Source organism: Heteronotia binoei, chromosome 21 (assembly GCF_032191835.1).
Source record: "Heteronotia binoei isolate CCM8104 ecotype False Entrance Well chromosome 21, APGP_CSIRO_Hbin_v1, whole genome shotgun sequence".
In the NCBI taxonomy this organism is placed as follows: Eukaryota; Metazoa; Chordata; class Lepidosauria; order Squamata; family Gekkonidae; genus Heteronotia; species Heteronotia binoei.
In genome coordinates this window covers 40,278,066-40,528,313 of record NC_083243.1, presented here as the reverse complement: position 1 = coordinate 40,528,313, position 250,248 = coordinate 40,278,066, and the positions used below count along the sequence as shown (strand labels likewise).

The following is a 250,248-nucleotide window of genomic DNA, read 5'->3' as shown; positions in this document are numbered from 1 at the left end:
CTTCAGTAATCCTTTTACCCCTTGGTCATCCAAGGGCCCCACTGCCTCCCTGGCTGGTTTCCTGCTTCTAATATATTTGAAGAAATTTTTATTGTTGGTCTTTATGTTTTTTGCAATATGCTCCTCATAGTCCCTTTTTGCCTGCCTGATCACAGTCTTGCATTTGATTTACCATAGCCTGTGTTCCCTTTTATTAATCTCACTTGCACTAGCTTTCCACCGCTTAAAGGAGTCCTTCTTACCTTTTATAGCTTCCACTGATTCTCCTCATTCCACCAAGTTTCTGAAATTCCCACAATGTCTATGTTTTCTCCCAACACATTCCAACTCACCAATTTTACTTCGAACACTTCTAGCATTTGCATACAAACATCTATAATTTCCCAGGCAAGCTAGGCCCGCAACCTTCCTCTTGCCGCCTCGAGACTTTGGCAGACAGTTCATACTGTTTGTCACCACCTCAGTGGACAACTCTGATCCATTACCCGGTAGAAAAGTAACAGCTAACCCTTCATCTCTTTGAGATGATTCCTCCTGAACTAGAGACATTTCATCTCCTGTCGGCTTTCCCCCAAGATTTAGTTTAAAAACTGCTCTGCCACCTTTTTGATTTTAAGCGCCAGCAGCCTGGTTCCATCTGGGGACAAGTGGAGACTGTCTCTTTTGTACAGCTCCCACTTGTTCCAGAAAGCATCCCAGTGCCTAACAAACTTAAACCCTTCTTCCCTACACCATTGTCTCATCCACACATTGAGACTTCTAATTTGTGCCTGTCTCTCCAGCCCTGCACGTGGAACAGGTAGCACTTCTGAGAAGGCTACCTCGGAGGTCTTGGCCTTAAGTCTCCTGCCTAGCAGCCTAAATTTTTCCTCCAGGACCTCACGACTGCATTTCCCCACATCGTTGGTGCCAACATGCACCACGACCACTGGCTCCTCCCCAGCACTGTCTATCAGCCTATCTACTACACGCATAATGTCCGCTATCTTGGCACCAGGCAGGCAAGTCACCATACGGTCAGTACGCGGTTTTGCCACCCAGCTGTCTACTTGCCTAAGGATCGAATCACCAACTACCAAGACCCCCCCCCCCCTTTCTTCCTGCCCAGGGATGGTTCCTTGGCACGAAAGGATCCCTGCTCACCAACTGAAGAAAAGGTCCCTTCTGAGGGCACATTCCCCTTATCCTCAGCACGGTGCCCTGTTCCCTCTCGACCCTCATGCTCCCTGGCAGCAACAGGGCTGCCATGTTCAGAGCGGGGCTCATCTAATACGTCCCCAAGAGTCTTCTCTGAGTGCCTAACTGCCCGTCTCTGCTTCTCCAGGTCAATCACCTCGGCCTCAAGGGTACGAACTCATTCCCTGAGGACCAGGAGCTCCTTGCATCAAGCACACACCCAAGACTTCTGTCCTGTGGGCAGATAGTCATTCATGTGACACTCAGTGCAAAACACTGGAAAGGCCCCACCCACCTCCTGGCATTCTACCTTCATGATAGCTTTTTAAAAAATATACAGTCCCCTTTTAAACCCTGTTTGTTTATGTGGCTCCCCGTCTGGAGAGTCTACTTTCCTTATTGGGAACACAAGGAATCTGGGTTCCTGGTCCTTACAGAGCCCCCAGGCTAAGAGCGACAGGCCAAGAGCCCTTTAGCTCTCGCCCTTTGGCTTGTGCCTCTGGCAAGACGCAGCTTAAAAATGCAAAGAGGGTGGGCAACACAGCCACTCCTAATCAATCAGCAACAATCACCTTCACCTTCAGCCCATCACACAAACTCAGAAGTTTTCAGCAACTTCCCCAGCTGCTGAGCCACAAACCTCACCCTAGTAGCACTTCTCTGCTCTATCCCAGAGCTCTCTGCAATGGGAGCTCTATCCCAGAGCTCTCTACAATTGCACAGTAATGCTCTGTTTCTTTAGACAAAACTCTATGGTTTGAGGGCAATTTTACCAGAGTTTCACCCAAAAACCAGAGTGCTGTTGTGTGATGTTGCCAATGTGATGACATCACTTCCATGTGATGTCAGCACGTCATGACACTCCACCCCCACTTCCACAAGTCCCTTTCCCTCCTCTGCCGGCATGATCATCGAACCTGGCAGCCCTACCACTGAGCCACAGCCCCCCCAAAGAGAGACCCTGTGAAAACAGCTGAAAAATAGAACCCAGATAACTCCACACTTCTGTGATATGGGTGATACTGGAGTCCCAAAGCCTTCTCAGACCTTAAGCACAAAGCTTTCAGTTATTTGGAAAACTACAAGCTAAGCTGGGCCTATGAACAGTTTAAAAGGCACTACACAGTATAAATTAGTGATGTTGCTGTAACCATCCACAAGACATTCAAGTCTGCTGCATTACTGCAGTAGATGACTCTGCAACATGGAAAAGTGGATTTTTTAATGTACAGACAGAAAAACAGTGTGACAGTGATGTATTTACATTTCAACCTTCCTTTATCATTTCACACATTCTTATGCCACCTTTCCAGAATGAAGCTCCTCAGAACGAAGATTTCTTACTTTACTTACTAATTCCTTAAAAATATCCACAGCACTTGCTATTTTATATTATACACTTTAAATATGTCGTAAATATGATGTGTTTTATTTCTGAGTTTTAATGTGGGTTTTTATACTTATGTTGCTATGGTTTAAAACACAGGTCTCCAGAGTAAGAAAGAGGGGAACTGCATGAGTGACTGAAGTATGTTATAACTGGATAGTATCTGTACACCGGGGGATGGAGTTGACTGGTTTTTGGAGAGGGTTTGTACATAAGAGAGAAGTGAGAACTGGATAAAGATATGGAGCAGGGATGGACAAACTTGCTTAACATAAGAGCCACATAGAATAAATGACAGATGTTTGAGAGCAGCAAGATGGAAGGAAGGGGGAGAGAGGGGTAAAGAAAACAACTTTAAATGTACTCTTCAAGATACTGGCTGGCTCGGCTTGGAGAAGCAATTTAAAGAGAGCAATGCCTTTTCCAAGCCAGCCAACAGGGTGGTGGGGGTTCGAGAGCCACACAATATGTGTGAAAAAGCCAAATGTGGCTCCTGAGCTGCAGTTTGGCCACCCCTGAAATGGAGTGAGGTGCTGTAGAAAATGACAGAAATCTGTGTTCTCTGTGGAAATTATTGGTCTAAATGGCAAGCGAGGAAAATAAACCATTGTGGCTAGGTCTGTTTAAGGAACCTTAGAGCAGGGGTGTCAAACCAAGGGCTGGATCTGGCCCCTGGAGGGCTCCTATCAGGCCCACAAACAACTCACTATCTGCTTCCTTCTTTCTCTCTTAATTCCTTCTGCATCACAGCTTGCTTTGCCAGACTTGCTCAATCACATAGGAGCTATGGAGCAAAGTCTCTATTTTCTCCATTGGCTGACCAGCACATGAAGCAACTTATGTACAAAAGCTCTCAATGCCCAGCCATTTCATGTTTTTCCCTGGATCTTAGGCTCAAAACACTGACCATGAGATTTTTATAATGAATGTCAATAAATCAAAAGTAGGTTTGTAATTTACAGCCACACAGCTAAACAACACCTGAACAGCATACTCAAGATTGCTACAATGCAGAAATTGTCTCCAGATTTTGATACAATAATTCAGAACAAGAGGTGTCAGTTATCAAAGACTGTTAAATAAACAAAAAATTGCAAGAATGCTAATGTTTTAAACACATTTTATTTTAAGTAACGCAAAATATTTATGTTTGTCTGTGTCCTTTATAAAGTTTATATCTACACTACCTGGCATTACATTTTATGACACACATGGCCTAGCTTGACAAGGTCTCATTTATGTCAGATCCGGCCAACATAACAAATGAGTTTGACACCCCTGCCTTAGAGTAAGAACTGCCCTGATCTGAAACCATTATGCATATAAACCATACTGCAACTGCTACACTACTTCTAAATAAGCTCTATTTATGTTTAAGAGAAAACAGCTTTTTAAAAAACTATTTTGTTTTACCGCTGGAAAGGAAAGGAAAGGTCCCCTGTGCAAGCACCAGTCGTTTCCGACTCTAGGGTGCTGTTGCTTTCACAACGTTTTCACGGGAGACTTTTTATGGGGTGGATTGCCGTTGCCTTCCCCAGTCATCTACACTTTCCTCGGAAGGATGGAAGGCTGAGTCAACCTTGAGCTGGCTACCTGAAAACCCAGCTACCACCGGGGATTGAATTCCGGTCACGTGCAGAGCTTAGGACTGCAGTACTGCAGCTTTAACACTCTGAGTCACCCCCATATGCTGACTGTGCTACCAAATATAATTAAGCTATCCTGTTCTTTGGGTTCAATGAAGAAGTTTAAGGTGAGCTTTGATGGCAATGAAAATAATTATGAAACATTAAGGAAGCAAGGAGACAGCATAACACACGTCACCTCAAAACGCTACAGAGGTCCCTTTGCAGATGTAACATGCTGCGGTCGCTTTGTAGAAAAATAGGTGGTGGAACTCATCCAGGGATTGTTATGCAGCTGCATCTACTTTTCAATGGACAAGGTGGGGAGGTGGAGGGGGAACCCTCAGAAAGGTTCAGGAGCTATGCTCCTATGAGCTGCTGCTGAATCCGAGGCCTGGTAACACGTAAGAGGTCTCAAAAGAATTTAACTGTGCCTTTGATATTTTATTTTGCACTTACAGCTCTCAAGCTTCTTATGGCTACTCTGAGGCATGCACGAAACATCATTATACACCTAAAAAGGTCAGGTGTGAATGTGATCAATTTGTATGTGGTGAAGACACACACCTCAAATAGCCAGAATTGGGGTACATCTCTGCTATTATTAGCATAATTAGTGCCAAACCGGACTTTCCCCCTGCATTATGTCTAAAAGAGCTCAGTGTTTGCTTTCTCTCTGCACATTTTGGAAGGTGTACAAGATTACAGCAGCCATATTACACTTTGTCGGCAAATCGCATTGCTACTTGTCAACTATCTTGAGGTGTCTACAGAAACAAAAGGTACATTTTCCCCCCAGATAAATAAAATTCTATATTTCTTTCTTCTTCATTTTTTTAAATTAGCATTCTTGCGATCATTGTCAAAAGATTACACAAATTACACAAAAGATTACACAAATTACATTAATACTAATACCTCTGAGAACTGACGTCTGCTTTGGTTGAGAAGATAACTGGTATATTCTGATCACAGCTGCACAATTTGAATCTCCATTATGTCCCTTTCAATTACAACATACCTGAATATGTTTCCATGTTCTTTGTGCAGTTTTAAATGCCTTGTTTGGAAACCAGATGTGCATTTTTAAGGTATTCACTAACCTAGCACTGGGCAAAAGATAGCTGCTGCTTGGGAATACGATGGATATAAATAACAGAGGAAGATGTGCATGCAATTCAGGAAAGCCACTAAACCAGAAAAGTAGTATCTTCTAGCACTTACCATGAACTCAGCACTATGAAGCTGATTCTTTGCAGCAGTTGACTAGAGAGTTGCTAAACAGGTGAATGAAGTGATAAGTGTTGCTGGGTCAGTTTGTTGATGAAAATATAATCCTTTGAACCTGTCCAAGGCCTTCTTTAATTCAAAAAGAACTGTGTATAATTCAAATTTGGACAATATCTCTTCCCAACAGATGTAGCCAAGTAAGTGGTGTGTGTGATGCCAGCTAGTTTCTTCTCTACATTCTAGTCTTAATAAAATCAAGGTGTTGCATTCTTTAAGGGAAACTGTGCCCATGGGTTTGTTCTAATGATGTCAGTTTCTAGTGGGCAGACTGGAGAAAACACTAATTTTTAGGAAGTAGAGCATACTGACCTATTTATGATAGATTCAGGTGGGTAGTCATGTTGATCTGAAGCAATAGAATAAAGTTTAAGTCCAGGCACTTTTAAGACCAACAAAGTTTAATTCTGGGTACAAGCTTTGTACTCAAACTTTGTTGGTCTTAAAGGTGCCACTGGACTCAGTTCTGACCCATTTATGATCATCCTTATTAGATCATGAAGAGCCTCATGGTGCAGAGTGGTAAGCTGTAGTATTGCAGTCCAAGCTCTCTGCTCACGACCTGAGTTCGATTCTGGCAGAAGCTGGGTTCAGGTAGCCGGCTCAAGTTTGACTCAGCCTTCCATCCTTCCAAGGTCAGTAAAATGAGTACCCAGCTTGCTGGGGGCAAAGTGTAGATGGCTGGGGAAGGCAATGGCAAACCACCCCATAAAAAGTCTGCTGTGAAAATGTGATGCAACGTCACCCCAGAGTCGGAAACAACTGGTACTTGCACAGGGGACTACCTTTACCCTTTTTTTAGTAGATCATATGGGCATAGCTAGAGCAGTAAAATGAGTGCCAAAACACAAACCAGTCATATAATTGTTTACTACACTCCCAAGGATTGCAGCTCCCAAGGATTGCAGCTATCCTTGTAACTATCACAAGGATACTATTCAGTTTGATATAATTTTACCACCTAAAAAATTGGAATGACTCTTGAGACACCACAAAACACAACTGAGCTACAGGATAAACTGGTTAGAATTGCCAACCTCCAGGTGAGCTCTGGTGATCTCTCAGAGATACAATCTCCAGGCTACAGAGGTCAGTTTTCCTAGAGAAAATGGCTTTCTCTTAGGATTCTGGCTCTGATTTTTCCAGAGTCTGAATTCAACTACATCCACATCTCTCATACAGTCAAAACGTTTTGCATGTTTTGCTCATTTTACATATTACAGAATACAAACAATGAACCAGTAGCCCTTTGGTAGGTTCCATTAAGGGATTTCCCCCTCATTGTTTTGCTTTCTCTGGTCTGTATTTGCTTCCAGCTGCCCTCGTGCTCCTTGTATTTGCTTTACAAATGGGAAATACAAATTGAAGAAACAAATCTGGTTTAGCCAATATGTACTCAGAGAGCTCAAAGGCCATAGAGGGTGGAATAAAGCATTTTCTCATCCAACTAAATTAACCAGGGAGGAGTTTAGCTTCCTAATACCAAAAATATGGAATACTTAATGGCATTAAGTTAATGCTACGTAATTTGAGAACTACCAAACCAGTTCATTTCCTTTAGTTTGTGAAAACAAGTAAGTGATAAGCTTCTTCCTTTCTAGATATGAAAATGCTCATAACAGGAAGCTCCTGCAAACTGAGGAGGCTTTTGCTCACATTCTTCACTTGCGGTGTGTGTGTATGTAAAGTGCCATCAAGTCACAGCCAGGTAGGCAGCCGTATAGGTCTGAAGCAGTAGAACAGATTTTGAGTCCAGTGGCACCTTTAAGATCAATAAATGTTTATTCGCCTTGAATAAATTATTTTGATCTTAAATGTGCCACTGGACTCAAGAGGTGTTTTGCTTAGGTTACAAATAAATAAAAAACAATTTCTGGTAGGGTTCCCATTCCTCAAGCGGGGGATCTCCCAGTTTGGGGGGCTTTTGTCTGCCAAACCCCACCCTAAACAGAATTGTCCTTGCATGTCATCCCCAATGTGATGATGCCATCCAGAAGTGATGTCATCATATCAGAGATGTCTCATGGTGATGCTCTGGTTTAAGGGCAAAACTCTATGGTTTGAAGGCAATTATACCATAGTTTTGCCCTCAGACCAGAGCATCGCTGAGCAATGTCCCTGATGTGATGACATCACTTTTGCATGACATCATCATACTGGGGACACTGTGTGAGGATGTCACTGTTTGGGAACAGAGCACCACCCCACTCCCTCCCACCCACCCCCACCGGTGAGTTGTGGGGACCTGGCAACTCTAATATCTGGCTCAGGAAATATGAATGACATAAACAGTACAAACATCTCAATGGCTTTCTAAGCAGTACAGATATTACCATAGGAAGTTCTGTTTACATTGACTCGAATCCTTTTTTGTGGCATCATGTTACAATCCTCAAAGAAACTTCAAAGGGAAATTACTAAAAGGGGACATGGGATTCTTATCTCACTACAGTTGCTAATTTTCTGCCCTCAAGCATTTCCCCTCTGCTCTAATTAAGCTGATTAAAATACGTGTTGTACCTCTGCATCCTTTACAACATTCTTTACAACACCTCTCCAAGCTCCCAAATTCTGACTGGGATAAAAAGACTCAGAGATCTCCATTTCTACTAGGTTGCCAGCCTCCAAGTGGCCGCTGGATATCTCCTGCTGTTACAACCAATGTTCCCTCTGAGTTAGCGTGAGCTAGCTCACAATTTTTTAGCCTCCAGCTCACACATTTTTGTCTCAGCTCAGGAAAAATGGCCCTACAGCAAACTAAGTTATGTAGTAGCTCACAAACTTTAATGCCAGTAGCTCACAAACTTTAATGCCAGTAGCTCACAACTTTAATGCCAGTAGCTCACAAAGTGTAATTTTTGCTCACAAGACTCTACAGCTTAGAGGGAACATTGGTTACAACTGAAAGAAATCAGTTCACCAGAGAAAATGACTCTTTGGCATTATCAGGGCTTGTTTTGAGCAGAAATGCATAGGAACTCAGTTCTGGCTGGCTTGACATCAGGGGTGTGGCCTAATATGCAAATGAGTTCCTGCTGGGCTTTTGCTACAAACAAGCCCTATGTGAAATAATGGTGACATCAGGGGGTGTAACCTAATATGCAAATTACTAACCAGGAGCTGGCCTGAGCCCATTTGGAGAGGGTGGGATACAAGTGCAATAAATAAAAATAAACAAACAAATGAGTTTCTGCTGGGCTTTTTCTATTAAAAAGCCCTGGGCATTATACTCTGCTGAGGTCCCTCCCCTTCCCAAACCCTGCCCTCCCTTGGTTCCACCTCCTAAAATCTCCAGGTATTTCACAACTCAGAGCTGGCAACCCTGAAGGGAGCTTTGACTCTCTAAATCTTATACCCTGAAAGTCTTGTTGGTCTCTAAGATGCTACTAGACTCAAATCTAATTGTACCATGAAGGAGAATACTGCCCTTGGTGTTCAGATGAAGCGGCCTACAGGCTCCAAGGAGCTACATCCCTACTGTGTGGTGTCAGAAGCAGCAATGAGAACATGCATACCTGATCACACAAAAACATGCAAGAACAAATTTTCCAGAAGTCAAATGGCATTTTCAAAAACAACACCACCATCACGGCAGGGACTCTCAATTAAATTTGCCAATGAACTAATCCTGTGGAGGTATGGTTGCCAACTATGGACTGGGAAATTCTTGGAAATTTGGGAATGAAGCCTGGGGAGGGACCTCAATGGAGTATAATGCCATAGCGTAAACACTCCAAAGAAGGGGAACTTATCTCTGCAGCCTGGAGATCAATTTGAATTCCAAGAGATCAGTAAGCCCCCACCTGGAGGCTGGCAAACTTATATGGAGGTAGTGTTGGGACAGTAACCGGCAGCACCATTGGCTTTCCCTGAATGGCCTCACCACTTAATCACTCAGTTATCTCTCTCTCTCTTTCCATCAGGTTTGTAATGGCAGAAGAAGATAGAAGATATTGGATTTATATCCCGCCCTCCACTCCAAAGAGTCTCAGAGCGGCTCACAATCTCCTTTACCTTCCTCCCCCACAACAGACACCCTGTGAGGTGGGTGGGGCTGGAGAGGGCTCTCACAGCAGCTGCCCTTTCAAGGACAACCTCTGCCAGAGCTATGGCTGACCCAAGGCCATTCCAGCAGGTGCAAGTGGAGGAGTGGGGAATCAAACCCGGTTCTCCCAGATAAGAGTCCACCCACTTAACCACTACACCAAACCGGCAGCAGGTACAGCACTTTCATCCCATCTAATATTGGTGGAATGAGTTTAGTTAATCTATTATTTGTTTTACTAAAACATTTATATCCTGCCTCTTCTAACACACTCCTGGTTAGAAGCCTGGGTAGAAAGAACAGCTTTAACCTAGCACCTGAAAATGGAGTAGCACAGGTATCAGGTGAGCCTCATTCCACAGGAAATATGACAACTTCCATTTGAAGAGTAATACCTCCTTGAGTCTAGAAAAGGAAGCATCTGTTTTAAAATGATCAATCTGCGACAGCTGATTTGCCCCCACTCCCAGGAAATAATTGTGAGGAAAATTGCCTCATGCCTTACTGTGAATTTCCAAATTATGCTACAAAACAACAACAGTCATGTAATAAAAATTCAGCCTCTCTTTGAAAGTATAAAAAAAATGTTTATCAAAGCATTCTCCAGCTTTATCTGCAAGAGAACAAGGTGATCTTTTATATTTTCAAAACTGGATGGTACATTACATAAAATGAATAAATAAAATATAAAAGATGCCCGTACACTAGCAAGTCAAAAGTCCCCAAATGGAGGATATATACATAATCCCAAGTTTGTAGACACAACACTTACTTCTAAAAAGTGTTGCCTACTAGACTGGAGAAAATGTTTTGTCTCACTAATAGAAGTTTAATTTGTGCGAATGAAAAGGGGATGCTTTTTATGACGTAAAAGGAAGTAACTTCGCTGTTAAAAGGATAGAACATTCTTCTTCAGGCCAGGGGGCAATTCTACTTGGAGAAGCCATTTCTATTATTACTGTTTTGCAAGTCCATTATATTTGGGACCTGTGGAGATTGGAGAGAATTTGGCTTGCCTAAAATTCTAAATAAAACTGACTGGATTGTAATCTTACATTCTAATAGTAAAGTCGCCTCATCTTTGGATACTTAAATCCAGTGACCAAAACTGTGAATGGGCAAGACAGATCTTTCTACAAATCTGAAAAGGGTTCAGGGCTTGCAGAAAAATGTGAAATCTAAAAAAAAAAATTACATTGAGGGCTCCTAAAAAGACAAAAATGATAAAAGGAGCACCTGTAGCTTTAAGCAACAGTTTTCCCTCAGCAGCTGTTGCTAGGCAACTACTGAGTTTCAAGGCTTGTTTCTATCAGTAAAAGGCAGGCTCATTTGCCCTTTGAGGACGGACTCATTAAGGCCAGGCATGGCTCAAGTTGTGAAATTCCTGGAGATTTTATGATGAAGTCTGAAGAGCACAGGGTTTGAGAAGGGAAGAGGAGAGGCGCCAGCTCAATATAATGCCACAGAGTTAGGCTTCCCAATCCCCAGGTCCCAGCGGGGGATCCCCCGGTTTTACAGGCTTCCCCCCACCCCCAGCCAGCTGGCCGGTAGGGGGAAGCCCTGCCCCTACAGCCACCAGTACCTCTAGATCTCCCGCAGGTTTAGAAACAAGTCCAGTTTTAAAATATGTGTGTGTGCGCGCCTTTAAAGTTGAGCCGGAAGCAGGAAGTACTACATGGAGAAGGGTTAGCAGCAGCCTCTGGGAACACAGTCACTCCATTTGTTTTGCTTTCGTTTCAGAGCAAGTAATAGGCTTCCCAACCCCCCTGCCCTGCCGGGGGACCCCTGAATTAGCATCCTAATCCCCCGCTCTCTAAAAATCTGATAGCGGGGGTGGGGGTGGGGTAGAACAGCGCAGTGTCTCTTTCCCTGCCTGGCTTCAGGCTTCTCCCTTCCTTCGGGTCACAAAGACCCGCCCAACGCCGGCCTGCTATTCGCTCCAGTCCGGCCTCCCTTCGCAAGGTGCATGCTGGGACTTGTAGTCCTTGCATCCTCTCTGGCTGCCGGGTGGCGTCTCCTCGGGGAGTCTGGACCATGTGCGTTTCTACCTCCGGAGGCTTCAGTCGCTGATTGAAAGGCTTCCTCTTGGGATGGTGAGTCTGTGTTACTTTGAAGAAGTTGGCAGCAACTCGTGAGTAGAGAGGCCAATCCCCCTTCAGTGTTGCCAGAAATGGGGGGGGGGGACACATCGGCTGAGCATTATTCTCTATGTGGAGATTGATTCTCATAGAGTATAATGGGAAATTGATCTGGAGGTTTCGGGGGCTCAGGGGGAGCTGTTTTTTGAGGTAGAGGCACCAAATTTTCAGTATAGTATCTAGTGACTCTCCCCAAAGTATGTCCCAAGTTTCAAAACGATTGGACCAGGGGGTCCCATTCTATGAGCCCCAAAAGAAGGTGCCCCTATCCTTCATTATTTCCTATGGAAGGAAGACATTTAAAAAGGTGTGCAGTTCCTTTAAATGTGATATCCAGAACTCCCTTGGAGTTCAATTGTAATGTACTGGGAGACGAGACGTGGTGAAGGCATAGGTCTTTATTGGCTAGTACATCACACGCAACTGAGAACACGCGGCCGGGTCCGCTAATATATACATGCCTCCCGGAACATCCCCTTCGCTGGCCAGCCCAATCCTGGCCAGTCAAACTTCCCGCCCTTGGTCAGGATTGGCAGTGGCTTTTCCCGCGCTGCGCACGGCGACCCGAGGGTGGCTCGGGTCGCGCGGCGCTTGCGCTGAGTCCGATACACTACACTCCTCCCCTCCTAGTTTAAACTACATAGTCCTGTAGGTACGCTGGCGTCCTGCGTTCCCGTGTTGATCTCCTCGGGGTTGCCGTTGGTGTGGGGCCCGATCCCAACGTGGGTGGCGCCGTTTCTGGCTGTTGCCGGCCCGGGTCGGGTGCTGGCTCCGGTTCTGGTCCCGCGGCTGCCGGGGCCTCGTACGTGGGTAGCTCCTGTATTGGCGGGGCCCCTTCTGGCGGTTCCGTTGCTGGCGGTTCCCTACTCTCTGCCTCTTCTGCCTCCTCGGGTAGGGTGCGGCGGCGCAGCTGGTCGATGTGCCGCCTCAGCACCTGGCCTCCGGCGGTGGTTACCTCGTATGACCGGGAGCCTGTTACCCTCAGAACCCTTCCCGCCAACCACTCGGGGCCGCTTGCGAAGTTTTTCGCATACACTGGGTCGCCCGGAAAGAATCCTCTCACTGCTTCCCGGACCTCGGGGGACCCGCGGACATCCGGCGCCCGGTCCGGGTGTAGCCTATCAAGACGAGTGGTCAGTTTCCTCCCCATGAGCAGTTCTGCGGGGCTGAAACCGGTTACAGGGTTTGGGGTGATCCTGTTGTGGAACAGGAATGCTGAGAGGCGGTGGTCCCAATCCCCCTGTACTATACGGCCAAGGGCCTCTTTGGTGGTCCGCACCATGCGCTCCGCCTGGCCGTTGGTGGCTGGATGGAATGGGGCGGACCTTATGTGCCTTATGAGGTACCGGTCGGTGAACTCCCGGAATTCCCGGGAGGTGAATGCCGTGCCGTTGTCCGTCACCAGGGTGTCAGGGATCCCGTGTGTGCAGAGGACCCTTCTGAGCGCCCTGACTGCTGCTGCGGTGGAGGTCGAGGCCACCGGGATTACCTCTAGCCATTTTGTATATGCGTCCACAAGTATAAAGAAGATCTGGCCCTGATACGGCCCCGCGAAATCCACATGGAGGCGGGACCACGGCCGCCCGTTCGACTCCCACCTGTGGACCGGGGCGGACGGCGGATTGGGTCTGGACTCCTGGCATGGTTGGCACCTTCTTACCCACCCCTCTATTTCCTCATCCATGCCCGGCCACCACACGTAGCTCCGGGCCAGGGCTTTCATTCTCACGATGCCCGGGTGGGTCTCGTGGAGATCCTCCAATACCTGTCTGCGCAGGGGGGGGGGGCACCACCACCCGGCTCCCCCAGAGTATGCACCCCTTGTGTGTCGATAGCTCGTCCTTCCTGGACGCGAACGGCCGAAATGCTTCTTCCACCTTGCCCGAGGGCCACCCCCTTCCCACCCAGTCCCTGACCCGTGCGAGGATGCGGTCTCTCCCAGTCGCCCGAGCCACCTCGTCCGCGTGCAGTGGGCGCTCGGGGAGCGACTCAATGAGCATCACCCCGTGTGCCGGGGCGGGATCTGGGTCCGTTGTGGGTAGCGGCAGGCGGCTGAGGGCATCTGCGTGACCCATTGCTTTACCGGGGCGGTGTATCAGAGCGTAAGTGTATGAATTCAGGAACTGGTTCCACCTTAAAACCCTCTGAGACAGAATCTGGGGGGTCTGACGATCGGGGGCTAGGAGGCCGAGGAGCGGCTTGTGGTCAGTGGCGATGGTGAAACGCCTACCGTAGAGGTAGTCATTGAACTTTTGCACCCCCGCCACGATCGCCAGGGCCTCCTTATCGATCTGGGCGTAGTTCCGCTCGGCAGGGGACAGAGTCCGGGAGTAGTAAGCGATCGGCGCCTCTCTCCCGTCCGGGAGTTGGTGCCCTAAGACCGCTCCTACTCCGTAGGGGGAGGCGTCGCAAGCCAGGATCAGGGGTAGGTTTTCATCGTAGTGATGAAGTACCGCGTTAGAGACCAAGAGGTCTTTCACTGCCTGGAACGCCGCGGCTTGGCGTTTACCCCAGACCCACGGGGCCTGTTTATCTAACAAGCGGTGCAACGGTTCCGCCACGGCGGCTTTGTGTGGCAGGAATGCATGATAAAAGTTCAATAATCCTAAAAAACTCTGTAGTTCTGCCTTGCATTTGGGGGCAGGGGCCTGGACTATGGCCCTGGTCTTGTCCGCCGTCGGGTGAATTCCAGCCGCGTCCACGGCGAACCCCAGGAACTCCACTCGCGGAACACCCAACAAACATTTCTCCTTTTTGACTCGCAGCCCCGCCGCTTGGAACCGTCTGAGGACCTCTCGCAGGCGGCAGCTGAACTCTCCTTCGGTGGGGGCGGCGATTAAAACGTCGTCAAAGAAGGGTTGAACTCCGGGGATCCCTTTCAAGAGAGAGTCCATTATGCTCTGGAATATCCCCGGAGCTACACTGACCCCGAACTGCAGCCGTTTAACCCTGAACGCGCCCCTGTGGGTCACGATCGTCTGCGCCTCCGCTGTCTTAGCGTCGACCGGCAGTTGCTGGTATGCTTGTGCTAAGTCCAGCTTTCCAAAAACCCTCGCCCCGGCTAGTGCTGCTAGGACGTGGCTAACCACCGGGACTGGGTAGGGGTTGTCTTGCAGCGCCTTATTGATCGTGCACTTGTAGTCGGCGCAGATCCTAACCTCCCCGTTGGGTTTGACTGGCGTTACTATGGGGGTCTCCCATTCCGCATACGTTACAGGTTCTAGGACGCCCTGGGCTGTTAGGCGGTCCAGTTCTGCCTCTATTTTAGGCTTAAGGGCGAACGGGACGCGCCTCGCTTTAAGCCTTATGGGCCTGACCATTGGGTCTATCGGTAAGGTGATGGGCGGACCCTTGTAGCTCCCCAAGGACCCGTCGAAGACCTCGGGGAACTCCCGGCAGACCCCGTCGAAATTGCTGGCCTGCAATTGGTCCACCCCCACCAGCTGGATCCCCAGTGGATTGAACCACGCCAACCCGAGAAGTGTGGTCAGTTGGCGCTTGACCACTAGGATGTCTAGGGGCCCCCTAAAACCCCCTCTTTCTACATGCACCCGGGCCCACCCCACGATGTGTACTGGGTTCTTCTGAAAGTCCCTCAGTACGAAGTCCGCTGGCCTCGTTTGGATGCGGCGGCGGGGACATAGTTTCTTGAGGGTTTCCTCCGAAATGATAGAGATGGAGGAACCCGAGTCTACTTCCATGATGCAGGGGGCGCCCTCGATTAGGACCGACATTTTGACCTTGTCTGGGGCCGAGAGGGGCAAGTTCAATACCTGCAGACTGGTGGATGCCGTCGTGTGTGTGTCCAGGGAGTCGTGATGCGCTGACGGTTGGCGGCGGCTGTTCTTGGCCCGGCAAGCCCGGGCGGTGTGGCCTGTCTTTCCGCAGCTGCGGCAGTCCAGGTTGCGGTACGGGCAGTCCCGTCGCTCGTGGGGGTCGCCGCAGCTGGCGCACCTGGAACCGGTGGTGGCGGTGGCCCTCTCCGTCGCTCGTTGTCTCGCGGGGGCCCGTGTGTCCGTTCTCTGAGGCCTCCGGAGCTGAAACGCTTCTTCCTCTGCTCGGTCTTCCAGCTCTGTTTCCCCTTGGTGGACTGCTTCGCCGCGTGGCTGGCCGAACGCCTTGGTGGCCCTCTCGAATGCCGTCGCCTCGTTGAAGGCTTGTTGTAGCGTGAGCTCCTCCTTAGCGAAGAGCTTCTGCTGCAGTCGTTCGTCTCGGAGGCCCCAGACGAAACGGTCCCTCAGGGCTTCGTCCCTTTTGTCAAAATTGCAGTTCCCGGCGATCTGTCGCAGGGCCGCCAGGTAGACCGCCGCTGTCTCCCCCGACTTTTGGTCCCTCTTGTGGAAGAGGAATCGGCGGGCGACGATGGACGGTTGGGGCGAAAAGTGGCCCGTGAGGAGTCTCACGACTTCCCGGTAGGTCCTCTCGGTCAGCTTAGCTGGAGCGGAGAGGCCTCTTGCGATCTCGAAAGTTTCTTCTCCACAGACGCTCAGCAGGACGTCTCTCTTCCTGTCGTCATCTTCGATCAGGTTCGCCCGCAGGTAGCACTCGACCCTTTCTGTGTAGGTCTCCCATCTCTCGGGGTGCTCCGGGTTGAATTCCGCAAGATGGCCCGTCGTTACTGTAGAGTTCGCCATGGTGGCGGCGGGCTGTGCGATCCTGCGGTCTCACGCCTTCCTCGTCTCCGGCCCGGTCAGGTTCCCCTCGGGGCGGCCGGACCTATCTACATCCCACCTTCGTCGCCAGTGTAATGTACTGGGAGACGAGACGTGGTGAAGGCATAGGTCTTTATTGGCTAGTACATCACACGCAACTGAGAACACGCGGCCGGGTCCGCTAATATATACATGCCTCCCGGAACATCCCCTTCGCTGGCCAGCCCAATCCTGGCCAGTCAAACTTCCCGCCCTTGGTCAGGATTGGCAGTGGCTTTTCCCGCGCTGCGCACGGCGACCCGAGGGTGGCTCGGGTCGCGCGGCGCTTGCGCTGAGTCCGATACACTACATCAATTATGCTTGTCACACCCTTGTTCCTGGCTCCGCCCCTCTGTCTCCTGGCTCCACCCCCAAAGTCCCCAGATATTTCTTGAATTGGACTTGGCAACCCTAGCAAGTAAGTGTGTGTGTGTGTGTGTGTGTGAGAGAGAGAGAGAGAGAGAGCAGCATAGCCCCTGTAATTTTCAGATGTCGTTGTGGAGGAACCAGACCCAGTGAGAGAGAGAGAGATTGTGTGTGTGTACTTTTCAGAAGTCTTTGTAGGGGAGGCAGTAATAGTGTGGGTCTGTCTCTGTGCTTGTTTTGCATTGTTTGTATAGGAGCCTGTTTATGGGATGGAGGAAAACTCCACCTCTCTCTCTTTTTATTTGCCTGTGTTAGCCTGAAAAAAAGCAGTTCCTGTGAGTAAAGCCCCGGGGAGATCATAAAAATGTGAGCTTGAAAACTCTGCATTTTGACTGCTTTTTGTGTGTTTACACTTTCATTTACTAGAATTACAGCTATTGGGGGATGAGGAAATGATGACTATTCAGGTGAACTGCACTACTGTATTTTTATGCATTTATTTTGGAAATGGGAAAGTCTGGCTCCGCCCCAAAGTCTCCTGGCTCCACCCCCAAAGTCCCCAGATATTTTCTGAATCAAACTTGGCAACCCTACCCTCCAAGGGAGTTGTTTTCTCCAACAGAACAGAACTCTGTTGTCTGAATTTCAATTGTAATCCTGGGAGATTGCCAGGTCTCAGCTGGAGACTGACAGCCCTAGGTCTGGAAGCAACTTATGGGTGACTTGATACCAACCAACTTGCATGACCCAGTAAGATCAGGCTGCTTCCTACTGTTCATCAGCAGTAGGGTTGCCAGCCTTCAGGTCTCAGCAGGAGATCCCCTGGTTTTGGGGACTCCTCTCCACTGTGGATTAGCTGGCTGGCAGGGAAAACCTCTCCCCTAAATGGGGATGTCACACAATGATATCACCCAGAAGTAATGTCATTGCATTAGGGACATCACCACGGGAACGCTCTGGTATTCAGGCAAACTCTATGGTTTTGAGAACAAAAAACCCATAGAGTTTTGCCCAAATACCAAAGCGTCCCTGTGTGATGTCCCCACCCATCCTGTTGACTGTTGGGTGGGAAGAAGATAGAGTTGCCCATTCCAGGTTACAAAATTACTAGATATCTGTGGGCTAGATTCTGGGGATATGAGGAGTGGAGGGACTCCAGAGAGGTATAATTGTGGCAAAATTTTGGGTTGGGTCTCTTATAAAATGGGCACTAAGCTCTTCAAATACCTTAAGCCTCTATATTTCTCTTATTTCTTTTTTTAGTTGGCCCTCTTTATGATCTTAAACATACTCTTTATGAAATTGGCTACAAGAACTCTTTCTGAAAGTAGCCATGTTCTTATGAAATGGCCAGTACGAGCTCTTCAGTTCACCTATTCAGCACTATAATGCATTCATATTGCTAACAAGGCAGCAGAACAGAAAAAAAAAACTAGGGTAAAGTTGAGAGTCTTTTGAGGACAGGAAGACCATATTTGGGTATGGTCCTTATTTGGTATGGCAGGAAGCAAGATGGAGGAAGCCTGCTAGAAAGTAGGTTGAAGGTGAAAGTAAACTAAGGACAATCTGGGCTCTGATTGTTTACATTTGGCTGTAAAATTGTTTACATCAAAGGTGCAGCTGTGACCCAGTAGAACTGATATGAGATCAGTTGGAGCCTTTAAAAGCTGTGGATTTTCTGGGCACAAGTGGGTGATCTGCACCAGAGTTTTGCTGCACTAGCCTCTGTGTTAGATCATGCCAAGCTGATAAATTTAGAGTATGGGCTGACTGTATGAGAGGCAGGGACCTCTTTGTTAGTCCAGCCAAGAAATTAACAATCCTTGTTCATTTCTGTTTGGGGCCTCAAACATGCTCAAATTTAGAATATAGAGCATAGCTCTAATATATAATGGGACTTAGACTTTAAATGGGAAAATGTAGATCAACAGGGTAAACTCCCTGTTGCTTTTGGGACTTATATTTTTCAGTATGCTCTCTACTTTATTATATTTTATGCTTGACTGAATCTTAACTGTGTAACTGTTTTCTGTTTGGTTTTTTCTATCCATAAGAACATAAGAGAAGCCATGTTGGATCAGGCCAATGGCCCATCCAATCCAACACTCTGTGTCACACAGTGGCCAATATATGTGTGTATATGTGTATACACACACACACACACACACAAACACATATGCATACATACATATACATCTCAATTTGACTCAGGTCTTTCAACACACCTTCCAAAATTAGTGGTTCTGGAGTGGGCAAACACTTCTCATCTTCCACAGTGAAGACGAAGGCAAAAAAATGCATTCAGCTTCTTAGCCATTTCCCTATCCTCCTTCAGTAATCCTTTTATTCCTTGGTCATCCAAGGGCCCCACTGCCTCCCTGGCTGGTTTCTTGCTTCTAATATATTTGAAGAAATTTTTATTGTTGGTCTTTTTGTTTTTTGCAATATGCTCCTCATAATCCCTTTTTGCCTGCCTGATGACAATCTTGCATTTGATTTGCCACAGCCTGTGTTCCCTTTTATTAATCTCACTTGGACTACTTTTCCACCGCTTAAAGGAGTCCTTCTTACCTTTTACAGCTTCTATTACTTCGTTTGTTAACCATACAGGCCTTTTCTTATACCTGTTTGCGCCTTTCTTAACTTGTGGTATATATTTTATCTGCGCTTCTAGGATTGTAGTTTTAAATAGCCTCCAAGATTCTCCAAGGGTTTTGACTGTATTTACCTTTCCTTTCAGTTTCCTCTTCACATGCCTCCTCATCTCAGAGAATTTACCCCTTTTAGTTAAATGTGGTCATGCTGGTCTTTTGGGGCAACTCCCTATTTACACAAATGGTGAAATCAATAACGTTATGGTCACTGCTCCCAAGTGGTGCGATCACTTTTACATCTCTCACCAAGTCTTGGGCATTACTTAGGACCAAATCCAGAATCACCCCACCCCTGGTAGGTTCTGTGACCATTTGCTCCATAGCACAGTCATTGAGATCATCTAGAAACTCAATCTCTTTCTCTCAACCTGAACACATATTGACCCAATCAATCTGCGGGTAGTTAAAATCACCTATTACAACACAGTTTTTACGTTTAGCCACTATCTTTAATTCTTCCATCACATTATAATCATCCTCTATCTTTTGATGTGGTGGGCGATAACAAACTCCCATAGTTAAATTTCCTTTTGGGCCGTCTATTTCAACCCAAAGCATTTCTAGAAGGGAATCTAATTCTTTGACCTCAGTCTTACTGGACTGTATACCCTCTCTGACATACAGAGCCACCCCACCTCCAACCCTTCCCTCCCTGTCCTTCCGATATAACTTATATCCAGGAATCACCGTGTCCCACTGATTCTCCTCATTCCACCAAGTTTCTGAAATTCCCACAATGTCTATGTTTTCCCCCAACACTAAACATTCCAACTCACCAATTTTACTTCGAACACTTCTAGCATTTGTATACAAACATCTATAATTTCCCAGGCAAGCTAGGACCGCAACCTTCCTCCTGCCGCCTCGAGACTTTGGCAGACAGTTCATACTGTTTGTCACCACCTCAGTGGACAACTCTGATCCATTACCTGGTAGGAAAGTAATAGCTAACCCTTCATCTTTTTGAGATGAGTCCTCCCGAACCAGTGCCTAACAAACTTAGGGCTTTTTCACACAGTCTATGTATTCCGGTATGGAAGCTGGTCAGTTACTGAACAGTAACGGGTTTCTGCTGGCATTTCAGACAGACCCGATTCAGTAACTGGCTGCTACCGGAATATTCTCACCTTTTCACACACTCCCGCGGCTGTCCCAGTAGTGAGGCGTGCCTGAGTCGTTACAAACAAAGAGCAGCTTCTTCCACTTTTCAACCCCTCCTTCCGGGTTGAAATCGCTATGGGGTGCTGTGTGAAATGTCCAGTATCTAACCCGGGAGCAGTTTTCGCGCCCTTTTTCGCCCGCCGGCGTGCGCGATCTCCGGCTTTTTGGGGGGGGGGGGAACGTCAGGCTAAAATCGCTATAGCGCTATAGCGACGTGTCACAATAGCATCACCATAGGGATGCCTGGGCTCCATTAAGATGCCAGATATCGCCACCGCTGAAACCTGGTAACTTATCTCAATAGAGCCTAGCCATCTCTATGGTGTTGCTGTTGTGATACGTCGCTATAGCGCTATAGCGATCTTAGCCCGACGTTCCCAAAAAAAAAAATAAGCTGGAGATCGCGAGCTGGCAGGCAAAAACGGCTGGCGCTGGTGGAAGCGAGATAAGAGCGGAACAGTGTGAAATGGCTCGCTTCAATCACGGAACCCTACCGGGAAAAAAACCATGTGTCTGAAAACTTCCATCCCTGTCTCGGATTACTGCAAGCGGCACAATACCGACTCCCTTCCGGTTTGCACTGGTAAGTGTGAAAAGGGCCTTAAACCCTTCCTCCCTACACCATCGTCTCATCCACACATTGAGACTTCTAATTTGTGCCTGTCTCTCCAGCCCTGCACGTGGAACAGGTAGCACTTCTGAGAAGGCTACCTTGGAGTTTCTGGCCTTAAGTCTCCCACCTAGCAGCCTAAATTTTTCCTCCAGGACCTCACAACTGCATTTCTCCACATCGTTGGTGCCAACATGCACCACAACCACTGGCTCCTCCCCAGCACTGTCTATCAGCCTATCTACTACACGCGTAATGTCCGCTACCTTCACACCAGGCAGGTAAGTCACCATACGGTCAGTACGCGGTTTTGCCACCCAGCTGTCTACTTGCCTAAGGATTGAATCACCAAATACCAAGATCCCCCCTCTCTCCCTGCCCAGGGATGGTTCCTTGGTGTGAAAGGATCCCTGCTCACCAACTGAAGAGGAGGTCCCTTCTGAGGGCGCATTCCCCTTATCCTTAGCATGGTGCCCTGTTCCCTCTCAACCCTCATGCTCCCTGGCAGTAATGGGATGCCACGTTCAGAGTGGGGCTCATCTAATATGTCCCCAAGAGTCTTCTCCGAGTGCCCAACTGACTGTCTCTGCTTCTCCAGGTCAGTCACCTCGGCCTCAAGGGTACAAACTCATTCCCTGAGTACCAGGAGCTCCTTGCATAGAGCACACACCCAAGACTTCTGTCCTGTGGGCAGATAGTCATACATGTGACACTCAGTGCAAAACACTGGAAAAGCCCCACCCCCCTGCTGGCATTCTACCTTCACGATAGCTTTTTAAAAATATACAAACCCTTTTTAAATCCAGTTTGTTTATGTGGCTCTTCTTCTGGAGGGTCTACTTACCTTATTGGGAACACAAGGAAAATCAGGATCTGGATTCCTGGTCCTTACACAGCCCCCAGGCCAAAAGCCCTTTATCTTTCACCCTTCAGCTCACGCCAAAGGCTCGCTCCTCTGGCAAGGTGCAGCTTAATAATGCAAAGAGAGTGGGGCCTCAGTCTGCCCCAGGAACACAGCCACTCCTAATCAATCAGCAACAATCACCTTCAGCCCACTCAAACTAAACAAAAAGCAGTTCCCCAGCAACCACAAACTCAGAATTTTCAGCAATCACACAGTCACACAAACTCAGAAATTCTCAGCAACTCCCCCAGCTGTTTAGAAAGCCAAACCTCACCCTTATAGCACTTCTTAGCTGCTCTCTCTCAGAGCTCTCTGAAATGTGTCTATTTTAAGCCTTCTGTCTAAAGGAACTGTATGAGCAACTGTACTAATGTAACCTCTTATTTTGCCTTTCTAACCATATTTTAAGCCTTCTGTCTGAAGGAGTAACGTGGAGTCTAATAAACTGTTTTGCTTTTCCAAACTTGGAGTCTAATAAAGTTTTATCTACGAGGTCTTAAAACTTATTAGTGAGTATGTATTAGCCTTTTGATAACTGCAGGTTGTTTTGGTAACTGCAGGTTTTGGTTTTGGGTTTGTGCTGTTGGGGGTACAAAAGAAATCCCGCAACAAAGTTGGTGACCCATCGATGTGATTTCAGAAGCTCCTGGTTGTTTGGGTAATTGGAGGTACAGGAGCTGTGCATAAACAGAATTCGCTAACAATAATGCCATAGATTACATCATCCAAAGTAGCTATTTCCTCCAGGAGAACTGAAGTTGCCAACCTCCAGGTGGCATCTGAAAATCACCTAGAATTACAACTTTTCTCCAGATGAAACAGATCAGTTCCCTTTGAGAAAATGGTTGATGCAGAGGGTGGATGCTATGGCATTATACCACATTGAGGTTGCTTCCATCCCAAAGCTCCACCCCCAAATCTCCAGTAATTCCCCAACCTGGAGCTGGTAACCCTAAAGTGGACGTGATCTCTGTAGCTGGAAGATCTGTTGTGATTCCAGGAGATCTCCAAGCCCACCCAGAGGTTGGTAACACAAGAAGGAAGCTGGAAAGGGCGAGATGCTAGAGGGGCTTTCTGGAAAGGAAATGGGGAAATAGTGGGGGAGGGGGAAATGAGATGCATCCTGCAAGTCCTTGAAGTTTCCCACATGTTATTTTCCATTTACGCAGCCCAGTGTCAAAACCTTTTATTTAAAAGTCAGCATCCAGTAATCCTGAATGTTTACAATATGTTAGAAATCCATCTTTCTGCAGAGCAGGACTCTCTTCCTTTCACTTGTATATTAAATACTTTATTATTCCTATTATTTTATGATCCTCGATATGATGAGCTTCAGCATATACTTTGGTTGGGTATACCCATGGCTTTTTTTTGAGCAGGAGCACACAGGAATGCAGTTCAGGCTGGTTTGGAGTCAAGGGGTGTGGCCTAATATGCAAATGAGTTCATGCTGGGCTTTTTCTACCAAAAAAAAAAAGAGTCCCGGATATACCAATAAAAAGTATATGCAGGTTCTGGGGTGGAGTAGGGCTGCCAAGCTCCTGCCAGAGATGTGGGATGCTCCAACTTTCTCCACCAATCAGCCGGCTGGGGGCTTTAAAAAGACTGCCCCAAATACCTAAGTTTCTGTCTCCCCAATAGTGCCCTGGTTTCTGCAGGTGTAAGGATTTTCACCCACAGAAAACAATTTTTCTGTTTCTCCTCTCCAAAATGCCCCCTTAAATCCTGTCACTGATGGTTCCCTGTCACCCAGGAACAGGATTTTTTTTGGGGGGGGGGGGTGTTGGGTTGGGGTATGCTGTGAGAGGGTAAAAATCTTTGCTCCAGCAGAAGCACTTGTCTCGATCCACACCAATTTTTGGTGTTGTATCAAGGGAGAGCATGAAAAAAATCACAGGTATAGCAAGATCTGGCCTTTCGGCTCACATGTATAGCCATAACACCAGACCAGCTTATAGCACAGATGAATGTGGCTTCCTGCTACATTCCTACCATCAGGATCTGCTCACACCTGATTCCCACCACAGCAATCAGTGGGATCTTTGCCTGCATAAAGACAACCTCTAAGCAATTTCCCAGACCTCTTTTGTTCTTTTCAGACTATGTGAGCTAACACCAACAAGCTGTACTACAGTAGATAGATACAGCAGAGTTTTGTGTATTTTTCTGCGCCGTAAAATGGCCTCAATTTGACAGGCACCTTCTCAAGTTTCAACAGATGCTGTGGGAAAGGCAGCAGAAGGCAACTGAGAGTCCGCAGGCATTTGTGATGACACACAGATTTCGCTTACCCCATCCCAAATGGGAGGGGAGAATACTCTCTGTTTCCATGACAACAGTGTCTCCTTAGTCTCTTATTAGATATCATCAGCTTTCCATTTCTAAATGTTTAAGCCAACCAGCAAAGCCTTTGTAGGTTTACCAGCTTCTGAGGACATTCCCTGTCCTACCAGAAAGCTACCTCAGTAACACATAGCAATGGGAGACAAACCCTTAAAAGGGCTTTTCCTCCCCCCACACACATGGAAAAGTTATTGTTATTAATAAATCCGGTCCTTTGAAATAAATGTTTTTTTAAAGAGCAGAGATTGCTAGCAGTAATTGACTAGTTTAACAACAGTCCAGCCAGAAACTCCACTGAACAGTTTGTACCTTAAAAAACAACAACACATTTTTCTCTATTGATCATACTTCTCTCTTCATTTTGTGGAAGAATAATTCTAATTCTGTCTATCAGATTTAGGGAAATCCCATTATTTACTAGACAACCTGCCTGGAGTCACACCAAAACAAAGCAACATGCTTTCCCAGCTTGCCATGATTAAAGCTCCATAATGTAGTTTATATGAATAACACAAAGGTTTGATGGCAGCATACCACAGATGATAAATATAAATTGATTGGAACCCAACACAGCTAAGGACACACAAAAATAATGGGTTTGAAAGAAAGAAAGAAAGAAAGAAAGAAAGAAAGAAAGAAAGAAAGAAAGAAAGAAAGAAAGAAAGAAAGAAAGAAAGAAAGAAAGAAAGAAAGAAAGACAGCAGGTAGATTAGAAAAAGCAGTAAGATCAGGAAAGCAAGACTATACTGGAAATAGGAAAATACTTCTCAATATATTTTCATATTTAACAATAACAGAAATAGTTGTGTGCGTTATGTGCGTTTGCATGCATTTATAAATTGCAATAGAAAGACCTGGTCTTAAAACAGCAAACTTCAAGGTACTCAAGAAATGATAGAAATGTATCTTCTATTGCTTGTAAAGCAAATGTTTGATAAAAGATCAAACTTAGCCAAGGAATGAGTAGAATCCCACAGTAGTGACACACCCCACATTGTAGCTGGAATGAGCGTATTTCCTCTTAATGCATTTTGAGTAATACAAGCATAGTTCTGAAAGGCTTTTAACTGTTTTTAAATGAAGAGTTGTAATATGACACTGAACCTTTAACAAAAATCTAAACACAAGGCCTAATCCTGTCAGGTGCTCCATGATCATAACTCTATTAAGGGTTAGAACAAAACAGGAATCAATTGCACCTTTAAGACCAACTTAGTTTTATTCAGAATGTAAGTTTTCGTGTGCATGCATGTACCTCATTCCTCGTCTGAAGAAGTGTGCATGCACACAAAAGCTTACGTTCTGAATAAAACAAAGTTGGTCTTAAAGGTGCAATTGACTCCTATTTTGTTCTACTACTTCAGACCAAGACGGCTGCCTACTTGGATCTATCTATTAAGGGTTGTCATTCTAAATACAGAAACTAATATTTCTCAGGAAAACTCTATATGAGAGCTCTATAACATATAATAGTGCCAGAGGATTTATTGGTTTTGTTTCTTAAAAAGAAAATGGTGTACTTTCCCCTTAAAATAATATAAATCTCAGTTTCAAAATATTACAGGAAAGCAGCGCATCTTCTCTAACCTTAAATCTCACTGCAATCTTTTGGCATAACCTAAAGAAGCAATACCAAAATCCCAAAGAAAAGTAAGAAATCTGAATCAGTCAGCAAAGTTTGATGTTTTTGAGAATTGTGCTTCTGTGGAAAGATGGTTCAGTCAAACTCGGATCATATTTTATACTTCCATTTGGAAAAAAAGTATTCATATTATCTTGGGGGGGGGGAGAGTATTCATAACCAAAGATCAGCTAAATCAGCAACAGCTTCCATCTTTAGTTTTTCTAAAACAAATGAAGTACCTTTGAAAATGCATTTATCAACAACAAAGCCATTGCCCTACCAAAAGTTTTGCTCATGAAATGCAACTTCCACAGTGGACAGGAGAAAATGAATGCTTCCCTCCCTCTCTCACTGATATGCCTGTAGCTGTCAGCTTAAAAAGCAAGGGACTATCCAGGGAAAACATACAATATAAAATCCAAGTGTGCAGAAATGCAGCTGCCTCCATATTTTATAGGCTTCTAAATCACAATGCTAAATCCTCAGCCAAAGATTAAAAGACAGGAAATGAGAACCATTTTAGTTACCTTTTAATCTTTGTGGGCTTTTCCCCCCTCTTGCTGCCTCCTGCATTAGTTGCTTTTTCAGGGTTTTGAAAAATTATTATTATATTCACACAGTTAATCCCTTCATTCTGGTTTTTGTTCAGGGTTTGGAATGATCCCCATAGACAGAATGCAGCCGAAGCCCAGACTCCATACACACTGAGAGTTATCCTTGTGTCAGAGGTACAGTTAAAAACACAGAGAAAAGGGGAATCTTCCTGCTGGGTCCTAGTGCTCATTGATAACTCTGAGACCCATTGCTGTACAGACCAAAATTAAAATGACTAGTTCCTGCAATGTACAGTCTTTGTAAACACTGTCTTCAGATCATTATGGGCACAATCCATTCAACATTTAGAATTTTAAAGTACCACCAATTTGAATGGGAAAGTTGCTTAAATTTCTCACATGGAATCCAACTGGAATTTGAAGCTCCAATCTGGCACATAAAATAAATTATTTCAGTCATATGATGCATATAATAATAATAATAATAATAATAATACTTTTTATTTATATCCCGCCCTCCCCGCCAGGGCAGGCTCAGGGCGGCTCACAATATACGAGTATAAAATACAATAAAACCATACATAGTAAATTACAATTTTAATAATAAAATCATCATTAAACCATTAACAACTATATTAAAATTAACAATGGGGCTGGTAAGCACTTAACTTTATTTGCTTGACTATTCTTTAAAGCTGAGCTAGTGCAGTGAGACTAAAGTCTCCAGTCAGAATTTCTCAACTCCACAAATATGTTTCCTGACTCACCATCTCTTTAAAATGCATTGATGAAGATTTAGCTCCCTCCCTCCTCAGGTGTCTAGCCATTGTATCTCTGGGGTGAGGCTAAGGAACAGCTGTATTTTGTCTTTAGAGCCCATGAATGTTAAGGTACAGTGCTAGGGTTGCCAGGTCTGTGTTGGAAAATACTTGGAGACTTTGGAGGTGGATCTGGGAGAGGGCAGGTTTTGGCGAGGGGAGGTGCCTCAGCATGGTACAATGCCATACAGTCCACCCTTCAAAGCAGCCATTTTCTCCAGCGGAATTGATCTCTGCCAGCTGAAGATCAGTTGTAAAAGCAGGAGATCTCCAGGCCCCAACTGGAGGCTGGCAACTGTATTACAATGCCATGAACAATCTGCCATTTTGTACTGGGCTGCTTGACAGGATTGTTGTCAGAATTATTAAACTCAGAATACAATATAGGGGAACACAGTAAAAGAAGCCTTCCAAGTACAAATACAAAAGAAAGCGTGTTCTAAAGCACACTACAGTCAAAATTATGCATAGAAATATATTCAATGTAAATAATATTATTATAAACACAAATAAATATTACAAATTGCAAGAGTGCCAAAGGCTAGATAACCTTCTCTGCAGGTGTTGTGTTTGTAGAAGGAGCTCTATATTTCAAACAAGGTCCTTGAAGTGTAGGCAAACCAGCCTTCAATGAGAATCAAAGTTTCAAAGTTCCATATACATAAAATGAAGTCTCAATGTCTACAATGTGATGACCTCCAGGGTCATCTAGTCCAACCCCCTGCACAATGCAGGAAACTCACAAACACTTTCCCCTAAAGTCACAGGATCTACATTGCTGTCAGATGGCCATCTAGCCTCTGTTTAAAAACCTCCAAGGAAGGAGAGTCCACCACATAAGTGTCACTTGGTTGGGCCAGGCTATGCATGCCATAAAATGTAATACAAGGTACCAGAGATATAAACTTTATAAAGGTGATTTCAGATGTTAAAACGGCAATAGCAAGTGAATGATAATAGCAGGCTTGATTGGATTAGGTGTGATATGCAGAGGGATAGTAAGCATGGAGATATCAATGCTGGTAATGAGACAGAAAACCCAAGTCTCAATTCTATCCAGGAGGGTTCAGTCCAGGAGGATGCAAAGAATAAATGGACATAAGTCAGACATTAGAAACCAGAACATTCAGTTGTTGATCTAAGAGTAGCAGTGCTTTTACAAAGGAATTTTAAAGGGAGGTTAAAGAGACTGCTGAATTGCAAATGATGATAAAGCTCAAGACAATGTATCCTCCTGGACTGAACTGAGAGCTAGTTTTCCTGTCTCATTACCAATGTGTGCTATCACTGTGTGTGAGAGTATGTGAAAGGGAGAGGGAGGGAGCAAGGCAAGAGGCAGGAAACAGGAAGCAAAAAGCCACTGAGGATACTGGAGGGAAAGCAAGCTACGGTGTGGCTGCAGCAGCAGCCCTGAGAAGGGAGCAGGAGAAGTAGTTGCTTGGAGGACAGATTTGAGCCCTGCACGGACGGCATCTGTCCCGTGGGCCACATGTTTGACACCCCTGGTTTAGTGTTTCGGGCATGACATGACACAATGGGAGTTGAAAAAAACCTTCCATTTTGCCAGACAGTCTGTTAATCAGAAAGACAAGACAAGATTATGTTGCATAACTCCTTTTTTTTCTTTCCCTTTTCTGTACCCCCACTGTTTTCCTAAAAGAAAAGAAAATTCAGGTTCAAATCTCCATTCAGCCATTGGGTGACTGTAAAACATTTACTCCCTTTCAGCCAAATCTGCCTCACAGGTTTACTGTGAAAACAAAATAAGGAAGCTATAACCCTGAGCATCTTGGAGAACGGATGAGATAAAGAAGTGCTCCTTTGCTGGCTGGCATTTGGGGATACCAGATTTATATTTTGTTTTTTAAGAGATGCTGGAGTTGTCACCCATCACGATTCAATCTTCCCCCCATTGTCTAGCATTAAATCTTTAAGTTAGGGTGCAAGTGTATCCTGTCTTCAGTGCACATACTTACATGCTCATGACCCTTAAGACACAACGTCCTGAACAGCATGTTATCAAAAGAGGGGGCATGGCTTTGCACGATGATGGACACCTGAAGACCGAGCTCCTTTATTCACCTCCTCCCCTTTTGACCTTTACTAGGCAGCAACATCTACTTTGAGCTCCAGACTATGGGAAAATTGGAAATTAACAAAAACAAATCTAACTCACCTGGATTCTCTGGGTTCTTTTTTTCTGCTTGAATCAGTGCAAAATGGTATACTGCCTAGAGATGATGAGGAGCCCAACATACCGTCCAGCCACAACAAACCAAAGCAATCAGATATAGTATTAACTGAACAGGATCTCTCCTCATTTCTGAAGAGTTTGGGAATAGTAATTCTTGATAAAATTTCTATCCTATTGCTGAGCAACTAGAAAAAAGCAAGAGTACTCTAACCCAAGTAGCTCAAACAGCAGGTTGTGCAATGGAGTTAGGACTGCATAAGATGAGGTACACATTATCCAACAAAATGATACACAAATGAAAGAAAAATAGATAATTCTTGAGAATGTTTTGAAGCAAAATCATTTAAAATTCAGAGGCCTGGCAAAGAAAGTGGAAGGCCCCACAGACCTCACAAGTCTTCTGGTTTGCATCAGAATTGCACCTAGAAGATGCCATTGCCCCGACAATAGGGAAAATCTACAGGCTAGGTCAGGAGTGTCAATCTCATCTGTTATGAGGTCCGGATGTGACATAAATGAGACCTTGTCGGGCCGGGCCATGTTGAGCTGGGCCATGCGTGTACCTATTTAAGATTAAATAGAACAGATATAAACTTTATAAAGAACACAGACAAACACAATTAAATATTTGTTATTGTTGTTTTAAAAAAGGGAGGAGCCTCAGCCAATGGAAAAAATAGAGGTTTTGCTCTAGCTCCTGGGCTACAGAACAAGCCTTGCAAAGCAAGCTGTGATGCAGAAGGAAGCACGATATAGAGAGAAGGAAGCAGATGACTGTGAGTGGCTTGTGGGCCTGATAGGAGCCCTCTGGGGGCCTGATTTGGCCCTCAGGCCTTATGTTTGACACCCCTGGGCTAGGTCCTGCTAATAATCTCCACTTTAAGGGGCTGAGAGACTGTGGCTACATTCATAGATTATCACACCAAACGGAGAATCCTTCAGGAAGCCAGGAAGAGAGGCTCTTTATCTCATCAAAGAAACAAAATACTAGTTCTGCAAGACCTCTTTTGTTGCACTGCAGAAACAAAGAGAAATGAAACCTATAGCCCGCAAACTATTAGCCTCTAACATTTGCTACAAATGGATCACTCCAAATAAAATTTAAGTGTTTCAGCAAGGGAAATTTTGTTTTGCATCAGATGTAGAGAGCGGCCATGTACTTTTGCAAGCTTTAAGTCTTGAACCTTTACAGGAACTGGCTAGATCATTTCAGAAGAGGAAACTAATGTTTCCAATGACTCCTCCTAAAGGAAGCAAAATTCCTATCAGACTGGCAACTTTAAGGCTTAAAGTGACATTCTCAAAGCTGTAATCCTGTGTAATAGGGTTTTTTTTAAAAAATTTAGCAATACATCTATTGCATTGTATGATTTCTAATTAAGACATTTGATTAGTAGTTCAAGGTTTGAGGGGGGAGTGAGGTGGGGGGAGGATCTGTTCTTTGTAGCCCTGGGGAGTCCCCAAAAGTAAGGTTTATAATCTCTCTACCTCAGGACAACTATTAGTTGTTTGAGGGTCTGGTAGTCTGCCTCAATTGAGAGGGATTTCATTAACTAATAGTTTGTTTTCCTTTTCCTTTACATTTTTACAGTGTTATAATAAGTTAAGCAATTATACCACTTTAGTTAGTGCTGCTATAACAGATTCTTTTTCCTATCTACATTAGAGATTACAAATTTTCAGAGGAGGTCGCTATCTTGTCAACTGTAACTATTCGTTCTTTCAAGTGGGATGAAAATATTAAAATACTTTCAGCAAATACTAGAGGCCTAAACAATCCCATAAAGTATATGTTTTGAATATATCTCCAATGGATTTGTTACAATTTCAGAGTCAGTAGTGTAACGGTGCCCTGACCTGGATAGCCGAGGCAAGCTCAATCTTGTCAGATCTCAGAGGCTAATCAGTGCTGACTCTCATTAGTACTTGGATGGGAGACTTCCTTGAAATACCAGCAGTCGGGAGGACAGGGGCAGGCTTTATTCAGCCACCTCTCTGCATATCCTCCAGGATCCCAGCAGGGGTCAGTCATCAGAAGTCACCATGACTTCCATGTGCAGACACACACAAAATGCAAAAATACCCCCCAAAATAGTAAAATGTCCAGATGTTAGATAGTATAGCATATCGGTATAAACTTTCTTTGGAGCTTTTATTCATGAACTGTAATTTAAACTACATCTTCTAAACTGAATGGTAAATTGTGATTGGAATGTTATTCTGTTATTGTACAAGGTTATTTATTATTTGTTCCATTGTTCTATGTTACTTATGAAAATTAATTTATGATTTTTAAAAAGTTGCCAAGAAAATTAATGGGGTTGCAATCCCCCACCATCTGTGTTGGCTTGTTGTTGGTTATTAGTAGAGTATCTGCTTTACATGAAGAAGGTCCCAGGTTCAGTCTCCAGCATTTCCAGTTAAAGGGATTAGTTTGTAGGTAACATACAGTATTTCCACCTGAGAACCTGAAGAGACAAAATGGACTCATTCAGTATAAGGCACCTTCATATATTTGTTTTTAAGTCCATTGCACTCAACAGGGCTTACTTCCAATATTTCAGTTTAGAAGATGTGTGGTTTTTAAATACTTCTCCCACTTTTATGGCGAAAAAGTTGGAGATCTCCCACACTTCACAGATTAAATTTAAATCTAGGAACCAACAATTTGTTTGCAATGAGGATGTTTTAAATATGAATTAGTGCATTAAGATGTCTCATCTATATATTTAATAAGTTTCCATATTCACTTGAGAACTGAGTATCTCTCATCATGTCTGTCTTTAATGGCTTATCCAGGCTAGTTTACAGAGTGCAAATCAGGATCTGTTTGTGAAAGCCCCTTATCTCTTGAGGAATCTCCTGTCACTTCATTTTAAACTGCTCATTTTCCTTTTTGAGCCACACTTGGAGCCACAGAAACACTCTCTCAAAATGCATCTAGATCCCAGCTCCTATTTTAATGGGAACAGTAGGCTGAGGTATACATTTAGCAATATGAAATGCTAACCACAGACATCTCATCTGTCTGAAGAATCAGGTTACACAAGGTGAGGGAAACCCCATTCAGTGAGAGGAGTTGCAGTTGCTTTGGTAAAGGAATAGCGATTGTGGACTATATTACCCGTGTATAGTATTGTACTGTCTCCTGATATAAGTATGATCCTGCCATATAATTTCTACATCACTCAGTGTGTCTTGTTAATACTTCAGCTTTGTCTCCATTCTCTTTTCAAATTTCTCTTTGTTTTCAGATTTCTGAAATCTATACTAGTTGCTTTGTTTATTGGATACACACACCAAAGCCTTTATTGGTATTATAGATAGATAAACAAATACAGAAATAACATCCTATCCCATCCTGTTACGGTAATTGTGTTTGACACATACTGTATAATTTGCCTGGAGTCCCAATGAGAAAGGTGGTCTATAAAAAATGTAAATAAAAAAAGAAATATCTAGATTTCAGAACTCCTTTTGCTGTTGAGAGAAAGAGAATGATTTCAGTACTACAGACTTTAAAGAGTTCACAGAGAAAATCCATCCTCCTGCAGCCTCCTGTATATATACACTATCCCAAAGGCTGCTCCAAATAGTCAGGGAATCCTCTGGAAAGGAATCAGACACTGCACGGGGGGGGGGGGGGGGGCTGCAGAGCAACTGGCTCTCCTGGCGTGCCCCTAGGCTACTTAGTTTTCACTGAGAGATTGGGGGGAGATACTTCCTTTACATTGTGTGCAGCAGTGTCCAGTATGTTGCAGGGGTCCTTACAATACACAAGCACTCTGCCTTCACACACAAACATATACACACCATCTACAGTATGACAGGATCCTGCTAATATTTTAGACATTAAGAAGTTCCAATGAGCAGAAGTACTATTTATAAAGATTATCCTTGACTCAAGCTTGAATGGAGGAGACAGCACACAGGGTATTCAGAAGAAAAACCTTGTAGGTAACTAAGCTTGGGGTTATGTGAGTTGTACCACACAGCGATAACACAAATGTATGTACCAGTAAAAACAAACCTTTACAACAATAAATTAACATTAAAACAAAAAGAATTTAAAATATTTACCAGGAAAAGCATTAGGTACACTAGAATATAAACAGTACCTCAGAGTCCTTCTGTTTGGTTCTGAGTCCTTCTGGGACACAAGGGTCTAGCAATCAGTCTGGAAGGCCTATAGAGACAGTTGTGTTCACACTTCAAGACAGGGAGACTTCCAGTGTTTGAGGACAGTTGTTTAAGAGATCCCCCCATGGTCCCCATTTTAAGTACGGTCAATTCCCACTGAAAGACATCACTGGAGCTCAGAGAACTGAGCTGTGCCTCAAAATGGCAGAAATCTGATGTGTAAATATCAATGAGAGCACAGTACCAACAATCTTGAAAGGGAGAGTTAGGAAATCTTCCTGAAAGTTGGTAGGGGTGGAGTCAGTCATTCCTGTACCATGTGCCTCATGTCCAGGAGTAGCCTTACCCAATGAGCAACAGGGACAGCTGCCCTGGGACCCGACCCACGTTAGATATTTATATTCACTGAATGTTATTTTCATTGCCTTTGCACACTTATGAAAATTCAGCAGAGGTTTGTTTGTTTTTTCTCATGAAGGCCAAGAAAGTGCTTTTTGCAATAGCCTGGATTTAAAGGTGTCCTTGCATTAGCAGAAGGCATGGCATGTCTATGTACACCAAAGCAGAGTGTTATTTCCTTGGACTTCTGACAGGAGTTGAAACCACCACCCTGTGCTGCTGTCTGTGCTTTTTTAAGAGAAGCTTAATCAGGTGTACCCATATTCCTACCTATATGACTATTCAATGGGACTTATTCCCTCCCCCTCCACCCCAGAAAAGCACCCATAAGCTTGCAACTGATGGTTAGGATTTTGGCTTATGAGTAGGTGTATGACTACTGCATTAATAATGTTATGAGAGCCACCATGGTGCAGTAGTTAGAGGGACCTCGGGCAGGTGACATACTCCCAGACTAACCTACCTCACGGGATATTTATTTATTTTAAACATTTTTATGCTGCCTTTCCACCCCCGAGGCAGGGTCCCTGAGGCAGGAAACATCAAACATTTCAACATTAAAACGTTTTAAATAAGATACATATAAACACACTGTGATGATAACATGGAGGAGAAGAGAATGATGTAAGCTGCTTTGGGTCCCCACTGAGGAGAATGGTGGGGTAGAAATGAAGTAAAATCAATCAGTCAATACAATTTAACAAAGGAGTTAATTAGAAAGTAGATTTTCCCTTCTTCTTGTGCACACCCCGATTGTTTATGCTATTAAGAGTACCTCATCAAGTTCAGTAAAATCAAGAGGAATCATACATCTTACTCACCATTCTAGGATTCCTAATCTTTAAACAAAAAAAGCTGTACAAGAAGGATTATCAAAGGTGATCAGGCTTAGACTCTGACTGTGGGGGGGAAATGCATCCAAGAATTCCTGCTTCAGTGGCTCCCCCAAATCCAACATTGGCAGCACCAGTGTGGCACTCTGTGACACTCAAGAGCTCTGTAGTTATAGGGCACAGGACAAAACTCTGAAGTAAGGAGAGAAGGTTTTTATACCCCACTTTTCTCTACCTTAAGGAAAGCGGCTCACAATCACCTTCCCTTCCCCTTTCCACACCAGGCACCTTGTGAGACAGGTAAGGCTGAGAGAGTTCTGAGAGGATTGTGACTGGCCCAGAGTCACCCAGCAGGCTTCATGTGGAGGAGGAGAAGCAAATCAAACCCAGTTATCCAGATTAGAGTCCACCAATCTTAACTACTACAGCAAACTGGTTAGGAGCCAATTTGGTTTACAAAAAGGAAAGAGCTGCACTTGGGAACATAATTGCAGTGCCCCTGGACAGCCAGGCCCTCATTGCTAAGCATCCAAAAACTATTGAGTCTTTTAGTTTAAAAGAAAGGTGACTAACAGGGAACCTGACAGAGGTTTGTGAGATTAGGCATGTTATGGAGAAAGTGGACAGAGAAAACTTCTGTTCTTTTCCCCATAATGCTTGAACTCAAGGTCAGGCAATGAAATTGAATGGCAATAAGATTCAGGAAAAACAGAAGAAAATACTCCTTCAGACAATGCAAAATCAACTTATGGGATTTGCTGTCCAAAGGTGTAGTAATGGACACAAGAGTAGTGTGAGAAAGATGAAATAGAGATCACATACATTCCATCATCTTTGAAAAACAAATTTCAGGCATGAACTGTGAGGAGGGGGAGTTTAACTCTTTCATTCCTTGCACAACTTCACCAATCAAAACTGCCTGCACCCCATTTCTATTACTCTTGGAAGGGGAAAAAATGTAGGTACCTTTTCCCATATTTTTTTTCCTTTCTGGGGTGGGGGCAGTTGCAATATGTGAAACTATGCAGGGTGGGGGGAAACGCTTCCCTACATGGCTGCAAGCTAAATCAAAATTGCACATTCTGAAATTTAATTTCTAACAATGTTTATGAGATCTGATCACAGAGTCCCAGCATCTTGTCTGTTTTATATAGAGATGCCTTTAAAAAAGATTAAACAAATTTGTGGGCTATCAATGGCTTTAGATAGGATGGTGAAAGGGAACCCCTCTGTTGAGAGGCAACGAACATCAGTTGCTGGGACTCAGCAGTGGAGAACTGCTTCTTTTTTGTTCTGCCTGTTGTTTTCCTGGAGTATCTGATGGGCCACTGCAGGAAATAGGGTGCTGAATCAGAAGGACCTTTGGTCTAATCCAGTATAAAGGGGGCACACCAGCACTCAGAAAGGCATTGTGTCTGCAGAGGACTTTGCAGTATTTATACCTTCACTTGTGACAAAAGCAGCTTCTCCTCTGGCAAAAAAGCCAGTTCTGGTTAAATGAGTCCTTAAGGCTAGAGGAAAGTTAAGCTGAACAGTAAGACACTCTGCATCCTTTAAGAGGCTTAGACGTACTGTACCTACAACTAAAGGACTTCAAAGGGTTAATTCTTCACAGAGCCAGAGAGTTTGAGTGGCAGGCTGCTCTAATCAATCTGATTGGTTAGCATCAATTGAGCAAAAAAAGTCTTGAGAGAGCTGGATACTGAGGAGATTCAGTCAGATTCCTGCCTTAACTGAGAAGAGATGTGTACAGAGACTATCTGAGAATAGCACTGACAGAAAAAAGGTTTAGTGTTGACACAGTCAGATTTCTACATTGAATGCAGTCTGAATTCAGTATTAGCTGAGGGCAGACAGAGAACTGGGGGAAAGTTTGGCAAGGAGGTTTGGGTAGCAGAGAAGACTCCCATTCAGGCCAAAGGAAAGGATATAGAACTCCTAGAGCAGGTGTGTCAAACATGTGGCCCTCAGATTGGATCTGGTCTGCTCAGGGCTGAAATCCATCCCCCGAGCAACTTCCTTCTCCTGCTTCCTTTTTCAGGGCTGCTACTGCAGCCACAACATAGCTTGCTTTTCCCCCAGCTCCTTCAGTGGCTCTTCATTTCCTGCCTTTTGCCTCCCTCCCCCCCTCTCTCTCATGCACACAGAGCTCACTGGCTGCTTCCTGGTTCATGTGGGAGAAATACAAGACAAGCTTCTCTCTCACACACACGCAAGCACACATAAAGAGAGAGATTCTGCTTCCTTTTTCATGGCTGCTCTTCCTCTTTTGGGGAGGAAGGGAGGGAGAGGAAAGGGAGAGAGAGAGAGAGAGAGAAAAAACAGAGTTGGAGTTCCATGGCAGCTTTAAGACCAACAATGTTTTATCCAGGTATAGGCTTTTGTGTGCAAGCACACTTCTTCTAAGGGAGAGTGGATGGATTCTTCTGGCAAGCACAATGTATTTTGAGGAAAATATTTTGGCTTATTCTGATTTTTTTTTAAAAAGAATTTTCTGTTCCTATCTGAATTTATTTTCTTTCAAAAAAGACTATGATTAGGAATTACAACACTTGGATTGGTCCTTATATATTTGAGGGTGGAGTGATTTCAGATACCAAATGATAATAGCACACATTGGTAATGAGACAGGAAAACTAGCTCTCAATTCATTTCAGGAGGATGCATTGTCTTGAGCTGCAATTCAGCAGCCTCTCTTTCTAATCTCCCATTGAAATTTCTTTGAAAGAACACTGCTACTCTTAGGTCAGCAACTGAATGTTTTCATTTCTAATGTCAGACTTATGTCCATTTATTCTTTGCATCCTCCTGGGCTGAATCCTCCTGGATGGAATTCAGACCTAGGTTTCCTGTATCGCTACCAATGGTGGTATCTAAACACCTACTATCCCTCTGCATATCGCACATAATGCAATCAAGCCGACTATTGCCATTCAACATCTGAAATCACCTTATAAACTTTGGTACCTCGTGTTACATTTTATAGCATGGCATGGACCAACAAAGTGACAGTTATGTCAGATCCAGCCCTCATACCAAATGAGTTCAACACCTCTGTTCTAGAGAGAGAAGATTCCCTACTCAGTTAAACAGAGAGTGCAGAGGTGCACAGAATTCTGAGGAGTGCAAAATTTCCTGGTCTGGTGTAATTAGAAACTGCCGGTTGAGTCCTTAGAAGTCAGTGAACAACTCAAGAAGGGTACTGGTGTTCCAAGAGAAAGGGTTTGGGTATTGAGAAGAGGTACCAGCCTGCAGGGCACCAAAAAAAAGCCAATGATTACTCAAATAAACTCTACTAGAGTGTTTGGGAAAACACTGGAACAAAAGCCTCTCAATATAAAGATCTAAGTAGCTGTGAATAATTAGCCTATGCTTGTACTAGTATTACCCCAGTAATTTCACCCCTGATTTCACCTGAACTTTCCCTTTGATGTTAAATAAAACCTTTTGTTATTTATGAATTTTAAAAGCATCTCAAGTGCCAATTGCAAGGGTTTTAGTTAAAAGGGGTTCCTATCACTACCCTCGTGTTCCTGGGCTGAGCAAGCAGCCAAAATATATCTTACTGATGCAGGGTGAGACAGCCGAAGTTTCTTCAGGGGAAAAAAATATATTAACAGGGCTGCTCAGTCAATGAAAGGACAGAAAAATGGAGGAAAAATCTAGCCTCTGAGGGAGGAAAGTGGATGGGGTGCATCATAAATGCAACCCACTGACTTCATAACAAGAGGCATTTTACTAGTTTGGTAGTTGAGGGGTTGCATCTCAGTGGCAGAGCATCTGTGTTAGAAGGATCAAGCTGGATGGGATGTGAAAGACCTCCACCTGAAGACTTTGGAGAGCTGCTGCCAGTCAGAGTAGACAATACAGACCTCGATAGACCAATAGTCTGACTTCGTATAATGTCCCTTTAAAAAAAAAAAAGAAGTATATAGAATGTACTGAAGTGGCAAATCACAAGAGCTTCCAGTAAAATTCTTTGGGCTAGTATGAGTTCTGTCTCTCACCTGCTCACAATAAGAAACTGTAGGTCCAGTTCAACAACATACGAATGTCAGCTTTTTATCTCTGAACTCCCCACCACATCTAAAGCAATTTTGTGTGGCTTTTTTCAATGACTCCCCCCACCGTGAAGTATGTTATATAAATATGACCATATTTCTTAATGCCAGGCTTTGCCCATGAAAGGCTAGAACCAGAAAGATGAACTTGCACACACCCTTGACTTGCTTCTTTATAGTTCTCAGATTACTGAAATGGCTTATATCACTTGTAAAAGAACTCTCAGGAATTACTCAACTCTCAAAATAAACATGACAGTAAATGCACAGTAGGCAATATACTACTGTGTAAATGCATGAAATCCCATAGAAATCCTTTCTTCATCTAGTCCCAAACTGGATAGAACTGTGCCCTGTCCAGGTGAATCAGCAGTTGCTCTGAATGGCTACTATGCTTATCTTTTGAATTTTACATAGAAATGTTACAAATAATACCTACTGTTTTTCAGTCTTCTATCTCTGTGTATGTATACACACATGCTGCCTGGGAATTCACTCCATGCATATGATGAAATGCGATGGGCTCTAGCTCACAAAACCTTATGTTTCAGTCAATCTCTGGGTCTTTAAAGGTGCCACAAGCCTGTTTTTTTTGGTTTTGGGGTTTTTTTTGCAACAGCAGGCTAGCCCACTGGAATCCAATATGTGGAGTTAAAAAAAAAAAAAAGGTAGTCCCCTGTGCAAGCACCAGTCATTTCCAACTCTAAAGTGACCTCACATCATGACATTTTCACGGCAGACTTTTTACGGGGTGGTTTGCCATTTCCTTCCCCAGTCATCTACACTTTCTCCCCAAATCCCTGCTGCCCTGCACCAATCACAGGCCCCCTGCTGGTTTGAATGATCCAATAACATGCTTGCGTGGGAACCCTGAGTTGTATATAGTTGGCTCCAGTTCTGCAGTCTTGAAGTGCAGCCTACCTAATGTTGTACCTAATAAGGAGCTGATGTTCACTACTACTTCGCCTCTTCAATACATTGAACGCACTATATTATAAGGGCCTTCTTCCAGTTCTGTGATCTTGCTTTGCTTCCTTTTGGTTTTATTATAGCTTAAGTCAGAGGTGTCAAGCATGCTGTCCAGGGGCCGAATCAGGCCCACGGGCAACTGGCTGTCATCTGCTTCCTTCTCCCTATATCTTGCTTCCTTCTGCATAACAGTTTGCTTTCAATCAAACAGTTTCAATCGCACAGGAGCTACAGATCAAAACCTCTATTTTCTCCATTGGCTGAGATTCCTCCCTTGGGGAGGAAGGGAGGGAGGCAGAGCTTGTTTTTCCAGGCTCTCTCGATCACACAGCAGAGCTACTGAGCCAAGCCTCTTTTCATTCTATTGGCTGAGCTCCTCCCCCCCCCCACTCCCCTGGGGAAGGAAGGAAAGAGCCACAGCTTCCTTGCCCAGTTCCCTGGTTCCCATGGGAAAAATACAAAGAAAGCACCTTTAAGACCAATGAGTGCTAACATTTTAAATTTTTAAAAATATATATTTGTGTTTGTCTGTGTCCTTTATAAAGTTTATATCTCTGCTACCTAATCGTATATAGGTATACATGGCTCAGCCCAACCCAACATGGCCTGGCCCAACAAAGTCTGAATAATAATAATAATAATAATAAATTTTTATTTCTATCCTGCCCTCCCCGCCGAGGCAGGCTCAGGGCGGCTTACAATATGTCATGATATAATATCATGAAGTGACAATGCAAGTAAAATCAATTCACAATAAATACAAATACGAATATAAATATACATTAATATTAAAAAGCTAAAAGCAATATGGTGCTATGTTAGGTCCGGCCCTCATAACAAATGAGTTCGACACCCCTGGCTGTAGCACAATAAATAATCAATGTGCCATATTGGTTAGAACGCCAGACTGGGATCTTGGAGACCTGTGTACAAATCTCCCAGACTGCCATGCAAGCTCATTGGGTGACTTTGGGCTAGTCTGTCTCTCTCAAGCTAACCTACCTCACAGGGTTGTTGTTAGAGAAAAATGGAAGAGGGGAGTATGTTGTATGCCACTTGGGGTCTCTGGTGAGGAGAAAAATTGAGTAATCAATAAATAACTGTGAGTTGCCTTGAGCACCCCCACTCCCGACTACATTAAGGTAAAATATCACATATTAATATTTTAATTTTGTAACCCAGATTTATTGCATTGTACATTATATGTATTCTACTGCATTCAGAACACTCTACTCCACTTTTGAGATCTTGGTTTATTTAGGGTTACCAAACTCCAGATGGTAGCTGGAGATCTCTTGAGATGACAACTGATCTCCAGGCAACAGATCAGTTTACCTGGAGGAAATGACTGCTTTGGAAGGCAGACTCTATAGCATTATACCTATCGAAATCACTCCCCTCCCAAAACCCTGCCCTCCTCAGACTCCACTCCCAAAATCACCAAATATTTCCCAACCTTGAGCTGGCAACCTTAGGTTCGTTGCATATTTGTTGTATGCATCACATTGTCGTCACTGCATTCTCACATTCTGCAATCCTGTTTTAATGCATTGTTTATTGTATGGAGCTCCATGGCACAAAGTGGTAAAGCTGCAGTACTGCAGTCGACACTCTGCTCATGACCTGTTCAATCCCAGTGGAAGCTGGGTTCAGGTAGCTGGCTCATGATTGACTTAGCCTTCCATCCTTCCAAGATCAGTAAAATGAGTACCCAGCTTGCTGGGGGTAAAGTGTAAATGACTGGGAAGGCAAACCATCCCATAAAAAGTATACCATGAAAATGTTGTGAAAGTAACATCACCCCAGAGTCAGAAACAACTGGTGCTTGCACAGGGGATTACCTTTACCTTGTTTTGTTGTGTGGACTACACTGTTTTAAATTGCATGATCCACCTTGAACCTCAGCAAGAGCCGGACTAAAAATAAAGTAAGTATAGAATATGAAGTGATGAGATAATGTACAAACTCACCCACTCAAATGAACAGCTCATCAATAATATTATCAATGCACAATGAAATACAAAACATCCTTTTTACATGCCGGAGCTCTATACAAACAACAACCACCACCACCCAAACGGGCATGATGACTAGCAGAGGTTAAAGAGGAGCTGTGTCTCTTTGGGTTTTATGAAAGACCAAAGAGTAAATTACCAGAGTTGATTGTATATTCTTAGTTCATTCTGCGGGGAATTATGCACTTAACTCCCATTAACGCTCTTTGGGCATGGAGATGGTACTATACCCCTTCATCTCAATCACTGTCAGTGGAGTCCCTGCAGGGAGATGATAGGTCTGCATAAAAGAGAGCAGGCAAACTAAAGAGGGGAAGTCTTTTGTATCTAGAGAGAGAAATGAAAAGGGAAGTGGGGGGGGGAGAGCTTGGGGAGGGAATCGGAGCATCCTCCGCTATACAGATCCCACAGAAGCACCACTTGTCATGCCTCTACATTAAACTGTTGTGCAGCCTTCTTTTCAGAGACAGCCAAACGTTAGCAAGTAAGGCCATCAAAGGAAAATGGATGCGATCAAATCTATTTTGAGGGTCAAGCAACTTCAGCAGGGATGAGCTTGACTGCTGGGACTGCACCATCCCCCTTCATACTGCAACAGCTTGGGCTGTTTTCCTGGGTCACCCTTTTAAAAGGCCAGGAAGCCACTCCTGCAGCAGCTCTGATTGTTTAACATTTATAAGCAAAAGGTCTACACTTGTGACTATTTTTATTGGGGGTGGGGGATACAGAAAAACAGTGGGCATAGTGTAGAGACCCCATAGAATACATGCAATGGATTCATATATCCAGTCTGCATAGAAATATAGATTGTGTTCCTCTGGAAGGGAGACCCCCCATTAAAGAATGCCCCCTCCCCACTGTTGGGGATGGAGGTTAAGAATATTAAATCCTATTGCAGCAGTGGGTCTCTAATAGGTTTGCCAATCCCCAGGTGGGGGCAGGGGATTTCCCGGTTTGGAGGCCCTCCCCCCACTTCAGGGTTATCAGAAAGCGGGGTGGGGGGAAGGAAATGTCTGCTAGGCACTCCATTATACCCTATGGAGACCGATTCCCATAAGGTATAATGGAAAATTAATCTGCTGGTATCTGAGGCTCTAGAGCAGGGGTTATTTGTTATGAGGGCTGGATCTGACATAAATGGGACCTTGTTAGGCCAGCCTGGGCCATGTTGGGTCTGGCCATGTGTGTGCCTATTTAAGATTAGGTAGCAGAGATTAAAAATTTTTAAAGAACACAGACAAACATGACTAAAGATTTTTTAAAAAACACATAAAACATGCTTTAAAATTAGCGCTTGTTGATCTTAAAGGTTCTTTGTATTTCTCCCATGGGATCCAGGGAACTGGGCAAAGGAAGCTAGGGCTCTTTCCCTCCCTCCCCAGGGGACCAGGAGGGAGAGGAGCCTCAAACAATGGAGAAAATTGAGGTTTTGCTCTGTAGCCTCTGTGCGATTAAGCAAACCTTGTAAAGCAAGTTGAGATGCAGAAGGAAGCAAGAGAGAGGGCAAAGGAAACAGACAAGAGCCAGTTACTCAGGGGCCTGATCGGAGCCGTCTGGGGGCCTGATTCAGCCGTCGGGCCACACTGACACCCCTGCTCTAGATGGTCTGTTTTTTAGGTAGAGGCACCAAATTTTCAGAATAGCATCGGGTGCCACTCCTCAAAACACCCCCCAAGTTTCAAAAAGATTGGACCAGGGGGGGTCCAGTGCTATCAGCCCCAGAAGACGGTGCCCCTATCCATTATTTCTAGTTGAGGGAAAGCATTTTAAAGGTGTGCGGTCCCTTTAAATTTTATTTATTTATTTATTTTGTATATTTATATTCCACCCTTTTCCATAAGGGGATCAAAATGGATTACAGACATAATAAATAGCAGTTAAAACCCACCAATAAAATAATAATAAAACAATCAAAACAAGCACAACAGGATATGGGGCTGCTTTTGTCTCAAACCTGGACGCTTCAACTAGTACAGAATGCCATAGCCAGGCTGTTAATGGGCCTTCCCTTGAGGGAGCACATTTAACCTGTGCTGAAAGCGTTGCACTGGTTGCCATCGCACTGGTTGCCCATCACATACCAGGTTTGAAGGTGCTGTTCTTACCTTTAAAGCCCTATATGGCCAGGGAGCTGCATACCTTAAGGACTCCCTTTCTCCACATGTTCCCTGGAGAGTACTTCGGTCAGGGTCACAAAATTTACATGACAACTAGAGCCAGGGACTTTTCTGCTGTAGCCTCAAGCTGGTGGAATGAGCTCCCTGAGGAGGTTAGAGCCCTGTGAGAGCTCACACAATTCCGCAGGGCCTGTAAGACAGCGCTCTTCCACCAGGCATTTGTAAATTAAGATCACAGGCTATAATAGACTCCGAAACAACTGAACCACCTTGAACATGAATCTAAGATCAATCTTTCTGTAGAACATGCAGCTGGAACAACAAATGGAAAATCCTAAAGATCATTATAGCACTTGAAATGGTTTTATGTTTTTGTATCTTTTTATATCTCAATGTGGTTTTATGTTCCTTGTATTTACATGGGTGTGTAAGCCGCCCTGAGCCTGCTTTCGTGGGGAGGGTGGGATATAAATTGAAATAAATAAATAAATAGAATGTGATTGCCAGAGCTCCCTTCATAGTTAAATCATGCTTGTCACAGCCTTGCTCCTGACTCCACCCCCAAAGTCCCCAGATATTTCTTGTGTCGGACTTGGCAACCCTAGTCTCTAAAGATGCTTAAGGCGTCCCCCTTAAGCATGAACAGCAACCATTCTTTCTTCAATCTAGACAGCTGCTGGGAACATATTGGAACTGATAGTTTAACCTAGCTTTGAAGAGATTAAATGGAGGAGAGGAGAACGAGGTAAGCCGCTTTGGGTCCATAAGGGAGAGAAAGGTGGGGTATAAATGAAGTAAGTAAATAAATCAATTCTTGGAAGTTAGCAGGTTTTGGTCTTTCCACGGCAGTCCTTCCAGCTCTAGTCCAAAAATTCAGCATTTGGAACTACAAACCATTTCTTGTTTGTAAATAGCAGCTGCCAGGTGATCCAGCCCAGAATGTCACCCAGTTGGCTGCATGTGAAGGAATGGGGAATCAAACCTGGTTCTCTAGATTAGAGTCCGCAGCTCTTTACTACTACCCCAGTCTAGTTCTCTCACTACACCAACAGTGGCTTCTTGGGGCCATTTTGTGTCAGGAAAAATGGCGCGGATTTAAGAATTAAGCCTCCTTTCCCTTTCCCTGTGTGCTGTGGTTCTGATCCCAAATTGGGTCTTGTACTGAGGATAGGCTTGCCAATCCCCAGGTCCCAGCGGGGGTTCTTCTGCTTTCCCAGGCTTCTTCCCACCCCCAGTCAGCTGGCCAGTGGGGGGAAGCCCCACCCCCAGAGGACCATGTGGCTTTCCACCTCCGGAGGCTTCAGTCTCCGATTGAAAGGCTTCCTCTTGGGATGGGGTGTCTGTGTTACTTTGAAGAAGTTGGCAGCAACTCGTGAGTAGAGATACCAATCCCTCGCTTCAGAGTCACCAAAAAGTAGGGGGGGGGGGCAGGAGGAGGGAAATGTCTGCTGAGCACTTCATTATTCCCTATGTGGAGATTGATTCTCATAGGGTATAATGGGGAATTGATCTGGAGGTTTCGGGGGCTCTGGGGGAGCTGCTTTTTGAGTTAGAGGTACCAAATTTTCATTATAGTATCTAGTGCCTCTCCCCAAAGAACCCCCCAAGTTTCAAACTGATTGGATCAGGCGGTCCAATTCTATGAGCCCCAAAAGAAGGTGCCCCTATCCTTCATTATTTCCTATGGAAGGAAGACATTTTAAAAGGTGTGCTGTCCCTTTAAATGTGATGGCCAGAACTCCCTTGGAGTTCAATTATGCTTGTCACACCCTTGTTCCTGGCTCCATCCCCACTGTCTCCTGGCTCCACCCCCAAAGTTTCCTGGCTCAACCCCTAAAGTCCCCAGATATTTCTTGAATTGGACTTGGCAACCCTTACTGAGGAACATGTTTTGCCTAGGAACATCTAATGCTTGACAGTCGTTAGGGTGTACCTAGGGATAGACCAGGGGAAGTTAAGCCATTATAAGAGCCATTAAAAAACCACCTTGCACCAGAGGAAAATGCTGATCAATAGAGGACTGCTCCCTCAGCAAACAAAAAGGAGCCCAAATGGAAGCAAAGCTTACGATCCAAGCCAATATAGTTATACATCTGGGGGCAAGGCCTTCCTTTACACTGCTCCTTAATTGTAATGATTTCCTAAGCAAATCCCCCTTTCCCCCACCTCTATGTGTCCTTGTTTTCTCAAAGTAGGACTTAAATACACATCAATGCTTAATTTCCTATCAACTGGACCTCACTGGCACTTTGAAAATAAAGTGTTGAAATACTTAAGACTTGGCTGCCAAGCTTTAATCAATTCATTGGTGCAATTAATTGACTTTAGCTTTAGCTGCAAGCAAAGTTTTGTTGACCACTGAATGAGCTGGTCTGGCAGCAAGCAAATATTCTAGGTCTTGGGACTCTTGAATAATTGTTGCCACTAGGGTTGCCAAGTCCAATTCAAGAAATATCTGGGGACTTTGTGGGTGGAGTCAGGAGCAAGGTTGTGACAAGCATAAATGAATTCCAAAGGGAGTTCTGATTGTCACATTTAAAGGGACAGCACACATTTTAAATGCCTTCCCTCCATTGGAAATAACGAAGGATGGGGGACCTTGTTTTGGGGCTTACAGAACTGGACCCCCCGGTCCAATCTTTTTTAAATTTTTGAGGAGAGGCACCAGATGCTATGTTGAAAATTTGGTATCTCTAACTCAAAAAACAGCCCCCCTCCGAGCCCCAGATACCCGTGGATCAATTTTCTGTCATACCTATGGGAACCAGTCTCCATAGGGTATAATGGAATGCCCAGCAGACATTTCCCTCCTTCCCCACTTTCTGATGACCCTGAAGCAAGGGGAGGGCCTCAAAACTGGAGGATCCTCTGCCCCCACCTGCGGATTGGCAACCCTATTAGAGACCCACTATTGTAATAAGATTTAAAAGTTTTAACCTCCATCCCCTACCAATACTCCCTCTAAGCTGTGGAGCCTTGTGAGCAAATATTCTACCTTGTGAGCTACTGGCATTAAAGTTGTGAGCTACTGCATAAATTAGTTTGCCCCCAACTGGGGATTGGCAACCCTAGTTGCCATGCATGTTGCATAGATATGGTGGGGGGGAGGCTCCTTGCCACCTGCAGCAGATTTTATGGGAGGAAACCCTTTAAAGACGCCCTTTACTCCAAACTACACATTACACTTTACATAAGTTGCCAGTGGGGACATATCGCAGTTGCAGCCATATTACAGCTATGAGTTCACAATGGCAACTCCTGTGTAAAAACACAGTAGGGTGTTGATTTGGATTGGGACCACAGTCAGAGAAGAAGGAGCTACTGCTTTTCCCCTTGCATCATTTTTTTTTTTTGGAGCTGGACCAGCCAGAAACCAAGGGTGGTTTATTTGGTTTATCAGGATGCTGCATGCATAAGCATTCAGGTAATGTACTTCCCCCCCATGGGGTAAATAATGCCCTCCATGGCCCCTAGGCCATTCCAGCTCCAGAAAAGGACACAGGGAAGATATCTTCTGGGCATGGACCTGGTGTCACGGGGCGGGGGTGGGGGTGGGGTGAGAACAGGTATTTGTGAAGTCCCAGCATTGTGCTGGGGATTGGACTAGATGACCCTGGAGAACCCTTCCAATTCTATGATTCTAGGAACCACTGACCTGTTCCAAATTGGGCCCTGCTGTGCTTTTATACCATTAGGGACTCACAGCTGGAGAATGGATGCAAATTCCTGCAGCAGCTCATGTAACATGTAATTTGGCCCTTAGAGTGTGAGAGTTTGCCTTTCAAGGTGAAATAACAAAGATCTTCTTCACGCAAAAAGAAAGAGTCAACATGCCTCTTAAATACGGCTCTGCTCCAGTTCTGGTGGATCTAAAACCTTTTTGGTGTTCTTTTACACTAAGAAATATTTCGTATTCGCAACTGTGATGAAGAACACTTTAAAGATGGCTCTTCTTTTAAGCAATTGACTAGTTCTCATGTTAATCTTACATTTAAAGAACTGTCCCTTCCCTTCAGGAATGTCAGCAGCAAGGTTTTTTGAATATGTATATCTAACAAAGTGTGATGTCCCGCCTCATCCGGGGGTCCCGCCCCTCAGGCTGCCATCGCCTTGTGGACCCCGGGGCCCCACCACTGGGCAGCCAGGAGGTCTCAGAGGAAGGTGCTGGCTGAGTTACCGCACCCTGTCCCCCTTCTTGGCCATGCTTGTCTCCTCTGCACTTATTCTCTCTCTCTCTGGTTGTGCTTGACTCAGCTAGCCTCCACACTGCACCATAGATCATCACCGACCTCCCACTGGCTGCCCTTCCTCCCTTTTATTCTTCCCCTGTTTCCCATGCCCCCTCCCCAGTGGCTGTCTCCCCAGGCACCGCCCTCTTTTTTAAGCAATGATGCCCAGCAGCTCTCTCCCTCTCCTGGTGAGGGCTAGGTATCCTTCAGGGCACTGCGTGGCCTGCCACGGCTCAGGCCAATGCTCCCTCCTTCTCCCCAGATCACGGAGCCCCAGGGGAGGCTAGGCACCGCTGTGCCTGTGTTCAGGGCCGTGCCTGCCAGTCGGTGAGGCAGCTCCCAGTCGCGGTGTCTTCGTGGGGCTGTGCTTCACCCCAGCTGTCCGGGAGTGCTGCAGTGGCGGCAGACGTCATCTCCTTTGCCCCCAGGTAGGTGGGGGCGGCCAGGGTGGTTGCTTGCTCGGGTTGGGGGTATGGGAGTGGTCCAGGGGTCCCATGGGCGGTTCGGGGGCCCTGTGTCAGCCTGAGGAGAGGGTGGCCGGTGCCAGTGACAGGCCCGGCACGGCCAGGACACAAAGCATAATAATTTTCATATATTTTAAGTGTAATTATTTAGTTACATGATTAGAAACAAAATAGCTGATTATGAAAATCCTCACTCAGCTGCTTGTCCAACTTGATATAAATAGACTTAACAACTACAATTAGTCATATTTAAGTCAAGGGGGTTTAAACTGATTATATTTGTGCATAGCTAGATCACGTCTGTTAGCATTTTTTACATCGAGAATGACTGAGCGGAAGTGATTTCTGTAAGGATTATGCACATTCATAGAGAATAAACCTAAGAATAGGTACTGGTCCTGACTACTAACAGCAATGCTGTCAAAGCACTTTACCTGTATTATCATAGCAGTCCTTACAACATCTCTGTAAAGTAGGCCAGTATTATTATACTCATACTGCAGATGAGAAAGAGAGAAAGTGGCTTACCTATGGCCATCTGGTATGCTGGTGGCCAAAGTGATATTTGAGCCTTTACTACTATAACTATTCCTAAAAGTGTAGGGACTAAAAGTCAAGGTCTGCTCTATCAGCAGGGCTTGAATTCAGCAGAAGCTCACAGGACCACAGCTCCTGAACCTCCAGCCAGGGCCTGCATGCAGTAAGGAGTTCTTTCCCCACTGCACACAGATCCTGGGGTTGCCAAGTCCCTTGAGTATTCCTGGAAATACCCAGACCAGCCGGCGCATTACAGTGCCAATACAATGACATCGCTTCTGAGTGACATCATCATGCAGGCGATGTCAGGTGGGGATCCCCCCCGCTGGCCCACAGTGGGCCAGCAGGTTGGGGACTCCTAAAGCAGGAGAACCCCTGCCTGTCCCAGGAGGTTGGCAACCCTAGTTTCACTGGGGGTGCTTCCATGCCAGGAGAATTCACCATTGTGGTCTTAGGAAAGCTTGAGTAACTCTGAGAACTCCTGCCAGACACAGCAGGCAATACTGGGCTTGCTCAAGTAAGCCAGGATAAGGCCAAGGCCAGCCCTAGATTGTCTGACACCATATGCAAGGCGAACTTTTGTCCCCCCGCCCCGGAACAGATAACATCACTGAGTCACATGGGAAGCACCCAACTGGTGGCTACAAGCATAGACAGCTTCAAGAGGCGGTTAGATAAAAATATGGAGCAGAGGTCCATCAGACCTGGGAAGCTAAGCAGGGTTGGCCCTGCTTAGTGTTTGGATGAGAGACTACCAGAGAAGTCCAAGGTCACAATGCAGAGGCAGGCACTGGCAAACTACCTCTGGGTGTCTCCTGCCTTGAAAACCCATTGGGGGGCGTTCTCACAACCATGAGAAGTGCCCCTTAATGACATCTGTGGACCACAGTATTGTTTCAGCTGTTGCTTAGCTCCCATTGAGGCTATGACACCTAATTAGCTAATGCATGTAAAGCTTTGAAGACGAGTTCTCCTTGATGTAAACATGTCGGCTCTAAAGGAAACACTTACTCAGGGAGGAAGGAGCTTAAACACCCTAGCATGTTCTGTTTGTCTTTGGATGGATCTCAAACAAAACCAGATCAGGGCATTTATTTACATCATTAAGAGAACCTTCACCGAAGCACCAGTTCTAAGACTTTTGGCAGCTAGTGCAGCTGATTACACCACCTTTCTCTGTTTTGCTTTTTGTTTAGAAGCTTCGGAGGAGGGAAAAAAATCCGATTGTGCAGGGGAAATTGTGTTGCTGGGGTGCCAAGAAAGAACAGATGCAGCTCACCTAGCTTTGCACTCCACCCCCTCTTTCGCAGAGAGAGAATACTACACCAACCCAAATAAACACCTACATGAAATCAGGCTTCTGCGGGGGGAGATGGATGGCTGCCTTTTGAGCATAGTTAATAACTAACTTGGCTTTTACAGTGCTGCATCGCTCATGTGAAAGGTGTACAATTCAATCTGTTCTAAAGTATCTGTTGAAACTTTTATCTACCCAACAAAGACAGAAAAGAAGGTGCAGACAGTGGGGTTCTTTGGCTTATACACATAAATATACACAGATGCATTAAACACATACTTGCAAATTTTGTGTTGTACCTTCAGAAGATGGCAGGTATCCAGACTTTGCTATAGCTCCTTGCTGTGAGCGGTAGCAAATCCATGTTTGAAACAGCCCTAAAAGATTAAACAAAATGGGAGGGATGAGAGGCACAATCCCATAAGTATACCAACCATTATTCATGCTTCATGTTTTCAGGGGCATCTTTCTAATATTTTATGTGTCATGGAAACCAGCCTAGGCATTGAAACAGGCTCACACAGTGCCATCCTAAACCAAGCTACATCCTTCTAAACCCATTGAAGTTAATACGCTTAGAAGAGTGTAACTATACTTAGGGTGGTACTGACCACATCTAGGGAAGAGTGCACGATGGGCAGTCTTTGAGGCTCCAGTCCCAGATTCTACCACCACTTTAAAAAGAAATTCTGTGCTCAGTTTATGGATAATGAAATCACACAACACAAATGAATGGGACCTCTCGATGCCAGGTCCCAGATCATTTTCATGAACCTAGCTAGAGACTTCCCTAAGCAATAGGGTGGCCAGTATTGTAGCATCAACCACAGTCTGATTTTGGGCCCTGACAACAGGTGTGCAGCAACAAAATAATCTGCATCTGCTAGGAAGTCATTTTTGGACAGAAATTGCACAGGGGAAGGCAGGGGAAGCTATGCCAAAATTGTTCCCATAGCATTAAGCATTTAGATCTTTGGGATACTTACCATGCTGCATCCTTCCTCTATTAAATCATGAAGAACAAAATGTGCTAGCCTCTGACAACCTGACATTCATAAACCAATTGCTTTCCTACATTACCACCTGTTGTGTTGAGCAACTGAGGAACAGATCAAATTAAAAAAAATGTTATAAACCTAAAACCCCTATAACCTTTAAATGTACAGACTGCTTGAGAACCAGCATGGTGTAGTGTTTAAGAGTGGTGGACTCTAATCCTCCACATGAAGCCAGCTGGGTGACCTTGGACCAGTCACCTGTTCTCTCAGGATTATCTCAGCTCCACCTGCCTCACAAGGTGGTGGTTATAGGGAGAGGAAGAGAACATGATTGTAAGCCACTTTGAGACTCCTTAAAGTAGAAAAAAGTGGGACATAAAATCTTCTTTTCCAAAAGTGGTTTACAAGTTCAGATTGCAGACAAGTCTAAATTAAGGGTGAAAGGCAATGGTGGTGGTGGGGAATAAATATAAATTAGCTATCTCTTAGGACTATACCTAACCACAGTAGTTGTTTCAGATTCCCTTGCCTAGCAACCATAGACAAGTTTGGAGGTTGCGATCTCACAAGGTAGCCTCATGAGAGTTTAGTTGTTAATTTAGGGTTGCCAGGTTTCCCACTGTAGCCAGAGACTTCCCAACTAGCCCACACTGCTTTGAGGAGAAAACCTAAAAGTGATATTATGTTATTTTACAAATCACCTGAAACCATAAAATCAATGGGACATGACTGCTGGGTTTTCTCAAAATGACATCACAGCACATGTGATTCCAATACTCTCCCCAATGTCTCCATGCCTAAAACTCCTGCCGGTTGCCTGGCAACCCTAGCTTTCTTTTACTCCACTATGAAACTGAACAATGGACATTAGGTAGAAACAAGACATGGCCAGGCATGAGGATGGAAAGAAAATAGAGCAGGATGGGAAATAAGGTTGCCACTTACCTGGTTATGGCAGAGGCACTCCTGGTGATGCTCTCTGTCCCCAACTCTCAAGCAAGGAGCAATGGGAGGAAAATGAGGAAGAAGTCACTTACTGTTTCAGAACAGGAAGTGACATCGTGACCAGGCCAACTTATCCATTAGGCACAGTGCCTAGGGCTCACAATACTTTTAGGAGCCCACAAAAAAGTTTTAATTTCTTTTAAAATCAAAATTTAAAAATGAACTTTTAGGTTAGAATAAATTGTTTTAATTTTTTTTCTCCACATCAGAAAAAATAATAATAAAATGTTTAGGGCCCACAAAAATGATTACATTTTGTCTAAAGCAGGAAAAAATTGAAGTATTTAAAGTTATGTCAAAAATAAATTTTCATATTGATATTACTATGGTGGGAGGCCCATGAAGGCAAAAGTGCATAGGGCCCACTAAAGTTATAATGCAGCCCTGATCATGAATGCTTTAGGGAAGTTTCAAAAATCTCTATGAAAACCATACAGATGTTTAAAATTCCTTGAGCATCATGGCAACACTTCCTCTTTTGAAACAGGAAGTGACATTGTGACACTCTAGGAATTCCAAACATCTCTATGTTTACCACAGATTGTAGATTTTGGAATTCCTAAAGGGAAATGGGACTCAGGAGGAAGGAAATTCCACTCCCCTGAAAGTTTTGTAGATTTCTAAATTTCCTCAGATTTTCCAATGATTCCTAGAATGATATCACATTCCCCATGATGGCATGCTGCTCACCTCCCCCCACCCCAGGTCCCTGCCCTGCATTGTTGGGTGTGGGGGAGATGGGATTAGTGAGGGCTGAGGAAGGAAAGTACACGGGGAACTTCCATGGGAATGCTTTCTTGCTGATGCAAATGCCTCTGCATTCCTGATGGCAATGAGAGCTACACAGAGAATTATTGCCATGTAGAAGAGATCAGAGTTATAAGCATTTAAATGCAAATTTTGAAAATGTGTGATTTTGGGGGACTAGTGTAGTAGTGATGGGTGCTGGGACAAACACTTTCTGCAGCTGTTGCCTCCATAAATATCCTCTGTTTGTTACTACGGCTGGGGAAAGCACTTTTCAGAGGAGGACTTCTAGTCTTTGTCTTAAATGATGGCAAATCAATATTCCTCTGGGCTGCTTATTCCAATACTTAATAGTGATTTACCTGATAAAATGTGTGCCTTGTTTCTAATTTGAATTTGTTCAGCTTCAAGTCCCAGATCTTGGCACTTGTTATGTTTCTTCCCTCCTCCCTTCCTCAGATTAAAGAGTTCTTTAGTGCTTCATATTTTCTCCCTTTGAAGGCACTTGCACAGTATAATCAAGTCACTTCTTAACTTTCCTTTTTGATAAGTTAAACAGATTGAACTCTTTAATTCTCTCGCTGTATGGCTCTTTTCCCCACCCTCAAACCATTCTTGAATGGCGATTGCTTTGAAATGACTCCCTTGTATAGAGCGAAACTCTTATTTATTTAATCACTGGCCTTCAGAGGTATGCCTGTCTCTGGCAGAAGAGAACGACAACGCTTCTTTAAAGCCTACTGCATTCCCTCCCCCCAACAGAATAACCCAGCTCTCCTATCTTGGAAAGAGATTGTCAATGCCTAGGGCTGGCAGGTCTCCCCACTGTGCTGGAAGACCTCCTGCCATCAACCTTCATTGCCAGCTGCTGTTCCAAGTGGCAGCAGAAGAAAAATGCCAAGGCATGATGTCACTTCCATGGAAAGCCCTGAAGTGACATCATATTACTCTAGGAATCACCAGGAACTGTGGAAAGGGTCTCTAAACCATGCCCATGGGGACCATTGCATCCACCAACAACTTTCCTAGTGCCCGAGTGTTTTTAGAAAGTAGGTGGGACCAGGTACAGATTTTGCCCAGCAAAGCTTCTGACTGGACATTGGAAATTTGATGGGCTGTGCAGATTTTTAAAAATATTGCTTTGGCAGCAGCTGCCACCACAGCACAAGGATCTTCACTGTGTGACAGAAGGTAAACTGGGTAGCCATTCTGTGGTTGGCTCCACCTCCTGTAGCAGCCATTTTGTGTCTGCACTCACCACATTCTGTCAGAATTCCAAAGATACCCACAGCTGCAGGCTCAAAAAGTTTGGAGACCCTGCTCTCAGTTTTACCATAGAGTTTCTATGGTAAACTCTAGATAACTAGAATGATAAAACATCACTTCTGGTTCCCCCCAGAAGGAATGTCATGGCACACACACACTACTGGCATCTCCTATGTCCCTGCATCCAATGCTACCCACCACACTCAAGGCCGACCCTGCCACTAAGCAAACTAGGTGATTGTCTAGGGTGCTGGCCTTCCAGGGACCCCAGATTGGGTGCCCCAATGTGACTCAGTGACATTATCAGTGCGGAGGGGGGGGCACCAGAAGTTAGCCTTGCCTAGGGTGCCAGATAGGCTAGGGCTGGTCCTGCCCACTCTTCTGTCTTGAAGTGGTACAACTCAGCATTTGTTTAACTCAGCTCGACTCTGGCAACCTTGGCGAGTGTCCTGTATTTTGCAGGCAGGACCAGTCAAGTCTCAAATGGTACTGCCCTCAGGCCTAGATAATAAGACTTAGGCATTGACAGGAGCTGGAACAGGAACACAGGAATGTGCCTAGTGGACAGAGCCAGATTAGCAATTTGGCCAAATAGGCACTGGCCTATGGGCCCACATGCCTTTAGGGGCCCCGGGCTGGCTCCCCCCCCAGTTTTCCTCCTGCTTACAGCCTTCCAGCCTTCATGAACAGCCAGCAACTGAATTGTTCTTTGCCCAACTTGTCTGGTACAGCTGCTGCTGGCATTGTTGCCAAGTTTGCCTTTCTCTGCCTCTCCCCCACAGCTTAGTAAAAGGAGCGATGAAAACGAAAGAATTTATACATCCAACTAATGGTCAGAGGACCATTCTTAAATATTTCAGTTCATGTTCAACATGCCAAGTCATGTACACAATCACATGTGGATGTGGAAAAATTTATATAGGTAACACCACAAGACAGATAAGAGTACAAATTTTGGAACACCAATCTAGATTTCATGTAAAAAATTTGGAGGCTCCTCTCACGAACCACTTAATTTCTGCACAACATACCGAGATGGTTATGAAGTTTTGTGTTCTTTATGTATATCAGGGACAACATCAGAGTCAAAGTGAGGTTCAGAAAACTTTACTGAGAGAGGAGGCATTCTGGATTTTTAAAATGAAATAAGTGGAGCCAGAGGGTCTAAATTCCGTTATGGATCTTTCATGTTACTTACAATGTTCAATTAATAGCATTGTGACATCAAGTTTTTTGAATAAGTGCAAGTTGTAAACATTATATGAGTCTGCTTGCAGAGAGGGCGGGATAGAAAGTTTAAAGTAATAAATAAATTATATGTAGGAGTGTTTGTTTTTCTTTTTCCTTTCCTTTTTGTTTATGTACTGTTGTTACTTTAAGAGATAAGACAGCTGCATGTAATTGACAAGAATAAAGAGGGGAATGTGGTTGCTGCACGGATGAGATTTTCTCCCTGCTTGAGTGAGTTAGATGATTGAACTTAGTAAGTATTGCAATGATAGATACAATTATGTTTTTAGAAGTTAGAATACTCATGACTGTTATAATTCGTTATGATTTGTGCTGTTTTAGAACAATGGGATATGCCTCTCTGAGGAAGAGTTTTTCCCAGAAACAGAAGGAAAGGCGCGTTCCTGTTAGAGGCTTGTGACATACCCACTTCAACTTCAGGTTTGGAGAGTTCTTGCATGAATTTTGGAAGCCAGAAATTTGGCATAACTGCAAAAGCATGTTGAAAAAATATAGAAACTTTTCCTGTTGAATTATCGGAGCACCAGCACTTTAATTCAGCCCATTGGAACGGGTGAATCGGCATGAGTTTTTACAAGTCGGAAATTGACGCTATTAAAAGGACTGGAATAAATGAATTGATGGAATAATGAAATTTGTAGATGATTTAGGATCACTATGTGTATGTGATTAGAATGAAGTTTTGATATTGTGAATTTTTGCATTGTATTTCTTTAAGCACTTGTTATTTAGTTATTAAGTTTTTGCCTTTAAATATTTGTTATAGAAATTTTGCGTTGAGTTTTTTTTTGTTAATTTTTTCACAGTTTTTCCTTGGTTTCACTCTTCCACTGTGATACTCTAGGCGTCCTAATTCCCAGTTGGGGGCAGGGAATCCCCCTGTTTGGAGGCCCTCCCCCCGCTTCAGGGTCATCAGAAAGTGGGGGGAGGGGAGAGAAATATCTGCTGAGCACTCCATTATTACCTATGGAGGCTGATTCCCTATGGAGAATTGTTCTGCAGGTATCTGGAGCTCTGGGGGAGCTGTTTGAGGTAGATGCACCAAATTTTGAGCATAGCATCCAGTACCTCTCTCCAAAATACTCTCCAAGTTTCAAAAAGATTGGACCAGGGGCTCCAATTCTATGAGCCCCAAGAGAAGGTGCCCCTATCCTTCATTATTTCCAGTGAAAGGAAGGCATTTGAAAGGTATGCAGTCCCTTTAAATGTGATGGCCAGAACTCCCTTTGGAATTCAAGAATGCTTGTCACAATCGTGCTCCTGGCTCCACCCCCAAAGTCTCCCTGCTCCACCCCCCAAGTGCTGAGATATTTGTTGAATTGGACCTGGCAACCCTAGAAGTAACCTGTAAGTGACATCATCATGTTGGCAACATTGGGACGATGCTCTGGTATTTGGGCAAAAATTCTATGTTAGGAGCCAAATTTACCACAGAATATTCGCCCAGAGTGTTGCCCTGATGTCACTACACGATGATGTAGTGGAAAAGACGTAGACATGCTCTCCCTCTTGCTTCCCTGTAAGTCCCCCCCATCCTCCACCAGTTGCCAGAAAGGACCTGGTAACCGCAAGCCCAAGTCTTAAGCAAGCTGAAAGGAGAGCAGCCCCACCTGTTCTGGAATTCATCTTGTCCAGGCTTAACGGTAGCTAGAATCATACAAAGGATTACTTTCACCATGATTGGCTCAGGGGGTAGAGCATGGGCTGCCAACCTGGCAATGCGCCTTTGCTGGGCTATCTCTGTATGAGCCCACTGCCTCAGCCATTCCTGCCAGGTAGAGGTTGGTTCAAGTAGGTTTGTGGATTGAGTCCTGGACTGGTATTTAGTTGCCCCAGGGCATGGGGGTGAAGAGGAAAGTTCTGGCCAAGGAGCTCACACTGCAGGTTCTTCAGGGGCAAATTCTAGAGGAGCTCCCTCTGCAGGTGACTCAGAGGCAAGTTCCAGAGCAGATGGGTCAGGGCATCTACCCTGCAGGAGTCTTCCGGTGTTTCTTGCTTAACACCAGGCCGTGTCTCTGGCTCCTCAGGCTCCTCCTTGGAGGTTTCAGAGTCCAGAGCCAGTTCAGTGGGGGTCATGACACCTGGCAACTAAAATTGTTGGGCTTGGTGGCTAATTGTGGAGCTCTCTATTAGATTTATAAACTTCAAAGTGGCTCTCCCTGAATTACAACTGGTCTCCAGACTACAAAGATCTGTTCTCTTGGGGAAAATGACAGCTTTGGAGGGTAGACTCTATAGCATCACATCCCCTCCCCAAATGCTGCCCTCCTCAGGCACCACCACAAAAATCTCCTGGAATATCTCAAGCAAGATGTAGCTCTAGATCCTTGTGGGTAGGATGAAGCCAGGTTTTGTTTTTTTTTTCATTTTCTCCTTCAGTTTCCCTCCTTACTATAGACCGGGCTGGCCAAACTTGCTTAATGTAAGAGCCACACAGAATAAACATCAGATGTCCAAGAGCCATAAGACATGAACATGGGATGTTTGAGAGCTGCAAGACAAGGAAGGGAGGGAGGGAAAGCAACTAACTTTAAATGCATTCTCCAAACTACCAGATGGCTTGGCTTGGAGATGTTATTTAAAGAGACAAATGCCCATGGCCAACAGAGCATGGGGGGCTTCAAGAGCCACACGGTATGTCTGAAAGAGCCACATGTGGCTCCTGAGCCACAGTTTGGCCACCCCTGCTATAGACCCATCCCACATAGTTTTTCTAAATCCCCAGGCAGCATAGCCTTTTTTTGAGAGAGAGCGAGAGAGAGAGCAGGGGGGTCACTTTTTCCTTTTTCATCAGGAGAAACTGGTTGGATCCAACCTTACATCTATAACAGTTCACAAACTTTACCAACCCAACGTCCCCTATTGTAATTTTAGAATTTTTCATAGACCTTCAAACCTATTCATGCTTGTTTATATTTCACAGGGAAATCCATATTCATACCATCAATCCATATTTATTTGTCTTTGTTTAGAAACTAATGTGCCATTCTTATTTATTTCATTATCCACTAAAAGACCCAAATATGCCACCTTAAATTAGCAATATAGGAGATGTTGGTGCTTTTGTCTTCTGTCTGCTTTCATTTGGTCTTTTTCACAGATCCCTGAGTTCAGTGTATTTCCACCCAGTTGCCAACATAGAATCATAGAGTTGGAAGGTACCTCCAGGGTCGTCTAGCCCAATCCCCTGCACAATGCAGGATATTCACAAATGCCACCACCACCCCCCTCGCAACACACACACAGTGACCCCTGCTCCATGCCCAGAGGATGACAAAAACCTCCAGGATATCTGGTCAAACTGGCATGGGAAAAAAATTGCTGCATGACCCCAAAGCGGCGATCAGCGCTATCTACTGGGGGGGGGGGGGTACTGCCCTAAAATTGAGTTCACAGACCCCATCCTGTGGTCTGGATCCCAGTTTAAGAAATACTGCAACAGTAAATTGACTGGCTCAGGTCCAGTGCCCAAAGCAGCAGAATGATACCACTAATAGACAAAATAAGGGATTCCACATAAGCAGGGAACTCCCTATATGTGGGGGAAAGTATGATTTTGTAAGTTCACCAAAAGAGAGGGGAAATATCCTGATGAGGCCTGGAGATGCTCTAGACAAGACAGTATGTCAAGAGCAGCTTACCATCAGTTAAAGGGGGGGGGGGGAAGAGGGTGAAGAAAGTCTTGACAGCTTAGAGGACCCTGCAAGGGAGGCAGCTTTCAAAGTTGTCCTGCCCCCCAGCAATTCCTCAATAGCTTGCCTTTTTACACCAGACTCCCCCTTTCTCCCTATTCCTCTTTTTCATGCAAAATTTTTATCCTCCTTCCTCTTCCCCCTTAAAAAATCTTGTCTGTTTTCTTTTCAGCTTCTATCCCCACTTCCATCACCATGGAGAGGGGCCATAGCTCAGTGATACAGCATCTGCTTCACAGGCCAAAGGTCTCCGCTTCCATCCTCAGAATCTCTAGTTAAATGGATGAGGTAGCATATGATGTAAAAGACTTCTACCCAAGACACCAGAGACCAGCTGACAGAGTCGGCAATATTTTCCTTGGAAGACCAAGGGACTGACACTTCAGTATGTTCATCCACTTCTTAGTCATCATGTTAATCTCTTTTTCCTCAAAATAGCCTTCCCCAGAAGCAGGGCTTAAGATCAACTAATGGCTTGTCAGGTTACAATTTCACAACTTCTTTCAGGGCGCAGGTATGAACTCTGGACAAACTGGATTAGTTGAACTACTCGCTATGTCAGCAACCAACAAAGGGCTTCCAGGTCAGAGGGCATGTCTGACTTCTAAGGAGGAGGCTTGAGCTCTGGCACTTTGCACTTCAGAAGTTAAGCAAAATGCGGAGGGAGGGGAAGACCAGAACACTGCAGAGAAGAGAACCCACCCTGCAGTGATTGGTGGATCATTTGACCCTCCATCTTCTTCTTCCTCATAGAAAATCTATCCGGCATCTGGGATTGGCAGAAATGGTTGCATCCCTCTTTTGGAGTAATTGCCTCCTTTGCACAGACAGAAGTGAAATTAAAGGTGCCTGCAGGATCTAACACATGACGTTTTTGTCACACTCTCTCAGCAAGGAGAGATCCTAGTGACTGCTGTTCCTTCCACATTTCAGCATGATATCTCAAACTACAAAGAGGATATTTTTAATCGGTGAGCGGCCTGCTATTTTCTCTTCTCTTTGAGGGTACTGCCCTAGGCAAAAACCTAGTTGGCACACAGAAATTAAGCTTTGCTGACACAGGAATAAAGTCACGGGGAAAGCTCAGTTTGCTTAATTTCTACATTTCAAGGCACCACTGAAGACATTAACAGTAGGGTCATTAAAAAGTTGGTCACCCCAGTGGCCCAAGAACACCAGAGCTACATTAAATGACCCTCTTGTACACTTGAAAAAATGGTCACCCATTGGGATCTTTTATCATGTCTAACATGTTAGTTAAAAAAGAGGTCTGAACATTTTAAAAAGAGGAAAAGCATCTCATGGTTTGGAAGAATGATTAACTACAGAAATAATTCTTTTCTATTGACTCTGGTAATGATTTCATTATTTAATCATTACACAGTTGATCACTTGAATTTTTAAAAAGCCCATAGGGTAAATGCAGATGATAGGAAAGGCTATATATGTCCACAGAGAAACTGTCCTTGAGACTATTTTATCAATGTCCCCATTATAAACACCTCCAGACGGATGCGATTAGAATTTGCAAGTTAAAATTTTTGATCCTGCAGGGGAACAGCACAATTGTTCATGTTTAGAGAGTCTGAAAATGGATTCTAAGATGCATTTGGCTCTCAGTATATGGAACTGCCCCCAGGAAAGAACAGCCATCACCACAAGATAGAGTGCATTTAGGTAAAAGCACTGCTAAAATCGAGCTCTGTAGACAGCATGCTGGATCAACGGAATGCTGTTGATGTTGTTTACTTAGATTTCAGTAAAGCTTTTGACAGGGTTGCCCATGATGTTCTGATAGGTAAACTAGAGGACTGTGGACTGGACTCTAGGATAGTTAGGTGGATATGGAACTGGTTGGAGAACTGCACTCAAAGAGCAGTTGTCCATGGCATTTCATCTGAATGCAGGGAGGTGTTCAGTGAGGTGCCACAGGACTTGGTTCTGGGCCCAGTACTTTGCAATATTTTTATAAAAGACCTGGATGAGGGTGTGAAGGGGCTACTCATTAAATTTGCACCAAATTGGCAGGAGTGGTGAACACACCAGAAGATAGAGAGAGAATTCAACCAGATCTGAACACGCTAGAAAAGTGGGTGGATTTGAACAAGATGTAATTTAACAAGGATAACTGCCGAGTTCTACATCTGGGTAACAAAAATGAGCAACATGCATATTGGATGGGAGGATACACTTCTGGATAGCAGTGTGTGTGAACAAGATCTTGGGGTAGGGGTGGACCGTAATGGTGCACCCAGGGTGATGCAGCAACAAAAAAGGCCAATGCCATCTTGGGGTGTATCAACAGAGGCATAACATCCTCCCAGCTGTTGGCTGGGAAATCTAAGGAAGAAGCAAGAAAACATTGGTTGAAATTCTATGCTTGGTTAGACACTCAAGACTCTCTTAAGATTCTCTGGTGTGAACTTATATCTCCTTTTCCCTGTACTTTGCACTATAAAATTGCTTTTACTGGAAATGTCAAATTAAACAGCTATTTTAACAAAAAGATTTACAATACAAGATATCAAAATGCGGATGATGTAAAGCTAAGAGATAATAACATGTAACAATTTATGTATTTTAAGAAAGTATAGTAGATGCAAACTTGTATTTTATGAAAGTACTTTCTATGTAGATTAAGATTGATGTGTAACTTTAATTTCTTATCCCGTCTTATCAATTGAGAGCCAGTTTGGTGTAGTGGTTAAGTGTGCAGACTCTTATCTGGGAGAACCGGGTTTGATTCCCCACTCCTCCACTTGCATCTGCTAGCATGGCCTTGGGTCAGCCATAGCTCTGGCAGAGGTTGTCCTTGAAAGGGCAGCTGCTGTGAGAGCCCTCTCCAGCCCCACCCACCTCACAGGGTGTCTGTTGTGGGGGAGGAAGGTAAAGGAGATTGTGAGCCGCTCTGAGACTCTTTGGAGTGGTGGGCGGGATATAAATCCAATATCTTCTTCTTCTTTACCCCCTATCCCCAATTGCTAGAAACTAACAAAAACCTTTAAAATCAACAGAGGCATAACATCCAAATCACAAGATGTCCTGGTCCCATTGTATACTACATTGGTCACTCCACATCTGGAGTTTTGTGTGCAGTTCTGGAGGCCTCGCTTCTGAAAGGATGTGGACAGAATGGAGCAGGTGCAGAGGAGAATGACAAGGATGATTAGGGGTCTGGAGATCAAGCCCTATGAGGAAAGGCTGAGGGACTTGGGAATGTTCAGTCTGGAGAGAAGGGGGACATGCTTGCTCTCTATAAGTATTCAAAAGGCTGTCACTTAGAGAAGGGCAGGGAGCTGTTGCTGTTGGCAACAGAGGAGAAGCCTCACAATAATGGGTCTAATTAAGGGCGGGAAGGTACTGGCTGGATATTAGGGAAATCTTTTTTACAGTAAAAATAGTTGTTCAATAGTGGAATCAGCTTCCTAGGGAGGTGGTGAGCTCCCTCTCACTGGGAGTCTTTAAGCAGTGGCTGCACAAACACTTGTCAGGGATGCTCCAGGCCAGGGGTGGCCAAAGGTAGCTCTCCAGATGTTTTTTGCCTACAACTCCCATCAGCCCCAGCCATCAGCCATGCTGGCTGGGGCTGATGGGAGTTGGAGAGCTACCATTGGCCACCCCTGCTCTAGGCTGTCCCTGCATTGAGTAGGGGGTTGGACTAGATGACTTATATACCCCCTTCTAACTCTGTGATTCCATGATTCTATGAAGTGACAGGATTTCACCTCCCCTCAAGTCCTCCCCAGTGTTGCTCTTGCATATGTTTCCACATTTGTCTTTGAGCCTAGTTTATGATTCCCAAGTCCAGGATGGTAAATTCCTAGAGATTTGGCAGGGGGAGACTAGAGATGGCAGAGTTTGGGGAAGTGAGGGTGCTCATCTTGGATGCAATGCCATAGAGCACAGGTGTCAAACGTGGCCTGGAAACCACATCAGGCCCCCGAGCAACTGGCTGTTATCTGCTTCCTTCTTCCTCTCTCTTGCTTCCTTCTGCATCACAACTTACTTTGCCAGGCTTTCTCAATCACACAGAACCTACAAAGCAAAGCCTCTATTTTCTCCATTTGCTGAGGCTTCTCTCTTGGGGAGAAATGAGGGGAGGGATAGCTTGTTTTGTCAGGATCTCTCAATAGCACAGCAGAGCTACTAAACCAAGCCTCTCTTCCTTCTGTTGGCTGAGGCTCCTCCCCCTCCTGGTCTCCTGGAGAAGGAAAGAAGGAGCCAGAGCTTCCTTTGCCCAGATTTCTAGATGCCAAGGGAGAGATCCAAAGAAAGTACATTTGAGACCAACGAGTGCTAATGTTTTAATCATGCTTTATTTTAAGTTTTTTTTAAAAAAAAATCTTTAATTGTGTTTGTGTCCTTTATAAAGTTTATATCTCTGCTACCTGGCATTACATTTTATGACACACATGGCCCGGCCTGACCAGGTCTCACTTATGTCAGATTTGGCTCTCATAACAAATGAGTTTGACACCCCAGGCTTAGAGTCTACTTGCTATTGCTATTTACTCCGAGGATCTGATCTGTGTAGTCTGGAAATCAATTGTAATTCTGGGGGAACACCAGCCCCCACCTGGAGGTTGGCAACCCTAGGCCCTAGTTCAGTCCTGAGTTCTTTAGGTGATGGCAGCAGCTGGCTACTGACTGTCAAAGCAGCATACCTCTTGTTGCAAAATTGCTGTCAAGCTGCCATGAAGCATACTGCTGGGAAATGTGGTAAGATACAATAGCTTGGGGCAAGGGGAGTAACAACCATGAAACTCCTGCATAAAGTTGCCATGTTGTCTTCTGAAGCTCTGCAGCAGCAAAGGTTCCGAAGCCAAACAGAAAACTACATTTTCTCTGGGTTCTGTTCCAACACCTGAAGATTTTAATATTTTTTTCTATGGACCCTGAAATAGAGGTTAAAATCCTGAAAATTCAAGTTAGATCCTGAAAGTTTGGTTACCCTAAGAATCAAGGACTAGCACAGGGTTCCCAACCTTCTGCTGCAACCTGCAAATTAAGTCCCACCTTCCACTGGAGAAATCAGTTCCACTAGGAGGAAAATGGTGCATGCCTGCATGGTGCATGCAATTGTTGAAACCTGAGAAGAACAAAGCCAAGGTGTACACAAGAGTGGGCACCCAGAACACGGCACATCAGAGCAACCTGATTGAGAGGGTTTCCCAATCCTTCATTTGGACCTTGTCCTGGGGGAAGGGGACAAGGAGATTAACAATCCCAGAATCCTCCTTGGTCTGTGTGGGTGTCTGTTCCTGAAAACCAGAAGTAGCAAGTCAAGAACTTTTCCTCCACACACATCACTCTGAAACCCATTACACCTGGCATGGCTTGGCAACCAGTATGACATTTGGCAAGTGGGGACATGCAGATTTCATTGGTCTGATGTAACTTCCAGGAAAAATCCAGAAGTTATATCAGTTCTTTCTAGGATTTGAAAATTCTAGTTTCTGGCATTGCCTACAGAGGACTGCTATCCCTGGAAATGCCATTGCACCATTATCCTAAAAACATTTTTGACTTTTTGGCAATAGGAGATGGGAACTGTGCAGGGGATTCCCTGGCCCCTGCAGGGATTTAGTAGTCCTAGTCCCCAACTTGTGATGGTACCATTGAGAGGAGGAATGGCTAGGCACAACCAAGTCACCCTCAAAAATTTATTTAATTAATTATCAGCAATATGGTTACAATACAACAATGTGATGCCAAAGATAGCAACACAGTAACACATAATACATAAGTACATAAAACAATCTCAAAACATCTGGACTATGTGAGTGCTACCATAAATAAACTGGAACAATCACAATAGAAAAAATACCTCTTTGTGGTATGAGCATTGAATGATATTTTCATTTTTAACAATATAATCAGTTACAGGAAACCACAGTAGCACAGACTGAGAGTTTTCTGAAGAGAACATAAGAACGTAAGAGAAGTCATGTTGGATCAGGCCAATGGCCCACCCAGTCCAACACTCTGTGTCACACAGTGGTCAATATATGTGTGTGTGTGTATATATAGAGGCACTGGTAGTATACAGTTTTATTTAAAATTTTATCCATTATATAAATTTCCCATACCCTATTATACCAAGCGGAAATTGTTGGTACCTTTGGTTTTTTCCAGGAAGAAGCAATTGCCATATGACCTGCTGCACACAACATTGCTATTAAGTCCCTCTTAATTGCAGGCATTGTTTTATCAGACCAGACATTGAGTAACATTATCTCAGATCTAAAAGGAATTAGATAGCCTGTTATGATCTTAATCTTAGCTCTATTTTACTCTAAAAACTTCTTGTGAATTTACAGCACCACCCATTATGAGTGTAGGCACCATCCTCCCCACATGACTTCTAACACTGCACTCATTTTTTGATTGATTTGATGCAATTTTGATGGAGTCAAGTACCATCTTGCTAATAATTTATAGAATTGATATGAATATTGATGGATTTTGAAGTGTGGATCACCATATCTTCACCCAAGACTCTGCAGTGACAGAACGACCCAGGTCTGATTGCCAGCTCCTAGCGTACGATGGTAAATAATCATCATCTAGAGCCAACAGTATCTTATAGAGTCAATACACTTCCTTTAGTGCCATCAAATTAGGGTAAAACAATCATTATTGAGGCTACTGACTGACTTTGAATGTTTAATTAAAAGTTAGTTAGTGGTCTCCATAATGATTGCTTTACCCTAACATCACCTACTAAGCTTTTCAATTGAAAGTATTTGAACCATGGAAGAGTGGCATTTATTCTTTCCTCTAAAATACGTTTATCTAACATGTGTCCTTCCTTGACAATACCTACAATGCAAATTAATTTGCCTTCCTTCCACCTTTGAAATGAATTAGGACTGATGCCTGGTGAGAACCAATGTTGACCAATAAAAGTGGAGAGACTGGTGGAGCTAATTTATTGTGCTTATCCCACACATCCAGCATGCTGGCTAAGAATCTATTAATACGCACGGCGGTTGAAATCTCCAACTGTAATGCCTTTAATAGGACATATCCTGGCTCTAAATCTGAGGCTGTGAACATGCTACCCTGATGTGATGTTTTTGAAAATATCCTATTTATAATGTATATTCTCTGCGGTTAATTTTGCTGACACAAGTTTCAATGCCTTCTGTTTATTCAGTGCCTCCAAAGACACAAAGATTTTCTGGTCGTTCCAAGGGAAGAAACCTTGCATTCTAGCTTGGTATATTTTCCTCCTAGATCTTAAGTAAGGGAATTCAGTGATTATGTCCCTAGTCCCTGCTGCATTTAGAATTGGGCCGACCCTGAAAGCCTGAAAAATAATGGGCACCACACTATGCTCTAGTGCCCCAGCTAACCAATTTGAAAGGAATGTAGAAAGATCCACATTGCCCTCTTCCTTCTCTACAAAACTTCAAAATTTCAGACTCTTTTCTTTCTGTTTATTTTCTAAAGTCATCACCTTGTTAGTCAGTCACTCTTCACACTCTTGGAAATAGCCATCTTCCTCCTGCAGAGTGTTGCCCATTGCCGATTTGGCAGTTTGTGTGACCTGGGATAAAGTCAATTTTGTTTCCTTCAACTCATCTGCTAATGACTTCTAATGACTTGATAGTTTCTCAAATAGTGGCACTCCCATTTCCTTTAACACTTCTCTCAGGTCTGATTTGATTATAAATGTGTCTGGTGGGCTGGGTGAGGTCATTTTAGGTGTTGAGAGGCTTGAGCTTGGTACTCTCTTGACCGATCCTCTTGGCTGAAAATTTAGCTTAGTCTATGATCTGTTGCTTCCCATTGTGGTTTTCACTCCTCCCAACTTTCCCATTGTTGATTTAGCACCTGCAGTGTTTTGCCCCATAAAAATTATGGTTGAGGGGGAAGGGGATCATGAGAGTGGGCTTTAGGCATCTATCTTTACAGAGACCAACATCCACTGGTCCACAGGTCACCCTCAATGGCTGGCTCTGCACACCTACCCCATCCTGTGCTGGCTTCTCTGGTAAGCAGCATGCTAGACAGCCAGACTAGCAAGACTACCATTGCCTGCTTTGGCACACCCAGTGGCTGCCAAGGTGGCCCACACCAAATGAGAGTGAGTTCAAAAGGGCACAACCTTGAATGGAGTGCAATAACATCAGCCATTGTTTTTGCTTGTACAAAAGGCGGCATCTGTCTAAAGTTAGAGAAGTGAAAAAGAAGCCTATTAGTAAAATGAATGGATGCAGCATGGCCTGGCATGCCAGACATAACAACTGGGAGTTATATATATATGCAGGCCTTTGGATGACCAGCCAAATCATACGAAACCATTCCTCAATTTGTGATTGTCCCAAGAGAAAGCTCTTTTTCTGCCAAGCTTTCTTCCCAAAGTCCTTTAATACTGACTTATTAATCAAGTCTTGTGCGGAGTGCATAAAGCTTGTAATACGCTGCTGGAAATGAATCAAGCCCTCCGCAGAAGTAGGAGGCACAAAAGAAGCTGGCAGCTTACAGATACAAACAAATCTGACATTGTCTTTAAAAGACAAATGCTCCGACTTGGTAGTGAATTGGCAGGTATTTCCCAATTTGTTCTGAGAAACGGCAAGCACAGATTGGTAAACCAGAGAGAGCTTGGCAAATAAAGAAGAAACTGGAGTGCTAGATTTTGGAGGCTAGCAATCTAATTATTGACTGTTGAGAAGCTCTCTGTCCAATAACAGCAGTGCTGTAAGCACACAAACACAAAAAATATGGGGTAAAAATGCTCTGAGAGGGACATTAGTGAAGTGACAGAGAAGCAATCAGATTTCCAGAACTGGCTGGGGTTGTTGCTGATGAACATGTGAAGTAAACTTATACTGAATCATATCTTTGGTCCATAGAGGTCAGGGCTGTCTGCTCTGACTGACAACAGTTCTCCAGGGTCTTTCCTATCACTTGATCTTTTTAGCTGGAGTTGCAGGGGATTTAATTTGGGACCTTCAATGTGCCAAGCAGATTCCCCACAACTGAGCCATGGCCTTTCCCCAACCATTGCTTTAGAGAGGTTGATATGACTTCAGAAGTGGCCCCCGAAATAATAATTTTCATCCACAACTGAGGTAAAGTATCTTGTACAATCTGCCTCAAACCAGCACAAATGCCCATTTACATATTATGGAGGACATAGGTTCAGGGCTTTTTTGGTAGAAAATGCCCAGCAGGGATTCATATGCATATTAGGCCACATCCCCGATGTTACCTTTGTTTCACATAGGGCTTTTGTAGAAAAGCCCAGCAGGAACTCATTTGCATATTAAACCACACACCCTGACACAAAGCCCGCCAGAATTGCATTCCTGTGCATTCCTGCTCAAAAAAAGCTCTGCATAGGTTGGATCTGGGGTCCCATCCTTGGGTAACAGTCACATGTTAGTTGTTTTGGATTGGGACCATGAAACAAGTGAAGAAAAGGCTTCAGCCTTCCTTTCTTATTTTCCCAACCTGAAATAGAAGAAGAAGATGATATTGGATTTATATCCCGCCCACCACTCCAGATCTCAGAGTGGCTCACAATCTCCTTTATCCTCCTCCCCCACAACAGACACCCTGTGAGGTGGGTGGGGCTGAGAGGGCTCTCACAGCAGCTGCCCTTTCAAGGACAACTCCTGCGAGAGCTATGACTGACCCAAGGCCATTCCAGCAGGTGCAAGTGGAGGAGTGGGGAATCAAACCTGGTTCTCCCAGATAAGAGTCTGCACACTTAACCACTACACCAAACTGGCTCTCTGAAGAGGAGTTGGTTTTCATACTTCGCTTTTCTCTACCCCAAGGAGTCTCAAAGTGGCTTACAATCGCCTTCCCTTCTTCTCCCCACAAGAGACACCCTGTGAGGTAGGTGGGGCTGAGAGAGCTCTGAAAGAACTGTGACTAGACCAAAGTCAGCAGGATTCATATGGAGGAGTGCAGAAATCAAACCCCATTCTCCAGAGTAGGGTATGCCACTCTTAGCCACTGCAGCAAACTGGAACCGATTTCATACTCACCTTAAGCCGCTCTCACATTCGTCTTCTCAGCATGGCTTTCTTCCGATTTCCCACTATCTGACCCAGGGCTGCAGCAAGGATCATCATTTTCGCACAGCAAACAGAAACTGATTTTTAGTGGTTTCTGTTTGCTGTACGAAAACAATGATCCTTGCTGCAGCCCTGGGTCAGATAGTGGGAAATCGGAAGAAAGCTGTGCTGAGAAGACGAATGCATTCCTGCTCAAAAAAAGCTCTGCATAGGTTGGATCTGGGGTCCCATCCTTGGGTAACAGTCACATGTTAGTTGTTTTGGATTGGGACCATGAAAAAGTGAAGAAAAGGCTTCAGCCTTTCCTTCTTATTTTCCCAACCTGAAATAGAAGAAGAAGATGATATTGGATTTATATCCCGCCCACCACTCCAGATCTCAGAGTGAGTAAGGTGAGTGCAAAATCGGTCTGGCTCTCCACCATATACTCCTGGGAGTATTAAGGAAACTCACATATTCACTGGAATACATGCAGGGGTCATTTCATAGAAAAAGAGGTGCCAGAGCTCATTGGCACAGCTCATTTGCATATGCCATATACTCCTGACATCACTGTAAGGTGTACTAAATTATATAAGCTCAGCATTTACCTTAAAATGCTTCTTGAATTATAATTGTCATAATAAAACATTATTCCCATCATGCTTTTTACATTATTTTCTCATATGTGACCATAGCGGCACGATGAAGATTTCCATTGGTCTGCTTTATATGTTTTGGTTATTTCCTTATTTTTTTTTTGTGGGGCAAAATATTAGAAAGTTTGTCAGATCTTAGAGTTCAGCAAAATTCTCACAGGGGATTTGAACAATGGAGCCCAGAATCAACCTTTTTTTTGGGGGGGGGGGAGGTAAGTGAGAAAGAAAGCACAATAAAATTTAGAGTTTCCGGAGCTCTGCTTCTGTGAGCTCCTGCCCAAAATGAGGCCTGCATGTGGGTATTTCCAGCGGGCTAAACAACAACATTACAGCGCTGTTTCCATTTGGGAAAATGGCAGGGGGGGAGCTCCTTCTCCACACATTGCTTGTTGTTGCCAATCCAAATCAGGCAGCATGCAGGTGGGACCTGAAGAGAACTCATAACTCTTCTCTGCTTATTACACAGTGTGGGGATGCCAGAGACAAACTTTATGCTCTATAATGTGTGAGTCAGCCCTTTCATTCTTCGTTATGTCTAGTGAGCTTTGTGAACTTGTTTCTCACCTGCTGTACATGTATATTGAATACCAAACATATCCAGTTATGACAAAAAAAATCACAGGTCTCCTGTACTCTCCTCAGAAGAACCTATAAAACAGCCCAGGGAAGCAGGAAATGTGAAACAATCAGTTGTAACGAAAGGATGGATAGAGGTTTTTACTGACTTGAAAGTGGCTGCGGAGGAGCAAACAAACATTAGCACCCACAAGGAATGTTGTGACTGTTGATACAATGTCACCTGATTATTGTATTCTCTCCTTGAACACACCATTGGGAGATCCTGTGTTTATTGTTCAGATTAAAAGGGAGGGGAGCATACAGCTTGTGGTACCATCTGTGATTGTCACATTTCAGCCAAAACAATCTCCTCAACAGAAACCAGCAGTGATATTCACTCATGGTTTGGCAAGTAGCAAAGAGAGGATATGTGACTCTACCATAAAACAGGAACTTGCTAGGAAGCAACATTATTAGTGAATTATTTCATGGCTGACTAAGAACATACAGACCCTTCTGAATATGAGAAACTAAAAATGGCAAAACCCAAGACGCGTATGCTGGAGGAAGACTGGGTTGAAAATTGCCTCTCCCATAATGTACCATTAACTATTCACCTGAAGGGACAACATTTCAGTTATGCTGATTAAAAATTATATTGCAAAAGGAAAAGCCAGTATCCAAATATAGTGCAGAATTTATCATATAGTAGCAGCCAAACTAGTCAGACAATCAAAAAACTCAGGTATATGTAGAAACAGAGATAACCGGTATTGTAGGAGGCTCCACTAAAACGTGGAACTTGAACTGAAAATATGGAATACAGTCACTGAAAATGATTCTACTACACCCAAACAGGAAGCAAAAGTAAAGGAATTACTATAAAAATGGGTTTGATACAGTTTGGTTAGGTGATAATTCCTTAAGTATTGTCCTGTATCAAGAGCCGGATGTTATGCCTCCTTTCTGCCAGTGCAAGGAGACTTCTCCTGGTAGTACAGTAGGGTTGTCAGGCCTGTTTGGAAAATACCTGGAGACTTTGGGGGTGGATCTAGGAGAAGGTGGGGTTTAGGGAGGGAAGGGGCATCAGCATGGTCTAATGCCATAGCATAGAGTCCACCCTTCAAAGCAGTCATTTTCTCCAGGGGAGCTGATCTTTGCCAGCTGAAGATTAGCTGGAGATCCCCAGGCCCCACCTGGAGGCTGGCAAACCTATGGGCTACACTGATGCAAGAGGTGAGGCTATTTTGCCTACACCCTTCTCTTCATTGCAGCTGCCCATTTTGCATGACATTTACAGTGCAATCTTCTGCATGTTGATTCAGAAGTCAGTCCCATTTTATTCAATGGGGCTTACTCCCAGCCAGGTAAGCATTTTTAGGATTGTATTCTCTGTTATGTGGTTCTCAGTATTCACTGGTGATGACTGAGGAGAAGGGAAAGCAGGAGAGATCCACCACTGCCAGTGACTTCTGGTGCCGTGCAAGGTAAAGATTAATCAGGCAGACACCTTAGAAATGATTCACACAATGCCCACCACCCAGTGTTATATGCCATTAAGACTACCAAGAGCCAGTTTGGTGTAGTAGTGAAGTGTGCAGACTCTTCTGGGAGAACTGGGTTTGATCCCCCAGATTTGAATCTCCACTCATCTACTTGCAGTTGCTGGAATGGCCTTGGGTCAGCTTCTGTGAGAGCTCCCTCAGACCCACTTCCCTCACAGGGTGTCTGTTGTGTGTGGGGGGGAAGGTAAAGGAGATTGTAATAGAGTTGCCAAGTCCAATTCAAGAAATATTTGGGGATTTTGGGGGTGGAGCCAGGAGACATTGGGGCAGAGCCAGGAACAAGGGTGTGACAAGCATAATTGAACTCCAAGGGAGTTCTGGCCATCACATTTAAAGGGACAGCACACCTTTTTAAATGTCTTCCTTCCATAGGAAATAATGAAGGATAGGGGCACCTTCTTTTGGGACTCATAGAATTGGACCCCCTGGTCCAATTGTTTTGAAACTTGGGGGGTACTTTGGGGAGAGGCACTAGATACTATATGGAAAATTTGGTGCCTCTAACTCAAAAAACAGCTCCCCCAGAGCCCCTGAAACCTCCAGATCAATTCCCCATTATACCCTATGAGAATCGATCTCCACATAGGGAATAATGAAGTGCTCAGCAGAAGTGTCCCTCCCCCACCCCATTTCTGGCGACTCTGAAGTGAGAGATTGACCTCTCTACTCACAAGTTGCTGCCAACTTCTTCAAAGTAACAAAGACACACCATCCCAAGAGGAAGCCTTTCAGTATGAGACTGAAGCCTCTGGAGGTGGAAAGGCATGGTCCTCTGGGGGCGGGGCTTCCCCCCGCCAGCCAGCTGACTGGGGGTGGGAAGGAGCCTGGGAAAGCGGAAGAACCCCCGCTGGGACCTGGGGATTGGCAAACCTAGATTGTAAGCCACTCTGAGACTCAGATTCAGAGTGAAGGGCGGGGTATAAATCCAATACCACTGCCACCACTGCCACAACCGCCACCAATACCATCTCCTCCTCCTCCTCCTCTTTTATGTTAGACAGCAGCCAATGTTTGGTTCTACATGCAAATTCTTGTACAATTTGATATCCAGTTAAGCAATCTGAGGAGTATTTTTCATGCTGAATGTTTTCATTGTGTATGAATTGCAGGGTATGCGAACCCCCATGTTCTCTTTTATACACATGGAAGAAATTCAGCCTTCCAGATTCTTTATACATCACCTTTTCCCCATGCCAAAGTGGGATTCTAAAGGCAGTTAACAATGTGGAGTTAAATAATAATAAAACTAGGGATACTTGAAAACACCCACTGGTTCATCTCAGTCTGGCTGTCCACGGTGAACAGGTAGCTTCTTTTTTTCTTTTCAAACACTTTCTTTCCTTTTCAAACAGAGTCCAATGGAGGTTTCCAAATGGTCTTCAGAAGGCAGTCATTTCCCAGATTAAAACATGCTGAGTGATGCGCAGCCTTCCAATAACAATTCCAAAAAGCAAGCAAAGCAGCAGAGACAAAGAACCTGAATGACAGTTGCCTGTTCCGTGCACTTCACTGTGTGAGCCACAGTTGTCAACATGAGCCAATAAAACTCTGCAGGAACACAGGTAGCAGGTGCACATAAAAGCTGATTAAAAGTACACAAAAGCTGCTCACAAATGACATGCAAGAAAGGGCTTGTTAAAGAGTGTTTACAACTGTAACGTATACCCTGCCAGATATCTTGGCCCTGTTTTTCCTCCTTGTGCTTATTGTTTGGTTGCACACCTATGAATGGGGCATAAAGTTTATAATTTTAGTAATCATCTAATGTTAGACTTTGATCTGGAAGACTTGGGCATACTCCATCAAAACTTCAAAGGATCATTGAGAGCTAGAGCAGCATACAGGAGAATGAGCTCTTAGAAAGAATTGGTGTGACCAGATGCTGGGAAACCCAAGGTTCAAATCTGCATTTCTCAGAACCTGAATCTTTTGCTGTCAGTGTAACCTACTTCACAGGGTTGTAGAGCAGATAAAACAAGGGAGAACCATGTATGTTGCCCTGTGGTCCTTAGGGGATGGATGGAATAAAAACCCAGTACAGATAAACAGATGTACTAAAGATATCATCATAACCAGATTTGTCTTCCTCTCTCTGAACAGTAGTCGGAAAATAAGAGTCTTGGTTCATAATTTAACATTGTAACAATAAGACTAATAATAAGCCACCTAGTTCTCAAATTCAAACAGAAGCAGAGCAACATCAGCACCGCAGAAACATAGGCCTAGCATGGAAAACAACAGCATAGAAAACAAGTTCTTTTATACCACACCTTTTTATCGGGATCTTCATATATAACCATCTCTTGGTGGAAAAGTTCAATTTAAATAAAGGATGAGAACAACAATTCCAGATTCCCTCTAGCCAACATACTAAACATACAGTGCCCATTGCCCACCCCCACAGTATTGGGAATGTCAACAATGGATCCCTCTATAGACTCCTTAAAAAGGTAGTCCCCTGTGCAAGCACCAGTCATTTCCGACTCTGGGTTGACGTTGCATCACGTTTTCATGGCAGACTTTTTAAAGGGTGGTTTGCCATTGCCTTCCCCAGCCATCTACACTCCCCCCACTCCCCCAGCAAGTTGGGTACTCATTTTACCAACCTCGGAAGGATGGAAGGCTGAGTCAACCTTGAGCCAGCTATCTGCATCCAGCTTTCGCCAGGATCAAACTCAGGTCATGAGCATAGACTCCTTAGGGCAATGCAATTGACTGCAGCTGTAGAGCTGTATAGTATCTTCTTCCCTAAGATTTCATAGTCCTTTTTGAAGGTATGATCTTACAAGATGCAAAGGATCTCACTGAAATTGTGTGTATAAAAAAACCCTTGACATTGTCTCTGATAAAAACAATTGCAAAATCAATTTGGAGCAGAAAGAGGAGCTGCCAGTGCTGGATTAAACCCTGTGCAGGCCCCTAGGCAGTCAAAATTTGGAAGGCCCCTCGTAAACTATCTCAGAGTTGGAGCGCCTGCCCCACCATCCTCAACCCCCTCTGCAGCCTGCAGGCACCTTCTCAAAAGCCCTTTTAACAAAGCTATGGGGGAGAAGTAGAGAGAGGCAAATTTGGAGACAACATCAGCAGCCACACTAGGCAAGTTGGGCAAAGAGCAGCTCAGTGCATGCAAGCTGGGAGGGCTGAAAGCAGGGGAGAAATGGGGGGGAGCTGGCCCAGGGCCCCTAAAGACGTGGGGACTCATAGGCCAGTGCCTACTTTGCCTAATGTTAATCCAGCCCTGGGAGGTGCTTAATCTTCCCCTCCCTATAGCTTCCCAATTTCAAATTTCACCTCCAGACAACTCCCCTGCTTTACAAAGAAACACCTTTGGAATCCTGGAAGGAGGGGGGAACACCAGCTTGAAAGGGTCGCCAACGTCCCAGAGAAAAAATGTCCTGTTGTTTGAGCAGAGGCTTAATGGGATGTTATTTTCCAGCTGCTGCCACTTACCTAGGCTTGCCAATGGCCAGGTCCCAGCAGGGGTTCTTCCGCTTTCCCAGGCTCTTTCCCGCCCCCAGTCAGCTGGCCGCCGGGGGGGGGGGGGAAGCCCCACCCTCACAGCCACCATGTGACTTTCCACCTCCAGAGGCTTCAGTCCTCGATTGGAAAGGCTTCCTCTTGGGATGGTGTGTTTGTGTTACTTTGAAGAAGCTGGCAGCAACTCGTGAGTAGAGATGCCAATCCCTCACTTCAGAGATGCCAGAAACGGGGGGGGGGGGGGGATGTCTGCTTAGCACTTCATTATTCCCTATGTGGAGATTGATTCTCATAGGGTATAATGGGAAGTTGATCTGGAGGTATCAGGGGCTCTAGGGGCGGCTGTTTTTTGAAGTAGAGGCACCAAAGTTTCAGTATAGCATCTAGTGCCTCTACCCAAAATACCACCCAAGTTTCAAAGCGATTGGACCAGGGGATCCAATTCTATGAGCCCCAAAAGAAGGTGCCCCTATCCTTCATTATTTCCTATGGAAGGAAGGCAATTAAAAAGGTATGCTGTCCCTTTAAATGTGATGGCCAGAACTCCCTTGGAGTTTACTTATGCTTGTCACACCCTTGCTCCTGGCTCCAGCTCCAAAGTCTCCTGGCTCCACCCCCAAAGTCCCCAGATATTACTTGAATTGAACTTGGCAACCCTACACTTACCTCCAGGGAATGAGAGACTTCACCTGCCTGCTTCCACACATTAAACTTCTAGTAAAGCTAAAAGACTCCCCCCACCTTCCAGGCTGTTGGCAAACCTACATCCTGGAGAATGCATTATTTTGAAACAGGAAAGCACTAGGGTGGAAACGGTGCTTAACACTTTCCCCTGACACTCTAACCATCTCTACTTTCTTTCTGCACTCCGTTTTGCAGTGAAGCAGCAGATTATTGGTTCCCTCCGCACACAACCCCGTACACTTGCATGTAATGTTTTATCAGATGCTTAGATTGTTATGTCTTTAAATTTTTATGTCTCTCACCACTACTCTGCTGGTGCTTTGCTTCAGGGAGAATAGCAAATGTTATCACCTTGTGTTATTAATTTCAGGACACCTTTTACCAGCTTGGATGAAAGAAATGGCACTGTCCCTGAGGTCTAGTGGGAAGTAGCCATGCTTCAAGGCTGATTTTATCTAAAGGGAGAGGAAACCACAGCAAAACTGGAAACATTTTGCTCTGATGCTTCAAAAGCAATCATAGAATATAAACTGTCATAATGTCAAACTGGAGCTCTACCTTACCTTCTTTTCTATATGAACTTCCATTACTGCTTCAAGTTTAGAATACAAAGACTTAAAGGATTAATGCATTTCCTTTCCATAATTTATGTGATGGGAAATTAAATAATCAAGCCTCCCCTCTATAGTTTCCGGGAAATTCCCAAGTTGTGAATGCATCCAACATGCAGAATGGGGAGGGGGCAATAAAGCAAGGATCACTAACAATGCAGTTGTAAGCAACGTTAAAACCTTCTATGTACATTGAAATCAAGGGCTACAAATTTTCTTAATTCTGCACTATAATTATCTAAGTATACCAAGTCAGGTTACAAATGAACCAGTGGAAAGTGCTCTTCTGAATACATAACAGATATGTTTCAAGGTGGGTGGTGGGTGGGAATTCCATCTCCAAGACTGATGTAATGATTCTTGTGATTTTGAATGTTTATTTTTTTTTAACAAAACATGTATATATCCTGCCTTCCAGCATGTTGCTTACAAGGTGGCTTACAGAGAATATACACAGCCCCATTAGAAATTAATTTAATTCTCCTGTTTTTCTGGTTGCTATTCAGACAGAGGGATGTTACTATTCTCTGCTATGGTTGCCAGGTCTGTGTTGGAAAATACCTGGAGGCTTTGGGGGTGGATCCAGGAGAGGGTGGGGTTTGAGGAGGGGAGGGGCCTCAGCATGGTATGATGCCATAGAGTCCACCCTTCAAAGCAGCCATTTTCTCCAGGGGAGCCAATCTCTGCTAGCTGGAGATCAGCTGTAAAAGTAGGAGATCTCCAGGCCCCACCTGGAGGCTAGTAACCCTAATTATATCCCTCCCCTTCTCCAGGATGACTGGCTCCTAATGGAGCCTCAGAAGACAGACATCGGATGACCATAGGTCGGGTAGGCTGATGGGAAAGCATCGTTCTCACTCCCTCGGCAAGTTTCCTGAGCCAACAACAAAACTAGTTGTTCAGAAAATACTCAGATTTGCTCCTCTGGAATTTGGACTAACTGTGGGAGTCATTCACAAACAGGCTTTTACCATTTTCAACCCAGCAAGCCAGCTTTGGCTGTCAGCCATGTATTGTGTATATAAATGTATATTTGCTACTCCAGGAATGCAAAACTGGGAGGTGACGGTCAAGCCACAAGACATGTCTATGAGTTTAGTGACCCATGAGTTATGCAGACTTGCCCTAAAAAATATGACAGAAGGCTGTTGGGTTGTGGGTGAATGTCCTCCTTTTCTAGTACTGGGAAGAATTGCAGATTTGTATTTAATGTTGCCTATCTGCAGACAGTTATGATCAAAAAAGATATGCACTTGTTGATTGTAGTGGGAGAGCTTAAACATGTGCTTGACTCTCCCATTTTGCTCAATGAAGCTTAAAAGTGCTGAACTTTTACTGGATTGTACCTCAAGAAAATTCCCCTAGACAACACAGCCCCATGAGCTACTGAGCCCTCAAGCAAGGGCATTGGCCTGATCTAACATGGCTTCTCTTATGTTCTTATGTTCTTATGTCTGCTTGAATGCTTTGGTGGGGGTCAGATGACAACGGACTTGGCACTCAGGCTACCATCAAACAAGGGGGGACATCCTGTCTTATTCTTGTCTCTTTGGCAGAGGCATGATATGCAGAAATCAGCAGATGGAACTCTTTATGGCACCAAGTTAAATGTTATCACTTGCTAATTGCTGCACGTGAAACTGCTGTTAAAGGGCAGCCACAGGGGCTGGTTCAAAAGTCAGCAACCTCAGCAGTGCCTTTAAGAGTGGTTCAGTCTTTATTAGTTAGCTGGCAGTGATGCTGTCTCCATGCCATGGAAGGTTTCTGATTTCTGCAAATCAAACTATTTTTTTAAAGGCACAGGAGCAGAGTAGTTTGGTTTTGTTCAGCTGGCAACCCTATCCCAGGCTATGCCTTAGAGAAAGCTGGGGCAGTCCTGGGTGGAGTCTGCCCTGGGTGGAGTCTCTACTAGGAAATACACGTCCTTTTGTGATTCACCGAGATTTACAGAAACACCAATTGGCAGAGGACTTTTATTACCTTTTATGGCTATCCAGGCCAAATGGCCAAGCCACACTGGTTTACCATGTGATCAGTCTGCATACTTAATCAACAAACTGTTTGTATTTCAGCCCACAATACCTGATCCCCTCGTCTGATGAAGTGTGCTTAGAAAGCACACGAAAGCTTATGTTCTGAATAAAACTTGGTTGGTCTTAAAGGTGCAACTTGACTCCTGCTTTGTTCAACTACTTCAGACCAACACAGCTGCCCACTTGGATCTATCTAGTAGTAGGCTCAGTTGCAGGAAAGTGAATTTCTTATTCAAGAGGAGCAACTTCTCCCACAGTGATCCATATAACATCAAAATAGACATGTTAAACATGTCAGCTTGCCCTGGGAAGCAGAAGACATGGACTCATGAGTGGATCTGCTGTGAGGCTGCCAACCTCCAGGTAGTGGCTGGAGATCTTCTATTACAACTAATCTCCAGGCAATGGAAGGTGGACTCTATAGCATCATACTCCATTGATGTTCCCCCTCCCCAACCCCTGCCTTCCTCAGGCTGACCCCCCCCCCCAAAAAAAAAATTTCCAGGTATTTCCCAAACCAGAGCTGGCAACCCTAATCCACTTGTGGAATTTGCTCTTTGATATTAAACCCTTTCTAGATAGAACACTGGCTACGTCCCTCCACTGAAAACAGGTTTAATAACTCTTAGGGACTCAGTTATTCTGAAACCTTCCTGCCCAGTGAACCTACTCATGACGAAGCACTCCAGCCTTTTGCTTGATTCACATTGGAGGCTGGGGACATATCTGCAAAAAATCAAGGAAGGAGCCATGGCTCAGCAGTAAAGTTTTTTGTGCAGAAGGTCCCAGGTTAAATCCCTGGCATCTCCAGATTAAAAGATTTGGTGGTAGGTGTAAGATGCAGTCACTCAACATTAACTGGAGGGTCTGAATGTGACTATTAAGAATAAAAAGTATGAAACAAGCAAAGGAGCACGTGGCCTGCCAGAAACCTTCATAGCAACTTGCCTACACCCAGTTTCCCTAGAACTGTAAGTATAACCTTAACTGGAGCTCCTCCAGATTCTGGTATTCTGAAACCAGAGGTGGAATTCTAGCAGGAGCTCCTTTGCATATTAGGCCACACACCCCTGATGCAGCCAATCCTCCAAGAGCTTATAAGGCTCTTTTTTATAAGCTCATGGAGGATAGGCTACATCAGGGGCAGTGTTCCCTCTAAGCTAGCTCACAGATTTTTAGCCTCCAGCTCACACATTTTTGTCTTAGCTCAGGAAGGATGACCCCAGAGCACAATAATTTATGCAGTAGTTCACAACTTAAATGCCAGTAGCTCACAAAGCAGAATTTTTGCTCATAAGACTGCAGATTAGAGGGAACATTGATCAGGGGTGTGTGGCCTAATATGCAAAGGAGCTCCTGCTAGAATTCCACCCCTGCCTGAAACTATAATAAAACATGGACTATATTTCTGAATACTACAGTGGTTCATGTGAAAGACTTCCAGCTGAAACCTTGGAGAGCTATTGCCAGTCAGTGGACAATACTGACCTTGACAAACCAGTGCTCCGACTCAGTGTAAGGCAGTTCATGTATGTATTCAGGAAATCCTTCTTCTGTTCTTGGTTCATGTGAACTGCTCTGCTGTAAATAGTATCAGAAATGTACTGGGGGAAGAAGATCAGAAGAGGCAATGCTTGTTCCTCCTTTTCTCAGAGATGGACCAGGTACAATGGACAAGTGTGTGGCTTCTGTGTTATGGTGACCCTATGAAAACATCCTATAACTAAACAGCCTTGCTCAAGTCCTGCAAACTGAAGGCCATGGCTTATTTTCAAGATATGACAACATTTTATTCCCACTGTATCAAAGCAGCAGAAACAAAGACGTTCAAACAGAGTCTAGGCATTTGGAACAGGTCACCATGCTGCTATAGCAATGCAATTGAGTTCATTTGGTAATTCTACTGGTATTGCAATCTGGCTCTTCCCAATGGCTATGTGGGTAAAGCTGGTGCAGAGAATGTGGGAAAGATATTATTGCTATTTCCAGGCTGGGATATTCCTGGAGATTTGGGGGTAGGGTCTGAGGACAGGATGGCTTAGGAAAGGAGGCACATCAGTGGTGATGCTATGGAGACTGGCAAAACAAACATTACTGAAACTTGGTGGGATGACATAACTGGAATATTAGGATTGAGGGGTACAATTTATTTAAAGGGGACAGAAAAATAAGGAAGGGCAGGGGAGTAGCATGATATATGGCAAAGCAAACCTAGGTGGAGAGTCTCATTTTCCCCATCCTAATGGCATCCTGATGGTAGGATAGCAACTGCAGAATAGGCTAGCACAAATTTATACTATTTGTTTGTAATGAGACTGCCTGGAAAACAGTTTCATTGTAAGTACATCTGTGCATATCTGTATCAAGTGGTCAGTGAATGAGAGTATAATAGCTTTCTACTTCCATCGATGCTTTAATGGCCTTGGGGAATGTTCCTTGACCTTGGGAAGAGGCAATCAAGTATTTGGCCTTTCAATGAAAGTTATCCAAGGAGGAACACACACACACACACCCCAAAGTGAGTAACTTCTTAAGTGAGCACTAGGGAACAGGCTTTTATTTGTAAATCCAACCATGATTTTAGCAGTCAGACCCTTTATCCCAGAGAGAGAAAGACTTAAACAAACCCTTCATTGATGTCACCCCACATTCAAATGTGTAGGGTACTGCCTGGCCTAAAATGAAACCAAATGAATGCCAGTCAAATATTTTAGAAGATGAGTCAGAGCAGCAGACTGGCTAATGGCCCCCTCCATGCCCTGGAGAGATGCATAACTATAGGCCAATGGATCTCCCAGGATTATTGACTCACACCTGGACTAATCCCATCAATGTCCCACCTTGTTTTCTCTGCTTACACTTTCCTTAAGCAATAATTATTCAATGCTAATTCTATCCCCCCAACCCATTAGCTCTTTCTGTCTGGTACTTACAGGGTCATCAAGCCTTTCCCAAATCATTGTCCATCTCCAATAAGTTCATCAAGGTATTATTTTGGAATCATGTTACCCCAGCCTGAGGTCAGTTTTCCCCTATAATTGGCCATAAGCTCACACTGTGGGTTCTCTTCTCTTTCTGAAATGCTGACCATTTCGCTGCTGGTTCCTGGACTTCTACAAGATTTTGGTAATTATCACCCTTCCCTCAAACTATTCCCGCTCCTCTTTGATCTTCTCATAGCTAGCTTGAGTGTGTTTTTTGTGTTTGTATGCGTATGTTATCCTTTTATCTCTTAATAAAATTCATTTCCAGTTGAATTCTTGCCTGAAGTTCATTTGAGCAGTCTCTTAAAGGGAAAAAAATCCCTGTAAACATTGGTGCCAACCCCAGTTACCCCCCCCCCCCACACACACACACACTCTGCCTCCTTAAAGATAATTCCCTCAACTAATTAGGAGACTGCCTATTTGGGTAACAGAGAGTCCCAGATGTGGCAGGAACTGGCTCTGGGAACTCATACTTGGATAATTTTCTGCACTCGCTCAGAGGTTCTCTTGCCTTTATTATTGTATCTCATGTTCCCAGGCTAAATCCTATTTTAAAAAATTATACATTTGAGCCCTATGATTCAGCTTCAGCCTTATATTAACTAATGGGACCTTTTCTTCCTCTTTTTTGGGGGGGTGGGGGTGGGGGGGTGGGGCTGAGATTTAGCATCTCAATATTCTCAGCAGTCTTTCTGTCCATTGAGAAATATGATAATAACATTAAGTTCTATTTTTTAAAACTGTTGATTGACTGATTCTATAGCATTCTTTTTTCTAAGCCCGAATCTCCAAAGAATCAATTCAAATTAGCATTATGATTATCCCCAAAGAATCTGCTTCATTATAAAACTGAACTGGAGCATGCAAGTTAGTAATCATAATGTTCAGGTTAACTGATCTGAAGGAAAACCTCTTTTAATCAGAAGACAAATAGAGCTCAGGTAGGGTTTTACAAATTATGGTACTAAAAATAGCTTGTCCTTGCTGGCAGATTAATGGTGGGCACAGCACACATTATATAGTTAGGATGAGACCTAAAAGCTGATTGTCCTATTACAAAAAGAAAGAACAAGTCACACAGGACAGAAAGAGTGACTTTAATGTTACCAGTCTTCAGAACTAATAATTTTGGCTTGATTTACATAGATGGAGAGACAGATAACTGTGGTGAAAGAATCCATAATTTAGAGACATTTCCTATATTTAATAGTGTTAGGGATCACTAGTTCTAGAACAAGGCTTAGAGATTGCTGTACAAGTTAGTTCTTTATATTAAAGCTGTTTCAAACCATTCTGCATTCTTGAAGACTTCATCTGTGGACCCTGAAAATCCATCCATCCATCCATCCATCCATCCATCCATCCATCCATCCATCCTCATAGCATATCCTTCCACATCCTCCACCCTTTTCCTTCATCCGTCTCTCCTTCCCATACACCAGTCAACTTGTCTTTTATCTGCCTCCCTCTTCATCTATATTTATTATTTATTTACTGCATTTATACATGATCTTTCTCCCCAGTGGGGACACCAAACAGCTTACATTTTTCCTCTATCCTTTTATGTTGATGATAATCCTGTGGAATAAATTAAACTGGAAGTGTGGGATTAGCCCAAGATTGTCCAGTGAGTTTCCAAGGCAGATTTGAACCTGGATTTCCTAGATCTTAGTCTGAAATGCTAACCATCACACTACACTGGTTTTTGTACAGCAGCTGCTGCTGAAAAGTAGCAAGCAGTGGAGTCTGGGTGAGTTGTGCAAACCAGGTGGTAGAAAGTCAGCCAGTGGTTGTTGACAGAACTAGCCCCAGTGAATCACCCCTGAAAGGCCAAAACAGGCCTGGAAAGGGCCCTGCCCCCTCCTCTGGCTTTTACAGACAAAAATAAAGGCTTGAAGACTGGCAATATTGTTGACTAACAATGTATACAATAGCCACCACAGATAACCTTTTTACAGGTTTTACTTCTTCTCTTTGGCTGGAGTTAATCCTCCAATGTATCTTTTTAAACAAAATTCAGATATTTCTGCAAACCTGGGGCTTTTCTTAGGTTTGTAAGAAGATCTGTCTTATCTATTCATGGCTCCAGTCTCCAGATTTAAAAAGAGGCCATGCTGAGAATTAAATATATTGATAGAACAAAATTTGAATCCAGTGGCAGCTTTAAAATCAACTAGATTAGATTAGATTTAGATTTATTAACAGCCCATGGCCAGTATAGAAATATATAAATACCACAACTATCACACAAGGAAAATGATTACACAATAAAAAGATTAAAATTTACTAAAATTAAATACATAGATTTACAGCTCTAGTAAGACTGTTATGCAATTCAGCTTTCCACAGTTCCTTGAGAAACATAAATGAAGTGCAATTTCATTGCTTGAGTACAGAATTTCGCAATTTTTTTTACTAATCTCCAGGTTCTCATCAGAAAGAAATTTATTAACAATCTCTTCATCAGAGATTTTAGAACCTTTTGATAATATTGGAGAAATAAACGTCAAACGAATATCATTATATATCAGGCAATGAAGTGAAACATGTATTGTTGTCTCTATTGCACCAACATTACAGGGACAAACTCTCAGCTTGAGGAATTTTATTATATCTACCCTCAACCACTGCTGATGACAATACAGCTAACCTTGCAAGCTGTCTAGCTGTATCATGGCCCAAATGAAAAACTGTATCAGGGGAAAGTCCAAGCTGAGCTAACTTAGTTTGGACTTCTTTAAGCCAGCTTGATTGTAAATCATCCTGCAAAATTAATGGTGCAAGACGGCAAGAGTTTTTATATATCTTAAACCTAAGGTTTAATGTGGAAAGAGTTACTCTGGCAGTTATTTTCACCATCCTTGTTTCTAATCAAATCATAGAATTTGAGACACAATTTGGGACCCGTAATACTGCTCTTAAACATTTAGATTGGACCCGTTCTAAAGACAAAAAGCGAGACTCAGGGGGGCCTAGAAAAGTTCCATACAGTAATTGCGGTATGATCTTAAATTTGGAAAGCTTAAGGGCAGCTGGAACAAAATTTCCCCCCTTTGACCTAAAGAACTTTATAATACCCAAAGCCGTCTTTTCTCTTTTGTCCATCACATAATTACTGTGGGCCTCCCTGGCACCAGAGGCTTGTACCACCATCCCCAAATATCTAAAGGAGGAAACTTGGGACAGACATTGTCCATTCATTGACCAGAGTCTCACTTTGGGGGATTTATTAAAAGACATTACCTTGGTTTTATCATAATTACAAGCTGCTCTTCATTGCAATATGTAGCAAAGCTACTAAGAGCTCTTTTTAATCCCACTGGAGTTCTTGAGAGAAGAACGGCATCATCAGCATAAAGCAACATTGAAATATGTTTGTGAGCCAATTTGGGTGGGTGATGTTTGTTTACATTAAACAGCTTTACTACATCCTTTATATAGAAAATAAAGAGTAAAGGGGGCAAGGAGACATCCTTGTCTAGCCCCCTTCCAGGTCATAAAGGGTTCCGTGAGCTGTCCCTTCTTGTTATATTTAACTCTTAGAGTGGTGTTCTGATATATGGATCTAATTTAAAAAAGGAGTCTTTTATCAATTGAAGATGCCTCTGATTTCTCCCACAACTTGACCTTGGAGATGGAATCAAAAGCAGCCTTAAGGTCCACAAAAGCCGCATATATGGAGGAGGTTCCTTTGTTACCGTACTTTTCGATAAAATGCTGAAGAACCAAACAATGGTCTAGTGTGGATCTACCCTCCATAAAGCCAGCTTGTTCCATTGGAATGATGTCATTACTGGATAACCAATCTACCAATTTGTAAGACCAACTAAGTTTTATTCAAGGTATAAGCTTTTGTGTGCATGCACACTTCTTCAGATACAATGAAATATCACCCGGCGGAGTGGGACTTCTGTGCTTCCCAATACCTGCTACAGCTCCCAGAGTCCCCACTAAATTCTACTCCTGGAGATCAAGGGGCCCACAAGAACCAAATGGGGGGGGGGGGATCATTGGAAACTTTTATCCACTTCTCTGCCTTTGGATCAAACCATTCATGTTTTATGGAACAAACATTCCACTCATGCAAAATCAGTTCTGAGTACATTCATAGGGCGTTTCTGCATTTTTGGGAGGGGGTTGGTTCTGTCCCCATACTGCTGCTGTTTATCAATTTCCACAGATTTTTGTGCCTTAGTTTTCACTTTGTTTTGTTGTTGTCTCTCCCCCCCTCCATTTTTCCCCAGTTCTATTGAGACCAATTTTACTTGCATTTTTTCTGAAAGCTGATTTTGAGTCACCTTTTCCCTCATGCACATTTCTGCCAGTTTTCTGTTGTAATGATAGGTTTTGCAGGTTCTGTGCATTCCAAGATATCATTTTTTAAAAAGTATGTATTTTGTAGCTTTCCTCAAAGAAACATACCTTTTCCCTTATATCACTGTCAGGGAAGAGACTAAAGACTTACTTTAAAAAAAAAAACCCTGGGAATTCAGAGAACCTTAATCTAAACCTATCATTACAGTATATCGATACAATTATATTTTAGTGCCTTTAAAACCTGCTTGCAGTCATGATATTGAAATATCAATATAAGAATGTACAAAAACAAAAAGGGGAGGGGTGCTGTGATACCACAAATAAAGCCGCCTATGACAACACCCTCTCTTGAGAATCCTGATTATTAGAGGCATAAGTGGAAGAAAATAAACTAACTTTACCACTGTGAAAATGCAGAGGGCAGGCAGACATGTGGGAGAATATGTCCAGTCTAGTTCCAATGCTTGTGGATGGCCTCCCAAGAAGGAGCAGGTTGAGCTTGTGGAAAAGTCTAGTTTTTATATCCTCAAAATACTGGAATATGGAAGTAAATATGGGAGTCACTCCAGTGAACAGATCTGGGAATCAACTCATACTCATGCCAGAGACTCATTATGGAGTCTTGTGCGAGTTGCTTTTCCTGACCTTCATTTATCTGTCTGTAAAATGGTTATAACCATGATCTCACAGTGGGTCCATAGAAATAAAGTTCAAAATTTCCAAATATTTATAAGTTTAGAACAGGGAAAACAAATTGCAAACACGAGAAATTAAAGGAAGATTGTGCGAGGGATAGGGGTTAGACTAATGCCTGATAGTGCTAAACCTCAAACTTGGTGCATAAAGTTTCAGTTTACACAAAAAATTCTACCTGTAAGGACTAATCTTTGCTGTGCAATTTTTAGCTACCTTTATGGCTGCTTATACATTTTTGATTTTAAAAGCAGTTTTGGTGTTTAAGTTCATAATTCCTTTAAAAGAACTCTCACACGGCTGCTTTCTTTGTAAGCAGAGATTTTTGTCCTTTTTTGTATCTCCTCCCTCCCCCCCCCCCCCCCCAAGTAGAAAAGTCAGCAACTAAAATCTCACTATTTGTTTGCTGGGTTTTATTTTAGGCAAATTAACATGCTGGCACAAATTTAATTGGGCTTATTTTAAAATCCTCCTGATGATGCTTTGGTTTGCCTTGTGGGATTGCAGAGAGAAAACTAGCATCTGGTGTTTGAGGCTGCTGGGGATTTGCACCATATTATGTGTAATAGCTCCACTGTAAATAAACAAAATGAATAATTAAATGAATATTAAGGTGGTCTGAACTATTTTAAAAACACTCTCTGCTGAGGATCTGACGCTGTATTTTGTACACCAGCAAAGCATTCTGGATTGGATTTCATGATGGTGTTGTGACAACCTATATGAATACACAAAATATATTTTCAATGGAAGTTTCCTGACAAGTGATAAATACAAATAACTAGTGACTCCTTCCTATATAGTACTGTAAAAATGCCACACTGTGGAAGATCTGAGCATCTGCGACTGGTTTGTGCAAGGATGTACAACATAGGAGCCCAGTGGCACCTAAAAGACTAACATTTATTTCAGTACAAGCTTTTGTGAGTAAGTGCTCACCTCATCAGATTTATGAAGGGGCTTTGATGCACAAAAGCTTATGCTGGGATACCTTCTGTTAGCACGTGGAGGTGCTGCTGAACTCCTGATTAATTTTGCTACAACAGTCTAACACAACGACCTTTCTAGAATCACGCCATTTATCTTAGAACTCTAACATAACTTGTCAACATGAGCAGTCTTCTGATTAAAATTTATTGACCACGTTTGTGTATCATCCTTTATTGGAGAACTATTAGACTGGTTTCATGGCGCTTTCCCTTTTTGTCTTCATAAAACAACCCTGTGAAGTAAGTTCTTCACTCCTCACTCCTTCTTTGCTCCTTCCTCCTGCACCAGTTCTTGAGGTGGGGTGGGATGGGGCAGGGTGGGGAAGCACTGGGAATACGTCAATTGTATTCTAGATTGTGTTTCTCACTCCCTCTGGTATGGAATGCAATTTTGTGGAATTGGCTTCTATATGAACCCCTGTATAGATGGCACATGAGTGTTGGGTAATGTATGTAGAGAGACAAGAGGTCGAGAAAAAGAGATTGAGTTTCTAGATGCTCTCAATGACTGTGCTACAGAGCAGATGGTCATAGAACCTACCAGGGGTGGGGCGATCCTGGATTTGGTCCTAAGTAATGCCCAAGACTTGGTGAGAGATGTAAAAGTGATTGCACCACTTGGGAGCAGTGATCATAATGTTATTGATTTCACCATTTGTATAAATAGGGAATTGCCCCAAAAGACCAGCACAACCACGTTTAACTTTAAAAGGGGTAAATTCTCTGAGATGAGGAGGAATGTGAAGAGGAAACTGGAAGGAAAGGTAAATACAGTCAAAACCTTTGGGGAAGCTTGGGGGCTATTTAAAACTACAATCCTAGAAGCTCAGATAAAATATATACCACAAGTTAGGAAAGGCACAAAGGGGTATAAAAAAGGCCTAAATGGTTAACAAACAATGTAATGGAAGCTGTAAAAGGTAAGAAGGACTCCTTTAAACGGTGGTCCAAGTGAGATTAATAAAAGAGAACACAGACTGTGGCAAATCAAATGCAAGACCATGATCACGCAAAAAGGAACTATGAGGAGCATATTGAAAAAAACATAAAGACTAACAATAAAAAATTTCTTCAAATATATTAGAAGCAGGAAACCAGCCAGGGAGGCAGTGGGGCCCTTGGATGACCAAGGGGTAAAAGGATTACTGAAGGAGGATAGGGAAATGGCTGAGAAGCTGAATGCATTTTTGCCTCCGTCTTCACTGTGGAAGATGAGAAGTGTATGCCCGCTCCAGAACCACTAATTTTGGAAGGGGTGTTGAAAGACCTGAGTCAGATTGAGGTGACAAGAGAGGAGGTCCTACAACTGATTGACAAATTAAAAACTAATGTCACCAGGTCCAGATGGCATACATCCAAGAGTTCTGAAAGAACTCAAAGTTGAACTTGTGGATCTTCTGACAAAAATATGTAATTTTTCATTGAAATCTGCCTCCATTCCCGAGGACTGAAAGATAGCAAATGTCGCCCCCATCTTTAAAAAAAGTTCCAGAGGAGATCCGGGAAATTACAGGCCTGTCAGTCTGACTTCAATACCAGGAAAGTTGGTAGAAACCATTATCAAGGACAGAATGAGTAGGCACATTGATGAACACAAGTTATTCAGGAATACTCAGCATGGGTTCTGTAAGGGAAGATCTTGCCTCACTAAACTGTTACAGTTCTTTGAGGGGGTGAACAAACATGTGGACAAAGAGGACCCAATAGATGTTGTTTACCTTGACTTCCAGAAAGCTTTTGATGAAGTTCCTCATCAAGGCTACTTAGTGAGCTCGAGAGTCATGGAGTAAAAGAACAGGTTCTCTTGTGGATCAAAAACTGGCTAATTAATAGGAAGCAGAGAGTGAGTATAATGGGCAGTCTTCACAGTGGAAGACGGTAAACAGTGGGGTGCCGCAGGGTTCAGTACTGGGTCCCATGCTTTTTAACATTAATGATTTGGAGTTGGGAGCAAGCAGTGAAGTGGCCAAGTTTGCAGATGACACTAAATTGTTCAGGGTGGTGAGAACCAGAGAGGATTGTGAGGCACTCCGAAGGGATCTGTTGAGGCTGGGTGAGTGGGCGTCAATGTGGCAGATAAGGTTCAATGTGGCCAAGTGCAAAGTAATGCATATTGGGGCCAAGAATCCCAGCTACAAATACAAGTTGATGGGGTGTGAACTGGCAGAGATTGACCAAGAGAGAGATCTTGGGGTCATGGTAGATAACTCACTGAAAATGTCAAGACAGTGTGCGATTGCAATAAAAAAGGCCAACGCCATACTGGGAATTATTAGGAAGGAAATTGAAAACAATTCAGCCAGTATCATAATGCCCCTGTATAAATTGATGGTGTGGTCTCATTTGGAATACTGTCACCGCACCTCAAAAAGGATATTATCGCATTGGAAAAAGTCCAGAAAAGGGCAGCTAGAATGATTAAAGGTTTGGAACACTTTCCCTATGAAGAAAGGTTAAAACGCTTGGGGCTCTTTTACTTGGAGAAACGTCAACTGTGGCTCAGTGGTAGAGCATCTGCTTGGGAAGCAGAAGGTCCCAGGTTCAATCCCCGGCATCTCCAACTGAAAAGGGTCCAGGCAAGTAGGTGTGAAAAACTTCAGCTTGAGACCCTGGAGAGCCGCTGCCAGTCTGAGTAGACAATACTGACTTTGATGGACCGAGTGTCTGATTCAGTATAAGGCAGCTTCATATGTTCATGTTCATAGTGTTAGGTGTGAACTGTGGGGTGACATGATAGAGGTTTACAAGATTATGCATGGGATGGAGAAAGTAGAGAAAGAAGTACTTTTCTCCCTTTCTCACAATACAAGAACTCGGGGGCATTCAATGACAATGCTGAGCAGTCTATTTAAAATGGATAAAAGGAAGTACTTCTTCACCCAAAGAGTGATTAACATGTGGAATTCACTGCCACAGGAGGTGGTGGCGGCTACAAGCATAGCCAGCTTCAAGAGGGGATTGGATAAAAATATGGAGCAGAGGTCCATCAGTGGCTATTAGCCACAGTGTGTGTGTGTGTATATATATTGGCCACTGTATGACACAGAGTGTTGGACTGGATGGGCCATTGGCCTGATCCAACATGGCTTCTCTTATGTTCTTACAACTGAGATTGTGCCCACCAACCCCTCCTCAAAAACATCTTATGAAGAAGAAGAAAATGATGATGATATTGGATTTATACCCCACCCTATATTCTGAATCTCAGCGTCTCAGAGCGACCTACAATCTCCTTTACCTTCCCCACCCCACAACAGATACCCTGTGAGGAAAGTGGGGCTGAGAGAGCTCTCCCAGAAGCTGCCCTTTCAAGGACAGCTCTGAGATAGCTATGTCCGACCCAAAGCCATTTCAGCAGCTGCAAGTGGAGGTTGAACATTGGCACAAAGGTAGTGTAGGTGTACAGGCTCTGTCCATGATCACATAGCTACATTTGTGGAGGCTCTATAATGATGTTAGGCAACCACATGTGGGCAGGGCTAAGCAGGCATAATCTAATTAAATTAACCCTGATGGTGCACAAAGGGGTGTGGCCCCATCAATCATTTGTCATGCTCCTCCAATTAGCACTAGGGGTTGTTAGAAAATCTGTCACAAGACTTCTGCCAATGAGAGTGAGCGCTTCCTTCCCTCCCCTCCCCTGACTCCCTCCTAGGAGTTCCCTTTGCACTTTGCTTCCTCAACAAAGTAGTTGTTCCTGCTGTGCTCTGAACCACAGTCCTTTTCCCACCTTAGCTTGCTAGCTCGTGCCAGTCATGGATTCCTCTGATCTGCAGCACTGGAGGCCATTCAAGTAGAAGCTTTTTCCTCTCCTCTCTCTTTTAGCCCTGATGGGGAGTGTTCAAAGGTTGTTGGAATCAGAGGGGGTGGGTATATTTGATTTTTAAACAAAATTGATTGTTTAACCTTCTTTGCAGAAGGATCCCTTATAGAGACTTTGCACAACTTCATAGATCATTCATAATAAAGTAAATAAATAATAATGTGCTCACTACCACTGTACTGATTTGCCCCCTCCCTAAAATTTTTTGGCTATGGGCCTGGACTTAACACAGATATGCCTATGTACTCAATACCTGGGGAGAGGGTTAATTGCATCTTGCTGCTGCTTTTCATGCTCATTATCACATTGGACACCATGGCCATGATTCCTGAAGAGCAAAACCACTCGCTTGCTATTTAGAAGGACTTAAGCAGGTCCTCGCAAGCGTCTTTCCTTCTGCATGTGGAGGTTCTTGCTATTATTTCTGTTCAGAGATGGGGGTAATTTTCAGTGTTGGGGTATTTTCAAACTTTTAAAAAATGCTGCCTCTGCTGCCTGTCCAGGAATTTGCCCAAGGTGGCTAACAAAATAAAAATAGTAAACACAAAACGTTAAAACGTAATAATTAAAATCTAGCATAAAAACCCCAGCTCCCCATAAAAACGCAGACTGTAGAAAAGAGACCACCGATAATAATTTCTGGAAAAAGTACTATTAAAAGAACCCATGAATTAAAATCCTGGGTGAAAAGAAATATTTTGGCCTGGTGCCTACAAATAGATCGCCAGGCTAGCCTCAAGAGGAAGGGCAATCCACAAGGGAGGAGCCACTCCTGAAAAAATCAGGTCTCTGGTTGCCACTCACCTTACCTCTGAAGACAAAGAAAGCAGAGCTTGTGACGCAGATCTTAACTGGCAGTCTAGACAACATGAGAACAGGTAGTCCTTCAAGTATCCTGGTCTCAGCCTATTTTAGAGCTCTTTACGGGTAAGAGCCAGCAGTTGGAACTGCACTTTGAAACAAATTGGCAGCCAGTGTACATCTTTCACAGTAATTTTCATTGCTGAAAGTAAAGCTCTTATAATGTATTGAAAACTGAACATATTTAGAAGTTGTGGTGAAGTGAAGTAACCTGTGAAGGTCTGCATGCAAAGGCATACCACAAGAAATAGTTTAAGCAAGTCACTCAAGTGAGAAATGGGAAACTGCTGGTTCAATGACTGATGCTCTTCAGATCTGGAGGCAACAGTTGCCTTCTGGAAATCTGAGCTACACTGAAGTACAACATGGCAGCGTCACCGCAATTCCTGTTTAACCAGGGAGACATTCTGACAAGTTCTGAATCTTTGACAGCAGCATTTTTCTGATACGTTCATTTGGTGTCAAACTTCACATCTCTTTTATGAGTAAAGACTTGTGAAGCTTTGCTTGAACTGCCTGTAAAACCAACAACAGAATAGGACTAAACAATGCCATTCCTTTGCCCAAGTCTCTCAACCAAGAGAGAACTCACTCTTTGAGTGTGTCCCATGAGTGTGTCCTTGGAGAAACGTGTCTCCCCATCATACTTTTAATCACCAGTGATGCAGTAGACGTGTGCCAGGGAGCTATGGCCAATGAAAAATCTCTTGCACATGCTCAACTTAAGTCCCTGAAGACTAGAAGAGATCAGACAGGCCTCTTCTATGCATTTTCTGTAGCTGGGAAAAATATAGAGTTGTGCTGCCACATCTCAGGCAGCAACATCCCAAAGCTAGTGTCCTCTGGCTCATCTACCCTAATTTTTGCTTTAATTCTAGATGAGCTTTGCAGAGGGTTACATTGCTTTGCTACGCCACAGTCCCTTAATGGCAGGAACAAGAACCAAGTGAAAACAGAGCAGCACAGAGAATGGTTTTGACTTTAAAATGACAGGCTCCAGTTGTGCTGGACTTGGAAACTTTATGCCTGACAAAGGTGAAAAGAAGGTATTGAAATGACATGAAATAAAAGCAGAAAGTACACAAAACCAGATCCAGTGCACTAAAACCCCTCAGGTGATGGCAAATGTTGGAAAACAGATTTAAATTAATTGTGAAGCTCAGCTGGATAGCCTTGTGTGAATCACAATTTCTCTTTTAACTACTGGCTGAAGAGATTTATGAGACTAAATCACTATCTCAGATGGTGGTATAAAAATTTAACTTTGTTTCAAAACTTGTTATGTGAAGTAACTTGTCATATTGTGTCCAGCAATGGCAAAATACCCTTTCTCCAGTTAATTTGTTGTTTTTAAATATTTTTAGGGTATCAGGATTTTCTCACTTTCAGACAAATTTAGAAAGCTATGTCAGGTGCTATTACCAATATTAATAACATGTTCATAAAGAGGGAAACAAACAGAAATTTCACTAAAATGATTTATTGTGAAAACAGAAATATACATATTGAAGTCTACAGAGCAGGTCAATATGAATGCACATAAACAGTAATTTTATGGAGTTGTCACAACAGATAGGTTTTGAAAGATAGTTTTCAACAGCTTCGTAGATGAATTAAAAACTCTTTTGGAAGCAAAATGCTCTGTAGATGTTAGAATATCTTAGGTGTGGAAGTTTTATTGTGCCGTTTCCCTCAGAAAATGCACTTCAGGTAAATGGAAGTGCCGACAAATTATCTTGTCCATAGTTCATTGCTGATTCAAACTCTTTGAAGCTAATATGGCCATCAGAATCCTGATCAACTTCCCTAGAAAAGAAAAGCATTCCAGTTATAAAACTAATAAAAGAATTTATACATGGTGTTTTATTTATACTCTTTCAGAGGGTAGCCATGTTGGTCTGCAGTAGATGAATTAGATTCAACCCCACTAGCTCCTTAGAGGCAAGATTCTCAGGTTATAAGCTTTCAAAAATCAAAGTATCTAGGATACTTCGTTTATATCTCAGAAATCTTGTTGGTCTCTAAGCTGCTACTGGACTTCAATCTAGCCTTATTTATACTGCATCTTATTATGGATTGTTGGTTTTTACACACAGTGAAGATTTGTTCTTGTTTGGCAAAGACAGAAATATCAACAGTTACTGTGTATGCTGTTCATTCTGAAATGGATAAAATTAGTTTATGACAATAACAGATTTTGCTGGTGCTCTTATAACTAGTTGCTGAAATTTTAATATATAAGGCGTGTTGCCTATCTTATCTATGAACAGTATAATACTGAACTTTTTACAAAAGTAATCCTATAGATAAAGCTGTAGCTGCACCAAGGATGACTCATCTATCCTCCCTTTGGCTAAGCTGTGTGTCACTCAAAGAGCAACCCCACTGTCTAGCCCCAGGACAGATGAGGATTGAGTCACTGGGAAAGCTGCTGGGCAGTGGCTGTTGCTAAGCAACCAAGCTTGGTTCTGTCAGTAAAAGGTGGGGGGAAGGCCATTTCCAGGCCTATTTTGGTCTTGGAGAAGTCATTAGGGCCAGTCCTGACTAGGATTCCCAGCTCCAGGTTGGTAGGAAATTCCTGGATGTTTTGTGGTGGAGTCAATAGAAGCCAGAGTTTGGGGAGAGGAGAAGTCTCAGCTGAATATAATGCCATAGAGTCTACCCTCCAAAGCAGTTATTTTCTGCATGGGGAGAGAGATCTGTTGTTTGGAGTTCAGTTGTGATACCAGGAGATCGCCAGGCTCCATCTTGAGGTTGGCTACCCTAGCCCTGGCAACACCCTCTGGGAAGGAGATAGGGTTGCCAGCTCCAGGTTAGGAAATTCCTGGAAGTTTGAGGCATGGAGCCTGGAGAGGGTGGGGTTTGAGGAGGGTGGGACCTCAGATAATGCCATCGACTCTCCCCTCCAAACCAGCCAATTCCTCCTGGGAAAGCACTTTTGCCCATCTCCAGGTGAGGGCTGGAGATCAATCAGAATTACAACTGCTCTTCAGATAGCAGAGATCAGCTCCCCTGGAGAAAATGGCTGCTTTGCAGGGTGGAGTCTGTGTCATTATACCCTGCTGAGGTTGCTTCCTTCCTGCTTTGGTCCATACTGTGGAGAAAGACTGTCCTTTTCCTAGGTAGAGGCTGCAGGGAGAGGGGGAGAAGATGGAAAACTGAAGTCAGATCAGTTCCCCTACAGAAAATGGCCACCTTGAGATACATATTCTATGGTATACCATAACACAACCATGCCAGACCAAAAAACCCAGATCATGCAACAAGCTCAAACTGATGCTAAACACAAGGCTGAACATGACAGGAAAAGGCGGCAAAAATGCACTGCAAACAAAAGGAATGCTGAGCTTCAGCATGTGTGTGACTGTCATCACACACACATGCTCCCCATAATTATTCTTCTCTATCTCTATTCTGGGCCTCTTTCAGGACTTTGAGCCACCACAGACACAGGGACACAAACACACAGGAGAGGGGGAAAGCCAGTATCTGTTTCAGCTGCAGGGTGGGTGGGAAGACACGTGTGTGTGTGTGTTGGTGAGTGAATACCAAGGTTTGGGGATGGGTGGGAAGACAGCAAGGATGGGGAGGTGAGTGAAGGCCAAAGGTTGGGTGGGGGGGGGAAGACAGCAAGGGTGGGGGTGAGTGAATGTAACAGGAGAGGGGAATAGTGGAGTGTCAAGGGTGTGGGGGTAGTTGAAAGGAAGAAGTGGTTTGGGGTGGTATTTGGAGGGGGGGTGCAAAGTTGGGGATGGGAAGACACCAAGGGTGGGAGGAGCGAATGCCTTCACTTGGGTGGGTGGGTGGGAAGACAGCAAGGGTGGAGAGGCATTCGCCCAGAGCCTCTTTCTAGAGACCATTGTATTCTTCTTCACAACAGGCCTTATTCCTAGTTGTGGATAAATGTCTATAAGGTCTTGTAAAACAGATGGACATCTAAAAGCCAGGAAGACTTGGATAGTCTATAGTAGCTTTGATCAATCAAGCTATATTTGTCAGACTCCAATTTAGCATTCACAGCCTAGCTCTTAAAATATGCTGAAACAGAGAGTAAAAGGCAAATGATGTTTTGAAACACCACAGGACAATGCTGTGACCTTGGTGAAGAAAAATTACTTACTCTTTACTGAACTCCTTAATTGCCAATCCAAGATCATTCATATATATATATATATATATATATATATATATATATATATATATATATACACACACACACACACACACACACACACACATACTGCCTTACACTGAACCAGACCCCCGGTCCATCAAAGTCAGTATTGTTTACTCAGACTGGCAGTGGCTCTCCAGGGTCTCAAGCTGAGATTTTTCACGCCTACTTGCTTGGATCCTTTTTAATTGAAGATGCCGGGGATTGAACCCGGGACCTTCTGCTTACCAAGCAGATGCTCTACCACTGAGCCACCATCCCTCCCCTCATAGCACCAGACCACAATATAAAGGCTGGAATAAAGACAGTGAGGGTGCAGGATGGCAAGGAATACCATGTGAATGTTTAAGTTCTGTTGGCGTGTCATGGCATAACAAGGCTCCCCTAAATACACTGCATATGTTATAATAGCAGAGCTCTTATTAGGAGTGGAGAATGGACTTTAGGGATGGTCTAGGATAGAAAAACAGGCTGTGTTTCCCTGACTGATTTTCAGTCCATGCATCATGATTGGCCATACAGGAGATATTATTCTGTGGCTTCTACAGGGCCTGTTAAACATACACACATACACACCAAAATCACTTGTTTCTGAGTAGTCCCCCAGGAAGGGGACAATTCCATTTAATTGAAAAGAGTATTTTAAATTTTCAAATTATCTAGCTACATCCCCCAAGGCAATACTAAACAGGATGTTTGTGCTTTGCTGGAATAAAATTATTCTAATGAAAAGTCCAGACATTTTCTCTAAGAACATTTCAAGGCAAAAAAGAACAAAATTGAAAAACTGCTTGATTTAATTGGGGAGGGGGGCTTGAAATATATCATATTAGTAATGGGTGATTAACCCTTACTTGTACAGCTTGATCAAGCTTTTGACATTTTGTCACAAAACATGTGTCAGCTTTTAGTTGTACACCACAGTGGTTAACTGGACAAGCTATGATCTGGGAAATCCTTGGTTCAAATCTCACCTCTATCGTCAACTAAGTGGTCTCACACAAGGCTTCTCTCCATGTTTCAGCCATCCTTTGATCTGCAATGTGGGGATAATAATACTGGTCCATCCTGGTGTTTGCAAGAATTACAACAAGATTATGGCTAAGCAGGGCTTTTTTTGTAGAAAAAGCCCATCAGGGGCTCATTTGCATAATAGGCCACACCCCTGATGTCACCATTGTTTCACACAGGACTTTTTTGTAGAAACAGTCAAGTAGGAACTCATTTGTATATTAGGCCACCTCCCTTAATGCCAAGGCAGCCGGAACTGTGTTCCTAAGAACATAAGAACATAAGAGAAGCCATGTTGGATCAGGCCAACGGCCCATCAAGTCCAACACTCTTTGTCACACAGTGGCAAAAAATGTTATATACACACATACACTGTGGCTAATAGCCACTGATGGACCTGTGCTCCATATTTTTATCTAAACCCCTCTTGAAGGTGGCTATACTTGTGGCCGCCACCACCTCCTGTGGCAGTGAATTCCACATGTTAATCACCCTTTGGGTGAAGAAGTACTTCCTTTTATCCGTCTTAACCTGTCTGCTCAACAATTTCATCGAATGCCCACGAGTTCTTGTATTGTGAGAAAGGGAGAAAAGTACTTCTTTCTCTACTTTCTCCATTCCATGCATTATCTTGTAAACCTCTATCATGTCACCCCGCAGTCGACGTTTCTCCAAGCTAAAGAGTCCCAAGCGTTTCAACCTTTCTTCATAGGGAAAGTGCTCTAGCCCTTTAATCATTCTAGTTGCCCTTCTCTGCACCTTCTCTAAAGCTATAATATCCTTTTTGAGGTGCGGCGACCAGAACTGCATTCCTGTGCATTCCTGCTCAAAAAAACCCCTGTGGTTAAGATCCTAAGAAGCATGAGTAGAGATCAACAACAGAAATGGGACTTTCCTGTCCCCCAAATGATGCTGGAGTCCATGGCACCCACTAAAACAGTTTGTAGGGTATCCCCAGGAACAGCAAATGAGGGCCTACAATGGGAGGTGGGACTTCCCACCACCAGGATTTGGTTTGGTTGTGGCTTGGATACCATTACCGTTAGGTGGATCTGTAACTGGTTGACAGATCTCACCCGAAGAGTGCTTGCGAATGGTTCCTCATCCTCTTGGAGAGGAGTGACAAGTGGAGTGCCTCAAGGATCTGTTTTGTTCAACATCTTTATAAATGATTTGGATGAAGGAATAGAGGGAATGCTTATTACATTTGCCGATGATACTAAATTAGGAGGGGTTGCAAACACAGAAGACGACAGAAACAGGATACAGGATGACCTTGACAGGCTGGAAAACCTGGCTAAAACCAATAAAATGAATTTTAACAGGCATAACTGTAAAGTCCTGCATTTTGGCAGGAAAAATCCCATGCATAGTTATAGGATGGGGGAGACTTGTCTAAGCAGTAGTATGTGCAAAAAGGATCTAGGGGTCTTAGTGGATCATATGCTGAACATGAGTCAACAGTGTGATGCGGTGGCTAAAAAGGAAATGCAATTTTGGGCTGTATCAACAGAAGTGTAGTGTCCAGATTACGTGATGTGATGGTATCACTTTACTCTGCTCTGGTAAGACCTCAACTGGAGTATTGTATTCAGTTTTGGGCACCACATTTTAAGGATGTAGGTAAGCTGGAACAGGTCCAGAGGAGGGTGACAAAGATGGTGAGGGGTCTGGAGACCAAGTCCTATGAGGAAAGGTTGAAGGAGCTGGGGATGTTTAGCCTGGAGAGGAGGTGGCTGACAGGTGATATGATCACCATCTTCAAGTACTTGAAGGGCTGTCATATAGAGGATGGTGTGGAACTGTTTTCTGTGGCCCCAGAAGGTAGGACCAGAACCAATGGGTTGAAATTAAATCAAAAGAGTTTCCGGCTCAACATTAGTAAGAACTTCCTGACCTTTAGAGTGATTCCTCAGTGGAACAGGCTTCCTCAGGAGGTGGTGGGCTCTCCTTCCTTGGAGGTTTTTAAACAGAGGCTAGATGGCCATCTGACAGCAATGAAGATCCTGTGAATTTGGGGTACGTATTTGTAGGTTTCCTGCATTGTGCAGGGGGTTGGACTAGATAACCCTGGAGGTCCCTTCCAGCTCTATGATTCTATTATTCTATTCTATGATTCTAGGAAACAAGATCTGGAAGATCCTAGCCAGAGTATATGAAGTGCTCTAAATATTGAAGTTGTCACTGAACACAGTTTAACTTTCCAGAACTACTCTTTAGTGGTTACAAACCTACTAAATGAATGTTCTGAACAGATATAGAATGGAGTTTTCAGTTTTCTATCCATACTGGAATTTTGCACTCCAAAACCCAACAAGAATTGATATAGAATCTTAACAATACATTGATAAATAAGATTTTAAAAAATAGCAATAACAAGCAACTTTAAGATTCCTGACAGTATAGCTGAATAACTATTACTTAATAAGATTCCTTACATCAGGGGTCCCCAGCCCCCGGGCTGTGGACTGGTACCGGTCCGTGAGCTGTTAGAGATGGTGGCTCAGTGGTAGAGCATCTGCTTGGTAAGCAGAAGGTCCCAGGTTCAATCCCTGGCATCTCCACTAAAAAAGGGTTCAGGCAAATAGGTATGAAAAACCTTAGCTTGAGACCCTGGAGAGCTGCTGCCAGTCTGAGTAAACAATACTGACTTTGATGGACCAAGGGTCTGATTCAGTATAAGGCAGCTTCATATGTTCGTATGGTCGGGCCGTGAATTGTATAATTATTTCATTATATATTACAATGTAAGAAGAAAAAGAATATGACATTGGATTTATATCCTGCCCTCCACTACAAGTCTCAGAGTAGTTTACAATCGCCTTTCCCTTCCTCCCCCATAAAAGACACCCTGTGAGGTAGGTGGGACTGAGAGAGCTCTCACAGAAGCTGCCCTTTCAAGGACAGCTCTGTGAGAGCTATGGCTGACCCAAGGCCATTCCAGCAGCTGCAAGTGGAGGAGTGGAGAATCAAACCCAATTCTCCCAGATAAGAGTTCACACAGTTAACCACTACACCAAACTAATAGAAATAAAGTGCACAATTGTATCATCCTGAAACTATTGTGCTCCCACCCCCCACAGTCTGTAGAAAAATTGTCTTCCCCAAAACCGGTCCTTGGTGCCAAAAAGGTTGAGGACCACTGCCTTACATGATCCTGTGCAGCAATTCCAGGCTTTTTTTTTTCTTGGCATAAACTAGCCATAGCCTGGAAAACGCTTTATTTTCTGCATTTTGGAAACAGTTAAAAGACCCTGACCTGGATAGCCCAAGCAAGCTCAACCCATAGAATTTTGCCCCAAAACAAACAGGTTTCTTACCTGTAACTAGTGATCTTCGAGTGGTCATCTGTGCAGTCACACATATGGGTAATCCGTCAGGATCGAGCCCAACCTCGGAGAATTCAAAGCAATCTTGAAGCGTTAATTTTAGCGCGCCCTCCCTTTGTCCCGGGGAGGAGGCATTGCCTGCGCATGCCTAGACGAAGGGGTGGTGCCTAACCCACTCAGTTTCTTCCCGCCGCCGTATAGGTGGACCAATTCTACTGATAATAAGCATCCAGCAGCGGGGAAGGATGGGTGGGCATGTGTAACTGCACAGATGACCACTCGAAGATCACTAGTTACAGGTAAGAAACCTGTTTATCTTCTTCGTGGTCTCTGTGCAGTCCCACATATGGGTGATTGGCAAGCTATTCCGTCAGGAGGTGGGTGCTGGATCTGTAACCAGAAGCATGGTTAGTTAAGCCAAGAAGGATAGGATTGTACTCAGAGTTGAGTGTCGGGGAGGATCAGTCAAAGATGGATCGCAGCACAGCCTGTCCGAAGGACGAGTCACGTTGAGCACGGACGTCTAAGGTTGCAACGGCTCTAGTAGAGTGAGCTCGTATATATTCTGGTATTGGCTGTCTTGCCAGTTCATAACTTAATTTAATGGCAGCCACAATCCACTTTGAAAATCTCTGAGTTGAGATTTTGTTACCTTGGTTGTGGGTTGCGTATGTTACAAAGAGACTTGTGTCCTTACGGAACTGTCGTGTCCTTTCAATGTAAAAGGCAAGGGCCCTACATACATCTAAGTTGTGTAGAGCTCGTTGGCCTGCATCCGCAGGGTGCTGGAAAAACGCAGGTAGAGTAGAGGGTTTCCCTAGATGAAACGGTGAGACCACCTTTGGTAGGAATGCAGGGTCGGGACGTAACACTACCCTGTTGTGATGGAAGACTGTATATGGTGGAGAAATCGGATTGCGATGAAAAACAGGAGACTCAGCAAGGAAGGTGTATTCCGGACGGCAGTAAAGAAGAAACTGAGTGGGTTAGGCGCCTCCCCTTCATCCAGGCATGCGCAGGCGATGCCTCCTCCCCGGGACGAAGGGAGGGCGCGCTAAAATTAACGCTTCAAGATTGCTTTGAATTCTCTGAGGTTGGGCTCGATCCTGATGGATTACCCATATGTGGGACTGCACAGAGACCACGAAGAAGATCAGAGTGTTGCCGCACAGCATTCCCAGTGTGATGACATCACTTCCTTATGACGTCATCACATCAGGGACACTGTGCAGGGTCATGGCTCTTGGGGACAGGGCTTCCCTGTCAGACAACTGGCTGGTGGTGGGCAAGTAGCCTGTGAAATTAGGGGACCTCTCCCCCTGCTTCCACCTGGGGACTGGCAACCCTAGCTCTAACCACTATAGCAACTTGCCTCTAGTTAAAAAACAATGGTTTTTGAGGCAAGAGTATTCACTTGATCACATATCTAGATGAAATGTTTTTTAAAACATATAAATATATCTGGTACAATATCTAGTTTAAAGTAACTGCACAGTTTGTTGATCATTAACTTTCCATAGCAAAAAAAAAAAAAAAATCCAGCACATATTTTGAAGCATTCAGCACCTCAGGCCTCTCTTTTCCTGGAACTGCAAGAGTAATTAGTACCACAACTTAATTCACTGCGGAATATAAATTACCCTCTTATTAAATTAGATAATTAAAGTCTCCTGAAACTGAGCAAGGTTCTCCCCCCCTTCTGCATTAAGGAGCCTCTTCATTTGGAATATTTTAAACCTAATGTATTGTGTAAGTAGATACTCCAGAAGGATGATGTTGCCAGTTTCCTGATGGTTGCAGATGGTTTACACTAGTCACACTCCACAAAATGAGCCCCACCCCTGCAACATGAAGAAGAGGAGTTGGTTTTTATACACCACTTTTCTCTAACTTAAAGAGTCTCAAAGCGGCTTACAATTGTCTTCCCTTTCTCTCCCCACAACAGCCCCCTTGTGAAGAACAAGAAGGTGATATTGGATTTATATCCTGCCCTATACTCTGAATCTCAGAGTCTCAGAGCGGTCACAATCTCCTTAACCTCCCCCCCCCCAACCACAACAGACACTTTGTGAGGTAGGTGGGGCTAAGACAGCTCTTACAGCAACTGCCGTTTCAAGGACAACTCCTACAAAAGCTATGGCTGACCCAAGGCCATTCCAGCAGCTGCAAGTGGAGGAGTGGGGAATCAAACCCGGTTCTCCCAGATAAGAGTCCGTGCTCTTAACCACTACCGAGAAAGCTCTGAGAGAACTGTGACTGGCTCAAGGTCACCCAGCAGGTTTCATGTGGAGGAGGAGTGGGGAATCAAACCTGGTTCTCCAGGTGAGAGACTGCTGCCCTTAACCACTACATCACACTGGCAAGCTGCCCTATAGGAACTAGTATAGCTGCTCCCTGCTCCTGGTTCAGACTTCACTAAACACTACCAGGTTGCAGCATGGTCAGACTGTCCTAGAGAGAAGTTGGTACACCTGAGAGTAAGGGTGGTGTCACTGGGCAGAGACCCAGAGCAGCCGTGAAGTTTTTCCAAGTTCCTGGGACCCAAAGGAACAGGCTTGTGAAACCATGGCTTCAAAACCCACATTCCATTGTTGGCCCTGTTAAATGATGTGATTTTGCCCATTATGACCATTTTCCATTCTATCACTCCTTCATTTTGTTTCCCACCCCCCATATATTTTCAGTACTTGGCAACTACCAACCTAGCAGCTTCAATTGTATGAAATAGGAGAACCTCCGTCTTCCTTGATAACACCATTTGAAACACGTCAGAAAAATGTATTTTAGGGTTAACAAAATTGACTCCATTGACTTCATCAAAAATTATTTGAGCCCAGTAGAAGTCAGCTTTACTATCATCTAGAAAAACCACATTTCCAAGCTTTAAAAATATTTAGATGTGGTGAGGATTTAAATGCCATTGTGTACTCTGTTTAATAATAGTTCTTCCATGAAGTAGAGCATATTGCATTTTGGGGAATTTCCCACAAAAAAATTTCCAAGACATTCACTGGTAAGAATTCTCTCTCCATTGTTTCTCACAACTTCTACTCTCCTTAATGAACAAACCATGTTTTAATGAGGGTAAAAGTTGTGTGTGCAGAATATGTCCCAAAACACCTCTTAACTAACCATGTGCATTTTTCTCACTCCTATTCACTGCCATTTGTTTCTCTAACTGATGCTGCTTCAGCATTATTCATATTTGCCTGGCTAGTTTCTTTCTCCTTCCAGGCTCATCCTAGCTAATCCGGGATCACTTAGTAAACATGATGTTGCAGCACAATACATTTTAGATATGGCTATCTGTTGAAACTGCTAAGGGTAAATGAAGCTGGCTTAGAGAACAATGCTGCCTGGACTGTTTACCATGGCTGGTTCTAGATAACTGTGGGACCCCTACCACATAGTGGAGAAGGGAACCCTAGGTACAACCCCCTGAACTGGGAGATAGGATGGGATAAAAAGGCAATAGGCAGATAGACAGTAGCAAGCATTTCTAGAAACAAACAAATCTCATTGAGGGCAAATACTCTTGAAGCAATTCCTAATGGACACTGGTGAACATGTTTTTGAAACTTGCCATTTTGATGCAACCCTAATTCTAGAGATAAATTTAAAATTTCATATGCCAGTTTTGTAGGGCAGAGTCTGCTAAAATGAACGTACTTGGCTATGGGCACACAAAACATAACTGTAGTATCATAGCTATAGTACACTATAGTATACAAGATAAATGAAATGCTATAGCCCAGAATTAGCCACAACAAGTCAACTGCACCATGTTAATCACCATGTTAAACTAGTGCATGAACCTTCCTGGGACATCCAGTTGGCTAGCTACTATCTGTTTCTCAGTTACATATAAGGAAAATTTTGCTCCTGAAAATGCAATTTGATTCCCCAAATCTTCATACTAGATTTTATATCATTGTGAATCCATATTGTACCTATTTAGGCATTGTAACCCACACCATTTCTTAAAATGTTAGAGATGGAAGGGAATTTTTAAAGGTCACCTAATGTATTTCCACTGCCCTTTCCCAATCAATAAAGGAGGCTGACAAATGTGCACTCCTTTTTTCCCTCTTTTGCACAGTGGGGGTATATTTCTCCTGCTTTCTCCCACAACATACTGATTATACCTTTTGGATCATCTGGGGAAAATGAAGTGCTCCTACAAAAAACATAAGGATGTCATAGGTTTAATTACAGAAACTCAACCACTAGCTTGACATCCCTTAGGATTACTAATGCCCTTCCGGTGCCTATGTGGTTTTACACAGGTGAATGTATCTCCTGAGAAACTGAGAACCTTCCTCCAATGTGTCTTTGCCCTGACAGTTACTCCAGGCTCTGGGCTCTCATTTATTAAGGTGTACCTGAAAGCTGAATTTACAATACAACTTTGGATCAATGGTAACCCACAGTTGAAGGGCCTTATAAATTTTTCATCTTCCAACACCAAATCTAATTGTACAAAGGCTTGAAGCCCTCAAAAGTTAATGCTGCTTGAAGCTCCCATGGTGCCTCCATCCGTTGTGAATCATGTTTTCTAGTTGTCTGGGAGTCTCATATCTGAACTATGCATGGCTTTCCGCTACCCATATTTTACTCACAGATTTCTAATGAGACTATTGCTGGTGCTGTTACATCAAGTCATATCTGTGTTATTCTTTTTCTATTTCTTAAGAGATAGTATGGAAGTTTCTATTCCCCTTCCCCCTATGCATGCCTCTATAGCTGCACACTTCAAAATTTCCACAGCATTCAATTGCTAATAGCAGTATGTTTAGAAGAACACAATGGAAGTTGTTACTGTTCTCTGATGAGTCCAACATTTATCCAACTGTCATAGGGGTGGATCCACCAGAGTGTTTCTGTAGATGGAACAAGTTCTGTCCACGGAGCATGCCTTTCTCTGCTCCTCGTTCCCAATGCAGCCTCAAATGCTCTCCAATCCTGTTCCCCAGAAGCAGCATTTTTTTTGTGGGGAGGGGGGTGGCATTTGGCACTGCAGTAGGAGGGGGACAATCATACTGTGCAAGCAGAAATTTTTCTATTTGCATAAATGCTCTGGTGGATTCAAGCCATACTCTGTCTAACCCATATGAAGCCATGAGTCCCCAAATTCATTTCCAAAGACAGCAAATCCCATTCCACAGTGCCTCAATTCCTTCTTGCCCACTTTATATACTCCAAGCATAGTCTATATTTTTATGCTTCTTCAACATCCATTACAATAAAACCACAGTGAACCACCATCCACATGATTATATAAACGGCTAATATTTCCCCCCCTGATCTGTTGGACAAGTCAGCACTGGAAAATAATAATAAAGGGAGCTTCAAATCATGAGGGCTCAGAAAACTTCAAAATCTTTTTAAAAAGGTAACAACAACACATAATTCTAGAGCAAAAATACTGGATGTTCTTTGGGAAAATCCCCATCCCCATCCCCTCGATCCCCATCAGTCCGGCTTTCGCCAGGGTCATGGGACGGAGACAGTGCTGGTTGCTCTGGTGGATGACCTTCAGCGGCATCTGGACCGAGGCTTTCCTCTTTCCTCGATGGTCGGGGACAAAGGGTGGCGATTGGGGGTGAACTGTCCCGGAGGCACACGCTTGATTGTGGGGTGCCTCAGGGGGCAATGCTTTCCCTATTGTTGTTCAACATCTACATGCGCCCCCTTGCCCAGATTGCCCGGAGGTATGGTTTGGGTTGTCACCAATATGCTGATGACACCCAGCTCTATCTACTCATGGACGGCTGGCCTGACTGTGTCCCAGAAAATTTGGACCTGGTGTTACAAGCCGTGGCTAGATGGCTCAGGCTGAGTAGATTGAAACTAAACCCAGCGAAGACAGAGGTCCTTTGCTTGGGTCGACGTGGTCCAGGAAGGGAAATTCCCCTACCAGCCTTTGACGGTGTGCCACTGACAATGGCACACAGGGTCAAGAGCTTGGGGGTACTATTGGAGCCTGCCTTAAAAATGGAGGCCCAAATAGCAGCCACTGCTAAGTCCGCATTCTTTCATCTTAGGCAGGCAAGGCAGTTGGCCCCTTTCCTTGAACACGACAATCTGGCAACAGTGATCCATGCAACGGTCACCTCAAGGTTGGACTACTGTAATGCCCTCTACATGGGGCCCGTCTGAAGTCAACCAGGGACAGGGCCTTTTCAATTACAGCCCCTTGCTGGTGGAACCAGCTACTGGAAGAGGTGAGGGCCCTGCGGGACCTTGGGCAGTTCTGCAGGGCCTGTAAGACAGTCCTCTTCCGGTTGGCATATAACTGACCGGTACCTGAAAAATCCCAAAGGAAGGTTGTAGGATAGCACATTGATAGATCATTTTCTTGTTTTAACTGCTGTAAACTATTTAATGCATTTTAATATTCATTAATCTTATTGTTAGAATTTTATGTTGTGAGCTGCCCTGAGCCGCCTCGGTGGGAGGGCGGGATATAAATTGAATAAAATGAAATGAAAAGGAAAGGAAAGGAAAGGAAAGGAAAGGAAAGGAAAGGAAAGGAAAGGAAAGGAAAGGAAAGGAAAGGAAAAGGAAAGGTCCCCTGTGCAAGCACCAGTCGTTTCTGACTCTGGGGTGACGCTTTCACAACATTTTCACGGCAGACTTTTTACAGGGTGGTTTGCCATTACCTTCCCCAGTCTTTTACACTTTCCCCCCAGCAAGCTGGGTACTCATTTTACCGACCTCAGAAGGAGGGTAACGGCTGACTCAACCTTGGGCTGGCTACCTGAATCCAGTTTCCGCCGGAATTGAACTCAGGTCATGAGCAGAGAGTTCAGACCACAGTACTACAGTACTGCTGCTTTACCACTCTGCACCACAGGGACATTCTTTAACAGTAGCTTAAATTAGATAGCTAAAGGAAGATGTCCCCAAAACAGAAAGGTTACAGCTTCTCTTCCCATGAGGCTTTGTTTCATTTCCCCCCTTTTGCCCTCTTTCCTTTGAAATGTTTGCTTCTAATCACTGCCTCATCTGCAACCTTGCCTCAGCTACCTCCTTTCTTCCTTTCAATCTGATGCATCTGTAGCCCATCCTTGTAGCAACATTAACAAGATAACCACCACATGACTGGTCCTAGACAGTTTGGAACCCAGATACCTAAAGGACTGCCTCCTCTCATAAGTCCCTGCCTGACAATTAAGATCTGGAGACAGAGCTTTATCAATGGTAGCACCTTGCCTTTGGAATTCCCTCAAAGCTTGTCTGACATGTACCTTACTGTCACTTAGGCAAAAGACCAAACCCTTTCTTTTTACTCAAGTTTTAAACTAAGGGTTCCATCTTTTTTAGTATTTTTATGATCTGCTTCAAGCCTGAGGACAATTTTATTTGGGCCATTGAACACTGTTTTCATGGCTAGTTTTTAATAACTTGTGTATTATGTGAAGATGTGATCTGGGGAGGGTCAAGTGATCAATTCTTTTTTGTGTGTGTGGTTTATCTCAAATCTTGGCAAATGCGTCACTTGCTTCTCTAACACCTCCATTCCCAGTTGTGTGTCTAGACAGTACCAGTGCAAGTTCTTGCTCACCTTCTGTAGGTTCATATCCATTCTTGACCCTTAGCTTCAAGACTTTTCAACGTGTTCCTTTCCTCAGAATGAGATGTCCTCATATCTCTGCACGTGAATATACTTGAGGTGAAGGACCCATTTATCTTACACCAGCTGGGGGGATATATGGAAGGAGTGAAGGCAACTGATATTACCAACTGCAGAATTTGAGTTTGTTTTTAGATTGTTATATTGCTTTTAGATTGTATATTGTTTTATTATATGTATTTGATTATAATCTCGTATTATTGATTGTTGTTACCCGCCCAGAGCCCATTTGGGAATGGGCGGGCTAGAAATTGAAAATAATCAATAATAATAATAATAATAATAATAATAATAATAATAATAATAAATAAAGAAGGGACTGGAGGAATGGCTGCTGCTAAATAATAATTATTGTATGGCAGTGTGTGTAGTATAGCCAGAAGATACTAAGATTATCTGGCAGCCAGCAGCTCTTTTAGCGTTATGCACCACTAGGTGACGAGCTAGATTTATTTTTTTTAAGGCGAGAGATGGTTTAGCGGTAGCTTGCCATTGCCTGCCTCTGCGTCACACCCCTGGTATTCCTTGGGGGTCTCCCATCCAAATACTAGCCAGGGCTGACCCTGCTTAGTTTCCAAGAACTTACGGGATCAGGCTAGCCTGGACTATCCAGGTCAGGGCGGTGGCTGCTGCTGTCACAGTGGCAGTGATGCCTCCCCAAATGATGTACTGTTATCCTCCATATTCCTAATTCTCTGTTCCCATTCAATGGATGCTTGATATGGGATCTCCTGGCAAGTTGCTGAAGAAGAGAAGGAAGCCTTGCTGAAGTATTTATTTAGTTTATTTATTGACAAAATTTGTACCTTGCCTTTCTACCCTAATCAGAGCCATCAAAGAGGCTGTTAAAAATAATTAAAATGCCTTAAAACCATTAAAAGAAAAAACAAAACCAAAATACACATACAAAAATATAAACACAACTAAAACATATAGTAGGAAGGAGGCATCACAGACAGAACCTGGTGGAAGATGGTTACAGAAGGGGACAGGTGAGTCTCTCTGGGGAGAGGGCTTCAGAGTTTTGGTGCCACATCCAAGAAAGCCTGATGCCAGGTTGCCCCCTGCCTAACCTCAGAAGGCAGACACGCTCCAATCAAGCTCTCAGAAGATGACCATAGTGGAATGGTAGGTTTGTAAGTGAGCAGGCGATCCTTAGGATATGCTGTCTCCAAGTCATTTATTGCTTTAAAGGTCAACATCAACACCTTGAATTGTGCATAGAAACAGACTGGGAGCCAGTGAAGATAGGCCAAGGCTGAAGTGATGTGGTCCTTACGGCCCATTCCAGTCAACTTCTTGGTGGCAGCATTTTGCACAAATTAAAGTTTCTGAACACTTTTTGAGGGCAGGCCAATCTAGACCACATGACAGTCATCTAACCTAGATATAACCAGGGCATGCATCATAGCAGCCAGATCTTTTCTGCCCAGGAAAAGGCACAGCTGACAAAGCAAGTCAAACCTGATAAAAAGTCACTCCTGGCTATAGCAAGGTCAAGAAACTGTCAGGCACTGTCCAGGATTATGGAGCTTTCAGTAAAAAGCTGCATCACTTAGTGGAGAAAACTGTACCCACCAAACTGAAGATTAGACTTAATAACATTAGATGATTGTTAGGTATTGGGAAAGAGAAGGACTGAGGAGGGGAATGCAAGTTTTAAAAGTGCACAATTAGTGCACTAGAGCCAAAAGTGACATACTGCCTGAACAAGGAGAAGAAAAGGATAGAAGATACTGGATTTATATCTTGCCCTTGACTCTGAATCTCAGAGTCTCAAAGTGGCTCACAATCTCCTCTACCTTCCCCCCCACAACAGAGACCCTGTGAGATAGGTGGAGCTGAGAGAGCTCTCACAGAAGCTGCCCTTTCAAAGACAGCTCTGCAAAAGCTATGGCTGACCCAAGGCCATTCCAGCAGCTGCAAGTGGAGGAGTGAGGAATCAAACCTGGTTCTCCCAGATAAGAGTCCACGTTCTTAACCACTGCATAAGAATGTTAGTGCAAGGAGTCTTTGCTGGGGATGGAATGACCCACCGACTGAACGGTTCAAGGATGACACCATCTCTAGCAAGTTGCCTTCTCCTCTGATAAAGCAGCCAGCCCTTTCTGATTCTAGTGACAGCCCCTTTGTTGATGAGCTTCCTGCAGGGTTCTACAGTCTACCTAGCAACATGGGTATTAATTTCACTTCTTCACGTCTTCAAAGGTGCAAATGTTTTTTAAAAACCCTCAATAAATACTTAATAAGCATACAAGAATCATAAACACGATTTGTTGACCAGAATAGCATAGATATGATAGGATTACTGGCAGTAAAAAAAAAAAAAAAAAAAACCCAATTTGAGTGATGGAGCCCTTAAGGAAGCATTTCAGTTGTCATAATATCATCAAGATCTGTAGGTATTTATGTCCCAAAACAGTCTGGAGTGCTCTCTGGATTTTAGATGATAGGATTAAATCACAAACTAGTTTAAAATGATGGGATTAAATTCCAAAAAGTAATATATTGTACTGAGGACAAATGAAGGATTCGGAAGCTGAGCATGAATGAGGGTTTTTTTGTCTGTTATAATAGTAGCACTGAAACAATACATTTAAGGAAATGGAGCAGCTGAAAATTTATGGTTAAAAAAAGAACAGGTGAAAAGAAGGGAAGCCAAAATCAACTCCCACTACAGACTAAATTTAAAGCCAATTCATGCATTACTTTACAAAAAAATTAAAAAAGGTATGTGTGTAGAACATTTTACAGGTACATCTAAATCCACAATGTGGGTTAACAAACTGAAACAAAATACAGGTATGATCAACAGGCTGCTGGCCAACAATAGTGAACTCAAATCTTGTTTGGAATGGGTCAAGATGGGTAGCTGTGTTAAGTCTCTGTAGCAGTAGACAGGGCTTTTTTTTTTATAGAAAACCCAGCAGGAACTCATTTGCATGATAGGCCACACCCCCTGATGCATTCCTGCTCAAAAAAAGCCCTGGCAGTAGAGAACAGCAAGGGTCTAGTGGTATCTTAAAAGATTAACAAAATTTCCAGCTGGAGTGAATCCAGACTTTGGTTTCCTGTCTCATTACCAATGGTGATTCTTCCATGCTCACTATCCCTCTGCATATGACACCTAATCCAATCATGTCTGCTATTGTCATTCACCTGCTAATGTTGTTCAGCATCTGCAGTCACTCCGCTTTCCAATAATTAGGACAGAGGGACTCACATTCTAGCTGTGTCTGAAGAAATGTGCTGTGACTCATGAAAGCTCACATCCTGCCCACAAATTTTGTTAGTCTTTAAGGGCTCTTGCTTTTTTCTACTGTTTGGAATGGGAAGCCACAACACTTTTAAAAAAACCAAAACCTACAACAGTAGAAGAACATTTTAATCTTCCAGGTCAATTCATTGCTGACCAAAGAGTGGTAAACTTCAACTGAGATTACAATGTGAGATCTCTGAACTTGGGTCCATGCAAAAGTCCAGAACAATGAACACACAGGATTCTTATCTCACTATGCATGCTGATTTTGTTGTCCCCAAGCATTCCCCCTCTGCTCTAATCAAGCTAACTACAATATGCATTATACCTCCTGAGTTTCTTACAACAGCCTCCCACCTTCAGACTCAGAGATCTTCATTCCTCCTTGTATCTGACAAAGGGAGATTTGACTCTCAAAAGCTTCTACCCTGGAAAACTCGTTGGTCTCTAAGGTACTACCAGGGCGGGCCCTAGACTGTCTGGCACCCTAGGCAAGGCTAACTTCTGCCCCCCCTCCCCACTGATAATGTCACAGAGTCATATGGGGGTGCCCAAATCAGTGCCCCCAAAAGGCTGACGCCAAAGACCAACAGTTCTATCTTAAGCAGAGTTACACCATTCTAAATTCATTAAACTCTATGGGCTTAGAAGATTGTAACTCTGCTTATGATGATTGTATACCTTTTATCTTTCAGGCAACAGGCAAGGCTATTTTAATTTTCCAAGCCTTTTTCTGACTGCCTTTTTTGTCAATTCCTCAATTGCTTTTTACTGCTAGTTTGAACTAAAGATTGACTCATTTGCTATTTATTGCTGATTAAAACACACACATACACAAAATACACTTTTATTTATCTTCCTTTAGTATCAACCAGGATTCTGGAGAGGTGACAAATAAGTTCCCTAAATAAATGAATAAAAGTTCCTTTAAATAATTGAATTGCCTCTTACTAGCTTTATGCTGCTGTGTTTTTTCTTCTTCATTTTCTTCTTTAATGGATATATGTTTTGTTGAAGCTATTTTTTATACTGAGACAGCGATATATCAATATTTTTAATAAGCAAACACCCATACCCTGCCTTTGCATCACACAATTTACAATCAAATCCACAAGTTAATCAATCTAAAAGTACATAATACATTCAAAAACTAATAACATTAAAATAACAGATTGTATTATCGCCCACCACAACAGATATTTTGGGACAGAATATCCATAGGGCACCCCCCACCCCCAAAATGTCCTATTCCTAACTGCTGTCAAAACCACAAGAAGCAGAGGTGGCTAGAGAAGGAGCAGACATTAGGTTGCATCCAGACTGGATGATCCAGTGATGTGGGATTGGAAAGGAAAATGTACTTGGTTCAGTTCCACTTGTACAAGCAGTAGCAAAGTGGCTGCAGCGACGCATACTACTTTAATATTATTTTGAATTAAACAAGGTACATATGAACCTCGGAATGTGCCATTGGCCATTCACATGATTTCATATAATTTGTGAAACTATACCAGAAGAAATATTAGAAGAAATGTCTTGTTCACACAGAAAAGGCTGCGGGGATGAATTTAATGCAAGCAGACAATGAAAAGTTATTCTAGAGCAGGGGTGTCGAACTTATTTGTTCTGAGGGACGGATGTGACATAAATGCGACCTTGTCGGGCCAGGCCATATATGTCATAAGATGTGATGCCAGGTGGCAGCGATATAAACTTTATAAAGGACACAAACACAATTAAAGATTTTGTTAACTTAAAATAAAACATGCTTAAAACATTAGCACACTTGCAATGTTTTGTTTAACAGTCTCTGATAACTGACACCTCTTGCTTTGAATTATTGCATCAAAAACTGGAAACAATGACTGCTGTAGCAATCTTGATGATGCTGTTCAGGTGTGGAAGTTGCAAACCTACTTTTAATTTATTAACATTAATTATGGAAATCTCATGGTTAATGTTTTGAGTCTAGGACCCAGAGGAAAAAATGAAGTGGCTGGGCATTGTGAGTTCTTGTACATAAATTGCTTCATGTGCAGTCAAGAACATGTAAAGGCACCATGATACAGATTGAGGGCTATGTGTTTGTCTACAAAACTATGGTCTTCCTCAGAGAAATTACTACAACTCCTATGAGGCAGTGCAAGAATAGAGAGACAGTCATGTATAGTGGTCAATATCAGCCTACTATCTATGAAGTCTAAATTCAAAATCCCCAGTCAAGCAAATGAAATCTAAGGAAAATGTGAAAGAAAAATCAAAGGCAATGTGCTGGGTAAACTTGTTCTGGATGCAGACTCTCAGCCTAATCCTAGCTTGTTGTTATTCCTCTTCTAAATAGTTCACATGCTTTCCTGCTGAAAAAGACCAGATCATGAAGGTATGAACCGCATCCACAAATGAGCTCTGCTAAAACATGTTCAGCATGTGGTATTTGATGGTGGTTTCTTATTTATTTATAGACACCAACAAAACATTAAAAGAGTATCACATATATGATATATCCCGTTCAGGTAACGAGAGAAAACATATTCCTACAATCTATAACATTTACAATTATACACTCATAATTTTATACCTGCTGCTGTCCAATATAAATTATTTCCTCCTCTAATAGTCTTTTGTTCATATATACGGTATGTTAAGACATCCTTTTTTACTCACTTATTAGGTTTGTGTTTATTCCAGTACAGAATAAAAGAATACCATGTCTCCATAAATGTCTCCTGCATCCTCCTTTTCCTTTCCCAGATGACAAGCTTATCCATTAACATAATATGCCATTTTTTCCTGAGCCCATTCATCAATGCCTGGCAAGTTTGGCTGTTTCCAAGCTTGCACTAATAATTGTCTTGCTGCATCCATAAGACTTTTGAGCACATACTTTTTCTCTGCAATCTATATTCAGGCAAAATGCTTAAAAGAGCTACCTTAGGCTCACACACTAATTTACAGTCTAAAATACTAATCTCTTTAAATATGTTAGTCCAAATTTATATGCTACTGGACAATGCCACCAGACATGAAGAAGCGTGCCAATGCTTTTATTGCAGCACCAACTTTTTTAGAATCCTAACTCTGGCAATCCTAACTCTGTTAGGAAAATTTCTGTATTTTTTTTTTCTTTTTACCTATGTTAATGGATACTTCAGAAATATTCTTATGCCATTTTAGCCAAAGATCTCCTGAAATACCGTACTTTGTCTGCAGAACTTTTTCCCATCTATTTTTATATACTGTGCCCCTGATTTCAGTTATCTGCAAGTAAGCCGTGGATGGTTTAGATGGTGGTTTTTGATAAATTTTGCATGTGCAGTAACCTTTCCCATGACTCAGAGTACTTTTCTGTTTTAATACAGGGTCTGGAAAGGGAGATAAGGTAGGTAATGCAGACAACGGTAGCACAGGGTAAGAAGGTCTGCTGTTTCCTTTGATTTGTCTATAAAGCAAAGAAATGTTCTGTAGTTGCAGAGTGGTCTATCGACTTCTGTGCTCTGCCAAGCACTCGGACTTGCCGTGAGATTGATGTGAACAGATGCTGTTCAGCCTCAACTCTCACCTGCAGAAAAGGGATGCAGGGCTTTATTTTGTAGCAGGAACTCCTTTGTATATTAGGCCACACCCCTTTGATGCAGTCAATTCTCCAAGAGCTTACAAGGCTCTTCTTACAGGGCCTACTGTAAGCTCCAGGGGGATTGGCTACATCAGGGGTGTGTGGCCTAATATGCAAAGGAGTTCCTGCTACAAAAAAAAGCCCTGGGGATAGAGCATCAGGAACATCAGTGCCTTTTTGGTGAAGATACTGGCCACTTTTCTCCACATGGAAGGATTTCTGTCTGTAGTGTATCACTTTCTCACCTACCTCCTTTCACCGCAGCCCAATTCCTCAAAATGCTGTTTCTGGAGGTCCCTTGTCCCCCGGAGAAGTATTTCAAAAGAAGTGCAGAGGGCTTCTTCTTTACTTGGCTCTAATAAGGCCTACAAGACTCTCTGTAAGATTGACTTTTATGATGTTATCTGCTGGGAACTGATGGGCACATACTTTTGGACTGTTTTATTTAACTGCATACCACTTTGAACATATAGAAGGCAGTGTTTCTCTAAGCTGAGTTAGTGTCAGCTAGCTCACAGTTTTAGCCTCTGGCTCACACATTTTTGTCTTAGCTCAGGAAAAATGACCCCAGAGCAAACCAATTTATATAGTGGCTCACAACTTTCATGCTGGTAGCCCACAAAGTATAATTTTTGCTCATAAGACTCTACAGCTTAGAGGGAACGTTGATAGAAAATGAATTTGGGGGGATAGTTAAATATATCTCAGAGCCTCCAGGTAGGGTCTGCATCACTTAGGTGTCCACAAAGCTGCACTTACAAAATCCCTTTATAGTTTTGATTCATGTAACTTCTTACCCACATGAATTACCAACCGGAGGAAGCCTGAAACCCAACAACTTTCTCTGCAAAACAATTTCCTAAACTTCCTAATTTCTGTTCAGTGTTCCTTTCTGACTGGGGTGAAGAGCTGTGGGAAGCTGTTAAGACCAAACTGTTTCTGGGGAAACAAACTGGCCCTATTTGCAAAGAGTGATTTTCTTTACCTATATCCAACTCATCATAGATTTCCTCCCTTCTAGACTCTAGACCTGGGTATACTAATTGAGAACACTATATAATTTCCAGTTTGCATTACTATAATGCATTTTACATATGGCTGTCCCCTAAACAGCTTGGAAGCCACAATAGGTGCAAAAGGACTCTGGAATGGGGATAGGCGATATTCAGCCAACTCTGAAATAACTGCAGTGGCATCAAATTTACTTCCATATATAATTTAAAATGTTGGCTCCTACCTATTAAAACTCTTTCTCATCTGGGACTGTTTTAACTGCTCTATTGTGTTAAATGACCAGCTATATACTGTTCTGAACTTATAGAAGGCAGACAAGATGTTTTACATAAATATTATCTTGTCAAAGGTCAAATTTAATTCTGTAATATCTAAAATAGAAAAAGAACTTCTCTATGCAACCAAGTACCTTTATTTCTGAAAAAGCAAGCGTCCATGTGAGAAAAAAGGGCTGTACAATTCAGAGGGATCTCTTTGATTGGGAGTATTATAAATGCACTGATTAGAAAAATACTCTGATGTTGACCATTTGTGTCAGGACAATCCTCTCCACACTTTCTACTACCCTGCTGTTTTTGGTGGGCTTCAAAGCATGACATTTGATCATGAATGTGACCTTGCAATACCTGCACCAATACACCTTGTCACAATTCATTTAGCTTCTTGTTAACCTTGGAAACCCCTGCTTAGCCATGGAAACATTAATATTTATTTCATTTTTGTCATAACCAGGTAATTTCATTTACCTAAATATATAGTGAATGTAAAGTAACTACCAGCTAGCCATCTGAAATGCCAAATACTTCAAGTAGGTGTATTTTGCTTTAGGTTAACTTCTCTCAAAATGGGTTAGTTTCTGGTAAAGGTGCACTAATCTCTCCCCCAGCGGCTCTCTTGTACTAGCTAGCTTTGCTTAAGACCCTTGACTGACCTGCTTTAGTACTACACAAGCCAATGTCACTCCTGAAAATGGAGGGTGCAAGACTTTCTGTAGTAGTATAGGAAACTGTTTGCCATTGGCTCAGTTGTTCTAATGTAAGAGAGGGCCTTGCAAACCTTGGACCAGACTGCCACATGCTTGAAAATGTTGATTTCAAACAGTTAAATTTATGAGCTAATTTCAGCTAAATTAAACTTCTTTGGAGCGTATTTACATAATGAGATTTCAAATGATGTCACGTAGTTGTAAGTAGACTTTAGAGCTGCCCTGGAGACTTTAGCCAGAAGATAAATAACATTTCCCATACAGAAAAGAGGATGGTTACTGTCCATCAAAGAAATGACGTTTTGCTTCTGAGTTACATCAGGTGAGAAGCATTTTAAAGAGAGCAGCTTTATTACACAGATTGCAGGTTTTTTGTTCCTGGACAATTATTTCAATCCAAGCACAGGTAAGGAAATCCATAAGTAATGTCCTCCCACAATACCAATATGGCTTCATTTTCTGCCATTAGACACTGTCTAAAGGCAGAAACTATGAGAGGGAGGACAGCAAGGGTTGCATCAGTGTTTAGTTCTTATGGCCCTTTCTCACATGCCCAAGGAAATGCCAACTGCCTTTTTGGGGTCGGGAAGCAATTTTCTCCAGACCAATCTGGCCAGGGAAGCATGGGTCATTTGGAGTGTGTGAGGGGGAGGTAGTTTTGAATTTCTTGCATTGTGCAGAGGGTTGGACTAGATGACCCTGGAGGTTCCTTCCAACTCTATGATTTTATGAACCTATAATACTTTGCATTCCACAGAGCACAGCTGGCCTGCTATTATTTGAAGTAAAATGCCCATTATCCAATTCCAGGGCAATTCAGTTCATGTCTACATACAAACTGAGTGCAATTCAATTATTTGGAAAGACACTGTTAGCAACAGTGTAATTTTTTTAAAATAAAAAGCTTGAACATTTCACCTGCATCAAATCAATTGCTACTAGATATATTTGTGCTTAAAGTGTACTTCAAGCCTTGGAAGAAAGCTACAAATACAGCTAGTATCAAGAGAAGGAAATGAGTGCTCCTTAAATACCTAAGTAGAGATTAAGTAATTTCTATTTCAAATACATAATCACTGTAACAGAGCTATCTAGTGCCATCTTAAACTTGATTATGAGATAGGAGATATGAGACCAGAAATGGTCATTGTTTAATCCTCTAATGGCAGTTCCCGAAGAGCTTTTTACTCTACTCAGCAATCATCAAGCATGTGATGATCCAGCTACAACGTAAATCTAATGATGCTTTCTAGATAGATGGCCTTTTGAAAGAACAGGGAATGAAGTAGGCCATTTTAACAGATGGCATTGTGGGGAAAAAACATGAAACAGATGAGATGAGTGTATAAAGACTGAACCTCATGGCTGAAGAACTGCAATATGTTTTGGAACTTTTGGCAGTAACACAAATCCCATTTTATAAAATTCCAAGAAATAGATGATCCAGACTAATCTTGCTCATTTGCACAGGAGCTACATAGCAAAGCCTCTATCTTCTCCATTGGCTGAGGCTCCACCCTTGGGGAGGAAGGGGGGAAGAGCTTGCTTTGCTTTGAGGTTCTCTCAATTACACAGCAGAGCTACTGAACCAAGCCCCTCTTCCTTCTATTGGCTGAGGCTCCTCCCCCTCCTGGTCCCCTGGGGAAGGAAGGAAAGAGCCAGAACTTCCTTTGCTGAGTTCCCTGGATCACACAGGAGAGATACAAAGAAAGAGTCCAACAAGTGCTAATGTTTTAAGCATGTTTTAAGTTTTTTTAAAAAAATCTTTAATTGTGAATGTATATTTTATATCTCTGCTACCTGGCATTACATTTTATGACACACATGACCCGGCCCAACAAGATCACATTTATGTCAGATCTGGCCTCATAACAAATGAGTTCGATACCCTTGAGTTTTCAAGACAAGAGACATTCAGATGTAGTTTTCCACGGCCTGTATCTGTGTAGCTACCCTGGTATTCCTTGGAGGTCTCCCATCGAAATACTGAACCAGGCCAACCCTCCTTAGCTTCTGAGATCTGACAAAATAGGGCTAGCCTGGACTACCCAAAATCAGGGCAAACAAATTACACTAACGATAATCATAATATGTAAAATATGCAGAGCCTGCCAGCATTCAGTCATTTGCTTACTGAGTCATCAACTAGTGTAAGTAGATACGCAGCTCAAAATTAATCAGAATGCATATTCTTGGTTAGAAGTTGATATGCTTTTTAAAGAACATTTATTTTAAATTTGAGAAGATATTAAAATTATGTATGGCATGGCATTGCCAGGTTACTAATGGCTTTTCAAATTACTCTAGAGAGCCCTGTTTTTACGTTACAAGTACCAGAGATGCAAAGGGTTTTGTGCCTAGTAGATGGTGTCCGTAGTGACTGGAATGCCTGTAGGAGGGTATGTGAAGAACATCCTCGTTCCCCAGTCCCAGTTTCTTCCCACTTCTGGGCTTCATAATAACCATTTATTTATACCCCATTTTTCTCCCCAATGAGGACCCAAAGCAGCTGACAGACACTGGTCTCCCCTCCACTGCTTTATCTTCACCACAACTACCCTGTGAGGCACAGTAGGCAAAAAGTGTGCGTGACTGGCCCAAGGCCACCGAGCGGCATTCACGGCAGACTAGGGATTCACACCTGCAGCTCCCAGCTCCTAGTCTCACACTCGATCCACCAGACTTCTGGCAGCAGCTTCAGATACTTCATCAATAATGGTCCTTTTCCCTCAGTGGCACCTTTCAGTCTCCAGTACAGATGATGCTGTGGCACTACTCCAGCATAGCCCCATATTTAATTTACTGGTGCAGTAGGCTGCATTGTTGATAAAACAAATGCCACAGCTTAAAGTATTTTATATTTTAGGCAAAACCTAACATTTAGAAGGTCAGAATAGTGTTAGTCCTGTAATGGATCAATTTTTTAAAAATCTATGCTTCCCAACTGAATGTTACTTTCTTCCCCCTTATTGATCAGATTCACCCATCTGTTTAAGTATAAAATAACCCATAAGGTTTCATAGAGCTGGATTGTACAGATTGCTACCAAAGCTGTCTTAGCAAGAACAGATGGGGCAACAGAAACATTATATTCAGCATATGCAGTTGCACAAAATTTGCAGCTTTTAGAAACAAAGACATGCTCTAATGTTTATTAAGAGAAAATTGTGCCAGGCAGTTGCAAACCAGAAAATGGATAGAAATTGTACTACACCAGTGTGGACTTCCAACATCTGCTTGAACTATTGATTAAAGCCTGTGAGTCCCATTCATTCTATTCCCAAAACAGCGTTAATGCAGACTTTTTCCTAAATAGAAAACGGGAGGTCAAAGCTTCTAAATTACACAATTTTAAGTTCCATGAATTTAAGTGGAAAAAAATGGGGATATCTATTTCTCTACCACTGAAATGAATATGAGTTAAAAGTGGTCGACGTAGTACACTGCATTGTAGCTAGTTTGATGCAATTAACTTTTCAGATTTACAAAAAGAAGTAATGACATACAGAGAATGAGTATGAATAGACTGCTGTATATAAAATACTTCAGCTGCAAAAAGACCAATTAGTTTTTCACCTGATTAAGACTATGTGTGAAAAGAGGAACTTTCCTTTTCCTCAGCAGCACCTTTCAGCAAGCCTAATCTGTGTGGCAAACAAAATAAAGAGATGCAAACTATACCGATTGTTGTAGGAATGTGTACAATGATCATTTCTCAGTGCAAGAAAAGTATATGTGGTAATTTCATGCAATCTTAGAAATGTGTGAGGACAACCTTTTTTCACGCTCAACTGCAATCACAGCAATGCATACAAAGATATGCATATCAGTTCAATGAATGTATTTTAAGTCCTCCCGCTTTTTACTAGAAATATGTGTTTGTGCAGACAGCGCACTGCTGTCTCTACCACTGTTTAAAATAAAAAAAGAATACTAGGGCAGGGAGGAATGTCAAAACTTCCAAACAGCTTTGAAGATTGTCTACTGTGCTCACACGTACAAGCAAATCCTTATAAAGGTAGTATACGTTCTTTCAACAAGTCATAGATCTCGCAGATTTTGATCACTCAGAAGGGGTATACAGCTGCTGTGGCGTAACTAAGCCTTGCAAAATCGTACAGAGCCTAATCCATCCTCTGAGCTGCAATAGCCTTCCCTTTTCCTTTATCCTTCTAAGCCAACAATAATCTAGGGAAAGCAAACTAAAGAAATAAAGGGAGTGTCATAATGGTCAGATCAGTGATCTACTGGGTCTGAGCATATCTTTTTCCAACAGTGCTCAATAAGCAGAGGTATCAGAGGAAGACACAGGAAAACCCCCTAATGGAATGGAACAGGCTACTTTAAGGGGAAGCTTACCTCTAACTGCCAAGAATACTTACTTTACATGTAAAATGATGTTCACGTTCTTTAATGCTTTTTATCTGCAAACATCTTTTTTTCCATGTAACATTTTGGAATTGTTAGTTTATCTTGGCATGAAACGCAATTAAGCTTTGTACTCGGTAAGAATCTCTTCATCTCCTTGGAAATGCGATCCCCATACTTTTCAATTATATTTAATGTCTTTCTCCTTAAGTTTCCTTTAGCTTCCTTCTTGATGTTTTTTCCCCAGTTAAACATGCCCAACATTTTCAACTCTTTTTAAAATCACTTTTGCATTACCTACTGCAGCTCCTTTAAGAGGCGGGACCTATTAAGAGGGCACCAGCAGACCTTGCAGGAAAAGTGCTCCTTTTTCTCCTTTTTCCTCTGCAGAAACACGATTAACAACTTTCATATTCAGATATACACAATGGCAGCAAGCTCATTTTCTGAAGATGGATCTCAAAATAGTTTTCTGTGACTCTTCCTCTTTTCAGGATGAGAGATATCAAATACTTATTCCACTACTCTCTAAATTTAAACCTTTGCAAGACTATATTGACCTCAGACCTGAAATATTGCAGCCATTCTTGTTAAGGGATAGCCAGAAACGGGTAACATATGCGGTAACAAATTCTGTGTATTAGCTCTTAGGAAAAGGAACTGTGTGATTAAGGGAATGTAATTGACTTAGAATTTATTTTTATGTACATTTACAAACCTTCTTTCTATTTGCTCCATACTGGCTGCTCCTTGGACTGCAATAAAGAATTGATGGATTGACTGACTGATTGATTGACCCTTCCTCTTTTATAAATTTCCATACTCCATTGTAATGCCTGATCATTTTGTTGTTATCAGGCTCATATGACAGAGTTGCCTATCTTTTGTTTTAAAAAATGATAAAATCAGCCAATTTACTTGGCAAACTAGATAAGATAATTTGGATTTTAAAAAACCAAACAGGTAAAGGATTTGGCAGTATCTTGGAGGTCCAACAGAAACATTGGTTGCAAGATGTGAGTACATTCCACTAGGTGTGCACTACAAAGAAAATATACTAAAAACAGATGGTATTACATGCCTATTAAACTGTCTAAACTCCTAGGAAAGGGATCTAATAATTGTTAGAAGTGTAACAAAAAAGCATGGAACCTTTTTTCAAATGCAGTACATTTGCACAAATCCACTAAAAGAACATACATAGCGCAATTAGAAAGACAGTCAGCTATCCAGTTCCTTATAGTCCTGGATATACTTTCTGGAATACATAGATAAACTATCAAAAAAAAAAACATGGTGTCTTCTGAAAAATGTGTTGGTCACTGCTAGAATTTTGCTCATTAAGTAGGGGAAGCACAATAATACCAGGAACTGATGAAGTTATTTGTAGAGTTTGGAATATAATCTTAATGAACACACTGACCATATGCAAGTATTTTCAGGATGAGAAATTATAGTCAAAAGAAAAATGTGAAAGCAATGGCAACCCTCTGTTAAATTTTAAATAAAAAATAACCGTCTGAATAATGTTAAGCAAGACATGCTGATGCAAGTTTAAATTAATTTGTGACTTTACTAATTGTAGGTTTTGTAATTTTCTAAATCTTTTAAAAGCAGCAGATGTTGAATCTCACCAGCTGTACAGGACTTGCAAGCCTTTGGAACAGCTTGACCTTGAGTCTGCCTTTTCTGTACACCTCTTTTTAATAACACCCAAGAGTCCCAAAGATCCATATTCCAGGAGGAAAAGTAAAGCTCTGTTTGGCATACGTCAGTATGTACAAAATACATAATAGAAAGCAAACCATTTTAGTGCAACAGGAAATTGGCTACTTGACCTAAGACAACTTTTCTATCTCTAGATTTTATTATTCCATTACTCATAAATTTTCTTCTTAGCATTATATTTTCCTCAGTGATTGAAAATATTTTAAAGCTCCATAACTAAGCCCAGGTTCCAAATCAGACTGAAATACTTTTAAATAAATCTGTCAACAATGATAAAAGCAAAATGCGAAGATAAATAAAATCAGGCAGCCTTGGAAGTCGTATTTCCTCTGCACAGACAGAATTCTTTAGAATGAAAGTCTGTAGATCCTTGGAAAACAATTACAGAGCAATCCTAACTGAAGTCAATGGACTCAGAAAAGTGTAACTTTTTAAGGAATGAGTAACTCTTGAGTAACCCTAGGCCTGTTGCTCTTCCTCAGATTGTCTTACTTCATACGGTGGGGTTCTGAGGATAAAATGGAAAAGGGGAACTACGTATGCTGACCTGAGAACCTTAGAAGAGTGGGATAAAAATGCAATAAAATAAATATTTTTGTATATGCCAGCATAGTATTGTACTTGGGGCAACGAAACCTTCCCACCAGTAGTGCATGCATTAATCTGGGAGAACGAAGAGCACATAATCAAAGATGGGAAGCCGTATGAAAGACTTACAGTGCAATTCTAAGCAGAGTTATACTCTTTTACACCCACTGAAGCCAATGAACATAAAAGGTTGTAACTCTGCTTAGGAGGGCACTGTTAGCTACAGGCAGATCCCAAGTAAATCCCACTGAGTTCATTGTTTAGCAATACATACAGCTACAATATTTGCCAGCCTTGTGCTCTCTCTGGACAAGGACCCCTTGCTTTGGGTCCCCATTGGGAGGACAGGTGTGGGTATAAATGAAGCAAGTAAATAAGTAAAAAAGGAGAGAAGCTGCCTTGCTTCTAGGAGTTGCAACACTCCTATCTTTGCCAATAATAAGTTTGTCATTTTCTTCAAGGGCCTCTGCTCACAAGGTGGCTGCCAGCAGATCAAACAACAAACTTCCCATTTGGGAAGAAAGTGTCAAGCGCCAAGGATCTAGGTGGTGGAAGTGCATGGTGGTGGCGGTGGCTTCTTCTCCTTCCTCTTCCCAACAGGCTGCAAGACAGGGGAAGATCCCAATACTACACACATGGAAATAAGCCCCACTGAATGCAGCTGGACACTTCTGAGTTAACACACAGAGCCAGAAGGTAGGTCTCTTGCAATATATGCAACAAAAAAAATGGAAGAAAGGATTGACAGCGACAGGGAAACAGAGAGAAAGACAGGCAACAAGCCAAAATTTTTGTTGCAAGTCTAGTTAAACCCGAGTACAACATTAATTTTGCTACATTAGGTGGTGGTAAAAATTTTCTCACTAGAAATGTACTAAGTTTACAAGTTTCGTTTTTTTCATCCCCACCCCTCAAAACAATGCACTTACAATTGCTATCTTAAGTAAAAAGCAGTCTTTTGTAAAGAAACGCGGAGACCTGAATATCAATATAGTGTTCTCTCATATGCTGAATAGTGCACTTCTCTGCAAAGTAATTCATGGTATTGTCCCCATGCTATTTCTATTAGTACCATAAATAAATGTTGAGCTCAAGGTTGCTATTGTACCTTGCAGACAAAAGCTCTGAATGAAGATTTTTCTTTCACTGTCCCTCTGGCTTTCCATGCCATTCAAGAATGTGACTGTTCCTTCCCCCTACACTCTGTAACCTTCTTCAAATACATGCATTTTTCAAGTTCCTAGCAAAATACACGTTGCAATTATGTGCATTTGTTAATAAAGGGATATGACTATATACAATGGACATTTTGTTTATCATTCATTCAAATGACACACTGGCAGATATTAACTATTTGATTAGAAAGAAATGCAGCCAGAGAATTATTGCTTGAACAAACTGAGAAAGCAGATTTATGATTCCACTAAACAATAACTTCAGAGAGGTGAAATTATTGAAGCCACACACTCAGGAATGATTTTTGATCTGTCTCAGGTGTCTTATATCGCTAATGGATGCTAAGAAAATGCTTAATAACAAAAAGGGAGAAATCAGGGGCTGCAAAGGATATCTGAACTCAGTGGAACTTACTTGTGGGCAGGCCTTGCTCATCCGAGCAGGCCAGGTAAGCAGCTACCTAGGGCATCACCTGGCCTACAGGGGTGCCAGGCGCTCCTTCCAACCCCCACCCATTCTCCACAAGCAGCCCAAGCACAGCTGGGGAAGCTTGCAAATAAAAACAGCTGGTGGCAAGAGGTGGCACAGTGGGAAGGAAGCACCATGCCTGCCCGGCCTCGCCACTCTCGGCTTCTTCCTGCTGCTGCTCCACCTCTTCCTGCCTACCTTGGCTGTGTCAGCAGCAGGAGGAGCATCTTCTCACCACTGCCACTGCTGCCGAGGGAGGGAGGCAGGCTGGTGGTAAGAGAGGAGCCACCTGGCCCTTCCCAACAGGGCTGCACGGTGGTGTGCTCCAGTGCACCAACTGGGGCACACTGCTGCGCTCGGGGGGGCGGGGAGAGGAAGGGCATGCAGCGGCTGGGAAGTTGGGGGCAGAGGGGTGCCTTGCTTGGTATGGCAGCCTAGCACTGGCACCCTAGCACCAGTGCTGCTTGTGGGTAAACATTCAGAGGACTGGTTTATTAAGGCATGTATGGTGCAAAAGCTTATTTTAGAGCTTATTCTACCATAAGCAGCTGTGTTCTGAAAACCCCCAACCTGTTACCAGAACCCTCCTGAGCTATCATAAGGAAATTTGTTACAAGAACTGCCAGCAGGAACACTCACTCAAGAAACGAGAGGAACAAACTCAAAGCAGTATCTCAGTATCAAAGGTGGTTTTTGCCTCCTGGGAACTCTCTGCCCCAAACACTGAAGGAATAAGCAGTTATTTGACAGAGACTGGCTAGAAGAAAAAGGGCAGGATTGACACTGCTACTGCCCCACACCTCTCCATTAGACCCAAGGAGTTTCACTCACTTTCCAATCAGTTTCTTAGCGGAATGGCTGGATTCCTTGCAAGTCTTCTTCTACAGGAACAATAGTATTATTTGGCTGTGGTTTTTATCAACTGGAGAGACCTTCTAATTATTATATTCCAGATGTTTCAGGCCCATGAACCATGATCAAGCCTAAACATTTCTGAACCGCTTATGAATCTGCCCCTGAGTATCAGTATATCTCATGGTTGCCAGCAGGCCTGGGAAAAAAAGTTCTACCCCCTTTATGAGGTGAAATGGGCAGCTGCAGCTTTTCATGGCATGAAACAGCATCCTCTTAAGTCTCCGTTAAAAGAACAGGACATTTTTCCTTCAGGCAGTTGACTGCCCTCATACACATCTCCTTTCTTCAGTAGCTGCAGCACACACAAACAAACATGCTTCCTTAGTTTCCTGTTACACCACTAAAGCTGAGTGCTGCATTACAGGCAGCTCTTTAAAGTCCCCCAGGGCAGAGAGACAGAGGGGCGGCAATCAAAGGGAGCCTCAAAACATCTTCCCACTGGGCAATTCCTTATAGCACTGTGGATCCGGATCAGTTTCTCTAAAAAAAGGATGAAAACCCAGTTAGGTAACAGTTGCCCTGGAGAAACAAGCTGCCAAACCACACCTGCAGAAGAGGATGAAGGCCCCCTGCCACCATTTTGGACTGCAACAGGGGATGCTCATGCTCTTATCCATAACAGTAAATTTGCCAGAGGCACAGCTTGCTAGCTTGTAACTGCAGTTTACTTCTGTGCATAAAACCCCTCAAGCGAAAATGTACAGATGACTTTAAAAAAAAATAATGATTACAGTTAAGTAACCAGGGTTGCCAATAGGCTTAGAAGAAAATGTCCTGTCCCTTCAACTGAGGCAGAATGTCTAGAAATGGGCAGCTTTTAATTGTACTGAGATAAATAACATCTCTTGGTAAGAGACAGCCCAATAAACCTAGGTTAAAGGGAAAGATCATTTTTAATTTAATAAGCCTGTTCGCGGGAAAGGGCGGAATATAAATTGACTAAAATAAATTAACTAAAATAAAAATAATTCAGATATGTGGCAACCCAAGAAGCAACTTGCTTTTTCTTCACTGTATATTGCTGACAGGATGGGGATTTTGTTTTAAAAAATGAGGAAAAGTTTCAGAAATGTTATGTCGATTTTATTCCCACATGATAGATTATATGAAATATTCCTTCCCATATGAACTTTCAAACTGCTGTGCAAAGCACAATGAGTTCAACCTGTCTGAGGGGAAAAAATGAGAGAAGAATAAAGGGATAATTAGTGAATTAATGTTTCTTTGGATCTCACATGATTGTGGCTACTTAGATGAAAATGCTAGCGAAAAATTGAAAATTTATCATACAAGGATTAGTCATATATTGAGTGTGAACAGCAGGAGCTTTCGTTACTTTTAGGTCCTCCTGAGAGGCAGAAAAAAAAACTATCACCAAAGTGACACATCTGTCCTAGCAATTTGAAGTATGCAAACTGCCTCACAGGGCAACACTTTTGTTGTCACTAGCTCGTGTACAGCACATGCTCCACTTTGGCCATAGCACTGTGCTTTTCCTCTACCACTAATACTTCTGTTTGCACAAGATCAACAGCTACCATAGAAGTGCTAGTGGCTGAGGAAACAAGCTCTGCGGTGGCCAGAGCTAAGCACACATAGAATGAGTTCACAGGATCTGAGCCATTGTTTTTAAACTGGCAATCTGTTTTTCTAAAAGATGGAAGAACATACAAGTGGAACACAGTTTTAGTTTGTTTTGCCCTCCTGCCCAACTTTAATCAAAGTGTCATTCAAAATATACTTTTTAGGTTTTTAAACCCTTCAACCGTCTTGCAATAGCTAACTTAGTCCATCTCATTGTTTCCATACCTGTCCATTCTCTATTGTGACACATGACAAATGGAATTCCCTTCCTGTCAGTGGACTGGATCCAGCAAAACCCAACTGGAAATATAAACAGACTTAGCGCAGTTCTGCTTGTGCTTTCTTTCCTGTAGTGCCAAGAACTGCTTGCATAAGACCTGACACGAGCAGAAATGCAAGGGGGGATACAAAAAGATTGTCTTTGCATAAGTGGATGCCATGGTCTTTTCCTTGTGTTTCTGTTTGCACAACAGCCCGAGTGGAAATTTTGCAGTAGATCCAATCCAATACTTGCAATTTAATCTATTTTTTAAAAAGCTTGCTTGAAATTTACTTTTGGATTTAAAACTGAACACTTCCTACCCCTTCCCTCTTTTCTGCATATGCCTACCCCTTCCCTCTTTTCTGCATATGCCAAGTCAGGTTTACATCGTAAACCTGTAGACGGAGATCACATTTACCTATTATTCTATTTACAGTTTATTAACATATCACCTTCAGTAACAACTGCTGAGACTTCACCCAGTTGTAGAATATATAGTCAATGTAATCTTATCTTCCTTTTGTAGTCCTTGATCCGGACGTGGCAGCCAATTAAAGACCCCATTCATAAGAAAGTTCCTTGCTTTTCCACCTTCTAATGTCATTGGATTTATCTACTATGTTCATTTTAACGAGCTCTACAAAGAGGTTACAGACGAGCCCTCTCCAGCTTACAAATCAAATTAACAATTTCTTTGCCTGCAAGAAAGACCTAGAAACTTGTCACTTCCCAAGCAGCTAAGCATCTGCAGGTTTTGGCAAACCATTCAACTTTCTGGGCTTGCTTGTGAGAAGGAGGTACTGCAGTACTTGGAAATGGGGAACAGCTGGGCAGAATCCTATACTTCTAGGCAGCAGATTATAAAGTAGACAGGTATTTCCTATACCACAGGTTCATTGGGGCCATGCCTCAGTGATAGAGCTTCTGCTTTGCATGCACAGGGCCCCAGGTTCAATTCCCAGCATCTCCAGTAAAAAATAAACAAATCAGCTAGTAGGTGATACGAAAGATTACCACCTGAGTCCCTGGAGAAGTGTTGCCGTTCAAAGTAGACAATCCTGACCCAGGTAGATAAATGTTCTGACTCATTATAAGGCAGTTTTATGAGTTCATGTGATAAGAATGGTTTACATCGTAAGAACCGTTTTACATTCAAAAAGCTTATACTGATCTTACTCATCTTTAGTGGACAAGCAGGAACTGGAACAAAGATCAGTATAGTTTCTAAGTTGTGCCTGTCAGGCACTTCACTGATGCACCAGTGTTGCTAGAAAATGCAGGTTTCTGAGAAGACCCCAACATCTTTCATCCATTTTACAATTTAGAATGACACCATGCAGTGAAGTACAAAACTGTGTTCTTAGATCACTGATACCTGGACTGACAAGCTGAAATATGCTCCATAATTTCATGGTGTTGTTTTTGTCCTTTAAAGCTCTACATGGCATGGAACCAGATAACCTGAAGGACCATCTTCTCCCAAACATTCCTGACTAAGATGTAATATCATAGGGAGAAGCCCTTCTGATGGTCCCATCAATCAAAGAAACTCATTTGGTGTGTACACGAGAGAGGATCTTTTCAGTGGCAGCCCCATAATTATGGAATGACCTGGCCTCCTCACTTTCAATCATTAAGAGGCAGTTGAAGATGGTTTTATTTAGGATTGCATTTGGTTAAGTTTAGCAGCAGTCCTAAACAGTGATTTTTAATGTTGGTTTTATGTTTTTAATGTGTCTTATTCTAGGTTTGTAAGCTACCTTGAGCTCCATAAGGAAGAAAGGTGGCTAATACATGCTTTAAACACATAAATAATTCTACAATATTAGTCTATGTAGAGATGAATTGGCTTAGCCTTCCAGAACCTAAGAGCTGGGTTCTTCCTTATGACCTGCTGAAATCTTGAAGAAAACTATGGCCAGTTTAGACTGTGAGAGCCACTCTCAACAGTGGCCCTACCACTGAAAACGTGCCATGAGCCAAGCATCAAAAACTCCTACAATCATAACATCTTTCTGTCTAGACTGGTTTTTGGCAGTCACTGCTAAGCTGGCAGAGCAATAAGGACTGTTCATGTAGTGACATTTTATTATGTATAATTAAACGCTTTATTCCTTTAATTTTTTGGTCTCCCCAAGCCTGTGTGATGGAGTGAGGCTGTAATATAAATAGACACTTACAAATGTATATATTAACCTCTCTGTAGGGAAAAAAAATGACATATGAAGCAGCCGTGAGAGTTGATCCTGCAGGGATTTACCGCAGGGCCAACTGCTTCTCAAATTGTTTTAGGCTTGAATGGAGAAGCAAGCATGAACACGTCAACAATTTAGAGTGCAAGAGACAGGAAGATCACTGGGAAGGGGCAGACTGGGAAGAAAAGGGCTTGGTCTCTTTTGCCCTGCTGAAAGTAAGGCTAAAGCTGGTGGGCTAAAGCTGCTGGAGCCCTTGGGAGGCAATGGAACCTCTAAGGAATGCTGCAGTGTTTCCTTTACTGGGAAGATGCTTATGGCCATGGCTCAGTACTTGTCTTGTGTTCTGCTTATGACAGCAAGGGCTTGGAGAAGATTCAGCAGCTGCGTGCTGGATCCAGTCTCACAGCTAGCCCAGGATCAAACTAACCATACAAACTGGCTGACCCAATGAGGCAGTTTGCTTAGCTCAGGGCCTCTAAGTTTCCGGAGGGCAAAAGGCCCCAGCTGTTCCTGGGCTTCATGTGGCCGCAGCCTGACTGAGTACCAATCCTGCGAATATGTGCACATAGGTAGTGATTTGGCTCAGTAGCTGGAACATGTGCTTGTCGGCCTGGGACTTCATTGTTGAATTGCCCTGTTACAGGCTGGTGGACTTAGTCACTCTCGATGGATGGGGAAGAACTTAATAGTCCAGAATCCCGTCCTACCTGGAAGAGGACTGGCAGCATTGTCTGGAGCTAAGCCTTCTGGGGTTGGTCCTTTGACCAAGACCTCAGAATCCAGGGGTTCTTGGTCTGGAGCAAATCCAGAGGTGTTGGGGGTCTCCTGGTCTTCTCTCAAAATGGACTCTGGTTCCCTCAGTTCATCATGTGAGGGCTTTGCTCCTGAGTGCATCCAGGCAGGTTCACGGCACATGGCTATAAAGGAAGCTAAAGTGTGTCTTGTATTTACAGTGATATAGGTAGGCCCTTCTGCTAATTTAACTTTGGAACTGACAATTTCTTCAAGTGTCAATACTTATGCCTAGGGTCCTTGTACGGCGACAGGAATATAAAAAAAAGCTCCAATGCCTTATTTCTTCATGCTTAATTATATATGTTTTGGAATGCAGAACCCCCAGTGCTAATTTCTGTGAGAATTTCTCTTTATTTCTAACTGGCACATTAGCTTTGTTGTTTCAACACCAACCCTTTTTTTTTTTTTAATTCACTTGAATGTGGCACAGAATAATTCTGAAATAAAGGTGATAGGAAAGAGCTAATGAAGTCAATAAAAACCAAAGAGGAATGACAGCACAGATGCTTAAGTGCAATCCTAAATAGAGTTACACCTTTTGAACTCCACTGAAGCCTGTGGACTTAGAAGGGAGCAACTCCATACACGTACAGGACTGCACTGTGACCTTAGATTTTGCCACTAGATATAGGAATTATAACTGCTCTTTTCTGAGCCAAAGACAATTTTATTTATTTATTTATTTACAACATCTGTTTGCCACCTTTCTTCCCTACAAATCTCAGGACGGCTTACATTATAGATAAAATATGTAAGATCATGAACACATTATGGATAACTATGAAAATACAGGCTCATGAAGAACAGAAAGATCTCCTGTGTTCTTCTAAGCAAGAGTACTTGCATTTTGCGTAAAGCAAATATACTCAAGACTGTGCAGACTTTTTGTTTTCAACCTCATAAGAACATAAAAGAAGCCATGTTGGATCAGGCCAATGGCCCATCCAGTCCAACACTCTGTGTCACACAGTGGCAAAAATTTTTATATATACACACACACTGTGGCTAATAGCCACTGATGGACCTCTGCTCCATATTTTTATCTAAACCCCTCTTGAAGGTGGCTATGCTTGTGGCCGCCACCACCTCCTGTGGCAGTGAATTCCACATGTTAATCACCCTTTGGGTGAAGAAGTACTTCCTTTTATCCGTTTTAACCTGTCTGCTCAGCAATTTCAGCGAATGCCCACGAGTTCTTGTATTGAGAGAAAGGGAGAAAAGGGAGAACCTCATCACTAATTCATCTTCACAGACAGGCTTCTGATATTCTTTGGTCATCTGCACAAAAGTAAGTTTATAAATCAATTCAATACTAGAAGCCAGATAACAAAACAAGCAACAAAACACCATGAGTTTCACATTTATCTGAAGAGGAGAGGTGCATAGTTACTACCTTCTTGAGACTAAGAGAAAAAAAAATTAGGGATAATTTTAGGGGCCAAATTATCATGAGCAGACTTCTGCTTGTGGAATTGTTCTTGCCCTGCCCCCTTTCCCTTTGCTTCGGAGAACCTTCAGAACAACAAAGAGAGCAATATAGGGGCCATGTTGTAGGAAGGGGAAGTCAGAGAAAATCTTGCTTTACCTTGGTGTGACTGCCCTTCAACAGAGGGAGAAGGGACTTTGAATCCAGCCCACTACAGGAATTTCTCATTTTTCATACCAAGATTTTTGGTGTAATGGTTAAGTGTGCAGACTCTTATCTGGGAGAACCGGGTATGATTCCCCAATCCTCCACTTGATGCTGGAATGGCCTTGGGTCAGCCATAGCTCTCGTAGGAGTTGTCCTTGAAAGGGCAGCTTCTGGGAGAGCCCTCTCAGCCCCACCCACCTCACAGGGTGTCTGTTGTGGGGGGAGAAGATATAGGAGATTGTAAGCCGCTCTGAGACTCTGATTCAGAGAGAAGGGCGGGGTATAAATCTGCAGTCTTCTTCTTACAAGGGTAAGCTGATCAAACTCTGACATTGGTTAGACTTTAGGCATTGGTTATTGCCCTGCTGTTTCTTTTCATTTTCTTTGTATTTATTGCACGTTTGGGTATTATGATACTCACAAGTATGGCTGATTGGCTGTTTGAAAGCTGACACCTTTTTCCCACCTCAGCAGATTTAATGTAAAGATGAAGACAAATGGGAATCTGTTCTTCAGGGTTTTTTTCTTCAGCTTTTTGGAAACTTGTTCTTTATCCTACACCTCTATGCACCCCCCCCCCCCAATACTTCATTACAAAACTAAACCACACATATGTGTCTCTCCTCCTTGAATTACTTTTTACTCATTAGTCTACATTTTTACTGCTTGTTGCTAAGCAACATGCATAACATTAAGACATACATTCATCTATCTCTGAACACTTCCTATTTCCCCTATGTACCATTCTACTTCAAGCTTTTACCGTGTTCAAATTTACTAGGCTCCCGGTTTTTTTTATTCCCTCACACTTCACTTTAAAAATGCTGGTCAGGGCACAGAAACTGCATCCCCTGCCAGCGACCCTTTTCTCCTTTCCTTCCCCCACATCCAAGAAGCGATAGCAAGGAGTTACTCTTGCCAGCACTGCCAAGGAGCACTCTGGACTATCTCTCTAGGCATAAAGAGTCAGGGTACTCCTCAACAAAGGAACAGAAGCACCAGCGATGCTAGCAGAGCAAAGAGCTTCTTTTACAATGGCAAGAAGGTGCCAGCAGGCTTAGAAATCGGAGGGAAATTAATACAGCTGCTGTCTTTCTCCTGCCCACCTGATTATTTCTCAGGCTGCTGAGTGTCTCTACATCCAAAATCACATCAACGTTTGATCTCCAATGTTCTGTCCAAGAACCAAACATGGAGAGAAGAGCAGGCTGGATTCACAGCAGCTGGGGGTCCTAAAGGCAGACAGCAGGCTCAGCTTCTATCCCCAGAACAGAGTGCATTGCTTTACTTTATCCCATGTAAGCAAACAGCTGACAGTCATTTGGACAGAGGAAAAGGGAAATGCTGTGGTGGGAAAAACTAGGAGTCTTGGTTCCTACTAACAAGTGAATGGTGTATTCTGGCCCAGCTGCTGTGTAATTTCTAGTTATGCTGCTTTCAGAATGAAAGGTTCACAAAAAGTATTACAGAAAAGTAGAGCTGTCCCTTGGTGGCTGTATCTCAGGTACAACCAAGGGCTTATCTATGCTCAGTGGGATTCTATTTTCCTTTGAACAGGAAACCCCACTCAACCTCCAATACCATTTCCTTTGACAAGTACCCTCAAGTGATTTGGCTACATGGCACATGGGGGCTGTTGCTGAAGAAACGCAAGCCCCAAACCCCCTTGGGCACAGAGACCTAGCACTGTATCTCCCAAATATGGACTTCAGCAGAAAAGAAAGAAAGCGTGAAAGTAGAATAATAAAACCATAGAGCTGGAAGATACTTCTGGGGTCATCTAGTCCAACCCCCTTCACAATGCAGGAAATTCACAAGTACCCCCTCCCTACACACACCCAGTGACCCCTGCTCCAAACCCAGAAGATGGCACACTGTGAGCACAGCATCTGGGAGAAGCTGAGTATTAACCAGTCAAGCTCCTAAGAATGTTTAGTTTAGGGAGTCAGTTAGCACAAGCGGAAACTAGTCATTTACATGACCAGCACTTTCTTTGCCCTTCACCACCAGCCATTTGGGAAATACCAGCTAAGCTCATCAATACAAAAACAACTGTAGGAGAGAACAGGGAAGGGTTGGGGAGCAGGTCTAAGATGGTGTTTGCAGCATTAGGAATGCAAGATGGTTGTAAATGGAGAGCGCCAGACAAATAAGAAAACAGGATGCCCGGTATGGCTGACAACTGCAGCCTGAATGTGAGAAATAACATTCATAAAAAGATGAAGCAATTTGTGTTTAGTACATTGAACTGAACCATTTTGCTTGCCATTACATTTTATTTCCCTGCAACCCTATTAAACATTTCCTGCATCTGAGCTGGCCTTTGGGTAATTTCTTAGCAGATGGATGATCTACCGCAGGGAAGAATACAGAAGGTGGCAGGGAAGGAGAAGGAAATCATTTTCAGGCTTGATGATCAAATGTCTGCTATTGTCCAGGAGAGGTGAATCCCTCATTTCAGCATGAGAAAAAAAAAAGAACACCTGCCATCGTGGGACACAGGTAATATTTTACACCTCATTCTGCATGACCCAAACGGCAAAAGCTAACAACTTTTAAAACAGATCCAGCCAAAAACGGTGCCTTTGGATAAAAGCACACAGGCAGATACGGTAGCATTTCAAGATCATTTTACATGGCATCTGCTTGTGCAATGGCATGCACACTTGGATGAAGAGGCTGCAACACACTTGCTTAAGGAGAACAACAAAAGGGGAGGGGGGACAGACTTCACCAGAACCAGAATGACATTGCACTGTATACTATGTTCCCATGGCAACTAGCCATGAGAAGATGAATGTTTCATATTCGCTCTGCAGTACATGTCTAAATCAAAATTTCATAAAGAGCATGAGATCTCAACTGAAGATACCTACACAAAACCTGGTTATCTTTGCATTACTGGATAATTACAGGAAAGAAACAATGAGGTCATTTTAGAACAGGAGCAGGCTTCAAAAAAGCACACAGGCATCAGTACGCCTTTCGTGTTACACTATTCATTTAAGTGTAAATCAGCATAAAATACAGATCACACTAGGAGATACCATCCATTTCTGTTTAATGCCATCTTGCATATCGGCCATCAGCGGCAGACTCGCTGCCACACCGGCAGATGGCTCAGAGCCTGGTGCAGAAGCCTGAGGCACTGGGGAAGTTACTATGGCAAAGCATGAATGTTGCTGAGTTGCTGGATTTTGTCTTTTTGCCTCGTATTTAAGAGCTTCTGCACACCCATTAAGGAAATCCACCTGTGGCAATCTGTCTCCTTGCTTTATTTCCTCGATTGTGACATTTCTTTTGAGCCGCCTACTACTAAAGCACACAGAGCCTTTCTACCTCTAAATATGATACACATGTTTCTGTCATGACATCATTGATTATAGTAGTGAATGAGCAAAACTAGCCTTTAAAACCTCAGTGCACAATTCACTTTATCCAATAGCAGATAGATCCAAGTAGGCAGCCGTGTTGGTCTGAAGCAGTAGAACAAAACAGGAGTCGATTGCACTTTTAAGACCAACTTAGTTTTATTCAGAACATAAGCTTTCGTGTGCACGCACACTTCTTCAGACAAGGAATGAGGTACAGTAAGCAGAGCCACATATGCCTGGTGGGGTTGGAATTCCTCTTCAGCAGTCATTAACAAACCTGACCTAACAGGCTGAAAGATGAGCTGAAAGATGAGCACAAGAAGGAGTCTGGAGTGCCACACGGCTATTCCTCAAACAAGACTTGGGTTTTTCCCATGACAGTGTTGGGCAGGCCATCCAGTTATTCAGCAGCTGCTGCCTATGTACAGGGTGCATCCCTGGGGAGGAGCTTTGACGCATGTGCCACGTCAGTTCTCCCTATGGCCATTTCAACAGCTGCCACTGGGTGCTTCCTCCTGTGCTCTTCTGCTTCCCCCACCCACCCTCCCTCCTGTTATGTTATTTTTATTTATGTATGTATTTTCCATAACTTAGGCAATTTGGTTATTGGGATGGATCCATTTGGTGGAAGCCGGGCCTGCATGCTCACCTCCTCTGGTTGGGACTACCTTAAGAGGCCTTGGGGTGGAGCCCTCATGCATGTGCCCAGCTCGGAGGCTGTTGTCTGGCTCTCAATACCAAGTGGCAAGGGGAACCACTCAGTGGCTAGCACCCAGCTGGCCCCCACTGGAATTGCGACTTCTTGGTCCCCCCGCCAAGCAGGTGGGCTTCGGGAGAGGGGTTTATCAGGCAACAGGCAGGTTGTCCAATTCCGGATCCATCCCTATGTTTTGCCAATGCTTCTTGGTTTGTTTCTAATAAAGCTGTGGCCATTTTCTTCCAAAAATGGTTGGTTGTGTTTTCCTTCTGCATGTTGTGTGAGAAGGAGGAGGAGAAGATGATATTGGATGTATATCCCACCCTATACTCTGAATCTCAGAGCAGTCCCAATCTCCTTTACCTTCCCCCCCCCCAGACATCCTGTGAGGTAGGTGGGGCTGAGGAAGCTCTTACAGTGGCTGTAAGTTCAAGGACAACTCCTACAAGAGCTATGGCTGACCCAAAGCCATTCCAGCAGGTGCAAGTGGAGGAGTGGGAAATCAAACCCGGTTCTTCCATATAAGAGTCCGCACACTTAACCACTACACCAAACTGGCTGTAAGTAATTACATCTGGTTTAGTTGAATTAGTAAAATAGGAATGCCCCCTCCTTGCAGTTTCAAAAAGCACTGGGGAATGTACCTCTAAGGCCATGCATCCCTCTGAACCAGATCCCACCCCCCAAGAGGAAACACGCCAACTCTATACTGCAGTATCTCCTGATTCAAGCAGCATTATTTGCTTACACAAGGAACAATGCTTGAGAAGATGCCTTCACAGCCCCTATGCTCAATTCAGGTGCCCCCTAGTTCATGTTGAGGGGCTGCATCAGTTCCTCCCAATCCCACAGTGCCTCAGTCTACCTAAGGAGGGAGACTGGAAGGGGACCAGAAAGGTGAGGGACTATGGGTTAGTGGTAGAGAACCTAATTGGCATGCAGAGGAACCCAGGTCAACCCCTGCCATTTCCAGTTAAAAGGACCAGGTAGGAGGGTGTGTGAAAGATGTCTGCCTGAGATGCTGGAGAGCTGCTGCCAATCTGAATAGAAAACACTTACCCCGATGGGCCAGTGGTCTGATTCAATGCGACAGTGTGATTTAGCAGCTTCAACACATGAAGGTCTTCACATGAAAGCATGGATTTCCTTAACAGGATCATGAACTATGCACTTAAAGCAGATACTCATCCAAATGCACTACTGAGTGCTGATGCTATCTGCACTGTTCTGCTTTCAACAGAAAGGCTCCCTTGGACACGCATCCCCATTAGGATGTACATTCAGATCTACATCTGAGCATTTTTTCTGCTGAATACAGCACCTATACTCAGATGCTCATTCAGACATGCATCTGCTTTATATCCTCCGTTCTGATCTAGTAGTGATCTATATGCAGAAGCTGGATATCTTGCAAAGTTCCCTCCTCCCTTACTCACACAGGAGAATGGAAGGATGGATGAGGGGATGGAGAGGGAGCAAAAATTTCCTCCTCTCTGTCCTGCCTCTCTCCCCTACTCCACTCCTGCCACAAAATCTTTTCACAGGCATAAACTTGTAAAACAAACAACAGTCTTTCCTGAAATTCTTATGACAACAGCTTGGACACCACCGGACAGAGAAGATGCTCTTTTTGAACCATCATACACAATGTGCAAGGCATTTTGCTACAATATGATTTGTTACCAGATCATTTTATCTGACCACCTACATCCTTTAAACTTGAGCTAACTGATAGACTTTGCTGTAGAAAACTGAGTTACAAAAACTCTACAGAAGGTTTCATGTACTTTAACAAGACACCAGTGATATGTGGAAGTGCTGATGTGCAGACATATTCCCTTTCCTTCCTTCTCTCTCCCATTCAAGGTCCAGCAAACGCCAGCCATATGTGGAACCTTAATAACCCAGGGGCCAGAGACCACACAGCAATCACTGGATCTACCGTGTTTCCAATCAAGTAGATCTGCAACTTCTTTGGATCCTACAAATCCAAACAGGAATGGGGAAGTGCAAACAACAGATATATGCCTGCTAGACTGTGTGACATCCTGGCTCCCAGGTACACCTGGAGTATGTTAAGTTTGGGTGACTCTGCTGATAGGAACAAAAAGAACAGAGCCATATCAGTACAGGAGAACACTCTTGTGGGTTGTTCCCCTGCTATATAATATGTTTTCAAGGGGTGAGAGAGTCCACTGAGAAGGAAGTAGATGTTTCTTCTTCCTCTTAAAATAATTTCATGTTGTATAGCCAAGATCAAATAAGACTGACAGCACTGCCAAATACGACAGTAATGCCAAATACCAACTGCAGACATAGATTGTTACAAGCATTTTGTATAGATTGTAACAGCATTGGTCAAGATGTAAATTTTAAGCATTTATTTTGAACAGCGGTATCGTGTTAACCTCATGCAAGACTAATATAAAGATTCCAGTGATATCAAGCACACATACTCTCATTTGGAATAATCTATTATATCCTTTCTCATTACTTCCCTTTTAAAGGCTGTTTAGCACCACCATATGGTTCAACAGACCTACTGTCAATTTGTGTTCATTTTGGTGTTCCACATTCTCTATAAAGATTAACGTACAGGCTGAGAAAATCTTTGCTCTGGGTATGCTAAGTATATTACAACAATAACAAAATGAAAATTCATTTTCTTCCCCAATGGGAGTTAGAGTTGTTTACAGAAACGTTGCTGTCGCAAAGAACAGGTTAAGGCTATGCAGCAAAAAAAAAAAAAAAGGGGGGGGGAGGAATGTTCAGCTCTGTATACACACCGAGTAAACAGCTTGTTCAACCACCTGTGTTCTGACCTCAACAGGCAACTATTGTTCTTGTTTGTATAAGTGCTGCGCATATTTTTAAGTGGCCAGCGTGGAACATGCTATCTCTTAATGGTGTGTGCTCTGCACTGCAGTAGGGAGCATTTGCTGATTAATGATGCCCTTGAGTTTTCCCCTTCATGTCAAAATTTTACAGCAATAAAAAGGCTCAGCAAGCAGCAATGCTGAACTCACTGCATAAGATACTGGGTTGGATCCAGTGCAAAATTTCACTATTTCTAGGGCTCTTGCACAAGCAAAAAAAGTGAGAAGAAAAAAAGACCATAATAGCCACTTGTGCCAAGTTAAACTTATTTTATCCCTATTGCATTTTTGCCTTTGCAAGATACTGCACAACCAGTTCTGGCATTTCAGGAAGTGAACTTAGCAGCTTCTTCATTCTCAAAACAGGTCCCAGAGATACAATATGGGAGAGAGAGGAGACTGGGGCACAAGATCTTGCGTGTGTGTGTGTATGTGTGTGTTAATCCATGTGAAAATAAACAAACTAGGGTGGAAGGAGGAGATATTGCACAGACCTTCCCCACATGGAACTATGCTAAGTAGATCTTTTTCCTGTTTGCACATTGCTGGAAACCCATTTTTTTCCTTTTGTGTCTTGCATTCTTAAGAGTGAACTACAAACCTGTCATTTGAAATTTTTGAAAATTATTAAAGCTGTGAAATGGTATCCAAAGAAGCTCATACTGAGTTGTGCAGAACCAGTGAAAAGGAGGAGGAGGATGCAGATCCATTGTGGGCTGCAGAAATTTCTTTGTGCCTCAGTGCTGAGTCCACTGTGACCAGATCAGTCTTATAAACCTACAAGATAAGAAAGCTGGCCTTACCTGAATGCTTCAACTACGGTTCTCTCTGGCAACTTTGGTGCAACAATTCTGAAGGCTCTTCTGAAATCTTCCAGCGATAAAAATCCTTTACCTTATGGGTGGAACCAAAATAAAAGGCTTGCTGAAAGCAATTTCAATACTTACAAAAGCAATGCATTGATTAAGTAGTGCTCTTAAGGTGAGTTTTGACATTTCCGGAAGCAGGGATTCTACAATACTAACTAAGGAAAGAGGAATCTTTCCAAGCATAAAGCTTTCTCACAGCATTCAAGAAAGGCCTATCACATTCCCAAGCACTGCAAGGATGTCTGTTGCTCATAGATTTACTTTAGTACTAAGCAAAACCAAATTCAACAGCTGCTTTCAAGGTCATTGGGCTCTGGCTGCAGTACACTTTGTGAGAAGGCATTCTTCCTCTAAACCTGTCAAGTCTACCACTTAGAAATGCCACAGAGTGTAAAAGCTTGGCTTCTGCATCTGCTGCCTTGCTTCCTGACCTGCTTCGATCCCTCTTTCTATTGAGGCACCAGCTCCAGCCTCGGGTTTCTGGCCCTGCAGGAGCCAGGGATTTCTGGTCTTGCCCCCCAAAATAGAATGCACAGTTGCTACAAGCGACCATGCTACATGTTTGGTTCAGTGGACCAGTCTACTTTCAATTATCTGATACGGAAGAAAAGCTTACATTGCATGTCAAAGGCTGTGAAGAGATGTCTTGCTTCACTATGGTAGAACTGTGCGGTCTTCTTTGTGCTCATAACATTGAGAAACTTGTCAAGAGATATACCTAGGAAAATGAGGCAATGGACATGGATCAAGAGAAGCATAACTCTGTTTCTACTACATGTACCTCTAACTCAAGCAATACAGACCTTGTAATATTAACAGTGCAATCCTAAGCAGAGTACACACTTCTAAGTACACTAAAGTCAATGGGCCCAAAAAGGGTAACTTGGCTTAGGACTGAACCTTGAATCAGGATTTCTATTCTCCAACTCACTTCTCTTCTACCACATCTATCATCAGACTGGCATTGTAGTCCTAAATATCTTTATTCAGAAGTATATTTCGCAGGCTGCAATAGGTCTTACTTCCTCGTCCCTCATTTATTTATTATTTATTTTATTCAATTTCTAACCCGCCCTTCCCACAAGTGGGCTCGCAGTTGTGTTATGTTTGTGTATGTATGTGTATTTTTTTTAAAAAAACTGAATTGTTACATTGCATTTCGCTTGTCTTTGGGACCACCTCTCCTAATGTACCCCCTGAAGAGCACTGCACTCATAGATGAGAGCTTGGTGGTGGTCCCATGATAGTTTATGTGTGAGAGCGCATCCCTCGCCCCCACCTTTTGTAATCCTTTTGAAGTATGCCTTAAAAGTATTGTTCAATGTATCTTTAGCATCACTCTCAAGAATCTGTTACACTGAAAGTATCGGTCTATCAATAAATGTTGTTTTGTATCAAACCTGACGTCATTGAAACCGCATGCTTGACAGATAGTCTCACCATCATCTTATTGGATATAAAATTAACTACTGTATCTTATTAATGTAAACAGTGATTAATGTAAATATTTTAACTTTATTATGTGAACTAGGAATAAGGCCCGATGTGGGTAAAAATACAACGGGCTCTAGAAAGAGGTTCTGGGCGAATGCCCCCACCCACCCTTGGTGTCTTCCCACCTACTCAAATAAAGGCATTCACTCTTCTCCACCCTTGATTATCTGTTTTTGGGTTTTTTTGGCCTGGCATGGTTGTGTCATGATATACCATAGAGCAGGAGTCCCCAACCCCTGGGCCATGGACCAGTACCAGATCATGGCCTGTTAGCAACCGGGGCGTGAGTTGTACAATTATTTAATTGTATATTACAATGTAGTAGTAATAATAATAAGATGACAACATTGGATTTATATCCTGCCCTCCACTTCAAATCTCAGAGTGGCTCAAAATCTCCTTTATCTTCCTCCCCCCCCAATAGACACCTTCTGAGGTAAGTGGGGCTGAGAGAGCTATTACAGCAGCTGCCCTTTCAAGAGAGCTATGGCTGACCCAAGGCCATTCCAGCAGCTGCAAGTGAAGGAGTGGGAAATCAAACCCAGTTCTCCCAGATAAGAGTTTGCACACTTAACCACCATACCAAAATAAAGTGCACAATTGTACCATCCTGAAACCAGCCCCCACCCCACCCCGGTACATGGAAAAATTGTCTTCCAAAAAACCAGTCCCTAGTGCCAAAAAGGTTGGGGACTACTGCCATAGAGTATATGCCTCAAGGTTTTCTGTAGGGGAATTGATCTGACTTCAGCATTCCATCTCCTCCCCCCTCCCTGCAACCTCCGCCTAGGAAAAGTACAGTCTTTCTCCACTGTATGGACCAAAGTAGAAAGGAAATGACCCCAGCAGGGTATAATGACACAGAATCCACCCGGCAAAGCAGCCCTTTTTTCCAGGGGAGCTGCTTGTTACCTGGAAATTGGTAACAATGGTTCCCCAGGAGGAAATGGCTGCTTTGGAGGGTGGAATCTATGGCACTGTACCTGTCTGAGATCCCCCCCCCTCCTCAAACCCCATCATCTCTAGACTCCCCCCCCCTCAAATCTCCAGGAATTACCCAACTTGGAGTTGGCAACCCTATCTCCTTCTCAGCCAACCATCACCTTACCTTTATCTGCCCCTCTGACTTCAGCTTTTCATCTCCTCCCCCCTCCCTGCAGCCTCTACCTAGGAAAAGGACAGTCTTTCTCCACAGTGAGGACTAAAGCAGCTTACATCATTGTCCTCTCCACCTTCTGACCTGCACAACAACCCTGTGAGGTAGGTTAGGTTGAAAGTCTGTGACTGGTCCAAAATCACCCAGTTAGCTTTCACAGCAAGAATCTGGATCTGGCAGACCCTGTTCTGAAGTGCTAACTCCTATGCCACACTGGCTGTCATAGGGAGGCTGCTACTGAACAGGAGCAAGCAGCCAGAATTAGGATAGCCAACCTCCAGATGAAGCCAGAAGATCTCCTGGTATCACAATCAGTGTTCCCTCTAAAGTAAGTTAGCGTGGGTTAGCACACAGATTTTTAGCCTCCAGCTCACACATTTTTGTCTTAGCTCAGGAAACATGGCCCCAGAGCACAATAATGTATGCAGTAGCTCACAACTTTAATGCCAGTAGCTCATAAAGAAGAATTTTTGCTTTCAAGACTCTGCAGCTTAGAGGGCACACTGATCACAACTGAACTCCAGACAACAGATCTCTCTTTCCTTGGAGAAAATAACTGCTTTGGAGGGTGGACTCTATGGCATTATATTCAGCTGAGTCCTCTCCCTTTACTGACAGAACCAAGCTTGGTTGCATAGCAACAGCTACTGCCTAGAAGCTTCCCCATTGTCCCAATCCTCATCTGTCCTGGGCCGAGACTGAGAGGAAGAAGGTGGGAGGGAGTGATAGGAAAGAGGCAGCCACAATGGTCTCTGAGGAAATGCTCATGGAGGGGGCCAGGCCTTGCTACCTAGTCACATTACCACTTTCTTTCCCAGTCCCTTCACTGTCTCCCTGCCACCGCTGTCTACTTTCTCTTCCAAATGCCACAGAGAGTGGGTAGGCAACAGTGGGCAGGAGAGAAGAGTGGGCTCAACCAATGGAATGCAACAGAATTTGAGTGGCATCTGACAGGCCAATGACTGATGCAGTAAGTTGTGACCAGTATTTGGACTTTTACATTACAAGGGGGATGTCTTTTACTGATGCACACCACCTTGAGCCCTGTTGCACAGGGGAGGGCGGGTTAAAAATATAAACAAACAAAACATTTACTATTTATGTACTTTCAATTTTGTATGCACATGTATTTTAAATTCTGTTTTAACGTCTTGAAATGTTAATGTAGGAATGTTTGATGTTTTGATTATTGTTGTTTTGGGGATATTTATTTGGGTTGAAAGATGGTGTAAACTTTTAAATAAATTCAAAAAATACAGGTGATTAGACCTATAGAGTAATACTGTTATTTAAACCAGGCTACTTATCTGATGGAAAAGAAGCCAAAGAGAGAAAGTGGCATAGCAAGTGAAGGATGTGTTATTGCAACCAATAAGAAACTACCACCATATGTCTTGTTTGCATCAGTCCTAATGAAGTATGTACGGCATCAGTGGAAAAGAATGCACTATTTCTATTAGCATTTCCTTTCAGAGAACTCAAGGAGAAAAGCAACAGACTCTTATGTTAACATAAGGTAAAGGAATGGTGGCACAAAGCTTTTTAAATTAGCAAGTGAAAATATTCCAACAATGATTCCCAATTTTGAATTTGTATTTTGGGGGAAAAAATGCCACAATTTTTTTCTTTTGGGCCCAAAGAATATTTTTACAGTTGTGTCACCTTGTCAGATTAGCTAATGTAGCAGAAAAGGGGGAAATCCACACAAACCCAATATTAACAACACTCTCATTCCGCCAATAAGGATGGGGAAGATCTTGTGTAAACAGTACCACTGGCATCGTTCCCAGAATTCTGTAAAGGCTATACAGTTCTTGGGAGCTCCTGAGGTGTGGTTTCCTTTTAGCTTCCCAATGGAAAAAAACACTACCTGATTTGGTTACTCCACTTGCTGACTGAATACAAAATAATTTTAAAGTTTATCTGATCTTTCCTAATTTATATTCATATTAAGGCTCTACTGTATTGCCTGCCTTAAGGATCACAGCCTCTACGGGTATTTTAGGTGGTGCCCAATTATTGCTCTATTGGTAGGTGACTATGCAGATCTCTTTAAACCTGGAATGCATTCTGGAGCCTATGCAGTCAGTGTTGGGATTTTCTTACTGAATCTTGCCTCTTCCATAAAGATACCATAGGTGAGCCACACGCTCAGCCTCAGCTGTATGGGGCTAATGACATACTGTGAGGGTTAATTATATTTACCCGCCTTACAGAGTTACTGTAGCGACAACTAAGATAATGTGAAGAAACCTGAAAACTCTGATAGGCTACATAAATGCCAATAAATAAATAACTGAGTGCCATCAAGTTGCAACTGAGTCATGGTAACTCCAGGACTGTGGGGTTCTCAAGGCAAGAGATGAGCAGAGGTAATTTGCTATTGCCTTCCTCTGGACAACAACCCTCAGCCTTCCTAGGTGGTCTCCAATCCACGTATTGTGGCTGATCCATAGAAATGTCAAAGGCACTGTTATTACTTGAATGGGGTGTGACAGCAGTCCTGGTGTACATATCATATATAGTTCAAACAGCAGGTTCTTTACATTAAATAATTGAAAAGCCACAAAATTAATTCCCAAAGCATATTATTATTTTTCACAAAGACCCCAAAAGGTGTAAATCTAGCTCCTCATGTACCAACAGGACTTTCAGTCAGAGCTTCTCAAAAAAGTAGCCCCTATAATAATAATAAGAAGAAGATATTGGATTTATATCCCGCCCTCCACTCCGAAGAGTCTCAGAGCGGCTCACAATCTCCTTTACCTTCCTCCCCCACAACAGACACCCTGTGAGGTGGGTGGGGCTGGAGAGGGCTCTCACAGCAGCTGCCCTTTCAAGGACAGCCTCTGCCAGAGCTATGGCTGACCCAAGGCCATGCTAGCAGGTGCAAGTGGAGGAGTGGGGAATCAAACCCGGTTCTCCCAGATAAGAGTCCGCACACTTAACCACTACACCAAACTGGCTCTCCACTAAGTGGCATTCCTCTTTGAAAACTGGGGGTACTTTTGAGAAAGATCAGCACATATCACAGGGTCTGCTGTTCAAGCAAAAAGGTAAAAAAATGCAACTAGAAATGCTGAAGTCCTTGGTTGTATTCCAGGCTGAGGTTTGGGACACAGCAAGTCTATGTGCCGCTGGAGAATTGAAACCCATTATCTGAATTGGCTTCTTTCCTTTTTTAAAAATAACCGCTCTTTGTTTACAAGTATATGTTCTGTTTCTAGCACCAAAAAAAACACACATGCTGGCTTAAATTATTAGGTTCTAACTATACTGTACAATTTCTTTAATCGCACGGACTGCCTAAACAGGCAGCATTTGCTTGCCTGAGCATCCAATTTTATTAATGCACACTGCTTTTCTATATGTAGTGACCCTGATACAAAAAGCCACAACCTACATAGACTTCCCAGTATGCATTCATTTTAGTTTACTGCAAAGCTACATTCTTCTGCTCAACAGCCTATATTTTACTTATATGAATGAATATGGGTTAACAGGGTTGAAATGTTACACAGACAGGCCTCTTGTGCTGATTACATATTTAACTGAGGAGCAGAGGGCTAAATATATGTGTGTAATCTATGTGTATTATATTTATTCACTTTCACAGCAGATTTTAAAAGCATGCTACTAAAAATACACATTTTCCATTTTCGTATATTCTTACAAGTTAGAATTACAGAATCAAAGAGTTGGAAGGGGCTTCCAGGGTCATCTAGTTCAACCCCCTGCACAATGCAGGAACTCCCTCACACACTGCCAGTGATCCTGATTTGGGGGGGGGGGTGTGAAACCCTTCCAGGATCCCTGGCCAAACTGACCAGAAGAAAAATTGCTGCCTGACCTCAAAGTAACGAACAACATTTCCCTGGGCATGAAAGAAAAGGCCATGAGAACTAAGTACTGATGCCCTCCTTCTCATGATCTGCCTGAGTTCACAGAATAAGTGCTGTCAGATGTCCATCTAGCCTCTGTTTAAAAACCTCCAAAGGAGAAACTCCACTCTGCTGTAGAAGATTGCTGAGTTACTTTGGTCCAGTCACAGATTCTCAGCAGAACCTACCTCACAGGGTTGTTGTAAGGATAAATGGAAGAGAGAATTATGTAAGCTGTTTTGGGTCCCCACTGGGGAGAAGGTAAGGTATAAATGAACTAAATAAATTATGCACTGCACTCAGTTTGAAGTAGCACAGGCATTCTACCATCCACTTAAGAGTCACAAGTAAACAGGACCATGGAAGAACCTGGAAAGGATATGTTTTTAATTCCAGAGAGCCAGTTTGGTGCGGTGGTTAAGTGTGTGGATTCTAATCTGGAAGAACTGGGTTTGATCCCCCACTCCTCTGCATTCACCTGCTGATGTGATGTTGAGTCATTCACAAGTTTTCACAGAGCTGTTCTGCTCAAAGCGCAGTTCTGGGAGAGCTCTTTCAGCTCTACCTAACTCACAGGGTGTCTGTTGTGGGGAGGGGAAGGGAGGGGAAAGGAAAGGAGATTGTAAACCTCTCTGAGACTCCTCCGGGTAGTAAAGGGCAGGGTATAAATCCAATCTCCTCCTCTTCTTCCCTTTTCATGTTTTATGTTTTTCAACCCAAAAATAGAACTGGGTTTAGAAATATTTGTACTAACACAACTCAACAGTCCATTCAGTTTTATTTTCAGGCTTTCCATCTGCAATCAAATGAAGTCGTTCAAAGGAAGATATCTGATCCTAAAGTGGTAAGGGAAGGAATAAAATAGGAGCTGTAGAAGAAGAAAAGTTGGGATTTATACCCTGCTTTTCTCTACTCTAGTGAGTTTCAAAGCACCTTATGATCACCTTCCCTTCCATTCCTTACCACAAGCACCTTCTGTGGTAGGTGAGGCTAAGAGAGAACTGTGACTGGCCCAAGATCATCCAGCTGGCTTCCTGTGGAGGAGGAGTAGGGAATCAAACCCGGTTCTCCAGATTAGAATCCACTGCTCTTAACCACTACACCATGCCAGACTCAGGCAATATCAGCAGCCTGCTCACACAAATGTATATAAAATATAAGAAAACACAAAATAAATGGCAGTGCAGCTCACAAGAATCTTTATAATAAAGGTAAAATAACAGAACACCTACATCCTGTCCACAGGTAACAAGGTAAAGTGAACATGGCTAGTATTTCTACTGGCTGACTGCTTTTGTTTTGTTTTCTACTTGTATTAGGAACAATCCCTCTTTAAAGAATAAAGATTTTCAACTTGGTTTTATTCTGGTGGAAATATAAATTTTAAAATGCCACTGCCTGTTACCAGATTGGGTAGTTTGAGGTGTCGATAAATGCAGGAATTTCCTCATGGTATTCACCTTTAAACGTCATGAGTTGACGTTTTAACACCAGAAAATAAAAATGCTCAAATGTCAAGCTGGGTCCTGAGAACCATGAGTGGATCTCCATGTGCAGAATAGATCTTCCCCACCTTTGCCCTCTTTTCAAGAGCTGAAAGATCACCAGAAACAGGGCAGGATGTGGTACAGGAGGCTTCATCTCACAGGGGAAATCAGCAGAAACTGAAGACTGCCTGAATCTAACTTAGGAGACCAGATTTCAATCTCAAGTGGGGCTTCTTACACTGGTGTCCAGGGTTAAAAGCTTAGGGGTGCTCCTGCCAGATCCACTGCCAGATCAGCCTTTTATCATCTTTGGCTAGTAAGGCAGTTGGTCCCCTACCTCGAACACAATGACTTAACAACAGTGATCCACACCACGGTCATTACTGCAATGCCCTCTACATGGGGCTGTCCTTGTCTCAAACCCGGAAGCTCCAACTAGTGCAGAATGCTGCAGCCGGGTTGTTAATGGGTCTCCCCCTACAGGAGCACATTCAACCTGTGCTAAAAGCGCTGCACTGGTTCTTACCTTCAAAGCCCTATATGGCCAGGGACCTGCATACCTTAGGGACCGCCTTTCCCCACATGTTCCCCAGAGAGCACTTTGGTCTGGGTCAAAAAACCTGCTTTCAATCCCCAGCCCTAAAGAGGCCAGGCTCATGACAACTAGAGTTAGGGTCTTTTCTATAGCAGTCCCTCACTGGTGGAATGAGCTCCTGGAGGAGGTCAGGGCCCTAAGAGAGCTCATACAGTTCCGCAGGACCTGTAAGATGACACTCTTCCACCGGGCATTTGTAAGTTAGACCACTGGTTACTACAGTCTCCAAAAAATATCTGGACCACCTCAAGCAATCTGCTCCATATAGAACATCTGGACCACTAAGATATGCTTCACGGAGGATACCCAGCTGGAATAGCAAGACAACATACTTAAGATCATAGCACCTGAAATGTCAATTTCTATGTTTTAAATTGTTTTTACTGCTTTAATGTTTTATTGTATGTTTATATTCATGCATATGCATGGCCATGTGAGCCGCCCTGAGCCTGCCACGGCGAGGAAGGTGGGATATAAATTGAATTAAATAAATAAACAGAAGCATAGTCTGGGACAGCTCTTTCCCCATTCTATTATGGCTTAAAGTTGGAATTCTTGACTTTCTGTTGTCTAGCAGAATAAGTGGGGAAAACAGTTTCTTGAATGAGAGCCTCACTAGATCCCCACAGATGAAAGCATTTCCTACTTATAATGCTCAGGAGTATTGTTTTTAGCACAAATTTACAAAAGGATATCTCTAAGCTGATGCTCAATCGGCTTTTACTGTATTTAGTAATTACTGAGACCGGTACTTTCATTCCAAGTTCAGCTCGATATATTTGCTTAAAATATAGGCACAAACACTTGTGATAGAAAATAAATTTGCATAGTTACCTGATTGGCTTTGCTGCACAGAGGCCATGACGGAATCTACTTCCATCTAAAATAAAGGAAAATGTCGCCATCTGAGAACAAACTGAAGCAAGTACATTTGCATTTTTATTTGTACATATACAGAGTCTGCAATGTAATTAGAACATTCTAACAAAGAATAATTTTTCAATCAAAATGTGTACACAAGCAGAGTCTGCAAAATAATTTTGGATATCGTAATTAAGAACTGTTCTTAATTCAGAATTTTGCCTCAAATGCCTAAATGTTACAGACAGAATCTTTTACTTTGGTGAGATCATATACAAACAGTAGCTCACTTAATAGCCATTTCTCCAAAAACAAAGAGTACAAATCATGGTAAGTAAACAGCCCCATTAATACAGATTGCTGAGGTACACCAGTTTCCTAAGGATTAGGATCTAAACAGTGATTCTTTAATGTTCAAAAACACACCCTGAAACAAAACAATGTCTTCGAAACTGTTCAGAAATGAGATTGATTTGGAATGTAAGAGGTGTCTAATAAAAAGAAAGTATAAAGGTTTTTTTACTGCAAAATGTTAACCAGAGTCATCTACTTCTCCTTTCACCATGCTGGTAGCAGTTATGCAGTTAGGTTGGTCTATGAAATGGATAGGCTCCAGTTTAGACCTCAGTCCTGCCTTGAAATCACTAGACAAGTCTTAGAATGCAATCCTAAAACAAGTTACACCATTCTAAGCCCATTTACTTCACTGGACTTGGAATGGTATAACTATTTTTCAGATTGCACTGCCAGGCAAGCCTATTATCTGAAATAAGAACACTGACCTGACTTACAGGGTGGTTGTAACAATTTGTGAGATATTTGTCGAGCATTTTCACTGATTGAGGCTTCTTCTAAAGTCTATATAAAGTAAGTGGATTATTACTTTGCCCATTTACAAACATATGAAGTTGTGCTGGGTGGAAAATAGAAAAAGAGGCAGGTCTGGAGGGATTTGTCATGCATGAAAGGAATGCTCTCCCCAGTCTCCCAAAACTTGTGGGAAATGAGGGCATCTCATGTATGCTGTTCTCATGCCGCTAAATATGTTGGCAGAACAAAGCTGTGAGAAGGCATGGGCCCCCACCTGGAGTACACTGGAAGGTAGGCTGAAGGAAAGCAGGAACCCCCCTCCTGCTTCGCTTCAATTTGAGCTACAAACAGCAGGAAGGGGTGAAGCTTTGGCCAAAGAGGACACGTGCCCTTAGCCCTTAGCCATGTCCTTCTGAGTTTAATCGTATCTTTTAAGATGTAAAGCAAACTAATTTGTGCTGACAAAGGCCAAGTGAGCATGACCTTTGCCCTTCCCAGAGTCTCCTGCATACTAGTTCTCCAAAGCACTCTCAGATATCCTGCTAACACTGTTCAGGGCAACTGGCTTGCCACTAGGTGACAGTCATGTCCTTGCATTACAGCTGCCATGGAGCCTCTGACAGGTGATAGTGACATCTTGACATAAATCTTGCCCAGTGGATCCACAAAGTCACCAGGGAAGAGGAGAGTCTGCCAAGTGACAGCCAGTTAAGCTGGAAGGGAAAGGTTGATGCATGTGCCATTGATAACAATAAAGACCAGGCAGATCATCCCCAATCAGGTGCACAAAGGGCAGTGTTTGGTTCCTGACTGCATTGTTGTTGATGGAACACAGATCAGAATGTACATTCAAGTGCATGCTGCACACAACTCAATGTGGTGTGATCCATAACCACACAACTGTATCTATACTTGTTTTTCCCCTGAATTGATTATTGCTCTCTAGCTAAGAGGTACATCACTGTGTACTTTAATTTCTTAAAAGTTGACTCAACCCCCTACACATGCATTCTTTCTGAGATAGCAGAATCCAAAGTTGCAAGGGGAGCTTTTCTGTTCAGTAACTAGTCAAAACACTTTGACAACTGCTCTACTTCTAATCATATTACTATATATGTTTATGAATTGTAGTATGTGTAATACCTTTATCTACAGGAAGCCAAACAATAAACTTGAAAATAAAAAATATATAATTTGGCCGATCATTTTATTTTTAAAAAGGTGGATTAAGTGGCTGCAATCTGCAACTGATTCAATCTAGACTCTTTCACTCGATTATAATAAATGTAACAATCTTGAAGGCAAATCAGTTTTGATTGGGCATACTTAAAGTTACTACTGAGAGGATTAGAAAATATTGCTCCAAATCAGCTTTTACTTCCCAGATCTGAACTTGCAAGAAAATTGTCTTAACAGCGACACCTCATGGTAACAAAAGGCAATTTTGGCTTCAAATCTTTACATATGGATATGTATGAGACCAAACTATAACTGAGATTCTTATAAAAGCATTTCTACTAGCAGAGAAATTAAGGCTTATATGAAATGATTAATAAAAAGTCAGTGTGATATATAAGGAAGAAAATAAACTGTACCTTTGAGGGCTTATAGCCAAACAGCATCACTACAGCAACTTTGTAGTCCTCTCTGTTTAAGTACCCTTTCTTGCCTTCATCACAAGCCTCAAATGCCTAAAGAGTATTAAAAAGTTAATAGGGACAAAAAAAAAGTGTCTAACATGGTACTGTGTATTTAGAAGAATTTACAGGCGACCTCTGGTCTGGTATCTGATATGTAACAAAACCTGTGATCCTTAAGATATTTAAAAGTCATTTATTTTATTAGAGCTTCTATAAGCGATGCTTTGCATACCAAGGTGGGAATGTTATGCTCATTCATTCAGATATGGATCAAAAGTCTTTAGTAGTTTAAAGAGGTGATCTAAATGAATAATCTGTATTTAAATAGTCTATTTTCATAGACAAGATCTACTAGGATGCCTGTTTCTCTTGTTATGCCCTAGGGAACAACAACTGCAGCCATTGTAAAGCTACAAATAAAGGACCAAGTCACGAGGCAGCAGGTGAGTCAATGTTGTTAATACCACGCAGCAACAACAGCTATTGCACCGTGTAGTCAGCTGACCCCAGCACCCTGTGCCCACTCTGCACACAAGCCACGTACCTGCCCAGTGCCGATGGGAGCATCCCCTACTTGGAAAATATATGCTCTCTACCACTTCCCAATAGTCTACAGACTAGATGTGGGGCAGGAGGCAGTAAGAGTCTGTAGTCTGTTGGGAGCCCCATCAGAAGTTTTATGGGTAAACCAGACTCTGGATTACTAATATGCAATTCCAAACACAGTGAGGCATCATCAGTGAAGCCAGGGGTGGCCAAACTTGCTTAATGCAAGAGCCATATAGAATAAACATCAGATGTTTGAGAGCCACAAGACATGAATGTCAAATGTTTGAGAGCCACAAGACAGGAAGGAAGGAAGGAAGGAAGGAAGGAAGGAAGGAAGGAAGGAAGGAAGGAAGGAAGGAAGGAAGGAAGGAAGGAAGGAAGGAAGGAAGGAAGGAAGGAAGGAAGGAAGGAAGAAAGAAAGAAAGTTAACAGGGGGAAGGAGAAGTGAAAAGAAAACTTTAATTTTAAAAGCATTCTCCAAGCCACCAGTTGGCTTTGGAAGGAGAAGTGATTTAGAGAGAAAATTGTGTTCTCCAAGTAGACCGATGGGATGGTGGGGGCTTCAAGAGCCACACAATATGTTTGAAAGAGCAACAGTTTGGCCACCCCTGAACTAAGCTTAGTATGTGGAAGAGAGTTAGAAGTCCAAGAAGCAACAACAAAGGAATATCATTGCTAGTTGTAATGTTTTTGCTGAACATTTCCTTCATTCTCCTTGTTGCAGGACAAAAGCTTGGGCGTGGTCAGAGGCAGAATCCAAAGAGCTCATGGTTCTTCAGCTCTTAGCCCATGGCTTGAGTTCTGCAACCTCAATCAGGCAGCCCCTGAATCCAAGACTGGCCCAAGACATAATATGGTGTTCTGTTCTCATTTTATTTATATTGTATTGTATTTTTGTTGTAAGGGGCTTTGGGTCCTTTTGGTGAAAAAGGTAGGGTACAAATAACTGAATTAGTAAACCAACAAACAACTTAGGTTACTAAGGAGCTACTTTTGTAGTATACTGAGCCTCTTTCTTAAGCAACAACTAAGATTGTTTTTTCAACAGGCACTGAAGTAGTCTCAAAGAAAAGCGAAAAGGCTCCTAAAAGAAATCCTGAAAAGACTACAGAAAAATTTATACATCAAAAACATTCTAATTTTTAAAAGAATCCTAAAAAAGAACCAAATAGCTACATTTCTGCCAATGCATGCAGCACACTTATTCCTTGGCTTTATATTGATTTCAACATCATGCTGGAACATGCTTATGAACTTATCCCAAACAGAAAAGAAGAAAGGCTGATTGCCTTTTGATCATCAGTAGAAACCTTTTTGTGGAGAACGTGTTAATGAAATGCATGAACAAATTATCAGATCCTGAAAACACACCAGGAGTACTCTAGGCTTTATGAATAAATGTGCAAGCAATAAAGATCAGCTTCTGGAATTTTAATGACTAAATATAATCTATAAATAAAGCAGACATTAGCTTTTTCACAGCAGGTGAGCAGGAAGTAATTCTCACATATCAGTTACATGAATTCTTTTTTTACATTCCCTAAAGATTTCTAGTTCTAACAAATCATTGAAAATATTGTGTCAATATAAAGTGAATTTGCAAAATAAAAACAAACTATCTATCTGAAAGAAGAACTGCCCAGAAAAACTACCATATTTTCTTACTTAGACATTTTAAAACATCACTTTGTACTTTTAAAGGGAAACAAATTATATTCCTAAATATTATTAATGTGCATCTAGATTAAAAATTTCCATACTACGTTGTTGGATTTTGTTTTGTCAAACTTTTTCAAAGAGAGCAGAGGGCTATTAGGAGGTCAGAAAGCCTGCATGATACCTGCTGTCCATCCACCGAGGATGCCAATTTCATTTAACAACTCTCTGTCACAAACGTATGTCAATAATTAAATAATTATTACTGATTTTGTTAAGGAAAATGAATTTGTTAAGAAAAAAGAAAACATTAACATGATATGGTGTCAGTCTTGCGTGCTGACCATTAATGGTTAAGGTCAGCATTGGAAAACATGTATTCTGGAAGCAGAGACCAACTTGGAATGCACAGCTAACCTTTAGCCAGCTTTCCAAGTTTTGGAACAGTTAAATGTTGACAGCAATATTTATATTATTAGCTATTATTAAAATCTAACATTTATGTATCATCAAAAGCATACTATATATTGTACCAAGATAGGTAGGGAACTCTACAAAGTTGTTGCCAGTCAGAATACATACACTGAACTAGCTGTTTCAACAGTTACATTCAGTATGAGGAAGCTATGGTATGCCAAAGGCATTCCCAGGGTATTGCACTTTGTGTGAACTCAGCCACGTCTGGTTAACTAGGTACATGAGCTCCTTGTAATGCTTTACAAAAACTCCTTTGCTCCTGCACAATTTGGGGGCTTGTTAGTATGACTTCATTATAGCTTTCTCTAACACTTAAGGTGGAAGACTACTGGACATTTTCATTATAGAATGGGGTGGCCAAACTGTGGCTCAGGAGTCACATGTGGCTCTTTCACAAATACTGTGTGGCTCTTGAAGCCCCCATTGCCCTGTCAGCTGACTTGGAGAAGGCATTTCTCTCTTTAAATAACTTCTCCAAGCCAAGCCAGCCAGTGACTTGGAGAATACATTTAAAGTTGCTTTCTTTCCACCTCTCCCTCTCTCCATTTATTTGCCTGCCTTCCTTCCCTCAAACATCTGATGTTCATGTTTTATGGCTCTCGACATATGCCATCCATGTCTTGCAGCTCTTCAACATCTGACGTTTTTTCTATATGACTCTCATATTAAACAAGTTTGACCACCCGTTACAGATTGCTGTGGATGAAGTCTACTTATTATTTAATCAGATTTTTATAAATAAGGTATACAGCAAATGGAAGCTTGATCAATCTGGGTGGGGCCAGAGCTCAGCGACAAAGCATGTGTTCAATCTCTGGCAATCTTCCAGTTAACAGGCAGTAGGTAACATTCAAAACTCCTACCTGAGACCCACTACATATGAACATATATATGAACATATGAAGCTGCCTTATACTGAATCAGACACTTGGTCCATCAAAGTCAGTATTGTCTTCTCAGACTGGCAGCAGCTCTCCAGGGTCTCAAGCTGAGGTTTTTCACACCTATTTGCCTGGACCCTTTTTTGGAGATGCTGGAGATTGAACCTGGGACCTTCTGCTTCCCAAGCAGATGCTCTACCACTGAGCCACTATTCACAGTAAACAATGCTGTCCTTGAAAAGCTGAATTGTTAATTTTAAAAGCTAACAGAGCAATATAAACAATTTTGCCCTTACACAGGGCAGGCGTGTATAGTCTATGGGCAGGCGCTGTGCTTAGGCCAAGCTTAATTTCCCTTTTTCCCAATGGTGAAATTTAGTCCCCATTATTCCCTATGGGCAGGTGTGCTTTGTCTATGAGCAGGCGTATATAGTCTATGGGCAAGGGGTGTCCTTAGGCGAAGCTCAATTTCCCTTTTTCCCTATGGTGAAATGTAGTCCCCATTATTCCCTATGAGCAGGTGTGCTTTCTTTAGTCCCCATTATTTAGTCCGGGGAGAGCTGCAACGGCAGCAAAAACAAGGACGCAGGGAGAGCAGTGGAGAAAGGAGGGGCCACACAGGTGGAAGTGGGGTTTGGGTAGATGAGCCGAGGCCCCTCTGGTGCCCACCGTGGCTACAGGCCTGTTCCCTATGGGCAGGTGTGCTTTCTCTATGGGCAGGCGTGTATAGTCTATGGGAAAGGGGTGTCCTTAGGCCAAGTTTAATTTCTGTTTTCCCAAAGGGCTAGTGTGTTCCCCATTATTCCCTATGGGCAGGTGTGCTTTCTCTATGGGCAGGCGTGTATAGTCTATGGGCAGGCACTGTCCTTAGGCCAAGCTTAATTTCCCTTTTTCCCTATGGTGAAATGTGGTCGCAGTTATTCCCTATGGGCAGGTGTGTATAGTCTATGAGCAGCTGCTGTGCTTAGGTGCTTAATTTCCCTTTTCCCAAAGGGCTAGTGTGGTCTCCATTATTCCCTATGGGCAGGTGTGTATAGTCTATGGGCAAGGGGTGTCCTTAGGCCAAGCTTAATTCCCCTTTTTTTCTATAGTGAAATGTTTTCCCCATTATTCCCTATGGGCAGGTGTGTATTTTCTGTGGGCAAGGGGTTTCCTTAGGTCAAGCTCAATTTCCCTTTTTCCCTATGGTGAAATATGGTCTCCATTATTCCCTATGGGCAGCTGTGTATAGTCTATAGGCAAGGGGTGTCCTTAGGCCAAGCTTAATTTCCCTTTTTTCCTATGGTGAAATGTTTTCCCATTATTCCCTATGGGCAGGTGTGTATAGTCTATGGGCAGGCGCTGTTCCCAGTTTTAGTAGGTCCCCTCAAACAATACACGTGTTAAGTACCTTAGCAAAACTAGTTAATGGGCTGTGAGTTTGTTAATGACTGAAATTACATAACTACATTTCAGCCTATTTCCTGCACTTCAGTATCCGTTTACGTTGCTCTCAGAATCCTAATCGCCGGGTCTATTCAGTGCGGTGCAGATCTACTCCTAACAGCTTCAGGAGAAGGGGGCTTTAGTTCGCGAAAATGTATGCCGGACTACAATGAGGACAAGTCTTTATGGTGCCGAAAGGCTCCTCCTCTCCATGTTTTGGTGTCACTAACACAGCCTGACACCCGCCCCTCCGAAAGTAGAATTCCCTCCCCTTGCAAGGCAATCGGACTGCAACTTGGCTGACATCCAGCGGAGCACATCCACCTGCCTCCAGGCCGAAGACTCCACAACCGGCCCTCCCACCTACCTTCACCCATCGCTTCCGGCGACGCTCTTCCCGAAGGCGCCCCAGACCTCCCTCGCCTTGCCCAGCCGCCGCGCACATCATGCCCACCCAAGGAAAGCATCGCGAAACTTCCCATAGCAACCAAGTGACCCACATTCAACTTCCCCCTAGCAACCACAACGCCACCATTCATTGGTCGAGGAGCTCGAGGAAGCCCCAGCGAGCGGGAAAATGTTTTTAGCACCGCATTCCAGCGGGCATCATTGACGGCATAAAGCATCAATCAGGGTTTCCCCGGAACCGGAAGGTGGACTTCATGGAACGGCCCCTTTCCATTCTGTCGTATTTCTGCTGCCCCGAAGAGGAGAAAGCGCGAAAATGGGTTTTTGAGGGGGTTTTCTTCCTTGGTTTGTTTCGGGGTCAGTTTTTGTGGCGGACTGCTTTTTACGGTTTTTTTGGCTGCCCTTTGTTCAGTGAAGAAGTGCTTGGGAATGGGGAATTGGGTATTTTTTGTGCTGGTTTTTAATAAATGAAAAAATCGCTTGGGGGTTCGGTTGTCTCGACTAGGGAGGAAAAGACATTCCATTTACCTGCAGTAAATTAATTCCCCCTTTTGAAAGGCTTTTGAATGTAGGCGCTTCCACTGACTTTTCTTCTTCTTGTCCCACTAGGGCATTGCTAGCTTGGTGGTCCAGCCTATTGTGCAGGCTTAGAAAAGCCAAGTGGGTGCAGTGCGTCGGCTTTCGTGTCATTTCGTGTCTTTAATTTAGCGCAATGTAGTTCTCCCTGAATGCTTCTGGAGGGGTGGGAGGGAAGCTCGAAAAGTGAGGCGTGTGATAGTCAGTGGGTTCTTCGTGCCCAAATGGAGAAGTAGCTCTTCAGCAGGTGTCGCTTCGGTTTCCCCACGCCCTTCACCTTGCTTAGCCGTATCATGTCTCAGGAAAGCGAGCATGGAAAATGGACCGTGTCTAGTAGCGATGAGAGCGAAAAGGAGCAAGCTGCTTGTGAGAAGCCCTCCACTTCTTTGCTGCAGCGGGACAAATCTAGCGACCCGCGTTACCCTTGTTCGGAAGCCAGGAAGGCTGCCCACAAGAGAAAATCTTCCCCTCTGCCATTTCATGATGGAAATTCCCCGTCAGAGATGCCGCCAGACCCAAAGAAACTCTCTCAAGAAAGTTTAGGTTGGTGCGTTTCAAGTAGCGATGAAGAGGATGATTGCAAAAGCGAGGTGAAAAGAGGAGATGTCGGAGCCTTCAGCGTCAGGCAGGAAGTGGACTGCGCTCCTAAGGAGATGGCAAATGATGAACTTCAACTGGATCGTAAATCTATGGAGCTGTCAGGCAAAGTGCAGGATACTTGGGATCTGTTGGATGGAGGGAATCCTTTCAGATTCTTTCTCACCAAAGTAAAAGGAATTAAGTCCAAGTATAACTCTGGAGCCCTTCACATAAAAGGTAAACCGACAACAAGAGCTTTCAGCCTCTGCCTTAAATATTTTGTTCAAGCAGTTTATTATCACTCCAGTTGTTTGGAATGGATCTTTGAAGCTAATGTATTGCAGTGGTCAGGAGGTACAACTAAGAGCTGGGAAAGTGAGGTTCAGATCTCCACACTTCTGTGAAACTCGCTAGCTACCCTTGAGGGTGTCACATTTTTTCAGCCAAATCTGCCATGCTCTATTTTTGAGAGGATAAAATGGGAAAGGAGAACTATCTGTGCCACTCTGAGCCCCTCCTGGAAGGACAAAAATGTTACCTGTAGGGCCAGCTCCTTGCTTTCCCTTAGGAGGCAATGCATGATCTGTTCTTTTGCAAAGGAGGTGTGTTCCAGTGATGTAATCATCTTAATATCATTTAGCTTAGGAGAAACTATGTTGGCACTTGTTGTGCTATTGAAAAATGGTTTTAATCTCTAAAGAGACAGAATATATCATTTTAAATATTAGGATAGGAATGTGTTAAGAAAGCGATACTAAAAGGTATGCCAGATTTGCACAGAGAAGTGAGTCAATATGATAGTACGTGTTGTAGGGGATTACAAAAAAAATGTTATTATTGGAAAACATGCAATGTACTTAATTTGATTTATTTGCCATTGTTTATTGTATACTTCTGACAGTTAAATGTATGAAAAAATGTAGCTGAAAAGCAAATTATTTCTTGCTGTCTATTTCAATAATAGGAAAGGAGAAGTCCCCTGTGCAAGCACCAGTCGTTTCCAACTCTGGGGTGACGTTGCTTTCACAATGTTTTCACGGCAGACTTTTTACCGGGTGGTTTACCATTGCCTTCCCCAGTCATCTACACTTCCCCCCCCCCCCCCAGCAAGCTGTTGCTAATAACTTGTTGCTAATAATGTCTCTGACTTATTACAGATATTTTGTCTCCCCTTTTTGGGACTCTTGTGTCATCTGCTCAGGTAAGGTTGTGCATTCATATTCCTTTTTAAAAACAGTGCTATATCACTCACTCAGATTGCCTATATTTTCAGTAAGTAGTTGGAAGAGTTTTCTGAGGATAGCTTGTTGTATTATCTTCTGGAAATGAGTAGCCATTTATTTTCTCTGTTATATGCATCTGTATTTTGTTAGCAAGGAGTTTTTGTGTCAGGTTTGTTTATTAATAAAGCCCCAAATTCCCCCAAAATATGCAATGTATGTAACTAATGTTTCTACACTCTGCTATTGAAATCTAATTGGGGGTTGTGAAGACATGTTTATTTATTTTTATTCAGTTTATATCCTGCCCTATCCTGCAAGTGGCCTTAGGATGACCCACAATATATAATAAAACTATAAATAATAATTCATTAAAACATCAAATCATTTCATCTAGAATAAATTACTAAAATAGTACCTAAAGGCAGTTTGACAATTTTTAACTTCAGTGCATGCTGCAACAATGTCAGGGATGGCATGTCTTCTCAGAATAACCAGAATCAGCTGGTAGTGGTAGCATAGTGGTATAAACAGTGCCTTATGACAGATTGAGCAAGTTGATTAAGTTAAGCAGAGAAGGGTGTGATACATAAGTTTCAACTAATATTTAACAGTCATGAATATGTTATTTAGGCGCTGTGTTGATTTTTAAACTGTTTTGTTTGAGCATAATGTTTTGTTTTGTGTACATATTTTATGTATGTGGCAAGAAGTTAGGAAATAGCTTGATCTTGTTACACCTCAACTAGCCTTTTATTGGGGAATATTAATATATCTTAGCTCAAAATAGTAAGTCTACGAGAGGTGAGGTGAGCAAGGATATCTGTCAATGTTTACGGAGATAGACCACTGAAAATCCTTTGGTTAAATAATGGATTTTGTTATAGGTATTGGTTTTCAAATAGTTACATCCCAATCAAACAATTTCAAGCATACAAGAGGAATACAGTGGTTAGCTGAATAAGTGTGGATGGGGGAGAGGTAATACAATACCTAGATCTTGCAGAGTAGGCTCAGTCAGAGGAAACACGAGGCTTGTGGAGGGAGATTTCTTTTGAGAAGAAGGGGGGGGGGATGAAGGCAGGAAGGGATGGAGGGAGGGGAGGATGCCAGGGAGAATGGGAAAATTCCTGGATGGAGGGGAGGCTGGGAAAATCTAATCCTGACAGGTAGGGTTGCTATTTTCTAGGATAAATTACATCACATCAAGCGATTCAATTACCCAAGCAGAGTGTCACACCAATGGAAAATCGGGGTGTCATATGTTGAATATCCAGTCAGAGATCATTGTCTCATAGACCCATAGCCCAATAGAGAAATTTCAATTACACTGGCCAAATGAGTTTTTATGGCCCTGTTTTTGCCAAAGGCTGGCTCCTTTGAAGCTCACCAAAAGTGATAGATTTCACCCTAAATTTCAACATGGATAGGCATCCATCAAGCGTTCAGGAGATTGGTTGACTTTGATAGCCTTAGCAGTAATTAAAGAAAAATAGAAATTCTTTTAGAAGTCAGATTCCCTGCCCACTATGTGTCCCTCTCTGGGCCTGGAATTGTTCCTTTCCAGGAGCAGAAAGATGGATGCTCTTTAATCTTTCAGCACAGCCACCAAGTTTGCCCCGTCTGTGAACCAGACTTAGCATCATGCCAACCTGCTTGGGGCCTAGAAAGAACTGGATTTGTCTCCCTTATGTGCAAAAAAGACCATTCCAATTCACATGAGCATTGCTGTGTCATATTAATATTCTAGGGTTACATTGCATTTCACATTTCAGGGGTGCATTGTCTGGGTATTAAGCCAGGGGTCTCTTTCTGGATATCATTGTCAGATCTCAGAAATTAAGCAGGGTTGGTTCTTGCTAGATGGGAGTTACTACTTAGAGGTCACATATATAGTTGTTATTATGAAAATACCACTTTATAGACACTATTCCATTTCTAACCAATGTTTATTTTTCTCTACATGGCCAAGTTTAACTATTGTATAGATGTGGAGTGGCTTATCAAGCAGTACCCAAAAGAATTCAGGTAATTTGCTGTGAGATAAGTTTGCTCTTACAGTGCTGTTCTATTCTTGCTGTTCCTTTTTACTGAATATAAAAACTATCTAGACTCCACCTTCCTATTACTCGTTTATATTTTCTAGCTTGCCAGCATACATGAAAAGATACTGGAATACTTGCTGTGCAGGGGTGTCAAATGTCTGGCCTGTGAGCCAGAACTGGCCTGCCCGGGGCTTTAATCAGGCCCGTGGTTCTTTTCTCCATCTCTTCTCCCTCCTGTTCTCACCCTATGAAGCTACAAGGCTGCCGAAGTTCCCAGCTCCTTCTGTCTTGTTTTTGCCGACTGCAGCAGGAAACTTTCTGGACTTGCAAAGCTGCAAAGAAAATGTGGAATGGGTTTTTCATTAAGACCTGGGCCCAGATAGCTGATCCATTTCATGTTTTCCTTGTAACTTTGTCTGTGCTGCAGTATGTTTCAATGGAGTGCAGCTCATTTTCCAGCATTCCTATGGCCAGCTGAAGCTGCTGCTTGGAGTTGTGTCATTGCAAATAAAGGGTGGATGCTTTGAGCCAGCTTGTCTCTGCTGAATGGACCTGAGAACAGGTGCCTAGTGAGTACTCTAACCTGGAAACCTACAGCCAAAGTGAGACTGGAGAGCCATTGCCAAGCTGACTAGATCCGGGCGCCCAGGGGTGGGGGAAGCTTGCAATGCTCAGCCATTTCTTATTTTCCTAGACTCAGAGCATTTTATATTTTTAGTTTCTGTTGTGATCCTTGTTCTTTTTCTTGATGTTTCTTGAGAGTAAGCTTGCATTAAGTTCCTCCTTGACCTCTGGGAGCCACATAATATGTGTGAAGGAGCCACATGTAACTTCTGAGCCACAGTTTAGCCATCCCTGATCTGGATCCTATGCTTCTTTTGATAGCCCAAAATTACATGTGCCTTTTTAGCTACTTATGTCAGCATTTCATTTGTCAGTAATCCACAAGGTAATCTGTCCCACATGTTTCCAGTCAGAAGATGTGTGAAGCAAGAATGCATCCTTACTCCCTTATTATTTAAATTCTTTATAAATGTAGGGAGTCCTACACAAGTAAGTTTTAGCGTTTGTTGACTCAACACACAACATTCCAGTTAGCACCTGTAGAACTGTGATGAAGTTGGCTGCTGCAGTTTCCCTCCCTGTGTGTATTTAAATGTGTATGCTTAGAACATATGAAAAAGCTTTGAATACCATGAATCCTGTAATGAATTTTTCTTTTATTTAAAGGGACAGACCTTTATTAATTGTCCATGGAGAGAAACGAGAGTCCAAAGCTGATCTGCATGAACAAGCAGTGCTCTATAAAAATGTTCGCTTGTGCCAGGTAAGATACTTCTGTCATCTCTTTATTAACAAAAGTAAGGTATTCTGTGCTGCCATCCACAAATACAGAACCTGGTGTTCTGCTTGGGCTACTTAACTAGTATTTCACTTTGTCTATTTATTGTATGAAGAACTTTTTCTGTTTACTATGTTAAATATATAATCTTGATACCGTGACTGTCATTCCTTAAATGTATTATCTTTTTCTTCTAAAACACCCCACCCAACCCAGCTATTGATATTTGCTGTGACTTGGAGCTTTTAGAAGTTTTCCATTCAAAGACAAAGGGCAAAGTCAGGTGCTATCACTGTTCACTGGGTTCACATTCATTTAATTTTTTAGACCATTAACATTGTATCAGTATAATATCTAGAATGTTTAAAAATTATTTTTTCAGTATTCACTGAGAACACGTTTGGAAGTAGCCTGCACAGATCAGATGGTAGGCTTAACATGCATGTTTTTCATGTGTGGATGCAGACTAGCTGCGTTGTTTAGTGTAAGCCCTGTCTCCATAAGTACATACATGGGAACATACATCAACTGATGTGTGCAGTGGCTTATTACATACATTGCAGTGCTTACACAATTCTCCTTTAAGCAAGCAGCAATAATGTGGAACAGGGAAGGATTCCCTCCCTTCACCTGCTGCACCTTTCCACTTCACACCTGTTTTCTGTACAGTAGCTTTTTGTTCCATGGAATGATTGCTTTGAAAGTGAATTGCCAGTTTCTGAAGAAATACTGAGCCCTGTTCTAGCATCAGGATAGCCTCTACATTTAAAGACTTCTGTCTCTCTCATTATGTCCCTCCTACCCTTAACCACATCTGTTGGAAGCAGTAGGAAACACAGGAATAGTGCAGGAGCTGCATGTTCAGAGACACTGAGTCTTTTTTATCCATTTTAGCAGTATATTTTCACTGCTCTGCCCTGTAAAAATATGCGACTGACTTCTAAATCTGTGTGCCCTTCCTTTAAGAGTATTGTTTGCTTATTCTTCTCAGTAGCTTGGATCCTGTAGAAATGCTCTGTATGTGTGATGGGAGGCAGTTTTTGACAATTCCCCCAGCATGCAGCTTCTGTGGGTTCCTTTACTCCTGGGAACAGCATTTCAGGGGCATTTGGGGTAGCAGTGGAAGGGGGAAGTTGTGCACATCCACACATGGAAATTTTAGACAGAAACCAGCCCAGTGTTTGAAAAGTAAACGACTGTGGAATGTAGCTGGTTTTGTATTTGCAGACTTGGGAATTGTGCTTATGGTATGCAATGGTCAGAAAAACACAGCATATTAATTACTCTGGTTTTCAGTGGGAACTTCCCAAGTCAAAATATCACATCAGACTTTCTGAATTATTTGTTGCAGTGTCTCAGTCTGATTTGTTTTCAGTCCTGAATTATTTGAATCAGTTTAGTAAACTAGTTTTTCTTGTATAGGTATTTCATTGTTTGTCCTTAAATTTTGAGAGGGTTTTCTCAGTATCAGCAAGGTTAGAGCCAAGAACCATGAGATGCTAGCGTTGTTTTTCCAGCACTTATGGATGATTTTGAACAGCACTACGATAAATCAGTTGGATAGAAGCCTTCTGCTTGCCCAAGTTTGAAGAATGCCTTTGAATTTTGCTTCACTTTTCATATCGAGCTCAGTGCGAGGTGTAACACAGCCCATCCACAAATAGCAGACACCTTCAGCTTCACCTGAGTTGACTGGAGCACAATGTATAACCTCATTAGTGGTGAATTATGCACAAAACCCAGGAATGGTTCCAAGCATTTTGCTGCTCCAGGCATCCTCATCATGTGCAATGTCCCACTAGTTCCAGGGTATCCCAGCTTGGACCTGGGTGGTAGCAGTATGATCCCCTTCTAAATCCAAACCACTGCAGAGATGGTCTGCTGGCTGCTTTGGACCCAACAGCAGCAGCAAAGTGTATCCTTCCTTCCGTGCGATCCATGCCAGCTCCAAGGGTGGGCTGCAACAAAGACGCTTCACAGCAGTGCGGTCTTGGAGGCTATTCCCATTGCCTCTTCCCATATGCTGCCCTCTAACCATTTAGTGCCCCAGTCAGTTGGGTGATGTCCCTGCCCTGGGTAACATAGAGAGTAACTTTTAGAATTTGAGGATTCGCGTAATTATTAGGTGAAAAGACTGTTGTGCAATTTGTGTAGAGGCCACCAGGGAGCAGTAAGCTAAAAAAATAGTTTTCTTTTAATATAGTGTAACCATGAGATTTGCAGTCCTGGAAAACATCTTTTAATGAATGCTGTTTTTATTGTAGGCTAAGTTGGATATTGCCTTTGGAACCCACCACACGTAAGTGCTTAATGGGTATTCTTTTATATCTGCTGGCTTCTTTCATGGACACACTGTTTATCAGTGACAGAATCTATATAAACTGTTTATGACTGATGATATCTATTTGATAATGAAAAACTTAACAATAATAAGTCTTGTTCAGTCTCTTTTTGCACTTATAGCCTAATAAAGCTACATTCTAACTCAGAGCATGTAGAAGTTTTTCCTGGCATGGAAATGGAAATGGGACACCTGCTTGGTTTCTGCATATCAGCTGCTGCTGTTGAAGATACAGCTATGGTGTTGTAGTTTAAACAAACAAACAAAAAATGCTTTCAGTTTTATTACCTGTCTGCTTGAGCACAAATCTCTAGTTCTTGCACAAAAACTTCCCTGCCTGACCAATATCAGGACACTTTTTCTTGTGACAGAGGGAGCAAGACAAATGGCTATTTAAACCCCGCATTAAGGTCAAGTGCAAGTTGAACTGTGAGACTTCTTGTCCTGTGTTCTCCTGGGGAGCAGAGCATTGGTTGGTTTTGCAGACTTTGTTCATGTTTCCTGTGCACAGCAGCACAAGGGGTGCCGGCAGTATGAGAATGAGCAAGCGTGAAAAGCCACTTGTGTTGTACTGGGTGGGTAGTAAGGAAAGCAGTGGGAAAAAACCTGCCAAACATCCATGGACAGTTTGATGAAGTATTAAACTGAATATTGAAAGATCAGGTGTCTGCAACTAGTGAATAGGACATGTGCCCAGGCCATTGGGTGTTTGAGCATCCCTAGAGCTAATTAGGCATGTCCTAGACCTAAACTAGTGCAAGCTTTTTATGTTCTTGCGAAATAAAGCAGGAATCTAGCAGTTTCTTAAGGACTAAAAGAATGCACTTCCGTATAAGCTTTCACTTCATCAGATGCAGAGTACAGAAGGAAGGAGGGATAAAAACAGATGCTAGTTTTAAATGATACCCAATCAAAAGAGTAATTTTTGTTAGCATTTAAGATGCATATGGACTTCTGTCTTATTTTGCTGCTGAAGGCAAATACAGCTGAATATCTCTTTTACTAACTGAACAGCAGACCATCACTGTTCCATATCCCAAGCTACTTGGACTATTCCCTTAGTTTCTCATCTGCTGGTTGAGCTATTTGAAAACACAACTGAATACCCCTTGGAGTTGGAATAGTACTTGTGATTTTTTCTTCTTGGTTGTAATAAATTCTGCTTTTTATGCGATTATAAATACAGCGACATTGGCCTGGCTTCCTGTTTTCTAATGCCTCAGTTCTTTGTCATTGAGCAGTTCATGTTCTTTTCTTCTCAGAAGTGATATTTCACTAATGTTCTAGATTATTCTGAATGCTACAGTGCGCATCAAGAAATGTTCAGTTTCTGAATAAGCTTTAATTTTTGAGCTTTGTGGGTTTGCAGTCTAAGTGGTGTTATGTGAAGTCATGGAGTGAGTCAGCAATGTGAACTAGGTGTATTTTCCCATTGCATTTTCATTCTCAAGTAACAGTTTCTTAGGCAACCAGCTGTTTTTTTGTGTATGGGGGGGAGCCAGAATAACATGCCATGTTTTCAGTTTTGTGTTCTACTGTAATTTAAGGACATATGAAATCTATGCAAAATGGAAGCTATATGATGTTAGTAGATTCTGTTGGACTTAATAACTTTCTTGTTAAAAAATAACTATATTAATAGAATCGCTAGAAAGTAAACGTAATTTCTTTTAAAAAAATAATTTGCTTTGGCCACATATGGTAAAAACATTTTTTTTTCAGATATTAGAGAAGCAGGCTTGCTCTGTAGAAGGCAGTAGAGGCTTCTGTTTTTATACCAGTTTGCACCCTTAAATGCCAGCAAATGCTCTCTGTCTTGCATATGTCCACTGTTCCAAGCCTTCTGCCCACTGAATGATGCATTCAAAGGCTTTAAATTCTCATGAGCTTGTCTTCGCCTACTATTTGTAGATCTTTGTTCTGCAGGAGACAGTGTTTGCTGGTATCTTAAGAATGGTTTTGTTGTTTCTAAAGCAAATTGCAGACTGAAATGTTTGGTCATGTCTGTGTTTCAGAGCAATGCTGACTGCATTGTCTTTGTTTCAGCAGCAGTCTCTGTATATTAGGTAAATGTTACCACCAGATGCAGTCAAATGGAAAGTAATATATGGGGTAGATAAAAGAAATTTTTAAAGATGTAAGATATAGATTTATTACCATATGTTACTAATAAAAAATTGTTTTACTAGAGAATTGTTACCACCAGATGGAAAGAATTAGATAAATCATGAGAGTTATTTGAATGGCTTTAAAGTTATATCTTGTATATATCCGAAATACGTTAAAGAGGAATCTGGCATGTTGAGCCCTCTGACTTTTTAAAATCCTTTCTTCTTGTGATCATTTTATTTCTTTGCTTTGTGTAGGAAAATGATGTTGTTGTGTTATGAGGAAGGCTTCCGTGTTGTGATACATACCTCCAATCTTATTGAAGATGACTGGTATCAGAAAACACAAGGGTGAGAGCACAGAGATTTTAAGATTCTTAACTTGGCACCTTGCTTTTTTAAAAACAGAACAGTTTGCTTCAGGAGAGCTTCTGTGATTCCACCCACAATTGCCCTCTTTCGTGACTCAAAAGTCACTTTAGCTGTGAAACCCACTTGGAGCACATATTTCCAAATGAAGATGTTTAAAAAGAACTGCTAGAGTTAACCACACCCCTATCAGTTTAGTATTTCACCTTGCTCTCTGCTTTCCGTAGTGCTGTGCTGGCAAAAAGGCAGTGAGAAGTAGGTGGTGTGCTGAGCTATCAGACTGCGACAGCATTTTAATGTATGTAGCTCTGGCTCCTGTGCCATCAGTACCAAAGAGAGAAAGTAGCAGCTGTAGGACTTTGCAGGCTGCCTGGTTTAGCCATTCAGTGGGGCAAGACAAAGATGGCAGCTGACCTGAAGGCCATTTGCAATACTGCTTTGGTAAATAACAAATGGCATGGCTGGTTTACTCTGTGCTTTGAACTATGCCTGACTTTTTAGCTAGGTGGAGTCTTTGGGCCGTTATCTCCCTTGGCTCCAGCAAAGGTGTTCAGCAGCATTTGTTTTTGGAGAGCTGAATACAGTCAAAGAGGGCAAATGTTAGTATGCTCTCCTTGGGGTTTGCTCTGGAACAATTCCCACTCCGAGTTCATCCAGCTTTGCTGAGTTCAGTTAAGCAGGCACCATGAACTGGCTCAGAGAATAAGCAAGGAACAGATTTCCCTGGTATTATTCTAGAATGAATAGTGGTAATGTCTGAAGGACTAGCAGCTGGAGTTCTGATCTGGTATGCAGAAGATTGAAGTCTAGCCCTGTGGCGGTGTTAGGCATGATGATATTGTTCCTGCATACTACCCTGGTTCTTCCCAGAGCAATCAGATCCAGCTACCTAACTGTCTGTAGGTATATCTAGAGAAGTCAGTGGTGACTCATGGAAGTTCATACCCTTCCACAAATGTTGTCAATCCTTAAGGTGCTACTGGACTCAGTTTGTTACAAAATTCAGGATTCAAGTGTTCTACAGAACCACTCACTGTTCCAAAGTGCATTTAATGTTGTGGCTTATGAGTACATCCTCTGAATTATTATCACCTCCTTCATGGCCTTGTCTGTTTCCTAGGTGATGTGTTATTGTTGGCTAACCTTAAGTGCCTTGTAAGTTTCCAGGTTAGGCAGTCTCAAACAGTTAAACAATTAAGAAACCCATTCTTCACCCAGTCATTTCTGAAAATCTATTACAGTTAATAGTAAAAGCACATAGGAATAGTAATGGCTCATAGCTTCAGAAATAAATTGTTAACAGCCTTTATTATGTTAATTGCGGCGTGGGCTTACGTTGGGAGCCTGCACTTGCAAGAAAGTGCCAGATGGTGAAGATCTCTACTTCTGCAGAGCCTGCAGTAGCCTCGCTCAACTGAAGGAGTTGTGCCATCTTGTTCTAGCTTCCTTCCATGCCTTGAAGAGGCCTAAGCCATAGAGGAGGCTCTGCAAACAGGAATGCACTGAAGGACTAAGAGTAGGGTTTTAGGCCATATCGGCTTGTATAAGCTTGTTATATGCAATAAATGTAATGTTTCAGCTGTCACCAAGAATGGAGAACTCTTACATAGTTTCATATCTATAGGTATAAACTTCAGACCATTAGATCTTTTACTGCTCTCTTTAATGGTCACTTGGATGAAAGGTTGACAGGTGAGGGTTGCTCAGGTCACTCTGCCCAGAACACACTGAAGTCATCTTCGGCTGGTTAAAGAACAAAGGCTTTTGATAAGTTCTATTCTTTATAATAATTTGTTTACTAGCAGAACGTAGTTGTGAGGTTTGACTCTAAATAGCGCTTCTAATCTCTTTCCCTGAAGGAAAATTACATAGAAGAATCTTGCAAGGAACAAAGAAAATGTATCAAATATAACAAGCAGCAGTCGGCTTTTAAGGCACAGAACCATTTTTTGTCATCAGGTCAACAAAAAAAATATCTCCTTCACTGGAAAATATGTCTATTCAACCAGCAGCAGTCCTGGTTGCTCAGTGTGTGAGAACATAATGGTCTTATTGTTTCTCAAGGCAAAAGTAGCACATTGCAAAGATAACTACATAATGTTCACTTATTTTTTTTTTCGTTGCTGTCTCTTGAAAACCTGAGATAGTAAGGAGATGGCTTTCTGTGTTTGCATAAATGCCACAGATCAAAAACAGTTTCCAGATAAATAACTTTGAGAAAATTCCTTTTAATGAAATTACACTGACTCTTTGCAAGGTAAAGTAATAGCCCAAATTAGGCAAATATTGTCTGATCATGTTTGGCTATTACATACAACTCATTTAGTTGCATTGCCAGTGCTTGTGTAGATGCTGTGTACTCTTTCTCCCATTCTTTGCAACTGAAACAGTCAGAGAGGAGAATGAATGGAAGCCAGTAGGCAGGGGCAGAAGAATGAGCTTGGAGAGTTCACTGGAGGGCAGTAGAAAACTGTGTAAAAAATGAAATGTCTGTGTTAAAAATAAGGTGCTTATCAGACAACTGACTCTGGAGACAGTATCAGGGACAGAAAGAAGGTACTGCCCAGTCCCAAATATCTACTCCTAACAGTATTGGATTTATATATTTCATTCATTCATTCATTTGTACCCTGCCTTTCTCCCCAGTGGGACCCAAAGCAGCTTACATCATTCTCTCCTCCACTGTATCCTCACAGTAACCTTGTCAGGTGGGTAGCCTCAAGGTCACCCAGCAAGCTTCCATGGCACAAGCTGGGATGTGAACTGGGGTCTCCCAAATAGTAGTCCATGGTGAGTAGCCCTGGCAGTCTGTCTGTAGCAGTATCTTCAGGTATCCGACCAAGTGAGCTGTGACTCAGGAAAGTTCATACCCTGCCACAAATTATGTTAGTCTTTAAAGGGCTACTGGACTCTTGCTACAGATACTAGTCTGACACTCTTAACTGCTGTACCACACTGGCTTGCATGTGCCTTACCTTTCCTCTTTACTGTGTGTGGAATGGGGATGCCTGAACTGGGTAGTGCCCAGTCATTTGGATGAGGGATTTCCCTGACTCTTACCCACACCCTGTTGTTCTCATGTCGGGACAAAGGCCTGGAGGAGAGCACTCTCAAGGTCAGGGTTTCTCCTGATTTCAGAGTGTGTAGGGTCTCAGGAAGAAGGCTGGATATGGTCTGACTTAGATATAAGGGTCTGAATGGCTATCCAAGGTTCAAAAGTAGATTTGGGAGTCAGTGTCTGGAAGGTAAGACAAAGCCACCACAGCTCTTGCTTGGTTGTGCTGTAAGAAATGGTGGTCATGCTTGTTGGTTTGAAAGTTTTTAAAATTCCATATATCATATTTTACCAAATTGGTATGGCTGATGGTAAAACTGAAATAAAATGCAAAATACCTTTTAGTGGGGTGTTATTCATTATGGTTTGAATCCAGAGACCAGAGCAGAGGGCACAGAGTCATTCTTTGTTGCTGTTCCCTGTTTGCTGCAGCCTCCTAAGCACCCCCCCCCCACACACACACACCAGTCACTGTTGGGCACTTGGTGACCACTGGGTTATGGATTGAGAGAAGGTGTAGTGAGGTCGCAATGGGAACGGCAAGTGGTGGAAGCAGCTTCTCTGCCCCCCCTCCCAATTGTTCTTGTGCAACAGTAGCTAGTGTAGCTTCTTTCCCCTTTCCTGTGCAGCCCCCTGCTGCGCATGCGCATCCCATAAAATTGCTAAGGGTACTTTGATGTTTGGATGTTTGAGCTTTTCAGAGGGGCAGGTGGCTGCAGCACTAAGGGAGCAAGCAACAGAAATCCATTTAGAAACCTCAATTTCCACCCCAAGTTCTTTGGATCCGAGCCTATAAAGAGAGTTTATTTTGCTTTGGTTTAGAAAAAAGGAAATATAAAAATTGTAAAAATAGAACAGAACATTCTTTGGTTACTAGACTGCAGTGAACGCGTGCAGTACAGCAGTTTTGCAGTGCAGCATTCATTATTTATTTTCATGTTTATCTTCTAGTATATGGCTAAGTCCTTTATATCCAAAGCTGCCACCTGGAACACTGGGGTCTGCTGGTGAATCTTGTACCAATTTTAAATCTGATCTGATCACTTATTTGATGTCATACAAATCCCCAACTCTCTGTGAATGGGTTGAAGTAATCAAGCAACATGATCTTTCAGAAACAAGGTACATCATTTGGGCTAAAAATTCTTCTTTAAAAGTTTGTATAAATTTAGCTGTGTATTTCTGGGGAGGTTCAGCCAAGAATTCATCCAGGAACAAAGCTGTTTTGAGTGAAAAATGGAATCATGAGGCTCTCTGGTTTGTGTTTCTATATAGGGTATTTTGAGTGAATAGGTATTGTCATGCAAAATTCTGTGCCCCCCCCCCTTATGTGGACTTAACTGTGGCCTTGGGGTCATCATAAATGGCAGCAGAAGTGAAGAGGAGTGACCAGAAATGGTGGGATGATCCCATTCATGGTGATCTGCACTCTTACTGTTACTACTGGTATGTCTGTTCACAAAGCGGTATATATTGGAACAGACATCCCGTTCTAAAAAGGCAGCGTTGCCTGATCATCGTGGCTTACAAATGCCTTCAGGAACAGAGCTAAAATTAAGACATAAAATGAAATGTGATTGCTTATAACAAAAGGTACCTTCTGCTTTGTATATTTAGCAATTTAACAGGGATGGTAGACGATAGCACTTTGAAATGATTTTCCTCTGCTTCTCTTTATACTTCTCACATGGATAATTATAACACAATTTGATGCCATTTCCCCTAATTTTAGAATTATCTTTCATGGCGTATTGCATACATTTTTCTCTAGAGTATATCTTGTTGGGTCTACTCCGGGTCGATACATAAACAATGAAAAAGAGAAATGGGGTCACCTTAGACTAAGAAAGGTACTGATTTTGATGTCCATTGTTCTTTCTTTCATCTGTGTGCTGTTACCTTCATCACTTCCCCGACTGAAGCATTAAATCTTGCTACATATAAGCAAATAGCATGTAATGAAATATCTGAGTGTCCATGGAGAAGGTTGCTTGCATATACAATAGTTAGCAATCGAAAAGAGCTTTAGCTAAGCAACAGTTTTAATTTCTGCAAATCATCTGTCAGGAATGTGCCAACACTATGTGGAATCCTGCTTCTCTAGCATAGACAGAAATTGCATTCCCAGTTGGAGTGCCAAAGACAGAGTTCATTTTTGTGCTGAACATTGAAGAAATTGGTTTTGTGGCCTGTATTACAAAACCCATATGTAATGACAAACACTGGTTTGCTGTGGAACAATCCTGGATACTTCCTCTCTCATCCTCCTTGGGCATGGGTAGGGAGGGTTGCTGCACTGTCCAAAATCAAGTGATAGTTTGTCCTCCCACCACACCCCTCCACCTCCAGGTATCCAAACCACATCCAGGTTTGGAGGACAGAGAGCAATCCTTCATTTGTGATGTGGATATTATAACAAACTATAGTTTGTCATGAGTGTATGTACTTGGTTAAGGTCTTTGGTGTCTGTGGGACTTCTTGTTCCCTAAGCAAGAGGGAGGAGGTATGCTGAAAGTCTCAGAACCTAGGGAAGGGAGTAGTGATGTCTTGATACATTGCCCACCATCCATTTTAAAACTGTGCAGAATAAATGCAGCAACAGTCTGTCCTTGTGTCAAAACCCAGTGGAGATTAAACTATCTGCACTGTGGTAAGATGATACTGGTGCATGATGCAGTGACAGAGAGCCTCTCCAATTAACATTCAAATCCAGAGCTTCTCATAGTCTTGAAAGAGATTTGAATGTGGCAGTCATTCTTGGGATCTGTGGAAATGGATACTCACATAATTCTCCGACTACCTCATGTACTCCAAAGGAACATTTGCCCATGGATGGTTATGCCACAGTAAATTAGTCCTGTGTTGTCTCACAGCCTAATTCTTATTTCTATAGTATATTAAAACAGCTTTCATGGTGTAATTTAAAAAAAAAAGTATAGATTTATAACTGTGATTTGATTATACTATCTAGAAATAATCTAGTAGGTAGAACTGTGAAGAGACAATCATTCAAGTAGCTAGTCAGAATGATTGACATTTAGGAAGAAAGAAGTTGAATACCATGACATACCTTACCTGGCCAAGTTACACAGTTCAGCACAGTTTCATGTGCTTAACTTACTAGGGGGGGTTTATTTTATTTTTCTCCAAATAGCTTTTAAAAGAACATGCAACGCAAGTGCCTGATGAAGATTCTTGGCCTGTAATTGGGCAATTCTCCAGTATTGGATCCATGGGAGCTGACCAGTCCAAATGGCTGTGTTCAGAGTATAGACAAAGTCTGGTCACTCTAGGAAACAGTGCAAAGTCTCTAACAAATCAGGAGGTTCCCATTAATCTGGTATGGACTACTTTTTATACCTTTGTCGAGAAAATACAAAAATCAATGCTGCTGCTAATTAACATGCTTACATGTTTTTAAAGAAGATTGAGATGCGTCAGTTAAAAGGTGACTATTTTATTTAAAGATTCTAGGTAGCTTTAGAAGAGAGTGCTTTGATTAATTCAGTGAGCTCATTTTCTCTAAAATTATTCTCATGCTGTAACACGGTTCTCTTACAAACATTCTTAGCTTATCTCTATTTCAGTTTGTTTAACAATCTGCAGCTTTTGTTCTGTTACAAAATTGGGAGAGCCAGTTTGGTGTGGGAGAGCCAGTTTGGTGTAGTGGTTAAGTGTGTGGACTCTTATCTGGGAGAACCGAGTTTGATTCCCCACTCCTCCACTTGAACCTGCTAGCATGGCCTTGGGTCAGCCATAGCTCTGGCAGAGGTTGTCCTTGAAAGGGCAGCTGCTGTGAGAGCCCTCTCCAGCCCCACCCACCTCACAGGGTGTCTGTTGTGGGGGAGGAAGGTAAAGGAGATTGTGAGCCGCTCTGAGACTCTTCGGAGTGGAGGGCGGGATATAAATCCAATATCATCATCTTCTATTACGTTTCTGCAAAGCAAAAATGTTGAATATCCATAATTTGTAGTTTTGTCAGTAATTTTTGAGATTAATACTCATGTTGCATGCCTTTAAATCTAGAGAAGTGACTGTATTGATCCATTGGAGCAAAAACAAACCAGATTCTTGTTGTACCTCAAAGATTTAAAAAAACACTACTCCAGTATAATTATTTGTGGATTAGAGCCCACTCTTTCTTATTCACCATGGTTCCTCACCATGCAGACACTTCTTGTAGAAGGTAGAGGGGGGAAACCCTGCAGGGTCAAAGGTTCATTATCTGTTGACAGTAGAGGGAAATGTAATTATGTAAATTCTGTCTGATCGAGAAAATACAGAGACCATTCATTAGGTATGCTAACATAGTGCCTGTGTTGAGAGCAATGTCTTTGCAAGAATAGCTTTCTGCTAGAAGTGTTGGCTGAGGTGCATTTTTACAGCTAACTCGCTGCATTTTGTTTTATAGATTTATCCCACTGTGGACAATGTAAGGCAAAGTTTGGAAGGTTATCCAGGTAAAAAAAATGTATATATTTTTAATATGGTGTAGAAAGCCAGGGGCTAAATTTTTAGTATAAATGAGTGTTCTCTCAGAAAATTATTTCTAAACAATGTATGGCATGACTTTTCTAGAAATTTAGTTATAAAGCATCACTAGCATTATTGTTGAATTCAGCCAAAAAACAATAGTCACACTTATGTCTAAATCATAATTATGCTTATGAGTTCAGGGGATACCTTCTGAATATTGCCATAATAATGAATATACACAATCAGTTCGCTTCAGCTAGCATTGTGATCAGATAGTACAGCTCATCATGTTTTAGCTCCAAAGGACTGAGTCTGCTAATCTTCTTGGTTCTTGGGCTGTGTTTTGAAAGCAGGCATCCTACTGTAGGTTTCCTCCGTTGTCCTAGACAAGACTGTCTGGAATGTCTGTCCTTTAAAACTCTCACTAAACAGCCATTTTACAGCAGATGATGGTGTATTGGATTACATTAACTTGCAGACTCTACCCTGAAAATGTATTGGATTTTGCATAGGCGATATTGATTCCTCTTGGTGTATATAACTGGATTTTCCATAATAAATACTAAAAAGCACTACAGTGCATGAAGAAAAAAAAATCTATAAATTGACCCTGTACTGTGGGCTCATACTGTGTTCTGCCAGGCTTTTCCTCATGCTGCCATTGATTTGTGGAGGATGGAATGGCAGTTGTCATAAGCTGATCGTTGTATTGATCACCTACAAACAATCACACTTACGTTCTCTCAGTTTTTCCCTCATAAACAATTCTCAGTCCCCCTTTCTTTGTTTTGGGTAGCCCTTATGTTGCATGACTCTTTCCTAATTATATAAATTATCTTCCATTATAAATTTTTTGTCCCACTGGGTTACTGATAGATATCTTGTAGGTTTTTACCCAAATAAGGAATTCCCACCAAGGTAATATGAGAGTCGGTGTTTTCAGATATTTTCCTTAGAAAGGGCACTTTAAGCACCTTTAAAAGAATTAAACAGATTTCAGATTTATGGGAGGCAGTTGATATTTACCTAGTGGTTAAGTTTTTGGGATGGGTAGACAAAAGTTAAATATATTCACAGAAATTTGGTTCTTATGGTGCTGAATATACAAGATACATTTTCAGACTTTAGGCTGTAACACTGAAGGTGTTACAGATGTTACAATACTTTTACATTGATAGTACTTGTTCTAGAGTTCCTTATGTTTCTTTTAAACAAAGCTTGTTGGTCACACAGACTTTAGAAAGTACTCAGCTTTATCCCTTTGTTTTTAAAGATGAGGGTTTTCCTGCTAAACCTTTTTATCTGGGAAGATAGTTATTCTCTTCTCATTAAGAGCAGTTACCCAGTTTTTGGTGTTTTTAGGGCCTTTCAGTGCCACTTCAAACCATTTTCCAAATTCTTCCAGATTTACAGTCTGTTTACACTGGATATTAAGCTTATAAATGGAGAACTAATTCTCTTCTCAGGTTGTGTTTCTTTGTTTCACACACAGAGACTGATTAACTATTTGAACAGTCTCTTCCAGAATCTCTCCTTTTCCAGAGTCACACCACACTGGCTCTGAAACAGACTTGACTTTTTAGATTCCTCTCACTAGAGAGTCTCCCAGGCCACTCACATGCACGATCATAATTTTTCATAAGCATGGCAAAGCCAAAACACTTTAGTGAATGTACACTCCACTAATGTGAACCAGCAACTTCCTGTTGCTGGCACTTTTATTTAGGCGCTGTTTGTAGTTATCTGGTTAATCTTGATTTGACTTGATGTGCTGCAAATTCCATTTGACATAATTGGATATAAATCTGCAGATAGAGTAGTCTTTTTAAAAGGCTGGTGTAAATCATTTGAAAAAATTCCTCCTAAATCTAGTTCTTTTTTTGTGATTTGTTGGTCTTTGAAGAGAATATTCTGTGGTAAAATGCAGATAATTTGGCATCCCATTATTTAATGAGATTCTATTTCAGTGGCACATTTCACTGTGACTAAGTGATCTTCTCTTCCTCTTGGAGCTGGGGGTTCTCTTCCATATAGTATACAGACTGCGCAGAAACAGCTTTGGCTGCACTCTTTCTTCCAGTAAGTGGCATACTCTTTTTGTGACTAATGGCATTTGAGTTTTTAAGGTCAATTAAATTTGTGAGAGACGTAGGTCAGACAAGCTTTGGGATGCTCGTTTAAAAACTAATTGAATTTCATGTAAATCAAGAAGTCAGGATATCTTTGGATACTTAAATATCGTGACTGGAGCTGTGAATGGGCAAGACAGATCTTTCTACAAACCTGAAAAGGGCCCCAGCTTTGGAGAAGAATGTAAAATCTAAAAGATATATACTGGGCAGCTAAACAAATGATAAAATAAGCACTTGTATCTTTAAGCAATGGATTCCCCTTAGTGGTTGTTGCTAGGCAGCCACAGCATTCCAAATTTGGCTCTGTCAGTAAACGTTAAGGGGAGGGAGTAAGGTCCTTTCCAGCCCTATTTTGGCCTTTGAGGGAAAAGAAGAGTTGGGAAATTCCTGGAGATTTTGTAATGAAGTTTGAGGAGTGCAGGTTTTTGAGAGGGGAGAGACCTCAGCATGATATAATGCTATAGAGTTCATCATCCAAATCAGCCATTTATATAGGGGGACAGATGTCCTGAGTTCAGTTGTAATTCTTGTGGGAGGGTCTCCAGGTCCCACCTGGAGGTGGGCAACCCGAGGTCTGGCAGCAGCATGGATGACTTGATGCCACCTGACTAGCATGACTCAAGTAGGCCTGGCTGCTTATTTACGCTATGAAAGCCAGTGTGATGCAGTGGTTAGAACTTTAGAGTAGTGTCTGGGTGACCCAGGTTCAGATCTCCATCTTGCAGTGAAGGCTGTCACCTACTTTCAGCCTAACCTGCCTCATGAGGCTATTATGTGAATAAAAGAAGGTAGAAGTGAGCCTGCTTCGGCAGGGAGGGCAGGATATAAATTAAAAAATTGTTGTTGTTATTATTATTAAATAAATAAATAATATAGCTGAAGATAGGAGACAGATAAAAAGTAGGTCGGTGAATGGCTGAGAAGGAGAAAATGAGGCAGGGGGAGGATAGGAGGATTGCCAAAAGAAAGGAAAGAGGTTAGGAAATTCCTGGAAATTTGGGGGAAGGGGGGTTTGAGGAGGGGAGAGACCTCAGAGGAGTATAATGGTTTAGACGCCACCCTCTAATGCATCTATTTCCTCAAAGGGAACTAGGGTTGCCAACCTCCAGGTGGGGGCAAGAGATCATCCAGATGACAGAGATTAGTTCCCCTGGAGAAAATGGCTGCTTTTGAGCATGGACTTTTTGGCATTATACCCTGCTGAGGTTGCTTCCCTCCCCAGACTTGGCCATCCCATGCCTCCATCCTCAAGTCTCTAGGGATTTCCCAACCTCAGTCTGGCAATGGCAACCCTAGGAGAAGCAGTTAAAGATGAGGGACTAGGCGGGCTTTCTGGAAAGTAGAAGAGGAAATAGTGGGAGAGGGGGAAGTGAGAATCCTCTTGCAGATGTTTTATCCCAGCCTCTTGATTTATAAAATTAAAGCCCTTTAAATCGTCCCATAATGGTGGGGTGCAGTAGTATGCTTGCTTTCTTCTTGTGTAGCTGATATTCAAAAAGAAAAAGTAATACTAAGTGCAGGCCTCAGATTCAGTGGGAGCTGACAGGAGCACCGCTCCTGAACCTTTCTGAGAGTTCCTCCTCCTTCTGAGAGTTCCACTTCCTTGTCCATTGAATAGTATTGTAGCTGCATAACAATCCCTGGATGAGCTCCACCACCTATTTTAATACAAAACGACCCCTGACTGAACGTTTGAACAAGAACTATTTTTATCAATCTCTAGCAAGACAAATTTAGTAAATTTGGCCTGGACCCAAAGAATCATGTCTGTATGCTTTAATGTGTATGGGTGTGGGTAACTGTTTTTCCATGCTGCATTCCTTTATGCCACATTAGATTTCACTGCAAAGGGCCACCTGGCCTTTAAGGGAGACTTCAGGGGAGGGGGCGTATTTGGAAGAGAGGGCATTAGTGATTGGGTTCTCTCTTGCAGGTTGATGCATCCCTTAGTTTGAAGGTGGTAAAAAAAATCACTTCTAGTCATGACTTGCCAAAGGGGAAAATGTGGCTTCACTCCTCTCTTCCTTTTTTTAACTCCAGCAAATGGTCAGCTGAAACTTCAGGTCGTAGCCATGCCATGCCTCACATTAAGACTTACATGAGAGTGTCTCCTGACTTCCAAAAGATTGCATGGTTTTTGGTTACTAGGTATGTCTTCTGTTAGCAGGTAAGGTAATATTTCTTTCCCTCTACACCCCCCCCCCCCCCCACCGACTGCTTCAGTGATCACTTAGGCTCCTCTTCATTTCACACCATGTAAAGATGGAAAAAGTTCCCATGAAGCCATTTGAGATCTTTATCCCCTAGGTGTGGAGACAATCCCTCTTTTAGAATACTATGAATGAAATCTCATCATCTTTGTTGTTCCATTCTGGGAAATAAGGACTAGGTTCAAATTGCAGCCACAAAATTTCTCACAATGAAAACATCTCTGAAAATACAAATGTGCTTAAAATGCAGAATTCACAATATTTTGGACATCTAAAAACTAGGATTCTTCAGAAACCACATTCTGCACTGACAGCTTTGCACAGGAACCAATTATTTATTAGATGTGTATACCACTTGCCCTCCAAGGAGATTATAGTGGCATATCCCCTCTACATTTATATGATAACTTCAGTCCTGTCAAGTATTGTATCCAGTGAGCTTGCTGGTAGAGTTGGGATTTGAACCCAAGTCTCCCTAAACTAGTCCAACAGGCAAATCACAATGCATACTTTTGCTATCAACTGCCATGGTAATGCTTCAAACAGAATTGTTGTCTTTCTCCCTACAGTGCCAATCTTTCCAAGGCTGCTTGGGGAGCATTTGAAAAAAATGGTGCCCAGCTGATGATCCGATCGTATGAGCTAGGAGTCCTCTTCTTGCCTGCTGCATTTGTGAGTTCACCTGTACCCTAGACAGTGTTGCATTTAGTGGAGTCTCAATCTATGTATTGTTGATGGCTGATTGGGAATCTGAACTTCAAGTTAGGAAATTAAAGTTATGAAAAGTTAGTATTTGAGTAAAAGGCCTAGTGGTTTTTCTCAGGTAAGAAAAGTTATTTATGGTCTAATCTTTTGAATTTGAAAATTAATTTGGAGTGCAGTCACAGCCACTTTTCCCATGGACAAAGGAGGCAGTTCTGCGGGGTATATCAATATAAGGACAAGATGGATGGATGCACAGTGGGACAGAGCATGGTGGTTTTATCCCCACCCATGACTGAACTCACTGGCCATTTACTGCTATATGAGCACAATACATGTACAACCAGTCCCTGTTGTTTGTCAGTCCTATTCCTCTATATTAGCATTGGTCCATCACAAATATGGGGGCCTAATAGGAGGGCATTTAACCCATCCACTTTCCACACACAAATATAGAACCAAATCTAGAGTGCAGAGTTGGAGCTCCTGTTCAGGGAGGGGAGGGGAATAGGTGTTTCATCCCCTCTTGAAGTTACCTATGCTTGTAGCCCTTGCCACTTCCTGTGGCAGGGAATTCCATGTGTTAATTACTCTTTGGGTGAAGAAGTACTTCCTTTTTTCTTATCTAAACCTGCTCATCAATTTCAGTGAGTGTCCAAAAGTTCTTGTATTGTTCTTGTTTTGTGTACTACTTTCTCTACCTTCTCTATCTCATGCATAATTTTGTAAACCTCTGAGTTGCCTGGGCACTTGCCCTTCAGCTTAGGGTGCTGTTTCCCTGTAGGTAAAGACACCCTGATACCCAGAGAGACCCATAGCCTCCACAGCAGTGCCCTCAGAAACACCAGGCTTGGCATTAATGGTGGATCTGTCAGGAGCCATTGCTGGACCTGATTGAGATACAGAATCAGATTCCAGTGACAAGCTGATTGCAACATTTCTCTTTCCCCCCACCCCCATTTTTCTCTCTCCTCTTGGAAACAAAGGCTGAACAATTACCATAATCCAATAATCCCAGTTTCTAATGGGCTAAAAGGCTACCTATTGTCAGGACAAGGTACACAGACAAAAGGATCCTGCCTCTGGCTCATCCTCCATGGAATGAATGGATTATGTTTTCTTAAATCTTGTCATGCTCTGATGCTAATGGTATCTCCACCCTCTAGTCATTGCCTCTGGTGTGGACACCCCTATTCTAATGTTTGTCTGCATTAACATAAGCAATTTCCCTTCTATCATACTATGGGATTTCAAGTACATTTCTCCTCCAAGTAACCTCTCAAAAATAGTTTTCTAAATATTTCTTCAAATCTGCATTTCTCCTCTTCAAGCCAGGCTATCAAGGAACCATTACCTAGGCAGCTCCACCCAGCTGCCACCTTATAGAATTTGCCTTTGCATCCTTTTTGTCTAACACCTACGAGAACATAGACCTTGTTTTTGTCAGGACCTCTTAAAACCATCAAGTCTTTTGTCATATTAGGCAATATACATTAACATACCTTCAGGATACATTTTTGGGTACAAAACACATTTCATTTTTGCCTGTCCGGTATGTTCTGCTGACAGCTCACAAAGCAGCACCCCTGGGTCATGTCAGGTCCCTGGGTCCCTGCAGATCATGTGTTGTTCTACATGCACCCCTCCTTTTATCCATCTTCAGGCTGAGCCATTCTCCAAGATCTGATATAACAGGGATGGTCAAACCTGCTTAACATAAGAGCCACAAAGAATAAATGTCAGACATTTGAGAGCCACAAGACATGAACATCAGATATTTGAGAGTTGGAAGGAAGGAAGGCAAATAGATGGGTGAGAGGTAGAAAGAAAGCATCTTTAACTTTAAATGTGTTCTCCAAACCGCTGACTTGGCTTGGAGAAGTGATTTAAAGAGACAAATGACTTCTCCAAGTCAGCCAATGGGATGGTGGGGGGCTTCGAGAGTCACACAATAGATGTGAAAGAGCCACAAGTGGCTCCTGAGCCACAGTTTGGCCACCCTTGTGATATAGGTATTACCCCATCTCTCATACCCCTATCTCACCCACTCTTTGTTTCTATATCTTGTGTGTAAGCTACCCCATTGATATGTGTATATGTTTAGATTTTATTATTTTCTTTTATAAATAAAACCCATTTTATTTGGCTACTTGCCCTGGTTATTGGCTCTAATAAGAGAGTCTATTTGGGACTGTCTTTGTAAACATAGATAAAAGATCCTGCTTTGCCCCACCCCTTGCTATGCCTCGCCTTTTGAAGTTCATTTCCCCCAAATAAAGATCAAAGGCAATAATTAATAATTCTGTCAAGGGCAACATCTAACATCTTAAACCTTTTTTCATAGGGAAAGTGTTCCATCCCCTTAATCGTTTTAGTTGCCCTTTTGTGCACTTTTATCAGTGCTATAGTATCTTTTTTGAGGTGTGATGACCTTACACAGTATGCCAAATGAGGCCACTCCATCTTTTTATACAGGGGCATTATAATACTGACTGATTTGTTTTCAATTCTCTTCCTAATAATCCCCCCAGCATAGCATTTGCTTTTTTTATTGCCATCACACACTTTTCAGCGAGTTATCTACCATGACTCCACGATCTCTCCTGGATGGTTTTTGCCAGTTCAGTCTGCATCAACATACTTATAGTTAGGATTTTTGGCTCCAATGTGCATTACTTTGAACATTTCCATGACTATCATTTGCCATATTGACACCCACTTGCCCAGCCTCAACAGATCCCTCTGAAACGCCTCATCATCCTCCCTGGTTCTCACCACCCTGAACAATTTAGTGTCATCTGCAAACTTAGCCATCTCATAATCTCTCTGTAGGAAAACAAATGTGTGAACTTAACCCTAGAACAACCAGCTTCAGTGCTTAATTTGTGGCAAGGCTTTGACCTGTATTTTGAAAACTAAGACCTGATTCTGGAAACAGTATCTTCCATGTCTTACTTTAGTTGATATTTCTTCTTCACTGCATATGCATGTTGGTTGATAAAGAATCAAGTAAAACATGTCCTGATGGTTACTAGAGTAAATTTCTTAGAATCTTAAAGGAGATTAGAGGGAGTAGTGGAGAAGAGGGCTGTCAGAGGCTGGAATGTAGCTCTCAAATGCAGAGGCTGTGTACTTCAGAATGCCACTTGTTTGGGTTCATAGTAGGATGCAGTGTTTGGTGGTTTCTCAAAAGCATCTGGTTGGCTGCTGTAGAAAATGGAATGCTGGACTAGATGGGCACCAAGGTCATAGTTTGCCTAGTGTATCAGAAAACCTTTACTCGATCCTGGATGGGTCACTTTGAGTAAATTCAGACTTCTGGGTCATCATATTGAAGAGGTTGGGAACCACTGCCCTAAGCAACAGGAACAGTTTTTCAAGGGAACACGAGCTGCAGTAGGAAGTGGGATTTTGAGGAGCTTCTGCCCATGTAGGACTCTTTGGATTGCAGCCTTTAAGACACCATCAGCCAGTGCTCCTCTGTAGCAGAAATGCCTCTCGAGGGATTGGCCAACTTGAAAAAGATAGGATAAAAAGATACAAACATATGAAAATTATTTGATCGGATTTTTAAACTGATGGCTAAGCTGTTACCACAGCCAGAGAGCGCAAAACAGAATTGTTCAGTAGGGTATTTTTCTAAAAGAAATAAGGTCACCTCATAAAAGGCTGATCCCACAAAATGCATTGTTTTTCTGCTTGTGTAGGTAGCCTGTTCTGCCTTGTTTAACATGTTATGTTTAATACTTATGCTGCATTCAGATAACAGTCCTGTTTCAAATTTCTGCAATCCTCCTAGTCCTGATTTTTTATTAGATTAATTGTCCTGTTGATTGCATTGATTTACATTGTGGAATATTCCTTGAGTCTCAGCGTGAAAACATAAGCTATTGGAAGAGTGCAGAGCGATCGATGTAACAAAAGCTGTCTTTGCCATCTTATCTGCTTTCTGATTAAGGGAAGCAAAAAAAAAAATGGCTTGATTGTAAGGCCATGTCTGTCTGCATTTGGTCACAGGGCTTGGATACTGGCTATTTCCAGGTAAAGGAAAACCTGTTTTCTGATGAACCAGCATTATCATTTCCTGTGCCTTATGATCTGCCCCCAGAGAAGTATGAAAGTAAAGGTAAGGTGTCTTTCTCAAATGCAGAAAACAAATTGGATAAACTCCATACATATGGAAAACGTAGCTAAGTTCCAACAGCTGCAGATAATAACTACTACTGGAATTGTCCAGCTCAAGACCATGTCTTAGAGAACCAGGTCCCCCACAGTATAAACAGCACAAGTGCTTTCTAAGGCTAGTGTAGCTGCTGTTCAGATCAATATGGCATATTGTCCGCTGAACTGGTATCTTAGATAAAAGCCCATGTTCAGTTCCAACTCAAGCTATGAAGCTTCAGGCAAAATAAACTCTGCACATGTTATGTCACTTAATGATGTTGTTTCTAGCTGTAGGGCTGGCTAACAGGGTCCTCTGAGTGTAGCAAATATCACATTTTAGATCTTAGACAGGTCACATCTATAATCTTGCAAATTGAAAAGCCAACTGCTGTAATGGCATCAAAATAAAGTTATTCAAACTACCATGTGTTTCCTCTAAATGCAACTTATTCACACTGGAATTAATATATATAATAACTTCACTTATATATATAATAACTGCTTAATAACTTCACAAGTTTTGTTTCATTAAATGGATGCAGATCCAAAATACAAAGTTACAACATCCAAAATACACTGCTAACAGATACGAAGTATAGAAGTTCAGGTCCAAAGTTTGCAAATTCTCAAATTCACACAAGATTTCCAGATAATTTTCTCGTTCCTGGTGTTCCTTCTTCAATCAATCATATGAAATGAAGCAGGCTAAACCCAGCAATATTCTGCCAAAATTCTGTGCCATACAAAAAGTATTTAGGAAGAGGCACCATCCATATTTTTCCACATGATAAGCAGCATGGTAGTTTGAATAAATTTATTTTGATGCCATTACAGCAGTTGACTTTCAATTTGCATGTCTTAGGCTGACACTCACAGTAGTCTGAATTACTTTATCTTGATGTGATTACAACAGTTGGCTTTTCAATTTGCATGTTTTAGGCTGAAATCCTTAGTTAATTGCTCACATCTATAATCTAGCAGCTAGTATTCTAGCTCCTATGCCTTCTAGTACAGTAGGGGTGTGCATTTGGTAATACCGACCCAAAAAAATATAGAAAAATACCTTATTGGTATTTTCCAGATATTTTTTCAACTGAACATAGAGCTCCATATTTTCCCAGATACCTGAAATGGCCAAGCCCAAAAAATCCTTAAAATATTTGGGGGTTTTCGGCACTGCCAAATAGCTGAAGTTAAAGGGCTCTGCATGATGCAGCAGCTCCTAGGGTTCACTTTCTCCTGCAACCTCGTTTAAACCGGACTGCAGGAGAACGTGAGCCCAGCCAGGAATCTCCTGTGCTGCATGGAACAAATGTGTTTGCCACCTGGAAAAGGTAGCCAAAGGGATTGTGGTTCTGTCAGGCAACCCTCTCCAAGTAGTGAGTTCACTACCCTCACCTTGGAGAAGGTGCCCAAAGGAATTGGTCCCTTTAAACATCCTCCCCAGGCAGTGAGCACACACTTGGAGAAGTTGTCCAAAAGGATCACGGTCCCTTAAGACACCCTCTAAGTGCCCAAAGGGATTGATCCCTTTAAACACTCTCCCCAAGCGACCAGTTTGCTTGCCTCCTGGAGAAGGAGTGTATGTTTTAATCTGGACTTGGTAAAAGGGCATTTTGCACAAAGTTCCCCATAGGGCTTCATGACTTTTCAGACAAGAAGATGGAGTGATGGAGCTCCTTGCTATGCGAGTTGTTTCCTTGCTGAGGTCATTGTGCTGGAAGAGGAACACAGTCATCTGGTGATCTCTGTTGACACCATTTGGAGTATTTTCACTTATGCCATTCCTTTTGCAAAACGGAACGCCTCAACTGCACTATGGTTCAGACTCCCTTCACTCTGCAACCTTGTCCAGCTTCTCCCCTTGTTCTGGTAGAGTGCAGGTGGAGTTAGAGATTTGGGGAGTAGCCTTGCCCTGGTGGCCCAACACTGGTGTGATTTTTATTTTCACTGGCATGGCTTTGTGCTACATCACTATAAAGAGGTTTAGTGGGAAAGCTGTCTTTCCTGGTGAGCGTACAAGAAGAGCAGTATGGTGCTGTAAGTCTCCTTTGCAGCAGTTGTCCTGTTTATCCATGTGCTCTGCTAAGTAAATGTTCCTGCTCCTATTAGATGCATTTTTGTGGCTCCCCCTCCCATTTCTACTGTGCATGATAACAGTCAAATGTTTCATTGGGTCCTTGTGAGGTAGATTAATATACTTAAGTATGAATTGATAAGGCAAAAGGAACAAGGAGGAGCTGCATAGTCTACTCCGTATATGGCATAAATATTACTAACATCTTAGTGCCATATCCTCTATCATAAAAATGTTTTGCTCGTTTAATTCCTGCTTTTAGGATATTCCCAAGGTACGTTTACTCAATGTTCTGTTCTATCAAGCTTCAGCAAGCTTAGTTCCTCTTCTAGCTAACTACTGTTCCTTGCATGCGGGTGAGAGGACAACTTCCCTTTTCTCCTGACATTATTTCACATTCTTGATATTTTATTCCAGGGCTGCTATAGAATTAGACTGGTGTAACACAATAAAACCATGATACCAAAACGGTCTTCAGTGTCATGGACTACAGTTCTGTTCTTTTATAAAGCTGCCCCTTTGGACTGTTCCATTCTACTACAGTTCTAAAAAAATGCCTTCCTGGACATTTGAGGGCGCAGTATTTCTAGTAGCAGCTTTGCTTTTGAAAACCTTTGGGGAAAGGCATCAGGAAAGTATCCACAGGATGTTGCTTACATTGAGAAGCATGACATATCCATGTAGCTCCATCAGTGTGCCTCACATGGAGTAATATTGGTACTGGGAGAGGGGATTGATCTGGTGACCAAGTTGTGTATGTTTTGTTTGGAACTTGGGACTTTCTGCATGCTGATCAGATGCTCTTCCACTGAGCCACAGTGCCCCCCCACCACCACTACAGGCATTGAGTCACAGTGCATATGCATGACAAATTTTAGGTAGTAAGCCCAAAGATTTTCTATTTTTGCCGCTCTGTTGAATGGATCTTCCAGCAAGTTTCCATTTTGTACCAAATGGGAGCAAAGGCTGCACTGAAAATCTGCACTAAAATTCACATCAGAAGTTGTTGATAAATCACAGAAGACTGCTATATGCTTTGCAGACATTTTAAGAAATTAAAAAATAAAATGGGCTCTGCTAGCAGGCTTGCAATCTAAAGCTATCAATGTGCTGCCAAGTCCAGTTCCCTGGTGGCCCAGTAGATAAAGCTTTTCCATGCCCCTTACTCCCTCACTTTACACAAGCATGGGATTTCTGAGTCCTTTAACTAGGATGGATAGGCAGTGCAGTTCTGCAGTGTGGAGCTTGGATAAGAGAAGCCCAGGCTCTTTAAATCCCTGCTGATCTGTACAAAGCCAATGGATGGCCTTGGGGTGGAACAGCCTGGCCTCCTACACAGGGCTGTTGAACAGATGGGCAAGGCAACAGATTTTAAATTCCTCATCTGATTTATTGCATTTTGTTTACTGGAAGCTGCCTTAAACTTCAGAGTGCTGTATAGAAATATGCTTATGAAATAAATCCATCAAGGCACTAGTGCAAGTATTTATAGAAATGTAGACTGCAGACATTTCCCCAATCAAAGAAGCTGAAGAATGGCTCACTACATCAGACCTGTTGAACATACCACAAATGGCACTTTACGTGGGTGAAGTGGCGATTGGGTAAGAAGGTCATGGAGATTGAGGGGTGGAGATTTTATTTATTCATTCACTACTAAAAATATCAGGAAGAATTTCATCCTTATATCTAACTAGCATGTGGCTGCTTCTGTTTTGCAAATATACCTTTCTGAGGCAAACCTGATCCAAAGCAGATTTTGGTCATGTAGAAAAAGGATTAGCAAGAAAAGGCATTTGTACTGTTGGACTGTTCAGTGTTAGAAGCCAGAACCCTCTTGCTGACCAGAGCTCCTCCCTCCCCTTAGATTCTTGTGTGATGTACTGTTTTAAAGTTTGTGGGTTTTTTGCCATCGAGTTGCAGCCGACTTATGGCAAAACCATAGTTTTTTCAAGGCAAGAGACAAACAGAGGTGCTTTGCCATTACCTGCCTCTGTGTAGCAACCCTCATGTTTTCTGGAGGTCCCCCATCCAAATATTAACCATTCCAGACCCTGCTTAGGTTCCTGGATCTGACAAGATCGGGTTAGAGTGAGATACTCAGTTCAGGGTGGTTTTAAGGAGTGGGTTTATTACAACAGAAAGTGGCTGGAAGGCTTTGGAAGTACTGTAATGTAAACCCAGTATCAAAGAGTGAATACAGTTTAAAAAAATGGTAGAATGTCATCATTATTTTACTGTAGGATGAGCAAGCTAATAACTACATAGCTCTTTTCATGGCTCAGGAATTGGAATGTAACATACTTTGAATATAGTGGTCCTGATGTCCTGTTCCCACTGCTGTCCCGTTCATCTCCCCCTCCGACTTTTCGTTTATCTTTACTGAGACTCACAATTAGATCATATTTGTGTAAGAAAAGGCTTAGCAATAAATACTAGCCACTCTTTGACCACAGCCCTTTGCTTTATGAATGGAGAAAAAGACTGATATGCATTGTTCACCTCTACCTTTCTGCCTACGCTGATTCTGCTATAGAATTGTAAAGAGGGGTCATGTTCATATCATAGGGAAATGTTTTCTTGCTTTATTTGCTCCCAGAAGCAAAGTTACAGTGAGCCAGTTCCTAGCCAAGGCTGAAGTAGCTTTGTGCAAGGTTACAGATACAGGAAGTGCTGCAGGGTCAGCACTTCCTGTGTCTGTTTTTCTGTGTCAAAGCTGTGGTTTATACTAAGGCAATCCTCAATGGAACAGGCTTTCTCGGGAGGTGGTGGGCTACCCTTTCTTGGAGGTTTTTAAACAGAGGCTAGATGAATTTAGGGGGAGGTATTTGTGAATGTCCTGCATTGTGCAGAGGGTTGGACTAGATGACCCTGGAGGTCCCTTCCACCCCTATGATTCTGTGAAACCCAGTCTCCCACAGGGCTTAATTCAGCACACTTATCACTACACCACACTGGCTCTTTCTTTAACAGGACCATGTTTTGAGTTAAGCATCACCCTCCTGGGCATGCTGAGATATGGGAGGAAAACTCTTCACATCCCCTCTTCCCCAGTGTCAACATCAGCAGAGGCATGGACTGATTCCCCTCCCCTTTGCATTCGTGTCTGCAGTTTCTTTCCTTTTGATGCTGCACCCGCTACATTTTGTAAAAATTCATACTCTCCTCCTAAACTATAAATAGACTGCCTACAAGTATTAAGATGTAATAAAACCAACAGACTTTTAAAACATACAAAGCTTCCTTGCTTCCAAAGGCTTATGCAAAATGAAACCATTGTCCTCCACCAATGGCAGATTGCAGATGAGCTGCTACTGTGGGGAAGAGAACAACTGGTGCATAAAGGGAGGACCTGGATAGACACTCTCTGAGAGGGGGAAGCAGAAGAGTCCCTTAGCTTGACATATCAGCATGAGTGGATGCAATTACATGTCAAGGTTAGAAGTGTCCCTTGTTTTCTATTTCTAGTGGCTGTAATAACATTCTTCTCACTCTTCCCATGCATCCTTCCCCGCCCCCCCCCCCCAAAAACCCCATAGCTTTTGATGCATTTTTCTCTTCACAGCTCTACCCTAACCTTCCCATCTTCAGTACCATTTTATCTGTCTCTGTTGGATCTGCCCCTGCTCAACTTCTGTTTTCGCTGCCTCATGAAATAATTTGTGTATGGAACATTGTGCACAAAACTGTCTTCAAGAGTAGAAAATTCCACTGCCCAGTGAGAGAAAGGTCTAGTATGTCATGCTTTCCGTGTGCCATTTCATGCTAAGCCTTCTTTCCAAAATAATGGCTTGCCTTCTGTGCCTGGCTTAGTAAACCCATCCCAATCTCTGGACCTCCAACATGTGAGGTGTACAAATGCTCTTTGCCCATTTTTGTCTTTCAGAGGCCTTGGCACCTTTGACCGTATAGACTGTGGAGAGTTCTCTTTCCAGCTGTAGGGATTGGAGAAAGGTACATAGGTCTGCTCTGACCTAGATAGCCTCATGCTAGCCCAATCTCATCAGATCTCAGAAGCTAAGAGAAGCTCAGAGACCACCAAGGAATAACAGGGTTGCCACACAGAGACAGGCAGCGGCACACTGTCGCTGAATGTCTCTTGCCTTGAAAACCCTGTGGGGCCATTATAAGTTGGCAGTGATTTCACAGCAAAAAACAAAACTATAGAGCTCATAAAAGGGTCTCCTAGGGATCATGTGCTGCTCCTGCAATGTGTGAATTTGGTAAGTGATTCTTAGGTAGCACACTGTAGATGTTTGTCCAGGAATCTTTTTTACTCTTGTAGGCAGTAGAGATTTTCCAGAGTTAAAGCTGAGTTTCTGGGTATCCCAACAAATTGTGGCCAAGTCATGTGAACTTCTGTGTGTATATCACTTAAGTTTGACGAGAAATGATGCTTGCTTGTTGTGATTTCAACCTTGGCTGTGTGACCCAGCATCAAGCTGTGTGGTACAACGATGATACATACAAAAAAAAACCCCAAAGAGTTTGTGCTTGTTTGGTGGCCATAAATACTAAATAATCTGCTTGCTATTTCTAGGTAGCAAACCCCTGTAGTTCAGAAGTCTAATTGCATGTCTATTAGCTCCTTTCCTATTAGTGGTACATTCAGCCCTGAGCTTTTTTCTTTCTGTTGCAGATCGCCCATGGATTTGGAATATTCCTTATACTAGAGCTCCAGATACACATGGAAATATGTGGGTTCCTAAATGAAAAGCTCCAGTTTCCTCTGAAACTATTACTAACCCTTGAGAGAGGGTGGTTTTAATAATACAGATTTGTACACCGGCTAAAGCAGTTTCTATAAAGAAATAATTTGATTGAAAACCTTTTTTTGGGAAAACAGTATCAGCTACACAACTTGTTCTTGAAAATACAGCAGTCTTAAAACTTTCATAAACTTGAAAAGACCCTGGTGAATATGTCAGGAAGCTTTCTTAATAAATGAATACAGTGTGTTTCCTGGAAATATTGGCCCCCAAAAGGGGATTTTGTATACAATTTGTGATAAAGTGAATAAAAGTGTATGGACAATTTGCAATAAAGTGAATAAAAGTGTATAGTTACATTTGTCATTAAAATATAAACTTGGAGGTTGAATTGCACTGTTGTTGCCCCTCACCTTTTAAAAACAAACAGTTCGCCCATAAATGGTGGTACTTGCTACATAATGCTTTTTAGCAGAGCCATTGCTTTCCATACTATCATTTCACTTTAAAATTCTGTCGGAAGCACGCAGTGTTAATAAAATGGCTGGTTGTACATATTCAATTTGCATGTAAAAAGGGGAAGTCTTGGATTTAACTTGCATTTTAAAAAATAGGGAAGAGGTGCAAGATAATGCTTTAGTAGCATAATAGCCTAGAGAATATGTTTATTAAAGGCCAGCTGTTGATTAGTTATGCTGATGCACAGTGTCTAGTTTACTGTAGAATAGCTGTACGTGTTGTCCCAAAGTTGATCTGGCACATGGAGACATGTAAATACACCTATGGAAAACGATCCAGTTGTAGGGTCTACAAACTTGACTGCATGAAGTGTTTATTATGTCCTGGCAACATAAATTACATTTGCTTAACAAACATTAAAAATGCTTTAATACTTCTAAATAAGTGCAACTTCTAATTTTAAAAAAAACCCTACCTCCTATTGAACTGCTGGGACTGAGTAAGAATTCATTTTATTAGGCTCTTGGGCTAACAGATGTATACTGTAATAATCACTTTGCCTCTTGTTAGCATCTTTGGTTTTTCCTGTATGATAACTAATCACTGGATTAATTTTATTCATTCTCCATCTCTGCTGAAGACAAGACTAGTCAACACAGAAACAAATGCTATCAGGAATTAGTTTACAGATAACAGATACTGAGATGGACCCTGAACTTTTCATTTTAATGCTGGATGAGTTAAACATATTCTGCTGAATATAAAGTACAAATCCTTTTTGCCACCTAATTTCAACCATAATTATTCAGGAGTAACCCATACCAATTCCAGTGGGGCACACTTCTGAAGAGGTATGCTTTGGACTATGCCTTGAAACATGTGGAGGAGAACTGGTCAAGAGCAATTCTTAAAAGAGCTCTCTCAACCTTACCTATGTTTATAAGGTGTCTGTAGAGGGGAAGGGTAGGGAATATTGTAAGCCACTCTAAGACTATGAGTGAAGGGCAAGATATAATCCAATCTTCTTAGGTCCAGCCCATTCTAAGAATTAGTTTTCTTATTTAAAAATAACCCTCTTTGTTTACAAGTATATGTTCTGTTTCTAGCACCAAAAAAGACCATGCTGGCTTAACTTATTAGATTCTACCCATACTGTACCATTTCTTTAACAGAGGACTGCCTAAACTTTGCTTGCCCAAGCATCCAATTTTATGAATGCACACTTTTTTCCTGTTACCTTGTTATCTATGGGTAGGGGATGTAGGTGATCTGTTATTTCACCTTTATTATAAAGATCCTTGTGGGCTGCACTGCCATTTATTTTTTTCCCTCCCTTTTAGCCCCACATTTGTGAGAACAGGCTGCTGATGCTGCCTGAGTCCAGAGTTAAGAGTGGTGGATTCTAATCTGGAGAACTGGATTTGATTTCTCACTCCTCCACATGAAGTCTGCTGGGTAACTTTGGGCCACTCTTATTTTTCTCAGAATTCTCTCATCCACCTACCTCCTAAGGTGCCTGTTTCAAGGGGCGGAAGGGAAAGCAATTGTAAATCATTTTAAGACTTCTTAAGGTAGAGAAAAGCAGAGTATAAAAACGTATTCTACAGCCTCTATTTCATTCTTTCTCTCACCACTTTAGGATCAGATATCTTCCTTCGAACCACTTCGTTTACTGGCAAATGAGAATGAAAATAAAATAAAACTAAATCGATTGTTGAGTTAGCACAAATATTGCTAATCCTAGTTCTGCTCTTGTGTTGAAAAACATAAAACCTTTTATGAAAAGGGAATGAAAAACATTTGTTTCAGATTTTTCCACAGTCTTGTGTACTTGTGATTCTTAAGGGAATGCTAGAATTACATGTCCTACTTCAAACAATGGGTGCAGTGCATGATTTCCTAACTTTTATACCCCACCTCCCTTGTGGGGACCCAAAGCACCATACATTATTCTCTCTTCCATTTATCCATTTCTATCAGGTAGCGGCCCTGATACATTATTATTCTCTTCCATTTATCCATTTCTGTTACATAGTGGCCCTGATACAAAAAGCCACAATCCACACATTTCGCAGTACACATTCATTTTAGTTCAATGCAAAGCAACATTCTTGTGCTCAACAGCCTGTATTTTAGTTATAAGAATGCAATATGGGTTAAAAGGTTGAAATGGTACACAGCCAAGCTTACACCAGTTAAGTAGAAGCAGAGTACTAAATATGTGTGTATTAATGCATATTAGTAGTATTCACTTTTACAGTAGATTTTTTTAAAGCACACAGCTACACACACAACGCTGTGAGGTAGGTTTTGCTGAGAATCTAAGATTGTAAAAAGGTCACTCAGCAAGCTTCCATGGCAGAGCGGGGATTCCCAACTGGTTCTCTCAGGTCCCAATCTGACACTCTAACCACTACACCACCCCACTTCTACATTTTGAATACTCCCATGAAGAGCTGCTTGCAAATACATCCAGGAGGATAGACTTTCCCCCCTAATGTGCTAATTTTTCACTTGCTGAAGTTGCTGCTGCTGTTTCTGTAAAACAAGGGGAGAACTTTAAAAAAAAATCTTACTCAGCCTTCCACCTCATTCTGCTGCATGCATAAACCAGGTCTACTACTTTGCTTTTGAAATGAAAACAGGTGAGATCTCATATCTATACCCGTGTCCTGGTAGAACTTGGTTGCATCTGAGATGGGAAACTTATGTGGAGGTATCTCAGCTCAGGATTCTCCAGATCTTTTCAGAGGTTCTGTTCCAGCATCACCATGTTAGCCCAATATCACCAGATTTTGAAAGCTAAGGTCAGTCCTGGTCAGTACATTTCCAATTTTCATATATTATTACAAGTTCTACGTCCAGTGGCACAAAAGCAGTTTTCAGGACCAATTGTGGAGGAAGAACAATGGAAAATCAGATGTGTGTGATTTCACAATATGTTTGGAAGGGTCATAGGGACAGAGTTGTCCCTAGCTAGTGAGAAAATGGTGGTGGAGAAAAGTGCTGTCAAGTTGCTGCTGACTTGTAGTGACCCAGCAGGGTTCTCAAAGGCAAGTGATGAGCAGAGGGGGTTTGCTGTTGCCTGCCTCTGTATAGCAACCCTGGACTTCCTTGGTCTCCTTGTCTGAAAGATTAGAACTGACCACGCTCCCATCCCCATTATATCTTACCCACTGTAAAGATCAGTCTTTTTGAAGAAGATCAGAATAAAAGTCAGTGGCATCAAAGTGAATGTTATCCACTGGTTGCAATTTAAAGATAACATAGTGTTTCTGCAATGAAGAATTCCTGGGTATTCCAGTCACAATGTGTTATGTTGAATAGGTTACTGTGTTTCTCCATGAATAAAGCTTGCTCACTTATGGCAACACAAAATAGGTAAACCAAGAATACCTGCTAGTCTTCCTGCTCACCTCAGCCTTCTTCAGCGATGCAAATAAAATCAGAAACCCACAGCCAGCTGGGTGAATATAGCTTTTATTCTGAAGTGGGGAGTCCCACCTATAATGGGGTAAGACATTTCAAACCTTTGGTCTACCCTCACCCATTGCACCTGTTAAGTACATTAGCAAAACTAGTTAATGGGCTGTGAGTTTTTGTTGATAACATATGACAGGGGTGGCCAACAGTAGCTCTCCAGATATTTTTTTTGCCTACAACTCCCATCAGCCCCAGCCAGCACGGCCAATGACTGGGGCTGATGGGAGTTGTAGGCAAAAAACATCTGGAGAGCTACCGTTGGCCATCCCTGATGTATGAAATTACATAACTACATTTCAGCCTATATTTCCTGCACTTCAGGGCCCCTTGATGCTGCTCTTGTTATTTCCTCCACCCACTATCCAATTCACCAAGCAATCCTAGCAAGTCTAATACTCAGATCTATTCAGTGGGGTGAAGATCCATTCACAACTTCAGGAGAAGGGGACTATACTTCACGAAAATTTATGCTGGAATACAATTGTGAGATGCCTTTATGGTGCTGCAAGGGTTCTCTCCATTTTTTAGTGCCACTAACACAGCCGTCCCTCCAAAAGTAGTAGAATTCCCTCCCCTTGCAAGGCAATCAGAATGCAGCTTGGTTGACATCAGGGCTTTTTTTTCAGAAAAAGCCCAGCAGGAACTCATTTGCATATTAGGCCACACCCTCAGCATCGCCATTGTGTCACACAGGCTTTTGTGAAAAATGCTCAGCAGGAACTCATTTGCCTATTAGGCCACACCACCTGACATAAAGCCAGCAGGAACTGCGTTCCTGTACATTCCTGCTCCAAAAAAGTCCTGGTTGACACCCAGAGGATCACATCCACTTGTCTCCAGGCCGAAGACTCCGCAACCGGCCCTCCCACCCACCTTCGACCATCGCTTTCAGCGACGCTCTTCCCCAAGGCAGAAACTAATGTCTCCCCTGCCTTGCTCAGCCGCCGCGCACTCAAGGAAACCATCGCGAAACTTCCCAATAGCAACCAAGCGAGCCATAGTCTACCTCCCATCCACAACACCACCATTCATTGGTGGAGAAGCCCCGTGGGATACAGCGGGGGGTGGGGGGAGTTTTTAGCGCCGCTTCCCCGTGGGCAGCATGAAGCGTCGATCAGGTTTTCCCCGGAACTGGAAGTTGGACTTTAGGGACGACCCCTTCGCATTTTTTCACTTTCGTGCTTCGCTGAAGAGGGGAGGGTGTGAAAAAGTTTTGTTGGGAGTTTTTCTTCCCCAGGTTTGTCTCGGAGCCAGTTTTTGTGGCGGACTGCTTTTTTATTATTATTATTTTGGTTGCTTTTGTTAAACGAAGGCGAGCTTGAGACTTCCGGGGTTTGGTTTTTTTCTTCTTCTTTGCTTGTTTTGGCTGCTTTTTGGACGGAAAAGCGCTTGCAATTTCGGTTGCCTCGACTGAGGAGGAAAAAACATTCCGTTTACAGTGAGTCTGAAGCAGTAAATACCTTCTTCCTTTCAGCTTTTGCATGTGGACGGTTCCGCTGACTTTTGTTGTTCTTTTCCAGCGTTCTTTTGAATGCTTCTGGAGGAGCCCTGAGATCGAAACCTGAAAAACAAGGCGCCTTCGTGTGACTTGCAGTTAGTTGCGGGTTCTTCGCGCACAGATTTGGGTTTGGTTGGTAACTGAGTCATTTTAATTTGGGGCTTGTTGGTAAAGCCTGGGAGTTCATTGGACACAGCTTTCCAGACGGGGGAAGACTACGGGTCTTTTCGCCCATAATGGGAGCTAAGCAGAGTAAGTCTGGAGAGTGCTTGGGCCCTCTCCGGTGTCTGGTTAAGAACTGGGAAGTCATCAATTATTATCAGGAGGATTATCCTGAATGGCTTTTAATCCATTATTGTACTGAGATATGGCCGTCCTATCCCCTTGATAGGGATCCTTGGCCTGATAAGGGAACATACAAATTGAGCATTGCATGCGATTTGTCTAACTTTTGTGAAAGGGAAGGGAAGACTAATGAGAGGGATTATGTTGATTGGTGGATTTATGCTATCACTCACCCTGATTTGCTGAAAGGTTGTGGATTTTTTAATAAGAGGATATTACAAAAGAATGCCAAATGTATGCCAAATACTAAACCCCCTCCCAAGCCAAAGGTTAAGGGGCCCACAGCTGATGCTGATCCGGTGAGTGGGGTGCAAAGACTGTACCCTAGACTAGATGGTTATGTAGGAGGGATGGTGTCTCAGGCATCGGGTGTGGCTACCTCCACAGAAGATGCTAATCCGGTGGGTGGGGTTCAGAGAAGACTGTACCCTACACTAGATGGTTATAGGGGAGGGGTGGTGTCTCAGCCACTGGACGTGGCTGCCTCACCAATGCCGGCTACTTCATCTCTGCTGCTCCAGGCACCGATAGGTGCAGCTGCATCATTCCCCCTCCCTGTTTTGGTCCCTGTTTCATCTCCTCCCTATTTGGGCCAAGCCTCAGGGTTCAGCAATAGGCCAAATTTGAGAAGCACCCCCAATTCACTATTTTCTGAGATGGAGTCCAATGAATCATGTTCCCAGCTTGATCAAACTATGGCCCGTGAACTTCAGTCACTTAATAAGGACTGTAGACAGCAGGTTGAAGTAATAGAGAGGGCAGCGACTCCTCAGATGCCAACCAGGCAAACACCAGTCCCCATGATGCAACTTGGAGAAGTGAAAAATAGTAGAGATGTTTCGCTGGTGCATGTTCCAGATACCAGTGTGGAGAAGCAAATGATTTTTGAAAAGGCCTGTGCTCTTGCCCCAAAGGACCAACAAGACAATAGTGGGCAACCTGTCAATGAGGTGGTTCCCCTTACAGACGCTTGTTGGGACCACACTTTTGAAGCAGGTATTTGGGAGCATGAGAATTATGGGACTCCTTTTTTTAGGGAAATGAGACAAGCAGTGCCTAAGCAGACAAATCTGACCAAATTGTATGGGATCCACCAAGAAAAAGATGAAGGTCCAGCAACATTCTTGGGGAGACTGATGCATGCCTTTAAGATCTACAGTGACATGGACCCTGAGGCAGATGCGACTGCCCAAATGATGAAGGCTATGTTTATTAAGCAATCATATGCAGATATCCACCAAGAGTTGCAAAAGACAGATGGGGCATCAGAAAAGTCCCTGGTTGAGTTGCTGGAAATTGCATTTAAGGTGTATGTGAATAGAGAGAAAGAGGAAGAAGAGAAGCTACTGGCCTCAATCACAGCAGTGGAGCAAGTTCAGAAAAGGGGACAGCGACAGACACCCTTGCCTAGGAATATGTGTGCCTATTGTCGTGTAAGGGGCCATTGGAAAATGGATTGCCCCAAGTTGGAAAAGAGGGCTGCAGAAAGATTTACGGAGTCTGAGATGGCAAATAATAAACTTTCCCTGAACCATAAATCTGTGGAGCTGTCGAGCAATGTGCAGGATATTCGCAATCTGCTGGATGGAGGGGATCCTTTCGGATTTTTCCTCACTAAAGTAAAACGAATTCACTCTGAATATAACTCTGGAGCCCTTTGCATAAAAGGTAAGCATGAACCGAAATGACGAGCTTTTTGGCCTCTGCTCTCTGCATTACATATTTAGTTCAAGCAGTTTGTTTGTTATAGCTCCAGTTGTTTGGAATGGGCTTCCCGTGAAGCTAGTGCCCTTGTTAGAGCATTGGACTAAGAGCTGGGAAAGTGAGGTTTACATCTCCCACAATTCTATGGAGCTCACTAGGTAACCTTGAGCTAGTCACACTTTCTCAGGCTAATTTGCCACACTGTATTTTTGAGAGGATAAAATGGAAAAGGAGAAACTATCTGTGCCACACTGAGCCCCTTGCTGGAAGGAGAGGATAAAAATGTTAGTGAGAGAGATCTGTAGGGCCCGTTCTTTGCTGTCTTTTAGGAGGCAGTGCATGATCTCTTCTTTTGCAGATGAAGTGCATTCCAGTGATGTAAACTTCTCAATAGCATTTAACTTAGGAGAAACTGTGGCAGCACTTCCTGTAAGTGCTATGACTTATTGGAAAATTGTTTTGATCTCAAAAGAGGCAGAATATACAGTTTTAAATATTAAGATCGAAATGTGTTGATAAAAAATGATACTGAAAGGTATGCCAGCAGATTTATTTGCACAGAGAATTGAATGACTATGATAGTATGTGGTGTAGGGGATCACAGAAGATTTAGTAGTAGTTCTTTTATTAGAAAACATGCAATGTACATCATTTGATTTATTTACTATTGTTTATTGTATACTTCATGTCTGACAGTGAAACTTGTGAACAAACTCCATTGAAAATTAAATTATTTCTTGCTATCTATTTCAATCATAACTTGTCGCTAATAATGTTTCTAACTTATTACAGATATTTTGTCTCCTGTTTTGGGGACTCTTGTATCATCTGCTCAGGTAAGGTTGTACATTCATATTCCTTTTTCAATACATAGTGCTATATCACACAATCAGATTGCCCCTAGTTCCAGTAAGTAGCTGGAACAGTTTTCTGAGGGCAGTTTGTCATACTATCTTTTGGAAATGGGTAGCCCTTTATTTTCTCCGTTACGCACATTCATATGTATTTTGTTAGCAAAGGGCTTTTGTGACAATTTGTTTGATAAAGGCCGAAATTTCCCAGAAATATGCTTCTTCAATTTCCTGTTGAAATCCGATTGGAGGTTGTAAAGGCATTAAAGGGCGCAATACTTAGGTTCCAACTAATATTTCACAGTCATGAGGATGTTATTTAGGTGCTGTGTTGATTTTTAAGCTGTTCCTTGTTTGAGCATAATGTTTTGTGTACATATTTTATGTATGTGTGGCAGGAAGTTAGGAAATACACAGCCTGATCTTGTCAGATCTCAGCAGTTGAGCAGGGTGGTTAGAGGGGAGACTCCCAAGGAAGTTCAGGGAAGATGCTCAGAGGCAGACAATGGCAAACCACCTCTGTTCATCCCTTGCCTTTGACAGCACTTTCCAGTTCACCAGTCCCTTCTTCAACAAAAGGACTTATGATTAAAGAAAAATCTTAAGAGGTCATATGTATCATAATTAATAAGAAAATACCACTTTATAGTCAGTGTTCCCTTTCTAACCAATGTTTGTTTCTCTCCACATGGCCCAGTTTAGCTATATTATAGATGTAGAGTGGCTTATCAAACAGTACCCAGAAGAATTCAGGTAATTTGGTGTGAGAAGAGCTTTCTTACAGTACAAAAAACCCTTCTGTTCTTTCTGTTCCTTTTTACTGAATGTAAAAAAAACTATCTAGACACTTCTCCTTCTTGTTCCTCATTTATATTTTCCAGCTTGCCATTGTACAGTAAATGATATCAGTATACTTTCTGTACAGGCTACCTTTCATTAGCTGGTGCTGTTGTTTTCAAAGAGTACTGCTCTTTTCAGTTATTGATTGACAGTTGTTGCTTAATACCATTTTATTAGAGTGGTGGTAAGAATCATTATCATCATTGAGGCATCTTCTCCGTGTACAGTGTTTAAATTACAATGTTTCTCATTGCTGCAGTCCTTGTGGAAGAGTGCTATAGTCTGTTTATTACCACCTTTTCATCCTATTTATTTATTTTGTATCCCACCCTCCTCTGGGATACAGGGCTCAGGACAGTTAAAACATTGGATAAAATGGTCAATTTTTAAAACTTTTTTTGTTACAACAATCAATTTTTAAATATTTCTATTAGAAATATCAAATGCAATGTCCCCATCAAAAAGAATATTTACAGCATCATATTTCTTATATTCTATATCAGGGGTGGCCAACGGTAGCTCTCCAGATGTTTTTTGCCTACAACTCCCATCAGCCCCAGCCAGCATAGCCAATGGCTGGGGCTAATGGGAGTAATAGATAAAAAAACATCTGGAGAGCTACCGTTGGCCACCCCTGTTCTATATCAAGGGTAGGCCAAACTTGCTTAACGTAAGAGCCACATAGAATAAATATCAGATGTTTGAGAGCCACAAGACACAAACGTCAGAAATTTGAGAGCCACAAGCAAGGAAGGCAAATAGATGGGAGATAGAGATGGAAGGAAAGCAACTTTAATTTTAAACACATTCTCCAAGCTGCCAGTTGGTTTGGATTGGAGAAGTGATTTAAAGAGACAATGCCTTCCCCAAACCAGGCAGTGGGGGCCTTGAGAGCCATACATTATGTGTGAAAGAGCCGCATGTGGCTCCCGAGTCTCAGTTTGGCCACCCCTGTATCTATATGCATATTATTATTGATTTTAGACTTTTATATTATGTTAATTTAATGGTAAATTTTAAATGTTATAGAAATGTATAACTGTTTTATTGTTTAACATGGCTCTTGCCACATTCTGTAAGCCGCCCTGAGCCTGCCTCGGCGGGGAGGGCGGGGTATAAATAAAATTTTATTATTATTATTATTAAATCATAACAATCTGACTCAAAAATTAAACAATAATATGAGCTTTTAGGAAGAATTTCTCTGTTAAGTACTCAGTTACTGAATACCAGAGGACTTGAAAAGATTGTTGGTAACTCTCTAAATTTGACATAACAAATTTATAAAACTTCATTCAGTAATACAATTCCTCAATGATAACCAACTAATCACAGCATTCCAAGTTGAAAATGTGAATGTTGGCTTGCAGCAACTGACTAACCAGCAGGGAGAGTGGGCAGTATCCTAACCATTTCAGCTTTTATTGCAGCTGCTTAACAGCATTATTTATTAAGGTTGTTTATATTTTATCCTTCTGCTTCGAATTGAGACATTGAAGGCCACTGAAAATTCCTAAAACTTAACCATAAAAATACTTTAAAATTAAATTGTCAAAAACAACACAGCCACTAGAAAAACAGTAACAAAGAGTGGCAACTACTTAAACGAGTAATAGACTTAGGTGGGTAGTCATGTTGGTCTGACCCTGGAGTCATGGGGAAAAAACTGGTTTACCAATTTAAAAGCTTTCTACAGGCACCAAACTCCTGTTGAACTTTCTCCTCAATGAACTTCAGTGCCCTGTGGCAGTCTTTTATGATTGTACCCATCTTCATATATCAGAAATCCACAGGTGTGCACAGGCTCAAAAGGAGAGGGGACCCTGTTCTATAGAATGTTATGTCTCATAGGCATAGCTATAAAACTTTCACTCAGGTTGCTTTGTAGTGTGTCCTGTCTAAGATGTACCTCCTTGTGTGGAAGCCTCTCCCTGAAAAAACAATTATGTGGTGAGAGTCCAAGAGGCTTGTAGCCCAGCTAAGGTTGAGGAAGGCACAAGGGAGTGATCCGATTCCTCCAGAGCTGATCAGAACATATACAGAATGGTGGGCACCAGTCCTCACCACTCTTTTCATGTACACTGACCAAACTGCACAGATCCCCAGAGATTGGAATCTGGCTATCATCATTCTGATATATAAAAATGGGATAAAATCAGATTATTTTAATTATTATCCAATTAGTCTGCTTAGTGTGGTAGGTAAGCTTTACGCCAGACACTTTATGCTGGAAGTTTTGGGACTGGCTTGATCGGAAGAACATCTTCGCTAAGGAACAAGCGGGTTTCAAAAGCATGGATCAGTGCTTAATTCTGCATCAGGTAGTGAAGAAGAAGATGATGATATTGGATTTATACCACACCCTCCACTCTGAATTTCAGAGTCTCAGAGCTGCTTACAATCTCTTTTATCTTCCTCCCCCACAACTGACACCCTGTGAGGTGGGTGGGGCTGAGAGGACTCTCACAGCAACTGCCCCTTCACGGACAACCTCTGCCAGAGCTATGTCTGAACCAAGGCCATTCCAGCAGCTGCAAGTGGAGGAGTGGAGAATCAAACCCAGTTCTCCCAGATAAGAGTCCACACACTTAACCACTATACCAAACTGCATATACCACCAGTCTGCATGGGTTACTTTATGCAGCTTAATACTGTATCTTCTAGTGGAGAAATATACCACCAGTCTGCACGGGGCACTTTATGCCGCCTTTGTTGATTAGAAGATGACATTTGATAGTGTCTCATGTGAGAGGTTATTGCTAAAACTAAAAGTCCTGGCCCCACTGACGGACCTCCTGATAGCTCCTGGGGTTTTTTGGCCACTGTGTGACACAGAGAGTTAGACTGAATGGGCCATTGGCCTGATCCAACATGGCTTCTCCTGTGTTTTTAATCTTCTGCAATAGACTGCGGACTGCTTGCCTTTATGTATGCGTAGTATGTGAGAACATCTGAAAAGAGCTTTACATACCATGAATCCTCTAATGATATTTTCTTTTCCTTAAAGAAACAAACCTTTATTAATTGTCCATGGGGAGAAAGGAGAGTCCAAGGCTAATTTGCATGAACAAGCAAAGCCCTATAAAAATGTTCGCTTCTGCCAGGTAAGATACTTCTGTTATTTCTTTATTAACAAAAGTAAGATATTCTGTGCTGCCGTCCACCAGTAGTATCCTATACAGAATCTTCTGTTCTGTTTGGGCTCCTTAAGCCTGCTTTGCAGGAAGGGAAGGCTTTAAATTGAAAAATTAACTAGTATTTAACTTTATCTGTAAAAAATTTTTGACACTGTGACTGTCATTCCTTAAATTAATCTTTTTTTCTTAAAAAAAATTCCACCCAACTATTGATATTTGCTGCGACATGGAGCTTTTAGAAGTTTTCTATTGAAAGACTAATTGGGCAATGTCAGGTGTTCTCACTATTCAGTGGGCTCACATTCATTTAATTTTTTTCACCATTAACATTAAATCAATAAAGTATCTAGAATGTTTAAAAATTATTTTCTAAGTATTAATTTAGAACATGTTTGGAAGTAGCCTGCACAGATCAGATGGTAGGCTCAACATGCATGTTTTTTACATTCTTTAGTGTAAGCCCTGTCTCCATAAATACATACATGGGAACGTACATCAACTGATGTGTTCAGTGGCTTATTACATGCATTGCAGTGCTTACACAATTCTCCTTTGAGCAAGCAGCAATAATGTGGAACAGGGAAGGATTCCCTCCCTTCACTTGCTGCACCTTTCCACACCTGTTTTCTGTGCAACAGCTTTTTGTCCCATGGAATGATTGCTTTGAAAGTGAATTGCCAGTGTTTCTGAAGATGACCACATACCAAGCACTGTTCTAGCATCAGGATAGCCTCTGCATTTAAGGACTAGGTAGGACTTCTTGCCTCTGTCTTCATGCCCTTCCTACCTCTTAAGCCAGGGGTGGCTGGGGCTGATGGGAGTTGTAGGCAAAAAACATCTGGAGAGCTACTATTGGCCACCCCTGGCTTAAGCACATCTGTTGGAAGCAGTAGGAAACACGGGAATAATGCAGCAGCTGCATGTTCAGAGACACCAAATCTTTTTCATCCATTTTAGAGGAATGTTTTCAGTGCTCTACACTGTAGAAATATGTGACATCTAAATCTGTATGCTCTTCCTTGATTTTGAAGAGTATTATTTGCTTATTCTTTGCACTAGCTCGGATCCTGTAGAAATGCTGTGTGTGTGTGATAGGAGGCAGTTTCTGACAGTTCCCCCAGCATGCAGCTTCTGGGAGTCCCTCTACTCCCAGGAACAGCATTTCAGGGGCATTAAGGGCTGCAGTGGGAGGGAGGGGGAATTGTGCATATCCACGCATGGAAATTTTAGACAAGAACCAGCCCAGTGTTTGAAAAGTAAAGGATTGTGGAATGTAGCTGCTTTTGTATTTGCAGACTGGAAAACTTTAGTGGATAGAAAAGCACAGCATATTAATCCCCCAGTGGTTTTTTTAGTGGGAACATCCCAAGTCAAAATATCACATCTGACTTTCTGAATTATCTCTTGCAATGTCTCAATCTGATTTGTTTTCACTCCTGGTTTCTTTGAATCAGTTTAGCCAAATCGTTTTTCTTCTTTAGGTATTTCATTGTTTGTCCTTAAGTTTTGAGAGAGTTTTGTCAATATCACCAAAGTTAGAACTAAGAACCATCAGCTGGTAGCATTGTTTTTTCAGCATTTACGGAACACTTAGAACAGCATTGCAGTAGATCAATTTGATAGAATTCTTCTGCTTGCCCAAGTGAAAAATGCCCTTGGATGTTTGCTTCACTTTTCACATGCAACTGAGGTGTAACACAGCCCATCCACAAGCAGTAGCCACCTTACGCTGCCCTCTAACCATCTGGTGCCCCAGCCAGCCAGTCGGGTGATGTCCCTGCCCTCGGTAACATAGAGAGTAACTTTTAGAATTTGGGGATGTGCATAATTATTAGGTGAAAAGACTGTTGTGTAGGGGCCACCGGGGAGTAGTAAGCTAAAAAAAATAGTTTTCTTTTAAAATAGTGTAACAATGAGATTTGCTATCCTGGAAAACATCTTTTAATTAATGTTGTTCTTATCGTAGGCTAAGTTGGATATTCCCTATGGAACCCACCACACGTAAGTAATGATAATGCTTAAGTCAAAATTGTCATAATATGAACATTTCAAAATGTGCGCTGATGTCTACGTCATCTGGCAGTCTATAATAGACTGGGGTCTTGAGAGGCCACCACCCAAAGCATTTGCTTATGCAGTAGAGAAGTGAGTGGACTAATGGGTAACTTTTCCTTCCAGAGCCAGTTTGGTGTAGTGGTTAAGTGTGGGGACTCTTGTCTGAGAGAACCGGGTTTGATTCCCCACCCTCCACTTGCAGCTGCTGGAATGGCCTTGGGTCAGCCATAGCTCTCGCAGAGGTTGTCCCTGAAAGGGCAGCTTCTGGGAGAGTCATCTCAGCCCCACCCACCTCACAGGGTGTCTGTTGTGGTGGAGGAAGATAAATTAGATTGTGAGCCGCTCTGTGAGATTTGGAGTGGAGGGCGGGATATAAATCCAATTTCTTCTTCCTTTTGTTTTTCTGCATCTTATGGGCTGCTTCTCTGGAGGGCCCTCACCCTTCAGGAGGGCTGCAACTGGTGAATAGGATAGTGCCACACCATTGGGTGTTTGAGCATCCCTAGCATTGATAAGGCATGTCCTAGACTTCAACTAGCGCAAGTTTTTTAATCTTGTAAAATAAAGCAGGAATCCAGTAGTTCCTTATGGATTAACAGAATGTACTCCAGCATAAGCTTTCATGAGTTAGTGCTCACTTCATTGCTTGCGGGATAGAGCGGAGTATAAATTGAAATCAAAATTAAATCTAGTCAACAGAAGGGGGGATAACAATAGATGTTAGTTTAAAATTATATCCAATCAAAAGTAATTTTTGTTAGCATTTAAGATGCATATGACTTTTGTCTTATTTTGTTGTTGAAGGCAAATGCAGCTGCCTGTTTGCAATGACCTTTTTGTAACTGAACAGCAGATCATCACTGTTCCATATCCCAAACTACCTGGTATATATTCCCTTAGTTTCTCATCTGCTGGTTGAGCTGTTTGAGAAACACATCTGAACACCCCTTGGAGTTAGGATATTGATTCCCCCTCCCCCTTGTTTGCAACAAATTCTGATTTTTATAAGATGACAAATACAGCAACATTGGTCTGGTTTCATATTTACTAATAATTCAGTTCTTTGTCATTGAGCAGTTCATGTTTTTTTCTTCTCAGAAGTGATATTTCGCTAATGTTCCAGGTCTAGATTATTCTGAATGCTACAATGTGTAGCAAGAAGTATTCAGTTTCTGAATAAGTGATTGCTTTAATTTTTTAGCTTTGTGGGTTTGCAGTGTTAGTGGTATTAACTGAGGTCTTGGAGTGAGTCAGCAATGTGAACTGAGCATATTATTTCCCCAGTGCATTTTCATTCTCAAGTATCAGTTTCTAAGGCAACCAGCTCTTTTTTTGGAGGGGGGGGGGGAATCAGAATAACATGCCATGTTTTCAGTTTCATGTTCTACTGTCATTTTAGTTCATGAAATACTTTAAAAAGACATATGAAATCTGTGCAGAATTGAACCTATGTTAGTAGATTTTGTTGGACTTATTTTATAAATTACGTACTTCCTTGTTTTAAAAATGACCATAAGAATAGAATGGCTAAAAAGTATAAGTAATCATTTTTTTAAAAAAAATTGCTTCAGCCACATATAATGTGGAAGGTAGATTTTTTTCCCCAAACATTAGAGAAACAGGTTTGCTCTGTAGGAAGCACTAGAGACTTCTATTTTTTATACCAGTTTGCACCCTAAAATGCCAGCAAATGCTATCTGTTTTGTATATGTCCACTGTTCCAAACCCTTCTGCCCAGTAGTGATCCATTCAAAAGCTTTAAAATCTCATGAGCTTGTCTTTACCTACCATTTGTAGATCTTTGTTCTGCAGGAGACAGTGCTTGCTGGTATCTGAAGAGTGGTTTTGTTGGTTCTAAAGCAACATGTGCAGGCTGAAATGTTTGGTCAAGTCTGTGTTTCAAAGCAACGTTGTCTGCATTGTCTTTGTTTCAGCAACAGTCTTTGTATATTAGGTGAACGTTACCACCAAATGGAAAGAATTAGATAAATTGTGAGAGTTATTGAACGTCTTTAAAATTATGTCTTCCACGTATCTGAAATACGTTAAAGAGAAATCTGGCATGCTGAGCCCACTGACTTTTAATGTTCTTAATCCTTTCTTCCTTTGATCATTTTAACACTTTGTTGTGTGTAGGAAAATGATGCTGTTGTATTATGAGGAAGGCCTCCGTGTCGTGATACATACCGCCAATCTTACTGAGAATGAATGGGACCTGAAAACACAAGGGTGAGTGAACACAGAGCTTTTAAGATTCTTAACGGCACCTTGCGAGAGAGCTTCTGCACTTCCACACACAATTGCCCTGTTTCACCAAAAGCACTTTAGCTGTGAAACCCACTTGGAGCACATATTTAGAAATGGGAAGGTAAAAAAATCTGCTAACCACAGTTAACCACAGCCCTATCAGTTTAGTCTTCCACCTTGCCCACTGCTTTCCATAGTGCTGTGATGGCAGAATGGCAGATGAGAAGTAGGTGGTGTGCTGGGCTATCAGACCATGACAGCATTTTAATATATGTAGCCCTGAGCTATCCGTGCCAAAGTGAGAAAGCAGCAGCTGTAGGACTTTGCAAGCTGCCTGCTTTAGCCTTTCAATGGGGCAAGACAAAGAGGTTGTTGGCACCTGACCTGAAGACCACTTGGAATACTGCTTTGGTAAATAGCAAATGGCATGGCTGATTTACTCTGTAGAGTTCAAGAGAATGGCACAGTCTGCAAAAATTAAGTACATATTTCTGAACCACACTGCACAGTACTAATCCGCAGAAGACATGACTGTGCTTTGAACTATGCCTGACTTTTTAGCTAGGTGAGGTCCTTGGGCCATTATCTCTGTTGGCTCCAGCAAAGGTGTTCAGCAGCATTTGGGGTGGGGGGGTGGGAGCTGAATGCAGTCTTGACTGCTTAACATCAAGCAAAGTGTCACAAGTTGGGAGGGAGGGCAAATAAGGTATGATCTCTTCTGGGTCTTCTCTGAAGTAATTCCCACTCTTTAAGTTCATCCAGCCTTGCTGTTCAGTAAGTGGGCACCATGGATTGGCTCAGGGAATAAGAAAGGAACTGATTTACCTGGTATTATTCTAGAATGAATAGTGGTAGAGTCTGAAGGACTAGCAGCTGGAGTTCTGCCAGCCTGATCTGGGCTGCAGAAGATTGCAGTCTAGCCCCGCAGTGGTGTTAGGCATGGTGATCCTGTTCCTGCATACTCCCCTGATTCTTCCCAGAGCAATCATACCCTGCCACAAATGTTAGTCTTTAAGGCAGTGGTGTCAGAAGTGGCCCACCCAGGGCTTTGATCAGGCTCCTGGGGCTCTTTCCCCCCCCTCCCCCTCCTGTCCTTACTCTTTGAAGCTTGGAGGCTGCCTCTTTTTCAATTCCCAGGCTCTTTGAAGCTCTGAGGCAGAGCTCTCAGACTGAGTCTCAGTTCCCTGCTCTTCCTGCCTTTCTTTGCTGGCTGCTGCGAGGAAAACATGAGGTGGATTTTAAGATCCATTCCATGTTTTTCTTGCAGCTTTGTATTTGCTCTGCAATGGTTTCAAATGGAGTGGAGATGGCTACATTTTCAGCATTCCTATAGCCAGCTGCTTCCTGGAGTTATATCCTTGCAAACAAAAGTTTGATGCTTTCAGCCAGTTTATCTCTGTTGAATGAACCCAGTCTAGTGAGTACTCTAATGTGGGAACCCACAGCCAAAGGGGGGATATTATACTGGAAAGCCATTGCCAGCCTGAGTAGACACGAGCGTGGGGGAGAAGCTTACAATGCCATTTCATTGTTTCCACAGTCAGAGCCTTTGTGCTTTTTCTTGATGTTTTATTTTAAAAATTGTACTGCCAAATTCCACTATCCCCCACCTTTCCAACTTAAAATATTGGAAGAGTTTTAAACATGTTTGTATTTTAAGTTTAAAAATAATATCTTTAACTGTGTTTAGCATATTCCAGGGGTGGCCAACGGTAGCTCTTCCGATGTTTTTTCCCATCAGCCCCAGCCAGCGTGGCCAATGGCTGGGGCTGATGGGAGTTGTAGGCAAAAAACATCAGGAGAGCTACCATTGGCCACCCCTGGCATATTCACTTAGCAATGGTGCTTCCTGCCCAGGTGTCTCTGCCCTGGTAGCTAGGAACTTTTCTGAGTACAGACCTAGAACATTTCCTGTATCTCTTGCGGTTTAGGCGTGGGTTGGTGGGCCCCTCTATGCATGTTGTCAGTTCAATAGTTCAGTTATTTTCCACTCCTGCTTCACAATCTCTTTCTAGATTATCTGAAAGTATTAGCTGAATTGACTGAAGTCTATCAGGGTTATATCAGAAGGGAGAGAAAAAATCTGAATAATCTCAAATGTGGGATTAGCCTGGGATTACTCAATCTTTCACCTTCTTTCATAGTTAACCCCTACTGAGTTCATCTGTCTTGAACTTGGTTAGAAAATTATGCTCCCTCCCAAGGGAAAAAAACCCAACTATACTATTTTGGCATAGGGGTCAAAGTGACCTCACATTACAGCAAAAAGCAATGGAAACCTGATAGCGCTCTCAGTCATGGCATCAGCTACTAACAAAAGCTCCACAAAAACAAATGGGGTCAAATTGGCCCTAGGTTTGGGAAGCTATAAAACTGTTTACTTTTAAGAAACAATCATTTTTAACCATTACAACATTAAAACTTAATGTGATAATAGTGGAACAACAAATAAGGAGAAAGTGACACCATTAGCTCAGAAAACAGGTGACCAGGGATTATAGGTGAACAGTTCAGTGCACAGGTGGCTATGGGTCATCTAGAGTAACTTTCGCCTGTAAAGTTGAGATGGTCAAATCAGAGATTTGGAAAATTTGAAGGTGAACAGCTCAGTGGACAGGTGGCTGTGGCCATCTGAGGTACTTCTCCCAGATATGTAAAGTTGAGAAGGACAAGGGGAAGCAATTAGCTCAGAAAACAGGGTCATCTAGAGTTCCATGGCTCCTTAAAGTCTGGTGGTTCAGAGGATGCTTTCAAACATGTTTAGGCTTATCCTGCTGAGGGATAGAACGACCCCTTTTCAAAAAAACTTCTGTACAGTTTAATTTGAGCTTTTCCATGAGGCTATGGGCATGAGAGAAGCTTTGACAGAGCACAAACACAGGGCTTTTACCTTCTTTATATACTCAACAATTCAGGTTGCAAAGATGCTTTCTTGGGTGTCATTACAATCCCCAGTTCCAAAAGTGGTATAAAACATCAAAGCCAAAAATTACTATAGTTACACATTATGAGAAATTTTTTTCACTGCTTGCTCCCCCTATCAATAAAATGGAGATAATAATAGGTGTTGGTCCATCTATTTAAACATGGGAACATTTTTTCAATATTTGTTCGGGTAAATAGAAACCCCAGTAACTATTATGCATAGTGCTTTCATTTTCAAGCCAAGTCTGTTGGGGGCTAGATGGACCCCACCTTCCATCTTGATTAAATTAAAAATAAAAAAGAAAGGCAGTGGGGAGGGGAGAGAGGGACTTCAGAGCATTGCAGTTCACTGAGGAGAAGGCTCAACAAGAGTTTGGTGCCTGTAGAAAACTTTAAATGAGTAAACCAATTTTTCCCCATGACTTCTGGGTCAAACCCCACCCCTCCCACTGCTTGGAAGGGTTAAAGTAGCTAAACAAATGCAGGTGCCTTGCCAGCTTTATGGGCTGGCCTTCCTGAAAAGCCGTGATGGTGGTGCTTGCTATGCACAGTGGTTGGGATCAGACTCTTAAGCTCAGGTGACAGCAAGAGAGCATTCACTTGCTCCACTTTTGAAGAAGAGCAGGCCAGCCCCAGATGTTCTGATTTGTCAGAATTTCCAATTGACATGTTTCAGTAATGGGGCCAAATAGTCTGCTCTTCTTCTTTTGACACAGTCTTGTTTGTAGTCAGTCAAAATACCCAAAGAAGACTGTTGACAACGCTGTCAACATTTTGCCAAAGAAAGCTTATTGTCACTTAAATGATGCAGGGCCTTTTTTGAGCAGGAACGCAGTTCCGGCTGGCTTGGTGTCAGGAGGTGTGGCCTAATATGAGTTCCTGCTGGGCTTTTTCTATAGAAAAAAAGCCCTGTGTGAAACAATGGTGATGTCAGGGGTGTGTGGCCTAATATGCAAATGAGTTCCTGCTGGGCTTCTACAAAAAAAGTCCTGAATGATAGCATACACTCTGAATGCTCAGTCTGTTATAAAATGCAGGATTCAAGTCTAGTACAGAACCATTCACTGTTTTAAAATGAATTCAGTGTTGTGGCTCATATGAGTACATCCTGTGAATGGTTATCACCTCCTTGATGGCCTTGGAGTTGTCTGTTTCCTAGGCAGTCCATTACTGTTGATTAATCCTAAGTGCCTTGTAGGCTTCCAGGTTAGGCAGTCTCAGACAGCTAACAGTTAAGAAACTTATTCTTCACCCAATCATTTCTGAAAATCTGTTATTAGTAAAAGTTCATAGGATAGCTATAATAAGACTTATGGCTTCAGAAATAAATTGTTAACAGTTTTTATCATGTTAACAGTACTGCGCTTAGGTTGGGAGTCCAAACTTGCAAGAAAGTGCCAGATTTTTCACCTCAGAGTTTCTAAAGTAAATATCTCTACTTCTGCAGAATCTGCAGTAGCCTCCCTATTCTGCGTTCCATCAACTGAGGAAGTCGTGTCATCTTGTTCTAGCTTCCTGCCTTGCCTTGAATAGGCCCAAGCCATAGAGGAGGCTCTGTAAAGGGAAACAGGCAGATTTGTCCTCAGCAGATCTTGGAAGGACTAAGGAGATGTTTTAGGACATATCAACTTGCATAAGCTTACTATAATGGCCTGTGCAATAAATGTAATGTTTCAGCTGTCACCAAGAATGGAGAAGTCTTGCATAGTTTCATGTTTATAGATATAAATTTCAGTCCATTAGATCTTTACTGCCCTGGGTCATCTTTATGAAAGGTTGACAGGTGATGGGCACTGAGGTCACTCTGCCCAGAACACATGGGAGCCATTAAACCTCATTTCCAACTGGTTAAAGGAAACAGGCTTTTGATGATAAATGTTATTCTTTATAACAGTTTGTTTACTGACAGAATGTAGTTGTGAGGTTTGACTCTTAAATTGCACTTCTAATCTCCTTCCCTGAAGGAAAATTACATAGAGGAATCTTGCATGAAGAAAAAAACCAGTAGTCACCTTTTAAGGTGCAGAACCATTTTTTGTCATTAAGTCAACAACAACAACAAAAGGATCTTATTTACTGGAAAATATGTCTATTTAACTAGCAGCAGTCCAGGTTGTTCAGTGTGCCTATAACATAATGGTCTTACTTTTTCTCAAGACGAAAGCACATTGTCATGATATCTAGATAATGTTTCACTTCTTTTGTTGCTAGAAAACCTGAGCAAAGTAAGGTGGTGGTTTTCAATGTTTGCATAAATGCTGCAGATCAGAAACATTTTCCTGATAATTGACCTTGAGAAAATTCCTTTTAGTGAAATTACACTGGCTCTTTGTGAGTCAATAGCCCCGATTAGGCAAATGTTGTCTGATCGTGTTTGGTCATTCAACTCCTTTGGTTGCTTTGCCAGTACTTGTGTAGATGCTCTGTTCTGTTTCTCCCCCTCTCTGCAACTGAAACAGTCATGGAGGAGGGTGAATGGAAGCCAGTAAACAGGGGCAGGAGAATGAGCTTGAAGAGTTCACTGGAGGGGGTGGTAGAAAGCTGTGTAAAGAATGAGGTGAATGTGTTAAAAATGAGGTGCCTATCAGACAGCTGACACTGGAGACAGTATCAGAGACAGAAAGAAGATTCTGCCCAGTCCTGAATATCTATTCATTAACAGTATTGGATTTATATATTTAATCCATTCATTCATTTGAACCCTGCCTTTCTCCCCAGTGGGACCCAAAGCAGCTTACATCATTGTCCTCTCCTCCACTTTATCCTCACAACGATCCTGTGGGGCTGCGAGGGGTATCTCTGGCCTCAAGGTCACCCAGTGAGTTTCCATGGCACAAGCTGGGATGTGAACCCAGGTCGCCCAGATACTCATCTGACACACTAAACTGCTGTACCACGCTGGCTTGGATGTGCCTTACCGTTCCCCTTCACTGTGTGCAGAATAGGTATGCCTGAACTGAGTAATGCCCAGTCATTTGGAAGAGGGATTTCCCTGACAGTGATCCACACACATGTTCTCGTATAGAGACAAAGGCCTGGAGGAGAGCACTCTCAAGGTCAGGGTTTCTCCTGATTTCAGAGTGTGTGGGGTCTCAGAAGGAGGCTGGATATGGTCTAACTCTCATATAAGGGTTTGGATGGCTATCCAAGGTTCAAAAGTAGATTTGGGAGTCAGTATCTGGAAGGTAAGACAAAGCCACCACAACTCTTGCTTTGTTGTGCTGAAGGAAATGGCAATCATGCTTGCTTGTTGACTCAAAAGTTTTTGAAAGTCCATATATCTTTTTTTTTTTTTTACAAAACTGGAATGGCCAAGGTGGGCTCAGGGCAGTTTGCAACATAACATTATAATAAGAATACATAATCTAATAAATTATTTCTAAAAATCTAAAATGACATCAATTTAAAAACTGGTAAATAGCATTAAAATGGCAAACATTAATTCCTTGGGTCTGGTCAGATGTTTAATAAATAAGTCTGCTCTGTGGTGGGTTAAGTCAACAGTTTAGATAGCCAGTTTAAGGCATGGGTGCCAAACACACGGCCCGCGGGGCAGATCAGGCCTGCAGAGAGCTCCAATCAGGCCCCCCAGCAACTGGCTGTCATCTGTTTCATTTTCCCTTGCCTGCTTTTTTCTGTCGCCATTTTGTGTTTCTCCCCGGATAAGCCAGGCAGCAAAGCAGCCTTTCCCTCTCCCCCCTCCCTTTTCCCAAAGGGAGGAAGAGGGAGGAGCAGCCTCAGCCAATGAGGGAGCTTGGCTCTATAGCTCTGCTGGGTGATTAAGTTTTGCCAGGTTCAATTAATCACCCTGCAGAGCTACTGAGACAAGCCTCTCTTCCTTCTAATTAATGGCTGAGGCTCCTCCCCCTCCGCATGCTTGGAGAAGGAAAGAGCCAGAACTTCCTTTGCATAGACCCCACCATCAGGAGAGCTACAAAGTGCTTTTAAAACTAGCAGCATTTTAGTGAAGGTATGAGCTTTTTGCCTTGCTACAGAGAGAGAGAGTTTTTTTGGGCTTGTTATGGATATAACTGGGTTCCCCTCCTCTTTTTCACTGTACTCATGCCCTCCAGTCTTTCTCAATAGGAAAGCATGTGAACAATTTAGAAGAGAAACATCAGCATTAGGCTGAGAGTGTGTTCCACCCCAGGTTTACCCAGCAAATTTTTCTTTCACATTTTCCTTTGATTGCGGGTCTTGAATTTAGATAGTAGGCTGACACTGACCACTGTACATGGCTGTCCCTCTGTTCTTGTAGTTGTTTTTTGGGGGGAAGTTGTATTTTTTTTTAGTTGTAGTCATTTTTCTGGGGGAAATTATAGTTTTGTTGACAAACACATACCCCTCAGTCTGTGCTGTGGTGCCTTCACATATTCTTGCCTAGTACGTGAAGCAACTTCTGTACAAAAGCTCACAATGCCCAGCTGCTTCATGTTCCTCTGGGTATTAGGCTCAAAGCATTGACCATGAGATGTCTGTAATGAATGTCAATGAATCAAAAGTAGGTTTGCAACTTACAGATGTGCACACGTGAACAGCACATATTCAAGATTGGTACAGAACAGACATTGTCTGCAGTTTTTGAAGCAATAATTCATAGTAGGAGGTGACATTTATCAGAGACTGTAAAACAGAGTACTGTAAACGTGCTAATATTTTAAGCATGTTTTATTTTAAGTTTTAAAAAAATCTTTTAATTGTGTGTCTGTGCCCTTTATAAAGTTTTTATGTCCACTACCTGGCATTACATTTTATGATACACATGGCCTGGCCCGACAATCCGGGCCTCATAGCAAATGAGTTTGACACCCTGGTTTAAGGGATGACTAATGGTAGCACTCCAGATGTTTTTTTTGCCTACAACTCCCATCAGCCCCAGCCATTGGCCATGCTGGCTGGGGCTGATGGGAGTTGTAGAGAAAAAACATCTGGAGAGCTACCATTGGCCACCCCTGGAGCCTAATTTGAGCAGGAGGGGCTGATCTTACTGTACATCTATTGCCTCAACTAAAAGCCTGGCAGAATAGCTCCATCTTACAGACCTTGCAGAGCCCTGATCTCTATGGGGTGCTCTTTCCACCAAGTTGTGGCCAAGGCTGAAAAGGCCCTGGCTCTAGTTGAGGCTAAACAGATGTCTTTTGGGCCGGGGATTTCCAGTTGATGTTGATTGACTGATCTTAGCTTAATTTAATCATATATTCTTTGGTTACTAGACTACAGTGAACAGTTGCAGTACAGCAGTTTTGCAGTGTGACATTCATTTTTTGTGTGTGTTTATCTTACAGTTTATGGCTAAGTCCCTTATATCCAAAGCTGCCACCTGGAACACAGGAGTTTGCTGGTGAATCTTCTACCAATTTTAAGTCTGATCTGATCACTTATTTGATGTCATACGAATCCCGAGTTTTCAATGAATGGATTGAAATAATTGAGCAACATGATCTTTCAAAGACAAGGTACATAATTGGGGCCAAAGATACTTCTTTAAAAGCTTGTATAAATTTAGCTCTGCATTTCAGGGGAGCCTCAGGTAAGAATTCCTCCAGGAACAAAGGCTCTCTTTGGTTTTTCCTTCTAAATAGAGTGTTTTGTGTGAACAGGTATCGTCACGTAAAATGCTAGCCCCTTCCACTCTTTTGACTGTGGCCTTGGGATCATCATACAGGGCAGCAGAACTGAAGAGGAGTGACCAGAAATTGCACAGACTTTTCATTATTAGAAGTGCAGGCAGCCATTTGGAGGAAAGCTAAGCACATTCCCAGTTCTTAGCACTGATTCTGTGATTGAAATGTTTCTACTCTGGCCTCTTCAAATTAACCTATTTAGACTGCTTTATGGCTTTTAACATGCCTGAAAAGATTTTTTTATATTTATAATGCCAAATTATTAACAGGGAAAATTATGTGTACTTTGGCCGTGTGCTTTTAAAGCAAGAGAAAATAGGAGGCCATTTATACATGGAAACGTCTGTGGTAGTAGTGGTTTGAAATTGTTCTGAATAGCAAAATAAAAATTAGACTTGCACATGTTCAGTGGAAGCAATATTTTATATAAATACTTGACAGCTGAAGAAACTGATAAAGGGAAAACAGGACCTGAATTTACTTCATAGTGGATAGATGGAGATAAATCTTACATCCTGGTTTCAGAGTAGCTGCTTGGATGTTTGCATGCTGGTGTGGGTGCTGCTCCTCCATAAAGTACATTGAAGATCAGTATCCTTCTGAGATTTTAAAGTTGACTGGAAAATACTTTCTGTTTTTAGGGCAGAATAGCTGCCTGCAGATGGAGGTATGAAAGTAGTTAATGAATGTACACATCCCCAAAAAATCATAGCCATTTTGTTAGGATCTTTAAGCAAAAACCAGGGACTCCTAGTGACAACAGGGAAGATGCATTTAAGACCCAGCAAAGATAGAGAAGGGTGCTACACAGAAACATAGATTTAATGAACGGGATGATCCCATTCATTGTGATCTATGCTGTTAATTAAAAACTGTTACTGCTGGTGTGCCTATTCACAAAGCGGTATATATTGGAACAGGCACACCGTTCTGAAAAGGCAGCATTGCCTGATCATTGTGGCCTATGAATGCCTTCAGGAACACAGCTAAAATTAAGGCATTAAATGAAAAGTGATTGCTTTTTCCAAAAGGTACCTTCTGCTTTGTATGTTTAGCAATTTTAACGGGGACGGTAAACAATAGCACTTTGAAATTATTTCTTCTGCTTCTCTTTATACCTCTCTCATGGATAATTATAACACAATTTGATGCAGTTTCCCCTAATTTTAGAATTATCCTACATTACATCTTGTGTATATTTTTCTCTAGTGTATATCTTGTTGGGTCTTCTCCGGGTCGATACATAAACAATGACAAAGAGAAATGGGGTCACCTTAGACTAAGAAAGGTACTGTTTTTGATGTCCATTGTCTTTTCTTTCATCTGCGTTCTGTTACCTTGATCACTTTCCCAACTGATGAGCCTTGACTTGCTAGACATAAGCGAATAGTACATAATAAAATATTTGGGTCTGTGTTTCTTTGTCCCTGGAGAACATTGCTTGCATATACAACACTTAGCCATTGGACAGAGCTTCAGCTAAGCAGGAATTTTAATATCTGCAAATAACGTGTCAAGAATATACCAGTTCCTCATGGAATCCTGCTTCTCTAGCATAGACAGAAATTGCATTCCCAGTTGGAGTGCCAAAGGCAAGATTCACTGTTGTGCTGAACACTTGACGAAATCATGAAACTTGGGATACACTTGTGACTTGCCTAGATTTTGTGGTGTGAGTGACAAAAACCCATGAGTAATGAGAAACAGTGGTTTGCTGTGGAACAATCTTGGATGTTCCCTGTCTCACCTCCTTGGCCATGGGTAGGGAGGTTTGTTGCAATGTCCAATATCAAAGATGGTTTGTCCTCCCATCCCACCCTGTTAGGTCTCCAAACCATCATTTGTGATGTGGATATTTCACCAAACCAGGCCTTTTTTTGAGCAGGAATGCAGTTCCGGCTGGCTTGGCATCAGGGTGTGTGGCCTAAAATGTAAATTAGTCCTTGCTGTGCCTTTTCTACAAAAAGCCCTGGGTAAAACAATGATGATGTCAGGGGGTATGGCCTAATATGCAGATGAGTTCCTGCTGGGCTTTTCCTACAAATAAAGCCCTGCACCAAACTATAGTTTGCTGTGGAAGCATGGAATTGGTCAAGGTCTATAGTGACTGTAGGGGCCCTTTTGCCCCCAAGCAAGGGGGAGGGGGTATGCTGAAAGTCCTGTAAACTAGGGAAAGGAATAGTGATGTCTTTGTATGATGTGCAGAATGAACACAGCAACAATATGACCTTGTGTCAAAAACCAATGGAAATCAAATTGTCTGTGATGTGGTAAAATGATACAGATGCATGGTGCAGCGACAGTGAGAGCCTCTCAAATGAACATTCAGCCCCAGGGGTTCCTCATAGTCTTAAGGATGGTTTGAATGTGGCAGTTGCTCTTGAAATCTGTGGAAATGGGTGCTTACATAATTCTACTACTACCTCATGTATTCTAAAGGAGCTCTAGCCCATGGAAGGTTATGCCACATTAGATGAGTCCTATGTTCTCATGACTTACTCTGTAATATATTAAAACAGCTTCCATGGTGTAATTAAAAAAAACTCTTAAAGACTTATAGCTGTGATTTGACACTACTATTTATAAAGAATCTAGTAGGTGGAACTGTGAAGAGACACTCATTCAAATAAGTAGCTGGTCAGAGTGATTTACATTTAAGAAGAAGGAAATCGGGTACCATGATATACCTTACCTGACCAAGTTGCACAGTTCAGCACAGCTTTATGATTTTTATTTTATTTTCCCCAAACAGCTTTTAAAAGATCATGCAATGGAAGTGCCGGGTGAAGATATTTGGCCTGTAATTGGGCAGTTCTCCAGTATTGCATCCCTGGGAGCTGACCAGTCCAAATGGCTGTGTTCAGAGTTCAGACAAAGTCTGGCCACTCTAGGAAACAGCGCAGAGTCTCTAACGGATCAGGAGGTTCCCATTCATCTGGTATGGACTGCTCTTTGTACCTTTGTCAAGAAAATACAAAAAATCAGTGCTGCTGCTAATTGAGATGTTTACGTAATCTTGCTTTTAAAAAAGATTGCTTGAAATGCTTCAGTTAAAAGGTGACCTCTATTTTGTTTGAAGATTCTAGGTGCCTTTAAGAGGAGAATGCTTTGATGAACTCAGTGGGCTCTGAGCAGGACTTGTTTTCTCTAAAATTATTCTCATGCTGTAACGTGCTCTTACAAACATTCTTAGTTTATTTCTGTTTCACTTTAACAATCTGTAGCTTTTGTTCTCTTACATTTCTGCAAAGCAAAAATGTTGAATGTCTATAATTTGTTGTTTTGTCAGTAATTTTGGGGATTAATAATCATATTGTATGCCTTTTAAATCCAGAGAAGTAGCTGTATTGATCTATAACAAATCAGATTGTCGTTGTACCTTAAAGAGTAATATATATATATATAATATAAACACACACACACATATAACAAATATTTGTGGATTAGAGCCCACTCTTTCTTATCATCATGATTGCTCGCCATGCAGACACTTGTAGAAGATAGAGAGAGGAAACTGCAGGGTCAAGGGTTCATTAGCTGTAGACAATGGTGGGAAATGTAACTATGTAAAATTCAGTCTGATCAAGAAAATACAGAGAGCATTCATTAGTTTTGCTAAGATAGTATTTGTGTTCAGAGCAAAGTCATAGGCTTTGCTAGGATAGCTTTCTGAAATAAAATTCTGTTAGTCAAAATGCCTGTCTATTTTTGCAGCATTGGAAGGTGGTAGAGAGTCAGTTTGGTGAAGTGGTTAAGAGTAGTGGACTCTAATCTGGAGAACTGGGTTTGATTCTCCACTTCTTCACATGGAGAGCTGATCTCTCAAGAGCAAATCTCTCAGCCCTGCCTACCTCACAGTGTGTCTGTTGACGGGAGAGGAAGAGAAGGAAATTGTAAGCCAGTCTGAATGAAGGGTGGGGTATAAATCCAACTTTTCTTCCTCATTGACCTCCTTATTGTCTTCTCACTGTTGTCCTCCTCATCATATTCCTCCTCATCGTCTTCCTCATAGTCATCTTCTGTTGGTGAAGGTGCCTTTTTACAGCTAACACACTACATTTTGTTATTTAGATTTATCCCACTGTGAAAAACGTGAGGCAGAGTTTGGAAGGTTATTCAGGTAAAAAAAAAGTTACAAATTTTTCTGTACAGCATAGAAAGCCAGGGGCTAAAAGTTTAGCATAAATGAGTGTTTTCTCAGAAAATCAATTCTAAATAATGTATGATATGACCATGCTAGAGATTTAATTATGAAGTTTCAGTGACTAGTGTTATTGTTGAATTCAACCTAAAAACCATCATTGCATTTGAAGGAGGTTTGACTAAATCATAATTATACTCATGTTTACAGTTCAGGTGTTGGTCGTTCAGGAGACGCCATCCGAATATTGCCATAATACTGCATATACACATTCAGTTTGTTTTGGCTAGCATTACTATCATAATTAAGCACATCAATTTTTAGCTCCAAAGAACTGAGTTGGTTCTTGGGCTGTGTTTTGAAAGCATGCATCTTCCTACTGTAGATTTCCTCCATTGTCCTAGACAAGACTGTCTGGAATGTCTGTCCTTTGAGACTCACTTTCACTAAACAACTATTTTATTGCAGATGCTGGTGTATTGGATTACTTGCAGACTCTACCCTGAAAATGTATTGGAATCGCTGTAGGCTACATTGATTCCTTTTGGGTCTATAACTGGATTTTCCACAATAAATACTAATACTACAGTACATTAGGTTAAAAGAGATCTATAAATTGACCCTCTGCTTTATACTCATATTGTGGTCTGCCAGGCTTATCCTCTTGCTGCTCTTGATTTGTGGAGGATTGGATGGCATTCTTTGTTCTATAAGATTCCTTTTTATTCTTGTACTGCAGAGATCTGCTGCAGAGGTTTGTGTTTAATCTAGCATAAATGTGCCCAGGCTAGCCCAATCTCATCAGATCTCAGAAGCTAAGCAGGGTCAGGCTGGTAAATATTTGGACAGGAACCCTCCAAGAAATACCAGGGTCCTGACAAGGAAGCAGGCAAAGACAAGCCACCTCTGAATGTCTCTTGCCTTGAAAACCTTATGGGGTCGCCATAAGTCAGCCATGACTTGATGGCACTTTCCACTAGCCGATGTGCCAAGGCATCTGTCTCTACTGCTGACAGCAGAAAAAATCATTTTACTGCAGCAGGTGACAGATGGAATTGGATCCATAGAGCCCAATGAATGATACTTGTTTTTACTTTTACTGATATCATAAGAGTTCTGAGCTCTGATCCAGATCTTCTGCTGTATTGCAGACAGTGTCCTATTTTGAGAGGAAAAGAGATAGCATGAGTCTTATCCATTCATTCTACAAACCGAGTATCATGAGAAGGCCACTTGACCAAAGGGCATGACCACCTGTGTGACTATTAGGGATGGTTACAAACTGACTCACGAACCTGAGTTCAGCATGAATCAAGCTGGTTCAGGAAGCATGAACTGGGTTCGTGAGACCAGTTCATCCCCTCAACCCACACATGAACCTCATAGAATGCCTTGAAAGCAAAAGTCTAGAAAGAAACGTCTACCCAGGGAGCTAGCTACTTCCTAAGCATAAGCAATGTACTTTTAAGTGACTAGGTGATCATGTCCTTTTGTCAATTGGTCCTCTCGGGGCGGGAAGGGGGGATGCTAGATAGGTTGAAGTGTAGATCATTTGCAAAAATTCCTGCTAAATCTTTTGGTTTTTTTGTGAAAAATAAAGCTGGGTTTGTTGATCTTTGAAGGGAATATTCTGTGGTAAAATGCAGATAATTTGCCATTTTGTTATTTAATGAGATTCCATTTTAGTGGCATGTTTCACTGTGACTAAGTGATCTTCTTTTTCTCTTGGAGCTGGAAATTCTCTTTCATATGGCATACAGAATGCAGAGAAACAGCTTTGGCTGTGCTCTTACTTCCAGTAAGTGGCATAATCTCTTTGTGACTAGTGGCATTTTGAGTTTCTAGGGTCAATTAAATTTGTGAGAAACATAAGTCAGACAAGCTTTGGGATGTTCATTTGAAAAACTAATAGAATTTCATGTAAATTGAGATTTCATATATCTTATTTTCTAATAGCAAAGTAAGATATCTTTGGATACTTAAATCTGGTGACTGGAGCTGTGAACAGGTAAGACAAACCTGAAAAGACCCCAAGTTTGGAGAAAATGTGAAATCTTAAAAAGCAAAACAAAACACTGGACCGCTTAAAAATGATAAAAGAAGTACCTGTATCTGTAAGCTATTGAACCCTCAGTGGCTGTTGCCAGGCAGCCACAGCATTCCAAATTTAGCTGTCAGTAAAAGTTAAGGGGAAGGAGTAAGGCCCTTTCCAGCCATGTTTTGGCCTTTGAGGGATAACTCATTGAGGCCAGGCCTGGCTAGGGTTGCCAGTTCCAGGTTGCGAAATTTCTGGAGATTTTGCGATGAAGTCTGAGAAGTGCAGAGTTTGGAGAGGGGAGGGGCCTCAGCTTGATATGATGCTATGGAGTTCATCCTCCAAAGCAGCCATTTCTCTAGGGGGGAGGGGAGATGTCTGGAGTTCAGTTGTAATTCTGGAGGATCTACAGGTTTGACCTGGAGTTTGATAACCCTAGGCCTGGCAGCAGCTTATGGGTGACTTGATGCCATTTGACTTGTGTGATTCACGTAGGTCTGGCTGCTTGCTCTTGTTCAACAGCAGCCACTCCATGAAAACCAGTGCGGTATAGTGGTTGGAGCTTTAGAGTAGGGTCGGCGAGACCCAGGTTCAGATCTCCATCTTGCAGGGGAAGCTGACTGGGTGATTTTGGACCAGTCACTTACTTGCAGGTTGTTGTGTGGATAAAAGGAGAAGAGAATACTGGGAGCTCCTTTGGTCCCTACTATGGAGAAATGTGAGATACAAATTAAGTAAATAATATCTTAGGATGTTATTGGATAAATAATAATTGAATTTTATCGTGATTCATATAATTTTATTGTATTGAATGTTTTCCTATTGTTATGTTTAGTTGTTGTTGTTATGGCATTTTGTTGTTAGTGCAATACATATTGATTGATTTAAGTAAATACATAATAAATATAGCTGAAGATGGGAGGCAAATAAAAAGTAGGTTGGTGAATGACTGAGAAGGAGAGAATGAGGCAGAGGGAGGATAGGAGGATTGTCAAAAGGAAGGGGAAAGGTTAGGAAACTCCTGGAAATTTGGGGGGGAGGGGGGTTTGAGGAGGGGAGGGACCTCAGAGGGGTATAATCCCATAGGCCCCATCCTCCAAATAATCCCTTTCCTCCAGGGGAACCAGAGTTGCCAACCTCCAGGCGGGGGCTGGAGATAACTGGAATTACAAACTGTTTCCCAGCCAACAGATCAGTTCCCCTGGAGAAAATGGCTGCTTTTGAGGGTGGACTTTATGGCATTGTATCCTGCTGAGATCCTTCCCCAAAACTTGCCTTCTCACAGCTCCACCCCCAAATCTCCAGGGATTTCCATACCTCAGTCTAGGTAATCTCTCTAGTTAGGAGATCTGTTGTGATCTTAGGAGATCTCCAGCCCCACCTGGAGGTTGGCAACCCTAGAAGGAGATATGGAAGCTGGAGAAGGGGAGGGACTGTGAGGGCTTTCAGGAAAGGGAAGAGGAAATAGTGGGAGAGGGGGAAGTGAGATGTCTCCTGCAAGTTCCCACTTGTAATTTTTAAGTCTTATTCCAACCTCTTGATTTACAAACATTAAAGCCCTCTAAATTATCCTATAATGGTGGGATGCAGGAATATGCTTGCTTTTTTTTGTATAGTTGGCATTCAAAAAGAAAAAAAGCAATCCTAAGTGTTTGAACAAGACCCATTTTTATCACTCCCTAGCAAGACAAACATTTAGTAAATTATGGCCTGGACCCAAAGAACCATATTTGTATGTATGCATGGGTATGGTTCACAGTTTTTTCATTCTATATTCCTTTATGCCACATTAGATTTCACTGCAAAGAGCCACCTGACCTTCGAGGGAGGCTTCTTGGGGGGAGGGGATACAAAGGGCCATATTAGGAAGAGAGGGCATTAGTGGTTGGGTTCTGTCTTGCAAGTGATGCATCCCTTAGTTCAGGGGTGGGGAACAGTGGCTCACCAGATGTTTTTTGCCTACAACTCCATCATCCCCAGCCATTGGCCATTCTGGCTGGGTCTGATGGGAGTTGAAGGCAAAAAACATCTGGAGAGCCAGTGTTGCTCACCCCTGTCTTAGTTGAAGGTGGTAAAAAAAATCACTTCTAGCCATGGCTTGCCAAATGGAGATAATGGAATCTGATACTGTGGCTTCATTCCTGTCTTCCTTTTTTTTACTTCAGCAAATGGTCAGCGGAAACTTCAGGTCGCAGCAAGGCCATGCCTCACATTAAGACTTACATGAGAGTGTCTTCTGACTTCCAAAAGATTGCATGGTTTTTACTGACAAGGTAAGTAATCTGTTAGCAGATAAGGTAATGTTTCTTCTCCCCCCCTCCCAAACCCTCCACCCCCCCCCCCCAGGATGCTTAGGCTCCTCTTCCACCATGTAAAGATGAAAAAACTCCATTTGAGATCTTTTTCCACAGGTATGGAGACGACCCCTTTTTTAGAATTCCGTGAATGAAGTCACATCTTTTTGTTCTAATCTGGGAAATAAGGACTAGGTTCAAATTGCAGCCACAGCATTTCTCACAAGGGTAACATATCTCTGAAAATATATACAGATGTGCTTAAAATGCAGAATTCACAATATTTTGCACATCTAAAAACTAAAATTCTTCAGACTCCACATTTTGCATTGACAGCTATGTGCATAGGAACCAGAACCATTTATTTCTTCGATGTGTATCCCACCTGCTTTCCAAGGTGTTTACAGTGGCATATCCCGTCTCCCTTTCTATCATAACCTCAGCCATGTCAAATAGGGTACCTAGTGAGCTTGCTGGCAGAGTTGGGATTTGAACCCAAGTCTCCCTAGACTGTAGTCCAGCAGGCAAACCACAATACATACTTTTGCTATCAACTGCCATGGAAATGCTTCAAACAGCATTGTTGTCTTTCTCTCTACAGTGCCAATCTTTCCAAGGGTGCTTGGGGAAAATTCGAAAAACATGGTACCCAGCTGATGATCCGATCGTATGAGCTAGGAGTCCTCTTCTTGCCTGCTAAATTTGTGAGTTCACCTGTACCCCAGACAGTATTGCATTTGGTGGAGCCAACAATCTATTTATTGTTGATGGCTTATTGGGAATCTGAACTTCAAGTCAGGAAATTAAAGTGGTGAAAAATTAGTATTTGAGTAAAAGGCCCTAGTGGTTTCTCTCATGTAAGAAAATGGAATTGGATGGATCCGATCAACTTTTCTGGTGGTGAAAAAGGAGCAAGGATTTGCCTTTGATTACCCAGAACAATAATAGTGGGAACCATAGGCACTACAATGTCAAAAGTAGTCAGGGGCTGTAGTAGGGTGGGGAGGTGGGTGAGCTTGAGTCTAAAACAGGGATGGGCAAACTGTGGCTCAAGGACCACATGTGGCTATTTCACACATAATGTGTGGCTCTTGAAGCCCCCACTGCCCCATTGGCTGGACTGGAGAAGGCATTTGTCTCTTAAAATCACTTTGACAAGCTACCTGGCGGCTTGCAGAATGTATTTAAAGTGGGTTCCACCTCTTCCTTTCCCTGTTTATTTCCCTTCCTCCCTTCTCTCAAACATCTGGCATTTATTCTCTGTGACTCTTTAAGTTAAGCAAGTTTGGCCGCCCCTGGGAATTATTGGAAAGGGAATAGAAAACAAATCAGCCAGTATCATAATGCCCCTGTATAAATCGATGGTATGGTCTCATTTGGAATACTGTGTACAATTCTGGTCACCGCACCTCAAAAAGGATGATATGGCGTTGGAAAAAGTGCACAAAAGGGCAACTAGAATGATTAAAGGTTTGGAACACTTTCCCTATGAAGAAAGGTTAAAACACTTGGGGCTTTTTAGCTTGGAGAAATGTCGACTGCGGGGTGACATGATAGAGGTTTACAAGATTATGCATGGGATGGAGAAAGCAGAGAAAGAAGTACTTCTCCCTTTCTCACAATACAAGAACTTGTGGGCATTCAATGAAATTGCTGATAAAAGGAAGTACTTCTTCACCCAAAGGGTGATTAACATGTGGAATTCACTGTCACACAAGCATAGCCAGCTTTAAGAGGGGATTGGATAAAAACATGGAGCAGAGGTCCATCAGTGGTTATTAGCCAATGTAGATGTATATATATATATGTGTGTGTGTGTATACACATACACACACACATATATTGGCCACTGTGTGACATAGAGTGTTGGACTGGATGGGCCACTGGCCTGATCCAACATGGCTTCTCTTATGTTCTTATGCTCGTGCCAGGCTTGTTCAGTTAAGAAGCTTCTTCAGAAATTAAAGAGGCTTTTTTTTTTTATTCATGTGTGAAATACAGTAACACTTTTTGATTCTTTTTATTATAAGAGTCTATGGCCTAATCTTTGAATTTCAAAAATCAGTTGGAGTGTGGCCAGAGCCATTCTTCCCATGGGCAAAGGCAGTTCTGCACGGCCTGCATATGCAACGGAGGCATACCTTATATGCATGGTATATCAATATAAGGACAGGGCGTATGGAGGGGCAGTGAAACAGAGCATGGTGGTCCTGTCCCCACCTGTGACTGAGCTCATTGGTCTTGTTCTCATCTATACACATTTACATTTAGAGTCAGTTTGGTGTAGAGGTTAAGTGCGCAGACTCTAATCTGGAGAACTGGGTTAAATTCCCCACTTGTCCCCCATGCAGCTGCAGGTGTGACCTTGGGTCAGCCTCAAGTTCTCAGCAGAGCTGTTCTCTCAAGAGCAGTTTCTGTTAGAGCTCTCTCAGCCCCACCTACCTCACAGGGTGTCTGAAGTGGGGAGAGGAAGGGAAAGTAGATTGTAATCTGCTCTGAGACTCCAAGTGAAAGGTGGGGTATGTGGAACATCACTAATCAAAGCTCAGGCAGAAAGTTGGCTTATGCTTCTACTGCTTCTAAGCATGCTGCTTTTAAAAAAGCACAGAACCTTCCCATGTCAATATTTTGCCCAAATTCCATACTGGCTCCTAGTTTTTTTTGAGCGTGGGAATAATCTAGACATTTTCAGCCTGTTATGTCAGCAATGGAAGCAGATTTTTTTTAACAAGAATTTAATATTTCAGCTCTTTTCTCATGATTAGACTTAAGTTAGCCCTTTTTATTGAGGGTTGCAACCTTTTCTTGATTGTTTGATCAGTTAAAATGGTTTTAATCATCTAAAGAAGCTGCTTGATTAATCTGGGGGCACACTTCTGGAAATTGTTAGTCATATTTAATGCAAAATGTAGGTGGCAGGCTTAGAAAAGCTATTTGCCCTTCTTTCATAAAGAAATGCATCTCAACAAGGTGCTTGCTAAACATCACGCATGCACTTCAGCTAAAAAGGGTGATTTTTTTATTCAGAGGTATTTTATTCCTATGCAAATTAGTATAGGTTTGATTAGTCAGATGATATTTTGAAATGACTAAAACTTGACAACTCCATTTTAAAACATACAGGCCAGATACAATCTGTGTATCTAAATACTAAATAAATAAATGCTATCATTTATTTATTGGCCAGTCATAAGGTACATTTTTGACCAGTTATAAGGTACATTTTTAGCTGTGAACAAAATAAATTGTTACCTTGTAAAATTCCCATGGACCAAATGCAGGTCACTGAGGTTTCTATGCCCTTTGAGAAAGAAGCAAGTATTTAGAGCACTGATTTATCAGAGTGGGTTTTTAAACTATGCTTTCAGGAAAAGACAAAAATGAAAAGTAAGGAAAACAAATGGGAGCCCACAAGGACTTGAGGGAGGCATCTCATTCTCTCCCCCTCACACACTATTTCCTTCTTCCCTTTCCTGAAAGTCCCTGTAGCCTCTCCCTTTCTCCTGCTTCCTTCTCATAAGAACAAAAGAGAAGTCATGTTGTATCAGGCCAATGGCCCATCCAGTTCAACACTCTGTGTCACACAGTGACCAAAAAACCAGGTGCCATCAGGAGGTCCATCAGTGGGACTAGGACACTAGAAGGTCTCCCACTGTCATCCCCCCCAAACACCAAGAATACAGGACATCTCTGCCCCAGACAGAGTTCCATCAATACACTGTGGCTAATAGCCACTGATGGACCTCTGCTCCATATGTTTATCCAATCCCCTCTTGAAGCTGTCTATGCTTGTAGCCGCCACCTCCTGTGGCAGTAAATTCCATGTGTTTATCACCCTTTGGGTGAAGAAGTACTTCCTTTTATCCGTTCTAACCTGACTGCTCTGCAATTTCATTGAGTGTCCACAAGTTCTTGTGTTGTGAGAAAGGAGAAAAGTACGTCTTTCTCTACCTTCTCTGTCCCATTCATAATCTTGTAAACCTCTATCATGTCACTCCTAAGTAAGTCGGCATTTCTCCCCTTCCCATCCAACAGACAACCTACATTTATCTGCCCCTTTGTCTCCAGTTTCCCTCTCCCCCCCACCAGCAGCCTCTATGTAGGAAACTGTGGTCCTGTTGTATGGTGCTGGCCACTGGGCCGGGCCCATTTGAACTGCCAAGTACTTGTGGGAGGACACCTTAGTTTTCCTGCAGCTCCCTTCCCACATTATTTCCTGTTTCCCTCCTTGTGTCAACTCTTATATCCTCTCCCGTTTCCCTTCCTCATTCTCACCTTCTTAGCCATTCACCAGCCTAAGTGTTATATGCCTCCCATCTTCAGCTACATTATTTATTTATTTATTTCATTTATACTCCACCTTTCTCCAAAAAGGGGGGGGGGGCAAAGCAACTTACATTATTCTCCTCTCATCCTTTTTTCGCCTCACAGCAATCCTGTGAGCTAGTTTGGGCTGAAAGTATGTGACTACCCCGGGCCCATAGCCAGAAAATTTTAGGTGGGGGCCCTGGGAATAAAATTTCAGGTGGAGGGGCCTGCTGCTCTCACAGCCCCGCTCTTTCTGCGGCTACTGCTCTGGCGGCCCCGATCTCCCCCCCCCCTGGCGGCCCCCTCCACGGCACCTCCCCCTTCCACCCACCCACCCACCTGTTGAAACGCTGGCTCCTGGGACTCTTTCAAGGCCTCCTTCCCCCCAGTCAGCTTATCAGTAGGAAAAGCAGCGCTAAGCCACTAAAAAAGCGCCCGCTGCTGCCTCCTCCCCACTTTCTCCTGGATCGGCACTTTTCCTGCCAGTCAGCTGATCGGTGCGGGGGGGGGCCCTTAAAAGAGTCCTAGGAGCCAGTGCTTCAGTGGGAGGGAGGGGGACTGGAGGCGCTGCAAAGAGGGAGGGGGCCGCAAGAGCAGTGGGGAGAGCCGGGCCACCAGGAGGGGCCATACAGGCGGAAGGGGTTTTTTGGTGGAGCAGCCAGGCCTCCCCAGCCCCCCCCCCCCATGGCTACAGGCCTGGACTGCCCCCAAATCACCCAGTGAGCTTCCACAGCAAGATGGGGATTCAAACCTGAGTCTCAGGTTTGGAAGCACTAACTTCTGAACTACACTGTTTATAGGGTGGCTGCTGTTGAATATAGCAAGCAGCCAGGCCTAGTTGAGTCATGCAGATCAGTGGTATCAAGTTACCCAATGACTGCTGTCAGGCCTGGTCCTGATGAGTCTGCTCTCAAAGGCCAAAACGGCCCTAGAAATCACCCTGCCTGATTTTTACTCACAGAAATCAAGCCTTGGAATGGTAGCCTAGGAATAGCCACTGAGGGGAATCCTTTTGTTAAAGCTACTTTCACTCCTTTTATGATTTGAGGGTCTTTTAAAAACCCCTAATGTATTTTTATTTTCGATTTCAGATTTTTCTGCAAACTTGGGTATACTTCAGATTTGTAGAAAGATCTGTTGTGTCCATTAATAGCTCCAATAAGCAGATTTTAGTATCCTCAGATGTGGCCAATTAGTGTACAGATGAGAAAGAGATGAATTCTGTGGAACAAGTGAATGAAAAGTTACGGTACTAGATCAGATGAGAGATGAATGTTTAAAAGAAAAACATAGCCTCCTTTAGCTCATCTTGAAATGTGTTTTATTTGTGTCTCATATGTAAAGGCCACTTGTTTGGGTTCATAGTAGGATGCAGTGTTTGGTGGTTTCTCAAAAACACTGGCCACTGTAGAAAACGGGATGCTGGACTAGATGGGAACCAAGGTCATAGTTTGCCTTGGGTATCAGAAAACCTTGACTTGATCCTGGATCAAGTGTGCTAAGTAAATTTGGACTTGTGGGTCACCATATTGAAGAGGTTAGGAACCTTTGCCCTAAGCAACAGGAACAGTTTTTCAGGGGAACATGAACTGCAGTAGGAAGTGGGATCTTGAGGAACCTTTGCCCATCCATGACTCTTGGATTGCAGCCTTTAAGACACCATCAGCCAATGTGCCTCTGCAGCAGAAATGCCTCTAGAGCAGGGGTGGCCAAACTTGCCTACATAAGAGCTGCATAGAATAAACAGATGTTTGAGAGAAGGAAGGAAGGCAAAAAGATGGAGGGAGAGGTGGAAAGCATTCTCCCAAGGTGCCAGCTGGCTTGGCTTGGGAGGAGTGATTTAAAGAGAGAAATGGCTTCTCCAAGCTGGCCAACGGGGCAGTGGGAGCTTCAAGAACCACACAATGCATGTGAAAGAGCCACAGTTTGGCCATCCTTGCTCTAGAGGGACTGGCCAAATTGAACAAGATAAAGAATTATAAATGTATGAAAATTGCTTGATGAGATTTGTTAAACTGCTGACTAAGCTATGACCACAACCAGAGAGCACAAAACAGAATTGTTCAGAATTATTTATAAAAGACAGGGTTACCTCATAAAAGGTTGATCCCACAAAATGCATTGTTTTTCTGCTTTTGTAATAGCCTGTTCTGCAGTATTTAACATGTTGTGTTTTGATACTTACGCCGCATTCAGATAACAGCTCTGTTTCAGATTTTTGCAGTCCTCCTTGTCCTATTACATTGCTTATTAGATTTATTGTCCTGTTGATTGCATTGATTTACATTGCGTAATCTGCCTTGAGTCTCCGTGAGAAAGGTGAACTTTAAAGAACATAAATTAAAGCACTAGAACAGTGCAGAGCGATTGATGTGGCAAAATCTGTCTCTGCTATTTATCTGTTTTCGGATTAAAGGAAGCAAAAAAATTGCTTGAATGTAACGCCATGTCTGTCTGCATTTTGTCACAGGGTCTGAATACTGGCTATTTCCAGGTGAAGAAAAACCTGTTTTCTGATGAGCCAGCATTATTGTTTCCTGTGCCTTATGATCTGCCCCCAGAGAAGTATGACAGTGAAGGTAAGGTGTCTCTCAAATGCAGAAAATAAATTAGATAGATAAATGTCATACAGTTTGAAAACACAGCCAAGTTCCAATAGCTACAGACTCAGATAATAACTACTACTAGAATTGTCTAGCAGACCACATCTTAGAGAACTAGGTTCTCCACAGTATAAACAGCACCAGTGCTTTCTAAGGCCAGTGTAGCTGCTGTTCAGATCAGCATGGCATATTGTCCACTGAATTGGTCTCTTAGACAAAAGCCCATGTTCAGTTCCAACTCAAGCTATGAAGCTTCAGGCAAAATAAACTCTGCACATCTTATGTCACTTATGTTGTTGCTTCTGGCTGTAGGGCTGACTGGCTAACAGGGTCCTCCGAGTGTCTCTGGAAAAGGCCGGCACAAAAATGTAGCAAATATCAGATTTCAGATCTTAAGGAGGCCACTTCTGTAATCTGACGGCCAATATACTAGCTCCTGTGCCTTCTAGTAGCGATCCAATGTGCTTTCAGCAGGATAATACAGAGAGCAAAACAATATCTGTAGAAACAAACAATAACATTGTAAGAGAGAGCCACTCCCACAGCATCCCAATCAAGGTGTGTCAGTGTCTGAGGTGCTAACCTATGCCACATATTTTGTTCTCACACACAGGGCTTTTTTTGAGCAGAAATGTAGTTCCGACTGGCTTGGTGTCAGGAGGTGTGGTCTAATATGCAGATGAGTTCCTGCTCACACACAATGCAGAAACATGCTCCCAGGAAAAGTCAACACTTCTCACAACCCAGTAGTTAGGAGGATTTCATGTAGAGCCCAGAACCTTCTCAGCAGAAGGGTTTGGATGCCACTGGAGCGTGAAATTGTTTTTCATGGAGGTATTGTTAATACTGCGCACATCACATTTGTATTGGTGATTCAGGTCATAAGAAGAAGCACGGCTGTAAGAATTGCTTTAAGGGAGACATCAGCAATGCCACATACTGGCAGGGGGCCTCCCACTGGTAGCTGCTGCAGTAGCCCTTCATGCCATTGGCCTTAGAACATTCTTGTCTCTGTGCATCTTTGGAGATGGCCTGTAAAGAGGCAGGAGAATAACTCGGGTGGTGCCAAACTTTGAGGGACCCTTAGCAAGTTGCCTCCTGGTGACCCACCAGTGCATCCCCTCTCATGCATCCCCTCTCAAGCATGTGGGTACAACTGCTTTTAGATACCTGTAGGTGGTGAAATTTCCTATTAAGTGACAAAGGGTTGTCAAGCCAGTATAACATCCTTGAACTGCAGACATGGAGTTCTGTGGACATCGTACTGGCTTGACAACCCTTTGTCACTCAACAGCAAGTCTCTGTGGACATGAAGGTGAATGCTGCTTGTTCCTCGGTGTGATCAAGGGGAAGGAATGGGGCTGTCCATAAAGTATTACTCCTTTAGGGCTTTTCCACTCCAGCAAGCCTTCCCTCTTGCATATCTGGATGGGATACCTTGTTCTAGCAGTCCCAGTTTCAGCAGCTGGCTATGCTAAACTTTCCATTTAGTGATGGAATTGGTAAAAGGGCATTTTGCACAAAGTCCCCCATAGGGCTTTATAACTTTTGAGATATGAGAGCAGAGTAATGAAACTCCTTGCTTTGTGAGTTGTTTCCTTGCTGAGGTCATTGTGCCTGGTGATACTGGTGATACTTTCACTGGTGATACTTTCACTTATGCTACTCCTTTTGCAATCAGAATACCCCAACTGCGCTATGGTTCAGACTCCCTCCACTCTGCAACTTTGCCCAGCTCCGCCCCCGCCCCCCCCCCCTTGTTCTGGCAGAGTGTAACTGGAGTTAGGGATTTGGGGAGTAGCCTTGCCCTGGTAGCCCAACACTGGTGTGATTTTTATTTATGGTATGGCTTTGTGCTCTTATCAGCATAAAGAGGGTTAGTGGAAAAGCTGTCCTTCCTGTTGAGCATACAAGAAGAGCAGGATGGTGCTGTAAATCTCCTTTGCAGCAGTTGTCCTGTTTATCCATGTGCTCTGCTAAGTAAATGTTGGGATACTTGATGCAAACTGCTCAGATGTGAAGATGGATAAGTGTCAGGTTCTGTGTAGCTCTCATCAACTCAGCCTCTGTAATTTGAATCACATAAGGACTTCATTGAAAAGATACATGTTTCACAGCAAGACATTTCTTGTTAGAACTGACCTCATAGGGTAGGGCCAGAATCTTATACGCTAGATATGGCAGTTAATCCCATTACCAACTCAAGGCACACAAAAGGGGTGGCAAAGTATTTGAATTATTCCCCCACATTGTCACTCTTTTCTTTGAAAATGAAACTCCGGAAAAAGAAAAAGAAAAAAATGAAACTCCATGTTGTTGTTTTCCAGTGGTTCAGATAAACATCTGTATCTCAAGGCCAAGAGAAAAAGAGAGGCTTTGGCTTGCTGCACACCATTATAAGATTATATGGGTTAAATGATGAGCATAGCAGAGCATAGCTGATCAGCAAATACATTATAGAAAATAAAATTTGAAAGACATATATCCAGTATCAGAAATCAGCACTGGAAATAGGCTGACATAAAATCATTGGAAATAACCTTTTCTTGACAATAAGCCATCTTCATGTCCTAGTGGTGAGAGGAAGTGTTTAGCAACTGGTTGCTTTTCTTTTTCTCTTTTGGTAGTGAAAAACTTTGTAAATCTGCATGTTCAGAAATTGATTTGTCATGGTTTTGTCTGTTTAAAACACAGCAAATTGCTACATTTTCAGGAGAAGTAATTTTTGACTTCCTATTACGTGCATTTTTGTGCTGTGCATAATAGTCAAATGTTTCATTGGCCCTTGTGAAGCAGATTAATATCCTTAAGTATGAAACGATATCGCAATTTTGTTAGTGACTGTAGCAATTTGACAGAGGATGCAGGAAAAGGAAAACCATTGTTCTGTTCCCTTTTCTTTCATTATTCACATGGTAATTCTGATAGTAGCTGGGCTTTCAAAGGCTGGTACATGTTAGCAAGAAAAATCCCAGAATATTTCTGAGAAGATTCTTTACTAGGAAAACCTTTTGATTCTGGCTCTACCCCTTCTTTATCTCCTCTCCCTCCTTTCTTCTTGTCTAAAACATAGAATCATCTTTTGGCTACTTGACTTGTGTCTGACAAAAACCTGAAGTACAGTATATTTATATGTGTACTTTATAGCCTGCCTTTCTTGTTGAGACTCAAGTTGGGTTACAGAATAAAGAAACAGGGCTGTCCTATAGCATAAGACACCTAGTGAATGATGCAAGTGGGCTGGATTACAGAATTAGTAGATAAACTACTTAGACAAGGTAGAGTGGAATCAGACAGGTATAAGACAATGCAGTAAAACCACAATGATACCTAGAACGGTCTGTAGTGCTGTGGACTACAGTCTGTTCTTTTATAAAGTTGACCTTCTGGACTGTTGCAGTTTTATAAAAATGCCTTCCCAGACATTTGAGAACACAGTATTTCTAGTATCAGCTTTGCTTTTGAAAGTCTTTGAGGGAAGGCATCAGGAAAGTATCCGCAGGTTGTTGCTTACATTGAGTAGCATGACATATCCATGTAGCTCCATCAGTGTGCCTCACAAGGAGTAGTATTGGTACTGGGGAAGGGGATTGATCTGGTGACCAAGTTGTGTATATTTTGTTTGGAACTTGGGACTTTCTGCATGCTGATTAGATGCTCTTCCACTGAGCCACAGCCCCTCCCACTACAGGCATTGAGTCACAGTGTATATGCATAACAGATTTTAGGGTAATAAGCCCAGAGATTTTCTAGTATTGCTGTTCTGTTGAGTGTATCTTCCAGCAAGTTTCCATCTTGTACCAAAAGGAAACAGAGGCTGCACTGGAAATCTGCACTAAAATTCACATCACAAAGTTGTTGATAAATCACAGAAGATTACTACATGCTGTGCAGAATTTTTTTTTTAAAGAGGGCTCTGCTAGCAGGCTTGCAATCTAAAGTGGAAGGATTGTAGTCAGTTTAAAACCAATTTTATTATTTTCACAACATATTGAAAGACATTTATCAAATATGAATTTCAGAATACTAATCAATACATTACAAAGTTTCCACCTCTCCTCAGCCCTCTGTTTCTTGACCTCCGCCAGTGCTTAATACAATTAAAAAGAAAAAAAGGTAAAATTCACTCTTATAGAATCTTCTCTTTCTATTTACCTTAATATAAAATAAACCAAGACTATATATTGATTATTATTAACATTAACCCTGTATTTATCTCATAGTCTGACTTCTACTAAGTTATATATCAGATCGGAAATCCATGTTACCATTTTATCTTCCCCTTAAAAGTTCAAGTAATATTGTCAAAAACCACTAAGTGTCTCTTGATTTTCCATTGCTTTTCAACATATTTTTGAAATTTCTTCCAATCATCCTTAAATTTTTCTGAATTGCAGTCTTTTAAGATTCTAGTAATTTTATCCATTTCACTCCAGTGTAACACTTTTAAGATCCAGTCCCATTTCTCTGGCATTTTATCTTGCTTCCACATTTGCGCATATAATGTCCTTGTAGCTGAAAGCAAATACCACAACAATGTTCTATCTTGCTTCGGAAAACTTTCCATTTGTAATCCCACCAGAAAGATATCTGGTGCTCTCTTGATGTCATAACCCAAGATTTTAGAAATCTCTTGTTGAATCATTTGCCAAAAATTTTTTGCTTTATCGCAAGTCCACCACATATGGTAGAAAGAACCAAAGTAAACCTCCTCAAAATTCTTCAAGCATGTCTTAGACCTGAGCCACTTGTTGGGAAGGGCGGGATAGAAGTCATAAAATAAATAAATAAAATAAACAGTTCCCTTTCTGGAAAAAGTAGGCAGCAGGCGTTGGGGTCGCCTTTTATGCCCAAAACAAAGGGTCTGGTCCGCTCCTCTTGAAAGAAGCGTATCAGCTCTCCATTTTTCCAACCCCGGAAGTCCCTGGAAGGATTGTAGTTGTCCATGTGCTACCAAGTCCTCTTCCCTGGTGGCTCAATGGACAAAGCTTTCCCATGCCCCTTACTCCCTCACTTTACCAGTATGGGATTTCTGAGTCCCTTAACTAGAACGGATAGGCAGTGCAGTGCTGCAGGTTGGAGAATGGAGCTTGGCTAAGAGAAGCCCAGGCTCCTTAAATCCCTGCTGACCTGTATGAAGTCAGTGGATGGCCTTGGGGTGGAACAGCCTGGCCTCCTTCACAGGGATGTTGGAAAGATGGGCAGGGGAACAGAAATACACTAAAGAAATAAATCTGTCAAGGCACTAGTACAAGGATACATCTGTATTTACGGTAATGTGGATTGCAGGCATTTCCCCAACCAAAGGGGCCAAACGGCTCTTTTATATGTGTGTCCAAAGTCAAGACAGACTGAGGCAGGAGAAGCTGGAACAGTTAAGCCAGAACACTAACCAGAGTCATGTAGCTGAGAGTTCAGACCAAGAATCGTACATGGTTGAGTCAAGCAGTAGTCCAGAGGGAGGCAGGGTTAGAGTCAGTCCAAGAAGAGTGGTCAAACAGGTCCAAGGGTCAAGAGTTGCAAGTGGTAGCAGGGTCTGGCATCCCTTCTGCTGTTCCCTCTTTTATGCTAGGCTCACAGCTGAGTCCTGTTGAGCCCATGAGTGAAAAAAGGGGAACACAGTAGTGAAAAGCCTAAGAAATAACTACGAAGAAACCGTGTTCAATATTATCAAAGATTTCAGGTTTTCACGGCTGGCATCATCATTAGGGTTTGTAGAATCTTTCGGGCTCAAGTGCCGTGTTCTACTGGAGAAAGTTTTTCTTCCAGATGTTTCGTTCTCAGCTGCGGAGAACATTCTCAGTGGCGTTGCAGCCGGAGCAGGCGCTCTGACCTTCTTGGCTGCTGTGCATTGTGTTCAATATTGCTACAAAATCATGCAAAAAATATTTTTACAATATCAACAACGCATAACAAACCAGTAACAAGTATCAAAAGTCCAAAAGGCTGTTATAAACAATGTCCATGCAATGTGGCAGAAAATCCTCCTCCAGGTATTTTGCTGGTAATATTTCCAAATAGATATAATCTGATGTATAGAAGCCTCCTGAGATATACAACATGATTTCAGGATGTCTTGGTGAGTTTCAGAGCATAGCCCTTCGTCAGGCAGTCTTATTCCACTTAAGGATAATTCTATTGGTCTAATTATTCACACTCATACAAGAAAATTTTCCTTTTTGGGGTCCCGATGAATACATTCTTGCAGCCATGCAGCTTCACAAAATCCAAGTTCGGGTAGCGTCCCTCTCTATTTGGGAATATAGAGGGTGAAGTAGAGACTGGGTAATAAGGTAATGGAGATTTTTGGCGGGGGGAGGGGGAAGATTTGCTAATAAAAAAATCAGGAAGAATTTCATTCTTCTGTTTCAGTTTTGCAAATAAGATATTTTTCTGGGGCAAACAAGATCCAAGGCAGACTCTGGTTGTGTAGAAAAAAAGATTAGCAAAAAAAAATTCATTCTGTTAGAAACCAGAACCCTCTTGTTTGCCAAAGCCTTCCCCTCAGATTTTTGTATGGTTATTATTTTAAAATTTGTGGGGGTTTTACCAGCATGTCGGAGCTGACTTACGGCAAACCCATAGAGTTTTCATGGCAAGAGACAAACAGAGGTGCTTTGCCATATATAGCCTGCCTCTATGTAATGACCCTCATATTTCTTGGAGATCTCCCATCCTAAAATTAACCAAGGCAGACCCTGCTTAGCTTGGTGTAGTGGTTAAGAGTGGTGGACTGTAATCTGAAGAGCCAGGTTTGATTCCCCATGCTTTCACATGCAGCCAACTGGGTAACCTTGGGTCTGTCACAGTTCTCTCAGAGCGCTCTCAGCCCCACCTGCCTCACAAGGTGTCTGCTGTGGGGAGAGGAAAGGAAGGAGTTTGTAAGCTGCTATGAGACTCCAAGTGAAGGGTGGGGTATAAAGCCAACTCTTCTTCCTCCTTGATCTGGCAAGATTGGGTTAGCCTGGGATAATCAGTTCAGAGCAGTTTTAAGGAATGGGTTTATTAAAACAGAATGTGGCTGGAAGACTTTGGAAGTAATGTCAACCCAATAGCAAAGAGTGAATACAGTTTGAAAAATGATAGAATACTGTCACCATTGTTACATTTTTGTAGGATGAGCAAGCTACTAGCTACATATTTTTTTCTACCTCAGGAATTGGAATGTAATGTACTTTGAATACAATGTACATCATGCCACCCCCACTGCTGTCCTGTTTGTTCCCCCCACCCCCTGACTTTTCATTTGATTTTACTGAGATTCACAATTATATCAGTTTTGAGTAAGAAAAGGCTTAGCAATAATACTAGCCATTCTTTGACCACAGCCCTTTGTTTTATTAATAGAGAAAAAGATTGATATGCATTATTCACCTCTACCTTTCTGCCTACGCTGATTCTGCTGTAGAATTGTAAAGGGAGTTCACAAAGGGAGATGTTTTCTTGCTTTATTTGCTGCGAGAAGTGGGCCAGTTCCTAGCCAAGGCTGAAGTAGCTTTGTGCAAGGTTACAGAGAACACTGCATGCTGCAGGGTCAGCACTTCCTATATCCATTTTTCTGTATCAAAGCTGTGCTTTATACTAAGGCAATCCCTTGTGCTCCTGTGGAAGTAAAAGAAAAGAAAGGATGGTGACTGAATGACAAGAGCCCTGTCTTGAGATAAGCTGTCATGGTCATGTTCAACTCCGTCTCCTCTCACATCAGGTTGCTGTTGAATCCTGTTACTGCCACTGTTTTCCGCAAGAGCCCCCCTCCCCAGCACATTCTCCTAGGCTTTTTGCTCCCCACCCAGCATATTTTTCTTTTATCGGTGCTTGTTTAATTCTCTTCTTCCTCTGAGGAGGTCAGGAAGGTAACGGTAACTTTTCCCCCTCCTCCACACACAGCACAGCAATACTGTAAGATAGGCTGGGTTGAAGTGGGAATATGAACCCCCGTCTCTGACTCTCTCATTGCAGGGCTATGTTTTGAGTTAAGCATTTTATCTGTCTCTGTTGGGTCTGCCCTTGCTTCATTTGTGTCTTCTTTGGAACATTGTGAACAAAAACCATCTTCGAGAGTAGAAAATTTCACTGCCTGGTGAGAGAGAGGTCTAGTATGTCATGCTTTCTGTGTGCCGTTTCATGCCAAGCCTTCGTTCCAAAATAATGGCATGCCTTCTGTGCCCGGCTTTATGAAATTTACCCCAATCTCTGGACCTCCAACATGTGAGGTGTACAAACATCGAGTTTGATTTCCCACTCCTTCACTTGCAGCTGCTGGAATAGCCTTGGGTCAGCATAGCTCTTGCAAAGTTGTTCTTAAAAGGGCAGCTTCTGGAAGAGTTCTCTCAGCCCCACCTACCTCACAGGGTGTTTGTTGTGGGGAAAGAAGATAAAGATTGCAAACCACTCTGAGACTCTGATTCAGAGAAAACGGCAGGATATAAATCTGTTCTTACCAGGGTAGACCAGGCTCGCCCAGTCTCATCAGATCTCAGAAGCTAAGCAGGGTAAGTCGTGCTCAGTATTTGGATGAGAGACCACCAAGGAATAACAGTGTTGCCACAAAGAGACAGGCAAAGGCACACTGTCTCTGAATGTCTCTTGCCCTGAAAACCCTATGGGGCCATTATAAGTTGGCAGTGATTTCACAGAAAAAACCCCCAAAACTATAGATCTCATAGAAGGGTCTTCTGGGGCCAAGTGCTGCTCCTGCAATGGGTGGATTTGGTAGGTGATTCTTAGGTAGCACACTGAAGATGTTTGTCCAGGATTGTTTTCTACTGTCATAGGCAGTAGAGAGTTTCCAGAGTTAGAGCTGAGTTTCTGGGTATTCCAGCAAATTGTGGAAGGGTGATAGGAATATCTGGATTGAGCATATGTAACATCTTGTATAACAGGGGTGTTGAACTCATTTGCTAGGATGGCCAGATCTGACATGGATGGGGCTGAGCCATACTTGTCCTAAAATATAATGCCAGATAGCATTGGCAATGCAATTTTTAAGTCAATGAACATATATATTCTTCATTAATGTTTTGTATTGAGATGAAAATTTTTGTAATGGCTGTTATTGATAGGAGAAAACGCACAACGATATAATAATAATAATAATACATTTTATTTATATCCCGCCCTCCCCGCCGAAGTAGGCTCAGGGCTGCTCACAACATGTAAATTTTATATACAATAAACATTCATACAATTCAATAAATAATACATTGAATAAAACCATCATTTAAAACCAACATTAACATTTATGGTGCTACATCTATGATGCTACATGTATGGTGCTACATATTTTTGAATCTTTCACAAATTGTATTTATCCTTTAGTAATTATAGTCGCGAGCTATGTCATAGCTTCTGTTGCAGTTCTGTTGTCGTAGTTTCTTCCTTGCACATTGTTTCTGGGTAGCAGACCCCCCTTCCCAATAAGTTAAAGGTCAGTTAGTAGGGAAAATGGAAAATACAAATTGTGAAACAAATGTCTAACTTGTTCAGAAGTCTAATTCCATGTCGGTCAGCTCCTTCCCTACTGGCGGTACATTCAGCCCTGAGCTTCTTTTCTTTCTATTGCAGATTGTCCATGGATTTCATATACATGAAAATATGCGGTTTCCTGAATGAAAAGCTCCGGTTTCCTCTGAAACTGATACTGACCCCACTAACTACCCTGCAGAGAGCGTGGTTTTAATAATACAGATTTGTACACAGGTTAATTCAGTTTCTTTCTTTCTTTCTTTCTTTCTTTCTTTCTTTCTTTCTTTCTTTCTTTCTTTCTTTCTTTCTTTCTTTCTTTCTTTCTTTCTTTCTTATTGATTGAAAGCCTTTTGGGAAAACAGTATCAGCTACACAACTACTTCAAAATGCAGTGCTTTTAAAACTGTTTCATAAACTTGAAAAGATCCAAATGAGTATGTCAGGAGGCTTTCTTCTTAAATGAGCACAAATATATTCAATGTGTTTCCTGGAATTACTAGCCCTGATGAACAGAAATTTGTATACAATTTGTAATAAAGTGAATAAAAGTACTTTGTCATTGAAATATGAACTTGGGGGGTTGAATTGCATTCTCATTGCCCTCCCTGCCATAAATGGTGATGCTCATTACATAATGCTTTTTAGCAGAGTCATTGCATTCCATACTGTCATTGCATTTTGTTCTTCCTGTATACTAATTCTCCAAGGCTAAAATTCTGTCAGAAGCATACAGTGTAGGTAAGATGATTGGTTGCTATGGAAGTAATCTAAGGTACACATTCTGTTGCTTGTAAAAAGTAAGGAACCAGGAACTTGTTGCTTTCAAGTAAGGCTCCAGTCGACAGAAACCACCCATTGGTGGCTGTCATGGCTGCAATCTTGGATTTAACTTGCATTTTTTTTAAAGCATAGGGAAGAGGTGCAAGATCATGCTTTGGTAGCATAACAGCTGTATGTTTATTAAAGGCCAACAGTTGATTAGTTTTGCTAATACAATAGCAGTTTCTATTTTATTGTAGACTAGCTGCACATGTGTTGTCCCTTTCTTTCAGATCAATAGATAGGTGAGCTAATTAATAGAAAAAAATAAAAGTTGACCTGGCACATGGAGATATATAATGCACCTATAGAGAAACTGTCCAGTTGTAGGGTCTATAAAATTCACTGCATGAAGTGTTCATTATGTCCTGGCAATACAAATGCTTAAACACATTAAAAATGCATTAAGTTCGTGTTTTGGTGATACGTCTAAATAAGGGCAACCCCTAATTCTTTTTTTTTTAATGACTTCTATTGAAGTGCTGTGACTTCTGAGTAAGAATTATGCTCTTAGGCTAACAGATGTATATTGTAGCAATCACTTTGCCTTCTGTTCTCATTGTTGATTTTCCTATTTGATAACTAGTCACTGTAAAAGTTATAGCTAGTATGTAGAAATGATTTAATATATAACATAAAATATCCAAGCAGTAATGAGGAAATCAATAGTATAGTTGCAAAATAGATTAGTTATGAAATCTGAATTTCAAAATGTTTCAAGGAAATATAGAAAATGGCTTTAAAACTATAGCCCATTGTCAAACTATTTTTTTAAATAGATCTGGAGCAGGAAACCAGCCAAAGAAGAAATGGAGCCTTTGAATGACAAAGATATAAAGAGCTTACGAAAGGAAGATGGGGAGATGGTAGAGAAGCTTAATGAGTTTTTTGCTTCTGTGTTCATTGTGGAAAGTGTGTGTACCTTTGCCCCAGCCACTATTTTCAGGAAGGGAATCTGAAATATTGAGCCCAGTCGAGATGATCAGAGATGAAGTTCTACACCTACTGGGGAAATTAAAAAGTGGTAAGTCTCTGGGTCCTGATAACATACACCCAAGAGTTCTTAAGGAACTCAAATGTGAGACTGTTAATCTACAAACCCATATGCATAATCTATCACAAAACTCAGCCGCTATGCCAGAACACTGTAGAGTAGCAAATATTACACCCATTTAAAAAAAAGGATTCTGAGAAGAAGACTGGATTTATACCCCACCCTTCTCTCTGAATCAGAGTCTCAGAGCAGCTTACATTCTCCTTTATCTTCACAACAGACACCCTGTGAGATAGGTGGGGCTGAGAAAGCTCTCACAGAAGCTGCCCTTTCAAGGACAGCTCTGTGAGATCTATTGCTGACCCAAGGCCATTCCAACAGCTGCAAGTGGAGGAGTGGGGAATCAAACTCGGTTCTCCCAGATAAGAGAGATTACAGGCAAGCCAGCCTAAAATCTATCCTAGGCAATTTAGTAGAATCACAGAGTTGGAAGGGACCTCCTCCAGGGTCATCTAGTCCAACCCCCTGCACAATGCAGGACATTCACAAATACCTCCCCCTAAACTCACAGGATCTGCATTGCTGTCAGATGGCCATCTAGCCGCTGTTTAAAAACCTTCAAGGAAGGAGAGCCCACCACTTCCTGAGGAAGCCTGTTCCACTGAGGAACTGCTCTGTCAGGAAATTCTACCTAATGTTGAGCCAGAAACTTAATTTCAGCCCATTGGTTCTGGTCCTACTTCTGGGGCCACAGAAAACAATTCTGCACCATCCTCAATATGACAGCCCTTCAAGTACTTGAAGATGGTGATCATATCACCTCTCAGCTGCTCCTCTCCAAGCTAAACATGCCCAGCTCCTTCAACCTTTATTCATAGGACTTTATTCTCCAGACCCCTCACAATCTTCGCTGCCCCTCTCTGGACCCATTCCAGCTTGTCTATATCCTTAAAATGTGGTGCCCAAAACTATACACAATTCTCCAGGTAGGTCTTACCAGAGAAGAGTAAAGCGATTCCATCACTTCACGTGATCTGGACACTACTGTTAATACAGCCCAAAATTGTATTTGCCTTTTTAGCCATTGCATCACACTGTTGACTCGAGTTCAGCATATGGTCCAAAAAGACCCCTAGATCTTTTTTGTACATACTATTGCCAAGACAATACTTGCTGGGCTTTTTCTACCAAAAAAGCCCTGCATTTGTCCCTGTTGAAATTCATTTTACTGGTTTTAACCTCGTTTTCCAGCCTGTTGGGATCATCCTGTATCCTATTTCTGTCCTCCGCTGTATGTGCAACCCTTCCCAATTTAGTATCATCTGCAGATTTAATAAGCATTCCCTTTGTTCCTTCATCCAAATCATTTATAAAGATGTACAAAACAGGCCCCAGGACAGGTCACTGAGGCACTCCACTTGTCACTCTTGTCCATGAGGATGAGGAGCCATTCACAAGCACTCTTTGGGTGCAATCTGTCAACCTCTACATCTCTCACCGGGTTTTGAGCCCCACTCAGTAATGTGCAAAATCACTACCCACCTGGTTGGCTCTGTGGCCTACCCTTCCAAGCCACAGTCATTTATGATGTCTAGGAATCACACTTCTACAGCATGACTCTAGCATGTATACCCAGTTAATGTGGTAGTTAAAGTCTCTCAGTATAGTAACATCTGCTTTAGTCACCACTCTTATTTCCTTCTCCATCTCAAGGTCAGCCTCAAGGGCTTGCTCAGGTGGCTGATAGTACACCCCTATCCCTTCTGTTGGGTTATTCATATCTCTGATGTTTTCTATTCTTAGTTGGATTCTACATACTCTTTGATGTGCAACAAATATCCACATTCCTTCCTGTACTACCTATAGAACTTATAGGGATGTCTGTATCTCACAGATCAGGGGTGTCAAACTCATTTGTTATGAAGGCTGGATCTGACATCACTGAGACCTTGTTGGGCCGGGCCATGTGTGTACCTGTTTAAGATTAGGTAGCAAAGGTATAAATTTCTTAAAGGATGCAGACAACCATGACTGAACCTTAAAATAAAACATGCTTAAACATTAGCAGTTACTGGTTTTAAAGTGCTAAAACATTAGCACTTATTGGTCTTAAACTGGCTGTTTCCCATGCCTTTAAAAGCAACCTGTTCTGCAGATATTTAGCCAGTGAACTTCTTTCATCCTTTTTAATATCTACAGGAGAAGTTTAATTTTGATGTCGGACAGCTGTTAAAAGCAGGACCAGTAAAATGGTGGCATGTTCATAGTACCATCACTTCCAGTGCTATTGAGATATACAGCAGTAATCTCCAATAATCTCTTTCTGCCCCACACCTCTCACTCACACAGAAATCTCATAGAAAGGTCAGCTGGCTACAACTGGGGGTGCCAACTTTTCACTGGCAGAGCTCCTATGTCTGCAATAACAGTATGATGAAAAGTTTCATCCAGTAAAAATGGAAAAAAGGGAAAGAATTAAATGGAAGAAAAGGGAAAGAATTAAATGGAAGAAAGGGGAAAGAATTAAATGGAAGGAAAGAACATAAGAGAAGCCATGTTGGGTCAGTCCAGTGGACCATCCAGTCCAAAATTCTCTCACACAGTGCCCAAAAAGCACCAAAATGTCCACCAGTTGGGCCAGGGCACTAGAAGCCCTCCCACTGTTGCTTCTCTTCCCCCCCCCCCCACTGCACCAAGAATACAGACAGAGCATCACTTGCAGGAAAAGAAAAAAGGAAAAGCGGACAAAGAAAAAAAAAGCCTTGCCATCAGATGACCCCAGCCAGCAACAATTCTGCCCAGGGGTTGTTTGGTTAAAAAAAAAAATAGCAACTGGAATGCCCACCCCTCCTGGCTGGAAAAAAAAAATCCCCCCCCCCCCCTTCTTTGCCACCCAGGCCTCCCGGGGAAATCTCCCCAAAAGAACATACTGTAAGGCACATGAAAGCTCATTCCTTGAAGAACACTTCATGGGTCTAAAGTGCCAGTGGGCTCTGGCTTTTCTCTCAAACACTGGGAGGGGGTGAGAAGGAAGGAGAGGCAGCCCGGGTCCTCTCTGCACAACACAGAGGAAGCTGGGGAATGGAAGGAAGCAAAACGGGGCTCAGGCTTTGCAGCCTACTCTTCAAGCCTAGCTTTTCTCTGCACAACACAGAGATGTTGGGGAGTGGAAGGAAGGAAAACGGAGCTTAGGCTTTGCAGCCTGTGTCAGTCTTCAAGCCTAGCTTTTCTGTGCACAACACAGACATTGGGGGATGGAAGGAAGGAAAATGGAGCTCAGGCTTTGCAGCCTGTGTCAGTCTTCAAGCCTAGCTTTTCTCTGCACAACAGAGAGACGGGAAAGGAAGGAAGCAGAGCAGAGCTCATGCTTTGCTGGGGGCAGGGCTAGCTTTGGCTTTTCTTGTGACCTGGTATTGAGGCTTCCATGGCCCGGTATCAGGTCACAACCTTGCAAATGGGAAACGCTGCCATAGAATAAGTGTGTCAGTCTTCCAGGTGCAACAAGACTTTTGATCATTTTGGTTGCAGCAACCTAACCCATCCAGGGAAAGTCTCTTGTAAAAAATTGGGGCCACTTTCTGATTCCCTAATTGTGCTGCAAACAGGCTAGTGTGAGAGGCAGAATAAAGCTTTCAGTAAAGCTCTCAAATTAGCCACTGCTTTTTATTCTGGAAACCACCTTGATGACGGGGAGTGGCTGAATCAGCAACTGAATGTCAAAATGAAGAGGGAAGCAGGAAAGCACTTCTTTTGACTTAGAAATCGATTAAGTGCTAATGTTTTCCCCCATTGGCACCCTCTGATCTGTGATTTTTACAATTAAAGATTTATTTATACCCTAGGGTAGCCCAATCTCAGAAGCTAAGTGTTGGAAGAGAAGGACTCGATGCTGTCTTTTTGCCTCAGTCTCCAGGAAGGGTTACAAGAGAGTCAGACAGGTAGACAGGCAAACTGTTGGCTTCCTTCTTGTTTACTCTTCTGCCTCTGTCCCCTTTGATGTGTAGACCGACATATTCTTAGGGAGCAATTTCCTCTCTTCCAACCTCACACTTCCTCTCGCTCACACACAAAGAAAGGAGCAGGTTGCTCTCTTATCTTCGAACAATGGATCCAGGATCACTCTGCCCTGCATCCATGCCCATCCTAGGTAGTATAGATTCTATCTTTGTCTCTTAGAATAGAGTTGCATATAACAAAGAACTCTTAATAGTTTTGAAGCTGACTACGGGCTCTGTGTAACTTTGTAAATTTGCTAGCACACCCAAGGCTTCACTGCATGTTTAGCCTAGTGCACTCTGCTACATTTATAGAGATCCCTGGCTACACTAAACCAGAGAATCCAACACTAAGCAGGGTCAGCTCTCGCTAATATATGGATGGGAGACCTCCACTGTATACCAGAATTGTGATGCAGGGCAGGTGCTGGCAAACTTCTGCTCCTCTCTTGCCTTGAAAACCCCACGAGGTCGCCATATGTCAGCTGGGACTTTATGGCAAAAAAAGAAAAGAAAAAGCTTTTCGGATACAATCAGAGTTGGAAGGGACCTCCAGGGTCATCTAATCCAACCCCCTGCACAATGCAGGAAACTCACAAATGCCTCCCCCGGCCCACACACATGCATCCCCTGGGAACAGCAAACAGCAAGTGAAATAAAGACAAAAATACAATGCTGTTAAGATAAAAAGGTGCAAGCACCGGTCGTTTCCTACTACTCTGTTCCTTCGACAAACATCAGCGAGAGCGTGACTCTACGGAATTGCCCCGTAGGAGTCCGCTAGCTTTCCACCCGGCTCTCCTTGAAGCAGCTACGGAAACCAGCGAGCTCCGGATGGAAAGCAGCCCAGCTCTGTTCGCCCATCCAAAGAAGACAAACAGTAGAGCGACGGCGGGTCCAAACTCCGGCCGTTCAGTCAGAGGCGCGGCGGCAGCAAAGCTTGCCGCCTTCGACACGCCCCCTGCCTGCGGGCTGCAGTCTCTGAAGATCCGTGGCCGGGCAGCAGAAGCAGCCGGTCCTGCCTGGCCCGTCAGTGGAGAGCGACTCTCGTCGGGGCGGTCCAGCGCAGCCGCTTCGGGGAGGGGCGGGGAGGAGCTGCGGGAGGCGCCGATTAGCCTTGCTGGGGGAAAGCCGGTAGGCAACATCCCGCTCCGTTAGCTGCCTGGGGGTTGTGTTTGTTCTCTTCTCCTCTCCGGAAAACCGGGTCCTGAGCGCGGGTTCGCTTTCGCAGTGCTTCCAAAGACGGGGAGCTTTGCCCGGATTCCTGCCGGCGCAAGCAGAGAAGGAGCAGCGCGCTGGGCGAGGGTGACGCGGGGCTTGCAGAGGCGGCCGCCGAGCGGCGCTTGGCTTCCTCCACCCCCCGGGCACACGCCCAGCGGGCAGCGGGAGACCCACGTGCCGAGCGGCGGAAAACGCCGGGGGCTCCCACAGTCCGCCACAGCAGAGCCGGCAGTCGGCGAGTGCGGGTCTTAGAGGGAAGCGACGGACAGACGAGCCCAGCAGCAGTGGTGCCCGGGAGCGGCGCGCTGTGTTCCCAGAGGGCTGGACTCGAGTCCGTGGCGCGGGACAGGCGCTCGGCACA

The 250,248-nt window shown here is 42.6% G+C and overlaps 2 protein-coding genes and 1 long non-coding RNA gene across 9 annotated transcripts; 2 read left to right on the top strand and 1 right to left on the bottom strand.

The window, feature by feature from the left end:
• Positions 1-56,038: 56,038 nt before the first annotated feature.
• On the top strand, positions 56,039-56,674 carry LOC132589035 (uncharacterized). The gene is made up of 2 exons (XR_009556535.1): positions 56,039-56,137; positions 56,227-56,674. It is a non-coding gene; the product is annotated as an uncharacterized LOC132589035 (long non-coding RNA).
• A 37,660-nt stretch (positions 56,675-94,334) lies between these two features.
• On the bottom strand, positions 94,335-159,286 carry EFCAB11 (EF-hand calcium binding domain 11). Of its 2 annotated transcripts, XM_060261579.1 has the most exons (6): positions 158,699-159,286; positions 153,299-153,394; positions 150,867-150,912; positions 142,036-142,137; positions 141,354-141,444; positions 94,335-94,676 (listed from the first exon to the last, which is right to left on the bottom strand). In XM_060261579.1, the coding sequence occupies exons 1-6, from the start codon at positions 158,831-158,833 to the stop codon at positions 94,577-94,579; spliced, it is 570 nt and encodes a 189-aa protein (XP_060117562.1). In that variant the 5' UTR covers positions 158,834-159,286; the 3' UTR covers positions 94,335-94,576. The 2 variants fall into 2 exon arrangements, with proteins under 2 accessions (XP_060117562.1, XP_060117563.1); XM_060261580.1 differs by lacking the exon at positions 153,299-153,394.
• Positions 158,745-243,429, top strand: TDP1 (tyrosyl-DNA phosphodiesterase 1). 6 transcript variants are annotated; one of them, XM_060261562.1, is made up of 17 exons: positions 197,887-198,224; positions 198,307-198,416; positions 199,666-200,297; positions 201,126-201,169; positions 201,882-201,937; positions 205,032-205,128; positions 207,128-207,162; positions 209,353-209,445; positions 217,674-217,844; positions 219,222-219,300; positions 220,765-220,950; positions 222,084-222,132; positions 223,885-223,951; positions 226,354-226,461; positions 227,084-227,186; positions 233,261-233,369; positions 242,958-243,429. In XM_060261562.1, exons 3-17 carry the CDS (start codon positions 199,670-199,672, stop codon positions 242,981-242,983), a joined length of 1,851 nt encoding a protein of 616 aa, XP_060117545.1. In that variant the 5' UTR covers positions 197,887-198,224; positions 198,307-198,416; positions 199,666-199,669; the 3' UTR covers positions 242,984-243,429. The 6 variants fall into 6 exon arrangements, with proteins under 6 accessions (XP_060117548.1, XP_060117547.1, XP_060117544.1 ...); XM_060261563.1 differs by having other exon boundaries at positions 197,959-198,224; positions 198,307-198,379; XM_060261561.1 differs by having other exon boundaries at positions 197,813-198,224; positions 198,307-200,297.
• The last annotated feature ends 6,819 nt before the right edge of the window (positions 243,430-250,248 follow it).

Coding starts and splice junctions, on each gene's coding strand:
- TDP1 (XM_060261561.1), top strand. CDS start 198,521: ATGGGAGCTAAGCAGAGTAAGTCTGGAGAGTGCTTGGGCCCTCTCCGG. Junction 220,951..222,083: donor AGGAGGTTCCCATTCATCTG/GTATGGACTGCT, acceptor TTTGTTATTTAG/ATTTATCCCACTGTGAAAAA. Junction 227,187..233,260: donor TCTTCTTGCCTGCTAAATTT/GTGAGTTCACCT, acceptor ATTTTGTCACAG/GGTCTGAATACTGGCTATTT.
- EFCAB11 (XM_060261579.1), bottom strand. CDS start 158,833: ATGTGGGTCACTTGGTTGCTATGGGAAGTTTCGCGATGCTTTCCTTGG. Junction 142,138..150,866: donor TGTGCAGCAAAGCCAATCAG/GTAACTATGCAA, acceptor TCATTTTCCTAG/GTATATCTCTTGACAAGTTT. Junction 94,677..141,353: donor ACCGTAGTTGAAGCATTCAG/GTAAGGCCAGCT, acceptor TTTCTTTTCTAG/GGAAGTTGATCAGGATTCTG.